At 40.3% G+C, this 286,797-nt stretch overlaps 6 protein-coding genes and 2 long non-coding RNA genes across 14 annotated transcripts in view; 1 reads left to right on the forward strand and 7 right to left on the reverse strand.

Moving 5' to 3' along the window:
• zmp:0000001082 (integrin alpha-D) overlaps positions 1 to 27,273 on the reverse strand; it is a 94,250-nt gene extending 66,977 nt beyond the window's left edge. For both annotated transcript variants that reach the window (XM_061908310.1, XM_061908319.1), the window contains exons 1-9: positions 27,171 to 27,273; positions 19,850 to 19,967; positions 19,526 to 19,620; positions 17,932 to 18,014; positions 17,727 to 17,841; positions 10,237 to 10,367; positions 10,020 to 10,162; positions 5,143 to 5,293; positions 4,860 to 5,072 (exon numbers count right to left, since the gene is read on the reverse strand). In XM_061908310.1, the coding sequence (XP_061764294.1) occupies positions 4,860 to 5,072; positions 5,143 to 5,293; positions 10,020 to 10,162; positions 10,237 to 10,367; positions 17,727 to 17,841; positions 17,932 to 18,014; positions 19,526 to 19,620; positions 19,850 to 19,967; positions 27,171 to 27,213 (1,092 nt within the window). In that variant the 5' untranslated portion in view covers positions 27,214 to 27,273. The remainder of the gene's footprint in view (positions 1 to 4,859; positions 5,073 to 5,142; positions 5,294 to 10,019; positions 10,163 to 10,236; positions 10,368 to 17,726; positions 17,842 to 17,931; positions 18,015 to 19,525; positions 19,621 to 19,849; positions 19,968 to 27,170) is intronic.
• A 9,150-nt stretch (positions 27,274 to 36,423) lies between these two features.
• LOC133557658 (nicotinate-nucleotide pyrophosphorylase [carboxylating]-like) lies at positions 36,424 to 71,229 on the reverse strand. 2 transcript variants are annotated; one of them, XM_061908342.1, is made up of 5 exons: positions 71,122 to 71,229; positions 57,948 to 58,201; positions 40,883 to 41,193; positions 38,126 to 38,257; positions 36,424 to 38,060 (listed from the first exon to the last, which is right to left on the reverse strand). In XM_061908342.1, exons 2-5 carry the CDS (start codon positions 58,198 to 58,200, stop codon positions 37,836 to 37,838), a joined length of 921 nt encoding a protein of 306 aa, XP_061764326.1. In that variant the 5' UTR covers position 58,201; positions 71,122 to 71,229; the 3' UTR covers positions 36,424 to 37,835. The 2 variants fall into 2 exon arrangements, with proteins under 2 accessions (XP_061764326.1, XP_061764317.1); XM_061908333.1 differs by lacking the exon at positions 71,122 to 71,229 and adding an exon at positions 63,328 to 63,656.
• A 9,848-nt stretch (positions 71,230 to 81,077) lies between these two features.
• ppp1r12c (protein phosphatase 1, regulatory subunit 12C) lies at positions 81,078 to 139,840 on the forward strand. The gene is made up of 20 exons (XM_061908360.1): positions 81,078 to 81,450; positions 87,582 to 87,756; positions 87,858 to 87,988; positions 96,952 to 97,070; positions 97,145 to 97,304; positions 99,172 to 99,316; positions 99,459 to 99,533; positions 99,602 to 99,681; positions 101,350 to 101,462; positions 101,553 to 101,620; positions 102,974 to 103,098; positions 103,222 to 103,309; positions 106,197 to 106,314; positions 122,922 to 123,019; positions 128,273 to 128,325; positions 130,825 to 130,858; positions 131,056 to 131,160; positions 131,302 to 131,352; positions 134,298 to 134,348; positions 139,175 to 139,840. Exons 1-20 carry the CDS (start codon positions 81,242 to 81,244, stop codon positions 139,259 to 139,261), a joined length of 2,085 nt encoding a protein of 694 aa, XP_061764344.1. The 5' UTR covers positions 81,078 to 81,241; the 3' UTR covers positions 139,262 to 139,840.
• Positions 123,829 to 125,465, reverse strand: LOC133557708 (uncharacterized). Its single transcript, XR_009807834.1, has 2 exons — positions 125,236 to 125,465; positions 123,829 to 124,440 (listed from the first exon to the last, which is right to left on the reverse strand). It is a non-coding gene; the product is annotated as an uncharacterized LOC133557708 (long non-coding RNA).
• A 2,733-nt stretch (positions 139,841 to 142,573) lies between the features above and the next one.
• On the reverse strand, positions 142,574 to 213,218 carry LOC133557684 (rho GDP-dissociation inhibitor 1-like). Of its 5 annotated transcripts, none has more exons than XM_061908395.1 (8): positions 213,067 to 213,143; positions 179,368 to 179,427; positions 178,308 to 178,380; positions 178,019 to 178,227; positions 176,776 to 176,859; positions 172,529 to 172,605; positions 163,598 to 163,661; positions 142,574 to 144,101 (listed from the first exon to the last, which is right to left on the reverse strand). In XM_061908395.1, exons 4-8 carry the CDS (start codon positions 178,203 to 178,205, stop codon positions 143,902 to 143,904), a joined length of 612 nt encoding a protein of 203 aa, XP_061764379.1. In that variant the 5' UTR covers positions 178,206 to 178,227; positions 178,308 to 178,380; positions 179,368 to 179,427; positions 213,067 to 213,143; the 3' UTR covers positions 142,574 to 143,901. The 5 variants fall into 5 exon arrangements, with proteins under 5 accessions (XP_061764379.1, XP_061764372.1, XP_061764389.1 ...); XM_061908388.1 differs by having other exon boundaries at positions 178,019 to 178,207; positions 213,067 to 213,141; XM_061908405.1 differs by lacking the exon at positions 179,368 to 179,427 and having other exon boundaries at positions 213,067 to 213,189.
• Positions 146,058 to 159,409, reverse strand: LOC133557668 (uncharacterized). Its single transcript, XR_009807819.1, has 8 exons — positions 158,903 to 159,409; positions 158,229 to 158,363; positions 151,179 to 151,221; positions 150,168 to 150,245; positions 149,559 to 149,636; positions 148,949 to 149,026; positions 146,298 to 146,369; positions 146,058 to 146,181 (listed from the first exon to the last, which is right to left on the reverse strand). It is a non-coding gene; the product is annotated as an uncharacterized LOC133557668 (long non-coding RNA).
• A 7,792-nt stretch (positions 213,219 to 221,010) lies between the features above and the next one.
• Positions 221,011 to 234,140, reverse strand: LOC133557712 (aly/REF export factor 2-like). Its single transcript, XM_061908424.1, has 6 exons — positions 233,836 to 234,140; positions 226,473 to 226,628; positions 226,241 to 226,388; positions 221,711 to 221,777; positions 221,444 to 221,612; positions 221,011 to 221,360 (listed from the first exon to the last, which is right to left on the reverse strand). Exons 1-6 carry the CDS (start codon positions 234,019 to 234,021, stop codon positions 221,346 to 221,348), a joined length of 741 nt encoding a protein of 246 aa, XP_061764408.1. The 5' UTR covers positions 234,022 to 234,140; the 3' UTR covers positions 221,011 to 221,345.
• A 15,940-nt stretch (positions 234,141 to 250,080) lies between these two features.
• Positions 250,081 to 270,892, reverse strand: LOC133557717 (ras-related protein Rab-33B-like). Its single transcript, XM_061908437.1, has 3 exons — positions 270,541 to 270,892; positions 257,523 to 257,701; positions 250,081 to 250,641 (listed from the first exon to the last, which is right to left on the reverse strand). The coding sequence occupies exons 1-3, from the start codon at positions 270,757 to 270,759 to the stop codon at positions 250,332 to 250,334; spliced, it is 708 nt and encodes a 235-aa protein (XP_061764421.1). The 5' UTR covers positions 270,760 to 270,892; the 3' UTR covers positions 250,081 to 250,331.
• Positions 270,893 to 286,797: the final 15,905 nt, after the last annotated feature.

Raw genomic sequence — 286,797 nt, forward strand, 5'->3', positions numbered from 1 at the left:
AGTAGTAGGGATATTGTACAAGTAATATATTGTAATGTAGTAGTAGTGATATCGTAAAAGTAATAGCTTGTAATTAATGTAATAGTAGTGATATTGTAAAAATAGTATATTGTAAGTAATGTACCGGTATTAGTAGTAGTGATATTGTACAAGTACTATAATGTAAGTAATTGAGTAGGAGTGATATTGCACAAAAAGAACAATAGCAAGTAGAGTACCAATAGTAGTAGTGATATTGTACAAGTAATGTATTGTAAGTAATTGAGTAGTAGTGAGATTATACAAACCCAGTTTCCATATGAGTTGGGAAATTGTGTTAGATATAAATATAAACGGAATACAATGATTTGCAAATCCTTTTCAACCCATATTCAATTGAATGCACTACAAAGACAAGATATTTGAAGTTCAAACTCATAAATTTAATTTTTTTTTTTTTTTTTGCAAAAAATAATTAACTTAGAACTTCATGGCTGCAACATGTGCCAAAGTAGTTGAGAAAGGGCATGTTCACCACTGTGTTACATTACCTTTTCTTTTAACAACAATTAATAAACATTTGGGAACTGAGGAAACTAATTGTTGAAGCTTTGAAAGTGGAATTCTTTCCCATTCTTGTTTTATGTAGAGCTTCAGTCATTCAACAGTCCAGGGTCTCCGCTGTCGTATTTTACGCTTCAGAATGCGCCACACATTTTCAATGGGAGACAGGTCTGGACTGCAGGCGGGTCAGGAAAGTACCCGCACTCTTTTTTTACGAAACCACGCTGTTGTAACACGTGCTGAACGTGGCTTAGCATTGTCTTGCTGAAATAAGCAGGGTCGTCCATGAAAAAGACGGCGCATAGATGGCAGCATACTGTATGTTGTTCCAAAACCTGTATGTACCTTTCAACATTAATAGTGCCTTCACAGATGTGTAAGTTACCCATACATTGGGCACTAATGCACCCCCATACCATCACAGATGCTGGCTTTTGAACTTTGCGTCGATAACAGTCTGGATGGTTCGCTTCCCCTTTGGATGACACGATGCCGAATATTTCCAAAAACAATTTGAAAAGTGGACTCGTCAGACCACAGAACACTTTTCCACTTTGCATCAGTCCATCTTAGATGATCTCGGGCCCAGAGAAGCCGGAAGCGTTTCTGGATGTTGTTGATAAATTGCTTTCGCTTTGCATAGTAGAGCTTTAACTTGCACTAACAGATGTAGCGACCAATTGTATTTAGTGACAGTGGTTTTCTGAAGTGTTCCTGAGCCCATGTGGTGATATTCTTTAGAGATTGATGTCGGTTTTTGATACAGTGCCGTCTGTGGGATGGAAGGTCACGGTCATTCAATGTTGGTTTCCGGCCATGCCGCTTACATGGAGTGATTTCTCCAGATTCTCTGAATCTTTTGATGATATTATGGATCATAGATGTTGAAATCCCTAAATTTCTTGCAATTGCACTTTGACAAACGTTGTTCTTAAACTGTTTGACTATTTGCTCACGCAGTTGTGGACAAAGGGGTGTACCTCGCACCATCCTTTCTCGCAAAAGACTGAGCATTTTTTGGGAAGCTGTTTTTTATACCCAATCATGGCACCCACCTGTTCCCAATTAACCTGCACACCTGTGGGATGTTCCAAATAAGTGATTGATGAGCATTACTCAACTTTATCAGTATTTATTGCCACCTTTCCCAACTTCTTTGTCACGTGTTGCTGGCATCAAATTCTAAAATTAATGATTATTTGAAAAAAAAAAAAAGTTTATCAGTTTGAACATCAAATATGTTGTCTTTGTAGCATTTTCAACTGAATATGAGTTGAAAATGATTTGCAAATCATTGTATTCCGTTTATATTTACATCTAACACAATTTCCCAACTCATATGGAAAGGGGGTAAATAGTACAATAGTAAGTAATGTACCAATAGTAGTAGTGTTATCATACAAGTAACATATTGTAATTTAATAGTAGTGATATCGTAAAAGTAATAGCTTGTAATTAATGTAGTAGTAGTGACATTGTACAAGTAAAATATTGTAAGTAATGTAGAAGTAGTGATATTGTCAAAGTAATATATTACAAGTAATGTAGTAGTACTGACAGAAGCCCATAGAGTCTGACACACTTTTCCCCAAATTTTTTTTCCGATCTTTAAGATGGAAAGTGTAGCTGCCATTATAATGTGCAGTGATGTTTTCAAATGACCGCAAGTCTTGAACTATACAATGTATTTCAATGGTTGGAATCTGTGCTTTTGCATGATATACTAGTTATTATGGTAATCTAATTAGTTACAATGGTAATCTAAGTCACAGCAGCTCAGACGAGGCACCAAGTAGTGTGGGTGGAGAGCATTTCCACAGAAGCCAGCCTGAAATGCGGGTGTCAGGGACAGACGCGGAATGATATTTTTTACAACAAAGTTCTAAAGCTTAGTGATATATAACATTTTGTAAGGTGTTTTTTTTACCCTTCACGTTAATATTTTGCTGTGTTTGTTGCGTTTTGCTTGATTGTAAAGTATGTCAATAATTTTCTTTTGAGGCAAATAAATTGCATTTTTTTACAAGTAAGTTTATCACTGGATGACAAAGCTAAACATGTTACACATCAAGTTGGAGTAAGCAGAATCAGACAAGAGTGCATGTTAAGCGCGAGTAAGCAGTTAATAACAGCAAATAAAAAATTATATGAACAGGAGTTAGAAAGAGTATAATCTAATGGTGGTCTGTCGCTGTGTCACGGACAGGCGTAAACATAAAGGGAGGACATATGGATCCATTGCAGTAGTGCTGATACCAAGGGTAGTATCAATATATGGTTGATACTAGACTGATTAGATCGTGGGTTGTTTTTTTTCCACAAGATCAGGTTTTTGTCATTTTTGTTATTGTTTACAAATTCGGGAAATAACCCTGGACACAAGACGACTTAAAGCAAAAACGTGTTTAGTTATTGTCTACTATTGACTTTGTTTCGTTCACAAAAATGCATGTAGTAATGCAGGAGTGTCAAACTTGTTTTCATCAAGGGCCACATTGCGGTTATGGCTGCCCTCAGGGGGCCACTTGTAACAATGGGTATATATGAATAACAATGTATAAGGATTCGCCTCATGATATTACATATTTGTGTATGTATTTGATTATTTTTATTTCTTCTACGTATTCTGTAAAAAAATCTACGTAAAAAAAATGGAAGCTCAGTCACCAGAATTTAATTGTACAATTTAATGTTTTTTACAGCATATTACAGTAAATGTAAACACAGTACCACAGTTATCTACAACTGTTTTACTTAATATCCATCATGTAATTTTAATCTGTAGTATGAATGTCATTGTATGTGTAACTTTGCTGCTTCTTGGTCGGGACTCCCTTGAAAGAGGTTTTTAATCTCAATGGGAAATTTTCCCTGATTAAATAAAATAACAAACATTTTAAAAAATGTAAATATGTGACTGAGCTGCCAGCTTTTTCTTTTTTTACCATAATATCTACTGTTATTTTTATAAAGTACAATTTGACGGATAACTTGCTTGGGAATCATAAATCAAGCAGATATGTCACGGCGCGGAGTCAAACCCACGTTTCCTCGGCAGCTGGAGCTGCCGGCACCTCAACTGGCAGCGCATTCAGACACGCCCCTGCTCGCGTTGAGCAAAGCATGCCCACGCAGCAACGAGTCTGCAGACAATCCCTAATCAGCACACCTGGCACGGATGAGAGGGAGCGGCATAAAGACCAGCGGACCTGAGGAACCTTTGCCAGAACGTCGCTCATCTTCCCAAGTGCTTTGCTTGCCTTCTCTATGCTCCCGCCGTGTCTCCTTTGTTCATGTCTCCTGTGTCTTCACGCAGTGACTTCCCTGTCATCCGTGTTCGTGTTTTGCCTCTCGACATCCATCCGGATTCCTGACTTTCTTCCTCGATCATCGACCCCCTGCTCGGACACGGACTACACTGCCTTGCTCCTACCCCCGACCCCTTGCCTGTTCACGGACTGCCTCTTCGCCTTGCCCCCCTTTGATTCTACAAAGGTTACATCCAACACTCACAGACAACAACCGCTGGTAACATTTACACTATTAATTATACACATAGTCTGCACCCATTCACTCAGAGTAGCATACACACGCCAAGTAATCATCAAAGGCTTAAATAAACCTTGTGAACCGCAGTACTGTCTTGGTTGTCGCCTCCTTCCCTTCTCTGTACATAACAAGATATTTAAGTATTTATTTTTATTTCAACAAAACGTATTATAATATAATATTTATTGCATTATCGGTAATATTAAAGTTGAAAAAATATTGCATGAAGTCTATGTATTTTTGTCTGTAAAAATAGAAAAGATCTAATACTTCATTGAGGCATTATATTCCCAGGCTTTCACGGGCCACAACCGGCCGCTGGGCCTTGAGTTTGACACCTGTGCAATAAGGAATCAGTGAAGAAGGAACTACTTGATCTAGCTGGCTCCACTACAGACTGGACTCTCACCATTATGTTAGATCCACTATGGACTGGACTCTCACAATATAATGCTAGATCCTCTCGACGTCCATTGCGGTCCTTTCCAAAGTTTCTCAATGTCATCCCACTGGGTTGAGTTTTTCCTTGCCCTGATGTGGGATCTGAACCGAGGATGTCGTTGTGGCTTGTGCAGCCCTTTGAGACACTTGTGATTTAGGGCTATATAAATAAACATTCATCATCATTCATAGTTTAATTATTATAATTTAAATATTCTTGCCACCTGAAACCAGTTCCAATTCTCGGAGACATATTTCTTTTGACTATAGGATTAGTATTTTTGGTAAAGTTCTGTGCACTAAAATAGCATAAAGAAGCTGCTTACCTTGTAGAAAGCAGCACTAAATCCACTCTGAGACATCTCATCAGTCATGTCTTCTGCCCGAGCAACTTTTGTGTCTCCTTCCATGCTGAAGATGTGTTTTTGAAAGTTTTCCAGCAATCCTGTGAGTCCATCGTACTGCTCAATCTTAAAGGCGAATTTGTCTTTGGGGTCTGAGGCAATAGTCTTGACTTTATCCAGGGTGACATTTTTCACCTGAAACCGCAACAACTCTTTCAAGAGATGCAAACCTGATATTTTCTTCACTTTGTGTATCACCTCTTACCCCAATGACAAATCGAATGATGCCTGCTTCATTGTAAGTGTTTATAATCCTCTTATCGTCGCTGTCACTGGGATCTCCGTCTGTGATCAGGACCAGAACTTTACTGGCATCGGAAGAGGCGCCTGCCTGTTTGTTCTCAAAGAGGTTTTTCCTGGAGAAATTTAGGTAAAACATTTGTATTTGTGCTAAGAATTCCTCAATATATTTAGACAAGTGTCTATTAAATAGTAATTATTACAATAAAAATACAAGACACATATTAAAACACTAGGATTTTTTCAAATCAAAGGCCAAATTTTATTTGGGCTTTGACGGATGTACCCTGGGGGTACCTGAAGGTATACCAAGGGGTACGTGAGATTTTTTTTTAATATTCTAAAAATAGCAACAATTCAAAAGTACTTCATAAATATATTTATTGAATAATACTTCAACAAAATATGAATGTAAGGTCATAAACTGTGAAAAAACAATACAATATTCAGTGTTGACAGATATATTTTTTGTGGACATGTTCCATAAATTTTGATGTTAAAGATTTATTTTTTGTGTAGAAATGTTTAGAATTAAGTTCATGAATCCAGATGGATCTCTATTACAATCCCCAAAGAGGGCACTTTAAGTTGATGATTACTTCTATGTGTAGAAATCTTTATTTACAATTGCATTACGTGTTTATTTTTCAACAAGTTTTTAGTTATTTTTATATCTTTTTTTCCAAATAGTTCAAGAAATACCACTATATATGAGCAATATTTTGCAATGTTATACAATTTAATAAATCAGAAACTGATGACATAGTGCTGTATTTTACTTCTTCATCTCTTTTTTTAAACAAAAATGCTTTGCTCTGATTAGGGGGTACTTGAATTAAAAAAATGTTCACAGGGGGTATGTCGCTGAAAAAAGGTTGAGAACCACTGCATTAGTGTGTGACAAAACGATTATTTCATATGGTGTCACCTACTCAGTGGCCTAGTGGTTAGAGCGTCCGCCCTGAGAGCAGCAAGTTGTGAGTTCGAAGACTATAAAAATGGGACCCATTACCTCCCTGCTTGGCACTCAGCATCAAGAGTTGGAATTGGGGGTTGAATCCCCAAAAATTATTCCCGGGCACGGCCACCGCTGCTGCCCACTGCTCCCCTCACCTCCCAGGGGGTTGACAAGGGGATGGGTCGAATGCAGAGGACAAATTTCACCACACCTAGTGTGTGTGTGACGGACTCTGATTGCTCACATGCGGACTATGTCTGTGCTCGCTTGGATTCTGTGTTTCGTTGTTTTTCTACACTTGCAGAGTTCTTCCATTTTGGCTCTTAAGGGCAGGCATTAAATACGCGACATGACAACACCCGTCCTTTCGGATTGGTCACTTTACAGTCTCCTGGTCAGAGCCCCTCTGAGAGAACGTTTATCGACAAACTGTGCCCCTTTTAAAGGAGATTAGTTTTTCTACAAAATAGCCCATTACGTCAGACCTCAGCAAAATACGGCACGCGGGCCACATGCGGCCCATGAAGGTTTTCAATCCGGCCCGCTGGATGTTCGACATAATTTTTTTTCAGACCTTTAACATCAAAACTGTAGCCGCCATTATGATGTGCAGTGTTGCTTTTAAATTACAGTCAGTCTCGAACTATAGAAAGTATTTAATTGGTTGAAATGTCCGCTTTAGAGTGTTACAGGAGTTGTTACGGTAATCTATGTCACAGCAGCTCAGACGAGGAACAAAGAAAAGTGGGCGGGGTTTGTTTTCAAAGCAGCCAACCCGAAATGCATGTGTCAGGAACAGATGCAAATTTTTACAGCAAAGTTCTGCATAAAAGCGATAATATATCATATTGTAAGTGTTCATTACCCTTTGCCGTTTGTTACAATAGTGTTGTGTTTTCCTTGATTGTAAAAGATTTTTATCAAGGAGATGGTCTGAGAAGTAAAAGAGGAGCGATGTTCATATGTTGTTAATGTTCAGTGTTTTATTGTTCATAGTTAATATTGTAAATCCCACTTTATTTATTTCAATGTACATTGTGGGTGTCCCTTTCAGTAAAAAAGGTAAAATTCCATTCCGGTTTTTTGAGGTGGTCTGTCATAACTTTTTTTGAATAATATATATATATGTATATATATATATACATATACTGTATACATATATATATATATATATATATATATATATATATATATATATATATATATATATACTGTATATATATATATATACTGTATATATATATATATCCATCCATCCATTTTCTACCGCTTATTCCCTTTTGGGGTCGCGGGGGGCGCTGGCGCCTATCTCAGCTACAATCGGGCGGAAGGCGGGATACACCCTGGACAAGTCGCCACCTCATCGCAGGGCCAACACAGATAGACAGACAACATTCACACTCACATTCACACACTAGGGCCAATTTAGTGTTGCCAATCAACCTATCCCCAGGTGCATGTCTTTGGAAGTGGGAGGAAGCCGGAGTACCCGGAGGGAACCCACGCATTCACGGGGAGAACATGCAAACTCCACACAGAAAGATCCCGAGCCTGGATTTGAACCCAGGACTGCAGGACCTTCGTATTGTGAGGCAGACGCACTAACCCCTCTGCCACGTGAAGTCCATACATACATATATATATATATATATATATATATATATATATATATATATATATATATATATATATATATATATATATATATATATATATATATATATATATATATATATATATATATATATATATATATGTAGGTGTGGGAAAAAATCACAAGACTACTTCATCTCTACAGATCTGTTTCATGAGGGGTTCCCTCAATCATCAGGAAAAATCTCCTGATGATTGAGGGAACCCCTCATGAAACAGATCTGTAGAGATGAAGTAGTCTTGTGATTTTTTCCCACACCTACATATTGCGCTCTACCACGGTATCGAGCACTATTCTCCGGATAATCCAATCAAGACATATATATATATATATATATATATATATATATATATATATATATATATATATATATATATATACACAGTATACGTGTGTGTGTGTGTGTGTGTGTGTGTGTGTGTGTGTGTGCAGTACAGGCCAAAAGTTTGGACACACCTTCTCATTTCAATGCGTTTTCTTTATATTCATGACTATTTACATTGTAGATTGTCACTGAAGGCATCAAAACTATGACACCTGCGAAGTGAAAACCATTTCAGGTGACTCCCTCTTTAAGCTCATCGAGAGAATGCAAAGAGTGTGCAAAACCCTAATCTGAAGAAACTAGAATATAAAATATGTTTTCAGTTATTTCACCTTTTTTTGTTAAGTACATAACTCTACATGTGTTCATTCATAGTTTTGATGCATTCAGTGACAATCTAAATCAAATCAAATCAAATCAACTTTATTTATAGAGCACATTTAAAATTTACCACAGGGGTAGCCAAACTGCTGTACAATGGGCAGTTTAAAGATAATACGAGAACCGAGCAAACACAACAAAACACAAACAGAACATGATTAAAAAATAAAACATAAAAACAGGTTCACAGCAGGTGTATAATGGGGCGCCATTGCAGGATGGATATCACTCAGTGTTAAAAGCCATGGAATAAAAGTATGTTTTTAAGAGAGATTTAAAAACAGGAAGAGAGTTGGCTTGTCTAACACTCAGAGGCAGGTCGTTCCAGAGCTTGGGAGCAGCAGCGGTGAAAGCTCTGTCACCTCTAAGCTTCAGCCTTCTGTCAGGGACCGTCAGTAGCAGCTGATCGGCTGATCTTAGGGATGGGGTGGGGCAGTAAGGCTGAAGGAGGTCGGAGAGATATGTTGGCGCGAGGTTGTTTAGACATTTAAAAACAAATAGAAGGAGTTTAAAGTTGATTCGGTAATGCACAGGGAGCCAGTAAAGGGACGCTAATATAGGGGTGATGTGCTCACGTCTGCGGGTCTGTGTCAGCAGACGAGCAGCAGAGTTCTGCAGGAGATGCAGGCGGGCGAGGGAGGCCTGGCTAATGCCTACATACAGGGCATTGCAGTAGTCTAAACGATTCGAGATAAAGGCGTGAATTAATTTCTCGAGATTAATCCACAATGTAAATAGTCATGAAAATAAAGAAAACGCATTGAAAGAGAACGTATGTCCAAACTTTTGGCCTGTTATGTATATTCAGAGCACGACGATGTCTCGTTTTGGATGGGAAAATGCATTTTTAGACAATATGATTTGCCTGAGCGGCTAGAAGACACAGAGAGTAACAAGCGGTAGAAAATGGATTACAAAGGACAGATTTAAAAAAATAATCATTAAAAAATATATATATATATTATTTTTTTACCTTAGGACTTCCCGCGAGTCGGATTTTGGACGCTGGCGGGATGCATCCAGCCTGCGGGCCCCAATTTGGGGACCCCTGGTGTACATGATTAATGCAGTATTTTTTGTGATTAATCACATGAGTTAACTCTTTAATTTTGACAGCCTTCATTTTTTTGGTTTGAATAGTGTAACTGTGAGCAAGTTGCTAAAATTCCCTTTAAACGACACAGTACACCAATATCTGGTTATCTTGTCTTACGATTCGAAAAAGGTACAGACAACACGTTCCCTCGGATTGGCTCTGACCAGGAGACAGTAGACGTTTAAAGTGACCAGTCAATACTGGCCCCAATGTGCCAAAAAGAAGGAAAGCTGGGTGAATTAGAGGGTCAGAGGAACAAAACGCATACACAAACCGAGTTACGCAAACGTGCAAAGAGACCATGCACTGTTTTCGCCGCTCTTCTTAACATCAGGTGCAGTTGATTATGTAAATTCGACAATGAGCCCCCACCAAAATTACAAATAGATTGTTGGACTGTGGGAAATAGTGTGGTCGTTACAACTTACAAAACAAATTCCAGGGCTGCGTGGGTATTGGTTAGCCTGTCCATGTGCCGCTCATTTTCAAGTTTTTGCCTGGCGCTGCCTTTGTAATAGTCCATGAAATCAAAGACGGTCCCGTAAGATGTGGCGAACTGAACGGCTGCAAACTGAAAAACACACACCATGAACATGTGCATGTCAAATAAACACTGTCAATCTCTCACATCCATGGGGCACTGACCTTGATTGATGTGTTTTTGAGGTTTTCCATTATGTCCATAATAAAATCTTTATTTTTTGTAAACTCATCCTCAGTCATACTTGCGGATCCATCAAAAAGAAAGACCAGTTCTACTGTCTTCTTCCTGCATTCTAAAACAAGAATGTATTCATCGATGAAAATGATTACATGAGATGCAACAATTTTTATAAGACGCACTTCATGGTAGGATTGGTTTAATACTGAAAACTGTACGAAACCAAGTAAATACAGGGCCAGTATTGCCTGTACCAAATAATGAAACCCTCGATAATGTTTTGAGGTATGCCCACAACTTAAAGGAGGTGAAAAAAAGATTCATATCTATGCTTAGCGCTCATCAGGTCAGGATTTTTGTGTCACATGGACATCCTCGTGAATCTGGATAAGATAGGATAGGTCTTTATTGTCATTGCAAAAGTACAACAAAACTTTGTTTTCAGCACAAACCTGTTCAAGATTAGACAAACAAACAGCGTACAGGGTTACAGATCAAGAACGCTGATGGGTCGCCATAAGGCGCTTACCCACACTGCCCAGTAGAGGTGGGGATCTTTAGACACCTCACAATTCGATCTAATTCTGATATTTGGGGTGACGATTTAATTCAAAATCGATTCTCAATCCAACACAAGTCTGGATTCAAACCAATTCCCGTGATGTATTATTTGGTATAATACTGGAGTCAGCTCTTTAGCGGCGACCAAGTGGCTCCCGGACGTCTTTCGGAGATGTGTGAAAATGGAAAAAAAATGAAGAATCTGGGTGTGATATTTGACAAACCTTCCTAATTGTTAGAAACCTCACCGTTTATATCAAACATGTTTCACTGATGAGAGTATTTGGCTAGCGACATTTTGTCCTACTAATTTCAGCGATCCTTGAACACACTGTAGATTGTTTTACATGTACAACTTTCTCCACTGCTACCGCAGAAAGACGTGTTTTATGCCACTCCGCCTTTGTCTCATTTTGTCCACCAAACGTTTTATGCTGTGTGTGAATGCACAAAGGTTAGCTGTGTTGATTTTATTGACTTGCTGGAGTGCTTACCAAGCATATTTGGTCAAGCTAATCTGCAAGCTAATTGATGCAAATATGCTATTAAGGCTAGCTGTATGTACATATTGCATCGTTTTTAGGTATATTTGAGCTCATTTAATTTCCTTTACTTATATATAATATACATATATATATATATATATATATATATATATATATATATATATATATATATATATATATATATATATATATATATATATATATATATATATATATATATATATATATATATATATACATTGCACAGCATGCATGCTTTGGAGCCCCTGCCTCGAAAAAAAATAATGTTTGCCTTGGTGCCCTAAAATATGAGCCCTCCTTTAAGGCAACACTTGCCTTGACCTTAAAAAGTTAAAATTTGAGGCCTGTAAGGGGACAGTCTTGCCACATATCACAAAACTGTGAACAAAGCAAAAAACTAAACATTTATCCAACATGCTAACCAGCAATAGTCATCGCGCAGGGTTCTATTTAACACTATTAACTCTGTCATTAACCCTACCGCTGCTGTTTTAATTATGCATCGGAGCACACATCCATCCATTTTGTGCCGCTTATTCCCTTTTGAGTTCACGGGGGGCGCTGGCGCCTATCTCAGCTACAGTCGGGAAGAACTGTTAAAATGCATCACACACGTGATGCATTTTAACAGTTCTTCATTAATATGGTCCAGTCTGTCAGGCAATCCATCCTAAAGGTTCCAATAACTGCCCTGCGTGGTCGTTCTATCTAGCTAATTTTTTTAAACTTTGAATACATTTCCATTTCCCATCTTAAAAAAAATCAGCTCAGCAATGAAACCCTTCCAGCTGTACTTTAGACCAGTGGTTTTTAAAATGTTTCCAGTGATGTACCCCCAATGAATATTTTTTTAATTCAAGTACCCCCTAATCAGAGAAAAGCATTTTTGGTTGAAAAAAAGAGATAAAGAAGTAAAATACAGCACTATGTCATCAGTTTCTGATTCATTAAATTGTATAACAGTCCTACCTGTTGTTTGTGCTTCCGCACCAAACAGCAGTTCAGAATACCCACCCTTTTTGGGAACGCTCGAGGGAGTACTGGAAAGTGCTCCCCCGGGTGATTCCCTTGTCCTACTGGGGGACTTCAACGCTCATGTTGGCAACGACAGTGAAACCTGAAGAGGCGTGATTGGGAAGAATGGTCGCCCGGATCTAAACCCGAGTGGTGTTTTGTTATTGGACTTTTGTGCTCGTCACGGATTGTCCATAACGAACACCATGTTCAAACATAAGGGTGTCCATATGTGCACTTGGCACCAGGACACCCTAGGCCGCAGTTCCATGATCGACTTTGTAGTTGTGTCATCGGATTTGCGGCCTTATGTTTTGGACACTCGGGTGAAGAGAGGGGCGGAGCTTTCTACCGATCACCACCTGGTGGTGAGTTGGCTGCGATGGTGGGGGAGGATGCCGGACAGACCTGGGAGGCCCAAACGCATTGTGAGGGTCTGCTGGGAACGTCTGGCAGAGTCTCCTGTCAGAGAGAGTTTCAATTCACACCTCCGGGAGAACTTTGAACATGTCACGAGGGAGGTGCGGGACATTGAGTCCGAGTGGACCATGTTCCGAACCTCTTTTGTTGAGGCGGCTGATTGGAGCTGTGGCCGCAAGGTTGTTGGTGCCTGTCGTGGCGGTAATCCCAGAACCCGTTGGTGGACACCAGCAGTGAGGGATGCCGTCAAGCTGAAGAAGGAGTCCTATCGGGTTCTATTGGCTCATAGGACTCCGGAGGCAGTGGACGGGTACCGACGGGCCAAGCGGTGTGCAGCTTTAGCGGTCGCAAAGGCAAAAACTCGGACATGGGAAGAGTTCGGGGAAGCCATGGAAAACGACTTCCGGAGGGCTTCGAAGCGATTCTGGACCACCATACGCCGCCTCAGGAAGGGGAAGCAGTGCACTATCAACACCGTGTATGGTGCGGATGGTGTTCTGCTGACTTCGACTGCGGATGTTGTGGATCGGTGGAGGGAATACTTCGAAGACCTCCTCAATCCCACCAACACGTCTTCCTTTGAGGAAGCGGTGCATGGGGAATCTGTAGTGGACTCTCCTATTTCTGGGGCTGAGGTCGCTGAGGTAGTTAAAAAGCTCCTCGGCGGCAAGGCCCCGGCGGTGGATGAGATCCGCCCTGAGTTCCTTAAGGCTCTGGATGCTGTGGGGCTGTCTTGGTTGACAAGACTCTGCAGCATCGCGTGGACATCGGGGGCGGTACCTCTGGATTGGCAGACCGGGGTGGTGGTCCCTCTCTTTAAGAAGGGGGACCGGAGTGTGTGTTCCAACTATCGTGGGATCACACTCCTCAGCCATCCCGGTAAGGTTTATTCAGGTGTACTGGAGAGGAGGCTTCGCCGGATAGTCAGGAGGAACAGTGTGGTTTTCGTCCTGGTCGTGGAACTGTGGACCAGCTCTATACTCTCGGCAGGGTTTTTGAGGATGCATGGGAGTTTGCCCAACCAGTCTACATGTGCTTTGTGGACTTGGAGAAGGCATTCGACCGTGTCCCTCGGGAAGTCCTGTGGGGAGTGCTCAGAGAGTATGGGGTACCGGACTGTCTTATTGTGGCAGTCCGCTCCCTGTATGATCAGTGTCAGAGCTTTGTCCGCATTGCTGGCAGTAAGTCGGACACTATTCCAGTGAGGGTTGGACTCCGCCAAGGCTGTCCTTTGTCACCGATTCTGTTCATAACTTTTATGGACAGAATTTCTAGGCGCAGCCAAGGCGTTGAGGGGATCCGGTTTGGTGGCCACGGGATTAGGGCTCTGCTTTTTGCAGATGATGTGGTCCTGATGGCTTCATCTGACCGGGATCTTCAGCTCTCACTGGATCGGTTCGCAGCCGAGTGTAAAGCGACCGAAATGAGAATCAGCACCTCCAAGTCCGAGTCCATGGTTCTCGCCCGGAAAAGGGTGGAGTGCCATCTCCGGGTTGGGGAGGAGACCCTGCCCCAAGTGGAGGAGTTCAAGTACCTAGGAGTCTTGTTCACGAGTGGGGGAAGAGTGGATCGTGAGATCGACAGGCGGATCGGTGCGGCGTCTTCAGTAATGTGGACGTTGTATCGATCCGTTGTGGTGAAGAAGGAGCTGAGCCGGAAGGCAAAGCTCTCAATTTACCGGTCGATCTACGTTCCCATCCTCACCTATGGTCATGAGCTTTGGGTCATGACCGAAAGGATAAGATCACGGGTACAAGCGGCCGAAATGAGTTTCCTCCGCCGGGTGGCGGGGCTCTCCCTTAGAGATAGGGTGAGAAGCTCTGCCATCCGGGAGGAACTCAAAGTAAAGCCGCTGCTCCTCCACATCGAGAGGAGCCAGATGAGGTGGTTCGGGCATCTGGTCAGGATGCCACCCGAACCCCTCCCTAGGGATGTGTTTAGGGCACGTCCAGCTGGTAGGAGGCCACGGGGAAGACCCAGGACACGTTGGGAAGACTATGTCTCCCGGCTGGCCTGGGAACGCCTCGGGATCCCCCAGGAAGAGCTAGACGAAGTGGCTGGAGATAAGGAAGTCTGGGCTTCCCTGCTTAGGCTGCTGCCCCCGCGACCCGACCTCGGATAAGCGGAAGATGATGGATGGATGGATGGACCTATAATAGTCAGGACGGTTGTTTTCCTCTTAGGTCCGTAGGATTTGACGTCCACAGTTTCCAAAAACAATTTGAAATGCGGAATCGTCAGACCACAGAACACTTTTCCACTTTGCATCAGTCCATCTTGGATGAACTCGGGCCCAGCGATGCCGGCGGCGTATGTGGGTGTTGTTTATAAATGGCTTTCGCGTTGCAAAGTAGAGTTTTAACTTGCACTTACAGATGTAGCGACAAACTATAGTTACTGACAGGTGGCTTTCTGAAGTGTTCCTGAGCCCATGTGGTGATATCTTTTACATAGTGATGTCACTTTTTGATGCAGTACCGCCCGAGGGATTGAAGGTCACGGGCATTCCATGTTACGTGCAGTGATTTCTCCAGATTCTCTAAACTTTTTGATGTTATTACGGACCGTAGATGGTGAAATCCATAAATTCCTTGCAATAGCTCGTTGAGAAATGTTGTTCTTAAACTGCTCGATAATTTGCTTACGCATTTGTTCACAAAGTGGTGACCCTCACCCCATCTTTGTTTGTGAATGACTGAGCATTTCATGGAAGCTGCTTTTATACCTAAACACGGCACCTCCCTGCTCCCGGTTCACTTGTGGGATGTTCCAAATAAGTGTTTGATGAGCATTACCCAACTTTTCTCAGTCTTTTTTGCCACTTCTGCCAGCTTTTTTGAAACATGTTGCAGGCATCGAATTCCTATTTAGCTAATATTTGCTAACAATTACAACATTTCTTATTTCAAACGTTAAGCATCTTGTCTTTGCAGTGCATTCAATTAAGTATAGGTTGAAAAGGTTTTACTAATCATTGTATTCTGTTTTCATTTACGACTTACACAACAGGCCAACTTCCCTTGTTTGGGTTTTGTAAATCTCAACTAAAACATACTTGATTAAACTATTTTTTAATAATTGCTATAGGTGTTTTTAGATATGAAGGTCCTTTTAAGTTTCAATATGTTTTACTTGCTTTTAACTTGTGACCTATAAAGCACTTTGGGCACCATTGTGATATTGTAAGGTGTTATACAAATAAACCTTGTTTGATTGATTGACAACATTTTTATGTTACTTGGCCATAAGAGGTTTGTCTGACTTGCAATTAATTTAATTGTACTTCCTGTAAGTCCAATACACAGTCAAGTGGGGTGGAGCCAATTCAATTCAATATCTTCAAGTGCATTGAATTGAAGTTCCAAATTTGTGATTTTGCACAAGCCTGCTCTTGAACTGATCCAACCACTCCATGGACAAGATTATCTAATTCAGGGGTCTCAAAGTCAATTTACCTGGAGGCCACTGGATGCAGAAACGGGGTGAGGCTGGGCCGCAGGAAAAGATTTCTTAATAAAAATAACATGCACTTTTTATTGAATTCACCTTCTTATAATGGCTTTTTCCCCCAAGCAACATACTCGCCAACTCTCGGGAAACACCCGAATATCAGTGCCCCTCCCAACAATCTCCCAGGGCAATAATTTTGAGGGCGTCCCGTGATGGCACTGCCTTCAGCGTCCTCTACAATTTGTCGTCTCGTTCGCTTTACCACCATACACACAGTGTGCCGGCCCAGTCACATAATGTATGAGGCTTCTGCAGACCCACGGAAGTGACTGCAAGACATACTTGATCAACAGCCATACATGTCACACTGAGGGGTGGCCGTATAAACAACTTTAAAACTGTTACAAATATGTGCCACACTGTGATCCCCCACACCAAACAAGATTGACAAACACATTTTGGGAGAACATCCGCACCGAAACACAACATAAACACAACAAAACAAATACCCAGAATCCAATGCAGCCCTTACTTATCTGGGCTACAATAGGGGGCGGGGTTGAGGGGGGCACGCGTGTATATTGTAGCCCGGAAGAGTTAGGGATGCACTGGATTCTGGGTATTTGTTATGTTGTGTTTATGTTGTGTTACGGTGTGGATGTTCTCCCAAAATGTCAATCAATCAATCAATGTTTATTTATATAGCCCTAAATCACTAGTGTCTCGAAGGGCTGCACAAACCACAGCAGACCACAATGACATCCTCGGTTGAGCCCAATGTGAGCCCAAAATGTGTTTGTCATTCTTGTTTGGTGTGGGTTCACTGTGTGGCACATATTTGTAACACTGTTAAAGTTGTTTATACGGCTACCCTCAGTGTGACCTGTGTAGCTGTTGATCAACTATGTCTTGCAATCGCTTACTGCGTCCACAGAAGTCGAATACAACATGTGGCTGGGCTGGCACGCTTTTTGTAAAGATTGTAGAGTTGGTTGGTCCATCAAGGCAGTGCCTCCATGGTGCCCCCTTAATATTGATGTTTAGGTGAAATTCGGGAGAATGATTACCTCTGGAGGGGCATTGAAAATTGTGAGTCTCTCATAAAAATCGAGGTTATTCAACCCGAGGGTCCCTGGTTCAATCCCCACCTAGTACCAACCTCGTCACGTCCGTTGTGTCCTGAGCAAGACACTTCACCCTTGCTCCTGATGGGTGCTGGTTAGCGCCTTGCATGGCAGCTCCCTCCATCGGTGTGTGAATGTGTGTGTGAATGGGTAAATGTGGAAGTAGTGTCAAAGCGCTTTGAGTACCTTGTAGGTAGAAAAGCGCTATACAAGTACAACCCATTTATCATTCATGACGCTGTAAATCGGCATTCAAATAAAACTCACACCAACATTAAATTTTCATATTAAGGTGCGGGCCGCCACATAACGTCTCCCGGGCCGCGTGTTTGAGACCCCTGATCTAAGTTTAAGAAATATTGCTTTAAACATTTTTACCTTGGAAAATCGGTTTGATATAGGAGACCTCCTGAAGATCCTGTGTCACCTTGTAGCACACACTGTTCAGGTAGGAGTTGTCGTAACATTCATGAGCTATATAAGGGCTGCAAACCTTAATGAAAACAAGCAATACAGGGAAGAAATTAGTGGGAAAATGGCAAAAAACAACAACAATACAGTAAATAAGTGGGGGTATGCTTACGGTGAATTGGGACTGTGTGGCGTCTTCAGCAATGGACAGTCCAAAATGCTTGACTTGTACACTTTGGTCTTTGAGGGACAGTTCTGCGCAATAGTGTGAAGGTGAGAGTTACCAGGGTTTTCAACAAAATGGAATTTGTTGTGACGTGAGTCAAGCAACTCAGGACAATATGGACAATTCATTTATTATTAATGACATACACAGATAAGAATGACAGTAAAAAACCGAGCTTATAACTCTTAGTATATTGTAAGTTATACCAATAGTAGTAGAATGTCGCACCAATAAAGGGACTCAGTGTGGGCTGCGGGGGTTAATTGACTTATGACACAAAAGTAGGGGTTGGGGGGTGGGTGGTTGTGATCCCCCAGGAAGTGGCCGTAGAGTGGGGGCTAAATAATTGGTGGTAGTGAGCGAGGCGGGGTTTATGACATACTCGCCAACCTTGAGACTTCCGAATTCGGAAGATGGGGGCGAGGTGGGGGGGCGGGGTTTGGTGGTAGCGGTGGGTGCATATTTTAGCGTCCCGGAAGAGTTAGTGCTGCAACGGGTTCTGGGTATTTGTTCTGTTGTGTTAAAGCTAATTTAAAAAATGCTTTAAAGAAAATACCTTTCTCTACCGTGGATTTAAAAAAAAGGGACTGACTTGATAAAAATACAGAAAAAAAATAACATGGCGTAAAAACAAGGTGTGTGTGTGTGTGTGTGCGTGTAACATTGTTACAACAGTTTAGACACTTTTATTTAGGACAAAACTATACATTATTATATATTTAAAATAAGAACAATTGGTACATTAGTTTTTATTTAAGACACGAGTAAACAGAAATAATATTTCAAAATAGAAAAATAGCTCATAAACGTGCTATAAGACAAAACAGCCTCTATACAATATAATACTTTTAGAGAACTAAAAAAACTTTAGAAACTTTTATTTAAAAACCTAGTAAATGAACTTAAGATAAAAAGTAGACAATATAATACTTTTAATATGAGGAAAACAGTTCACTTTTATTTAAGACAAAATTATACAATATTGTACTTTTAAAATAAGAAATGATAATAAGTAAACTTTTTATTAAAGTTATATCAAATTATACATATCTGTTATAACTCAGATCCGTTACAAAAACTGCCTTGGTAGTAGGAGACAGCTAACATGAAATAATATACGGGTTTAGTTTGGCATTGAAATAAACTTTAGTAATTGGATTAAAATGCTGTGAAATAGTGGCTTAAATGCACTAATTACCTTAGATAAAATTAATAAAGTTAATTCAAAATGATAAATCCCTATAATCAAATTAAATAATACATTTGATAGTATGGTTTAAAGCCTTAAACCCAGTATAAATACTGTAAGTACTACAACTAAAATGACAGAAGGCTTAAAAAACTACCAGTTGTAATACTCCTCTATGCCTGTAATAATCATAAATCATTATGACGTATGAACTACAACCAAGATGGTGGGTTTATTAGTAAAAGTTCCAAAATTAAAATGGTGTATACCTGTTTTCGGTTCAGGTAATCAATTATACCCCGCTGAATCCCTTTTTTGGTGCAACATACAAAATTACTATTATCAATATACCTTTCGGGTGGAAGCACTTTGTGGTTTGCTTGCTGGGATGTGGTTTGCAAACTCCACCTGACCCGTTATTCTGCAGCGGTGCAGTGACAAGGATCCTGAGAATGAGAGCAAACATAGAGCTGGCATTAACGCGGAAACATGATTATGTCAAGCTAATAATAAAAGTTCCATCCATCCATCCATTTTCTACCGCTTATTCCCTTTTAGGGGTCGCGGGGGGCGCTGGCGCCTATCTCAGCTACAATCGGGCGGAAGGCGGGTTGCAAACCCAAAATAAATTAACCACAGATAAACATTCAAGTAGAGATAGAAACCCGGGCCTACCCCTTCTCGGAACCAGACACAAACTGAAGCACTTTGTATCCAAAGAAATCGTTTTGCTCGCCATTGTAGATGTCAGGATTCGTGGTGTCAATGTTGAATGCCAAAGAAGCAGGGAGTGCTGCAATTTGTGATAAAAACAAGATCGTCAATATCTGGTATAAACTTGATAAGTTGGTCGACATAAACAGGACATATTGTGATGTATATAGCATTCATTTTGTAACAGTTAGCTCAGTGGTTCTTAACCTTGTTGGAGGTACCGAACCCCACCAGTTTCATATCCGCATTCCCCGAACCCTTCTTTAATGAAAAATAAAATGTTTTTTTTTTCAAATTCAAGAAAAAGTCATATGTTTTTTTTACTGGTGCACAAAATGAACCGTGCATGAACATCACCTTGTTTAAAGAACAAAACCAACACAGTGCATGAACTCACAACAAATTACACACCTTACACACATTACCATGTATTGATTAACATGGACCCCGACTTAAACAAGTTGAAAAACTTATTCAAGTTTTACCATTTCGTACGGAATATGTACTGTACTGTGTAAACTGTACTGTTTCATATAATGTATTCTCTTCCTTTGCAATCTGCGAGTAAAAGTTTCAATCGATCAATCAAACAACCTGTAAATCAGATAAAAAATTAGAGGGAACAGTGTTTGGGGGTATCTATAATACGCAGATAGGGAGAAGTTTTTATTTACACAATAAGTCGGATGTGTCTTTACCTCCGTGGCAAAGGCTCCACCGAACCCCTGAGGCCGACTCACCGAACCCCTAGGGATCGATTGAACCAAGGTAAAGAACCACTAAACGAGTTAGTTAAAGACTGTTACATCAGACTGTGTGGTTACGCTCTACTGCATTCCCATGGTAAAGAGGGTATCCAATTCACAAAATCCCACTTTTCATGTTGACAGTTATCATTAATGTTGGGACTCACACGTTACAAAGTAACGCGTTACTGGAACGCCGTTATTTTCGGCGGTAAGTACAAACCCCGTTTCCATATGAGTTGGGAAATTGTGTTAGATGTAAATATAAACGGAATACTATGATTTGCAAATCATTTTCAACCCATATTCAGTTGAATATGCTACAAAGACAACATATTTGATGTTCAAACTAATAAACATTTTATTTTTTGCAAATAATCATTAAGTTTAAAATTTGATGTTAGCAACACGTGACAAAGAAGTAGGGAAAGGTGGCAATAAATACTGATAAAGTTGAGGAATGCTCATCAAACACTTACTGGGAACATCCCACAGGTATGCAGGCTAATTGGGAAGAGGTGGGTGACATGATTGGGTATAAAAGCAGCTTCCATGATATGCTAAGTAATTCACAAACAAGGATGGGGCGAGGGTCACCAATTTGTAAGCAAATTGTCGAACAGATTTAGAACAATATTTCTCAACGAGCTATTGCAAGGAATTTAGGGATTTTACATCTACGGTCCGTAAAACCATCAAAAGGTTCAGAGAATCTGGAGAAATCACTGCATGTAAGCGATGATATTACGGACCCTTGACCCCTCAGGCGGTACTGCATCAAAAAGTGACATCAGTGTGTAAAAGATATCACCACATGGACTCAGGAACACTTCATAAAACCACTGTCAGTTACTACAGTTGGTTGCTACATCTGTAAGTGCAAGATAAAACTCTGCTATGCAAAGCAAAACCCATTTATCAACAACACCAAGGAACGCCGCTGGCTTCGCTGGGCCTGAGCTCATCTAAGATGGACTGGTGCAAAGTGGAAAAGTGTTCTGTGGTCTGATGACTCCCCATTTTATATTATATTTGGAAACTATGGACGTGGTGTTCCCTGGAACAAAGAGGAAAATAACCATACGGATTGTTATAGGCGCAAAGTTCACAAGCCAGCATCTGTGATGGAATGGGGGTGTATTAGTGCCCAAAGCATGGGTAACTTACACATCTGTGAAGGCACCATTAATGCTGAATGGTCCATACAGGTTTTGGAGCAACATATGTTGTCATCCAAGCAATGTTATCATGGATGCCTCTGTTTATTTCAGTAAAACAATGCCAAGCTACGTGTTACAACTGCGTGGTTTCATAGTAAAAGAGTGCGGGTACTTTCCTGGCCCGCCTGCAGTCCAGACCTGTCTCCCATCGAAAATGTGTGGCACATTATGAAGCGTAAAATACGACAGCGGAGACCCCGGACTGTTGAACGACTGAAGCTCTACATAAAACAAGAATGGGAAATAATTCCACTTTCAAAGCTTCAACAATTAGTTTCCTAAGGTTTCCAAACGTTTATTGAGTGTTGTTAAAAGAAAAGGTGATGTAACACAGTGGTGAACAAGCCCTTTCCCAACTACTTTGGCACATGTTGCAGCCATGAAATTCTAGGTTGATTATTATTTGCAAAAAAAAAAATAAAGTTTATGAGTTTGAACATCAAATATCTTGTCTTTATAGTGCATTCAACTGAATATGGGTTGAAAATGATTTGCAAATCACTGTATTCTGTTTATATTTACATCCAACACAATTTCCCAACTCATATGGAAATGGGGTTTGTAGTAGTCTAATGCGTTATGTTTTATATTGAGTTAGTTAGTGCATGATGCGTTACTGCGTTATGTTACGTTATTTTTTTATGTAGTATCGGCTAGAAACAGAAGATCTGAGTTTGTTTTATTGGAGAGTTGCAGTGTCGTCCTTCTGATTCTTCCTGTCTCACAAGGGAGCACTGTGTGTATGTGTGGTGGGGGCGGGGGGGGTGTCTGTGTTTACCAACAAGACATAATCGCGGAGCCGAAGCGGTTTCTTAACATGGAGATATTCTCGCTACTTTTCTTTTGTCGCGCACAAAGAAAAGAACATTTTAGTTAAATGCAACCCGAGGGCCCCTGGTTCAAATCCCACCTAGTACCAACCTCGTCACGTCCGTTGTGTCCTGAGCAAGACACTTCACCCTTGCTCCTGATGTGCATGGCAGCTCCCTCCATCAGTGTGTGAATGTGTGTGTGAATGGGTAAATGTGGAAGTAGTGTCAAAGCGCTTTGAGTACCTTGAAGGTAGAAAAGCGCTATACAAGTACAACCCATTTATCATTTATTCCAGAGTATGTGCTAGAACAGTGACTCTCAACCTTTTTTCAGTGATGTTCCCCCTGTGGACATTTTTTAAATTCAAGTACCCCCTAATCAGAGCAAAGCATTTCTGGTTGTAAAAAAGAGATAAAGAAGTAAAATACAGCACTATGTCATCAGTTTCTGAATGATTAAATTGTATAACAGTGCACAGTATTGCTCATTTGTAGTGGTCTTTCTTGAACTATTTGGAAAAAAATATATTAAAAAAACTAAAAACTTGTTGAAAAATAAACAAGTCATTCAATTATAAATAAATATTTCTACACATAGAAGTAATCATCAACTTAAAGTGCCCTCTTTGGGGATTGTAATAGAGATCCATCTGGATTCATGAACTTCATTCTTAACATTTCTTCACAAAAAAAGAAATCTTTAACATCAATATTTATGGAACATGTCCACAAAAAATCTAGCTGTCAACACTGAATATTGCATAGTTGCATTTCTTTTCACAGTTTATGAACTTACATTCATATGTTGTTGAAGTTTTATTCAATAAATATATTTATAAAGGATTTTTGAATTGTTGCTATTTTTAGAATATTTGTAAAAAATCTCACGTACCCATTGGCATACCTTCAAGTACCCCCAGGGGTACGCGTACCCTCATTTGAGAACCACTGTGCTAGAAGACATGCAGGCTATTTCTACAATGGAGTCACCCGCTTTCAGGCAGCTAATTAGCATGATACCGGCGTCAAACAGCAAATGGCACAAAAAACATTCTCATTCTAGACTTCTAGAGTGTTTGATTATCACATCACTCTAAATATACAGACTATAAAGTTCACAAACATAAAGATCCTAGTGGGCCAGGCCAATCTTTCCTTATCTCAAAACTAAAACTGGGCAAATGCGTAGAGTGTTCTGGGCTTCAGTACAGTGTTGATCTCCTGAAGACATGATTTTATTTCCGAATTTCTTGAGAGAAAAAAATGTCTGGTTAGGCTTTGTGTATGTCATGTTTATGTTATGTGTGCCTCCCTTAGATGAAGGTAGGTTTACAGCTATGTTGTTATTAAGCTGTTTGTTAGTTATGTATGTTATGTTGCAGCTATTTAAAATTGTTTTTTCAATTTGTTCTGTCTTTGGGTGTTGTATGTAGACCACATGGCTTAGCAAAGTTCAGTGATGCAAATGCATGTCAAGTTGATCAACAGATTGTATTATTCTCCAGTGCAATAACAGTACTGAAATGAAAGCTAAAAGGGCATAGATGGGAGCCTTAAAAAAGAAGCACACGTTATTGTCCTAGTTTAAGTACAAGATGACCCCCCAAAAAAAAAAAAACAGAACCCAAAAAATCTCTATTAAACCTTACAAAGATTTTAAGAAAATGTGATGACCTTACACTGTGTGTGTATGATTATTCCCTAAAGTTTCAGTTATCTTGGTGGCTTTGTATTAAATATCTTCTAAATGAGCTCAGGGAGACAAATTTGCATCTGTTGCCAAAATGTTCAATTACTTCATCATTTATATTTCTACTATCATTCTCTCAACGTTATGTTTTCATTGACTTATCAATGTAATATTTATTTTACTTTTTACATATATTCTATCATGTTTTATATTGTAAATCATTTTTTAAATTGCATTCATTTTAGCTTTAAGGCATGAGTTGGGATGCCTTAAAGGTGGCACTTTACCTCAAATCCTCAGTTCCATGACATGCTTTGTTTTTGCTCCGTTATTGTCAACAGTGCTGTGTGTGTGTGTTTATGTGTGTGTGTGTGTGTGTGTGTGTGTGTGTGTGTGTGTGTGTGTGTGTCAGAGAGAGAGAGAGAGAGAAAGAGAGAGAGAAAGTGTTTTTTTCCCTCTTCTATTGTTTTTTTGTTTTGTTTTGCACAGCACTTTGTGTTTGCCACTTGCCTGTGCATGACAAATGCTATAGAATTAAAGTTTGATTTGATTAATGATGGGAAAATCTAGTACAAAAGAAACATGACAGTTCAAATAAAAATGTATGTCTTTAAATGATGATTAATCAAAAGTAATCCACGCCAACAATGTGATTGATCCAATTCGGGGGTCGGCAAACCACAGCTCTAGAGCTCTCTGAAGCTTTTTCAAAAATGTATGAAAAATGGAAAAAGATGAAGGGAAAAATATATTTTTTGTTTTAATATGGTTTCTGTAGGACAAACATGACACAAACCTCCCTAATTGTTATAGAGCACACTGTTTGTGTTAAACATGCTTCATTGATTCGAGTATTTAGCGAGCGCCATTTTTTCCTACTAATTTTGTCAGTCTTTGAACTCACCGTGGTTTGTTTTACATGTACAACTTTCTCCGACTTTCTAAGACATGTTTTATGCCACTTCTTTTTCTGTATAATTTTGTCAACCAAACTTTTAATGTCGTGCGTGAATGCACAAAGGGGAGTTTTGTTGATGCTATTGACATGTGTGGAATGCTAATCGGGCATATTTGGTCCCTGCATGACTGTAAGCTAATCGATGCCAACATGCTGTTTAGGCTAGCTATAAGTACATATTGCATCATTACACCTCATTTGTAGCTATATTTGAGCTCATTTAGTTTAAGTCCTCTTAATTCAATTTATATCTCATGACACACTATCTGTATGTAATATAGCTTTTTAATTTATTTTGCGGCTCCAGACAGATTTGTTTTTGTATTATGTGTCCAATATGGCTCTTTCAACATTTTGGATTGCCGACCCCTGATCTAATTGAAAAAAATCAAAATTTTAACAGTCAAAACATACACCTAATAAAGTAACCAACATGCAGGCAACATCTGCTTACTGACTGCTATCAATATAAGATCAGTATGTGGATCTGCAAGTAATTAACAGAAGTTGAATGTTCAGACACAGGAGTCATGTTATTGAAAAAAGTGCATGGAAACATTGACTGGCTTTCTATGTCCTCCAACAAGACTGCTGGATACCAAAGAACAACAACAAATACAAGAACATGTCCACATCCTTCTAGTCCAGGGGTCACCAACGCAGTGCCCGCGGGCACCAGGTAGCCCGTAAGGACCAAATGAGTCGCCCGCTGACCTGTTCAAAAAATAGCTCAAATAGCAGCACTTACCAGTGAGCTGCCTCTATTTTCTTAATTATATTTATTTACTAGCAAGCTGGTCTCGCTTTGCTCGTCAATTTTAATTTTAATAGAGACAAAACTCAAATAGAATTTGAAAATACAAGAAAATATTTTAAAGACTTGTTCTTCACTTGTTTAAATCAATTCTTTTTTTTTTACTTTGCTCCTTATAATTTTCAGAAAGACAATTTTAGAGAAAAAATACAACCTTAAAAATGATTTTAGGCTTTTTAAACATATATACCTTTTTACCTTTTAAATTCCTTCCTCTTCATTCCTGACAATTTAAATTAATGTTCAAGTAAATTTATTTTTTGTATTGTATAGAATAACAAATAAATTTTAATTGAATTCTTCAATTTAGCTTCTGTTTTTTTGACAAAGAATATTTGTGAAATATTTCTTCAAACTTATGATTAAAATAAAAATAAAAAAATATTCTGGCAAGTTTAGAAAATCTGTGGAATCAAATTTAAATCTTATTTCAAAGTATTTTGAATTTCTTTTAAAATTTTTGTACTGGAAAATCTAGAAGAAATAATGATTTGCCTTTGTTAGTAATATAGCTTGATCCAATTTGTTATATTTTCTGACAAAATGCAGATTGGATTTTAACCTATTTAAAACATGTCATCCAAAATATATATTTATTGTGAGAAATCATTAAGACGATCAGTGTTTACACAAAGATAAATATAATAAATTAATAATGATAACATAGAGTTAAAGGTAAATTGAGCAAATTGGCTATTTCTGGCAATTTATTTAGGTGTGTATCAAACTGGTAGCCCCTCGCATTAATCAGTACCCAAGAAGTAGCTTTTGGTTTCAAAAAGGTTGGTGACCCCTGTTCTAGTCTCTACAATTCTTAGCCACCAATACATTCTGGATGCTTTTCTCGTGGTGTCTATGGTGGGGTTTTTTAGTAATTAACCTAACTAACAATTGGTACAAAATCAAATCCATTCAGAAACTGTTAGAAAACAAAATGATCTGTCGTACCAATAGAAATGTTTGTGTTATTTCTCTCTAAAGAGGACATGATTTTTTTGCTGATGTTATTAATGTTGGAAAAAAAGTAGGTTCTCAAACTTACCAGAAGCCAGCATAAACAGGAAGAGGGAAAGCTGAGCACACATTTTTCACATCGCACTTGACAAGCGGAGAGGCGAGTGATGCTGTTGCTGCTTGGAGAACGGGTCTATGCAATGCTTCCGGCCCGAGGGCGTTTCTGTAACAGGTGGTTGTGACACTTTGCACGATTGTTCCCCTTTTTGTTAAGCCTAAACTCTTCAACCTATGTTGTATACAAGGATATGATTACTATCACAGGCCATGCATTTACATGAAAACATTTCAAGAAAGGGAAACTGCACTTTTTGGAGGGATTTTTGCCTATAATTTACAATCCTTATGAGAGACAAGCACATACTTTTTTAATGTATTGTAACTAAATATTAGTAAACATAATAAACGTAAATAAACATTTTGATTACAATAGCACCAATGATGTCGATTTCGACCATTAGAACCCAATGAATAATAATTCAAAAAGCTCCAGCAATACTCCATTTTGTGACCTGATTATTCAACAAGTACAAATCCCGTTTCCATATGAGTTGAGAAATTGTGTTAGATGTAAATATAAACGGAATACAATGATTTGCAAATCCTTTTCAACCCATATACAATTGAATGCAAGACAAAGACAAGATATTTGATGTTCAAACTCATGAACTTTATTTTATTTTTTGCAAATAATAATTGACTTAGAATTTCATGGCTGCAACACGTGCCAAAGTAGTTGGGAAAGGGCATGTTCACCACTGTGTTACATCACCTTTTCTTTTAACAACACTCAATAAACGTTTGGGAACTGAGGAAACTAATTGTTGAACCTTTGAAAGTGGAATTTTTTTCCCATTCTTGTATTATGTAGAGCTTCAGTCGTTCAACAGTCCGGGGTCTCCGCTGTCGTATTTTACACTTCATAATGCGCCACACATTTTCGATGGGAGACAGGTCTGGACTGCAGGCGGGCCAAGAAAGTACCCGCACTCTTTTTTTACGAAGCCACGCTGTTGTAACACGTGCTGAATGTGGCTTGGCATTGCCTTGCTGAAATAAGCAGGGGCATCCATGAAAAAGACGGCGCTTAGAGGGCAGCATAGGTTGTTCCAAAACCTGTATGTACCTTTCAGCATTAATGGTGCCCTCACAGTTGTGTTAGTTACCCATGCCTTGGCACTAAAGCAGCCCTATACCATCACAGATGCTGGCTTTTGAACTTTGCGTCGATAACAGTCTGGATGGTTCGCTTCCCCAATTTGAAATGTGGACTCGTCAGACCACAGAACACTTCCACTTTGCATCAGTCCATCTTAGATGAGAGAAGCCGGCGGCGTTTCTGGACGTTGTTGATAAATGGCTTTTGCTTTGCATTGTAGAGCTTTAACTTGCACTAACAGATGTAGCGACAAACTGTATTTAGTGACAGTGGTTTTTTCAAGTGTTCCCGAGCCCATGTGGTGATATCTTTTAGAGATTGATGTCGTTTTTTGATACAGTGCCGTCTGAGGGATAGAAGTTCAGGGTCATTCAATGTTGGTTTCTCCAGATTCTGAACCTTTTTATGAGATTATGGACCGTAGATGTTGAAATCCCTAAATTTCTTGCAATTGCACTTTGAGAAACGTTGTTCGTAAACTGTTTGACTATTTGCAAATCATTGTATTCCGTTTATAATTACATCTAAAACAATTTCCCAACTGATATGAAAACGGGGTTTGTATTAGCAATACTATTTTTTAAGCGCTTATGTTAAAGACCTACATTCAACGGCGCATTGATCAGCGAGAGGTAACTTACTTATGATGCTGTATTGGCATCAAGAGCTGGTGAGTTGCTTTGTTGCCTCGGGGCTCTTGAAAGTTTTTTACAGATTTAAATCATGTCTCCCACCTGAATAGTAAAAGGATGAGGACAGGGCCATCCTAAGCTAAAGAGTGGCCAGGGATGAAGGGGTTTCGGCCCCCCCATACCCCCCCCAAAAAAAACAGTTAAAAAAAAAAAAAAACACAGGATTTTACTCAAGAAAACATCAACTACACAGTGATATAATCCATTTTAAAATAACTTTGTTCATGAACACATCTCCTTCAGATGGGCGCATGTATGTCTATTAAAGTTAAGTTAAGTTAAAGTTCAAATGATTGTGGTGAAATTTGTCCTCTGTATTTGACCCATCCCCTTGTTCACCCCCTGGGAGGGGAGGGGAGCAGTGAGCAACATCTGGAATTTAGAATACTGTACGCCAAGAGGCCAAAAATGGCCAGCGGAACAAAAAACAAACTTTGAGCAAGCCTGTTTAAGACTCAAACAATATGTAATTCACACTCAAATCTTGTCATTAGAATTATTTTATTTAAATATAGTAATGATATTCCTCCAGTTGATAAAATCAACAGGATGTGATGACATTACAGTCAATCTAAGAATGGAATCTCATCATGTCCTTCCTCTGAAGCATAAAGCTTCGTAAAAACATTTGTAATACATTAGTCCCTCAAACCATATTCCATGTTTTGTCACAAAGAGGACAATGTTCAAGAACAGAAAAGAAAAGTATGCTGGACAGCAAGACAAATGTAACTTAAAATCAACCTAATGATTCTACATTTCCAGTTGGTGGGTGTAACTTTCACTTTACTCTGCCTTTCTAAGTTCTGTGTGGGAGAGTCACAACTTGTGAAATGCTCTTCCTCTTTAGCAGTAACCTTTTCATGTAACTAAGAAGAATTTGTCACACTTCAGTCAAACTTAAGTTCTTTTTTCCCTCCCCCACCAAACCATCACCTTTCAAAACCTTGATCTTAATATCGATACCAAGGTTGCGAGGGGATCAGATTTAAAATTAGTAATACTTTTTATATGTGTAATTTGTTGTGTTGTTTTGAAAATATACAAACCCCTTTTCCATATGAGTTGGGATATTATGTTGGATAAAAATAAAAACGGAATACAATGATTTGCAAATCCTTTTCAACCCATATTCAATTGAATGCACTGCAAAGACAAGATATTTGATGTTCAAACTCATAAACTTTTTTTTTTTTGCAAATAATAATTAACTTAGAATTTCATGGCTGCAACATGTGCCAAAGTAGTTGGGAAAGGGCATGTTCACCACTGTGTTACATCACCTTTTCTTTTAACAACACTCAAACGTTTGGGAACTGAGGAAACTAATTGTTGAAGCTGTGTAAGTGGAATTCTTTCCCATTCTTGTTTTATGTAGAGCTTGTCATTCAACAGTCTCAGGTGTCGTATTTTACGCTTCATAATGCGCCACACATTTTTGATGGGAGACAGGTCTGGACTGCAGGCAGGCCAGGAAAGTACCCGCACTCTTTTTGCACGAAGCCACGCTGTTGCAACATGTGCTGAATGTGGCTTTGCATTGTCTTGCTGAAATAAGCAGGGGCGTCCATGAAAAAGACGGCGCTTAGATGGCAGCATATGTTGTTCCAAAACCTTTTGAATTTTGTGTCGATAACAGCTTAGATGGCAGCATATGTTGTTCCAAAACCTTTTGAACTTTGTGTCGATAACAGTCTGGATGGTTCGCTTCCCCTTTGGTCCGGATGACACAATGACGAATATTTCCCCCAAAAATTTGAAATGTGGACTCGTCAGACCACAGAACACTTTTCCACTTTGCATCAGTCCATCTTAAATTATCTCGGGCCCAAAAAAGCCGGCGGCGTTTCTGGAAGTTGTTGATAAATATGGCTTCCGCTTTGCATAGTAGAGCTTTAACTTGCACTTACAGATGTAGCGACAAACTGTGTTTAATGACAGTGGTTTTCTGAAGTGTTCTTGAGCCTATGTGGTGATATCCTTTAAAGATTGATGTCGGTTTTTGATACAGTGCCGTCTGAGGGATCGAAGGTCACGGTCATTCAATGTTGGTTTCCGGCCATGCCGCTTACGTGGAGTGATTTCTCCAGGTTCTCTGAACCGTTTGATGATATTATGGACCGTAGGTGTTGAATTCCCTAAATTTCTTGCAATTGCACTTTGAGAAACGTTGTTCTTAAGCTGTTGCTCACGCAGTTGTGGACAAAGGGGTGTACCTCACCCCATCCTTTATTGTGAAAGACTAAGCATTTTTTTGGGAAGCTGTTTTTATACCCAATCATGGCACCCACCTGTTCCCAATTAGCCTGCACACACGTGGGATGTTGCAAATAGGTGTTTGATTAGCATTCCTCAACTTTATCAGTATTTATTGCCACCTTTGTCACGTGTTGCTGGCATCAAAATCTAAAGTTAATGATTGTTTGCAAAAAACATTTTTTTTATCAGTTTGAACATCAAATATGTTGTCTTTGTAGCATATTCAACTGAGTATGGGTTGAAAATGATTTGCAAATCATTGTATTCCGTTTATATTTACATCGAACACAATTTCCCAACTCATATTGAAACGGGGTTTGTATAACACCGTTGTGCCTCGGCTTTCGTACAGCCCCCTTTGGTTAGATCTGTCCTCTCACTATTATGTTAGATCCACTATGGACTGGACTTTCACAATATTATGTTAGACCCACTCGACGTCCATTGCATCCGGTCTCCCCTAGAGGGGGTTGGGAGGTCCTCCCATCTGCGGTCCTCTCCAAGGTTTCTCATAGTCATTCACCCTGACGTACCACTGGGTTGTGAGTTTTTCCTTGCCCTTTTGTGGGCTCTGAATCGAGGATGTCGTTAAGACTTATGCAGCCCTTTGAGACACTTGTGATTTAGGGCTATATAAATAAACATTGATTGATTTATCTGGTTTTTGTGTGTCAAGCATTGCGCCTCACAAACTGGTCTGTTTGCGCAGCTATCATTCCTCGGAATCTAGCGCCGCAACAAACAATCTCACGTGTTTGTGACCAACCTTTGTTGTATTTTTAAAACACTGGAAAAGTCCGACAGTTTTCATGCCGTATCTTGTGTTCTCAACTCCGACCGACATCTTCACTGGTTGACTCGCTCTTTACTCTTTAGTCAGTTTTTTATTTTTAGTACAGCAGCAAATTAACCAACCAGGAAGGCAAAAAAAAAAGTAGAAAGTATTGGTGGCAAAATATCTACCTTGCAATTGTTTTTGACAAAAAGAGTCTTCCTTGAAGGTAAAAGTGATGTTAAATTTAGGGGTGTCACGATACAACGTTTTCATTTTCGATGCGATACTGATATTGGAAACGAGTATTGGCCAATATTGATATTGATCCGAAACTACAGTACAGGCCAAAAGTTTAGACACACCTTCCCATTTCAATGCATTTTCTTTATTTTCATGATTGTAGATTGTCACTGAAGGCATCAAAACTATGACACCTGTTAAGTGAAAACCCTTTCAGGGGACTACCTTTTGAAGCTCATCGAGAGATTGCCAAGAGTGTGCAAAGCAGTAATCAGAGCAATGGGTGGCTATTTTGAAGAAACTGTTTTAAGGTATTTCACTTTTTTTTGTTAAGTACATAACTCCATATGTTCATTCATAGTTTTGATGCCTTCAGTGACTATCTACAATGTAAATAGTCATGAAAATAAAGAAAACACATTGAATGAGAAGGTGTGTCTAAACTGTAGGCCTGTACTGTACAGGAATCAAAAATACTTATGTATACACTTTTATATAGTGAGGTATGTTAGAAAAGGTTTGATCAATTGAAATTAGTCAAAACGGAGAACAACATAAAGCATGAAAAACACTGACCTATTTATTATTAACCACCTGGAATGGGCTTATTAATGGACTTAATTAAATGGGACCATTGTTATTTACATTGCAGAACATTTTTCATTGCAGAGATAAGTTTTGTAGCAGAATGAAACATCCTAAATATCCCAATTTCATTATTAGCACTCAAGGTACACATGTGCACTCAAACATATAAACACAACGCCATCATAAAACCTACAGCAATGCTCAAACACAGAGAACATCCCTAATTGTGCTAGCCCTGTTGCAAACACAGGTGTCGTAGGGCTGGGCGATTATGACCAAAACTCAAATCCCAATATAGTTTGGCCCATAATCGAACCCATACATGGAAATATTTGTTGATGTAACTAGATATCTCCACCATGCCTGATTTTAATTTTTTGGCACTGATGGGGATCCCAAATACACAAAAAAATAAAAAAGTAAGAAAAGTAGGTTTTGCATTGTATAACACCAACTTAAGAGGTGTTTTGAAATAAGAAAAAACCTTGAAAAAAATATAAGAAAATCCAAATATAATCTCCAATCTTCTTTAAAAAAAACAACATTTAGCTATGCTTAATTCTTCAGCCAACAAAAACACAAAATATGAAATAAAGTGCCCTGGTTTAAGAGGACATGTTTAAACGTCAGCAACATGAAAATAATTGACCTCTAACGATGGTGCTTTATAAGTAAACAATATTATAAGACCATCCATTTTCTACCGCTTATTCCCTTCGAGGTCGCGGGGGGCGCTGGAGCCTATCTCAGCTACAATTGGGCGGAAGGCCGCGTACACTCTGGACAAGTCGCCACCTCATCACAGGGCCAACACAGATAGACAGACAACATTCGCACTCACATTCACACATTAGGGATCATTTAGTGTTGCCAAGCAACCTATATAGGACATACACACAAACATTTTAGAAAGGAATACCAACCTGCCGACTGCTTCATGATGCTGTGTGACAGGCTGTGTTCTGAAAATTACTTTTAAAAAGTCATGACTTGTAGTTAGTTACTTGTTACTTCACCAGAAATGTAATTGAATTACTAACGGTATTGCTCTTTAACAAATGTCAATAATTACTAGTCAAAGTAATGAATGCGTTACTTAAAAAAACATTCTAATATCTGGCACAATGTGGTTGAGATAAGTTTCATGTGTGATGTCAGCGCGTCCATCCTCAGTCTGAGTTTCAAAGGTATTTTAGCTTGAGCTTTTTTTGTTAGGGCAGGACAGAGAAACAGGGGTTAGTGCATGTGCCTCACAATACGAAGGTCTTGAGTAGTCCTGAGTTCAATCCCGGTCTCGGGATTCTTTCTGTGTGGAGTTTGCACGTTCTCCCCGTGACTGCTTGGGTTCCCACGAAATCACAAACTTTAATTTGTAAATTAGTGGAAACCCGACCAGGAGTAATAGACTACCGTTATAGGAGGGGCTGAGAGACTACCACTAAACAGCCTAGTATTTGGAAAAGAGATTTTTATATATAGAGAGAAATATGCCTTGACTTAAGTTGTAAATCCTTCTATTGCACATTTTCTATCTGCCTGTTACTGTTGAGAAACAGCAAGATGCAAACGTTCCAAAGGGGAGAGGCCAGTCTTTTTTCGTTATTTTATTGTTTTTAGGTTGATTGGCAACACTAAAATTGGCCCTAGTGTGTGAATGTGAGTGTTAATGTTGTCTGTCTATCTGTGTTGGCCGTGTGATGAGGTGGTGACTTGTCCAGGAAGTAAACCGCCTTCAGCCTGAATGCAGCTGAGATAGGCCCCAGCACCCCACTTGCGAACCCAAAAAAGGGTCAAGCGGTAGAAAATTGATGGATGGATGTTTAAGCTGCTTTTGAATTTTTTGCTGGGTTGTGTTACCTCTGCTTGATAAAAAGATTGAATGTGCTTCCATGGCTATGTTCTTATCAACAAACGAGGTATTGTTTGGATGGCAAGTTTGTCACTTCAATTATTGATTTGTTGTTCAATATTCTCTCCGACCCTTGTCGTTACTAGCATGCAGCATATCAAGTTTTAGGTTGGTGGAAAAAACATGTGTTCCTCCAACAAAGACTTTGTTGCTTCAGTGTCCGAAGAGTGAGTGTTTGAGCGAGGAGAGTACAGCTCCCCTCTTTGCATGGCGAAGGAGGGAGGGACACAGCTCTCAGAGTGATTAGTAACATTCCCGTGTCAATCCCTTGTCCATTTAGTTATGGTTTAAGTTTATTTCAAACATGCTATACATATGGGCCAAAATTTTGCTCTGGTTTGATATAATTTGGATAGATTCATTTTAGGAGCAAAATGCGATAAAAGGGTTCATCCCTGTTCGTACGTGTGACTTTTTTTTTTTTTTAAGTCGCACTGCCTATCTTTAGGCGCATTTGCGAGTAACTCACAGTATTGTTTATGAAGTTTTTTTTCGACCATGTCTGAATACAGAAAAAAAACAGGGATGTTTGTCTTCAATATACATATTTAAATACGTACTTTTTAAAAGATACATTTGATACTATTGGACAAGGTGGGGTACAAAAGGTTTCATTTACCATCGAAAAGGGAACGCCTCCACACAAAGTGTGCAGGCATACTCAGAAAGTGGGTTATAAATGTGATTGTGTAGCAATTTCACACCAAAGCATATCCAATACATATTATTTAGGCCACAAGAAGGTGTGTTAAACGTTATCATATTGGTCCCATCCATCCATCCATCTTCTTCCGCTTATCCGAGGTCGGGTCGCGGGGGCAACAGCCTAAGCAGGGAAACCCAGACTTCCCTTTCCCCAGCCAATTCGTCTAGCTCTTCCCGAGGGATCCCGAAGCGTTCCCAGGCCAGCCGGGAGACATAGTCTTCCCAACGTGTCCTGGGTCTTCCTCGTGGCCTCCTACCGGTTGGACGTGCCCTAAACACCTCCCTAGGGAGGCGTTCGGGTGGCATATTGGTCCCCTTTAAGTTAAAAAGAAGTGGCAATTGTTTTTGACAAAACTTGTTACGATAATTAATGAAGCTAAGATCATGATCCAGTCAGTTGAATAATACGGACACATTTCTTACTGGATACTTTCTAATTCACTTCTGCCTTGGAGGCTTTGTATTAGTAATATGGTTCTTGTTTATATTGACACATTTTAGACTGCAATACTGTTTAATTAAGGACACTTATTACATATGTCTAGCTTGTGTTCTATTGTGTGCCTAGCTGTTGTGTAGCTGCTAGCTCTTAGTAGCCTATAGCCTACCAAGTTTACCTTTTGTAATTAACTTGACTAAAATACAAGAAAATACTAATCTTGTGTCCTTATTGGAGGACACTTAGATATTTTCCACTTTTGCATAAGTAAATGTGCTGTAGGACTGCTTGTATTGGAATGTTTACAAGCAAGCCAGTATCTTTCAATACTGTTTTTTGCTATCGAACCAATATCTCATATCAATATTGGATTGGGTCACTTCTAGTTAAATTATAATTTATATATATTTCACACTAGCTATGTGCACATAGACAAAATTAATTGGATTAACAGCCTAACCGGACACAAATGCTTCATATAAACACGCCATTCGTAATACTCTTACCCAATCACACACGTTCGGAACAAAATTTAATGTCAATAGTCATTCAAATTGGACCACATGTAACACTTTTCCCTAATTTCGGGACAAAATTATCCGTATTGCGCATGTCTTCGACATCAGCTATACTTTGGTGGTGGAGGGGGGACCAAATTCAACATGTACAGAAGTAGTGTTACATACTGATGTTTGTTGTTCTAAAACAGAGACAAGCAAAAACAAAAGTATGATCCGGAGTGTCATGTAACAATAAAAGGAGTGATCTAGTTGTCGTCTCAAAAAATTGTTCAATTCACGACTTTACAACTACTCCAAATCCTAACTGCCAGCCTCAGGCACGTACACAGACTGTCATAACATTACGATGCGCAGCAAACCGTACATATCACAAATGGAGGGCAAAGAAGAGCTCCATTTCGAAAAGAGAGGTAAAACAAAAGTAGCAAACACAAGAAAAAATTTAAAAATAAATTACGTGACAATGCCTGACAAGCAGAAATGCACAGAGCCATGTTTGTTTAAAACGGAAGTCACTGCTCCTGCTTCTTCTACTTCCGTAATGGTATGTGTTGCGCATGTCAAAACCAAGTATTCTGATTTAAAGTGTGATGCATGAAAACGCTCTTCGTAATTGGATAATTTTTTTCAGTGTGCATGTAAACACTAACATTCTATTCCGAATTGTGATCAGATTAAATATTTTTTGCCCATGTACTTGTGGCTGTTTTTTGCATGTAAAAGTATAATTATTTGCTGTAAAATGTGTTAATATTTTTGGGAGTCTGGACCGCATTAATTGCCGTTATATTATTTTTTGGAGAAATATGTATTTGGATATCCAATTATTCGGTTTTTGCCTTTTGTAATTGATTACCAACAAAAATCGAGGCACCAATGTATTGTTAGAATGCACATGAATAAGTTTGATGAAAATGTGTTTTTGTTTTCCTGAAATCTTTGTTCTTTGTTTTATTCTGGTTACAATCATGATCAACAAACTCAAAGAAAAACAAAATCATGTAAAAATGTTCAAGTAAAATTATAGTCATCTGCTACCTGTCCTGTATTCACTTGGTAATAACTCAATACCAAAAATGTGTATTATCGCCCACTTCTCCTGCCCATATCAGAGCTGTAACATTAAAAGAGACATGCAATGTTTTTCACAGAGTAAAACAGTTCCGGTGTAAAATACCCCAAGATTCAATAATTACAGTCTATTGATAAGCCTTGTTCAGAACGGTGACCCATGTTGACCCCACAAAAAGACTTCATTTCCAGGGTAGGCCTTCAGCTCGTAACGCAATCAATCAGAGACATTCAATCATTGACAAACTTTCCAAATTCTTGTTCTCTTCTTCATCTCAGCTGGAAAATGAATCCAACAGGAAGCAATATCAACTTCTCTGTTTATGACTATGCGTTTATGGAGCCAATTCCTCTTTGATCTTCATTGACAGACAAACGGGCTTTTGAACCTTCAGTGAAAAGTCCACGACTGGACATCCTTGTGTAATACAGCCCAGGGAGATGATGTCTACGTGTGGAGAGAAATACCTCCCTAGGTTTTGTGTTGTCACTCCTCCGCTGGCTTCAATCAGCAGAGCTGGAAATCTTTGCTTGAGGGCAGCAGCTGCAGCATGGAGCTCCTGTAGAAGTTGATGTTCATTTTACCAAACAATGCAATAAGTAACAGTCATGATATTTTGTATACCTCTGGCTGGACGTTATCCAGCATAACAATGTCTGCTCCTGCAATGGCCGCCTCTATGCCCTCCTCAATAGAGCAGCACTCCACTTCAATCTTGCTGCTAAAACCACATACTGACCGGGCAGCTTTCACTGCCTGGACATCAAAAGGAATGAAATATCACTTGAAATATAACTTATGTAGGTAAATGTATAGTTTTATACACTTTACACTAGGAGTGGGCGGGTTTATCCAAATATCAATACTGTAGTATTATTGGTACTATTTAGGGCTGGAAAAGTTATTGCTAATTTACTTTAATGGCACTATATTTTCTGGATTATCGTGCGTGTGTCATGTTTGACCCTCAGTCCACACCATAGCAGGGACACACACGCACCAGCAGCCACAAGTGGGAACAAACACAGAGAAGTAATGGACCAAGAAGACCACACATTGAATAGTGAGGCTGGCCCAACAACAGCGAAACTATCCGCATCTGCCGCAGCCACTAGCCGATTCACCCCAGGAGCGAGTCGTGATCACAATAACAAATCGTGTCCCAAATGACAATTCCTGGCAGATAGCTGCTAACAATGGATTAAATACAATTGTGACGGTTAATATTTGAATTATTTGTAAACCGTAGTAGCCTTAGTATAAAATAAAAGTATCATATCCTCACTCAATGCTAAAGCTGCAACTACTGAAGTGGGTGAATACAATAAGTCATTTTTAATTGACACCGGTTTGTAACCAGTGTGGTTTTCGTCCTGGTCGTGGAACTGTGGACCAGCTCTATACTTTCGGCAGGGTCCTTGAGGGTGCATGGGAGTTTGGCCATCCAGTCTACATGTGCTTTGTGGACTTGGAGAGGGCATTCAATCATGTCCCTCGGGAAGTCCTCAGAGAGTATGGGGTATCGGACTAGCTGAGTGTGGCAGTTTGCTCCCTGTACGATCAGTGTCAGAGCTTAGTCCGCATTGTCGGCAGTAAGTCGGACACGTTTCCAATGAGGGTTGGACACCGCCCTGGCTGTCCTTTGTCACCGATTCTGTTTATAACTTTCATGGACAGAATTTTTAGGCGCAGTCAAGGCGTTGAGGGGTTCCGGTTTAATGGCCGCAGGATTATCTCTCTGCTTTTTGCAGATGATGTGGTCCTGATGGCTTCATCTGGCCAGGATCTTCAGCTCTCACTGGATCGGTTCGTAGCAGAGTGTGAAGCGACCGGGATGAGAATCAGCACCTCCAAGTCCAAGTTCATGGTTCTCGCCCGGAAAAGGGTGGAGTGCCATCTCCGGGTTGGGGAGGAGACCCTGCCCCCAGTGAAGTGGTTTAAGTAAATAGGAGTCTTGTTCTCGAGTGAAGGAAGAGTGGACTGCAAGATCGACAGGCAGATTTGTGCGGCGTATTTAGGAATGCGGACGCTGTATCGATCCGTTGTGGTGAAGAAGGAGCTGAGCCGGAAGCAAAGTTCTCAATTTACCGGTCGATCTACGTTCCCATCCTCACCTGGGGTCATGAGCTTTGGGTCATGACCAAAAGGACAAGATCACAGGTACAAGCGGCCGAAATGAGTGTCCTCCGCCGGGCTCTCCCTTAGAGATAGGGTGAGAAGCTCTGCCATCCGGGAGGAGCTCAAAGTAAAGCCGCTGCTCCTCCACATTGAGAGAAGCCAGATGAAGTGGTTTGGGCATCTGGTCAGGATGCCACCCAAACGCCTCCCTAGGGAGGTGTTTAGGGCACGTCCAACCGGTAGGAGGCCACAGGGAAGATCCAGGACTCGTTGGGAAGACTATGCCTCCCGGCTAGCTTGGGAACGCTTCAGGATCCCCCGGGAAGAACTGGACGAAGTGGCTGGGGAGAGAGAAGTCTGGGCTTCCCTGTTTAGGCTGCTGCCCCCGCGACCTGACCTCAGATAAGCAGAGGAAGATGGACGGATGGATGGATCAGTTTGTAAAAATGCATGTTCACTTTGATATGAAAGGAGCTTTGGTTTTTTTTGGCAAATTATTGTTTGAAAACCCAAATTAAATTAACCTCAATTGTATTCATTAAAGCAATAAAAGGCTGAAATCCAAACAGGGTGAATACTTTCGCATGTCACTGTATTGATATACAGTATTGTTGTTGTCGGATGCAGGAGGGTTTTTGGAGACAAACAAAACCAAAATAAGTAAAAGAGAGCCACTAGTAGTTTTTGCTATTGCTTGCTTATTTTGCAATAAATGAAAATAAAAAGAGACTAAGAAACAACTGCATTATTTTATCCATTTCGACATTGTCTTAAATTGTTACCTTCACCAGAAGGTTATGTAGTTGTCGCCATTGGTTTTGTTTGGTTACTAAGTTAGTTAACAAAAAAAGCAAATTGTTATAGATAGTTTAAGGGAAACTTTCAGGAAATGGGATAAGGAACAAGTGATATGATTTTTGGCTTGATCCAGATCTTTCCTCCTTCGTTACCAAACGTTTACGTAACCATTGTTTTGTAGGTAAAACAGGTAAAAGTTGCAATACATAGTTGAGATTGTCCCTTGTCGGATGGATTTTGTGACATAAATGTTAAAAACTAGTATTTTACTTTTTAAACTACAAACCATCTCGATACGCTGCTGTTGAAATAAAAATAAAACGACTTTCAGTGCATTGAAAATATAATGAAAACATGGGTGATTTTCAAATAGGATTTGTTAACACTTTATCTTGTTTTCCCTAACCGTGTTATACATTTAAACTGTAAGAAGACATAAGAGGACCACACGTGTAGCATGCTTACCTCTGTTATGCTTCCTGAAGTCCAGACATGGTTGTCCTTTAGCATGACCATTCCACTCAGGTCCATCCTGTGCATGGACACAGCGCCCACCAGCATGGCATACTTCTCCACAATGCGGAAACCAGGGGTTGTTTTACGAGTGCCCGCCACTTCTCCATGCCATCCCCATGCTGTTGCCATTTTGCGGAGTTGAGAGCATCGAGTGGCGATCCCTGAGGCGCGGGCCAGGCAATTCAGAGCTGGCCTTTCACCCAGGAGGAGACATCTGGCTGGACCTCGTACCACAGCAGTAAGCGTGACAGGATCTGGACCTAAAATGAACACATCTCAGATGTAACTGAGACATAACAGGATTGTTATGCTTTTGCCTACATACTGGGGGAATATGTTGCTTGTTTGGATTCATATTTTTCTGTTCTGTTTCATGTTTATCTTACCAAATACAACGTATTATTTAATTCTTATACCAATAGTACTATACGTATATTAATTATTCACAAATTAGTCAGTTTTATTTATATTTTAAATTTGTTCTTCCGTGTTTTTGTTACACCACAGGTGAGGGAAGTCCTGTTGTGGGTTTGTCTGGCATACTTCCTGTCTTATGTTGAAAATCTAATCTTCCTCTCATTTCAGGCCACTTGCCCTTCCTCCTGTGTCACAGGTCTGATGTCTCTGCTGAATGCCTGATTGTGCCCACCTAGTGTCACCCTCCCTCATGTGTATTCAGTCCTCATCTTCCCCTGTCTTGTTGCTAGAGTATATCGTCTCGTCGTGTACCGCCAGCCGTCTTCCACAGTCATGTCAAGTCGGTAAGTATTGCCTTGATTTATTCTTTGATTTCTCGGAACCCTCTGAAGAAAAGTGTTTTGATTTGCTGAAGTTTTTGGTCAGTTTTTGTTTGAGCTCATTTCATAGTGCTCTGCTTTCTTTTTTCTCTCCTCTTGAAGCGCATTAATTTGTAGATTGTTCTTAGCTTTTTAAAGAGTAGTTTCTATTTATAGCGTTTTGTCTCTTCCTTTTCGTGAGAAATTTTCCTTTTGTGTAGTATATCATAGATTGTTGTTTTTGTTATTAGATCAGTGTAAATTTTGCTCCTGTCTTTTTTCCTCTCTCTGGAGTGATTTTCTGTTGTTTTACGCCCTGTGGTACATTTACTTTTTACTCTAGTGCAGTGGTTCTCAACCTTTTTTCAGTGATGTACCCCCTGTGAACATTTTTTTAATTCAAGTACCCCCTAATCAGAGCAAAACATTTTTGGTTGAAAAAAACAGATAAAGAAGTAAAATACAGCACTATGTCATCAGTTTCTGATTTATTAAATTGTATAACAGTGCAAATTATTGCTCATTTGTAGTGGTCTTACTTGAACTATTTAGGGAAAAAAGATATAAAAATAACTAAAAACTTTTTGAAAAATGAACAAGTGATTCAATTATAAATAAAGATTTCTACACATAGAAGTAATCATCAACTTAAAGTGCCCTCTTTGGGGATTGTAATAAAAATCCATCAGGATTCGTGAACATTTCTTCACAAAAAAAAAAAATCTTTATTATCAATTTTTATGGAACATGTCCACAAAAAAATCTAGCTGTATACACTGAATATTGCATTGTTGCATTTCTTTTCACAGTTTATGAACTTACATCATATTTTGTTGAAGTAATATTCAATAAATATATTTGTACAGGATTTTTTAATTGTTGCTATTTTTAGATTTTTTTTTTTAAATCTCACGTACCCCTTGGCATACCTTCAAGTACCCCCAGGGGTACGCGTAACCCCATTTGAGAACCACTGCTCTAGTGTATCAAGTATAGACTTTGTAGCCATTTGTTTATTCACTCTGTCTGAAGAGAGTTCATAGAAAACAGCAGAATGAAAGCCTGCATCAATCGTTTCCCGTCTGCAACGGAGTCCTCATTCTTGCCAAGTCCTAACAGTTTTAGAGTGATTGTAATCCCAATCAACAAATTAAAGGCAAATAAATCACAAAATCATTCAAGAATCTTACAAATGAATAGTTTCTTTAATACCACGGCATATAATTATTTACTTGGTATGGGATCGGCAAAAAAAATTTGCATTATCACCCCCCTATCACCCACACTACAGTTGGATCTTTTTTTTGAAAATAAAAATAGTGATTTAATCATTCTGGTATTGACCATATACTGATATTACTCCTGGTGTCGAATCCACAATTTTTTGGATCGAATCGCTCTTCCATTTTGTGTCGTGTACTGACTGTCACAATGCTGACACACAAACGTGCTGTTATATTATCCTATCTCGATCTCTTTATAGTCAAATTGCAAATTGCATGTTAAGAGCTGCTTACTTTGTGCTGTAAAGTGGTTCCATCCACACTTATTTCTTGCTGTTGTTTCTAGGGAGCTTAGTGGCTATCTCAGGTTTGATTGATTGATTGAAACTTTTATTAGTAGATTGCACAGTACAGTAAATATTCCGTACAATTGACCACTAAATGGTAACACCCGAATAAGTTTTTCAACTTGTTTAAGTCGGGGTCCACGGATATCAATTCATGGTACAAATATATACAGTACTATCAGCATAATACAGTCATCACACAAGGGAGGGGACGTTGGTTTGGTTGATATCAGCACTTCAATCATCAACAATTGCATCATCTGAGAAATGGACATAGAAACCGTGTAGGTCTGAGTTTGTAGGATATGGATAACAAGCATTTAACATAGTGAGTTCAGAAAGCATAAGAACAAGTATGTACATTTAATTATATAGATTTGATTATTTACAATCTGAGGAGGTGGGATGTGGAGAGGGGAGAGTGTTAGTCTGGGATTGAAGTTCCCTGTAGGTGTTCTTTTAGTGGGGTTTTGAAGGAGGATAGAGATGCACTTTATTTTACACCTGTTGGGAGTGCATTCCATATTGATGTGGCATAGACGGTGAATGAGTTAAGACCTTTGTTGGATCGGAATCTGGTTTTAACGTGGTTTGTGGAGCTCCCTCTGGTGTTGTGGTTATGGTGGTCATTTACGTTATGGAAGTAGCTTGACATGTACGGCGCCTTGACGGGCTGCGGCTACAGACGCTCATGGTAGAAAGAGAACATTTGGCAAAAATACCGGACTAATCTGCAAATTTCATGGCTGGCTTACAGCGTGGACACTCCGTGATCACTTACGACCGTCAGACTATTCTGGATGTGGATAGATCAGGCCATTTTGGACTGAAAGATGCGTGTACGTTGGACCACCTCGCTAGCATGGGAATACTTCGCCGGCTACATCCGGCGGCCTTTGACGCAGCGGAGTATAGTACCAGCAGGGATCGTCTATGGAAGACACGTAAGCGGTGTGATCGAAAGCTGAAGCGCGGATGCCGAGCGGGGCTAACAACAAAGCAAAAGGCTAATCCCCACAGAACACCGCTTCCTTCCATCCTGAAGCTGGATTTAAATGGAAGACGCAAGCCTGCTAGTCTGGGTGAGGAGTCAGTTAGGTTAGAACAAGTTTTTTCTGCTATGACTGTGTCAGAGTTGGACATGCGTTCTACTGAGGTGGCAAATTATGTTGCGTTCATTTTAACGCAGCACCAAGCAGACAATCGGAAAATTCCTGTCATATCAATTCCTAAATAGGGTCGTAATTATTTTAAGTGCACTACGCATAATAAACGCTACATTATTAATATCGCTACTATGGATAATTTGATCAAAAGCTCCTTAAAACAGCCCACTACCTACAGTATAATATGGGCTTTTTTAAACATAAGATCATTGTCTCCCAAAACGTTATTAGTTAATGCGGTCATTAGAGAGAACAATCTTAACATCATCGGTCTCAGCGAAACCTGGCTTAAAGCAGACAAGTGTTTTGCACTAATTGAGGCATATCCTCCTAGCTATACGAATGTGCATATTGCCCGTCCCCTTAAAAGGGGTGTGGGGGTTGCAGTAATATACAATGAAAACTTTAACCTTAGTCCTAACCTAAATAATAAATATAAATCTTTTGAGGTGCTTACTATGAGGTCTGTCAAACCGCTGCCTCTATACATTGCTGTTATCTACCGCCCCCCAGGGCCCTATTCGGACTTTATCAATGAATTCTCAGAGTTCGTTGCTGATCGAGTGACGCATGCCAATAGTGTAATTATAATGGGGGACTTTAATATCCGGGGTTTCCCACACATTCATTTATTTGTTGGGGCCCGCCACGAAAGAATTACGGCCGCCACAAATGAAAATAAAATAATAATAATAAAAAATAAAATAAAATAAATAAATGGGTTTTTTTGTGGGTTTTTTTCCGCTTTTGATTCACTCGACCGCTCATAAAAGCAATGGGACTCTGTCTGTGAATGGAGCTTGTAGTTACATATTGTATAAATATGTAAATATTATATAAATATGTATATAAATATGTACATAAAGTGTTGTAATTATATTCCAACTCCACGTTCTTCTTGGTCATCGCCGCCACCGCTGCCTCCTAACCAACCCACCCTCCCGCCACCCGACCACACCACCACAAATAGATGCCTGACCCGTGGGAAACACTGATATCCATATGAATACCCCATTGGACCCACCGTGCGTGGCGCTCCAGACTATAATTGATAGCTGTGGTCTTACACAAATAATAAATGAACCCACGCATCGCAACGGTAATGCGATAGACCTAGTGCTTGTCAGGGATATCACCGTTTCCAAAGTTATGATACTCCCGTATACTAAAGTAATGTCTGATCATTACCTTATAAAATTTGAGGTTCAGACTCATTTTCGGCAAGCTAATAATAATAATAACTGATATAACAGCCGCAACATTAATGCTGCTACAACGACAACTCTTGCTGGCCTAGTGCCCTCGGTAATGGCACCATTCTCAAAGTATGTGGGCTCTATTGATAACCTCACTAACAACTTTAACTACGCCCTGCGCGAAACCATTGATAGTATAGCACCGCTGAAGTTAAAAATGGCTCCAAAAAGGCGTACCCCGTGGTTTACAGAAGAAACTAGAGCTCAGAAATTATCATGTAGAAAGCTGGAACGCAAATGGCGCGACTAAACTTGAGATTTAACATCAAGCATGGAGTGATAGTTTGATAACTTATAAACACATGCTTGCCTTAGCTAAAGCTAAATATTACTCAAATCTCATCCGCCTCAATAAAAACAATCCATCCATCCATCCATCCATCATCTTCCGCTTATCCGAGGTCGGGTCGCGGGGGCAGCAGCCTAAGCAGGGAAGCCCAGACTTCCCTATCTCCAGCCACTTCGTCTAGCTCTTCCCGGGGGATCCCGAGGCGTTCCCAGGCCAGCCGGGAGACATAGTCTTCCCAACGTGTCCTGGGTCTTCCCCGTGGCCTCCTACCAGCTGGACGTGCCCTAAACACATCCCTAAGGAGGCGTTCGGGTGGCATCCTGACCAGATGCCCGAACCACCTCATCTGGCTCCTCTCGATGTGGAGGAGCAGCGGCTTTAAGTTGAGCTCCTCCCGGATGGCAGAGCTTCTCACCCTATCTCTAAGGGAGAGCCCCGCCACCCGGCGGAGGAAACTCATTTCGGCCGCTTGTACCCGTGATCTTATCCTTTCGGTCATGACCCAAAGCTCATGACCATAGGTGAGGATGGGAACGTAGATCGACCGGTAAATTGAGAGCTTTGCCTTCCGGCTCAGCTCCTTCTTCACCACAACGGATCGATACAACGTCCGCATTACTGAAGACGCCGCACCGATCCGCCTGTCGATCTCACGATCCACTCTTCCCCCACTCGTGAACAAGACTCCTAGGTACTTGAACTCCTCCACTTGGGGCAGGGTCTCCTCCCCAACCCGGAGATGGCACTCCACCCTTTTCCGGGCGAGAACCATGGACTCGGACTTGGAGGTGCTGATTCTCATTCCGGTCGCTTCACACTCGGCTGCGAACCGAAGATCCCGGCCAGATGAAGCCATCAGGACTACATCATCTGCAAAAAGCAGAGACCTAATCCCGTGGCCACCAAACCGGAACCCCTCAACGCCTTGGCTGCGCCTAGAAATTCTGTCCATAAAAGTTATGAACAGAATCGGTGACAAAGGACAGCCTTGGCGGAGTCCAACCCTCACTGGAAACGTGTCCGACTTACTGCCAGCAATGCGGACCAAGCTCTGACACTGATCATACAGGGAGCGGACTGCCACAATAAGACAGTCCGATACCCCATACTCTCTGAGCACTCCCCACAGGACTTCCCGAGGGACACGGTCAAATGCCTTCTCCAAGTCCACAAAGCACATGTAGACTGGTTGGGCAAACTCCCATGCACCCTCAAGAACCCTGCCGAGAGTATAGAGCTGGTCCACAGTTCCACGACCAGGACGAAAACCACACTGTTCCTCCTGAATCCGAGGTTCGACTATCCGGCGAAGCCTCCTCTCCAGTACACCTGAATAAACCTTACCGGGAAGGCTGAGGAGTGTGATCCCACGATAGTTGGAACACACCCTCCGGTCCCCCTTCTTAAAGAGAGGGACCACCACCCCGGTCTGCCAATCCAGAGGTACCGCCCCCGATGTCCACGCGATGCTGCAGAGTCTTGTCAACCAAGACAGCCCCACAGCATCCAGAGCCTTAAGGAACTCCGGGCGGATCTCATCCACCCCCGGGGCCTTGCCGCCGAGGAGCTTTTTAACTACCTCAGCGACCTCAGCCCCAGAAATAGGAGAGTCCACTACAGATTCCCCAGGCACCGCTTCCTCAAAGAAAGACGTGTTGGTGGGATTGAGGAGGTCTTCGAAGTATTCCCTCCACCGATCCACAACATCCGCAGTCGAAGTCAGCAGAACACCATCCGCACCATAGTGCACTGCTTCCCCTTCCTGAGGCGCCGTATGGTGGTCCAGAATCGCTTCGAAGCCGTCCGGAAGTCGTTTTCCATGGCTTCGCCGAACTCTTCCCATGTCCGAGTTTTTGCCTCCGCGACCGCTAAAGCTGCACACCGCTTGGCCCGTCGGTACCCGTCCACTGCCTCCGGAGTCCTATGAGCCAAAAGAACCCGATAGGACTCCTAAAAACAATCCTAAATTTGTATTTAGTACGGTAGCATTGCTAACCCAACAAGGGACTCCTTCCTGTAGCTCCATCCACTCGGCAGATGACTTTATGAAATTCTTTAATAAGAAAATTGAACTCATTAGAAAGGAGATTAAAGACATGCGTCCCAGCTACAACTGGGTTCTAATAAAACATATACGACTGTATATACGGCAGACACTGCCCTCCAAAATAGTTTCTCTCGTTTTGATGAAATAACATTAGAAGAATTGTTACAACGTGTAAATGGAATAAAACAAACAAAATGTTTACTTGACCCGCTTCCTGGGAAACTTATCAAAGAGCTCTTTGTATTATTAGGTCCATCACTGCTAAATATTATAAACTTATCACTTTCCTCTGGCACTGTTCCCCTAGCATTCAAAAAAGCGGTTATTCATCCTCTCCTTAAAAGACCTAACCTCGATCCTGACCTCATGGTGTCTCACCTTCCCTTTATTTAATAAATCCTTGAAAAAAATTGTTGCAGAGCAGCTAAATGAAAACTTAGCGTCTAACAATCTATGTGAAACCTTTCAATCCGGTTTCAGGGCAAATCACTCTACAAAAATGACTAATGATCTATTGCTAACGATGGATTCTGATGCGTCATTTATGTTGCTGCTCCTCGATCTTAGCGCTGCTTTCGATAACGTTGGTAATAATATTTTATTAGAGCGTACAAAACACGAATTGGTATGTCAGACTTAGCACTGTCTTGGTTTAACTCCTATTACTGACATGATGCAGTGCGTCTTTCATAACAATGTGACCTCGGACTATGTTAAGGTAACGTGTGGAGTTCCCCAGGGTTCGGTCCTTGGCCCTGCACTCTTCAGCATCTACATGCTGCCGCTAGGTGATATCATACGCAAATACGGTGTTAGCTTTCTAGCTTCTGTAGCCGAGGATCGGACCGCCAAGTGCCCTGCCTTCGGCTGCCGCCCAGTTCACATCGCACCCGACCTCTATGGTCCCTGCTATGGGTGGTGAGCTCATTGGAGGGTGGACCCACGTTGCCACCAGGCGCTCGCCATCGGGCCCTGGTGACCCGCGTCCGGGCGAGGGAAATCTGGGTCCTTTTCTTATTTTATTCATGGAGGTCTTCGAGCTGCTCTTTGTCTGATCCGATCCGTTGTAGTGAAGAAGGAGCTGAGCCGGAAGGCAAAGCTCTCAATTTACCGGTCGATCTACGTTCCCACCCTCATCTATGGTCATGAGCTTTGGGTCATAACCGAAAGGATAAGATCACAGGTACAAGCGGCCGAAATGAGTTTCCTCCGCCATGTGGCGGGGCTCTCCCTTAGAGATAGGGTGAGAAGCTCTGCCATCCGGGAGGAACTCAAAGTAAAGTCGCTGCTCCTCCACATCGAGAGGAGCCAGATGAGATGGACCGCTCGCTCGGCTGGTGACATCTCTGCGCTGCTGATCCGCCTCCGCTTGGGATGGTTTCCTGTTGGCTCCACTATGGACGGGACTCTTGCTACTGTTTGGATCGACTTTGGACTGGACTCTCACGGTTGTGCTGGAACCACTAAGATTGAACTTTCACAGTATCATATTAGACCCGCTCGACATCCTTTGCTTTGCCCCCTGGGTCTGTTTTAACTGTACCGGAGTGTCAAACAAATTTTGGTGGATATCGCTTGCAGGTGGTGGAGTAGCTTCCTTACACAAACGCCTCACACAAGCAATGAAATATATATTTTGACGCCGCATTAAGCACTGAATCATATGTTTGATGTTGCCGTATTGAATGTGGCAGGAGTGAATGGAGATGAGTCATGAGCTGCATGGAATTGTACCAACTGGTTTACAGTCTGAGTCAGATCTCATGGGAATACCTTAATCAGGTAAGACTGAACAAATACTTTTGATTAAATGTGGCTATATTAACATTTTATACATTTTTGATGACCGTGTAAGAATGGGTAAAAACATTTTTTAAAAAGACATTAAGGTACTACTTTATGAAGCGATAAGGCCAATATGGTGCATCACAACAGCAAAGCCAACCCGCTCAATGAGGCATCTACACACAGTGCATTTGGAAAGTATTGACAGCGCTTCACTTGTTCCACATCTTGTTATGTAACAACCTTATTCCAAAATATAATAAAAATAATCTTTGTTCTCAAAATTCTACACACAAAACCCCATAACAACAATGTAAAACTTTTTTTTTTAATTGTAAATTTATCAGAAATAAAAAAATATCCCATAAGTATTCACAAATTTTGCTCAATACTTTGTTGACGCACGTTTGGCAGCAATTACTGCCTCTAGTCTTTTTAAAAAAGAAGCATTTTGGCAAACTTTTTCCAAAGAAATTGCTTTTGTCTAACTACTATACCATACAGGCATGATTGGTGGTTTGTTGCAGAGATGGTTGTCCTTCTGGAATATTCTACCCTTTCCACAGAGGAATGCTGTAGTTCTGACAGAGTGACCATCACCGTCACCTCCCTGAATAAACTAGGATAAATGCAGCAATCTAAAGAGACATACTGGATGAAGACCAACGCTTCCCATCCAACCATACGGAGCTTGAGAGGTGATGCAAAGAGGAATGGGTGAAACTACTCTAAGATAGGTGTGCCAAGCTTGTAGCATTGTATTCAAAAAGGCATGAGGCTGTAATTGCTGGCAAAAGTGCATTATGACAGTATTGAGCAAAAGCTGTGAATACTTATCTACATGTGATTTATTTTTATTTATCCATCCATCCATTTCCTACCGCTGGAGCTTATCTCAGCTGCACATACATTTCCAAAATAAAAAATATAGATATTTTTTAAATTGTTATTATAGGATATTGTGTAAATAATTTTGAGAACAAAATGTATTTGATTTTGGAATAAGGCTTTAAGGATAGGCTCCAGCACCCCTGCTGCCCAAGAGGGACAAGCAGTAGAAAATAAATGGATGGGCATAAGAAAAATGTGGAAACAAAAGTTACGCTACCATCTAGTGGACGGATTTGGAAGGCAAGTTAATCATCCATCCATTTTCTACCGCTTGTACCTTTTGGGGTCACAGGGGGTCGCTGGAGTCTATCTCAACTGCATTCGGGCAGCCAAGGCGTAGTGACTTGATTGTGAGCTGGGGTGAGGCGATAATGGCAAATCTTAAAATACAGAATAAATAACAGCACCAAATTCATCAGTGGTGGTCCAAAGGTAAATGTCATAAACCACCACAAATAAATGAATATATGGGAAACCCTAGTGAATCTTCAGCTTATTGATTGATTGAGACTTTTATTTACTCAGTGGGTAACAGCTTGTCTGTAAAAATACTGTTTTGGTTGTGACTTACTCCGCATCCTTGAAGCCTGTTATAGCATTTACAACCCATTGTGTATTAGGGGTGCAACGGTAGAGGTAACCCACAGTTTGGTCCTAATTTGTGTTTTTGTCTAATTTTTGGTACGCTTTTTGTGTTTAAGTAGACAAAACTTTTTTTTCTACCAAAGATGTCTCTTTTATTCCTGTTATTAAAAACTGCTTTTTGCATTAAAAAAATGTATATATATCACTGGTGTACTGAATACTATAAGAATTTTTTTAAAGGTGTCATATTATGTTTTTTTTAACATTCAAAACACTTATTTGTGGTCCACATAACATGTAATGGGGGTTATTTAGTCAAAATGTTGCATAGATTGTTTTACAGACCGCCGTTTTGTGGGCGGTATGATTTACCTGCCTCCTCCTCAATTGTGTATTCCCCGTAAGCCATGTTGTAGTTTTTGGCATTTCCATGTTGAATCTACTGGCCGATATAAGTTACAACTATATGCTAATTTGTATTAAAAATGGAAACAGCGTAGGATGCATGACAGTGCATGTACTGTACGAGTCAGTCTGTCCCATAACATGATAGAGAAAAAAAAGAAACTTACTGACTACATAGGCCTACAATGGCAGATTCCCACAAAGCTCTTCGGGTAAACCTTTAGATATCAGCTGACGTTACCAATTGGAAAAACGTTGCAGATTGGGCAAATTTCAAACTGCTCGTTTGGAGTAAGATTTTAAAAAAACAGACTGTTTTATTAATATCTCTGCCATGGCTCATTATTTTATCTAAAATGTCCAAATACACACTTTTTTTTTTACTAATAGTTAAGAACAGTTAGTTTTGCACAATAAGTACCCATAGTTATGGAATAAAACCCTTTCCAATGATAAATTGCCCCTTATTCTTTGACCCTTGTGTACACAAAGGCTTCTAATCAGTGGTTTGGCAGCAGTAGACGCCATCATCTTATATGTAATGAAACAACATTAAAGTGAAACTGCACTTTTTGGAATTTTGCCTATGATTCACAATCTTTATGCAAGACAAGAAAACAAGCTTTTCTTCCCACATGCATTCTAACTAGTAAATGTGATCAAACTTCATATACAGCCTATGAGTTGATTAAGGGGGAAAGGGGCGTTGCACGGGACAGGCAGGCGGACCGGACAGGGAACGGGCTGGGTGGGTTTACAAAACAGTGTAATTTGGCCTGTCGCCACCATCATGTCTCCGTTTCATCGCTGCCTGGGGGGCAACAGACTACAGACTGTGGTGAAGTAGGCCGGCTTTGTCGCGTGAAGAAGCCTACAGTTTTTGGTTGTGTCCTATGCTGAATGCCAATATGCGATATATATCTCGATATTTTTTCCATAAAGTAAAAGCAAAACAGTCATAGTTACCTGAGTCATTATTTTTGACTTAGTAAATATTGACTTACTAAGACAAAATAATGACTAAGTAAAATTAATGACCTACTGCACATAAGCGTTTGCAATAAGCGTTTGAAAAAAAAGGTGGGGCCACATGCTGACATATGCTCAACTCCATCCATCCATTTTCTACCGCTTATTCCCTTTTTTGGGGTCGCGGGGGGCGCTGGTGCCTATCTCAGCTACAATTGGGCGGAAGGCGGGGTACACCCTGGACAAGTCGCCAACTCATCGCAGGGCCAACACAGATAGACAGACAACATTCACACTCACATTCACACACTAGGGCCAATTTAGTGTTGCCAATCAACCTATCCCCAGATGCATGTCTTTGGAAGTGGGAGGTAGCCGGAGTACCCGGAGGGAACCCACGCATTCACGGGGAGAACATGCAAACTCCACACAGAAAGTTTTCGAGCCTGGATTTGAACCCAGGACTGCAGGAAATTCGTATTGTGAGGCAGACGCACTAACCCCTCTGCCACCGTGAAGGCCCATATGCTCAACTCATCATGCTTAATTTTTTACAGCATTTGGGAAGCCTGTAGTTGATTTTAATTATGTAAATGTTATAGTTTTATCAACATGTGATACATCTGCTACATTACTAATGATTAATGTAGCTATAGCTGAAAAAAAATAGTACAATAGCAATAAGAGAGACTATTCATCACCATGGAGTTCATGTAGGCTTTATGATGCAGTTATATTATTATATCAACCATCAGAGACAGAAAATCTTCATTTGACATGATGTTCTTTTCTGCTGCATCAACACAGAAAAATATAAAGTGAAATAACTTAATTGTTAACTGTAGGTCAATAATGCTTGTCTTTCTCTCAGACAGACAGGGCTTTGCTGTCCGTAACACACATACACACACACACACACACACACACACACACACACACACACACCGCAAAATGAGCTAATGTTACGCTAAAAGCTAATTAGCTTCCATCTCAAGGACTGCGAGCGAGCTGAGTTGCCACTTATATTTCTAGAACCTCAACGTGCTCATAGTAATGTTACTAATAGTTGACTGAGAGGTGTTTATTATCATTTGAATCCATTGTAAGTGGATTTTAATTTACATTTATTTACGAGTTAGAATGCATTTAAAAAATGTACATCCATTGTCATGTCTTTCATAATGATTGTAAATGATATGTATAATTTCAACAAAAAAAAGTACAGTTGCCTTTTAAAGTACAGTTTGAATTTGAGGTAGTACAGAATACCAATGTGTACCAGCATGAAACAGGTTCAACGATCATTTCAGGATCAGGGTTTTCCCACAAATTGTGGATAAAAACTTATTTTGTGGGGAAATGCGAGGAAAATTGAGAAAAAAGAGAAACATTTACATCAGCACAAAGTGTTGCCACGCAAACCCCAAAAGAAAATGTTGAAAATCAAAACTACATTTCCTGCAATAGGGTACATTTCTACACTATATTTTAAAATTAAATTCATTCCAATCTACCGACCTGTTTTTGCTGTCTTTTTGACACTTACATGTCCCATGTAATTTACCACACAATTTACTTGAAACAGTGTTTAGATCATTTACAAACTCAGTTTCCATATGAGTTGGGATATTGTGTTGGATGTAAATATAAACGGAATACAATGATTTGCAAATCATTTTCAACCCATATTCAGTTGAATATGCTACAAAGACAACATATTTGATGTTCAAACTGATAAACATTTTTTTTTTGCAAATAATCATTAACTTTAGAATTTGGTGGCAGCAACACGTGACAAATAAGTTGGGAAAGGTGGCAATAAATACTGATAAAGTTTAGGAATGCTCATCAAACACTTATTTGGAACATCCTACAGGTGTGCAGGCTAATTGGGAACAGGTGGGTCCCATGATTGGGTATAAAAACAGCTTCCCAAAAAATGCTCAGTCTTTCACAATAAAGGATGGGGCGAGGTACACCCCTTTGTCCACAACTGTGTGAGCAAATAGTCAAACAGTTTAAGAACAACGTTTCTCAAGGTGCAATTGCAAGAAATTGAGGGATTTCAACGTCCACGGTCTATAACATCATCAAAACGTTCCGAGAATCTGGAGAAATCACTCCACGTAAGCGGCATGGTCGTAAACCAACATTGAATGACCGTGACCTTCGATCCCTCAGACATTTATCAACAAAATCATTTATCAACAAAATCCAGAAATGTCGCCGGCTTCTCTGGGCCCGAGATCATCTAAGATGGACTGATGCAAAGTGGAAAAGTGTTCTGTGGTCGACGAGTCCACATTTCAAATTGTTTTAGGAAATATTCGACATCGTGTCATCCGGACCAAAGGCAAAGCGAACTATCCAGACTGTTATGGACGCAAAGTTCGAAAGCCAGCATCTGTGATGGTATGAAGGCATGGGTAACTTACACATTTGTGAAGGCTCCATTAATGCTGAAAAGTACATACAGGTTTTGGAACAACATATGCTGCCATCTAAGCACTGTCTTTTTCATGGACGCCCCTGCTTATTTCAGCAAGACAATGCCAAGCCACATTCAGCCCGTGTTACAACAGCGTGGCTTCATAAAAAAGAATGCGGGTACTTTCCTGGCCAGCCTGCAGTCCAGACCTGTCTCCCATCGAAAATGTGTGGGGCATTATGAAGCGTAAAATACGACAGCGGAGAACCCGGATTGTTGAACAACTAAAGTTCTACATAAAACAAGAATGGGAAAGCATTCAACTTTCAAAGCTTCAAAAATTAGTTTCCTCAGTTCCCAAAAGGTTTATTGAGTGTTGTTAAAAGAAAGGGTGTTGTAACACAGTGGTGAACATGACCTTTCCCAACTACCTTGGCACGTGTTGCAGCCACGAAATTCTAAGTTAATTAATATTGGCAAAAAAAATAAGGTTTATGAGTTTGAATATCAAATATCTTGTCTTTGTAGTACATTCAATTGAATATGGGTTGAAAAAGGATTTGCAAATCATTGTATTCCGTTTATGTTTACATACAACACAATTTCCAAACTCATATGGAAACGGGGTTTGTACTAACATTATTATCATTGAAAAAATGTAATTTAAAATTATATAACATGCATGCAAAGAACTCAGAAAACATTTCCCATTGGGCAACCCTGTCCTGTAGACAAGCCCCCTCGGGTAATATACATCTATTGTAACCTTTGTTTACAATCTGTAACGTCAAGAATCTACCTTCTCACTGGTTAGTATTAAATACTGGTTCCAAACTAATTGTAATCACCTAAATATGATAAGCAGCAAAGCGGATTGCCTCTAACGTTGTGGCTTGGAGAGCGAACGGTGGCGAAAACAAGCTCGCTCTGTGGTTCTCTAACTAGCGAGCTTGTTTTGGTGCTCCTGATTGTCAACCCCGTCCTGCAACTCAATTTAGGCAAGAGGAACAGCGAGTACCTTGCGGCTGAGGCAAGTGTTCAACAAATTTTGTTCAGATCCTATTTTTTATTGATATTTCATTAAAAAAAAAAACACTGAAGTTAAATTTTTCACACAAAATAAAAGCGCAGATTAATGCACACATTTTACGTGTGTGTTGGGGTAAAAAAAAAACTCAAAGGTGTTTTTAGTACATATTCTATGAGGGATTGAATTTTAAAAAAACCTACAAAAATGTGATTAAAACATATTCAAATATGTTTTTAAATGATTTTGATTAACTTAGTAGATACATTAAATCTCCAAGTCTGGCCGAAAGTTCAATCACAATTTGCACCTGCGAGTCCGCATTGTGGGCAGAATACGTTCAGGTAACATGATGCTGTCTCTTGAGTGGTGCGTTCCACAGATTTGAATGAAACTTCTTTAAAGAGGTGTCTTTCAAATTATCTGCTTGTGCGTGACAAAAACCTTTGCTTTTTTATTTTGTACAATGTGAGGAGTGAAGAAAGCATGGGTAAAGGGACAACGGTACATTATGACGTTGGGAGGGCTTTTCGTCACTCGCACGAGAAAGCGCTCTCACACGCGCACTGCAAAATGAATTGTACCGTTTAAGGGTGTAACGGTACACAAAAATTGGGGTTCGGTACGTACTTCAGTTTAGAGGTCACAGTTCGGTTCATTTTCGGTACAGTAAGAAAACAACAAAATATAAATGTTTTGGTTATTTATTTACCAAAATTGTAAACAATGGCTTTATCCTTTTAACATTGGGAACACTATAATAATTCTGCCCACGTTAATCCATATTAAACTGCCTCAAGTTGTTGCTTTGAATAAATAAAATGACAAAACCTTTCTTCTACATATAAAAAGTGCAACATTTAAAAGTTTCAAGTCAACTCATCATGCTTAATTTATTACAGCATTTGGGAAGCTTGGAGTTGACTTTTATTATGTAAATGATATATTTTTATCAACATGTGATAGCAGGTACCCTGCCATTCAAAACCAGGCTGCTACATTACTAATGGTTAATGTAACTATAGCTGAAAAAATTGTACAATAGCAATAGGAGAGACTATTGATCCCTGATCAATGAAATAACAGACAGATAGGGCTTTGCTGCCCCTAACACACACAAACGCACACACACTCCACACACACACGCACGCACGCACGCACGCACGCACGCACACGCACACACACACACACACACACACACACACACACACACACACACACACACACACACACACACACACACACACACACACACACACACACACACACACAGCAAAATGAGCTAACGTTACACTAAAAGCTAATTAGCCTTCATCTCAAGCCAGAACTGCGAGCGAGCTGAGCTGCAGTTTAAGTTTCTAGAAGGTCAACGGGCTCATAGTGATGTTGGTAGTAGTTGTGACTGGGAAGTGTTTTTTATAATTTGGGGAGAGTACGCTGTCCGCTGCTCCCCTGCTAAACCCATATCTGCTCGACGCTGAAGCATTGACTCCATGCGCTCTGATTACGCACTGCTGATTGGCTGTTACATCGCTCTGAATACGCACTGCTGATTGGCTTTGTATGTAACCAATCAGATGGTTGTGTGGGTGGGTCAATGCTGGGTGCTGTGTAGGAGACAGAGGCAGAAAGCAGAGCAGCTTGTGAAAACATTTGCTTACAAACTCGTTCGGTACACCCGCGTGCCGAATCGAAACCCCCATACCATAACGGTTCAATACAAATACACGTACCGTTACACCCCTAGTACAGTTGCATCCCTAGTGTGTGTCAACTTTGCATTTTTATATCCAGTACATCTGATAAGATACAAAACTGACCAACTTCATCTCCATCCTGGTAAAACCAATCCACAGTGCAGCCGACCTCAGTGAACACTGCTGTGAAGAACGGACTTCCTGCCAAGATGCTGTGTGGGCTTTTACACAGCAACCTGGCCTCAACTTCCTGAGAGCCCACACACACGCCTGCTGGATCAAAGTTCGGCGTGTCCTCTTCAAGCCACTGCTTTGCCATGCGAGTCAGAGTGTGAGGGGGGATTGAATGAGCGGGAGCGTGTTTGGATGGAGTCATCCTGTACAAAATCACAAAACAAAGATTTTACACCATGGCCCACTGACACAGAAACACAAAGTCTTTGAAGATTATTTTTTTACTGTGTATTAATAGGGCTGTATGCTATTCGACTACACTTTCAGAATGCTAAGAACCCTTCACCATTATTCCTATTTTGTATCTAATGTCAATGCAAGGCTGGACGTTGGATAATATTGCCATAAATACAATCATAGGTTAATACATTAAAACTCAAGCAATATAAAAACTAGTCCAACATCTTCGACAGAGCTGCCACTGATGTTCTATTGACTCAGCGTGACAATTTTTTCCAATTGTTTAAAATAACGGTAATTTTTGTTCATTCTGTCTAATGAAGTGCGCTGAAAGCAGGCGAGCATTATTTTGCTAGTATAATGTCTACATTGTGTGCATGGCAGGGTTACAAACATTTAAGTAGCCTGCTTAACATCCAAAAGTAGGGATGGGTGATATGATCCATCCATCCATCCATTTTCTACCACTTATTCCCGTCAGGGTCGCGGGGGGTGCTGTAGCCTTTCTCAGCTACAATCGGGCAGGAGGCGGGGTACACCCTGGACAAGTCGCCCCCTCATCACAGGGCCAACACAGATAGACTGACAACATTCACACTAGGGCTAGACGATATAGCGCGGGTTTGTCTCTGTGCGATAAAGAAAATTACTATATCGTGATATTCGAGTATAGTTTCTCACGCAGTTGCTTTTACAAACCCCCTTTCCATATGAGTTGGGAAATTGTGTTAGATGTAAATATTAACGGAATACAATGATTTGCAAATCATTTCCAACCCATATTCAGTTTAATATGTTACAAAGACAACATATTTGATGTTCAAACTGATAAACACTTTTTTTTTGCAAATAATCATTGACTTTAGAATTTGATGCCCGCAACACGTGACAAAGAAGTTGGGAAAGGTGGCAATAAATACTGATAAAGCTGAGGAATTCTCATCAAACATTTATTTGGAACATCCCACAGGTGTGCAGGCTAATTGGGAACAGGTGGGTGCCATGATTCGGTATAAAAGCAGCTTCCGTGAAATGCTCAGTCATTCACAAACAAGGATTGGGAAACGGTCACCGCTTTGTGAAAAAATGCGTGAGCAAATTGTCAAACAGTTTAAGAAAAACATTTCTCAATGGGCTATTGCAAGAAATTTAAGAATTTCTCAATCTACGGTCCGTAATACCATCAAAAGGTTCAGAGAATCTAGAGAAATCACTGCACGTACGCGATGATATAACGGAGCTTTGTTCCCTCAGGCGGTAATGCATCAAAAAGCGACAACAGTGTGTAAAGGATATCACCACATGGGCTCGGGAACACTTCAGAAAACCACTGTCAGTAACTACAGTCTGTCGCTACATCTGTAAGTGCAAGTTGAAACTACTATGCAAAGCCAAAGCCATTTATCAACGACACCCAGAAACGCCGCCGGCTTCGCTGGGCCCGAGCTCAGCTAAGATGGACTGATGCAAAGTGGAAAAGTGTTCTGGGGTCTGACGAGTCCACATGTCTAATTGTTTTTTGGAAACGGTGAACGTCGTGTCCTCCAGACCAAAGAGGAAAAGAACCATCAGGACGGTTCTAGGTGCAAAGTTGAAAAGCCCAGCATCTGTGATGGTATGGGGGTGTATTACTGCCCAAGGAATAGGTAACTTACACATCTGTGAAGGCACCATTAATGCTGAAAGGTACATACAGGTTTTGGAGCAACATATGTTGCCATCCAAGCAACGTTATCATGGACGCCCTTGCTTATTTCAGCAAGACAATGCCAAGTCACTTGTTACAACAGCGTGGCTTCATAGTTAAAGTGTGCGGGTACTAGACTTGCTTGCCTGTAGTCCAGACCTGTTTCCCATTGAAAATGTGTGGCACATTATGAAGCCTAAAATACCAGAACAGACCCCGGACTGTTGAACAACTTAAGCTGTACATAAAACAAGAATGGGAAAGAATTCTACCTGAAAAGCTTCAAAAATGTGTCTCCTTAGTTCCCAAAGGTTTATTGAGTGTTGTTAAAAGAAAAGGTGATGAAACACAGTGGTGAACATGCCCTTTCGCAAGTACTTTGGCATGTGTTGCAGCCATGAAATTCTAAGTTAATTATTATTTGCAAAAAAAAACGTAAAGTTTATGAGTTTGAACATCAAATATCTTGTCTTTGCAGTGCATTCAATTGACTATGGGTTGAAAAGGATTTGCAAATCATTGTATTCCGTTTATATTTACATCTAACACAATTTCCCAACTCATATGGAAATGGGGTTTATAGCTGCGGGCATTACACTACAGGCTCTCCTCGCTCTTTCCTGTGTCTCCTTCTCACAGACAAGCAAGCGCACATACGTCACATACTGTCACGTCATACGTCACATACGTATACGCCGTCTTGGAGCAGAGAGGTAGCAGCATGGGTAACGTTAGCTGTGATGCTAGCAGAGCCCTGCGAGTGGTGATACGAGAGAAAAAAGGTGCGAATGAAGGAAGAATGAATTCCCAAGAAAAACAGCAGGGGGTCCATCGTCTGGCGGTGGTTTGGCTTCAAGTGGGAATATGTCGAACAGACAACCGTAATTTGTCAAGTGTGGGCCAAAAACGTTGCTACAGAAAGTAGCATTACTGCTAATATGTAGCATCATTTCAAAAGTCACCAGCGCACCCCGCGACCCCAAAGGGAATAAGCGGTAGGAAATGGATGGATGGACCTGCTAGAGAATGAAGAGCGCTTACTCCGCTTGTCAACATCTCTGTTCGGTGCCACATTGGCCACACCATCAAAATGTCGAGGCAAACATTTTCAGATCAAAACCGTATGAAAAAAATAGTCAACAAAATAATTGTTAAAAGTCCGTAGTAATATACCGCATAGCGAAGGACAAACACTATTTGATTTCCTATTATGCAGCTCATTTTTATTTGACACTTAAAATGTCTCTGACAATCTTACACTTTCTGTTTTGGAAATGGTATGAACATTTATGCCATTGTTTAATAATTGTTTAATAAACACACTTTTGGTCAATTGACTTAGTTGTGATTTCCCTCTCTGCATTAAAGTTTAAAATGAGCATATATTAATGCAGTATGAACAAGAATGTTTTAATGTAGAAACATAGAATCATCATACTGCTGTGATTATATGTATCAAGTGTTAATTCAAGGCCAAGGCAAAATATCGAGATATATATCGTGTATCGCGATATGGCCTAAAATTATCGAGATATTAAAAAAAGGCCATATCGCCCAGCCCTAATTCACACTGACATTCACACACTAGGACCAATTTAGTGTTACCAATCAACCTATCCCCAGGTGCATGTCTTTGGAGGTGGGAGGAAGCCGGAGTACCCGGAGGGAACCCACGCAGTCACGGGGAGGACATGCAATCTCCACACAGAAACATCCCGAGCCCGGGATTGAACTCAGGAATACTCAGGCCCTTCGTATTGTGAAGCAGACGCACTAACCCCTATTCCACCGTGCTGCCCGGGTGATATGATCTAGGGCAGGGGTCTCAGACACGCGGCCCATGGGCCGCAATTGGCCCGCGAGACGTTATTTTGCGGCCCGCACCTTGATATGTAAATTTAATGTTAGTGAGGCCTGCAAGTTTAATATGAATGGTGTTTATATGAATGGCGCTTGACAGCGTCATATTTGCCATAATTGCCAACCCTTCCAATTTTTAATGGGGACTCCCAAAATTCAATCATTCCAGAAAACCGAACATCTGTCGGTTCTCTCCCAACCAACAACGTTCAATGGGTGCCGTTTTGACACTGCCTTTAAAGCTTTCCATAACATGTACTAACAGCATTTCAGCCCAGCCATGTTTTATACCTGGCTCTTGGACACACACGCCATCGAGTGCGCCTCTTTATCATTCAAACAGCGTGCCGGCCCAACCACATGTTGTGTATGGCTTCTGCAATCGTGCGTCAAGGACTGCAGGGCATGCTTGATCAACAGCCATACAGGTCACACTGAGGGTGGCCGTATAAACAACTTTAACACGGTTACAAATAGGCACCACACTGTGAACCCACACTAAACAAGAATGAAAAAACCCATTTCAGGAGAAGATCCGCACCGTAACACAAGATAAACACAACAGAACAAATATCCAGAGTCCCATACAGCCCTAACTTTTCCCGGCTACAATACACCACCCCGCTACCACCAAACTCCGCCGTGCGTGGGTTGAGGTGGAGCGTTAGGGCTGCAAGGTGTTCTGGGTATTTCTTCTGTTGTGTTTATGTTGTGTTACGGTGTTGATGTTCTCCCGAAATGTGTTTGTCATTCTTGTTTAGTGTGGGTTCACAGTGTGGCGCATAATTGTAAACGTGATAAAGTTGTTTATACGGCCACCTTCAGTATGACCTGTATGGCTGTTGATCAAGTATGTCTTGCAGACACGGACACGTGCCTGTTGAAGCCTCATATGACATGTAGCTGGGCCGGCACGCTGTCAATACGATGAAAAGGCGGATTCGATGAATTGTAGAGAGCGGCATACTGTTGGCCGTCGAGAGAATGATTGCCCCCGGGGAATTGTTGGGAGGTGCACCGAAATTCGGAAGTCACCTGGAAATATCGGTAGAGTTGGCCATCCACAGAAGGTCTATTAATTAAAAAGTGCATGTTAGATTTACTAAGAAATCTTTTCTTGCGGCCCAACCTCACCCAGTTTTTGCATCCAATGGACCTCAGGCAAAATGAGTTTAAGTCCCCTGATCTAGGGTGATATGATCTAAAATCAATATTGAGATATACATTAGTGATCCTTCTACGATAACAATACATAGCAGGATTACTGCACACTGTGATTACTCTTCTGTTGTTGTGACACTTTACATTCACGCAAGGTTAGGGGTTAGCATGGCGTCTTAAAAGATTAGTACAGGAGGGACAACTCTGCACTGTACTTTAGCACAGCCAGCTTGCCACACAGGCGGCCAACAGTAAAACGACAAACAAAAACGCCGTAGTTTCGTGGTCGATTACGTCGATTAATCACGGCAGCTTCGTGTGACACAATTAACAGTACAGTAGACGTGTTTGCCATTTCCTTATTAATACAAAAATGCTTACATTGTCTTTTCCCTTTCAATGGGCACATCTTCAACAACTCCTGTGTATTTCCATTTTAAGTGTTCGTGCATCGTCCTCTCCTTTTCCGTGGGAGCATCTTCGACAATTCCTGTATGTTTCCTTTTTAAGTGTTCGAGCATCGTAGTTGTACTCTTATGATAAGCCAGTGATGTTTTACAGAGAGAACAGACCACTCTTTTGTCCCCATCTGTGGTAAAATACACCCACACTTTCGACGCTCTAGGTCTTGTTTTGGGACTCATACTACATTCCGACTCGCCGGTCGCCGCCATTTTTCATATCAAAACAGTGAGTGTGAGGGGGAAGAGGGGGCGCCCACAGCACGCAGGCTGGTCTGGAGATGAATTACAATGAACCGTTTATGACAGGAGACCAAAAGAGAAAAAAGGCAAACAGTAAAACGACGCGCTGATTAGCCTTTGGGGTGGATGTATGTTTTTTTCATTGAATATTATTTTAATATTTCTTTATTATTTATTTCAATATTTATAAAGACATGCACCTGGGGATAGGTTGATTGGCAACACTAAATTGACCCTAGTGTGTGAATGTGAGTGTGAATGTTGTCTGTCCATCTGTGTTGGCCCTGTGATGAGGTGGCGACTTGTCCAGGGTGTACGCCGCCTTCCGCCCGATTGTAGCTGAGATAAGCGCCAGCGCCCCCCGCAACCCCAAAAGGGAATAAGCAGTAGAAAATGGATGGATGGATGGATATTATTTTAATAATTTTAATGATTGAAAAACAATAAACAATAGGTGGTTTCACTCACAGTGGTTAGTGCATGTGCCTCACAATACGCATGTCCTGATTAGTCCTAAGTTCAATGCCGGGCTCGGTATCTTTCTGTGTGGAGTTTGCATGTTCTCCCCGTGACTGTGTGGGTTTCCACCGGGTACTCTGGCTTCCTCCCACCTCCAAAGACATGCACCTGGGGATAGGTTGATTGGAAACACTATATTGGCCCTAGTGTGTGAATGTAAGTGTGAATGTTGTCTATCTGTGTTGGCCCTTCGATGAGGTGGAAACTTGTCCAGGGTGTACCCCGCCTTCCACCCAAATGCAGCAGAGATAGGCTCCAACACCCCTCGCAACCTCAAAAGGGACAAGCGGTAGGAAATGGACGGATGAATGGAAAAATAATATACAATACGTGGGTTGCAATCACAGGGGTAAGTGCATGTGCCTCACAATACGCAGGTTCTTAGTAGTCCTGAGTTCAATCCCTGGCTCGGGATCTTTCTGTGTGGAGTTTGCATGTCCTCCCCGTGACTGTGTGGGGTCCCTCCGGGTACTCCGGCTTCCTCCCACTTCCAAAGACATGCAACTGGGAATAGGTTGATTCACAACACTAAATTGGCCCTAGTGTGTGAATGTTGTCTGTCTATCTGTGTTGGCCCTGCGATGAGGTGGCAACTTGTCCAGGTTGTACCCCGCCTTCCACCAGAATGCAGCTGAGATAGGCTCCAGCACCTCCCGCAACCTCAAAAGGGACAAGCGGTAGAAATGGATGGATGGAATAACAATAAACGATAAGTGGGTTGCAATCACACGGGTAAGTGCACGTGCCTCACAATACGCATGTCCTTAGTAGTCCTGGGTTCGGTATCTTTCTGTGTGGAGTTTGTTCTCCCCATGACTGTGTGGGTTTCCACCGGGTACTCCGGCTTCCTCCCACCTCCAAAGACATACACCTGGGGATAGGTTGATTGGCAACACTATATTGGACCTAGCGTGTGAATGTGAGTATGAATGTTGTCTGTCTATCTGTGTTGGCCCTGCGATGAGGTGGCGTCTTGTCCAGGGTGTACACCGCCTTCTGCCCAATTGTAGCTGAGATAAGCGCCAGCGCCCCCCGGTAGAAATTGCATGGATGGATGGATATTATTTTAATAATTTTAATGATTGAAAAACAATAAACAATAGGTGGGTTGCAATCACAGTGTTGGCCTTAGTGTGTGAATGTGAGTGTGAATGTTGTCTGTCTATCTGTGTTGACCCTGCGATGAGGTGGCAACTTGTCCAGGGTGCACCCCGCCTTCAGCCCAAAAGCAGCTGAGATAGGCTCCAGTACCTCCAGCGACCCTGAACGGGACAAGCGGTAAGAAATGGATGGATGGATGGAAAAACAATAAACAATAGGTGGGTTGCAATCACAGGGGTTAGTGCATGTGCAATAAGCAGGTCCGTAGTAGTCCTGAGTTCAATCCCAGGTTTGGGATCCTTCTGTGTGGAGTTTGCATGTTCTCCCCGTGACTGAATGGGTTCCCTCCGGGTACTCCGGCTTCCTCCCACTTCCAAAGACATGCACCTGAGGATAGGTTGATTGGCAACATTAAATTGCCCCTTGTGTGTGAATGTTGTCTGTCTATCTGTGTTAGCCCTGCGATGAGGTGGCGACTTGTCCAGGGTGTATCCCGCCTTCTGCCCGAATACAGCTGAGATAGGCTCCAGCACCCCCCGCCACCCCAAAGGGGACAAGCGGTAGAAAATGGATGGATGGATGGGTTGCAATTTTTTGCTTCCTCTGTTTGCCACATCCATGACTTGGGGTTTATCAGTTATGGCATCGGGGCAGTTCCGGGTTTCATGCGATGGTTTTAATCCCCATTCGGCTTTGTTTATCTGTCTAAATCGGTGCAAATTTAAGCCTATTTTGAAAAGTTTAGAGGCAAATACAAAAGCAATCATGAAAAAAAAATATTTCACATGGGATGTAACGGCTTTTTACACTCTCAAAAAAAATCCATTCATCCATCCATTTACTACCGCTTGTCCCTTTTGGGTCGCGGGGGCAATTAACTGGAAAAAATGTAGAAAGTAAATGTTTCATATTCTGATATCGGAACCGGACGTTTCAATTTAAAAAAAAAACTGACTGTGGACCGGGCTATTGCATAAAAGAGTGTGGTGCCGTATCCAGCGTTCATACATAACAAAAACCCCACATTGATCCATCATCTGGTATTCAGAGTGGGTCCATGTAAGTTTTGGTATTTTAATTTCATTGTCATAAATAAAAATAAAAAAACAAAAAACGTCTGTTTTTTTCATTTTGTTCTAAAATACCATCCGTCCATCCATCCAACTTCTTCCGCTTATCCAAGGTCTGGTTGCAGTGGGAGCAGCCTAAGCAGAGAAGCCCAGACTTCCCTCTCCCCAGCCACTTTGTCCAGCTCCTCCTGGGGGATCTCGAGGCGTTACCAGGCCAGCCGGGAGACATAGTCTTCCCAACGTGTCCCGGGTCTTCCTCATGGCCTCTTACCGGTCGGACATCCCCTAAACACCTCCCCAGGAGGCGTCCAGGGGGTATCCTGACCAGATGCCCGAATCACCTCATCCGGCTTCTCAGCGGCTTTACTTTGAGCTCCTCCAAAATGACAGAGCTTCTCACCCTATCGCAAAGGGAGAGCCCAGGCACCAGTCGGAAGAAACTAATTTAGGCTCCTTGTACCCGTGATTTTGTCCTTTCGGTTACAACCCAAAGCTCATAGGTGAGGATGGGAACATAGATGGACAGATAAATTGAGAGCTTTGCCTTCCAGCTCAGCTCTTTCTTTATACCACAACGGATCAATACAGTGTCCGCATTACTGAACATGCCGCACCGATCCGCCTGTCGATCTCATGATCCACTCTCTCTTTACTCGTGAGCAAGACTCCGAGGTACTTTAACCCCTCCACTTGGGGAAAGATCTCTTCCCTCACTGTGGAGATGGCACTCCAACCGAGTGCTGATCCCCATCCCAGTCGCTTCACACTCGACTGCAAACTGATCCAGCGAGAGTTGAAGATCCTGGCCAGATGAAGCCATCAAGGCGACATAAATCTGCCAAAAGCAGAGACCCAATCCTGCAGCCACCCAACCTGATCAACGCCATAAATGTGCCGAGAAATTCTGTCCATAAAAGTTGGGAACAGACAACCCCGGTCTGCCAATGCAGAAGCACCACCCCAACTAAGATAGCCCCACAGTATCCAGAACCTTAAGGAACATTGGGGGGATCTCACCGAAAAGCTTTTCAACTACCTCGGCAACCTCAGCCCCAAAAACAGGAGAGCCCACCACAGATTCCCCAGGCACTGCTTCCTCACAGGAAGACATGTAGGTGGGATTGAGGAGGTCTTCAAAGTATTCCCTCCACCATTCTACAACTTCCTGAGTCGAGGTCAGCAGCACACCATCCACACCATACATGGTGTTGACTGTGCACTGCTTCTTCCTGCTGAGGCAGCAGATGGTGGTCCAGAATCACTTTGAAACCATCCAGAGCTCTTTTCCATGGTTTCCCCGAATTCCTCTCATGTCCGAGTTTTTGCCTCCCCGACCGTCGAAGCTGCACACCGTTTGGCCTGGTGGTGCCCGTCCGGAGTCCAAAGAGCCAAAAAGACTTGATAGGACTCTTTCTTCAGCTTGACAGCTTGCCTCACCAGGGGGTTCTGAGATTACCGCCACGACAGGCACTAACCATCTTGCGGCCACAGCTCCAATCGGCCGCTTCGACAATAGAGGTACGGGAAATGGTCCAATCAGACTCAAAGCCCAGCACCTCCCTCGTGACATGTTTAGAGTTCCTCCGGAGATAGGAACTAAAACTCTCTCTGACCAGAGATTCTGAAAGACGTTCCCGGCAGACCCTTACAACGCGTATGGGGCTGCCAGGTCGGTCGGCATTCTCCCCCACCATCAGAGCTAACTCACCACCAAGTGGTGATCGGTAGAAAGCTCCAGCCCTCTTTTCACCCGAGTGTCCAAAACATAAGATCGCAAATCCGATGACACAACGACAAAGTCGATCATCGAACTGCGGCTTTATGTTTAAAAATGGTGCTTGTTATAAATTATCTGTGACGAGAACAAAATTCCAATAACAAAACACCACTCAGGTTCAGATCTGGGCGGTCATTCCTCCCATTCACACTGTATTAGCTATAATTGCCTACTATCAAACGTTTGAAATGTAATATTTATTCTACACATTTTTACAACATTAGAAACCATTAGTAACTCAGAGTCTACTCAGGAGGTTAGATAACTCCTGGAAATTATTGGCTTTTAATGACCAAAGGTATAGATGTGTGTGTCCAAGTTAAAGGAAACGGTAGGCTGTCTTCTTTTAACATATTTATTACAATCTTTGGCAAGCTAAGTAATGTTTGCTGTGGTCTGGAACAACATGGCACACAAACAACCATCTGAAATGCAGCAAATATTACATTCCGATAGTGTGTCATGAGCCATGGAAAACTAAATTATATACAAAGAGGATAAAAGTAAAGGAAATTAAATGAGCTCAAATATACCTACAAATGAGGCATAAAATAGCATGTTAGCATTGATTATTTTGCAGTCATGCACTGACCAAAAATGCCTGATTAGCACTCCAACAAGTCAATAACCTCAACAAAGCACACCTTTGTGCATTCACGCACAGCATGAAAGTTTTGGTGAACAAAATGATACCAAAGAGGATTGGAAGATTTTACATGTAAACAAACTGTGTCACAGTCCACACTATGGTGAGTTCAAAACCAGTGAAATTAGTAGGACAAAACAATGTTCACCAAATACTATTATCAGTGTAGCATACACACAAACATATTAAACAGTGGGCTTTCTAACAATTGGAAAGGTTTGTATAATGTTTTGTCCTCAAACAAAAAATATATATTTTCCCCCCATCTTTTTCCGTTTTCAAGCCTTTTTTAAAAATGCTCCAGGGAGGCAAAAGGGCGGCACTAAAGAGCTGCATGGGTTTGACTTTACAGGGACGTTTTTATTCACACACTCATGGATTGGAAACAATTCATATTTTTAAAGTCCAAGCAAAGTCCTGATACACTACAGAATTCTGAGAATATTTTAAATAGTAGTTCTTCATTTTTTAGAAAAAGAGTTGTTTCATCTGCTAATTCACTATTATTTCCATGCCAGCAGGTTCAAATATGGTGATAGGAAATTTGGTTGTGCCTGAGACTAGTAAGACACAACTATTAATATTATCATAAAGTCCTCAAATTATCTCCCGACACCAAATCCAGTGTGTTCCAGCATTAGAAAAAGAAAGTAATGTTCCAGTTAGTCAAGCATTTTATTAAAGTACACGAAGAGCAGAAAACCATCATGTGTAATTAAACCCCTGTGTTAAATAATGTCCATGTCAGTCGTATGTTGTTATGAATGGAGCATCCTTGGAGGACTCCTTATTGTTTAAAAAAATATTACTACGGTACCATGTGCCTGTGACAATGGCTAACATGTAAAGAAAATACTTTAGACATGGCACAACGTTTCAGGACTTCTTAAGAAATATATAAACACACATATCAACAGAAAATTAAACTGAACATAAAACCAAAATTGATTTGTTTTTAAAAGTTTATTCAAACACCGGAACCGGAAGTAGCTATTTTAGAGACAGGACCATGGACGGCCACAAAGTTTCAGGACTTCTTCAGAAATATCTATACACACGTATCAACAGAAAATAAAACTGAAAAGCAAACCAAAATTGATGTGTTTTTACAGTATATTACAACACCGGAACCTGAAGCAGCTATTTTACAGACAGGACCGTGGACTGTCATTTACCATGAATTGATTAACGTGGACCCCGACTTAAACAAGTTGAAAAACTTATTCGGGTTTTACCTTTTAGTGGTCAGTTGTACGGAATATGTACTGTACTGTGCAATCTACTAATAAAAGTTTCAATCAGTCAATCAATCTGTAAGAAAATCTGAACTATGATGCACAATCCTTTTTGTCTCAACTTTGGTGTTATATGTGCATACATATATCTGTAAATGCAGACATTAGACCTTGTTGTGCCATGTCGAAAATATTTTCTGTGTACAGCTTAAAATACATTTTAGCCAGATACACGGGTACTGCCATATCCTCGCTTTTAATTTGAAAATAAACTGCAAATAAAAATAAAATATCCGATTTGGTCGGTTTTTCCGTTTTTTGTTTACTGGAAAATTTGATTTTTCTTTTCAAAACCAAAAATGAAAAACAGTTTTTTTTTTTTCAATTTTTGTTTTCTTATTTCAAAATGAAATTCAAATAAACCAGTCAGTTTCAGTTTTTCGATATCCCTTTATTAAAACAAATTTTAAATACCAAAATATGCACTGATTGTTTTTGTTTACTGGGGATCTCCATTTATCTTTTCAAAACCATAAAAAGACAAACACTTAGTATTTCCTTTTTCTTTTTTGTATTTGAATACAAAATTTAAAAAAACTATCGTGTTTTTGTTTATTCATTGTTATTCATGAAAAAAACTGAAATACCAATACATACACTGATAATATTCACAACGCAGGATACAACACTACATTTTGTTTTTTCCAACAGGCCACTCTGCGGTCTCGTCTTTAAAAAAACAACTTCCGGGTTTACGTCCGGGGTTTTGTTTTCGTTTCTGCTGACTGGTGAATTAAAATGTTTCTACATTAAACTATGAATACAAAATAAAACCGTTTATAAAATTATTGCTGTTTGACACTGAAACTGTGTTGTTTTTTCATTTTACTTTAGGTTTTCAATATAAAATGGTGTCTTTTTCAATTCCCATTCATGAAAAGAAAATCCATTGACCAAGAGATACACTGACACGTTTGCTGTTTCACAGAGTTAACTGTATTGACGGCGCACCTTTAGTTACTAAAAATAATAAATGGATAATACTATAAGGAATGACTGTGCCGTTCTTCACATTCCAGATCCTATTTTTTCACTAAAATGTAAAATGTAACGCCACACTTACTTTCATCTGGCTGGTTATTGTTTCCTGCCGCTGACCAACTTCGGAGAATGCAGCAAGAGCAGAAAAAAATGTCAGGTGGATTTTGACCCTTTGTGCATGTTGCGCAATGTTACAGAGCAAGTACTATCATTGTGAACATACTGATTGTGGTCTTTCACAAAACAGATTGGGTATTTGTAAAAACTACAACAGAGGTGTCCAAAGTGCAACTCAGGGGTCATTTGTTGTCCGCAGTTATTTTTTGTCATTAACTTGTGGTACATTCTAAAAATCAATATACAATTAAATATGGCCCACTACAGAACATTACAAAGAAGATTAAGCAGCATATAATATAAAATGTTATGAAGAAAAGTTAACATGCATATGTTGACCTGTATGCAGTGGTGTTGAATAATAATTAAAAAAAAAAAGTAAAACGTACGGCCCTCAGCCGTATCTGGCCTGCGAGATGAGTTTGCCAATAATTAAAATGAGCTGCTGTTCTAAATGTGTTCACTGGATGTCACAATAGAAATTCTGTTTGGCAAACAAACAGTTTATACTGAGGCCAAGCAAGAGATACACAGTAGAGGGTGATTGTGGCTCCTCCTCCTCGACACACATGAAACTTAAAACCTGCCGTTTTATGTCTTCTGCTACGAACACATCGTTATTTGGCACCCTTACTCCCCCAAAATGTCTCTGTCAAATACGAGAAAAGTGAGATTAACCCTTTTGAATAGTTTTTACCTCCGTTTCTTATGGTTTGTTGAGTTAGCACTGGATTGGAACATGGACATGACAAAGGAGGTATTTGATACCTCGAAGAGTTTACATGTTGTGTTTTTCATTTAATCCAAGAAAGACTGTGACTTAATCCTGGCTTTGCAGATACACCGAGTCAAAGTCTAAGCTCATTGTGTTTTTGAAACTGCACCAATTTCTGGAAAATTTTCTACAAACTTGAAGTGTTTTGTCCAAAGGGTCATTTGTGGTGTGAACATTTTCAGAATGGGCTTGTTCTATTTTTGGCCAAAGTAAAACAAAGCAAACAACCTGGAGTTGTCTTTACATTGAAGTTATCATGCCTTGATTCTACGATTCCGGCCCACTTGGAAGTAGATTTTCCTCCATGTGGCCCTTGAGCTAAAATTAGTTTGACAACCCAGCTTCAGTACTTCTTTACTAGGATGTCAAATTGTAATTTATATTATTGAACATAAAACGCATTTCAAAAAGTAAATGATATTTTTTTGTGCATGATTTGGAAATACCAGATTGATGAATTTACAGCAGAGCTCAACTACGACGCTGATGAAGAAACTATCTGGAACAGCATGGGGAGCAGACCTCAACATACAGAATAAGTTATACCTTAAATACGGAGCAGCAGCTTGGGGTACAACAGCCAAAACCAATTCTCACAGATTAGGCAAAGTGCAAAACCAAGCATATATAGGATCATCTCAGGTGTTATCAAATCCACAACTATTCAAGCCATGGACACTATCACTGGTTTGCAGAGTTTTGAGGGTTGACAAGATGCCAAAATCATCACCCAGGCAGCAAAATTAAAATCATCAATTGAACAAAAAATGCCTGTACCTTCAAGTCAAGATGTAGACTTTAAACGAACCAGCTTCATTCAGAATGTAGCGTGACTTATATCAAATGGCACTTTTTTCTCCAGTGACTTTACATAGACGAACCCATTATCTACATTGACGCTACATTTACACCAGTGTGGGTGGTAGAGTGTCTTTCCCATGACAGTGGCTGTGATGGCAGAAGCTGGATTTGAACCCAGGAACCCTCAAGTTTATGGTTGTGTGCTCGGAGCCACGGCGCCCCAAGAAGCAAGAAGACAAGAAAGAAAATATTCATAATTAAAACACCAATAGAACAGAACAATCCCAACACATGGTTGAGTTCCAGCATGGGAAATAAACAAGTTCCCATAAGTCAGGGATTCTATTCCGGACATCCTCAACAAGGGAACACAGTCAGAGCTAGTCAAAAGAGCACTAACCCTTGACCATATAGAACATCTGTATCCCTATGAGCATTGGTCTCATGTCTACACAGACAAATCAGCTTAAGAGGCAACTAAAATGGAGGGTGGTGGAATTTTTCTGACTCTGAAAGATGGAACATCAAACAAGCTATCCCTACTGGAAAACTCTGTACTCATTACAAAGCAGAGTCAAAACAGCAGTCACAAAAATATTGGAGAACAAAGAAACAACACGCTCCAAAATTGTAATATTCTGTGATGCTCTGTCTATATTACAGTCTGTGCAAAATCCTCAAAACAAAGAACTCGTTCCTCTTTTATCTGCCCTGGCCAGTCTGCAAGCAGCCATTGATCTTACCATCTTTCAGTGGATAAAGAAACTGATATAATAGCAAATGCGGGTGAAAAACAGCCTCAAGAAGATCGACTCCTTACCTCCGAAGAAGCAAAGAGGATAGATATCATTAAGAACAGACAGAAAAAACTAATGACTGCAGGAGCATCCAAAGTATAACCAACAGGATGCTCTCTGCCTCCTCTCCAGACTGGATCAGGTAACCATCTTTGGACTAACAGTTGGACACTCCAGGCTCAGACACCACATTTACAAAATTCCACATAGGAGACTCTGCAATGTGCCCATTTGCTCCTGCCCCAATGACGGTGGAACATCTCCTTCAGAACTGTACACCAAAACTTCTGAGCAGAACTTGACCTGCTGAGACACCGATGAGGGACAAACTCTTTGGGCCCCCGGAATGCTTCCACTGTACAGCAGCCTTCGTTAGAAGCCTGCAGAGTTCCTGTCAAGTGAACGACAAAGAAGAATACGTTTTTGTTATTTTTTGGACTTAGATTTAGACCTAGACTTAGACAAACTTTAATGATCCACAAGGGAAATTGTTCCACACAGTACCTCAGTTACAATGATGGAAAGCGTAAGGATGGAAAGGACAATGCAGATATATATAGACTAAATATAGCGATATAAAATATAACATACTGTATACATAAATGATTCTTTGTCACCGCACCACTGCGCCCCACTGCTCCCCTCACCTGCCAGGGGGTGATAAAGGGGATGGGTCAAATGCAGAGGACAAATTTCACCACACCTAGTGTGTGTGTGACAATCCTTGGTACTTTAACTTTGACTTAAGTATACATAATATTTACATAATATATGCACAGTGTATTATATGTACTGATATTATATATTATATTGCTGCGATGAGGTGGCAAGATAGGGAGCAGCGCCCCCTGCCACCCAAAGAGAATAAGCGGCAGAAAACTGATGGATGGATATATTATATTATGTCTATATACAATATATAACAATTACTAGGACTACAAATCTTTGGGTGTCCCACGATTCGATTCAATATTGATTCTTGGGGTCGCGATTCGATTATAAATCGATTTTTTCAATTCAACACGATTCTCGATAAAAAACGATATTTTTCCGATTCAAAACGATTCTGTATTCATTCAATACATAGGATTTCAGCAGGATCTACCCCGGTCTGCTGACATGCTAGCAGAGTAGTAGATTTAAAAAAAAAAAAAGCTTTTATAATTGTAAAGAACAATGTTTTATCAACTGATTGCAATAATGTAAATTTGTTTTAACTATTAAACGAACCAAAAATATGACCTATTTTATCTTTGTGAAAACATTGGACACAGAGTGTTGTCAAGCTTATGAGATGCGATGCAAGTGTAAGCCACTGTGACACTATTGTACTTTTTAAAAATGTTTTATGAATGTCTAATGATAAAGTCAATGAAGAATTTTTAGTCACTGCTATGCTGAAATTATAACTAATATTGATACTGTTGTTGATAATATTCATTTTTGTTTCACTACTTTTGGTTTGTTCTGTTTTGTGTTTGTGTCTCCTCTCAATTGCTCTGTTTATTGCAGTTTTGAGTGTTGCTGGGTCAGGTTTGGTTTTGGAATTGGATTGAATTGTTATGGTATTGATGTGTATTGTATTGTTGGATTGATAAAAAAAATAAAAACAGATTTTTTGAAAATGAGAATCGATTCTGAATCCCGATTAAAAATCGAATAAATTTTTTTCCACACCCCTAACAATTACCATGTACTATATAACAATTACCATGTAATGTTTGTTGTAAATAAACATGTTTGTTGTATTTGTTTATTTTTTGGGTTTTTTGAGCACTTTGGCTTCCTCCTGCATGCAAAAATATGCATTAGGTTAATTGGAGACCCTAAAATTATCCATAGCTATAAATGTTAGTGTTAATGTGTTTTTTATCTGTATACGCCCTGCAATTGGCTGGCAACCAATCTCGGGTGTGCCACCCCTCTTGCCGGAAGACAGATAGGATAAGCTCCAGTTTACAATCTAGTGAGGATAAACGGTATAGAAAATTGATGGATCTATATGTATTTGCCATGAATACCATTTAAAATAATTTGCTATTAATAACACTTTATATACAACCAACATTGGGTATTTTTGTTTACTTGATTGATTGATTGATTGATTGATTGATTGATTGATTGATTGATTGATTGATTGATTGATTGATTGATTGATTGATTGAAACTTTTATTCGTAGATTGCACAGTACAGTACATATTCCGTACAATTGACCACTAAATGGTAACACCCGAATAAGTTTTTCAACTTGTTCAAGTCGGGGTTCACGTTAATCGATGCATGGTAAAATCAATCGCTGCAATGGCCGGGGATCAAACCTGGATCAACTGCTTGGAAGGTAGCCATGTTCACCACTATACCACCATCGCACATCATCATCTACATCAGGGGTCACCAACCTTTTTGAAACCAAGAGCTACTTCTTGGGTACTGATTAATGCGAAGGGCTACCAGGGCTACTACTTAAATAAATTGCCAGAAATAGCCAATTTGCTCAATTTACCTTTAATATATATATATATATATATATATATATATATATATATATATATATATATATATATATATATATATATATATATATATATATATATATATATATATATATATATATATATATATATATATATATATATATATATATATATATGTATATATATACATATATATGTATATATATATATATATATATATATATATATATATATATATAAAATTGGTATTTTTGTCTGTCATTACGTCGTACATTTTTTTTCCTTTTGCTTAAAGTTTTTTGTAAAGAATAAATAATGAAGGGCTTCACGGTGGCAGAGGGGTTAGTGCGTCTGCCTCACAATACGAAGGTCCTGCAGTCCTGGGTTCAATTCCAGGCTGAGGATCTTTCTGTGTGGAGTTTGCATGTTCTCCCCGTGAACGCGTGGGTTCCCTCCGGGTACACCGGCTTCCTCCCACTTCCAAAGACATGCACCTGGGGATAGGTTGATTGGTAACACTAAATTGGCCCTAGTGTGTGAATGTGAGTGTGAATGTTGTCTGTCTATCTGTGTTGGCCCTGCGATGAGGTGGCGACTTGTCCAGGGTGTACCCCGCCTTCCGCCCGATTGTAGCTGAGATAGGCGCCAGCGCCCCCCGCGACCCCGAAAGGGAATAAGCGGTAGAAAATGGATGGATGGATAAATGATGAAAAAAACACTTAATTGAACGGTCTAAAAGAGGAGAAAACACAAAAAAAAAATAAAAATATAATTTTGAAACAGAGTTTATCTTTAATTTCGACTCTTTAAAATTCAAAATTCAAAAGAAAAATATGAAGAAAAAAACTCTCTAATTTGAATCTTTTTGAAAAAAAATTTAAAAAGAATTTATGGAAAATCATTAGTAATTTTTCCTGATTAAGATTAATTTTAGAATTTTGATGACACGTTTTAAATAGGTGCAAATCCAATCTGCACTTTCTTAGAATATATAACAAATTGGACCAAGCTATATTTCTAACAAAGACAAATCATTATTTCTTCTAGATTTTCCAGAACAAAAATTTTCAAAGAAATTCAAAAGACTTTAAAATAAGATTCAAATTTGGTTCTAAAGATTTTGTTGCGATCCGATGGTCGGATCATCACCATATTGTTGTTTTTGTTCCATTTTTATATCACTCTGCGGTTTGACATACTTAGTTCCTGTTTTGCTCGTTTCCATGGTCACTCATTAGTTTCAGCTGCTACTCTCTTTTCCAGCACACCTGTCTTTACTAATCACAACCTGTTTATAAGCCAGCGTTTTCTGTTCACTGATTGTCGGATCTTAGTTTGTTCACATACATCTGTTTATGACTTGTCTCTCACTCTCGTTTTCGCTAGCTCTCACGCTAAGCTTTATTTTATTCCTAGCTTTCACGCTAGTTGTTTTGTGTTTCCTTTTGTGTGCCTTTGTGCTTCGGTTTGTTTGTCCTAGCTTTCCATGCTAGCGCTTTTATTTGCCTTTTCTATTTGTATCAGTGTTTTTGTTCATAGCTCCTTTTGTTTAATAAATCCCTTAGTTCTTACCTTTTTGCTGTGTTCTTGCTGACGCATCCACGGAGGACCGAATCCGGCATTACAATGCCAAACAAGCGTAACAGATTTTCTAGATTTGCCAGAATAATTTTTTTGAATTTTAATCATAATAAGTTTGAAGAAATATTTCACAACTATTCTTTGTCGAAAAAACAGATGCTAAAATGAAGAATTAAATTAAAATGTATTTATTATTCTTTACAATAAAAAAAATAAATTTACTTGAACATTGATTTAAATTGTCAGGAATGAAGAGAAACGAATTTAAAAGGTATAAAGATATATGTATTTAAAAATCCTAAAATCCTTTTTAAGGTTGTATTTTTTCTCTAAAATTGTCTTTCTGAAAGTTGTAAGAAGCAAAGTAAAAAAATAAATGAATTTATTTAAACAAGTGAAGACCAAGTCTTTATAATATTTTCTGGGATTTTCAAATTCTATTTGAGTTTTGTCTCTCTAAATAAATAAATAAAATTTAAAAAATAGAGGCAGCTCACTGGTAAGTGCTGCTATTTGAGCTATTTTTAGAACAAGCCAGCGAGCGACTCATCTGGTCCTTACTGGCTACCTGGTGCCCGCGGGCACCGCATTGGTCACCCCTGATCTACGTTATATGCCAAGGATGTCTAAATGTTTTCCACTGAGGGCAGCATACTGAACAATAAAAAAATGCGGAGGGTTACTTATTAGATACATTTTGTACATTAAAGATGCTATGTCAGGGACTCGCATGGCTGCAGTAGTTGTGACCCCAAGATGCAGGAGGACGACGACGTGCAGGTAAGACAAGTCTTTAATTGTACTGACCATAGGAGGAGCAGCCATGCACACAGCATGCCGCTAAAAGTCAATAACCTTTACAAACCTCGAGCCCCAACGAAAGGGCAAGATAGGCATAAATAGCAGCCTGATTGGCAACTGCAACCAGGTGTGCCGGGCTGCCGATCAGGGAAAGGTGAGGGAAACGAGCGCTCAGGGAGACATGCAGGATTTGAAACTAAAAAAAGAGCGCTGACAGGAAATAAACACAAATTGAGGACAAATAACAAAACGTGAATGTGACAGATCGTAAGAATTATTCAATGTACATCAGTATATGCTAAGCCAAAATGTGACAAATCGTCACATGCTAAGAATAATTCAATGTGCATCAGTATATGCTAAGCCAGTGGTTCTCAAACTGTTTTCACCAAATACCACCTCAGATAACACTTGGCTCTCCAAAAACCATCATTATGACCAACTCCAAAATACAGTAGCATAGTAGGAGTTAATATTCATTACAAACAAGGCAAAAGTTTTATTTAACAAGTAGGTGTGTTACTTTTGGCCACTGTAACATTACACACAGTTTGAACGGTAGCACTGTGTTTGAATATTAAATTAAGGGATTATTTGGCGTACCACTAGATGAAGCCCACATACCACAGTTTGAGAATCGCTGTGAATAGATGATATTTGTGTTTTACCTGACCGCGTATATGTTAGCTACCTCTCTTTGTTTATAATGTACATTTTCTGCTGGATCTACTCTTAATTTTATACTGCCCTTTTTTTTGCTGCAACTATTACATATAGTGCAATATTATACATGGCAATTGTGGTTTGTTATATATTGTATATTATATAAAATTAGATAATATAATAGTACAATATATCAATATATGTTGTACACTGTATATATAATATGCAAATATTACATATATATAATATTTTATATTGCTACTATGGTACATTTTAGTCTACTTTATAACTTTTGTTTTCGCCCTCTTTTTGTGCCCTTAAGTGCATTATCCTTTCTGTCCTTATACTTTCCATCCTTTATAACTGAGCTACTGTGTGGAACAATTTCCCCTGTGGATCATTAAAGTTTGTCTAAGTTTAAGTCTAAGCTATTTGAAAATATATTTTTTTATCTTTTGTGTTGTAGGTCAGTGGTCCCCAACCTTTTTGTAGCTGCGGACCGGTCAACGCTTGATAATTTGTAAGTGTATCTTGTGTTTTTAATGTTGATTTAATAACAACAACAAAAAACATTAAAAAAAAAAAAAATAATAATAAAATATTCTGCGGCCCGGTACCAATCGAGCCCGGTGGTTGGGGACCACTGTTGTAAGTGACAAAGCAATGCTTACTATTGTTTTACCGCATATGAGTCATCCATCCATTTTTTACCGCTTATTCCCTTTGGTGTTGCGGGGGGCGCTGGTGCCTATCACAGCTACAATCGGGCGGAAGGCGGAGTACACCCTGGACAAGTCACCATCTAATTGCAGGGCCAACACAGATAGACGGACAACATTCACACTCACATTCACACTCTAGGGCCAATTTAGTGTTGCCAATCAACCTATTCCCAGGTGCATGTCTTTGGAGGTGGGAGAAAGCCGGAGTACCCGGAGGGAACCCAGGCAATCACGGGGAGAACATGCAAACTCCACACAGAAATATCCCGATCCCGGACTCAGGACCTTCGTATTGTGAGGCAGAAGCACTAACCCTTTTTCCACCATGCTGCCACATATGAGTCATTAAAAATGAATTCATCTAATTTTAAGAAAATGTTGAATGCCGAAATAAACTAACTGCAGGCAGAAAATGCCTTATTGTCCCCACTTTGGACACCCCTGTTCTTTGCCAACGAGGCACAGTAATGCGTTGACATGTGCTCATCCACTAGATGACAGAACATACACAATTAACTTCAACAATTAACCTAAGCCGATACTGCATAAATCTTTATCGATCCTATATCAAGTAATTTCAGGTGCACGTATACCACTCTATTGTCCGAATAATATTTTTCTAAGCTTGCCCTTATTCTGTATATTGTACAGTATTTTGTATATTGTACAGGATTGTATTTGTATTGGATAGGGGCAGCACGGGGGACCAGGGGTTAGTGCATGTGCTTCACAATACGAAGGTCCTGAGTTGTCCTGGGTTCAATCGCGGGCTCGGGATCTTTCTGTGTGGAGTTTGCATGTTCTCCCCGTGACTGCGTGGGTTCCCTTCGAGTATTCAGGCTTCCTCCGACCTCCAAAGACATGCACCTGGGGTTAGGTTGATTGGCAAAACTTAATTGTAATATTAGTCTGTTTATTTCAATTCTTGTTTTTTATCTTTATTACTTCTTGTGTAATTTATTTTTGTCCCATATTTGTTTCCACTACTGCACCTTAAATTGGAGTCCTTAATCTCGTTATATGCAAATATAATGACAAAAAAGTCCATTCTATTCTATTCTATTCTACAACAGAATAATAAGTCATGGCATGGACGAATGGATGTTTTTTTTAGGTTTTTTTTAGCTCAAATATGTTCCTTGAATCAATAAACCTAATGGGCAATCGGGTAAGATTCCCTTCCAGGTTATGTATTGTATTCTATGAACACAAACAAAAGTCAACGACACAAAAGCCGGAAGCGTGTTGGTGTTGGCCCGAAGCTATTTTAGCATTTCCTGTCTCTGCCAGCTTTTAACAACCCTTGTGACGTCACTAAAGCGAAGCGCGCTCGTCAACGCCGCGTGCACGAGCAGAAGCGCCCTCCGCAGCCAGAGGGACCAGGAAGTGAAAGTATACATATGGAGGGTGTGTCAGTCCTTGTCTCGGTATGTTTTATGTTAAATAACGCAGTCCTACTTGGATAAATACATGGGCGACTCGGCGAGGACCAAGCGGCGGGAGCAGCTGAAGCGCTGGGCCGGTTCCTGCACCGACAAAGCGTCGGCCTCGCCCAGGCGGAGATGGCGAGTCGATGCCGAGGAAAGAGGAACCGAGGAGCGGGAGGCCGAAAACCAAGACTCGCCGAAGGAGCAACCTCGTTTCAGGGAAGATGAAAGCAGTCCACTTCTCAAGAGACGGTGAGGAACCAGGCGGCTCGCTCCTTGCTATAGCGTAGCCCAAACGGGACTTGTGTGGGTGGACTAAATACTATCGGACAATGGTGTCCAAAGAGTGGCTTGGGGCCATCTTTGCCCCAAAGCTCGTTTGTATTTATCCTCGACATATTCCTAAAATGTTATCAATAAATTAACAATAACATATAATACCCCGCCTTCCGCCCGAATGCAGCTGAGATGGGCTCCAGCACCCCCCGCGACCCCAAAAGGGACAAGCTATAGAAAAAAGGGATGGATATAATACACTGCCAGTGGCCCTGCGATGAGGTGGCGACTTGTCCAGGGTGTACCCTGCCTTCCGCCCAATTGTAGCTGAGATAGGCGCCAGCACCCCCCGCGACCCCGAAAGGGAATAAGCGGTAGAAAATGGATGGAGGGATGGATAATACACCGCCTTCCGCCCGAATGCAGCTGAGATAGGCTCCAGCGACCCCAAAAGGGTCAAGGGTTAGAAAAAAGGATGGATGGATATAATATTATATTCTACAATAGTTTTCTCTGTCATTAATAACACAGCCTAAGATGTTTGTTTAGATAGCTTAGCATGAATGTGTATCTTTAATTCACAAAATATGCAATGAGGTGCCGACTTGTCCAGGGTGTACTCCGCCCGATTGCCCGATTGCCAGGCACCAGTGACCCCAAAGGGAATAAGCGGTAGGAAATGGATGGATGGGTGAATGGATAATTCACAAAATTTATATAAGTGCCCACAATGGAAAAAGTTATTGGAAGCTAGACCAAGCATCGAAGCTCATTTTGATCACAGAGTTAGGTTCTGCCCTTGTCCAGATGACACGATCGTATAATTGGCTAAGGATTTTGATTGATTGAGACTTTTATTAGTAGATTGCAGAGTACAGTACATATTCCGTACAATTGACCGCTAAATGGTAACACCCGAATAAGTTTTTCAACTTGTTTATGTCGGGGTCCACGTTAATCAATTCATGGTACAAATATATACTATCAGCATAATACAGTCATCACACAAGTTAATCATCAGAGTATATACATTGAATTATTTACATGTGTGGGATGTGGAGGGGGGTTGGGGCGGGGAATTAGGTTTGGTTGATATCAGCACTTCAGTCATCAACAATTGTATATCATCTGACAAATGGACATTGAAACAGTGTAGGCCTGACTTCGTACGATATGTATAGCGAGCATTGATTGAAACTTTTAATAGCAGATTGCACAGTACAGTAGATATTCCGTACTATTGACCACTAAATGGTAACCCCCGAATAAGTTTTTCAACTTGTTTAAGTCGAGGTCCACGTAAATCAATTCATGGTATGCAGTGAACATAGTGAGCTCAGAAAGCATAAGAACAAGTATATAAATTTGATTATTTACATTTATAATCCGAGGATGTGGGATGTGGTGGGACACTTAATTTTGGACACAAAATAGTTAATGTATCTGAATACACAGTGCATTCAAATACAACATATTATTTTGTCATCAAGTATGCACATAAACTCGATATTAGAGAGTAATGGTTTGCAAACTTTTTGTAACACCTCAAAAAACACCATTATGACCAACATTAAAATACAATAGCATAATAGGCCTAAGGGTTCATTAAAACAGGGCAGAGGGTTTTATTTAACACACTTAATATTTTTGGCCACTGTAATATCACACACAGTTTGAACAGTAACACTCTGCTTCAATATAGGATAATAAAACACTTTATGTAAATCAAGTGATTATTTGGCGTACCACTACATGCATCCTGCGTACCACAAAGGTTAGTACCATAGTTTGAGAATAACTGTTATAGAGCATACTTAAGTCAAGTGTCAATAAAAAAAACTGTAGTTTTAAACCAGTGCATGCAAGTTAGCCATAAAAGCTAATCCATTAAGCAGTCTGATGCTAAAAAAAACACTTGTCATTCCCAATATAATGATTTAATATCCACATATACAAAACATCACATACTTGGGGGTAGCCATTAATGCTTCAAAAATACCTCTTAAAAACTCAGCGTAACGTTTAAAAGTGGAAGTGACACTGCTCAAAAAAGATATTTGCATAAACGTGCAATAAAAAAGGCTTTTTAACAGGTAGCGCCAAATTTATGTGGTGGTCCATATTGATCCCCCAAAAAATTGATAACATCCAGATTGCATGGAGTGCCTGTAACTTTAAATACGTGGACATAGTTTCTCAAGTTCGCTACAATAGAGCACACATGAGAGCGGTAGTGAGGGTGTGGCGGCGAGTGGCGAAGTTGTTATACTTTGATTAATGCACCTTGTTAAAAGTGCAATTTTAATGGTATGTGCATTCAAAAAGAAAAAAGAATGAAGCCATTATTCGCCTTAAATCAGTGGTCCAAAACATGCAGCCCAAGGGCCCCAATTGCCCCGCAAGATGTTATTTTGCGGCCCCTCTTTTTAATATGACAATTTAATGTTGGTGCGGCCCGCAAGTTTAATATGAACTGCCCTTGACAGCGTCATATTTGCGAACGTTCCCAATTTTCCCAGGAGTCCCCTGAAGTTCAGGGCATCCATTCTCTCGAAATCCCTGCCGATTTTTACCCAATCAACAACATTCAGGGGTGCCACAATGGCGCTGCCTATAGCGCCCTCTACATCCTGTACAGACAGCGTGCAAGCTCAGTTATATGTTGCATCTGGCTGTGCTGTACGCACGTGTGATGTTGCAAGACATATTTAACACCTACACAGGTCACACTGAGGGTGGCCGTAAAAAAAACTTTAACACTGTTACAAATATGTGCCAGACTGTGAACCCGTACCAAACAAGAATGACAAACAGATTTCAGGAGAACATCCGCACAGTAATACAACATAAAAACAACCGAACAAATACCCAGAATCCCATGCAGCCCTAACTCTTCTGGGCTACAATATACACACCACCAACCCACCACGCCCCCACCCTCCCTATTTGCGTCGGCTGAGGTTGTGTATATTGTAGCCCGGGAGAGTTAGGGCTGCAAGGTGTTCTGGGTATTTTTACTCTTGTGTTTAAGTTGTGTTAGGGTGCAGATGTTCTCCCAAAATGTGTTTGTCATTCTTGTTTAGTGTGGGTTGAAAGTGTGGCGCATATTTGTAACAGTGTTAAAGTTGTTTATATGGCCACCCTCAGTGTGACCTGTATGGCTGTTGACCAAGTACGTCTTGCAGCCGACAACATTGTTCTTCACAAGTCTCACACAACCTAATACAGAGCTGTCACTTTGATTGTGTGATGTAAAAGCGTGCGCGATGACAAGTTGTAGAGCAGTAGTCCTATTATTGAAGGTACGCAAAACCCTGGGTGTACGTGAAGGTATGCCAAGGGACAAGTAAGATTGATGAAAACTATTCTAAAAAATAGCAGCGGTTCATAAATACTTAATACATATATTTATTGGATAATATTCAACAAAATATAAATGTAAGTTAATAAGCTGTGAAAAGAAAGGCAACAATCCAACATTTTGTGTTGACAGCTAGATTTTTTGTGGATATGTTCCATAAATATTGATGTTAAAGATTTCTTGTTGTGTGAAGAAATGTTTAGAATTAAGTTCATGAATCCAGATGGATCTCTATTACAATCCCCAAAGTGGGCACTTTAAGTTGATAATTACTTCTATGTGTACAAATCTTTATTTATAATTGAATCACTTGTTTATTTTTCAAAAAGTTTTTTAGTTATTTTTATATATTTTTTTCCAAATAGTTCAAGAAAGACCACTACAAATGAGCAATATTTTGCACTGTTATACAATTTAATAAATCAGAAACTGATGACATAGAGCTGTATTTTACTTCTTTATCTCTTGTTTTCAACCAAAAATGCTTTGCTCTGATTAGGGGGTACTTGAATCAAAAAAATGTTCACAGGGGGTACATCACTGAAAAAAGGTTGAGAACCACTGTTGTAGAGGACCTTAAAGGCAGTGCAGTCACGGCACCCCTTAATAATGTCGGCTGGGTGAAAATTGGGACAAATTCGGGAAAATGGTTGCACCGGTAGATTGTCGGGAGGTGCACTGAAACTCAGGAGTCTCCCGTAAAAATCATGAGGGTTGGCAAGTATGTTGCTAGGGCGGGAAAGCCATTCATAGAAGGTGAATTCATTAAAAAGTGTATGTTAGAATTTTTAAGAAATCTTTTCTCGCGGCCCAGCCTCACCCAGTTTCTGCATCCAGTGGCCCCCAGGTAAATTGAGTTTGAGACCCCTGCCTTAAATGGATTTAAGAGCCTCAATTGAAATACTCAAAATAATCATGATTGTATTGCATCTAGAATCATAATAATTCCCAGTTTTGCTTCTCCTTGATTTGATAGAAAGGTATTCTTTACTGTATATTTGTGTAACTGTAGTGCAGCACGGAGGAACAGGGTTTAGTGCATGTGCCATACAATACGAAGGTTCTGGGTTCGATCCCCGGGCTTGGGTTCTTTTTGTGGGAAGTTTGCATGTTCTCCCCGTAACTATGTGGGTTTCCACCGGTACGCCGACTTCCTCTCAACTCCAAAGACATGCACCTGGAGATAGGTTGATCGGCAACACTAAGTTGGTCCTAGTGTGTGTATGTGACTGTTGTCTGTGTTGTCACTGCGATTAGGTGGCGACTTGTCCAGGGTGTACCCCGCCTCCCGCCCGAATGCAACTGAGATAGGCTCCAGCACCCCCCGTGACCCCAACAGGGACGAGCGGTAGAAAATGGATGGATTTGTCTAACTTGCAGGGGTGTACAAGTGCACTAAGAGGTGTTTCAAATATTTCACCTGCCAGTACAATTCAGTTAATTTTTACACCAAATATTGATTATATCTATTCAAAACTTAGAGTGTTCATAGAGTCACTGTGCCCTGATGTTCTACCTGTCCAAGAAAATAGTCACACTCCCTTATATTTTGTCTGATTACTTTTAGAATGGATTTGCTTTGACGTCTTCTCTGCAAGCTTCTGCAATTTGCTGGTATGACAAAATCCATCCATCATTCAGCATCTTCAGGTCGTCAGCTAACCCAGTGGGATTATGTTGACTGGACATTGTATTTTATTAACAAACATGTCAATATAAAATACAAGAGGTACATCTGAGTTGCAATTCCTTCTCTGATAGCTTTGCTGGCATTCTGCAGCATTTGGTTGTATTTCCTCAAGTCTATAAATAAGCCCACAAACTGCTTTGTGTTGCTGAAAAGGCATGTTTGGCAATTTTTCAGCAAATCCCCATCACACTTATCTTTCTATTTACAGCCTCTTGGAATGGACAAGTGATACACGTTCTTCAGTTGTTAAAACCATAATGAGATTCAAATCTAAAATAGATAGATGAAGATTATTCGAAAAGTGCACAGGGACTTTCTTGATATCTTTTATCATTAACCTGTAGAGATGTACCTAATGGTATGACAATGATTTGATGTCCCAGATAGTATGTGTAAATTGTTTTAATTTTCAAATTAGCCAATAAATCATATTTGGTAAATGATGGAATGCATGAAACGCTTCAGAGACTTCCCCTTCTGATTAATGTGTATTTAGTGCTGGTAAAAATAGCTTGGACTACTGTATGAGACTACTTTTTAATAGTTAAATATGTACCTACAATAATGTCATAGTTCAAGCTAGTTTTACCAACAATAGTCTCATTGTTCAGGCTAGTTTTATCGACTGTAATGTCATAGTGAAAACTTGTTTTAACTGTTGAATATAGTTTTTCCTACAGTAGTTTTATAGTTCAAGCTAGTTTTAATAGTTCAAGCTAGTTCTCCCTACAGCAGTCTTATAGATTAAGATAGTTTTACCTAAAGCAGTCTCATAGTTCAAGCTACATTTTCCCGCAGTTGTCTCATAGTTCAAGATAGTTTCTTGTACGATGAGACCACGGTAGGTAAAACTAGCTTGAACTATCAAAACTAGCTTGAGCTATGAGACTACCATCCAAGTAAATGCACAAAAAATATTCAAAGATACTTCCTCTCTGTGAATTTTGCTCAAGATCGCAGACAATGTTTTACGTTTTATAAGTAATATTGTCAAAAGCCTAAAATGTTGTGAATTGACTTATACTCTCTAATCCACAAAAATATTATTTTATTTAGGAAAAGGGTGAGATTCGACAGGGCTGCGGAGTTCCTGGCTGCATGTGCGAGTGGGGATACGGAGGAGGCCCGAGTGATGCTAAAGGAGGCCAAAGACATGACAAGCAGGAACGAGGAGGATGCGCTGGAAATTATTAACTGCTCTAATGCAGACGGAATAACTGCATTGCATCAAGTGAGGCTGCTCCACTCCCTACGTTTGCTTTATTGTTAGATTAAATCAGAGCTTAATTTTACCTTGTATTTGTTTGCTTTGAATTTGTTTCCCACACAAAGGCCTGCATAGATGGGAGCATGGAGATGGTGTCCTTCCTTTTGGAGTACGGTGCCAACGTGAACCAAGTTGACAGCGAGGGGTGGACACCACTGCATGTTGCTGCCTCCTGCGGCTACCGGGACATCGCAGAGTATGTGGGACAACTCAATACAGCAAAACTATTGTATAATACTGCATCTTTGCCGCTGAAGTGACGCCAGTGTCCTGTGGGTGCCAGGCTATTTCTGAGTTGAACAATGCCAATGTTGTTGTCATGTTTGGCCCGACAACATGTTAGCTGAAGAATGAACATGCTGGGTCAACCACAGCCACTTAAAACACTTAAAAAGCAGACAGTTCTATTCTAGCCGTGCTCACATAAGTGTTTCCTGTAGGTTTGCTGCTTTGGGGGGGTGGGCGACTCCTCCTTACACACATTTTATAAATAATAGAAGAACTCCCAGTTAGTGTGCCAAATCAAAAGAAATACTTAACAAGTAGACACATAAATAACATGTAAACAAGAAATATTAAATAAGGCTTTGTTTAATAAAACAGATATGTATAGGCTTGTTCTTTGCAAAAGGTCAGTGCTTCCCATAGGACTACAATCTATTTGTGGCTGGGGCTATGTGCTCGTATTTTGTCGACCCCGTGTGAGAGACAAAAAGTCAGTATGAACGGCAAAACATACGGTAAAGGCCAAAAGTTTGGACACACCTTCTCCTCATTAATGCGTTTTCTTTACTTTCATGACTATTTACATTGTAGATTGTCACTGAAAAATATGAACACATGTGGAGTTATGTACCTAACAAAAAAGGTGAAATAACTGAAAACATGCTTTATATTCTAGTTTCTTCAAAGTATCTACTCTTTGCTCTGATTACTTCTTTGCACACTCTTGGCATTCTCTCGATGACTTTCAAGAGGTAGTCCCTGAAATGGTTTTCACTTCACAGGTGTCATAGTTTTCATGCCTTCAGTGACAATCTACAATGTAAATACCATATTTTATATTGTAAAATATGGTATTAGTCGCTGTTTTTTTTCATAGCTTGGCCGGGGGTACGAGATATACTCCGGAGCGACTTATTTATGAAATTATTAACACATTCCAGTAAAATATCTAATAATATTATTTATCTCATTTGCGGAAGAGATGAAGAAAATGTCAGTAATCGTAACATACAGATTAGGTCCGCCATAGATTACCACAATTCCAATGTCAGAACAAATGACACGGACCAGCGAGCCGGTGAGCATTACTGCGACGCCATTCTTATGAACAGGAAGGGCCATCACAACCCAATCAATCTTTACTTTCGCTAAATAAGAGTTCGGCGGGAGTGGGTAAAGGCAGAAGTGCATTGTGGGTCATGGGATGCTAACTGCTATATGCTACTGCCGCAGCTATTAAAATGGATCATTTAAACGTTTAAAAGTTCAGCCCTTCTCCGTTTTTATAAGTTACCGCGAACGTTAACTTATAAAAACGGAGAAGGGCTGAACTTTTTGTTCAGCCCTTCTCCGTTTTTATAAGGAAAACGAGAAGGAAATCATGTACTGCAGATTACAAGCTGAACGTAGTGAGATATGCAGCAGAAAGCGACAAGAGGAAGCTGCGCATACATTTTGGAGTTGGCGGAGTTGTTTAGAAGCGACATCAAGGAAATTTCATCAGATCTATCGATTAGGAGTGACAGATTGTTTGGTAAATGTATAGCATGTTCTATATGTTATAGTTATTTGAATGACTCTTACCTTAATATGGTCTGTTAATATACCAGGCACATTCTCAGTTCGTTATTTATGCGTCATATAATATACTTACTCAGCCTGTTGTTCACTATTCTTAATTTAATTTAAATTGCCTTTCAAATGTCAATTATTGCTGTTGGATTTTATCAAACAAATTTCCCTCAAAAATGTGATTTATAGACCAGTGCGACGTATGTATGTTTTTTTCCTTCTTTATTATGCATTTTCGGCCGGTGCGACATATACTCCGGAGCGATTTATAATCCGAAAAATACGGTAGTCGTGAAAATAAAGAAAACACATTAAAATGAGAAGGTGTGTCCAAACTTTTGGCCTGGACTGTACGGCTAGAAATACAAAAGAAGTGTCTTCTGTGGATTTTATTTTTTTATTTAACGAGCAAGACAGCTGCCAAGTGCTTTCATGTTAGTCACCAAAAGTGTCTAGTAAGACTAGGTAAAAGTTGTGAGGCTTATTGATAGTTGCTTTTTTGAAAAAGACTATTTCACAGGGATCTGAGTACTCATTAAACCAGGGGTGTCAAACGTGCGGGTCGGAACCGGCCCGCCAGTGGGTTCAGTACGGCCTTTGGGATAAATATGGATTTTTTATTATTATTATTTATTTTATTGTTTTTAATGAATTTATAAATCATTTCAATATTAGTAACAATTTCAAAATAGCAGTGAATAAAAATCCCTCATTGATATTATAATTAAAAACATTAATACATGCATTATTTAAGAATACAATTTAATTTTCTTTAAAATTTGCAGTTCCTATATTGTCCGCTGGGGGCGCTGTGTCTTTTCTGTTTACTCTGGCACTTTCTGAAATGTCTTTGTCCAAAAAGAGAAAAGTGGACACAGAGTGCCGGATTTTTCAAGAAAAATTGACCTATTCCTATATGTTCACGGAGGTGAATGGGAAACCCGTGTGCATGCAGCAAGTTTCGGTGCTTAAGGAATACAATATTCGGCCCTACTATGAATCTCAGCATGGTGAAAAATACAACAGCTTGCACGGAGAATTGAGAAAACAGAAGGTAAATGAAATGCTGGTGGGTCTGAGGAAACAGCAATCTTTTTTGAACCTGAGCCGAGAGGTCAGTGATGCTGCAGTGAAAGCGAGCTACATAATTGCTAGCCATATAGTATTAGCGTCAAAGCCGTACTGTGAGGGGGAGTTTGTCAAAAACTGTATGCTAAAGGCTGCCGAAATTGTGTTTCCTGAGAAGTGACAAGCTTTTGCCAATATTAGCTTGACGAAAAATACCATGGCAGATAGGACTTCGGAACTATCGGCAGATTTGGACAGCCAACTGAAACGCAAAACGGAGTAATTTCTGGCATTTTCTATTGCAATTGATGAGAGTACTGATATTACGGACGACGCTCGACTGGCCATATCCATTTGTGGAGTTGACGAGACTTTGACGTTCACAGAAGAGTTTCTCGCGTTGGTGCCTATGACCAACACCGCAACAGCTGAGGACATTTTCCGCTCCGTTGTTGGAGCGCTGGACAGTGTCGGGGTGGACTGGTCCTGCGCCGTAAGCCTGGCTGCTGATGGTGTGCTGTCACTGATCGAGAAAAAAGCAGGTGTTGTGTCAAAGTTCAGAGAGAAAGTACAAGCCGCAAATGGAGGATGTGATTTTTGGACATTTCATTGCATTTTGCATCAGGAGTCATTATGTTGCAAGTTGCTAAAATTGATCACGTCATGAAGGTTGTTGTCCGAACCGTTGATTTAATCCGAGCCAGAGGTCTCAATCATCGTCAGTTTGACAGCTTTCTCAGTGACTGTAACATTACCCATGGTCTGCCATACCACACTGAAGTAAGATGGTTAAGCAGAGGTGCTGTGCTGAAGCACCTTTGATCTACGTGGGGAAATCGGACAATTCATGGAGAAAAAAGGAAAACCTGTTAAGGAATTACAGTGCCCACTTTGGCTGCAGGACCTTGCATTTATGGATGATATTACAGAGCACTTGAATTATCTGAACAAAATGTTGCAAGGACGCAAAAAAATTGTAACCCAGTATCATGACAGCAAACGTGCATTTAAGTTAAAGCTCACGTTATGGGAGATGCAGATGGCAAGCGGTGACCCTGCTCATTTCCCCTGTCTCAGAGATGTGTGCGCGGCAAGCGTCAGTCCTGACGTGACACAGTACAAAAACAAGATTTCAGGGTTGCTGAGGGAGTTTGAGAAGCGATTTCAGGTCTTTAGTGAACTTGAGACAGAATTTGCAGTTTTTCGCTCGCCATTCACAGTCAGAGCTTCTGATGTGCCCGTTGACATGCAACTTGAAATCATTGATTTGCAGTGTGATGTAGAATCGAAAGGCAAATTTGCTTCTGTGGGCTTGAACACATTCTACAAGTATATCCTACCAGGCTATCCTAAACTGACAGCATTGGCTGCAAAAACGTTGTCCATGTTTGGGACTACCTACCTTCGTGAGCAGGTCTTCTCAGTAATGAACATTAATAAAACAAAGCTTCGCTCAAAGCTCACACATACACACTTAAATGAGATACTGAAACTGGCTGCTTCCTAGGACATGATGCTTGATATTGATGCACTTGTGCAAAATAAAAGATGCCAAGTTTCAGGGGCAAATACTAGGCAAGACTAAATCCTATGGAATGCTGCTTTCGATATTGCACTATAAAAATAAACAGCTTTGAATATTTGCTGTTATAATTACTGGGAAAGTCAGTGCTAGTCAGTAACAGATTTACAACAGAAGAGTTTTGTTGAGTAAAATATTATTAACTATGCATGCCATATATGTTATGTATGTGAGGTTTTTTTTACATGTATATATTTTATGCATTAGCACAGAAGGGGACACATTTACTTTATCAAATGTTTGTTTAAAACAGCTGCCACTTAAGATTTCAAGTGTGTAGAGTCGGTTAATGTGTTCAGAATTGCTTCCTAGAATGGTAAAATGGATTTTACATCCTTTCTAAATTTTTATGTGTTTGATATATTTTAACATGCAGGATAGTGGGTTTAAGTTCCAAAAAACTGTGAATAAATGTTTTTCAACATTGTACAATCACTGATCACTTTTCATGCACAATGCACTTGAATAAATGTTAAAGTTAGTAAAAATGTTGTTGTAATTGCACATACTTTTCTTAAAAACTCTAGGTTGTTCATAATATATTTAGTAAAAGGGACAATTCATTTCATATAAATATTTTTATAATTTACTTCTTCTTTGCACTAAACTTTATCGCTGATGGTATTTTTTTTCTATATTTTTATTGTAATATTTTCGGAATGTGTTTGTTGTATTTTTGGCCAAAATAATACAAAGAAGACAATCTGAAGTTGTCTTTATTTTTTTGTGTTAATGCCATGATTTTAGTAGTCCGGCCCGCGAGTGCCCAGGTTTTTCTCCATGCGGCCCCTGAGTTTAAATGAGTTTGACACCCCTGCACTAAACCATTCCTCTAGGTTTTCTGGCTTTTTTGTGATTGTTGCAGCCTAAAATGGTTTAAAGGCATTTGTTTCCAATTACAATGTCACAAAGCTTGTGTTTTTTAAGATTTAACAATGATTTAAGTTTTGCTTGTAAGTAAGAGATTATTGTAACATGCCCACAGTGCAGTTAAAATTAGGACTTAATGGATTAATAATAAGGATTGGATTTATACAGCACTTTTCTAGACAATCAAAGAGCTTAAGTAAAAACTGATAACCCATCACCATTCATTCACTCAACTTTCATACATTAATGGAGGAATGGTAAGCCACATTTTAGTTAAGTAAAGTACCACTGATAGTCCCACACACATTTGTAGACAGAGCTGCCCTGGGCTATACTGACAGAAGCGTGGCTGCTAATTTGTGCCTATGACCCCTGTGACCACCACCAAACATTCATACACCAGTGTGAGTGGCACCGGGAGCAAGGTGGGTGAAGTGTCTTGCCCAAGGAGATAATGGCTCTGACTAAGATGGCAGAAGCTGGAATCGAACCATGAACCCAAGTTGCTGGCACGGCCGCTGGACCAACTGAGCCATGTTGTCCATGAAGTAATTAGATGATATGGGTTTAATGCTAAATGTTTATATACTGTATACATTATCTAAAAGACTTGATGCTGTAGACGAGAATCCGAAAAGGGTCTGAGCTCCAACTGAGGATGAAAGTTGTGACGTTGGAGCAATAAAAAGTTTAGATATTGTTATACGTTACTGTTTCTGCCTTAACTACATAAGAAACATACAAACATAAGTTTTGATTAGACAGTATACGTGCAAGTTTTAACACTGCCCAGGAATAAATTTCATTGATGAAAATGACAAAGATTAAACAAAGATTGCAGGGAAGTTGCGGGTTTGGACAAAGTTGCAAGGCCACTTATAATTTGTGGTTGTTGGTTAGGTTTGCAACAATTGGCAAGAAAGCACACTTTTAGACGGACTGGTAAATATTCTGTGAATTGATAACACTGAACCTGCCTGCTGCGTCTTATTTTATGTCTAACAAAGTGTATATGAAGTCTACTGTACGGACAAGCGACAATTCACAGTTCTATCATGTGTTTATGAGCAAGAGCGAACATGCAGTGACTAATCTAATTGTGGTGTGGTGTTAGAAATAAATTAATACATGGAAAACACCAGGTATCCTGGAAATACTTTTGTTGTGGTCTAGCACTGTATAGAAAATATTGTGTCCCTCTTGGAGAGTTGGGACAACTTCAATGGCCCTTGACTGGCAGATGTTGGGGTTGGAGTTATGGGACCCATAATTCCTTACAGCATCCCTGCCTTTAAGAAAATGACTGTACTAAGACAAGGTACAGTGCTGTAAAAGGCATTTTTCCCCCGTTCTCAAATTCTTAATTTTCATGGCCCACTTAAAAGTTTGAGACCATCAGATACATTTATGTTAAAAAAAGATGATTAAAGTAAACACAAAATGCATTTTTTATGATGATTTAATGTAATGAGGAGAAAAAAGCTATTCAAACCTACTTGGCCCTATGTGAAAAAGTAATCGCCGCCTTTGTTTAATCATGTATTAACATTGGCTAATTTCCTTTTTAGACAACTGAGTTAAATTTGACTGAGCACATGATTACCCAGAGACCTGGTGAGCCCAAAAATTTGTCTGACAAAATTAAGTCTGCCAAAAGCATGACATCAAAAAGCTGCAACAAAATGCAACAATCCAATTAAATTCAATAACAGATAAAAAAATAAAGTAATTGACATCTGTCAGTCTTGGAAGGGCTGCAAAGCCATTCCTAAACCTTTAGGACTCCAGCAAACCACGATGAAAGCCATTATCCAGAAATGGAGAAAACACTGAACACTCTCTTGAAGTAGCCGGCCTACAAACATTACTTCAAGAGCACAGCAATGACTCATTCAGAATTCAGAAATAACTGCAAGCCTTTCTTTTCCTCAGTTAATGTCGGTGTTCATGACTCAACCATAAGGAAAAGACCGGCAAAAATGGCCTCATGGCAGAGTTCCAATGCAAAAACTAATGCTGACCAAAAAGAAGAAAGGCTAGTCTCACTTTTGCCAAAAAAACATCTGAATTATTCCCAAGACTTTAGGGGAGAATGTTCTATGTACTGACAAGAAGGAAGTAAAAACAATTTTGGAGTGTCTCTTTCACAATTGGCGTTATTGTAACAGCATTTCAGAAAAAAAAAACATACGGACAGTCAAACATGGTGGGGGTAGTTTGATGGTCTGGGGCTTCTTTGCTGCTTTAGAACCTAGAAGACTTGTCATAATCAATGGAACCCTGAATTCTGCCATTTACCAGAAAATCCTGAAGGAGAATGTTTGGCCATCAGTTCTTGACCTCAAGCTAAAACACACTTGGGTTCTGCAGCAGGACAACAATCCAAAACACAACAGCAAGTCGTTTGAATGGCATTAAAAAAGCAAAATGAAGGTGTTGGAGTGGTGTAGTCAAAGTACGAATTTAAATCAGATTAAATGCTGTGGTATGACCTTCAAAATGCTCCAGTGCTGCTGAATTGAAACAATTCGACAAGGAAGAGGGAGCAAAAATATCTCCACAGAGATGTGAAAGACTCACTGCCAGCTATAGAGAACACTTGATTTCAGTTGTTGTTACTAAGAGTGGCCCAACCAGTTGTTAGGTTTAATAACTGAATCGCTCTCACTGCCCTCGCCTTTTTTTTCTCCTTTTTTTTTTTTTTAACTTTTTTTTTTCTATTCCTTCATTCTCATTATCCTCATCCACAAATCTTTCATCCTCGCTCAAATTAATGGGGAAATTTTCGCTTTCTCGGTCTGAATCGCTCTAGCTGCTGGTGGCTATGATTGTAAACAATGTGAGGAGCCCTACAACCGTTGACGTCACGCGCACATCGTCTGCTACTTCCGGTACAGGCAAGTAGGACAATTTAGTGTTTCGAACCAACCTCAGGGATAGGTCATTATGTTTTTTTTTTTCTGCAATATATAGTTTTCATTTTCTACCGCTTATTCAGCTTATTCCATTTAAAAACTGTATTTTATGTTTACTTTGGTTATCATTGTCTGATATGTTGTTTGATGATCTTAAACATTAAAAATGGGGAACGAAAGAGAGAAAGGGGCAAATACTTTTTCATGGCACTGTATATGATTGGGAAGCTTGTTAATTTGCCTGGGTCACAAACAATGCAGGTACACTTTGAAGTATTTTATAAATTAACATGCATGGCTTTAACTGTCGAACTTGTTTCTATGAATACAAATTACAAAGAAGATTTTAAAATAAAAGAAATATAATTAAAATGCATATTTGGAGGAGTTTTGTATGGTCTTCAAGTGATATGTCAACTGTATCAATGATTCGGGTGTATGGTTTTAGCTTTGGACTGCTTGTGGTGGCGCCTTGAGACTAAGGGGAGCAATCCAATGTGTCCTGAGTTTATTTCTGTGGCATCTTGATGTATATGATTGACATTTTAGCCTGCTTGGACATACACACACGCTGTATTGGCTGTAAAACTCAATTGAAGGATTTGGATGCAAGTCCCTCCTTCAATGCTCGCCTGAGTTGGCCCTGTTTGCTAGCTCTGTCCATAGTTCCGGGTTTGTTGGGTACGCAAAGCACTTAATTGTTTGTTTACTTATTTTTTTTACTTCCGTATTCTGCCCCAGAGACCGCTTCTCTTCAAAGGGGATATGTTGTCACATTTTTAATCTTGCCTTTTCACAAAGAAAATACTGTATTGTAATGTGTAATCTACACTATAACATGCTTGTTGTTTCCTGTCAACAACTGATTGTACATGTTTGGTCTTGTATGTACATTTAAAAAAGTTCTCCATCTGTTTGTCTGGTCAGTTTCCTATTGCGGAACGGTGCTTCTCTCTCTGCTGTCAACTGTGATGGCGATGTTCCTGTGGACATTGCTCTGGATGAAACCACAGAGGCGCTTCTGCAGGAATACACTTTAAGACAAGGTGAACATTCTTTGTCTACCAAACAACTTTGTCGCAACTTTTTACGAATGAATAATAACCCCAAGTGGGTTTAGGTGTGGACTTGGAGGCAGTAAAACGGTTAGAGGAGGAACAAATCACAACAGATGCTCGGACTTGGCTGATTGAGGGACCACCTACTGACGTCAGACACCCCAGGACTGGAGCCACTCCTCTACATGTAGCTGCAGCTAAAGGCTACTTGGAAGCTCTCAAGTATGTATCTATTAATGGTTTTCTAAGGATGCTTGTCAGTTCATAATGTACATCTAATCAACACTTATCTATATGAGTCTACGCCTTAATACTCAGCGACTGCCTACTCGTGCCATCTGGAATTGAGTATGATTCACCTTTCTTCTGGCCTGCGCCCACACTAAGCATTTGAGCTTGCCAGATCACTTCTACATAGCTGTTTTATTTTTTTGACTTTGTAATATTTCCAGTCTTTTTTGGAGTCATTCCGATAATTTTTCACACGGTTGCTGGTGTCATGAATTATCACATTTCAATTGGCACTAACTATTCTACTGTATTACTAGAATCTTTGATTTTGTGGAATATTTTTTGAAGCCATTGTGATTATTTGTGCATGGTTGTTGCTGTCATTAATTTTCTCTAAAGTAGTAATAATAGCATACATTTCTAAATTCCGATCTAAAAGCTGCTTTTCCCAGAAAAGTCCCCTTAGCTACAAAAAGAAAGAAGGCAGCCACAGCACGCAAAAGACGGATGTAGATCAGGGGTGCCCACACTTTTTCTGCAAGGCGAGCTACTTTTCAATTTATCAAGTCATTCATATATATAATGTATATGTATTTATTTATGAAAGATACGTTTTTGTTAACAAGTTAAAAGTGTTTATTGATAATACAAACATGCTTAATACATATAGATTTCTTTCTTTCATGAATACAAGAATATAAGTTGGTATATTACCTGATTCTGATGACTTGCATTGATTGGAATCAGACAGTAGTGCTGATAACTTCCACATTTTCAAATGGAGGAGAAAAAAAGTCCTCCTTTCTGTCCAGCACCACATGAAAGTGGTTGGTTTTTGACATCTTATTTGTCCAGCTTCCATACTCGTTTTTATACACTTTACAAGAAATACATTGGCAGCAAACTCCGTAGCTTGCTAGCTTGTGCGCGCCAGCTTACTGAGACTCTTATTTTATTTGCGCAGGCCGGATTTTATTGTGAAGATAGGAACTGTGCAGTCGGTCTTTAGAGTTTTGACAGCAGTCACGGCGCGAGAGTCTGTTGAAATAAAAAGTGTTTCTTTCCTTCATCTCGGTCATTTCTTCTTAATAATGAGCTCGTAGCAGCCAATGTCATCTCACAAGACCCTCAGGTGCCGCTATGTCAATCAAGTGACGAAAGTGACGTCGTGTTGAAGATTAATGATCGCTAATTTTAAGGTCTATTTTTTTAATGCCTGGCTGGCGATCGACTGACACTCTCCCCGATCGACGTAATGTGCACTCCTGATGTAGATGGTAGACGGTTATTGTGTTACAGGCACTATCTTTAGTTAAATTTGTAAATTAACACATGCGCCTTTGTAAATAATTTATGCTTCAATGTGTACACCTGAGGTTAATAGACGTGTGTGCTCAAATATTCCACAAAATAACATTTGTCGAAAAATTAAGTAAGCGTGCTCAATGTGAAACTGTAGTCCACATTGCCCTCTGTGTTGCCTTCACCAACCAAGAAGCTGAACCACGACATACCATGACCACCCGTTGTTCCTCAAGAAAGGATGAGTCAAATGCAGAGACAAGTTTTTGCTGTACATACGTTGTAGTGACAGAAAAGATCATCATCATCATCTTTGTCCAAACGCAAAGTACCAAAAATCTTGATAAGAATTAAGTGTTACACTCTTTGTACCTATAGAGTACTATGTACTTGGTAAATATCAGAACATAGTCACTAAGTTGGCAACACCAATCCCTTCTGCTCTGTCTTTTATTCTCTGGCAGACCAGGTGTGTTTGAGCCGTGTTAAAAAGCTGAGTTACGATGCATATTGCCACCTAACAAACTTGAATGTGTTCTCCTCTTGTGGTGTCTAGGTTACTGTGCCAGTGTGGACTGGATGTTTCTGCTATGGACTTTGATGGGTGGACTCCTCTTCATGCGGCTGCACACTGGGGTCAGGGAGAAGCCTGTTACATTCTAACCGAACAGATGTGCAATATGGAGGCCCGCAGCAACGCGGTGAGGCCCTAAAATAACAACCATTCACACTATTTCATATTCAGTCCATTTTTCCCCTGTTTACTTAACATTCATCTTTTTTTTATCTTTCATAAAATGTACATTCAATGAGTTTGATCAATGGTTGATAAATAAATTGCAGGGCCAGACTCCATTGGATGTTGCAGATGAAAGTTTGGAGGAGCTTCTGGAGGATTTAGCTCAGAAACAAGCCAATGTAAGAACTTGTTTGTTCACAGTTGTTGACTTTATTAATCATATTCCCTAATAAGTGTGTGTTAACAGTGGCGCAACGAGCAGTCCATACGAGACAGACAAAACCAACAAGGTGCTACCACTGCGAGCACACAAAATAAACGAAGGAGGTTAGTAGTGTAGGCATGGTCCGATGTCACTGAACCAAACCTCCTGTTCTCCTGTCTCCTTTCCCCTAACTTCTCCTTTTCGATGTTTAGGCATCTTGTCATGATAACATTGTTAGTAGGGATGTCCCGATACAACTTTTTCACTTCGAATACGATACTGATATTGTAGCCTTGAGTATTGGCCGATACCGATATCAATCGATACGATATAGGCACGAATCATACATATATTTATTCCTTATTTTGTTGTGTGGAATGTTGGAAAAGGATTGATAAAGTGATGTTACTTTTACTGATGTTGTAGTGTTAAAACAGAAAACTATAGTCAGCAAGAGTAGTTATAGGAAAAACTGACCCATTTATTATTAACCAATTGGTTACATACATTTTAACCTTCAACATAAGAGTATTACCTCAACAAATCCAATAAAAACTAAATTTTATATTTAAAGTGCAAAATAACCACTAATACCAACATAATTATACAATTGAATAGAATCAATTAAAAATAAATTAGAAGACCCTGAAAAATAACCTAAATAAATCCAATTAAAAAAAAAATGTTTTAAAGTGCAAACAATTCCAGTTCACTTCAGTTAATTTTTTTACTGTCAGCATATGTTGGAAACAACTGTTGGCAGGGACAAAAACAACACAATATTGTCCACTGTCCAACTGCTCTAAGTTAAGAGTTCACAGCTCCAGTTTCACTGACTGACTGTGCCCAAAACAATGTAGTAATTACTCTTAGTCTTCACTGAAGAATAGTGTAAACACAATTAACATATCACTCTAATAACAAGAGCATAAAACAAATAATAATCAGTCAGTGCTGACTACTCTTACTACTCCTCCTTCTCCACTTTCTGAAGTCCGAGCATAATGTGGAGATTTTTTATTTTTGAAGGTTAGCATTTTGGCATGCTCTGCTGTTTTGTCTACAATGTAGTGGCGGCTAGGAATAATGTAGCGAGGTTCGAAGTGCTCCATTAAGCGTTTAAACTCGACATTACTTACCACCGATAGGGGCTGGTTATCAAGCACAATAAACTGGGCTATCTTTTCCGTTATGGCCATTGCATTTTTGCTGTCCCTTGGTAGTTTGTCACGTCTTGCAAAGCTTTCGGCCAGCGCTGGTTGCTGAAGCGAGCCAGAGGTTTGTTGATTCGCATTGCTGCTCTCGCGAAAATCCTCCTGTTCTTTTTTGTGGTGTTTTTTTCAAATGTGCGATGAGGTTGCTTGTATTGAACCTTCTCGGTTCTGTCCCTCCACGGGACACGTGCGCCTGACAAATGTTGCATTTAGCGGCAACGTCTTTGTCCGAGTTTACGTTAAAATACTTCCACACAGCCGACATCACTACACTTTGCTGCAAGCACACGCGTTGTCGTCGTTGTGATCTCGTGGGCTGTGCATGCTGGATCAGAAACACCTTTCTTCCGCGGCCGGCACCGTGTTGGAGTGTGATCAAACCAGAGTCACCTATTATAGAAGTGCTGCAGCGTCAAATGGACAGCTTATATCGGAGTTTTTAGATTCAGCCCGATAAAATACTTTTTTGGCTAATGTCGGACTTATTTCCGATATCAATATCGGATCGGGACATCCCTAATTATTAGCGTTTATCCTTATGTAATCACTTCCATGCGCAACTCTCACACCATCCAGGAGCTCAGTGTGTCGGATGAGCAGTAGAGACAAGATGAACCTGCAGGACCAGTCCAAAGAGCGAGGCATCTCAGGAGGCCTGGAGCTGAACGAGGACAAAGAGAGCAGCCCAGGTAAACCAACTACTGTACTCGCAAATAAATTATATATTTTTTGTATTGAATTTTTCGTGTTAAGCTTCATTTTACTTTTTCTTTCTGCAGAGAGCTCCACGGTATCGAGTCCAGACACGGAAAGTGGAACCACATCTGCTGCTAGTCCAGCTGAAAAGGTGACACTTAAGACATACTTGCCAACCCTCCCGATTTTTCCCAGGAGACTCGAATTTCAGTGCCCTTCCTGAAAATTTCCTGGGGCAAAACATTCTCCTGAATTTCTCCCGATTTGCACCCGGACAACAATATTGTGGGCGTGCCTTATATGCGGCTTTTACACACACACACACACACACACACACACACACACACACACACACACACACAGTAAAATTTCGTCACCTGAGCTGCCAGTTTGTTTGTTGTTTTTACCGCAAATAAACAACTGTAGATTTTTCAGTGTATTACTGTAAATGCCAAAACGACACCACAGTTTATGACAGTAAAAAAATTACTGCGTTTTTTTTAATTTAGAGAAAAATGCAGTAAAAACCACAGTAAATTTCACAATTTTACCATGAAATCTATTGCTACTTTTTAGAGATGTCCGATAATATCAAACTGCCGATATCGGCCGATAAATGCTTTAAAATGTAATATCGGAAATTATCGGTATCTGTTTCAAAATTATCGTTATCGGTTTCAAAAAGTTAAAATGTATGACTTTTTAAAACGCCGCTATACTGAGTGGTACACGGATGTAGGGAGAAGTACAGAGCGGCAATAAACCTTAAAGGCACTGCCTTTTTGTGACGGCCCAATCACACACACACACACACACACAAGTGAATGCAACGAACACTTGATCAACAGCCATAAAGGTCGCACAGAGGGTGGCCGTATAAACAACTTTAACACTGTTACAAATATGCGCCACACTGTGAACCCACACCAAACAAGAATGACAAACACATTTCGTGAGAACATCTGCACAGTAACACAGCATAAACACAACAGAACAAATACCCAGAATCCCTTGCAGCACTAACTCTTCCGGGACGCCACAATATACACCCCCGCTACCACCAAATTATTTTGACCAAAGAAGCACCATTACATGTTATGCAGACCACAAGGAAGTGTTTAAATGTAGAAAAAAAATATAATACAAAATATAAAATGGAGCATACAGTAATAAACAGCATTATCAAGAAGTGCTCTGGGCATGCCTAGTACCCTAATTATTACATAAAGGACAACAAAGTTATTTTTTAATACCTTTTGATAACTACTTTGTAAGTACTGGACCCAACATGATAGGAAAAAATAACTATGTTGTTAATGAAGGATTGGAATATGTAATGAAATGTAAACATCAGAAAGGCCCATTTTATCTTTTTTAATGCATCATAATCTTATATAATTGTTATGGTACAGAAACAATATGTTTACCAGATAAAAAAATATACCTGCATTAGAGCTGATTTAATTCTGTTTTTGATGTATCAATTTAATTTTGTGTCTCGTAGACTTCAGAGGAGAAAGAGGATGAGGAACAGGACAAGCTGATCCGCACTGCTCGAGTCCAGCCCACCCCTCATACAAGGGATGTTATATCTGAGAATTCCAACACACCCACAGCAGAGCGACGCAAGTAGGAAACACACAATGACACACGCATTCACTATATATAGATAAGAGTGACTTCCAAAAATAATTGATGTATTTTTTTCCTCGAGCTGTTTTATCTGAGTTGTATTATTTTTCGCATGCTTAGATTTCAGGCTCCTGTCAGAGACGAGGAGTCAGAATCTCAAAGGAAAGCTCGCTCCCGACTTTTGCGCCAGTCTCGCCGCTCTACTCAGGTATGCTGAAGAGGCTTTAAAGATGCATCTTTCAGCAATCACACATCACTGAGGGTTCTTATTTTAGGTTCATCTTGAAAGTTTTAGTAAGAGTTGGAATGTGATCATGGATATTGTCGTGTGTATTTTCGAGACTAAAAGACTTTGTAGAGGTTTGCTGTGCCTTCACTTTTGGATCCAACAGTAACAACAATAGTGTAATTAGGCTTACTTTAGGGAGGCTTTTGACAAAAAACTGCCAGCAAATTCAATACAGAGTGGCTAGAATTTGAGCAGAGGTGGGTAGAGTATGCCAAATCAATCAATCAAAGTTTGATTGATAGCATATAGTCCTTAATCACAAGTGTCTCAAAGGGCTGCACAAGCCATTACGACATTCTCTGGTCAGATCCCACATCAGGGCAAGAAGATACTGTACCCAATGGGCAAAATGAAAAACCTTGGAAGTACTTAGTAACTAGTGAGTAACTTCAGTTTTTTTTAGTAGCTATTTTTAGTGGTACACTACCTACACACACGGTTGCAGTTGTTGTGATGAACATTTTACAGTTGGGTATGATGCTATAAAAGAACTAATGTTAGCATATGTGAAGCTATAACAACAACAAAAAACTACTACTTACCCAAATTTGTTTTTATCTAGTTGGAAGTGAAATTCTTGTAAGCTTAAATATGAACATTTCTGGGTACACATATAATGATTATATGATACATGCGATGAGGTGGCAACTTGTCCAGGGTGTACCCCGCTTCCGCCCGATTGTAGCTGAGTTAGGCGCCAGCGCCCCTCGTGACCCCAAAAGGGAATAAGCGGTAGAAAATGGATGGATGGATGATAATAGCTGTTCTTTATCCTAGTTTGTAAGTTACCTGAAAATGCTTGCTGCTTTGTTTCATTGATATGATGTGAGACAAAACAGCAGCACGTGATGCTTGTGAACCCGGAGACATCCATAAATTGACCGCAGCATTTTATAAAGCAGTGTTTCTTAAGCTTAGGGCCAGAACCCATTGTTGGGCTGCAATCGCCCCCTATATGGCTGCCAAATAATATCAGTTTCTCAGCGGTGGTCCGTATTTGTCGCAGTGGTACTCAGTTATAATACACTTTTTCACCACTTTTGGCCGTAGTGACAATATTAAACAAACAGAAGAAGTTTGGAGCTAAAGTCATAAATATGTTTTCGAGTGCAAAAGTTATAACTAAGGTGAAGATGTATTTTCATTTGCCCATTAATTTTATTGACATTTTAGTCAAGAAGCGTATTCATTATTCCATCCATCCATTTTCTATCGCTTGTCCCTTTCGGGATCGCAGGGGGTGCAAGAGTCTATCTACGCTGCATTCGGGCGGAAGGCGGGGTACACCCTTGTCCAGTTGCCACCTCATCACAGGGCCAACACAGATTGACAATATTCATTATTAAAGGCCTAGTGAAATTAGATTTTCTTATTTAAACGGGGATAGCAGGTCCATTCTATGTGTCATACTTGATCATTTCGCGATATTGCCATATTTTTGCTGATTTAGTAAAGAACATCCACGATAAAGTTCGTAACTGTGGGTGTTAAGAGAAAAGCCCTGCCTCTACCGGAAGTCGCAGACGATGACGTCACAAGTGTGGGGGCTCCTCACATATTCAAATTGATTTTAATGGGAGCCTCCAACAAAAAGTGCTATTCGGACCGAAAAAATGACAATTTCCCCATTAATTTGAGCGAGGATGAAAGATTTGTGTTTGAGGATATTGATAGCGACGGACTAGGAGGGGAAAAAAAACAAAAAACGAGTTAAACAAAACGCAAATGCATTGGGATGGATTCCGATGTTTTTAAACACATTTACCAGGATAATTCTGGGATACCCCTTATCTTTCTATTGTGTTGCTGGTGTTTTAGTGAGTTAAATAGTACCTGATAGTCGGAAGGGTGTCTCCACGGGTGTGTTGACAAGCAGTGTCTGAGGGGAGTCGACGGTAGCTATGGCTGACACAAGCTCAGCTTTTCTCCGGTAAGAAGCGACTTTTTAACCACAATTTTCTCACGGAAACCTATTGGTTGACATTCCGTCGTGTTTCATGTTCGCTTGACCGCGCTCTGATCCATTGTAAATTTTCACCTCCGGGAATTTTAAACAAGGAATAACCTTGCGTTTGTGTGGCTAAAGGCTAAAGCTTCCCAACTCCATCTTTCTACTGTGACTTCTCCAATATTAATTGAACAAATTGCAAAAGATTCAGCAACACAGATCTCCAAAATACTGTGTAATTATGCCATAAAAGCAGACGACATTTAGCTTTGTGTGTTTTACTTCCTAAAAACGCGTGACGTCTTGCGTACACGTCATCATTACACGACGTTTTCAAGACGAAACTCCCGGGAAATTTAAAATTGTAATTTAGTAAACTAAAAAAGGCCGTATTGGCATGTGTTGCAATGTTAATATTTCATCATTGATATATAAACTATCAGACTGTGTGGTGGGTAGTAGTGGGTTTCAGTAGGCCTTTAATTTAGTTTATTAACATAATTTTATGTAAATGTGTTATATAAGAGTCCATTCCTATTTCTCTAATCAGCCTGACTTAAGCCTAATGTTTATGTTAACTAAATAATATTTGTATTTAACATACGCTTTCTTCCATATTATTTGACAATGTTGTAAACTTTAAGTAGGTTGGATATAATTATTGAATATGATTAAAATCAAGAGTGATATTACTAAATCAGGGTTAATTTTTGAATGGGTCCCGGTCCCCTGTGTAGTGGAAAAGTTGTGCCCCGAGGTCAAAAATGTTAAAAACCCCCACGTTGGTGTGGACTTGTGTGGGGAGTGTTTTTTTGATGACAATAAGGAAAAAGCCTTTTGTAAACTTTATGCTTACAGGGTGTAACCTTAACAGACCTGAAGGAAGCAGAGAGGACAGTGTCTAAAACTGCAGATCCTTTGCCTCGTAACATTCATCCTGTCAGCCCCATCATTACTCTCACGCCTGCTGAGAAGGGTGAGTTATAAGTTACTGTATTCAACGTTGTTCTGCATTTTTAAAGAGTGTATTGCTTAAAGAGGAACTGCAATTTATTGGGGATTTTGCCTATTATTCACAATCATTAAGAGAGACAAAAACACACATCTTTTTTTGGGGGGGGGTATTAAAGATGATAAAATGCTTGGAAGATACGGCTAATGAGAATCACCGTTGTAGCTTTCAAAGCCCTATAACTTCAGAACCCTGCACTAAGGTTTTGTATACATAGTGTTAGTCTGTATATATATATATATATATAGTAGTAACAGACACATTCATAACAATATGTAATATGTAAAATATTTACCGTATTTTAGTACCAGAACTAATTCTGAGGCGCATTTATTTCCGTGTCCATAGCAACGCACGTCTGACTTCCAGTATGTTCCTAATTCCGGATACTTGGTACACTTGGTAACAAACAATATGACTATTTTTGGACAAATTATGATTCACAACCTTATAAGTTTGAATCTGAATTTACAGAGAATGAACTACTTCTTTTAGAAACCAGTACGAAGGAAGAGTGAGAGCTGTTGGAGCAGACGGAAGCCTAGAGAATGAGGAGAAAGTGAATCGAAATGTGGAATTTTAAACTGCGTACTCTAACGCTAGCAAAAGTCAGCTAAAAGCGGAGGTAATGGGATTCACTCTATTCCAGGAAGTGTTCAAAAAAACAACCAAAAACTTTTATCAACATTTTATATACATGCTATGTAGTTTGGTATCAGGCACATTCATAATAACATGTAATATTTACGTATTTTGCTTATTCCAAGCATATGGCGGCGTATTAATTTCACAGTCCCTGTTCCCTATTTCATTCAACTACTACTACTACTCCTGGCAGACTTGATGAGAGCCTACGACTACTACTTTCGGACAAATGATGAGCCAAAACTTTATCTGTTTGAGTCTGAATATACGAAGGATGATTTACGAGTTTACAAGTTGAGTGATAAGCAGTTCCACCTCTAATGAAACACTAAGCATAATGCAGCAGTATTGCTTAGTACAAACTATAAACATAATAAAGCAAATCACTTACTGTACAATGTCTCCTCAGGGGGGACTGATGGGATGTTCATATATTTCCCTTTAGATAAACAATTAATCATAATATTCAACTTTGGGGGCGGCATGGTGTAGCGGGTAGAGCGGCCGTGCAAGAAACCTGAGGGTTGCAGGTTCGCTTCCCGCCTATTGACATCCAAATCGCTGCCGTTGTGTCCTTGGGCAGGACACTTCACCCTTTGCCCCCGGTGCCGCTCACACAGGTGAATGAATGATGAATGAATGATTGGTGGAAGGGCCGTAGGCGCAAACTGGCAGCCACGTTTCCGTCGGTCTACTCCAGGGCAGCTGTGGCTACAAATGTAGCTTACCACCACCGGGTGTGAATGAATGATGGGTTCCAACTTCTCTGTGAGCGCTTTGAGTATCTAACAATAGAAAAGCGCGATATAAATCTAATCCATTATCATTATTATTATTATCAACAGGTAGCAAAAAAAACAAGCATTTTTTTGACTTTCTCTTAGAGGTGGGAATCTTTGGGCACCTCAGGATTCGATTAGGATTTAGGAGCTCCGATTCGACTAAAAATCTATTTATTAATGCATCTTAAAGTTATGTATATTATTGCAGTTTACCATTTATTTTCTCTTGACTAAATAAGCGTTTATCAATTGCAACTCTTAAAAATAGTGCTTTTGTAATAAAGAGGCTGCTAGTATCTCTCATTGAGGTGGGTCTTTGCAGTTAGCCAAATTTTAGAGCTGTCTGCAATGCTTTATTTACAATAAATACATCCATTATGGACGTTTACTGATCAATTTTATAATCATCCCTGTCCAAATTGTGATGCAACTAAAAATCTATTATTTCCCACACCTCTACTTTCTCGCCACCTCTGGTTAGATGTCAAAGTTGACCAACTTCTCCTTTTATGACCACAACATTTAACTATACAAGTGCGATGCATGATTTATAATCTGGAAATTTACTTTCAGTTCAGCTTTTGATTGATTGATTGAAACTTTTATTAATAGATTGCACAGTTCAGTACATATTCCGTACAATTAACCACTAACTGGTAACACCCGAATAAGTTTTTCAATTTGTTTAAGTCGGGGTCCACGTTAATCAATTCATGCTCAGTTTGTCATAAACTATACCTGTCTGTGATTGCGGCGCCACTAAAAGTAGTTATTTGGCGTTAGCGCTTATATTAACAATATCGCTAATACTTGGTTAATATTCAGGTCATGAGATGTTAATGAAGTATTGTTTGGTGGTTGTTGGCTGTTTCTTAAGGGCTTTATGGGCACAATGGATTACTCCCATTACTTCATTGTTAGCCTCCTCATACTTTGTGTATTACAGATTACAATGCACAAAAAAACAAGAAAACATTCTTGTCTTACACAGGGATTATGAATGATTGGCAAAATTCCCCAAAAGTCCAGTTCCCCTTGAAGACTGAACAAATAATATACAAATATAAACACATAATGTACACTGTATATGTGTACAAACTCTTTATATTGAAGGCAGCATACAGTGTGTTATATGTAGTGACATTCGGTGGACTATACACCAGATGGACGGTTTTTTTCTTCTTTTTTAAGTTCAATTCATATGTGCAGCTCTAATCACTGTTGATTTAGGGTGAACATTAGAATTACAGGAAAAAGAAAGGAGTAATTTGCTTTCATAAAAATGTGATAAATGGGTCCAAAAAGTATTTGATAAGATTATTAAATTGTTTTTGGTCCCATTTACTTTTAACAAAATAAATCAAGTGTTGAGTGTATCTTCCCTTTCTGTATTTGTATCTGAAACAGCAATAGCTATCCTCCATGAAAACGTACTTTGTATGATCACATTCATTTTGTCTTAAAATCCAGTTTAGAGAAGTATTTAATCTTGGATACAGTATATAATCTTCCATATTGGCAGGCAGATTCATTTAATTTAATTTCATTCCAAGCACTAAAACTATATTTTTGCATCTGACAAAAAACACCCATAAATGCGGGCTTACTCTAATAAAATTGCCATGTTTGTTATAAATACAGTTAATAAAACCCCCAAAAAAGGCTGGCTTCCGCTGGATAGACATTCATCTGATAGCTTGAGAACCCCCACTTCTCCCAGTGTGGTGAGTCAGAGTACTGCTGAGGCATTGACTTTAAGTTCACAATATATCGCCCCCTACTTTGAGGCAGAGGTATTTGCTGCCTCATGGTCAGCCTTTTCCCCGCTTTTTCCCAGGGGCAACAAGTAAGCACCTCCTCCCACGCACACGCTCAATACACTTTGTGTGTAGCCATGGAGGCACTATCTGTGGCTGCCTCACTTCTCGTCTGCCTTATTTTGATCAGGAAACACGGAATTGTTGCGGTTTTGACCAAGAAAATTATCAAAATATACAGGAACTACACCAAAATCTCATAGAAAGCATGGACCAAAAAATAAATATTAAAACGTATTTTATTTTATTACTTAGTTTTCGAACATCGCATGGTTAAGCCTTTTACCCCCCTGGTGGCAAGGTGAGACACTGCCTCACTTGCCTCCCCTGACAGCACGTCACTAGTTATATGTGTCAAAGCAAATAAGTAATGGTACACAATAAATATCAGACAAATGATTATTGGGCCAATATGAGGAAGTATATGACGTTGTACCGATAGCCCAGATAACATACAAAATTAGCTACGTTAAATGTAAAATAAAAATGCGCTCCAATAAGGCGTGGTTAATTGTACTGTTGAACTCGTTCAAGGAAGGGAGAGTATTTATGTTATTAACGTTCCCACTAATAGCTCTTCTTCGGGGGCTGACGCAGGACTTGCCATTTTCTTCTAAAACATTAAGGGTAGGGCTGGGCGATATATCGATATATACAATATATCGCGGGTTTGTCTCTGCGATATAGAAAATGACTATATCGTAGTAGAGTATACGTTCTCACGCAGGACTTTTAGCTGCGGGCGTACACTTTAGGCTCTCCTCGCTCTTTCCTGTGTCTCCTCACAGACAAGCAGGCGCACATTCTAACATCTGTCTCAAACTATCACGTCATATGTCACATACACGCCCTCGCAGAGCAGAGAGGTAGCGGCGTGGCTAACGTTAGCTGCTGACGTAGCCGTACGAGAGAAAGATGGTGCGGATCTGGTAACAAATGAAGGAAGACTTAATTCCCAATAAAAACAGCCGGATGTCGAACAGACAACCGTAATTTGTCAAGTGTGGGGGGAAAAAGCGTTGCTAAAAAAAGGAGCATTACTGCTAATATGTAGCATCATTTGTAAAGAGAATGAAGAGAATTTCATAACCTTAGTAACATACCACATAGTGAAGGACGAATACTATTTGATTTCCTACTATGCAGCTCATTTTCATTTGACACTTAAAATGTCTCTGACAATCTTGCACTTTATGTTTTGGAAATTACTTGAATGTTTGTGCCACTGATTAATAACTTTAATAATTACACTTTTGGTCAATTGACTTAGTTGTGATTTCCCTTTCTGCATGAAAGTTTAAAAGTAGCATATATAAATGCAGTATGAAGAAGAGTGTTTTATTTCATCATACTGCCGTGATTATATGCATCAAGTGTTCATTCAAGAGCTGCTACCTTACCGTGGTAGAGGAGTTTGCGTGTCCCAATGTTCCTAGGAGCTATGTTGTCCGGGGGCTTTCATGCCCCCTGGTAGTGTCTCCCAAGACAAACAGGTCCTAGGTGAGTGATCAGACAAAGAGCAGCTCAAAGACTTCTATGGAGTTACAACAAAATAGACTCAGATTTCCCTTGCCCGGACGCGGGTCATCGGGGCGCCGCTCTGGAGCCAGGCCCGGAGTTGGGGCACGATGGCAAGCCTGTCCCCATGGGGCCTAGCCGGGCACAGCCTGAAGAGGCAACATGGGTCATCCCTCCAATGGGCTCACCACTCATAGGAGGGGCCATAGAGGTCGGGTGCATTGTGAGCTGGGCGTCAGCCGAAGGCAGGGCACTTGGCGGTCCGATCCTCGGCTACAGAAGCTAGCTCTTGGGACGTGGAACATCACCTCACTGGGGGGGAAGGAGCCTGAGCTAGTGCGCGAGGTAGAGAAGTTCCGGCTGGATATAGTCGGACTCACCTCGACGCACATCAAGGGCTCTGGAACCAGTTCTGGACTCTCTTCCACTCTGGCGTTGCCGACAGTGAGAGGCGACGGGCTGGGGTGGCAATTCTCGTTGCCCCCCGGCTCAAAGCCTGCACGTTGGAGTTCAACCCAGTGGATGAGAGGGTAGCTTCCCTCCGCCTTCGGGTGGGGGGACGGGTCCTGACTATTGTTTGTGCTTACGCACCAAACAGCAGTTCAGAGTACCCACCCTTTTTGGGTACACTCGAGGGAGTACTGGAAAGTGCTCCCTCGGGTGATTCCCTTGTCCTACTGGGGGACTTTAACGCTCATGTTGGCAACGACAGTGAAACCTGGAGAGGCGTGATTGGGAAAAATGGTCGCATGGATCTAAACCCGAGTGGTGTTTTGTTATTGGACTTTTGTGCTCGTCACGGAATGTTCCATAACAAACACCATGTTCAAACATAAGGGTGTCAATATGTGCACTTGGCACCAGGACACCCTAGGCCGCAGTTCCATGATAGACTTTGTAGTTGTGTCATCGGATTTGCGGCCTCATGTTTTGGACACTCGGGGGAAGAGAGGGGCGGAGCTTTCTACCGATCATCACCTGGTGGTGAGTTGGCTGCGATGGTGGGGGAGGATGCCGGACAGACCTGGCAGGCCCAAGCGCATTGTGAGGGTCTGCTGGGAACGTCTGGCAGAGTCTCCTGTCAGAGATAGTTTCAATTCCCACCTACGGAAGAACTTTGAACCTGTCAGGAGGGACATCCGGGACATTGAGTCCAAGTGGACCATGTTCCGCACCTCTGTTGTCGAGGCGGCCGATTGGAGCTGTGGCCGCAAGGTTGTTGGTGCCTGTCGTGGCGGTAATCCCAGAACCCGTTGGTGGACACCAGCAGTGAGGGATGCCGTCAAGCTGAAGAAGGAGTCCTATCGGGTTCTTTTGGCTCATAGGACTCCGGAGGCAGTGGACGGGTACCGACGGGCCAAGCGGTGTGCAGCTTTAGCGATCACGGAGGCAAAAACTCGGGCATGGGGAAACTTCGGGGAAGCCATGGAAAACGACGTCCGGACGGCTTCGAAGCGATTCTGGACCACAATACGCCAACTCAGGAAGGGGAAACAGTGCACAATCAACACCGTGTATGTTGCGGATGGTGTTCTGCTGACTTCGACTGCGGATGTTGTGGATCGGTGGAGGGAATACTTTGAAGACCTCCTCAATCCCACCAACATGTCTTCCTATGAGGAATCGGTGCCTGGGGAATCTGTGGTGGGCTCTCCTATTTCTGGGGCTGGTGTTGCTGAAGTAGTTAAAAAGCTCCTCGGCGGCAAGGCCCCGGGGGTAGATGTGATCCGTCCGAATTTCCTTAAGGCTCTGGATGCTGGGGTGCTGTCTTGGTTGACAAGACTCTGCAGCATCGCGTGGACATCGGGGGCGGTACCTCTGGATTGGCAGACCATGGGGGTGGTCCATCTCTTTAAGAAGGGGGACCGGAAAGTGTGTTCCAACTATCGTGGGATCACACTCAGCCTTCCCGGTAAGGTTTATTCAGGTGTACTGGAGAGAAGGCTACGCCGGATAGTCGAACCTCAGATTCAGGAGGAACAGTGTGGTTTTCGTCCTGGTCGTGGAACTGTGTACCAGCTCTATACTCTAGGCAGAGTCCTTGAGGGTGCATGGGACATTGCCCAACCAGTCTACATGTGCTTTGTGGACTTTGAGAAGGCATTCGACCGTGTACCCCGGGAAGTCCTGCGGGTAGTGCTCAGAGAGTATGGGGTAACGGACTGTCTTATTGTGGCGGTCCGCTCCCTGTACGATCAGTGTCAGAGCTTGGTCCGCATTGCCGGCAGTAAGTCGGACCCGTTTTCAGTGAGGGCTGGTCTCCGCCAAGGCTGTCCTTTGTCACCGATTCTGTTAATAACTTTTATGGACAGAATTTCAGGCACAGTCAGGGCATTGAGGGTATCTGGTTTGGTGGCTGCAGGATTAGATCTATGCTATTTGCAGATGTTGTGGTCCTGATGGCTTCATCCGGCCAAGATCTTCAACTCCCACTGGATCGGTTCGCAGCCGAGTGTGAAGCGACCGGAATGAGAATCAGCACCTCCAAGTCCGAGTCCATGGTTCTCGCCCGGAAAAGGGTGGAGTGCCATCTCCGGGTTGGGGAGGAGACCCTGCCCCAAGTGGAGGAGTTTAAGTGCCCAGGAGTCTTCTTCACAAGTGGGGGAAGAGTGGATCGTGAGATCGACAGGCGGATCGGTGCGGCGTCTTCAGTAATGCAGATGTCGTACCGATCCGTTGTGGTGAAGAAGGAGCTGAGCCGGAAGGCAAATCTCTCAATTTACCGGTCGATCTACGTTCCCATCATCACCTATGGTCATGACCTTTGGGTCATCACCTATGGTCATGACCTTCGGGTCATGACCGAAAGGATTAGATCATGGGTACATGCGGCCGAAATTAGTTTCCTCCGCCGGGTGGCGGGGCTCTCCCTTAGAGATAGGGTGAGAAACTCTGCCATCCGAGAGGAGCTCAAAGTAAAGCCGCTGCTCCTTCACATCGAGAGGAGCCAGATGAGGTGGCTTCCGAACGCCTTCCTAGGGAGGTGTTTAGGGCACGTCCAACCGGTAGGAGGCCACGGGGAAGACCCAGGACACGTTGTGAAGACTATGTCTCCCGGCTGGACTGGGAATGCCTTGGAATCCCCCGGGAAGAGCTAGACGAAGTGGCTGGGGAGAGGGAAGTCTGGGCTTCCCTGCTTAGGCTGCTGCCCCCGCGACCCGACCTCGAATAAGCGGAAGATGGATGGATGGATGGATGGATGGATGTTCATTCAAGGCCAAGGCAAAATATCGTAATACATTTCGTATATCGCGATATGGCCTAAAAATATTGCGCTATTTAAAAAAATGCAATATCCCCCAGCCCTACTTAAGGGGCAATGTTTTTCCATGTGTGCAACCACAACTCCTGTTGACTACCTTCTTGAGAGAGAGGTTTCTGTTTGAAGTAGTGGTTGAAATTACAGAAGCCATCTTTAAATCCATAATATTGGCATGGCCAAGTACAGAGGGCTTTGGATTTTTTTACATTTCCATCTGTTGGCCATATCAGAAGGCTTTATTTGTAAACACGCTCATTGCTGCCGATCATTCATCCAGTGATACTAATAATGCTGGCGACGTGTGCTATTGTCAACTGCCACAGACAGGGTGAGAGGTATTACCAGTTTATGTCGCATTCCTTAGAGTATTTCTGGACAGACGGAAGCGACTGAAAAGAAGAGTGAACACCAAAGGCAAGCATGGTTTGCTATGATCAACCGAGATGTGACGTGCTATGACGACTCTGTGTTTGTTCGGATCATTTCATTTTACGTACCGGTAATTAAGAAAATCTAAATAGAAATTAATCTAAAAGAAGTGACAACCCTACTTTGCACTAACTTGTGGTGTTTGGTCGAAGAACTTTGACAGTTTAAAAAAAAAAATAGTACTCACTTCTCTCATCCAGACTCGCTTCCACATAAAACAAAAGTGGCACGACATGAGAACAACATTTTCCTAATCTTGCTTTACAATCATAGTGTGCTAAGATTATTTTAGATTGGTTAACCAGGGTGTCAAACTTGGGTCGGATCATTTTTGCGAGTAGTTATACACTACTAGCCTTGACAACACAATGTCCACAGGGTATTTACAGATAAACACAAACATCAAAAACCCATCCGCAAACAAAGCAGCCATAGTATAGACTCCTATAATTTTGAAAGATAATCAAGGTGTAAAATGGGCTGGGTTAAAATGAGGTAGTTTACATTCAGATTGTCCAGGTATGAGTAATTGGGAATACTTTGGCCAAAAATCTGAAGCCCTCTATACTCTATGCCAGGGGTAGGGAACCTATGGCTCTCGAGCCAGATGTGGCTCTTCTGATGACTGCATCTGGCTCTCAGATAAATCTTAGCTGACGTTGCTTAACACGATAAGTAATTAATAATTCCGCTGGTAATCACAGTGTTAAAAATAACGTTCAAAATACAAAACATTCTCATGCATTTGAATCGATTGCACCGTTTCAAGAAGTCGCATTAAAGGCCTACTGAAATTAGATTTTCTTATTTAAACAGGGATACCAGGTCCATTCTATGTGTCATACTTGATCATTTCGGTATATTGCCATATTTTTGCTGAAAGGATTTAGTAGAGAATCCACGATAAAGTTTGCAACTTTCGGTGCTAACAGAAAAGCCCTGCCTTTACCGGAAGTCGTAGACGATGACGTCACATGTTGATGGCTTCTCACATCTTCACATTGTTTCTAATGGGAGCCTCCAACAAAAAGAGCTATTCGGACCAAGAAAACGACAATTTCCCCATTAATTCGAGCGAGGATGAAGGATTCGTGTTTGAGGATATTGATAGTAACGGACTAGAAAAAAAACAAAAAAGAGTTTAAAAAAAACGCGATTGCATTGGGACAGATTCAGATGTTTTTAAACACATTTACTAGGATCATTCTGGGAAATCCCTTACCTTTCTATTGTGTTGCTAGTGTTTTAGTGAGTTTAACAGTACCTGATAGTCGGAGGCGGTTGTCCACGGGTGTCTTGACGCCAATTTCTCAGCGAAGTCGACGGCAGATTTATGGACGGGGCAAGCTCAGCTGATCTCTGGTAAGAAGCGACTTTTTACCACAATTTTCTCACCGACACCTTCTGGTTGACGTTCGGTCGTTATCCATGTTCGCTTGACCGCGCTCTGATCCATAGTAAAGTTTCACCTCCGGGAATTTTAAACAAGGAATCACCGTGTGTTTTTTTGTCTAAAGGCTAAAGCTTCCCAACTCCATATTTCTACTTTAAATTCTCCAATATTATTTGAACAAATTGCAAAAGATTCAGCAACACAGATCTCCAAAATACTGTGTAATTATGCCATTAAAGCAGACGACTTTTAGCTGTGTGTGTGCGCGCGCAGCGCTCATATTTCCTAACAGCCTGTGACGTCACGCGTACACGTCATCATTATGCAACATTTTCAAGAAAAAACTCCCGGGAAATTTAAAATTGTAATTTAGTAAACTAAAAAAGCCGTATTGGCATATGTTGCAATGTTAATATTTCATCATTGATATATAAACTATCAGACTGCGTGTTGGGTAGTAGTGGGTTTCAGTAGGCCTTTAATAGATGTCTTTTGTGTTTGAAAAAGACATCTGTATTCAGTGTTAAAAAATATGATATGGCTCTCACGGAAAAACATTTTAAAATATTTGGCTTTCATGGCTCTCTCAGCCAAAAAGGTTCCCGACCCCTGCTCTATGCACTGTAAAAAATATTTTTTTATTTTTATTGTCTTGACCTTTTTATTCTGTATATATGTGCTTTGTATGTGCTAGTGATGAAAAGATAAGCAAATGGACATTATTTTATTTTTAATATGTATTACTGTCCACTCAGACGTGCATTACACAACAAAGTCAAATGGAATTATTGATTTCATTAAGAGATAATACATAACATTTACTCAATTGTATTAACTGAAATCAAATCATTTAAAAAAGTTGACACATTTGTGTTAACATTTGTAGTTTCTGCACCTTAAATCACTTATGAACATAGTCTTCCAATAATGTAAAATGCTCTATATAATTTTCAGTTAAAGCCCTTCCTTTTTAAATGGCAACATGGTTTTTAAGCTTTTAACATTTCTCAATAGGCCCCACCAGATTGTGTAAAGCAGAATTTGTCTAATAGTGGGGCGGAATAATCTGGTGATATTTTTGTAGAATGCTGGTGCTAGCATTTACAGTGTATACAGATAAATAAATACATATTTTCAGATTCTCCATAATATTTATAAATATGAGGCAGAGGGGGAAAAAATGAAGTCTCCTAAGCAGGGTTTGTACGGGTGCTTAAAAAGCTTGAATGGTTGGATTTTAATGTGTTTTCAAGGTTTGGAAAAATGCTTGAATTTTGGGTGAAGTAAATGCTTGGAAATATTCATCATATTTCTCGGCAGAAAAAAAAACAAAATAAGTTTCCTTAAAAATGAAAGCTACAAGCTTGATTTGTTGGCTTTGTACGAGCCCACACATTAGGTTGTTGTCATGCCAGAGCCGTATATATGTATATCCCCAAGAGGACAGTGGTGCATCGGTCCATCATGCCAGGAGGTTGTCGTTTTAATGAACGTTGGATGGAAAATGATAAATACAAACTTTGGATAAAACGTGGACAAAATCCACGTGTTGCCTGCTGCAAAGTATGCAAAAAGGACGTTAATTTGCACTTTTTGGACTTGTTTGTACTGTCATATTTAATTTATAAGATTTTGCACAACATAGAGCTGTGAATGCTCTATGTTGTGCAAAGATCTAGTGTGCGAGGTGGAGAAGTTCCGGCTAGAGATAGTCAAACTCACTTCGACGCACAGCAAAGGCTCTGGAACCACTTCTCTCGAGAGGGACTGGACTCTCTTTTTTTCTGGCGTTGCCAGCAGTGAGAGGCGACGGGCTGGGCTGGCAGTTCTTGTTTCCCCCCCGGTTTAAAGCCTGCATGTTAGAGTTCAACCCAGTGGACGAGAGGGTACCTTCCTTTCGCCCTCCGGTGGGGGGTCGGGTCCTGACTGTTGTTTGTGCTTTCGCACCAAACAGCAGTTCAGAGTACCCACCCTTTTTGGAGACACTCGAGGGAGTACTGGAAAGTGCTCCCCCGGGTGATTTCTTTGTCCTATTGGCAACGACAGTGAAACCTGGAGAGGTGTGATTGGGAAGAATGGCCGCCCGTATCTGAACCCAAGTGGTGTTTTGTTATTGGACTTTTGTGCTCGTCATAGATTGTCCATAACAAACACCATGATCGATGTTGTAGTTGTGTCATCGGATTTGCGTCCTCATGTTTTGGACACTCGGTTGAGGGGCAGAGCTTTCCTCCGATCACCACCTGGTGGTGAGTTGGCTGCGATGGTGGGGGAGGATGCCGGACAGACCTGGCAGACCCAAACCCATTGTGAGGGTCTGCTGAGAACGTCCAGCAGAGTCTCCTGTCAGAGATAGTTTCAATTCCCACCTCCGGAAGAACTTTGAACATGTCTCAAGGGAGGCGCTGGACATCGAGTCCGAGTGGACGATGTTCCGTACCTCTATTGTCGAGGCGGCCGATTGGAGCTGTGGTCGCAAGGTAGTTGGTGCCTGTCGTGGCGGTAAGCCCAGAACCCGTTGGTAGACACCAGCGGTGAGGGATGCCGTCAAGCTGAAGAAAGAGTCCAATCGGGTTCTTTTGGCTCGTGGGACTCTGGAGGCAGCGGACAGGTACCGACAAGCCAAGCAGTGTGCGGCTTCAGCGGTCGCAAAGGCAAAAATTCGGACATTGGAGAAGTTCGGAAAAGCCATTGAAAACCACTTCCGGATGTCTTCGAAGCGATTCTGGACCACCATCCGCCGCCTCAGGAAGGGGAAACAGTGCACTGTCAACACCGTGTATGGTGCAGATGGTGTTCTGCTGACTTCGACTGCGGATGTTGTGGATCGGTGGAGGGAATACTTCGAAGACTTCCTCAATCCCACCAACATGTCTTTCTATGAGGAAGCGGTGCCTGGGGAATCTGTGGTGGGCTCTCCTATTTCTGGGGCTGAAGTTGCTAAGGTAGTTAAAAAGCTCCTCAGTGGCAAGGCCCCGGGGGTAGATGAGATCCGCCCGGAGTACCTAAGGCTCTGGGGGGCTGTCTTGGTTGACAGCCCCACAGATTGGCAGACCGGGGTGGTGGTTCCTCTCTTTGAGAAGGGGAACCGGAGGGTGTGTTCCAACTATCGTGGGATCACACTCCTCAGCCTTCCTGGTAAGGTCTATTCAGGTGTACTGAAAAGGAGTTTACGCCGGACAGTCGAACCTTTGGATTCAGGAGAAACAATGTGGTTTTCGTCCTGGTCGTGGAACTGTGGACTAGATCTATTCTCTCGGCAGGGTTCTTGAGGGTGCATGGGAGTTTGCCCAACCAGTCTACATGTGCTTTGTGGACTTGGAGAAGGCATTCGACGGTGTCCCTCGGGAAGTCCTGTTGGGAGTGCTCAGAGAGTATGGGGTATCGGATTGTCTGATTGTGGCGGTCCGCTCCCTGTACGATCAGTATTAGAGCTTGTTCCGCATTGCCAGCAGTAAGTCGGACACGTTTCCAGTGAGGGTTGCTATTTGTCACCGATTCTGTTCAGAACATTTATAGACAGAAGGCGCATTCAAGGTGTTTAAGGGGATTCGGTTTGGTGGCTGGAGGATTAGGTCTCTGATTTTTGCAGACGATGTGGTCCTGATGGCTTCATCTGGCCAGGATCTTCAGATATCACTGGATCGGTTCGCAACCGAGTGTGAAGCGACTGGGATGAGAATCAGCACCTCCAAGTCCGAGTCCATGGTTCTCGCGCGGAAAAGGGTGGAGTGCCATCTCCGGGTTGGGGAGGAGACCCTGCCCCAAGTGGAGGAGTTCAAGTACCTCGGAGTCTTGTTCACGAGTGAGGGAAGAGTGGATCGTGAAATCGACAGGCGGATCGGTGCGGCGTCTTCAGTAATGCGGACGCTGTATCGATCCGTTTTGGTGAAAAAAGAGCTGAGCCGGAATGCAAAGCTCTCAATTTACCGGTGGATCTACGTTCCCATCCTCACTTATGGTCATGAGCTTTGGGTTATAACCGAAAGGACAAACTCGCGGGTACAAGCGTCCGAAACGGGTGTCCTCCGCCGGGTGGCGAGGCTCTCCCTTAGAGATAGGGTGAGAAGCTCTGCCATCCGAGAAGAGCTCAAAGTAAAGCCACTGCTCCTCCACATCGAGAGGAGCCAGATAAGGTGGTTCGGGCATCTGGTCAGGATGCCACCCGAACGCCTCCCTAGGGAGCTGTTTCAGGCACGTGCGACCGGTAGGAGGCCACGGGGAAGACACAGGACACGTTGGGAAGAGTAGGTCTCCCGGCTGGCCTGGGAACGCCTCGGAATTCCCCGGGAAGAGCTAGACGAAGTGGCTGGGGAGAAGGAATTTGGGCTTCCCTGCTTAGGCCCTGACCTCGGATAAGCGGAAGAAGATGGATGGAGAGCTGTGAATGATTTTGAGTTTTTGTACAACATGGTTTGATGTATTTTTGCTTATTCTTTTGGTTGTCTACTTAACTTGTCTGACGACACCTCAGTTAAAGCAAACAATTTGCATCTTGTTGTTTTGGTTAATTGCATTAAAATGGTTACATCATTGGACTTGTTTGTATTTTGAATGTCATGTAATGTATAATTTGTAACCTTTTTCAGAACTTAGAGCTGAGTTAATAGGAATGATTTTGTAGTTTTTACACAACATAGTTGTGTGCATTTCTTGCTATATATTTTTTTGTCTAAACTTGTCTGGCTACTACTTCAGTGAAAGCAAAAAAAGTAAACTTTTATCTTTTCATTGTCATTTGTTCTCATAGCCACAGTTATAAGTCTAGTTATGCTTAATGGAAGGTGACTAAGGTGTTGGGAAACAAACAAAATATTTTCTTTTAATTTATTATCCTTATATAATGTGGAACAGTTTCGTTAATAAATGAATGAAATTGATATTTTGAGGGTGCGTGTATTTATATCACATTGTGCAGTCTACAAGCACAAATACGGTGTGAATGAATCCGTGCTGGATACACTTTTGCAAACACCAATGACATTGAATATTCTACAGAAACACTGCTTCATTTTCAATGCCTCATTCAGTTATTGATAACTGCTGGTTCAATGTCAGGCTTAGGTTTTAGCAGATTTTCTGTATTTTTCCTACAGACAGCATTTGGTGACCTCAAACAACAAGGCTATGGATTGATTCAAACTCGTTTTCACCATTTAAAGGGTACTGGAAAAACTGAAAATTGATCTTGAAAGTCCTTAAAATGCTGGAATTTGGCCATGGAAAAGGTGTACAAACCCTGCTTAAGGAGTGCTTGACAAAAAATAATAGAGAACCCCTGCTTTATATAGTTTTAAAAGCCTACTGAAACGAGATTTTCTTATTTAAACGGGGATAGCAGGTCCATTCTATGTTTCATACTTGATCATTTCGCGATATTGCCAAATGTTTGTTGAAAGGATGTAGTAGAGAACATCGACGATAAAGTTTGCAATTTTTGGTCGCTAATAAAAAAGCTTTGCCTGTACCGGAAGTAGCAGACGTGCGCGTGACGTCAAGGGTTGGGGAGCTCCTCACATCCTCACATTGTTTACAATCATAGCCACCTGCAGCGAGAGCATTCGGACAGAGAAAGCAACGATTTCCTCATTAATTTGAGTGAGGATGAAAGATTCGTGGATGAGGAGAGTGAAGGACTAGAAAAAAATTAAAATTACTTTTTTTTTTTTTAAAAAGGCGAGGTCAGCGGGAGCGTTTCAGATGTTATTAGACACATGTACTAGGATAATTCTGGAAAATCCCTTATCTACTTATTGTGTTACTAGTGTTTTAGTGAGATTATATGGTACCTGAAAGTCGGAGGGGTGTGGCCACGGGTGTGGTGACTGCCAGTGTCTCCGATGTGAGGAGGTAAGAGAGTCCGCAGCTGCAGGAGGACGCAAGCTCCGCTCATGTCTATCGTAAGAGCTGACATATTACCACAATTTTCTCACCGAAACCTGCCGGTTGACATGTGGTGGGGAACCATGTTCGCTTGACCGCTCTGTTCATTAGTAAAGCTTCACCTTCGGGAATGTAAACAAGGAAACACCGGTTGTATGTGTGTTGCTAAAGGCAGCTGCAATACACCGCTTCCCACCTACATCTTTCTTCTTTGACTTCTCCATTATTAATTAAACAAATTGCAAAAGATTCAGCAAAACAGATGTCCAGAATACTGTGTAATTATGCGGTTGAAGCAGACGACTTTTAGCCGTGATCGGTGCTGGAAGAACATGTCCGCTACAACCGGTGACGTCACGCGCACACGTCATCATACGCGACATCATTCCGCGACCTTTTCAACAGGATACTTCGCGGGAAAATTAAAATTGCAATTTAGTAAACTAAACCGGCCGTATTGGCATGTGTTGCAATGTTAAGATTTCATCATTGATATATAAACTATCAGACTGCGTGGTCAGTAGTAGTGGGTCTCAGTAGGCCTTTAACAATCTCGATTTTGTCATAACCACAATTTTCTTATCAGGAAAATGTGCTGTACTTTGGTCTTATCTAATAAACGAAATATTCTGATTTATAATTTCAAAGTGTGGTTGTTCTTAGTTACCATTCTTAGTCGCCATCCTCCCACACTTATCCTGTGAAATCTTGCTTTCTAGCTTTGTTCCTGTATTCTTTGCAGGCTGTCAACATTTTTAGGTAAAAATTATTTGTTAGATATTTCAGCAGTGTCTTGACAGCCATAGTTTGCAGTGTTGTTTTCTGATAGTCCTGCTCTTCAGATACAGAGCCAGAGGGAGACAAGCGTCTTGGAGTCAAGGACCGGAGGCGCGCGAGGAAGGAGAGGCGCTCTACTGGCGTCATTCAGCCAGGTGTAGAGGTGAGAAATCTTCAAGTGTACACACAGAACAGACCACACAGCTACTTTAACGCTTACTGTATTTTCCAATGCATCTGATAAGAATTTGTTTACATTTATGTTACAGCCTTATTATTAATGGAATTATTTTTCCCCTCAACATTATACAATTTTTATTTTTACAAATGTATTAAAAATAGAACATTTTCTTAAAATCACATCTGCATAAGTATTCTCAGCCTTTTGAACTCAGGCGTTTCCACTGGTTCTCTTTAAGATGCTTCTATGGCTTTGTTTGATTGAACATGATTTTGAAAGTGACACATCTGTCTATAGAATGTCCCACAGTTGACAGTCTTTTACACAACTGTGACTTCTGTACCAAGGTTGGACAACAATGAATAAAAAAACAAACTTTCTTGCATGACAAAAAACCACACACAAAATGTTTGGCAAAAAATAATGACGGCATCTCTGCTCCTCTTTGAGAAAAGCGATGCATGCTTTGATGTTGGAGTCTCCAAAAGTGTCCAATAAGACAACAAAGAATCCCCAGCTTTGTCACTAGTCATCTTTATAAATAAAACAAATCTGGAGGGGTCTTAATGCTCTGTAAATAATTGCTAGGTTAGCATCACACGCGCCCTCCTGCTGTGTCCTCTTATTCTCTGGCTCACCAGCTGTGTATTAGGTATGTATCAAAGCAGAGTTACAATGCCATCTACTGTACTGAGTAGGGCTGCAACTAACGATTAATTTGATAATCTATTAATCTGTCAATTATTACTTTGATTAATCGATTAATAATCGGATAAAAAAGACAAACTACATTTCTATCCTTTCCAACACTTTATTTAAAAAAAACGCATACTGGCACCATGTCCTTTCAACTTGCCAAACATAAAAATAACAAGCCAAGTGTTAGAAAAATGTTGTTGTTTTTTTTATGAAGTGCACCATTGTCATGCACAATAGCAATAATTTTGCTTAGGGGAATTTCAAACCTGCCTACTACCTATTCCAACCATTCTGCAATGTTGGATGCTGAATGTTTTTCCTCTAGTGGCATGGTCGTCAGGCAGATTGACTTCATGTTCCATTCTTCTCCAATGTAGTGGCATGTATTGCCAAGGTAGGCTACACTTGTCCACACATCAGTGGTCAGAACAATTTTGCTCTGGAGGGCTTTAATGTCCGTTTACACAGCTTGAAATGTCTGCACATACTTCCTCTCCATCAGTTTGGTAAAATGGGTCCTTGAGGGAAGAGTGTAACCAGGGTTGAAGACGTAAATAATTTTTCTGAAACCGTCATCCTCTACCATTGATAGTGGCCTCATGTCAGTTACCAACATATTTAGGACACTATCAGTCAGTGCAGCCGCTTGCCGTGGTGTGCACTCCTTCCTCTGTACCAAGTCTCTAATGCTGGCTTGTTTCTTTCTGAAATGACAGAAACCATATCATGAACGTACATAGTAGCAACAGTTACATGTAACTCAATACATACTTAGTTGATTTATTTAATAATTTCTGATGTAAAAGGCACATTTTTTCATATCATGGTGACTGCTGCCTAGTTTTTCTTGTTATATTGATATTTTACTGTTATATTTTTATTCTTATGATGTTTTTTAATTTTTATTCTTATTGTAATATTTTCTTCTTTTTTTTTTCATTTAAACCCACGTTATTTACTTTTTAAATTAGATCTCAGTTCTGTACACTGCTGCTGAAATTTAAATGTTCCTGAGGAAACTCCCTGAGGGAATCAATAAAAGTAATATCTATCTATCTATCTATCTATCTATCTATCTATCTATCTATCTAATTACACCACCACATTAAAAAAAAGCTAAATTAAATAAATGAACATTGGGGATGCAGCATACAACAATAACACAGAAATGTAACTCATCAGATCACAACTGAATCAGATATTGTACACATTTCTGTTGTGAATAATAAAGGATTCATTTTAGGCTGCCTGTGAATAATAACATGAAATATTCCAGCACCTTCATAACGTTTAGTTATACTAAAGCGTCACTCAAGTCTAAATAGATTTATATAGCTTTATTTGGTCCGGCTATATTGATCCATTATGAAACCAACCTGAGATATTTCTGTCTGTTTACTGCCTTAAAATAATCTCCTCGTTAACAACATATTAAAAACACACAAAGACGGACACAACGGATTAATGTACTCTGACTATGGACTTAAAAAGTTACGTACCATGAGTTTTTCCTCTTCATCCATGCTTCAACATGCTTCCTGTTCAGGTGCTCCCGAAGCGATGTCGTGCTTCCGTGCCACGCGAGGTCGATGTTGCACGTTTTGCAGGAAACTGTCTTCTTTGCATTGTTTAGGGTGAAGAATTCCCACACTTTTGACGACTTAGGTCGTAGACTTTTCTCCATTGCACTTATACTATCGCTCCTGTTTTCCTCCGCCATTTTTCAAATGTTTCCAGACAAAGAATACAGCTTGGTCACGTGAGCTGCATATGACACATCATTGGCTGGCTTACTGCCGCCGCCCTGGCGCTGTTTTGTACTTTTTTGTACTTATTTTGATTATTGTTCCTCAGCTTTTTGTAAATGTTGCAGTTCCTAAATAAAGGTTTAGGAAAGAACGAAATGAAAAAAAAAAAAAAGCCTCAGCTTATGTGCACTGCATACATCCAACGAATCGTTGACTAAATTAATCGCCAACTATTTTTATAATCGATTTTAATCGATTTAATCGATTAGTTGTTGCAGCCCTAGTACTGAGTTGTAACTACAAGCTACATCCATTTTCTACCGCTTGTCCCATTCAGGGTCACAGACAGTTACATTTTAATATGTTCATGAGCATTAACCCTTTAAAGGGGATCTGCATTTTTTTTACATTTTGCAGATCATTCGCAATCATTATGAGAGACAAAAACACACTTTTTTCCCTCTCTTTTGCTGAGCAGCGCATTTCTGTATCTGGCAACAAATGTGTGTTCCTACATCCTGAAACAAAGGGATGTGTGTTTTAATTATGGCATACTTGGTAATAGACGGGGATTGGGGACGGCGTGGCGAAGTTGGTAGAGTGGCTGTGCCAGCAATCTGAGGGTTACTGGTTCAATCACCACCTTCTACCATCCCAGTCACGTCCGTTGTGTCCTTGAGCAAGACACTTCACCTTAGCTCCTGATGGGTCCTGGTGAGCGCCTTGCATGGCAGCTCCCGCCGTCAGTGTGTGAATGTGTGTGTGAATGGGCGAATGTGGAAATACCGTCAAAACGCTTTAGGCTCTTTTAAAAAAAAAAAAAAGGGGGTAGAAAAGCGCTATACAAGTACAACCCATTTACCATTCACGGTGGAAGAGGGGTTAGTGCATCTGCCTCACAATAAGAAGGTCCTGAGTTGTCCTGGGTTCAATCCCGGGCTCGGGATCTTTCCCTGTGGAGTTTGCATGTCCTCCCCGTGAATGCGTGGGTTCCCTCCGGGTACTCCGGCTTCCTCCCACTTCCAAAGACATGCACCTGGGGATAGGTTGATTGGCAACACTAAATTGGCCCTAGTGTGTGAATGTGAGTGTGAATGTTGTCTGTCTACTGTATCTGTGTTGGCCCAGCAATGAGGTAGCGACTTGTCCAGGGTGTACACCGCCTTCCGCCCGATTGTAGCTGGGGGCGGCATGGCGCAGTGGTAGAGTAGCCATGCCCAACCCAAGGGTCCATGGTTCAATTCCCACCTTGTACCAACTTCGTCACGTCCGTTGTGTCCTGAGCAAGACACTTCACCCTTGCTCCTGATGGGTGCTGGTTAGCGCCTTGCATGGCAGCTCCCTCCATCAGTGTGTGAATGTGTGGTGAATGGGTAAATGTGGAAGTAGTGTCAAAGCGCTTTGAGTACCTTGAAGGTAGAAAAGCGCTATACAAGTACAACCCATTTTTTATTTAAGATAGGCACCAGCACCACCCGCGACCCCAAAGGGAATAAGCGGTAGAAAATGGATGAATGGATGGACGGTAAAGACAACTATTTTTGGACGAATGAGTGTTCACAACCTTATCTTTTTAAAGCAGAATATATGGAGTATGGTTATAGTAGCCAGGACAAACAGAAGGTGAAACTTTGGTGCAGACGGAAACCGAGAGCGTGAGGTCTGGTTGATTTGGTCACGCAGCAAATGACTTTGAGCCAAGTGATGTTGAAAAAAGATGGATTGCTTACCCAAATCAACTGGAAACGTCCCCGGCCAACTGGACCAAAAAAAAAGGTGCAGTTCCCCTTTAACGGGGCGTTTTTTGCAACTTGTTCAATTATATTTTTCAAACCCAAAATGGTAGCTCACTTTACCATTAGTTCTTTAACAGAACATATGTTTTTTAAAGTTATTGTTGCACAATTATTTACAATTAACAATTTGTCAGGCGTTCAGGGTTAAAACTAGCGGGGAGTGCGCGCACACACAGCTTTTAAAGGGGCTGTTTGCAACATTTTCACAGATACCGTGAGGGCGGCAACTTTCCAATGTATTTTTACACATTATATCCTGCCCTCTCACAACTTCTTGTACATAATGACGTAATTACGTACATACGTAACACATACACACACATTAACTTTAGGTGTTGTTAGCTAATATTAGCAATTTGGCAAGCTAGCATTCACTGTTACTGAATGTACTTTCTATCATAACATCATTGCAACAATGTAATTTCCCCATTGAGGGGTCTATCGTCTCTTATATTGTTTGTTGCTTCTCTTGGACTGCTTTTGTATGTGTGCACGCGCACTCTGTGCGTTCGTGTTGAGACCGGGTGAGTGACTTCCGTAAACACCAATGATTCTATTTGAGTTGGTAAAAATGTCATTACATAAACTTTGTAAATGTGAAAAATATATACAATTGTCAAGCAAATGTGTTCTGTTAAACTACTGATTGTAACAAAAGCTGTCCAGTGGTGTTATTGTTATATTTTTTGTTTTGAAAATTGTTACTGTGAGGAAGTTGCAAACCGCGCCTTTAACAATTTGCAGTCAAGTTATTGTTATGATTGAATTATAACTATCGTTAGCTATCCAAATCGCTATCATTAGTTGACAACACAAAATTATTGTTACGTACAGGTTTGGTTATTCAATTACGTGCTAAAGCCGTAAGAGGGCGGGTATGTGATGCTTACAACACATTGATAGATTATCACTCCAGACATCTGCATAAAAGTTGCAAACAGTTATTAGTGCAAAATATTGTGTCCCTAACAAAGTCAAATTTGTTGTTTCAGAATGAAGACGACGACTCTCATTTTGATGATCACAACAGCCACTCTGAACTCAAGTGAGTTTAAAAAGTACATTATTACTGCATATATGGTAATGTTTTATATTTTTTTCCAAGATGTTGTTATGCGGTGTTCATTATGTGCATTCTAACAATTATACACTCACTAAACATTTCTTAGTGACAGTTTTTATTCTGCGTCAGGACTAAGGATGGGAGTTTATAAGATTCCATTTTCGACTTTGCTTAACGATTTGATTTTCTATCAATTCTCTAATCAATTTTCATTTGGAAAAGAGTATAAAAAAGCAGGTTGATTAGCATCAACTTTGTATTGTTGAGCAGAAATGTGTGTACACACCCAGCAATGAGGTATTTTTTGTAGTATTTGGTAGAAATAAAAGTTTGATATCAGAGGACCTCAGGATCCGTGAGGGATAATACGATAAAACATGTTAGATAGATATGAAGGCGTAAGGCCATTAAGACATTTAAAAAGTAATAAAATATATGAAAAAATATAGATAGAAACACAAGGGGTGTCCCAATACAACTTTTCACTTCCAATATGATTTGTATTATTATTATATTATTTTGTAGTGAGGAATGAAATGGTTTAAGTGAAATGATTAAAAATAAAAAAAACATTAACCTACTAACTGCCTAGAATAGACTTATGATGTCTTTTGTTTGAGTGGAGTGGCATTTTTTTTTTTTTTTGCAACACCGAGTGGCCATGGAGACTTTTTATGTGTAAATAATGTCAAAGTATAATTATATTATACTTGTTTATATTGACTAATAGAATAGAATAGAATAGAGTTTTATTGTCATTATTGCAATGAACAGGTTCAAAGAACAACGAAATTGGAGCAGCTCCTCCTAAGGTGCATATACAATATGGTAGTATAAATAGTAAAAAAAAAAAAAAAGATAGAGATGACAGATGTATCTATGTATATGTATCCACACAGATGCATATCTGCATGCATATGAATACATATACACGCATACATAAAACATTATTGCACATATTAGTCCGAAAAAATAGAAAAACATTTAAACATTACACATGAGGACATGATGGACATATTGTGCTCACTCAGTGCCTGTTTAATGCTACTATGGCTCTTGGGTAAAAGCTATTTTTTAGTCTATTGGTGCTCGCTTTTAGCACCCTGTAGCGTCTGCCTCAGGGTAGCAGTTCCAGGTGGCTGTGCCCGGGGTGGAATGGGTCTTTCAGGATGCTCTGTGCTTTCCTGAGACAGCGGGAGCTGTACAGGTCAGCCAGGGGGGGGAGGGGGCATCCGATTAACTTCTGGGCGGTCTTTATGACTCTCTGGAGCGCCGTTCTCTCTGCGGCCGTGCAGCTGCTGAACCACACGCAGATGCAGTAGGTCAGGATGCTCTCAATGGAGCACCGGTAGAAGGACACTAGCAGTTCCTGTGAGAGGTGGTTGTTCCTGAGTATTCTCAGGAAGTGCAGTCTCTGGTGTGCCTTCTTGATGGTAGCCGTGGTGTTGGTGCTCCAGGATAGGTCGTCGGCCAGGTGGACTCCCAGGGAGCGGAAGTCGGAGACCCTCTCCACACAGTCACCACTGATGATCAGGGGCAGGATGTCAGTTTTTTTCCTCCTGAAGTCTATGACCAGCTCCTTGGTCTTGGAGGTGTTCAGGGCCAGGTTGTTGACTTTGCACCAATCCGACAGCTTCTCCACCTCATCCCGATATGCAGCCTCGTCTCCCTCCGAGATGAGCCCCACTACGGTGGTGTCATCCGCAAATTTGATGATGGAGTTGCTGGAGTGGGCAGGTGTGCAGTCGTATGTGTAGATGGAGTAGAGAAGGGGGCTCAGCACGCAGCCTTGTGGAGAGCCGGTACTGAGGTGCAGGCTTGATGTATTGATGTACAATACTGTTTTAGACTGCATTATTGTTCTATTAAGGACATTTGATACATATATATAACTTGTGTGGTATTGAGTGCTTGGGCTTTTTTGTAGCTGCTAGCACCTATTAGCCTATTCCTGTAGCCTAACATGTTTACATTTTGTAATGGCCTAACTAAAATACAGGAACAAAACAAACTTATTGGAAGACATTTAGACGTTAACTGGCAGTCTAGCTTTGCACAAGTAAAGACACTGCTGGACTACTTGTATCAGAGATTTTAGATGCAAGCTGATATCATTCGGGTGTGAATTAATGATGGGTTCCAACTTTTTTGTGAGCGCTTTGAGTATCTAATAATAGAAAAAGCGCGATATTGTTCTAATGCATTATTATTACTATTATTATTATCCCATACTTGGGTTTTTTTTCTGCTGATATCGAACTGATATCCACGTCGATTTATCAGATCGGGACATTGCCACAAAGTAGCTAATCGCCTTTGTTAGATAATAAAATATATGAAAACACAATATAAATGAAAATATGCACAAATGCAGGAAAACTATATCAACAAACAAAAAGTTGTCCGCCGTCCAAGGGTGTCGACATTAACAGCTTCCACTCTATATAAATATGCTCATTTGTGTTTGATGTTTCTGTGCAGTTCCAGTGGATTAGGAGACGGTGATTACAGGATGGTACGTGTCTTAGCACCGCCTACACACACACTCACACACATTCCTGAAAAAAATGATGTTATTGCTGACATTCGTACATTTCTGGTTTTAAAAATGAAGCGAGCTGCTGATTGGCTGGATCATCTGCTACATTATTTGCATGAACCTTATCACCTCAGAAAATGTGTTCTCAGCTCTGACTTAGTGTTTTTTTCCAGCTCTACTTTCAGGTCCTGCAGCAGAACTTGGCACTGAAGGACAAACTGCAGGAGATGGAACTGCTGCTCAGTCAAAATAAAGTGGAGATGGAGAAACTCCGACAGGTTGGCTTTTTTTTACTTGGGAAAAATACATAAACTGTGATGTGAACTTCTTAGCTGAAGTGAAGGCTCAACAAGCAAACTATGGAATGATTGAAGATTGTATAATATAAAATAAAAACAGTCAATGTTTGTGTGTGACAGAATAACGAGAGCAGCACAGAAAGACCTGCCTTGTTGGAGCTGGAGAGATTTGTGAGTCTGCTCTATACAACATTTGCTGTAAACTAAACTGCGTTTGTAAAATACAGCATATCCTTGATTTTCAAAAATACATATTTTAAGCAGTTTTTACATAAATCATATTTAGAAACAAAATATAATGTACATTATACATATACAATAAATGTAAATATATTTTTAATTTAATCTACTCATTGTAATACATTTGAGTGTATACATACAAATTTTAATATTTTTAGATAAATATTGAAATGATCATTTATTAAATTGCACTTTTTGTGTAATTTGTGTAAATTATATGAGCAGTTCGGTTGTCTAATTTTCCAGGCGTGACTGTGATAAATTAATTTCCTCAAACTAGTGTTATTATTAGAAACATCTCATGTTTATGACCTTCTGAATACGTTTTTTTTAACATAATTACATCCCTCTAAACTACGGCTGTCAATGTTAATGTGTTAGTGCATGTGATTAATAAAAAAAATATTCCATCCATCCATCCATTTTCTACCGCTTATTCCCTTTCGGGGTCGCGGGGGGCGCTGGCGCCAATCTCAGCTACAATCGGGCGGAAGGCGGGGTACACCCTGGACAAGTCGCCACCTCATCGCAGGGCCAACACAGAAAAAAATATTGCGTTTTAATAAATTGTTGAGGATTAATCACCTTTACCCAGAAAACGTGCGCATCGGTACGCGGTTCGGGATCGAGATGAGAAAACAGAACTTTAGATATAACTGAGATGACCTGTTGGTATTGCAGCAACAAACGTTCTTATCATCGGCGCACATAATGTTTAAAATACCATCCTAAAGCAAAACACGTACTTAAGGAAGCGCCGCTGGCATGAATGCTACATCCACAACAAGCAAAGGAGAAGGCTATGCAAGTATATTACCTGCGTCAAAGTTGTCAACAAATACCAAAGATGCCTTTGCAAAATGGACAGCCACCACATGTAAGCCACTTAACATCTGTGAAGACCAAGTCCTGCAAGAAGATGCCACAGTGTGTGTTTGATTGATTGATTGATACTTTTATTAGTAGATAGCACAGTTCAGTACATATTCCGTACAATTGACCACTAAATGGTAACACCCAAATAAGTTTTTCAACTTGTTTAAGTCGGGGTCCACGTTAATCAATTCATGGTATGAATTGTGTGTGTGTGTGTGTGTGTGTGTGTGTGTGTGTGTGTGTGTGTGTGTGTGTGTGTGTGTGTGTGTGTGTGTGTGTGTGTGTGTGTGTGTGTGTGTGTGTGTGTGTGTGTGTGTGTGTGTGTGTGTGTGTGTGTGTGTGTGTATACTTATCAATCAAAGTTTATTTATATAGCCCTAAGTCACGGGGTTCTCTAAAGGCCTGTTCAAGCCACAACGACATCTTCGAGATCCCATATAAGGGCAAGAAAAAACTCAACCCAATGGGATACAATGACAAACCTTGGCTTTGTTTACTCCAAGGGAAAATCTCAGGAGCAAAGTCTGTGTAGTTTGTCCCCCATGATTTTTAAGGCAAACGATGGTAGTACACATGCGCCTGACTTCGTTTTCAGGAAGTAAATAGTGCTGCCTGAAATGCATTGATAATTGACAGTTTTTCGGTAAGGACAGGTTTAACAACTACATTATTACCGATCACTCTTTATAACTTGCTTATTATTTAAAGGGGAACATTATCACCAGACCTATGTAAGCGTTGGAAAATGGAAAATGCTGGAAAATGAAATCATCATCTCCATAGAGCTTTTCAACAGATACAGCTACAATAGCCGTATTCCCATGGTAAAGCCACTCCTGAACTCAAGACAACGCAAGAAGTGTCTGACTGACGGACAGTTGCAGAGTGGTCCAGAGTCCTGTTTTCAGACGAAAGCAAATTTTGTATTTGATTTGGAAGTCAAGGCGCTATAGTCTGGAGGAAGGCTGGAGAGGAGCAAAATCCAAGTTGCTTGAAATCCAGTGTGTTCCCACAGTCAGCAATGGTTTGAGGAGCCATGTCAGCTGCTGGTTTTGGTCCACTGTGTTTCATCAAGTCCAGAGTCAATGAAACTGTGTACCAAGAACACTCCATGCTTCCATCTGTTGTAAAGCTCTATGGAAATGATGATTACATTTTCCAGCATGATCTGGCACCTGCCCAAAGTGCCAAAACCACCGGTAACTGATGTATTGACCATGGCATTACTGTCCGCGATTGGCCTGCCAACTCCCCTGACCTGAACCCTATCGAGAATTTGTGGGGTATTGTGAAGAAGACGCTGAAAGACACCAGACCCGATAATGCAAATGAGCTAAAGTTTGCTATTAAAGCATCCTGGGCATCCATAAGAACCCAACAATGCCACAGGCCGATTGCCTCCATGCCACGCTGCATTGATGCAGTAATCCATGCGAAAGGATTCCTAACCAAGTACTTAGTGCATTAATTGACATTTTCAAATGTTTAATTTTATTTTGCTGTTATAAATCTTTTTTTTAACTTGGTTTGAGGAAATATTCAAATTTTTTGAGATAGGATTTTTGAGTTTTCTAAAGCTTCATGCCATAATCAGCAATTTTAAAATAATAAAAGGCTTGCAATATGTGTAGTGCATCCAGAATGTATGACATTTCCATGTTTTTAGTTTCATTACAGAAAATAAAGAACTTTATCACAATATTCTAATTTTCAGAGACAGTCTTGTGTGTGTGTGTGTGTGTGTGCGTGTGTGTGTGTTTATATGTATGTGTATGTGTATATATGGTAAAACATTTATATCATTAAAAAAAAGCAAAAAAGTGTAACTTAAGGAGAAAAAGTTCAAAGTTGATTGTTTTAACAGCTTCTGCACGAGTATGTTTAAAAAATATATACAGTAAAACCTAAGTGAATCTTTGGTAATAAAAGTTAGGATACCCCTGTTTTATGAATATAAGTTATTGCTGTAAAGCTGTCACTTTGTCATGTTTAATTTTCAGGAGAAGTTGGCCCTCCACAGGAAAGCAGTGGATCTGGAAGACGAGCTGAAGGTTGTGACTCAGTTTTTGTCAGTTCACTGCAATAAGTGTGTACTTCCTAAGTGTGTGAATATTAATAGATTGTATATTGATTATTACTCATGCAGCATCTTATCCTTTTGACCACTAGAGGTAATTTTTACTTCTTTATTTTTCATTTGTAGGGATGTAAGGGTATTGTGAATATTGCGATATTTTGGTTTTAAAATGCTAGCAATAATGCCGTGGTATGTGACAGTATCAAACGAGAACTTGGAGTACTTCCGTCAATGTAGTTTTTTTCCGGCACTATGAAATGGGCTGTTCCGAGAAGTAAACTCCATATTCCGAGATCCCTTGCACAGTGCGGCGAGCAGAGTGGAGAACCTCCTGCAAAGTTTAAATCAGAAGTATTGAAGCAAAATCGATAAAGAAGAAAATGTGGTGTTGGAGTCTTTGGCGGTCTGATGAATGAGTGAACAAACAGTTATTTCCTTTTGGTAAAAATCAAAAACGGCAAGAAGAACTGTGTCCACAACTAGGAATACGAGTAGTTGGCCACTTGATGCCGACACCCCGGAAATATCTTTGATGTAAAACCAAGAAGCCAGCCAGGCCAAACATCAATTTGTGACACATTTACATTATTAATTAAATTGTCACTTAAACCTTCTGAGAATCAGCATTTTCCCAACTTATAAAAAAATGTCCACTGCAGAGGACGATGCTTCTCAGAAGTTAAAAGTTGATAGTCACTAAACTGAACATTGTTATAAATTGGATGTTTGTATTGTCAACTTAAAAAAACTCATCTAAAGTTACTTGATACACTTTGTGTTCCCGCAGTATTCTTTGCACTTTAAAAATACTTTTTTGTCGTAATAACAATGATTAAAACGTGTGCATTGTCAGTGTTCAATTACAGTAAGCATGTTTATCCTTAACATTCCTGCCACTTCTTTTTTTATTTTTTATTTTTTTGTCCTGTCCATCTTCTCAGGCAAATCATATAGTTGATGAAGATGCCCATGTCGGTTGTTCAGGTTTACTTTACAAAAGAGAAGTGTAGGATACTTCTCTTGTTGCCTTATTTGTATTTGACTTCATTAAATGTATTTATATTATCATTTGGTGCAGCTGGGCAGAACGGGATAGAAAGAGAAAAAAAGGAAGACGGAGGGGAATTTGTGGGGACAAGAGGGGGGGGATTAGACAGAGACAACAACAGCAAACACAACAGTAACAACAACAATAATAGAACAACATCAGCACATACGATATGTACAAATATGATGGTAAAAGTGATAGCAAAGAAGCAATTAGCGAAATAAATAATAATACAGAAATAACACTGAGCATTTTTACACTACAAATGGAGCATTACAAATAACAATAGAAATAGCGCTATAGATAATGAACAATACCAATAATTTACCTCTATTATCAACAATACAGTTGTTCAAATGCAACAATACATATACAAAATGATAGACATAAAAAATGAATACCGAAAAACCGAGGGGAAGAAAGAGAAGCAACCTAGATTAACCTTGTAGATTGTTATAGTAAAAATAGGTTAAGCTTTGTCTGCCACTTCATTTTAAACACGATGGAAACTTTTACTCAGCCTTCATCTTTTTTGACAATACCACAATAATATCGTACTTAATGCTGTGGCGATATCGTACTATGAAATTTTGATATCGTTAAATCCCTACCAATTCGACAAACAGTAAAAACGTTGACAGGTTTACCGTATAATAATCGGTGAATTAGCGTGTATAATAACACATGATCAACAGTTGGCTTTATTTCCATACATGGTGTTCTATATATTTCATTTAAAATCAGTAATGTTCTAATATGTTCAAGTCGAAATCAATAGTGTTCTAATATGTTCATGTATTTTTTTTAACATGTGTTTATTTAGTTTTTTTGACACACAGTTGACAGAAATACAATACAACCCATATCAAATATTCCCTGCCCAGCTCTCCACAGATAGGGTCACTCCTAAATTCACCTCCCAAAGTGACCTAATGTAATACAGAGACTCAAGGCGTAAAGGAAATATTTTGGTTATAAGTACACGTAATTGATCCTTTTAAACTTAGAAGCGATGTCAGAAACACATTTAAAATTCTGTCAGTTGGTAATTTTGTGAACCGAGGGAAGGTATTATGGGCAAAACTGCGGATCTGTAGATATTGAAAAAAAAGTGTTGCTTAGGGAATGAAAGTGTATTGCAAAGTAAAAATGTATTAGAAAGTTGCTGAAAAGAGGCAAAAATGTTATCAATGTATATATCTTCAATTTTACTGATACCCAAACTTGACCATTTTCAAAAAGGCACTATTAATAAGAGAGGAGGGTAAAAGCATGTTTAGAACTGAACCCAAATCCTAAATGAGGTTTTTACAATTGGATTTTTTGTAAAAGTGAAAGTAGATTAGTGAATGAGAGTGAACCAGAGCCCTAAGAGATACTGGGTTAGTTGAGTTAGACTCCATAAACAACAATAATGGAGTGGGCTGAAAAGCTACATATTGCAGCCGTTATTTGATTATTGGTTTTCCAGTAGTAAAACCTAAAGTTTGGTATTGCTAATCCTACTGACAATTTGGATCTCTGCAAATAGTTCACGTAACCTGTGAGTCTTTTTATTCCAAAGTAAGTCCAAAATCTTACTTTCTAGTTTATGAAAGGAGGACGAAGGGAGAGAAAAAGTGTTATGCGATGGCCGCGGAAGTACATTCATTTTAACTGAGTTGACACAAGTCACTAGATAAATTAAGGACCAACGATCAAAATCTCCCTGAATTCTGGACAACAGCGGAACAAAGTTTGCTTTATAAAGCTCTGCAAGCATTTGTGTGACCAGGACACCAGAAGTATGTTAAACTTTGCGAAGCAATTTTAAAGGGAAAATTGTGCAGAGGATATTTCTTAGCAGCAAAATTTATCGAAGATATTTCACTTTCCCCCAAGTTCAATTTGTAACCAGATACTCTCCAAAATCTTGGAGAGTACTTAAGGCAGCCGGATTGAGAGGCGGATGTCCGAGAGATACAGAAGGTCATCTGCGTAGAGAGAGACTGTCTACAAATGCCCATGACAGGCAAATTAGTAAGAAGCGCTATTGACAGAGGCTTAATGGCAAGAGAAAAAAAGCAATGAACTCTGAGGACAACCCTGCCGTGTAAAATAAAACAGGGGACGTGCAATGGCAAGTGCAAAAAGCAATGGACTTCGAGGACAACCCTGCTGTGTGGAACAAAAGATGGGAAAGTTGGGATTGAATATTATTTGTCCTGACCAAGGCTTTAGGAGATGACTCAAGGAGCCTAATCATTAGATAAAACTGTTACCAACGCCAAATCTCTCCAGGACATGAAATAGATAATTCCACTCCACTCAGTGAAATGCTTTTCCAGCATCCTTAGATACCACTTGTTTGTGGGTGTTGGAAGCAGGCACACTGTACATACAGTTTAATAAAAAGAAGTCAAAGATAATAAAAGGAGTGTATTTCGAATGAACCCGGTTTAATCTGCATTAATAATAAAAGGGAGAATAGTATCATTTAAAGTCCACATTTAGGTTAATAGGAGGATATGAAATGCTCGACAAAGGATCTTTGCCTTTTTTTAAGACCAGAGAAATTGAAGCTCGGTTGAGTGAGGCGGCCAGATTCAAACGATTGATTGTACAAACCCCGTTTCCATATGAGTTGGGAAATAGTGTTAGATGTAAATATAATTGGAATACAATGATTTCCAAATAATTTTCTAACCATATTCAGTTGAATATGCTACAAAGACAACATATTTGATGTTCAAACTGATAAAAAAAAAAATGTTTGCAAATAATCATTAACTTTAGAATTTGATGCCAGCAACACGTGACAAAAAAGTTGGGAAAGGTGGCAATAAATATTGATAACGTTTAGGAATGCTCATCAAACACTTATTTGGAACATCCCACGGGTGTGCAGGCTAATTGGGAACCGTTGGGTGCCATGATTGGGTATAAAAGCAGCTTTCATGAAATACTAAGTCATTCACAAGACAAGTGTTACAACAGCGTGGCTTTGTAAAAAAAGAGTGCGGGTACTTTCCTGGCCCGCCAGCAGTCCAGACCTGTCTCCCATCGAAAATGTGTGGCGCATTATGAAGCGTAAAATACGACAGCGGAGACTGTTGAATGACTTAAGCTCTACATGAAACAAGAATGGGAAAGAATTCCACTTTCAAAGCTTCAACAATTAGTTTCCCTCAGTTCCCAAACATTTATTGAGTGTTAAAAGAAAAGGTGATGTAACACAGTGGTGAACATGCCCTTTCCCAACTACTTTGGCACATGTTGCAGTCATGAAATTCTAAGTTATTTGTAAAAAAAAAAAAAAAAAGTTTATGAGTTTGAACATCAAATATCTTGTCTTTGTAGTGCATTCAGTTGAAAATGGGTTGAAAAGGACTTGCATATCTTTGTATTCCGTTTATATTTATATCTTACACAATTTCCCAACTCATATGGAAACGGGGTTTGTACATGTCCAATAATATATTTATTTTTTTATTTGGGAGTATAACCATCTGGTCCTGGGGATTTTGTATTTTGTAGAGATGACACTGCAACAATTCCGCAAAAATAACTGGTCTTTCTAACTCCACTGCAATGGACAAATCTACTGAGGGGATGTTCAGTTGGCAAAAAATATATCACAGGAGTAGAACATTGAAAATACCTAACATGTTCAAGTCTAAATCAAAAGTGTTCAATATGTTCAAGTCTAAAACAATTGTGTTCTTGGTTTCTCTCTCTCTCTCTCTCTCTCTCTCTCTCCCTCCCCCCCCAAGGTTCTGGGAGACCTGAAAGCAGACAACCAGAGGCTGAAGGATGAGAACGCTGCTCTCATTCGAGTCATCAGCAAACTGTCCCGATGAACACAAAAAAAAAAAAAGGGCATAAAAGGGTAACAATTGAACAGACTTTCAGGACTGTTGCAGATTTACTGTAAGCTAAAATGCACCTTTTTGTGAACTCCTCAATTCCACTTTTATATTCACTTTTATTCTTATTTTTTTAAACTGGAATATTTTAAGGCATTCTCGTTCCTTGTTTTGTATAAAATGTGTGCTATGAAACTAAAAGCCATGCAGAGTTTGGATGTCAGAAAGGGTGAAGAAATAAAAAAAGTGCAGTTTGTGACCAGCAAAAGAAGAAATGTGCCAAATTGAATGCATGTTGAAAGGCCAGTGTTGTCTGAAGGCGGACCAGGCGTGTACATCATGTTCAGTAAACCTATGTAACATTAAATTATGTAACATGTTAGTTAAATTATGTAACGTGTTCATTAATGTAGTACTTCTCAAATAGTGTGGCAGGGCCCCCTGGGGACAGGGAGGTCCCTTTGTCCCCGGGGAACATGTTTTATCAGTACCATGGTTCAAACCTGACTTCATAAAGCTGTGCACTACAAAACATGCTCAGTGGAGCCAATAAACCTGACTTTCTCATGTTGATTTATCTTCTTTTTTTTTTTTTTTTTTTTTTTCACTCAGCACAAATTGTTGCATTAGTTTTTGTTTTGTATGGTAAATGTTTTATATACTGACTTAATGTTGCTGATCAATTTTATCGACAATCTTTTGGGGACTGAATTATTATTTGTTTTTAGTTTAATAAGGATTTTGTTTTTTTAAAATATAAATCTTATTGATGCACATTAAATGTGGTCTGTTACAGACTAAATGTTATCCATTTATTGTAAATTGATTTATATTTCTTTCCTTGTTTTTTCTTTTTCTTTAATGTTAATGATACAATGTTATTTAGTGGTGTACTTAACAATTTTAAAGACAAATGGTACTATTTGTAGTCGCGACAGATGTTTTCTTCCTAGTTTAAAGACATTGCATTAATTCTATAAATCGGCATGTAAGCATTTGTTGAGCTTGCACAGAAAATAATTGAGAAGCACTGCATTAATGTAACATGTTTATTAATGCAACATGTTAATGAATGTGACATGTTCAATAATGTAACATGCTCTTACATATTACATGTTCATTATTGTGACATGTTAATGCATCTGACACGTTCAATATTGTAACATGTTCTTACAATTTACATGTTTATTATTGTAACACGTTAACGCATGTGACATGTTCAATAACGTAGCATGTTCTTACAAATTACATCTTCATTATTGTAACAGTTAACGCATGTGATATGTTACAAATGACATCTTCATTATTGTTTACATGTTCATAATGCAACATGTTAACGCATGTGATATGTTACAAATTACATGTTCATCATTGTTTACATGTCCATTAATGTGACATGTTCTTACAAATTACATGTTCATTATTGTTTAAATGTTCAATAATGCAACATAACACATGTGACATGTTCATTAATGTAACATGTCCTCTCAAATTACATGTTAATTAACATGACTTGTTCATTAAATGTAACATGTTCACTAACATATAACATTCATTAACGCATGTAGCATGTTACTTAACATGGGTGACCCGAGAGCGACAAGCGGTAGAAAAAGGTGGATAGAAATGTTTATAAATGAACATATTTTTTTAACATACTTTATGTGATATGTTCATCAACGTGGGTGACATGTTCAGTGAAACATGTTCTTAACAAATGTAACAGGTCCATTCATGTAACATGTTCTTTAATGAAATGACATGTTCATTAATATAACATGTTCATTAGCATAAGTTACATGTTCTCTAACATATGTAACATGTTCTTTTACATATTTAATGTTCATAAACGCATGTGACATGTACATTATTGTAATATTTAATTTATAACATGTTCATTAAAGCATGTAACATGTTCATTAACATATGTAACATGTTCATTAATGTAGGTGACATGTTCATTATTGTAACACGTTCTTTAATGTATGTAACATGTCCATTGACATATCTGACATGTTCATTATTGTAACATGTTCTTTAATGTATGTAACATGGCCATTAACGTGTGACTTGTTCATTGTAACATGTTCTTTAATGTATGTAACACGGCCATTAACGTGTGACATGTTCATTATTGTAACATGTTCTTTAATGTATGTAGCATGGCCATTAACATGTGTGAGATGTTCATAACTAAGATTTATATCGCGCTTTTCTAAACACTCAAAGAGAAGTGGGACTCAACATTCATTCACACGTGGTGGTGGTAAGCTACATCAGTAGCCACAGCTGCCCTGGGGTAGACTGACGGAAGCGTGGCTGCAAGTTTGCGCCTACGACCCCTCCGACCACCACCTATTCATTCATCATTCATTCACCAGCGAATCTTTTTTTTTTTTGACATGTTCATTATTGTAATATGGTATTTTATGTATGTAATATGGCCATTAACATATGAGACACATTCATTAATGTAACATGTTCGTTAACATATGTTACATGTTTATTATTGTAACATGTTACATGTTCTTGTAAACATGTTCTTGTAATGTGTTCTTCAACGCATGTAACATTACTGTAACATGTTCTTTAATGGAATGGCCATTAACATGTGTGACATGTTCATTATTGTAACATGTTATTTAATGTATGTAACATGCCCATTAACATATGAGACATGTTAACATATTTGACATGTTTATTGTAACATGTTCTTTATTGTAATGTGTTCTTTAACGCATGTAACATGTTCACTATTGTAACAAGTTATTTAATGTAATGGCCATTAACATGTGACATGTTTATTATTGTAACATGTTATATGTTCTTTATTGTAAACATGTTCTTTGACAAATGTGACATGTTCATTAACATATGTAACATGTTTCTTACATGTTACATGTTCTTTATTGTAATGTTCTTTAATGCATTGTTACATGTGTATTGACATGTTCATTAATGTGTATTACATGTCCTTTAACTTATGTGGCATGTACATTATTGTATGTTTACCTACTAAAGTGTAATATGTTCATAATTTTTGGACTTGTGGCCTGTTAAAGCAAAGATTTCAGTTAACGTTCAGTCCCTTGTTAAAATCCACGCAAGACAATTAGGTTACAATGATTCTATTTTTGTTATAGCAATTGCGAATTTTACATTCAGAACATCTGTCTGTTGCCAAAAAAGCTGAAAATATCAACCGATTCACTGATTGCCAAATACATGCCTTTTCTAGAATTGTACTTTCATGTATACAGCTGTGAAATGTGTTGTTACAAGTTAAAGTAGCACACGTTAAAGGCGTAGTTGTGCAGATTTTATTGACTAATGAGAACGATCACAAATGATGTCAGGTCGTGTACAACCCACCAGCATGCCAGTGACTTTATAGAAACTATACAATATGAAATGTACGGCGGAGGAATACAACAAGAAGAAATGTACGGCGCAAGGATACAACTTGACAAGGTAACAAAGCTCTACATCCACATGATCTGGTACAGTACAGGTTTATTTCGGCTGTGTTACCGCCCACTTGTTTCCATCAGTACTTTTACTCCATAGTACTGCAGTCTGACTGTTGAGGTTCCAGCGGCTGATGGCGACATGAGCAGCAGTCAAAGTGTACTACACTGTGTAATTAGTTCTCAAATATGCAAATTTTTTGCGATTACTTTCCAAAACTTACTGGGAATGCTTCTATTTACCCGCCTCTTCTGGTTGGCTCCTGACTGAGCCGCCACTAGTTCAGGTTAGTCCCTCCCCTTTCGCGACATTGCTACGTTTGTAGATGACAAGTGACACAAATTTTGTCTCAATCTTTTGTTTGGTGTCTTTTGAGTTCATATCATGTATGTGTAACTGTTTTAACAGTCAAGATGCCAAGTGTGGGGAGAGACTAACATGAATTAATGGCAGCCAAGGAACAAACAATAACGGAAGTGGACTTTACTTTGTAATGGTTACTTGGGGTTAAGTGAAGGACAGTAATACAGTAGCTTGTCGAACATTGCACACTCAGGAACTAAGTAGATTCTTACACAATGTAAGTTTCTATCCTACAAGCATGAAGTTAGCAAAAGTGTGTTGCAAGGGGAACATGAACATTAAGGCAGAAGCGTAACAATGCCGACACAAAATGACCAAACAATGAATCTGTTTAGCGATAAGGCCTAGAGGCTTTTTTTTTTCTCCAATTAACATTCACCAACTTCCTATTACCGTAAGCAGTTCTTTTTATGTAAGTGGGGTTCAAGTGGGCTGCAGATGTTTGCAAAGTCAGCCCTTCAGTCCAAGCAGGAAGTGACAAGCGTAGAAAGTAGCGATAACAAGGCAGCTGGACAACTTGAGCAGTGAATATTGAGGTTACACAACAGTGATACAACTACACCCAAAGTTGATTGTACACTTGCTTTCCCACATGTACTTCATTTTGGGAGGAAGACAGCGTCGTGGGAATAAAGATGGCGGACATTAGAGGAGAACAATGTTCTGCTACTGACGCTGATGGAAGAGGAATGTGAAATATATGACCGTAAAAAAAAACAAAGGCCGAAATGGTGGACAGCAGGTATTTGGGCGTTTGGACAGATGCTTTCATTAGCCGCCCTCTTTTCAAAAAAGGCCTCGTTTTAGTCTTTCCAGTCTTTCTTGATGTTGAGGTTCCACTCCCAGCTCAGGTGGTCGTGCTTGTCGTCGTCGGTGAACTTGGATTTGATTACGTAGTTGCCTCGCGCCAACACGCCCTTTGGGGCCTCCTCCACCGTGGTCAGAAAGTCGTAGGCGGCAGGGCGAGGTCCGTAGCTGCCCACCATGTAGTCGGACTTGTCAACTGTGGACAAAGACAAATGTGTTTAGCTTCACATCAAAACAAGTTTTGTGGGAATAGTTACATCAAGTGGACTCACATTCAAACGGTTACGTTCTGTAAATTAAAGATGCTAAAACTCAATTAATGTAGACCCTAATATGGGTCTATATGAGATCCATATTTCCTACCTGATGGCTGATTTACAATGCACATGGTCTGCCAGAGAAGGGTTGTCCCGATCCAATATTGATATCGTTCCGATATCAGTAAAAAAAACAAAAAACTTATATATATATATATACACATACACACAAACATATATATATATACACACACACACGCATATATATATATATACATATATGTGTACATATATACACACACGTGTGTATATATATATATATGTATATATATATATATATACACACATACATATATATATATACACATATGTATATATACATACACATATGTATATATACATATACACACACATATGTATATATACATATACACACACATATGTATATATACATATACACACACATATGTATACATATATACACATACACACAAACATATATATATATATATACACACACACACGCATATATATACACATATATACATATATGTACACATATATACACACACGTGTATATATATACATATACACACACATACATATATATATACATATACACACACATACATATATATATATATATACACACACATATGTATATATACATAAACACACATATGTATATATACATATACACACATATGTATATATACATATACACACACACATATATGCATATATACATATACATACACATATGTATATATATCAATCAATCAATATTTATTTATGTAGCTCTAAATCACAAATGTTTCAAAAGGACTGTACAAACCATTACGACTACGACATCCTCGGAAGAACCCACATAAGGGCAAGGGAAACTCAAACCCAGTGGGACGCCAGTGACAATGATGACTATGAGAAACCTTGGAGAGGACCTCAAATGTGGGCAAACCCCCCCCCCGTATGTATGTATGTGGGGGTTGCCCACATACATACAATACATACATATATATATAAATACTGTGATGAGGTGGCGACTTGTCCAGGGTGTACACCGTCTTCCACACACACACACACACACACACACACACACACACACACACACACACACACACACACACACACACACACACACACACACACACACACACACACACACACACACACACACACACACACACGCATACGTGTTTGGGTGACATATGAGGACTTATGACAAAAACGTGACATATGGGGACATGCCTTTCCAATGGTCCTACAGGCCTGGGAATCAGACGGTTAGTGAACCAGAATTTTAGAAACACAGTGGTCTATTGAGATTTTTGCAACTCTTTTGTTTTTTTCTGAACCTGATTTTTATGGTACATATGAGGACTTGTCAGGTTTAGGTGACAAATGAAGACCAGAGTGTTTAAGATTTCAAGTTTATGTGACATATGACGACCATGACGTCACCGAGTGTTTAAGATTTCAAGTTTATGTGACATATGATGACCATGACGTCACAGAGTGTTTAAGATTTCAAGTTTGTGAAATATGACAACCATGACATCACAGAGTGTTAAAGATTTCAGGTTCATGTGACATATGAGGCTAATGACATCAGAGACTTAACAAAACAACCTGAGTTGGTTTAGTTGATGTGTTGTCATTTAAAAAAAATCCCAATCCCATGCTACTGTAATCTAAAACCAAGAAGAGTTTAAAAGAAACATGGGTAAAAATGTAATTGTCGATTAAGTGTAACTGAATTGTTTTTGTGGATTTTGTCGCTAACAATTATCTGGAATAAATACAAAACGCTTGCTCTTTATCTTGCTTTTTTAATTGCTGGTAACATACTCAAACTACCACAGCAGATGTGGAAAAAAAAAAATCCTTTTTTTAATGTCCTGTAGAGCTACTAGTTCTTTGTGGAGGGAGGCTTCACAATCTTTTTTACCTGGTACTTTGTTGCCAGTTATAAAATGCAACATGTGTCATTCAACTGCTTCCACTTCTTCACCTTTGCAGCTGTCATAAAGGAGACAAAATACAATGTCTTACTGAAGGAATAATAACTATAACACATTGAAAAGGTGCAAAACGTAATATAATATTCTAGTAAATAATGTGGATTATTTATTTACCTCGCTTTGGAGTGGACCACGTTGAAGAAGCTTGAGACATACCCACTTCCAGCGGTTTGTCCTGCTGTCAATCTGAAAGGAAGAATTAGAAAACTGTAAAAGTAAACATTTAACATATTGTGCTTTGTGAAGCAGCGGAGTATATGTGTTGTCCGTCTATTTATGAATAATGCAGACGAGGAGTGTTGGCTGAGTTCTTAACGTTTGCTTTCAGAGCGTGCATATCACAACATACAAGATGCCGTCATGGCGATACAACCTATACCGGGCTACCGCGCATGCCCGTCACTCCTGTTGCATGCTGGGTAGGGTAGTTCTTTTTTTTCCCAGGCTCATAACATCACAATATAGTACCATGTATATGATGCGTTCAGTTTATCAAAGCACCAAGCAAACAGATATGGTCATAATTATTTTAAGTCCACTACGCAGAATAAACACAACATTATTAATATTGCTAGTAAGGATAATTTGATCAAAAATTCCCTAAAACAGCCCACTACCTATAATATAAGTTTTTTAAACATAAGATCCCTGATAAAAAAAAATGTTTCTGCTGTTACCTCAGAAATTGCCTGTTCAGATGTTATGATTGTGGCTCAGAGATTTGTATGTAGATTATATTTATTTTCCATAACAAACAGGATAACTTAAATACCCTGGCAGTGGCAATACGCTTAAATGTTTGTATTTACATTTTTGGAGTTGATTTTAATCAAATATGCTATTTAACTGCTACTGTTTAACAAGGACTGATTTAAATTGTGTTTGCACAACAAATGTTTTGGCGCTTTTGTTCATGTGGGAGAATATTCCAATAAAGGTGCACTACACACTACTTTTGAATTCATTATTGGGCTTTGCGTATACAATGCATTTAATCGCGATTAATAAGAGAAATAGTGCGGTTAACTTCGATTAAAAATTGTAATCATTGCCCAGCCCTAATATATATACAAACCCCGTTTCCATAAAAGTTGGGAAATTGTGTTAGATGTAAATATAAACAGAATACAATGATTTGCAAATCATTTTCAACCCATATTCAATTGAAAGCATTACAAAGACAACATATTTGATGTTCAAACTCAAACTTTTTTTTTTTTGCAAATAATAATTAACTTTGAATTTCATGGCTGCAACACGTGCCAAAGTAGTTGGGAAAGGGCATGTTCACCACTGTGTTACATCACATTTTCTTTTAACAACACTCAATAAACGTTTGGGAACTGAGGAAACTAATTGTTGAAGCTTTGAAAGTAGAATTCTTTACCATTCTTGCTTGATGTACAGCTTAAGTTGTCGTGTTTTACGCTTCATAATGCGCTACACATTTTCGATGGGAGACATGTCTGGACTGCAGGCGGGACAGGAAAGTACCCGCACTCTTTTACTACGAAGACACGCTGTTGTAACACGTGGCTTGGCATTGTTTTGCTGAAATAAGCAGGGGCGTCCATGATAATGTTGCTTGGATGACAACATATGTTGCTCCAAAACCTGTATGGACCATTCAGCATTAATGGTGCCTTCTCAGATGTGTAAGTTACCCATGCTTTGGGCACTAATACACCCCCATACCATCACACATGCTGGCTTTTGAACTTTGCGCCGGATGGTTATTTTCCTCTTTGTTCCGGAGAACACCACGTCCACAATTTCCATATATAATTTGAAATGTGGACTCGTCAGACCACAGAACACTTTTCCACTTTGCATCAGTCCATCTTAGATGAGCTCGGGCCCAGCGAAGCCCGCGGCGTTCCTCTGTCTTGTTGATAAATGGCATTTGCTTTGCATAGTAGAGTTTTAACTTGCATTTACAGATGTAGCGACCAACTGTAGTAACTGACAGTGGTTTTCTGAAGTATTTCTGAGCCCATGTGGTGATATCTTTTACACACTGATGTCGGTTTTTAATGCAGTACATCGCTTACGTGCAGTGATTTCTCCAGATTCTCTGAACCTTTTGATAATTTTACGGACCATAGATGGTAAAATCCCTAAATTCTTTGCAAAAAAAATGTTTAGCAGTTTTAACATCAAATATGTTGTCATTGTAGCATATTCAACAGAATTTTGGTTGAAAATTCTTTGCAAATCATTGTATCCTGTTTATATGTACATCTAACACAATTTCCCAACTCATATGGAAACGGGGTTTGAATGTATTTATATATATATAGCCTATTATTTGCGCACTATTTACAAGTTATGTACCAAAAACACGACCACCGAAAAAATACTTTGATCAATGAAAACAGCGCTGCAGAAACCGGCTGTAAACAAGATGCACTGCATTTTCTGAATTGAAACACTCATTTTAAAGCTTTGACATTAACGTTTTAACACACACTAATCTGGTTCAGAAAATATGAGGACCTTATATGAAACACACCTAGGTCTTTCTTGGTTCAAACAATATGAGGACATGACGAGTGCTCACATGTAGAATTTATGTTGTTGACTTGTAACATCTCCTGTTTTGCTAAACATGAGTTCCAAACTCCCTACTGACAAACATGGATGTACCCTTACGAAAATGTTGTCATATAAACTGATCTGTGAGAGATTAAAATTAATAAATGTCTTTCAAAATATAGGTTGGGTCAAATTTAGAGCAGATATAGTAAAAATAGACATGTAATAACCTGTTGGAGGGATGAAGTCGGTTTATGGCTGTCATCTGAATCCAGAGAATGTTGAGATAGAACCTCAACAGTTGGTTTCTGCAACAAAACACAAAAATATAATGTCATAACTAATTAATTATATCATTCTTACCACTTTTTGTTGATAAAAATCTGAGCATACAATGCCAGATAAATAGTAAAGATTATTACAGAGTTTCAGCTCTTAGACAATTCATTAAGAATGTAACACACACAAAAATCTGGTTCAGAACATATGAGGACCTGAATTGAGACACTCATTTTAAAGCTTTGACATTAACATTGTAACACACATTTTCTGGTTCAGAAAATATGAGGACCTTATATGAAACACACCTAAGTCTTTCTTGCTTCAAACAATATAAGGACATGACGAGTGCTCACATGTAGAATTTATGTTGTTGACTTGTAACATCTCCTGTTTTGCTAAACATGAGTTCTAAACTTTCTACTGACTAACATGGATGTACCCTTGCGAAAAAGTTGTCATATAAACTGATCTGTGAGAGATTAAAATAAATAAATGTCTTTCAAAATATAGGTTGGGTCAAATTTAGAGCAGATATAGTAAAAATAGACATGTAATAACCTGTTGGAGGGATGAAGTCAGTTAATGGCTCACATCTGAATCTGGAGAATGTTGAGATGGAACCTCAACAGTTGGTTTCTGCAACAAAACACAAAAATATAATATCAGAACTAATTAATTATAACAATATCAGCACTTTTTGTTGATAAAACTCTGAGCATACAATGCCAGATAAATAGTAAAGATTATTACAGAGTTTAAGCTCTTAGACAATTAATTAAGAATATAAAACACACTAAAATCTGGTTCAGAAAATATGAGGACCTGAATTGAGACACATTTTAAAGCTTGGACATTAACATTGTAACACACACTAATCTGGTTTAGAAAATATGAGGACCTTATATGAAACACACCTAAGTCTTTCTTGGTTCAAACAATATAAGGACATGACGAGGGGTCACATGTAGAATGTATGTTGTTGACTTGTAACATCTCCTGTTTTGCTAAACATGAGTTCCAAACTCCTTACTGACTAACATGGATGTACCCTTACGAAAATGTTGTCATATAAACTGATCTGTGAGAGATTAAAATTAATAAATGTCTTTCAAAATATAGGTTGGGTCACATTTAGAGTAGATATAGTAAAAATAGACTTGTAATAACCTGTTGGAGGGATGAAGTCGGTTTATCACTCACATCTGAATCTGGAGAATGTTGAGATAGAACCCCAACAGTTGGTGTCTGCAACAAAACACAAAAATATAATGTCAGAACTAATTAATTATAACATTAACAACCACTTTTGGTTGATAATATTCTGAGCATATAATTCTACATAAACAGTAAAGATTATTATAGCGTTTTAGCTCTTAGACTATTATTTAAGAATGTAACATTCACTAAAATGTGGTTCAGAAAATATGAGGACCTGAATTGAAACACTCATTTTAAAGCTTTGAATTAAACATTGTAACACACACTAATGTGGTTCAGAAAAATATGAGGACCTTATATGAAACACACTGTAGTCTTTTTTACTTCAAACAATATGAGTACATGACAAGTGATCACATATAGAATTCATGTTGCTGACCTGTAACATCTCCTGTTTTGCTAAACATGAGTTATAAATTCCTCAGACTAACATGGATGTACGCTTAAAAAATGTTGTCATATAAACTGATCTGTGAGAGGTTAAAAGGATTAAATGTCTTTTGAAGTATAGGTTGTGTCAAGTTTTTAGCAGATATAGGGCAGCACGGTGGAACAGGGGTTAGTGCATGTGCGTCACAAATCGAAGGTCCTGAGTAGTCCTGAGTTAAATACTGGGCTCGTGATCTTTCTGTGTGGAGTTTGCATGTTCTCCCCGTGACTGCGTGGGTTCCCTCCGGGTACTCCGGCTTCATCTTACCTCCAAAGACATGCACCTGGGGATAGGTTGATTGGCATCACTAAATTGGCCCTAGTGTGTGAATGTGAGTGTAAATGTTTTCTATTTGTGTTGGCCGTGTAATGAGGTGGCGACTTGTCCAGGGTGTACTCCGCCTTCCGCCCGAATGCAGCTCAGATAGGCTCAAGCACACCCCGCCAACCCAAAAAAGGGACAGGTAGTAGAAAATGGATGGATGGATGGATAGTAAAATAGTCAAGTAATGAAGTCGGTTTATCGCTCACATGAATCTGGAGAATGTTGAGATAGAACATCAACAGTTGGTGTCTGCAACAAAACACATACAAATAATGTTAGAACTTATTAATTATAACATTATCAGCACTTTTTGTTGTTAACATTATGAGCATATAATGCCAGATAAATAGTAAAGATATTTATAGAGGGTTTCTGTCTCTTGTCCCGCTCATGTCTTGAGATGAACTTCCCTCGGTACTCGACCACAAAAGAACCATTTTAAATTGATGCAAGAGCAAATACACCATATCCTGATAAAACAGTTTATCAATTAACAATGTTTGGAATATCTGTTTTAAAAAGCAATAAAAATAGTCGTTACTTGACTAAAAATTCAATTACAAACAGAATTACTCTTTCATAAATGTAAATAATTATTAAATTAAGTACAAACCCCGTTTCCATATGAGTTGGGAAATTGTGTTAGATGTAAATATAAACAGAATACAATGATTTGCAAATCCTTTTCAACTCATATTCAGTTGAATATGCTACAAAGACAACATATTTGATGTTCAAACTGATAAACATTTTTTTGGTGCAAATAATCATTAACTTTAGAATTTGATGCCAGCAACACGCAACAAACAAGTTGGGAAAGGTGGCAATAAATACTGATAAAGTTAAGAAATGCTCATCAAACACTTATTTGGGACATCCCACAGGTGTGAAGGCTAATTTGGAACAGGTGGGTGCCATGATTGGGTATAAAAACAGCTTCCCAAAAAATGCTCAGTCTTTCACAGGAAAGGATGGGGCGAGGTACACCCCTTTGTCCACAGCTGCGTGAGCAAATAGTCAAACAGTTTAAGAACAACGTTTCTCAAAGTGCAATTGCAAGAAATTTAGGGATTTCAACATCTACGCTCCATGATATCATCAAAAGGTTCAGAGAATCCGGAGAAATCACTCCACGTAAGCGGCATGTCTGGAAACTAACATTGAATAACCGTGACCTTCGATCCCTCAGACGGCACTGTATCAAAAACCGACATCAATCTCTAAAGGATATCACCACATGGGCTCAGGAACACTTCAGAAAACCACTGTCACTAAATACAGTTTGTTGCTATATCTGCTGAGGAGAGACGGCCTTCACCCTAACCAGGAAGGCGCTATCCTCTTGTCTCGGAACATAGACTTCGCATTGAGCCACATTTGACTAACTGCACTAGAGCAAGCCCGGTCACAGGCAATTACAGAGCCTGCTAGCCTGGGTATGGAGTCAGTTAAGTTAGAACTAGCCAGCGCCAGGCTGGATGATCCCTGTACACATAGCAATTTTCGTAGAATAATACACAACTCACAAAATGTTTTTTCTACTGTGTCTATGACTTCGTCAGAGTTAGACATGCGTTCTACTGAGGTGGCAAATTATGATGCGTTCAGTTTATCGCAGCGCCAAGTAGACAATCTGAAAATTCCCGTCATATCAATTCCTAGATATGGTCGTAATTATTTTAAGTACACTGCGCATAATAAACGCAACATTATTAATATTGCTACTACGGATAATTTTATCAACAACTCCTTAAAACAGCCCACTACCTATAATATGGGCTTTCTAAACATCAGATCTTTGTCTCCCAAAACGTTATTAGTCAATGAGGTCATTAGAGACAACAACCTTAACGTCATCGGTCTTAGTGAAACCTGGCTTAAACCAGACGACTTTTTTGCGATAAATGAGGCATCCCCTCCTAACTATACGAATGCGCATATTGCCCGTCACCTCAAAAGGGGAGGGGGTGTCGCACTAATATACAACGAAAACTTTAACTTTAGTCCTAACTTAAATAATAAATATAAATCGTTTGAGGTGCTTTCTATGAAGTCTGCCACACCTCTGCCTCTGTGCCTGGCCGTTATCTACCGCCCCCCAGGGCCCTATTCGGACTTTATTAGTGAATTCTCAGAGTTTGTTGCTGATCTAGTGACACACGCCGATAATATAATTATAATGGGGGACTTTAATATCCATATGAATACCCCATTGGACCCACCGTGCGTGGCGCTCCAGACTATAATTGATAGCTGTGGTCTTACACAAATAATAAATGAACCGACGCATCGCAGCGGTAATACGATAGACCTAGTGCTTGTCAGAGGTATCACCGTCTCCAAAGTTATGATACTCCCGTATACTAAAGTAATGTCCGATCATTACCTTGTAAAATTCGAAGTTCAGACTCATGTTCGGCAAGCTAATAATAATAATAACTGCTATAGCAGCCGCAACCTTAATGCTGCCACAACGACGACTCTTGCGGACCTACTGCCCTCGGTAATGGCACCGTTCCCAAAGTATGTGGGGTCTATTGATAACCTCACTAACAACTTTAACAACGCCCTGAGCGAAACCATTGATAGTATAGCACCGCTGAAGTTAAAAAAGGCTCCAAAAAGGCGTACGCCATGGTTTACTGAAGAAACTAGAGCTCAGAAATTATTATGTAGAAAGCTGGAACGCAAATGGCGCACGACTAAACTTGAGGTGCACCATCAAGCATGGAGTGATAGTTTAATAACTTATAAACACATGCTTACCTTAGCTAAAACTAATTATTACTCAAATCTCATCCGCATTAATAAAAACGATCCAAAATTTTTGTTTAGTACAGTAGCATCGCTAACCCAACAAGGGACTCCTTCCAGTAGCTCCACCCATTCGGCAGATGACTTTATGAAGTTCTTTAATAAGAAAATTGAACTTATTAGAAAGGAGATTACAGACAATGCGTCCCAGCTACAACGGGGTTATAGTAACACAGATACGATTGTATATACGGCGGATACTGCAAATATCCAAAATAGTTTCTCTCGTTTTGATGAAATAACATTAGAAGGATTGTTACAACGTGTAAATGGAATAAAACAAACAACATGTTTACTTGACCCACTTCCTGGGAAACTTATCAAGGAGCTTTTTGTATTATTAGGTCCATCAGTGCTAAATATTATAAACTTATCACTTTCCTCGGGCACTGTTCCCGTTGCATTCAAAAAAGCGGTTATTCATCCTCTCCTTAAAAGACCTAACCTCGATCCAGACCTCATGGTAAACTACCGACCGGTGTCTCACCTTCCCTTTATTTCGAAAATCCTCGAAAAAATTGTTGCAGAGCAGCTAAATGAGCACTTAGCGTTTAACAATCTATGTGAAACCTTTCAATCCGGTTTCAGGGCAAATCACTCGACTGAGACAGCCCTCGCAAAACTGACTAATGATCTATTGCTAACGATGGACTCTGATGCGTCATCTATGTTGCTGCTCCTCGATCTTAGCGCTGCTTTCGATACCGTCGATCATAATATTTTATTAGAGCGTATCAAAATACGAATTGGTATTTCAGACTCAGCCCTGTCATGGTTTAACTCTTATCTTACTGATAGGATGCAGTGCGTCTCCTATAACAGTGTGACCTCGGACTATGTTAAGGTAACGTGTGGAGTTCCCCAGGGTTCGGTCCTTGGCCCTGTACTCTTCAGCATCTACATGCTGCCGCTAGGTGACGTCATACGCAAATACGGTATTAGCTTTCACTGTTATGCTGATGACACCCAACTTTACATGCCCCTAAAGCTGACCAACACGCCGGACTGTAGTCAGTTGGAAGCGTGTCTTAATGAAATTAAACAATGGATGTCCGCTAACTTTTTGCAACTTAATGCCAAAAAAACGGAAATGCTGATTATCGGTCCTGCTAGACACCGACCTCTATTTAATAATACAACTTTAACATTTGACAACCAAATAATAAAACAAGGTGACTCTGTAAAAAATCTGGGTATTATCTTCGACCCAACTCTCTCCTTTGAGTCACACATTAAAAGCGTTACTAAAACGGCCTTCTTTCATCTCCGTAATATCGCTAAAATTCGCTCCATTTTGTCCACTAAAGACGCCGAGATCATTATCCATGCGTTTGTTACGTCTCGTCTCGATTACTGTAACGTATTATTTTCGGGTCTCCCAATGTCTAGCATTAAAAGATTACAGTTGGTACAAAATGCGGCTGCTAGACTTTTGACAAGAACAAGAAAGTTTGATCATATTACGCCTGTACTGGCTCACCTGCACTGGCTTCCTGTGCACTTAAGATGTGACTTTAAGGTTTTACTACTTACGTATAAAATACTACACGGTCTAGCTCCAGCCTATCTTGCCGATTGTATTGTACCGTATGTCCCGGCAAGAAATCTGCGTTCAAAAGACTCCGGCTTATTAGTGATTCCTAGAGCTCAAAAAAAGTCTGCGGGCTATAGAGCGTTTTCCGTTCGGGCTCCAGTACTCTGGAATGCCCTCCCGGTAACAGTTCGAGATGCTACCTCAGTAGAAGCATTTAAGTCTCATCTTAAAACTCATCTGTATACTCTAGCCTTTAAATAGACCTCCTTTTTAGACCAGTTGATCTGCCGCTTCTTTTCTTTCTCCTATGTCCCCCCCTCCCTTGTGGAGGGGGTCCGGTCCGATGACCATGGATGAAGTACTGGCTGTCCAGAGTCGAGACCCAGGATGGACCGCTCGTCGGGACCCAGGATGGACCGCTCGCCTGTATCGGTTGGGGACATCTCTACGCTGCTGATCCGCTTGAGATGGTTTCCTGTGGACGGGACTCTCACTGCTGTCTTGGAGCCACTATGGATTGAACTTTCACAGTATCATGTTAGACCCGCTCGACATCCATTGCTTTCGGTCCCCTAGAGGGGGGGGGTTGCCCACATCTGAGGTCCTCTCCAAGGTTTCTCATAGTCAGCATTGTCGCTGGCGTCCCACTGAATGTGAATTCTCCCTGCCCACTGGGTGTGAGTTTTCCTTGCCCTTTTGTGGGTTCTTCCGAGGATGTTGTAGTCGTAATGATTTGTGCAGTCCTTTGAGACATTTGTGATTTGGGGCTATATAAATAAACATTGATGATTGATTGATTGATAAGTGCAAGTTAAAGCTCTACTATGCAAAGCGAAAGCCAATTATCAACATCCAGAAACGCCGCCGGATTCTCTGGGCCCGAGATCATCTAAGATGGGCTGATGCAAAGTGGAAAGGTGTTCTGTGGTCTAACGAGCCCACATTTCAAATTATTTTTGGAAATATTGGACACCGTTTCATCCGGACCAAAGGGGAAGCGAACCATCCAGACTGTTATCGACGCAAAGTTGAAAAGCCAGCATCTGTGATGGTATGGGGGTGCATTAGTGCCCAAGGCATGGGTAACTTACACATCTGTAAGTTACCCATCTGTTTGGAACAACATTTGCTGCCATTTAAGCGCCGACTTTTTCATGTACGCCCCTGCTTATTTCAGCAAGACAATGCCAAGCCACATTCAGCACGTGTTCAGCTTCATAAAAAAAGAGTGCAGGTACTTTCCTGGCCGGCCTGCAGTCCTATCAAAAATGTGTGGTGCATTATGAAGCGTAAAATATGACAGAGGAGACCCCGGACTGTTGAACGACTGAAGCTCTACATAAAACAAGAATGGGAAAGAATTACACCTTCCAAGCTTCAACAATTAGTTTCCTCAGTTCCCAAACGGTTATTGAGTGTTGTTAAAAGAAAAGGTGATGTAACACAGTTGTGAACATGCCCTCTCCCAACTACTTTGGCACGTATTGCAGCCATGAAATTCTAAGTTAATTATTATTTGTAAAAAAAATTATTCCGTTTGGATTTACATCTAACAATTTCCCAACTCATATGGAAACGGGGTTTGTAATTAATGTGTTACTTGAAAAAGAAAAGTTTTAAATATCTAGCATATGCAGTTGAGAGACATTTCATGAGAGCAGAGTGTGTGTGTGCCTTTAAAAAGCTGTGCCTTTTACCAAGTGATGTGGGACGTCAGCGCCCAGACATAGCAGAATAGTTCAGCTGTATTTTTTAGCTTAGCAGTGGCAGTTAAGATAGTTCTGTTGAATGTTTTTGTTTGCGTGTGGATAAGGCCTCTTTTTATTTGATATCGTGTTCGTAATTACTTCCGGGGGTTGCTTTCATTAGTAAAAAGATATTACCTGCACTAACCCTTTTGTGCTTCTAACGCTGTCTTGTTGACATACAATCACATCAAAAGTAGCATGCCAGATTACATAAAATGCATCGTAACAGCGTTGTAGCGTACATAAAAGTTATTAGATTACTCGTTACCGGTAAAAGTAACAGCATTAGTAACATCGTTTTCATATACCGCTGTTATACCATCCATCCATCCATCCATCATCTTCCGCTTTTCCGAGGTGGGGTCGCGGTGGCAGCAGCCTAAGCAGGGAAGCCCAGACTTCCCTCTCCCCAGCCACTTCGTCTAGCTCTTCCCGGGGGATCCCGAGGCGTTCCCAGGCCAGCCGGGAGACATAATCTTCCCAACGTGTCCTGGGTCTTCCCCGTGGCCTCCTACCGGTTGGACGTGCCCTAAACACCTCCCTAGGGAGGCGTTCGGGTGGCATCCTGACCAGATGCCCGAACCACCTCATCTGGCTCCTCTCCATGTGGAGGAGCAGCGGCTTTACTTTGAGTTCCTCCCGGATGGCAGAGCTTCTCACCCTATCTCTAAGGGAGAGCACCCCTACCCGGTGGAGGAAACTCATTCCGGCTGCTTGTACCCGTGATCTTATCCTTTCGGTCATGACCCAAAGCTCATGACCATCGATGAGGATGGGAACGTAGATCGACCGGTAAATTGAGAGCTTTGCCTTCCGGCTCAGCTCCTTCTTCACCACAACGGATCGATACAACGTCCGCATTACCGAAGACCCCACACCGATCCGCCTGTCGATCTCACGATCCACTCTTCCCCCACTCATGAACAAGACTCCGAGGGGCCATAGAGGTCGGGTGCATTGTGAGCTGGGCGGCAGCCGAAGGCAGGGCACTTGGCGGTCCGATCCTCGGCTACAGAAGCTAGCTCTTGGGACGTGGAACGCTGTTATTCCAAACACTTCTAATTAAAGCCATATAATACAACCTCTATTAGACAGTAAGGAAATGATCCAAATGAGATGTTGATACAGTTACCATTGATATGTTACATAACAAGACATACCTTTCCAATCATTGATCCACTGGGCCTTAAAACAAGACTTGTCACATCCAGATCAAATAAACTCGGTGGCTTCAGCCTCAGGATTACGTCTCGCTCTTCTTTTGGACACGATGTCTATATCATGTGTTGATGCGCCTAACAAATCCACACATACAAATGAAAAAAGTCAGTGACACAGAAATAAAACAAAGAACTAAACCCTTCAAAAACTGTTAAATTTAGGCTCAATGCAGACATGAAGCTTCTCAAATAAAGAACTAATGTAACAATATCAGTAACATGCCTACTCGACAGTGCTTATCAGCTTGAAATATTTGTATTTGAGAAAAAGTATAAACAATTTGAAGAACTCTAGTCTGTCTTGTTTAAAATTAAGAAAAGGTTTACTTGCATAGTGTTCAAGGGTGATGGGTCAAATGCAGAGAATAATTTCACCACACCTTGTGTGTGTGTGACAATCACTGCTACTTATAATCTTCCATGCAACTTTAAAAAAAAAAAAATTAAATGCCTTGGCCTTGGCCCAGAACTGAAATGCTTAATTTAACCTCATAAAATCAAATCTGATTGCAATTAATAACAACAAACATTTAACTGTTGTTTATAATGAACTATTTTCCTATGTTAAAAAACATTGGTCTATTTAATTACGTTAAACTCCATTTTATGCTCACCTGATTCAACCATGCTGCCGAAGACTGTCAAAGATGGTTTGTGGCCAAGATAGATGTCCCCCTCTGATGCTGCAGGTCCCGGAAGTGATGTTCACTGAGCGCTCTGTTGTGCTCAAAATCGTGTGTGAAGTTTTGTATTTCGATTATAAATGGTACTTTTGGAAAACCCTTTTTATATATATATTCAATATTAAGTGTGATACATGAGCTATATAACTTCCATGAGGAAAATAGTTAACTAGTGATTTAGCCATCTGTTAGGATCAGACATCATCCAACGGCCAATCAGGCGGCGCCTAACTGAAAACTGGACCAATCAGACGCCGAGACTCTTCAGAGTGGGCGGAAGTAACCATCTTGAACACCATGTAAAGTGAATACCTCCAAAAACAATCCCCAATTGAATCCAAAATTTGTCCCAAAGATAAAAATACCTAAATCATGTGCTATTGAACCATTTGAAAATATTAAATACTGTATGTAGTTTGAATTCCATTTGAATTATCGCCTTTGTCTCAATCAAGGTTGAGTTTTTTTCAGGCACATTTAAAGTAATTATTGTGTGGCATTGTATTTTAGACAACAGAATAGAAAAAAGCCCAATACAGTAAAATACTGAATCAAACCGATTAAATCATCACCATAATCCCTTTATTATTGATTGTCTAGCCCAAATCCTCTCCAGATAAACCAAATGAATAGATAAAACTAACATAAAGAAGGTTGAGATCATCAGATCAGTTGAAAATGTGTTATTTGATTTAGATTTCAAAAGTATGTTTATTGCTGTAATGATTAGATGTTTTTCAAATGTTGGAGTGTGTGAGTTTCTGACCCACATGACATATGAGGACATATGACATATGAGGACAAGTGTGTGTGTGTGTGTGTCATAATAGCAAAGATGGCCACTAGGGGCAAAATCGAAGGTGACCCAAAAAATTAAACACACTTTCACACACTTTTTCTGAAAATTTGACAAATGAAGACTTTAGAGATTTTTGGTCTGGGAACATGCTGGGAGGGTCTAGAACACGATAGCATTGCGGGAAATATGAGGACATGGAAAATGTCCTCATATTTCAACAGGTCCTCATATGTAAGGTGAAATTTCATAAAAATGTCCCCATATGTCACTTTGACAAACGCACACACACACACACACACACACACACACACACACACACACACACACACACACACACACACACACACACACACACACACACACACACACACACACACACACACACACACACACACACACACACACACACACACACACACACACACACACACACACACACACACACACACACACACACACACACACACAGGCGGTATAGCTCGGTTGGTAGAGTGGCCGTGCCAGCAACTTGAGAGTTGCAGGTTCGATTCCCGCATCCGCCATTCTAGTCACTGCCGTTGTGTCCTTGGGCAAGACACTTTACTCACCTGCTCCCAGTGCCACACACACTGGTTTAAATGTAACTTAGATATTGGGTTTCACTATGTAAAGCGCTTTGAGTCACTAGAGAAAAGCGCTATATAAATATAATAATTCAATTCACACACACACATATATATATATATATACATATATATACATACATACATATACACACACACACATATATATATATATATAAATATATATATACTATATATATATATATATACTCTTTTAGACTGCAGTATTGTTCAATTACTGCAGTCTAAAAAAAAGAAATCCAAGTGTGCATGCGACTATTGGTCATGTGTCTCCGGTACACTGGGAGATGCTTACTGGATTTTAGAGTGGTTAAATCAATTCCTTTTTCGGTTGACCTATGACGTCACACTCGCCATCTGCAGATCTTTACAAGTTGTTTTAAGTGATGTCCGCTGTAATATAGAGGGCTTCGGATTTTTCCTGAAAGTGCATCTATATTTAAGGGCGATATTGGCACAGATTACATATATTAGGTCTCTAATGGTTATCCCGATGTTAAATACCACTGTGCTACGAACATGATGCTACAACCAAGAGTGTATCGGGGCAGATGCAGGGCTGATGCAAAGTAAGACAGACAGAAGAGTTTTTTTAAAGGAATTTCCGGACGGAAAATCATGGAAACAAAACTTTTGAATGTCTCCAAGTTCATTCAAAAGGCTCTGTGGATTAATGGAAGGAGTTTTATATCCAAAGAAAAGGATTGTTTGTGCTCTGACTGATATCCAAAGGATTGTTGCTATTGTTTGCCAGATTTGAGGAAAGTTAAATCAGTTTGGAGTGCACAAATGCAACGTGAAGAGGTTTGTGTATGCTTTATCATTCGCCTTTAATATACTTGCTTCATTATCTTTCATCTCATTCGTATTTCGTTTGGGAGTCGGAATTAAGCCGGCATTCTACATTTCCATAGCTACCTTCTTAAATAAATCTGTTTTTCTTCTACCATCGATGCCCTTCAAAATGTTCTGTTCTTTTCATTTGTGAAGCAAATAAACAGTCTCCTCTTTATTACAATTGTTGCTATGTTTTTATTGAATGGTATCTTTTTCCGAGTTGTTGACACTGGCACATGGGCAATACGAAGGGTCCACACGGCTCGTTTGGAGGAATTATGAAGGAATGCAAGGTTGTTTTTTAAATATCTCTACCTTCATGGTTTGATTTCAAATGTTTGGCACTTATGCAGATCCCAAATACACAAAAATAGATAATAGGTAAGATAAATTGTTTTTGCATAATATGTTGTACTAGGACTGGGCGATATACTCGATATATCACGGGTTTGTCTCTGTGCGATATAGACAATGACTATATTGTGATATTCGAGAATACCTTCTCACGCAGTTGCTTTTAGCTGCGGGCATGCGTTTCCCACACTTTGTCTCTCCTCACAAAATAAGCGCGCCTTCTTACACACGTCACGTGTGCAACGTCACACGCTCCCGCGGCGCAGAAAGATAGCGACATGGTAACGTTAGCTGGGATGCTAACGGAGAGGTGGTAATATGAGAGAGAGAAGGTGCGAATCGGGGAACAAATGGAGGAAGAGTTAATTCCCAAAAAAAACAGCAGGGGATCCATGGTGGTGGTTTGGCTTCAACATGTATGCAGCAAAAGCGTTGCTACAAAAAGTAGCAGCACTGCTAGTGTAGCATCATTTGAAAAGTCACCTGCTAGAGAATGAAGAGTGCTTGAAACTCCGCATAACATCTCCGGCCTGTGCCACACCAACAAAATGCCGAAGCAACTTTTTCCAGATCAACGACGTATGAAAAAAAAAAAACGGCAACAACAGAAGGAGATAACGTACGCAGGAACCTATTATGCAGCTCATTTTTATTTGACAGTTATTGAAATATCTTGTGTGACATCATGCACAAAAGTGCACTTTATTTGTTTTTAACTATTATAGTGGCGTTCTGTACAAAAAGTACACTTTAATTTAGTGTTGTTTTGATATGTCATCTTAGTGACATCATTCAAAAAAGTGCACTTATAGCTTGTTTTAAAATACCTCTGACAAGCTTGCACTTTCTGTTTTGGAAATAACATGAATGTTTGTGTCACTGCTTGATAAATATTAAATAAATACAGTCTTGGTCAATTGACTTGTGATTTCCCTCTCTGCATGAAAGTTTAAAATGAGCATATATTAATGCAGTATGAACAAGAATGTTTTAATGTAGTCATATAGAATCATCATACTGCTGTGATTATATGCATCAGGTGTTCATTCGAGGATAAGGCAAAATATTGAGATATATATGGTGTATCGTGACATGGCCTAAAAATATTGAGATATCAATATCATATATCTGGCCATATCGCCCAGCCCTATATTGTAGTATTTCTATGACAAAATTTGTAAGTTAAAAAATTGTTTCGTGTAACCCATATACCAAAGTATAAGAATATTTAACAGCTATATTTATTGAGTATAAAATACTAGGTGGATAATGTAGTGCATACAATTCTAATATTTCAGCTCAGAACCTTCAGTTTGGTATTGAATTTCAACACAGCATGCATTTAAAGTGAAATAAAGTGTTTTCCTCATGCATTCACGCTGTAATTGGATACAAAAGACAAAGTGTATTTGTCGTGTGAACAAATTTCCATACATGCAGGGCACCTTCACAAGTGCATTACCACCATTAAAACTCGCAGGAGTCATGATTAGCCATAGCTCTAAAAAGTTGTCTGTAAAGTCCTTAAACTATCACGTCCAAAGTGTGTCCCGGGGGTGTCACATCTCATTATTCTATGGGCCTGTGGTGCATTTTTGACAAAGAAATACATTTATAAAAACATAATTAAATGCAAACATACAATAATACGGTTTAATTTAACTCTAAATAACACAAAGTCTTGTCTTGAACATATACCGTATTTTTCGGACTATAAGTCGCTTTTTTTTGTTTGTTTTTTTGTTTGGCCGGGTCTCACCCACCGCTGGACTGTGGAGAAGACTGCGACTTATAGTCCGAAAAATACGGTACATATTTTGGTAGCCTTTTAATGAAAATACATGCAAGTAGATTGCAGTCCTGTGGAGAACATCTTTTTGCTCCTATGTCTTCACTTTAAAAAAAAAAAAAATTGTGATCGTATTTTAGAACAAGGATCTAAGGAGCTAGGACCGCACTTGGGACAATTCTGTATGGAAGAACATTTAAAAAAAATCAAAACTATTCACTCACTCTTCATTCCTTTCCTGTATGTCTGTTGCACGTATTTCAGGCCTGAAACAATCTCCTTGTTGACCTGAGGAGAGAAAAAGTATTGTTGAAACATGAATGTAGTAACATCTCAATTAACGTGAATTCCCAATATCAATATCTTGCTGTTTTATTTACATGATGTATGATACACCCGCTTATGTCGACAACCCGTTTATGCTAACCAACACAAATAAGAGGCTACTATTTTCTTTTTATGACGTCCCGCTTAGGTTGACGTCCGCATAAATCATGAGTGCCCATTACGTTTACCGCGAGTGACTGGTCGATCGCGGAGAGTGTGTCAGTCGATCGGCAGCCAGGCATTAAAAAAATAAAGCTAAAAATTAGCAGTCATCAATCTATTTTTTTTTTTTTTCCAAGATGGCGCTGCTGTAGTGGCTGCTGTAGGCAGGAGCTCTGTGCTCTTGTGTCATCCTTTTGTGTTTCCCTCTTGTTTTCATGTCTTATTATATTTTTTTGCCTTTTGGTCCGGGACCCTTTGGGACTTTGTGACAAGGGGTGGCACTTTCGTGACCTCTGTGGTGCTTTTTTTGTGGACCTCTGGATCTGCCTCCCGGGAGCCTTTTGGCTATGGAGACCAGCTGCTGGGTGTCTGCTACACCAGAGTATGTTTGGATGTACTGGAGGAGATGCGGATGAAGGGACAGGGCTGCGGAGCTAGCACTGAGCGCTGGGACGGAGAGGCTTCGCGGTGTCTTGACTGGGTGAGCAGGTGTCGGACACCTCAGTCACCTTGGACGTATCCTCGCTCATCCATTCGGACTGGACACTGGCCGAGAGTGGAGTCGGCTGTCTTGGTTGCTTTGTTGGGTCTGCTTCTGTCTCTGACCATGCTCCCTCCTCCCCAGCAGACGATGGCGTGGAACACCGCAGAGGCCACCACAGTGGATATGTTTCTTTTACTTTTTATTCATAGCTGAATGTAGAAGTGTCTGGTTGTATCTGCTGTTTTAATGTCCTCTGTGTTCTTTGATGTTTCCCTCTTACACACATGGAAGAGGGATGTGTACCATGGTTATGAGTTGTTTTTTTATTTTTTTTTATTTATTTGTTTTTTTTCCCTTGGCCTCAGTCTGCACCTCCTCTCCAGGGCCCAGGCAAAGACCGATTTTTTAAATCTTATTTTAATCTTCAATTTTTTTCTCCCCCGGGTCTCCGCTGTTGTATTTTACGCTTCATAATGCGCCACACACTTTTGATGGGAGACAGATCTGGACTGCAGGCAGGCCAGGAAAGTACCCGCACTCTTTTTTTTTACTAAGCCACGCTGTTGTAACATGTGCTGAATGTGGCTTGGCATTGTCTTGCTGAAATAAGCAAGGGCCTCCATGAAAAAGATGGCGCTTAGATGGCAGCATATGTTCTTCCAAAATCTGTATGCACCTTTCAGCATTAATGGTGCCTTCACAGATGTGTAAGTCACCCATGCCTTGGGCACTAATGCACCCCCATACCATCACAGATGCTGGCTTTTGAACTTTGCGTCGATAACAGTCTGGATGGTTCGCTTCCCCTTTGGTCCGGATGACACGATTGTCGAATATTTCCAAAAACAATTTGAAATGTGGACTCATCAGACCACAGAACACTTTTTCACTTTGCATCAGATGTTGAAATCCCTAAATTTCTTGCAATTGCACTTTGAGAAACATTGTTCTTAAACTGTTTGACTATTTGCTCACGCAGTTGTGGACAAAGGGGTGTACCTCGCCCCATCCTTTCTTGTGAAAGACTGAGCATTTTTTGGGAAGCTGTTTTTATACCCAATCATGGCACCCACCTGTTCCCAATTAGCCTGCACACCTGTGGGATGTTCCAAATAAGTGTTTGATGAGCATTCCTAAACTTTATCAGTATTAATTGCCACCTTTCTCAACTTCTTTGTCATGTGTTGCTGGCATCAAATTCTAAAGTTAATGATTTGCAAAAAAAAAAAAGGTTTATCAGTTTGAACATCAAATATGTTGTCTTTGTAGCATATTCAATTGAATATGAGTTGAAAATAATTAGCAAATCATTGTATTACGTTTATATTTGCATATAACACAATTTCCCAACTCATATGGAAACGGGGTTTGTAAATAAAAAAATATAAATTACATATTTGAATGAGGTAGATCCCCTCGACTTGGTCAATTGAAAAGTAGCATAAAAGTAGCCTGCAGGAAAAGTGTGGGCACCCCTGGCATAAATGGTCAACCACTTTTGTCAACAAAACTTGTGATTGCCGAAAGGCAACAAGCGGTAGAAATTGGATAGACGGAATATAGTAAAAATGTTTCTCAGGAGAGGTTTTTTTTTATGCAGCGGTCTGTAGCTGCTGAACAGGTATCACTTAATTAAGTGATTGAAAGCTGCTGTCACAGAAGAAAAATGTTTGTTAGTTTACAGCTATTGTTTACTAGTTTTCATTCCTTTTTCTTGTTGAGCATTGGAACGTGTAAGTATTTCATGTTTGTCATATATCATCTGTATATTAGGAAAATTATATATTTAACAGTCATATTTAGAGGTGTGGGGAAATCACTCATGCTGATAATGGGATTTCAATTGTGGGGAAAAAATTTAAAATGTTCGTTTAAGATGTGATACAAGAAGTTTAAAGTTCAACCTTCCAGGTGATATGCTGTATGTGCTGCCATCTCCTGCCAATCATGTCCCACAAAACATTGACTATTTGATTTGATTTGAAATTAGTTTGATGTTTGACAAACATGCTACGAAGCAAGTCTGCTGCTTCTATGCACTAAATTAGCATCAATATACATTGCCACACAGTTTGGTGAATATATCTTGCCTGAAGTAGAAGTACAATTGTGTTTTTATGTCAATTGTGTTGTTAAAATCTCATTGGTTAAACATTTTTACATGCAGGGATGGGAATGAAGATTTAGAAAATCAGCTGAAAATTTTTTAATCCTAAAACACCGCTTTGAAATCTATGTTAGCTTAGGATATATTTCCTGCTATTTTGAGTCAAAATCTAACAATATTCTCCTGACTAAAATTTCACATTTATTATCAAATATTTTCATAAAAATGTATCATGTGATGAAATTTATGTATACAAGTTTACACATGTATCAAATTCTTGCACACTTTTGGATTATTTGGAATTCTTTGCATTGTACTGATAACTAGGTCAACGCAGAATAGAGATGTGCGGTTTGCGGTCTCATCCGCGGACCCGGATCGGGAGGGTGACATGACGAAAAAATTGATTTTAAATAGATTCGAGCGGGGGGCGGTTGAACCATTCGGAAATACTGTATATATTCATAGTTAAATGTTATGTTGAAGAGGTTCATTTAGCCTACTGACATGTATTTATTGTTTGATTTATATAGGCTAGTAGGTAAAGCGTTGTACCTGACAACACTTGATGGTACAATCCATATAACATGTCACAGACAACGTCACGCTAACATCACGTGACACCTCTGATGAAGGCTGCAGAAGCAAGGGAGCCGAAACTTGTCAGGTACAACACTTTACCTTACTAGCCTATATAAATCAACCATTTATAAATAGTTAAATGTTGTTACCCACATACGAAAAACGAGCAGCACTCGTTGAAACAGTATGTGGGCATACTTTTATTTTGAAGTGTCTCGTTTGGTCAGTCGACGGATGTACGAGGTATTTGTTTGTCATTTGTTGGTATTTTACTTGGTAAAAATGTTTGACCCACATGCTGTGCATGTTATTATTTTTACGTTTGTAATGTGCTTTATTTATTACAGTTTTAACGTTGAATTTGAAGGGAAAGTAAGCCTTCAAATAAATCATTTCAAGAAAGCCATTGTGTCTGTGCTATTTGGAGGGAGTTACACTTTCTAGCCTCACTAATGCCTTGCATCGTCTATATTAGATATATAACAACGGGCGGCTGGCGGGCGGTTGTGGCTTTGATAAAATGTTGGTTTGGGTGGATGGCGGGTGGATGATGACTTTAGTGATGCAGTTGCGGATGATATAATTGCCTATCCGCTAAGGGTGTAACGGTACACAAAAATTTCTGTTCTGTACGTACCTCGGTTCAGAGGTCACGGTTCGGTTCATTTTCGGTACAGTAAGAAAACAATAAAATATAAATTTTTTGACTATATATTTAACAAATTGGCTAAATCTTCCACCAAAAACATTTTTCTTAGTGGAATATTTGATGTGAAGTAATCAGAAACGTGGATAGGTCAATAATTCACAATAACATTAATTTTGATTCAATATTATGTTTTGAGCAATGACAGTTTGAAAGAAAAAAAAACAGCTTTGTTTTATTAGTCAACGTTGCAACTTTTTCTAAATTACATTTAGCCTTTAATGGTGTACTGAAACCCACTACTACCCACCACGCAGTCTGATAGTTACACATCAATGATGAAATATTAACATTGCAACTAGGGGTGTAACGGTACGTGTATTTGTATTGAACCGTTTCGGTACGGGGGTTTCGGTTCGGTGCGAGGGTGTATCGAACGAGTTTGTAAACTTAAGTCTTAACTGGCGTGGTGCAGTGGGAGAGTGGCCGTGCGCAACCCGAGCGTCCCTGGTTCAATTCCCACCTTGTACCAACCTCGTCACGTCCGTTGTGTCCTGAGCAAGACACTTCACCCTTGCTCCTGATGGGTGCTGGTTGGCGCCTTGCATTGCAGCTCCCTCCATCAGTTTGTGAATGTGTGTGTGAATGGGTAAATGTGGAAGTAGTGTCAAAGCGCTTTGAATACCTTGAAGGTAGACAAGCGCTATACAAGTACAACCCATTTATCATTTAACAAGCTGCTCTGCAGCCACCTCTGTCTGAGCAGTGAGCACCCAGCATTGTCCCGCCCACACAACCATCTGATTGGTTACATACAAAGCCAATCAGCAGTGCTTATTCAGAGCGATGTAACAGCCAATCAGCAGGGCGTATTCAGAGCGATGTAACAGCCAATCAGCAGTGCGTATTCAGAAAGCATGGAGTCAGTGCTCCGGCGTCGAGATGAGCAGATATTTGTTTAGCAGGTGAGCAGCTGACATCGTACACTCCCCAAATTATAAAAAACACTTCCCAGTCACAACTATTACAAACATCACTATGAGCCCGTTGACCTTCCAGAAACTTAAACTGCAGCTCAGCTCCCCTCATAGTTCTGGGTTGAGGTGAAGGCTAATTAGCTCTTAGCGTTAGGTTAACTCATTGTGCCGTGTGTGTGTGTGTGTGCGTGCGTGTGTGTGTGTATGTGCGTGTGTATAATAAAAGTCAACTACAGGCTTCCCAAATGCTGTAATAAATTAAGCATGATGAGTTGACTTGAAACTGTTTAATGTTGCAATTTTTATATGTAGAAGAAAAATGTTGTCATTTTATTTAATCAAAGCAACAATTTGAGGCAGTTTAATGTTGATTAACGTGGGCAGAATTATTATAGTGTTCCTAATGTTAAAAGGATAAAGCCATTGTTTACAAATTTGGTAAATAAATAACCAAAAAATGTATATTTAGTTGTTTTCTTAATGTACTGAAAATGAACCGAACCGTGTCCTCTAAACCGAGGTGTGTACCGAACCGAAATTTTTGTGTACCGTTACACCCCTAATTGCAACACATGCCAATACGGCCTTTTTAGTTTACTAAATTACAATTCTAAATTTCCCGGGTTTTCGTCTTCGAAACGTCGTGTAATGATGACGTATACGCAAGACGTCACAGGGTTTCAGGAAGTATGAGCACTACGCACACATTCAGCTAAAAGTCGTCTGCTTTAACGGCTTAATTACACAGTATTTTGGAGATCTGCATTGCTGAATCTTTTGCAATTTGTTCAATTAATATTGGAGAAGTCACAGTAGAAAGATGGAGTTGGGAAGCTTTAGCCTTTAGCCACACAAACACACGGTGATTTCTTGTTTAAAATTCCAGGAGGTGAAAATTTACTATGGATCAAAGCAGACATGAATCCAGACCAAATGTCAACCAGCAGGTTTCGGTGAGAAAATTGTGGTTAAAAAGTTGCTTTTTACCGGATATCAGCGGAGCTTCCGTCCCGCTGCAGCTTCGTGACTTCCCTCAGAGACACTGCGCGCCAACACACCCGTGGACACACTTCGCCGACTATCAGGTAATATTAAACTCACTAAACCACTAGCAACACAATAGAAAAATAACGGATTTCCCAGAATTATCCTAGTAAATGTGTTTAATAACATCGGAATCCTTCCCAATGCAATGGCGGTTTTTTTTAACTCGTTTTTTTTCTTTTTTTTTAGTCCGTCACTATCAATATCCTCAAACACTAATCTTTCATCCTCGCTCAAATTAATGGGGAAATTGTCGTTTTCTCAGTTCGAATAGCAGTGTTTGTTGCAGGCTCCCATTAAAATCAATGTAAATATGTGAGGAGCCATCAACATGTGACGTCATCGTCTGCGACTTCCGGTAGAGGCAGGGCATTTCTCTTAGCACCGACAGTTGCGAACTTTATCGTGGATGTTCTCTACTAAATCCTTTCAGCAAAAATATGGCAATATCGCGAAATTATCAAGTATGACACATAGAATGGACCTGCTATCCCTGTTTAAATAAGAAAATCTCATTTCAGTAGGCCTTTAAGCTTTTTTATTTCACTTTTGTTTATGTTTTTGTTTAGTTTAATAGTATTTTTAGAATGTGTCGTGGGCCTTTAAAACATTAGCTGTGGACCGCAAATGGCCTCCGGGGCACAGTTTTGACACCACTGCTGTAGAACATAAAAAATAAAATCTGATAAATCTATGGTTAAAAAGCGAAGCCTGGCGACGCATGCGCGTTTATCAAAACTCTCTCTGTCTCCCCCTCCCTCACGAATGTTGCTGCCGTGCGCCACTTTTTGTTTTTGTTTTTAACCCCTTCTTAACCCTGAACGTACATTGAAATCACACGCAACCCTTAACTTAAAATGCCGGACATTTGAGGCATTTAAGAAACTCCACCTGGACAGCTCCGCAAAGAGGACATATCCCGTGAAAAGAAGCGGTCAGTCTATCATATACCTTGATCGCTGCTAGATTGCCGTGTGTTGTTTTTTTGATTGATTGAAACTTTTATTAGTAGATTGCACAGTACAGTACATATTCTGTACAATTGACCACTAAATGGTAACATCCGAATAAATTTTTCAAGTTGTTTAAGTCGGGGTCCACGTAAATCAATTCATGGCGCCTCAGTGTGCATTGTTTACACAACGTGCGGTGCGCTACTTAATATCTCTGTGACGTTCGGTTCACCTCCGAACCGAAACCCCCGTACCGAAACGGTTCAATACAAATACACGTACGTTACACCCCTACTAGCCGCGCATCTCTAACGCAGAGACAAAAACCACCCTGGCGGCGCCAAAATCGTCAGAATTCCGCAGATCCGCGGAAAATTCCCATCCCTGTAAACATGTTTAAAACGATCATGATGCTATTTTTTGTTAGCCTGCCAATGGGCAGGTCCAACGTATGGTAGCATTAAGCTAGCGGCATGAGAGCAAACTTACCTAATGTAATTGAATTGCTTTTTTCATTTTATACCAAACTGTATTGTTGATAATTATACTGTATGTGCACTTCATGAATACATTGTTATACTGTCTCTTGTGTGCTTAGTTTTATAGTAACTTTATTGTGGAGACTATTAATAAACAACCTCAAGTTGGAAGTTTCCTATCTCTAATTTAAATTACATTTAATTTAAAACATATAATTTGAAAGACATAAAATACATATCTGCCAAACTAAATTTCAACATTAAGGGAGGGCAGAAAATTATATGTCAATAAACCAAGTGTGTACAAAAAGCAGCAACAATTGAGAATTACAGCAGAACAATATAACATAACAAGAAAAAGATATGTTAACACTAATAACTAGAAACACAGATTTGTCTTTAAAATTATCTATAACATTTAGTCTTTAAAAAAATACATGCTTCATATAGCCAATTATGCAAATTATTGATGACTTTCCATATTGACACAGCTCCCACTGCCACAAATAAATTGCCTGTCTGTGGGGAAAAAAGGATTTTGTCTGTTTTTTAAGTTGTAATTGACATACTTTATTTCTGAATGTTCAGTTTTACAATGCTTCAAAGTAAAAGCTCTAGAATTAGACTCAAATGCAGTATTTTTTTAAAAGCATTTATCTTTCTACTGAGCTAGCGAATTGAAACCAAACAACAGGAAAAGAATAGAAAAATTTTACAAAAAAAATTTGTTTAAACCATTTAAAGTTTGTGGATAAAAACGTGTTGTTCCTGAAATTAGAATATGTGGTATGGAAAATTAATGAACAAATAAATGTTTAGTGTTCCCAGGAAAAATGTCTTTATTTACTACTTGATAGTATTGCTAGTAAATACAAAAAAGACAACACATCACAGCACGTGTTGTATAAAAAATGTGTCATGGCACAAAAAGGCAGATTATCTATATCAGTGGTTCTCAAACGTTTTTCACCAAGTACCACCATAACGCTCATAAATAAAATACAGTAGCATAGTAGGCCCAAGTATTCATTAAAAACAAGGCAGATATTGTTTTTAACAAGTATATTTAATATTTCTGGCCAGAGTAACATTACACACAGTTTGAACAGTAACACTGTGTTTGAATATTTAAAAAAAACAATATTTACTTAAGTGATTATCTGACGTACCACAGGATGAAGCATTCGCACCACTAGTGGTACTTGTACCACAGTTTGAGAATCCCTGAATTATATGCACAATTAAGCTAAGCTGCTGAACAGGATAGGTTAAAAAAAACAACCTTAGTTTTCTGGCATGTCTAATATCATAACCCGAACAGAAAATACTTGTTCGACATGTTATAATAGACTTTAACTTGATATTTGGCATTGCCACAAATAGTCAGCTCTTACCTTAAAACTGATCTTTATTTTGTATTCAACCCCCTCCTTTAGAATAAAGGCCTCCTTCTTAAAGGCTTCCAAGTCTCCTGTAGGGAATTAAAAGAACAAAATGAACAGGTATCAACATGTCCTTCATATTTCACATATTCATCCTACAGTATGATGTTTCCTTCATGACAGGACCACCATCATTTCAAAAGTATCAATCAACAAACATTTTTTTTATACAGCCCTTAATCACAAGTGCCTCGAAGGGCTTCACAAACCACAACATACTCTGATCTGAACCCACCTCTGTAGTGTTTTTCATTCTCAGCAGTCCAACAGTAGCTTATTCAAAGTGTGTTTGAATCAGACAAAGCGCTTGAATTTAGAACATACTGGTTTAAAAAAATGCTTTAGGTAAGGTCCCAACAGGACTATAACATGCTTTTTCTTCTTTGTTGCCTTGAAAATATGTGTTGGGTCTTTATCAAGCTTAAAAATCAATGACAAGCTAAAGACCCATCAGTCACTATGATTCCATGCATTAAATTAGTCTGATTTCTCAAAGAGTTTGCATCAGAGAGAGTACATGCACTATCTCTAATGCGACTATTAGTTACATTCGCCTTTTTATACCTGCTTCTAGGGCCGGGCGACATATCGATATAAACGATATATCGCGGGTTTGTCTCTGTGCGATATAAAAAATGACTATATCGTGATATTCGAGTATATGTTCTCACGCAGTTGCTTTTAGCTGCGGGCATTACATTACAGGCTCTTCTTGCTCTTTCCTGTCTGTCCTCACAGACAGCAAGCACACTTACATACGTCACATACTGTCACATCATATGTCACATACGTATATGCCCTCGCTGAGCAGAGAGGTAGCAGCATGGGTAACGTTAGCTGAATACAAGAAAAAGAAGGTGCGAATGAAGGAAGAAGTAATTCCCATGAAAAACAGCAGGGGGTCCATCGTCTGGCGGTGTTTTGGCTTCAAGTGGGAATATGTTGAACAGACAACCGTAATTTGTCAAGTATGCAGCAAAAGCGTTGTTATAAAAAGTAGTATTACTGCTAATATTTGGCATCATTTGAAAAGTCACCTGCTAGAGAATGTGTACTCCGCATATCAACATTTCCATTCGCTGCCACGCTCCCACACCATCAAAATGCCGAGGCAAAAATTTCCAGATAAACACCGTTTGAAAAAAATAGTCAACAAAATAATTTAATAACGTCCGGAGTAACCTACCACATAGGGAAGGAGGAATACTATTTGATTTCCTATTATGCATCTCATTTTTATTTGACACTTAAAATGTCTCTGACAATCTTGCACTTTCTGTTTTGGAAATGACATAAACGTTTGTGCCACTGCTAAATAACTGTTTAATAAATACAGTTTTGGTCAATTGACTTAGCTGTGATTTCCTTCTCTGCATGAAAGTTTAAAATGAGCATATATTAATGCAGTATGAACAAGAATGTTTTAATGTAGACACATAGAATCATCATACTGATGTGATTATATGCATCAAGTGTTAATTCAAGGTCAAGGCAAAATATCGAGATATCTTTGGGTTCTACTTGTATAGCGCTTTTCTACCTTCAAGGTACTCAAAGTGCTTTGACACTACTTCCACATTAACCCATTCACACACTGATGGCGGGAGCTGCCATGCAAGGCGCTAACCAGCACCCATCAGGAGCAAGGGTGAAGTGTCTTGCTCAGGACACAACGGACGTGACGAGGTTGGTACTAGGTGGGGATTGAACCAGGGACCCTCGGGTTGCGCACGGCCACTCTGCCACTGCGCCACGCCGTCCCCGAGATATATATCGTGTATCGCCATATGGCCTAAAAATATCGAGATATTAAAAAAAGGCCATGTCACCCAGCCCTACCAGCTTCATTATCATTCATCCCATTCGTATTTCGAATTAATCCGGCATTTTACATTTCTTTAGCTATCTTCGATGCACTTCAAAATGTTCTGTTCTTTTCATTTGTGAAGAAAATAAACAGTCTCCAATTGTGTTATTATTGACCGGTATCTGCTTTTGGGTTGCATCTCGTGTGTTGAAACTGGCGCATGTGCAATACAAAGGGTGTGTGTGCTTTTTACAATGTGGGGTCGAGTGCGGTCATGTGACTGCTATGTTCTGTTTAATTGGCAAAAGGTAGTCAAACGTCACCAGTATGTTCTGCTTTAATTAAGTCTTATTTACGTCTAATATGCATGTCGTATTTTCTATTATGCTGTGGCAACTGATAAAAGACTGTCAAGACTTCCGTTTCTGGATTGACAACTTCCGGTGTCATGGCAACACAGTAAAGCTATTTACTTTCATGTTAAGCGGAGAGTACAAAACTGAACAATTTATTTTTCAACTCCTGCCTCATCAATAACTCATTGCCACATTGGTGAGCCTTTAACATGAGCAATGTCAAAAGACAACAGTGAGACCAACATAGCAAGGCTTAAAGGGACTTGGCGAGCGTTGCAGTAGGCCTTATGATGGCATTTTGTTTATATGTATGAGTGCACATGTGCACATTCAGTGTTAATCATGACATTGTGATTTTTGAGAAATTTCATATTGCTACAAAAAAATTTCTCCGCTACTTTTTTTTTTCATTTAGTAGCACCGGTGCAATAAGTGAAAAAGCTAAGCTACAGGCCTGAGTCCAAACGTATCTCTTGTGTGTGACTGCCATCTACTGTCAGACTTATAATTACACCATGTACCAAATAAAATTGCTTCGAGGTCGGTAAGCACAACCAGAATTAATAGGAATTGTAGGGCGCACTGTCGATTTTTGAAAAAATGAAAGGATTTTAAGTGCGCCTTGTAGTCCAAAAAAATATGGTATTTGCTGAAACCGATATTGATCCGATACGATTTTATCAGGAATGTACATAATTTTTTATTATTTTGTCGTGTGGAATGTTAGAAAAACTATAATTACATTAAATTATTAAAACAAAACAATAGTAGGTATAAAAGACACTAACCTATTTACTGTACTTATGCTGTCAAAGTTAAATTGGGGTGGTAATTTTCAATTTTTTTTTTGGAAACACATAATGGCCCAAAGTTCATTAAACTCGTGACACAGTGAATTAAATGATGCAGTAACGTTGGTTCCTGGATATTTTTTTAATACACTTGCAGGTAATATGCAACTACAACTATTTGATACTTGTTTATATTGACTAATTTGCTGTTTTAGACTGCAATATTGTTCAATTAGGGACACTTATAGACATCTATGTCTAGCTTGTGTGCTTAGCTGTTGTGCAACTGCCATCTGATACTAACTCACCCACAGCTTCCCATGCTTTTGTAAATTACTTTACTAAAATACAAGAAAAAAGACAAATGTGTGCTTATTGGAGGACATTTAGATGTTAACTGGCTTTCCATCTTTGCACAGGTAAACATGCAGTAGGACTGCCTATATTGGAGATTTTAGATGTAAGCCGATATAATCTTATACTTGGGCAATAACGGATGTCAAAGTCCTCATTCAAGAACATTTTATATGAAGTTCATTTTACAAATTACTTTTAAAAGATTTCATTTGTATGGGTTTACTTCTGTTACATGAATCCGTAAATATTCATAAGAAATGAAGATCAAGACCTGTGTTTGTCAAAAATGATAAATGTTTTCATTTTTCACATAGAACTATAGAATAATTGAGAAGCGTAATATGTGTTATTTAATTGCTGAAAATAATCGTTTTTGTTGTGTCGAGTTTGTGAACTTGATGTCAACTGGAAAAGGGTGACTATCATGTATTGGACACAGCAGCCCTTCTTTTTAGCTGAGAAAGATTGGAGCTTAACCGATGCAGGGATGAGTGGATGCATCGATCTAAAAGTTCAGTGCAGATTCAGATTTGGGCCAATTTGGACAACAGCCCCAGTGAAGTTAACTGCTTTATCAATAAACTTTCAAACATATAACCTTATACAACCCCTCAAGAGGCAAATCAATAATTTGTATGGCGTGTAGAGCGCAAGCATTCATGTAGATTTGGACCAAGGATGTTTACCAATGGATTTTTGGAGTTCTTCTTTTAAGACTTTTGCATTTTCAGTTGTCTAAAATGAGAGTCTAAACCCTAAATAATCTGGCAGTCCAGATGGTTTGAATCAGCCATGCATTGTCTTTTTCCATCATCATTTCCCATCTGTCTCGCTAAATGCACACAGTTAAAAGAAGATGCTATTACATTACTTTGTGGTCAAACTCACCCTGTAAATCCAGCACCAAAGGATTTGGTGCACTTTCACACATCAGTACCATTTGTGTCACCTGGACATTGGGAACACTTGGATCTGATGACAGGAACGTAACACATGTCATGTTCACACCAACATTTTTAGGATTACACACCAACAGCACACTATTATGGAATAATATCAGGGTCCTGCTTAACCGCTCAAAACTATGAGATCACTTTAGTAGAGATGTTCGAGAATATTGGCAGGCCGATATAATCGGCCGATAAATGCTTTAAAATGTAATATCGGAAATTATCGGTATCAGTTTCAAAAAGTAAAATTAATGACTTTTTAAAACGCCGCTGTACGTAGCGGTACACGGACGTAAGAAGAAGTGCAGAGCATATGCGTCTCCCAGTCAGCAGCACCTCCCCTCTCCCCTCTTCCGCACACAACACAGGAGTTGACGACTGCAGCATGAGACGTTTGCTGGCGACGCTTGATGACCTCATCAAACCGCAGCGAGCAGAGCATAACAACAACAAGATCGTGTTGTTGCCAGTGCTATAGCCTGGCTAACAAGCGAGCTCACTCGATGACTGACTAGCGACAACATGGCTATGGTTTGGGATTATTTTAAAGTGTGTCTGATGGATAAAAAACTGGCAATTTGCAATGACTGCAAAAAGTCGGTTATGCGAAGACGTCGTCCTTTAAATACGAGCAATTTGATCTACCACCTCTTCAAGAATCATTAGTAGATAAACGATGAATACAAGCAGAAGATGGATGAAAAAACACCAAAAAAAAGTAGTACTACATAGTTGTCGCTTAAATACTCCGCCAAGAAAAAACAAAAATACAACAAAAACTCACGACCTACCGATCTCAGGGCGGACACTCTAACCACAATGGACAAATGATCTGGGATCAGGGGGATCAAATACCTTTTACCCCCAATCAATTGCAATTTAATTAATGGGTTTTACCTTTTTATTTACTTTATCAATCTACCCGTGACCCTAATGGAGATAAGTGGTATAGAAAATGGATATATGCACTTTTTTTGAATGTTGTGATTTTTTATCTTAAAATAAAACATGTTTTAAACGCTGTTACAAAATACCTACAATAGAAATTATGGATTGTTCACATGTTTCTAAGTAGGTAAGCAGGACATCAAATAACTGTGTATAACAGATAACTTTTCTGACATCAATTATTCAAGGACTACATTCTCTCACCGTCAAAACAGAAATACAACATTACATACCAATTTCAGAGACTGCAGAGCCGAGGAGGGCTTGCTTGTATTTACGTAGGCTCTCGTCATGCTTATCCAGCTCTTGGATCTCTTGTAGAGTCTTTTGGGCAGGTGGCTTGTAGTTTACAGGCTCTGGCTCTTCGTTTTCGGCGGCTATGGCTGCTAGCTGCTCTGGAGTCAGGTCATCCTCAGCCATGTCTGAAAAAAGGTTAAGTACACTTTACGTTGATTTAGGAAAAAAAATGTTAGAAAAAATATTTTAAAAAGGGGTGCATCTTCACGATCAATACTCGCTTACTGGAAAGAAGTTCTCCTGGACAAACCGATGAGCACAATTGTGTCCAGTCCTCCTGTTCTGTAACTGCTGTGAGCTGATAAATGGCAGAAGATCCTCTTTCAGCAGGTATTGTGGATGCTGACCTAACTGTGCCTGCTTTGTGACATCACCTCGACTTCTCTGAAATAACCTCACCAGTGAAGAGATCACTATGACTATGCGTTTAACACATTTAGGTGTTGGACTTATATAATGGATCCAAGGATGAGATTTTGATCCAAGAGCTGGGTCACACACCACTAATTACAAACGCACTCTAAAAACCTCTGATAATAAATGACAGTAAAATCCAGCAAGCTGACGTGACCCCTGCAGAACAAGCGCACAGCATGTTAAAACTTAAAATAATAAATAAACACAAATTCCTGGCCACAACAAGGAGTGACAGCATGGATGCCCAATCACACGTTAGCAAGAAATGGTGGAGACAATCTATAAACTTGTGGGCCGACGAAAGACAAAAATAGGCTGTCAAAACAGGCTTATACTGGATAACAAGTGTAGAAAAAGTAATATGCGCAAAATAATTTTTTGCATCATAATACCCCAGAGGTCGGGAACCCAAAACGTTGAAATAGCCATATTGGACCAAAAATACAAATAACAAATCTGTCTGGATCCGCAAAAAATGAAAAGCCGTATATAAGTGTTATAATGAAGGCAACATAAGAAGTAAGTGTCTGTATTAGCTATAATAGCCTACTAGCAAAATGACTGTCGCAGACTGAAGCAAATCTTTGTTGACAGAAATTTTGAAATGTAATGTTTATTTTACACATTTTTACAATTATACAAACCATTAGTAATCAGAGGCTAGTCAGAAGGTGAGATAACACCTGGGAATTACTGGCTTTTAATGGCCAAAAGTATACATGTGTGTCCAAGTGAAAGGAAACGGCATGCTAGGTGGTGTTTGCAGTGGTCTGGAACAACATGGCACACAACTATCTGAAAAGCAGCTGATATTACATACAGATAATGTGTCATGAGACATCCATCCTTTCATCCATCCGTTTTCTACCTCTTGTCCCTTACGGGGTCGCAGGTGGTCCTGGAGCCCATCTCAGCTGCATTTACGAAACTAAATTATATACAAAGAGGATAAAAGTAAAGTATATTAAATGAGCTCAAATATACCGACAAAACAGGCATAATAATGCAATACGTACATACAGCTAGCCTAAGTAGGATTTTAACATTGATTAGCTTGCAGTCATGCACTGAACAAATATGCCTGATTATCCCTCCAACAAGTCAATAACATCAACAAAGCTCACCTTTGTGCATTCACGCACAGCATACAACTTTTGGTGGACAAAATGAGACAAAGAAGAAGTGGAATATTGAACATGTAAACAAACTGTTGCATCACAGTTCACACTGGTGAGTTCAAGAACCACAGAAATTAGTAGGACCAAACAATGTTCACCAAATACTCTCATCAGTGTAGCATACACACAAACATATTGAACAGTGGGCTTTCTAACAATTGGGAAGGTTTGAGTCATGTTTGTCCTCAAACAAAAAACATACCAAAATTAAAAAAAAAAAAAAATGTCCAATCTTTTTCGATTTTCAATCCTTTTTTAAAAATGCTCCAAAGAGCCACGAGGCCAGCAATAAAGAGCCGCGGCTCGAGAGCCGTGGGTTGCTGACCCCCGACATAACCCAATCTAAACTTGCATAAACACATTGTTGTCTGAGCTACTGAGATATCTAATTGTGCTCATTGAACCTGATGGCTGTGCTTTCAAACAGAGTCATAGCGCTATAATAGCAATATGTCACAGAGGTTTCTACAAAAGGAAGTAAACTCGCGTGACTTCACATAAACTTGACGTCCAACCCTCATTTTTCCTACATCATTAAAAAAAACACACTTGAAACCATTAACAAATTCAAATGGAAGAACACTGTGTTTTAGCTAAATAGTAGTCTGTTGTAAAGGCGATGTGGGTTCGAGCCCTGTCAAGAGCTGTTGGGTAAAACAACACAGCCTAAAGAGAGTACACAATCGCTAAACAAAGCTGATCAGTTTGATTGACAGCTATGGACACCACTCATTGCATTCCGTCGTCAAAATCGGAGGGCCTTTGATTGGGTGGGGCCCCTGGGCTTCAGTCCAGGTAAGCCCGTGCATTATAAGGTGGCATTGCACGACGTCACGTCTGCGTTGCTTTGTCGTGGTGTAATTCACTTTCTGGTCAAAAAGCTCGAGCGAAAAATAAATCAAGTGAGCGACGCGTTCGTAAATTAAGAGATCAAGCCGAAAATGACGTTTTGCTGTGCTGTTCCTAGCGTTCAAATCGGGAGATAGGACAGAGCGACAGAAGTGGTAATATACGGAATGAAGTCAGGGAAATGTAAGTAAAGTACATCTAAGGAAATGGCTCTCAAAAATGTCACTTTCATTTTCTTGGGGAGTCCAGTCAGACAATGCTCGTGTCTGCAGCGTTAACTTAGTCAAAAGTTTGTTTTAATATTTGATGGGGAAACATTATGTGATGCAATCAAGTTTATTTTCCATGGGACAATATATAGCAGAGTGGTCCAAAATTTAAAACTGAACAAAGCCGCGGGCCAAGGTTGAACAAATGAACCTTTTAATAGGGACCCAAACAAGTTTTGCATTGAATATTGAACAAGCAAGGCTTATATAACTTTATAAAGACATGCAAAATCAAGTTTCAAATGATAATAATAATAATTAAAAAATATCAATGGCATTTCAAATATAATTTAAATGAAAATGTAAAGCCTCTTTTCTATGTGCAGCCTTCTGAGGTAAATATCAAAATAAACTTTGTCCACAGGCTAATAATAAATTTCAAAATAAAATAATAATGAATGAATCAAACATTGGCTTCACGGTGGCAGAGGAGTTAGTGCGTCTGCCTCACAATACGAAGGTCCTGAGTAGTCAGGATTCAATCACGGGCTCGGGATCTTTCTGTGTGGAGTTAGCATGTTCTCCCCGTGATTGCGTGGGTTCCCTCCGGGTACTCCGACTTCCTCCCACCTCCAAAGACATGCACCTGGGGATAGGTTGATTGGCAACACTAAGTTGGCCCTAGTGTGAATGTGAGTGTGAAGGTTGTCGGTCTATCTGTGTTGGCCCTGTGATGAGGTGAGCGACTTGTCCAGGGTGTACGCAGTCTTCCGCCCGATTGTAGCTGAGATAGGCACCAGCGCCCCCCGCTACCCCAAAGGGAATAAACGGTAGAAAATGGATGGATGGATGGATGAATCAAATATTCAAGCTTTGAAGTAACAAGAGAAAGTGCATGACTAAAACATTGATTATTGCTTGGTTTGCTCCACTGATTTGATTTAAGACTGAATATGGAACAAGCAACGCTTATATAACTTCCAGTTATCCATTTTCTTCCGCTTGTCCCTTTTGAGGTCGTGGGGGGGTCGCTGGCGTCTATCTCAGCTGCATTCAACTTAATAGTGCAAAATCAACTTTCAAAAAACAAAAACACAATAATGGCATATTGAATACATTTTTAATAAAAATTGGAATGCCTCTTTTCTATTTGCAGGCTTTTGAAGTAAATATCAACATTAACTTTTTCCACAGGCTAATAAATTTGAAAATAAAATAAGATTTAATAATTCAAGGCCTTTTTACTTTTTACTCCCAAGCCTGGCATCTTTTCTTTGATGCTAGTTCATTAATGTTGGGGCTCAGGCTTTGAGCTGAGGTAACCTGAGGTGGGCGGGGTATGGTGGTAGCGGGGGTGTATATTGTAGCGTCCTGGAAGAGTTAGTGTTGCAAGGGGTTCTGGGTATTTGTTCTGTTGTGTTACGGTGCGGATGTTCTCCCGAAATGTGTTTGTCATTCTTGTTTGGTGTGGGTTCACAGTATGGCGCATATTTGTTACAATGCTGAAGTTGTTTATACGGCCCCCCTCAGTGTGATCTGTTACAATGTTAAAGTTGTTTATACAGCCACCCTCAGTGTGATCTTAATGGCTGTTGATCAAGTATGCTTTGCATTCACTTGTGTGTGTGTATAAAAGCTGCATATATTATGTGACAGGGACGGTGCATGCTGTTTTCTATGTAGGAAAAGCGGACGTGATGAAAGGTTGTAGAGGACGCTGAAGGATGTGCCTTTAAGGCAACCCCCCAATATTGTTGTCCGAGTGGAAATCCGGAGAATGGTTGCCCCCTAGGTATTTTATGGAGGGACACTGAAATGTGGGAGTCTCCCGGGAAAATTGGGAGGGTTGGCAAGTATAAGTATTAGCGGTGAATGCGGTGATACAGCGGTACCGCCGCTGTATAATACAAGCGGGCCAGCTCTAATGTTAATTTGATATTGCCTCAAGGGCCAAATGAAATTACACGGCAGGCCAGTTTGACACCCATGATATATAGGATTAGCTTGTGTTCTTTTAAGTTATGTTTACATTGTTGACAAATGTACTAAGAGACTGTGCAGACCAGCTGGCCGGAGTATTTACGAAGATCTTCGCCCAGTCCCTCTCCCAGGCCGTCATCCCATCATGCCTGAAGACCTCCACAATAATCCCGGTGCCGAAGAAGAACTCTGTCAGATGCCTGAATGACTACCGTCCAGTTGCACTTACACCTATAGCTATGAAGTGCTTCGAGAAGCTGGTACGGACCCATATCACCTCAGTCCTCCCTCCCGAGCTCGACCCACACCAGTTTGCCTACAGAGCCAACAGGTCCACAGAGGACGCCATCGCCACAGCCCTACACTCCTCCCTGGGTCACCTGGAGACGGGGGGGAGCTACGTGCGGCTGCTTTTTGTGGATTATAGTTCGGCATTTAGCACCATTATTCCTGATAGACTGGTGTCCAAACTGTCAGACCTGGGTCTCTCGAACTCAATCTGCATGTGGATTAAGGACTTCTTATCCAACCGCCCCCAGAGGGTGCAGTTGGGTTGCCACATGTCATCAAGCCTGCACCTCAGTACCGGCTCTCCACAAGGCTGCGTGCTGAGCCCCCTTCTCTACTCCATCTACACATACGACAGCACACCTGCCCACTCCAGCAACTCCATCATCAAATTTGCGGATGACACCACCGTAGTGGGGCTCATCTCGGAGGGAGACGAGGCTGCATATCGGGATGAGGTGGAGAAGCTGTCGGATTGGTGCAAAGTCAACAACCTGGCCCTGAACACCTCCAAGACCAAGGAGCTGGTCATAGACTTCAGGAGGAAAAAAACGGACATCCTGCCCCTGATCATCAGTGGTGACTGTGTGGAGAGGGTCTCCGACTTCCGCTTCCTGGGAGTCCACCTGGCCGACGACCTATCCTGGAGCACCAACACCATGGCTACCATCAAGAAGGCACACCAGAGACTGCACTTTCTGAGAATACTCAGGAACTCACAGGAACTGCTGATGTCCTTCTACCGGTGCTCCATTGAGAGCATCCTGACCTACTGCATCTGCGTGTGGTTCAGCAGCTGCACGGCCGCAGAGAGAACGGCGCTCCAGAGAGTCATAAAGACCGCCCAGAAGTTAATCGGATGCCCCCTCCCCCCCCTGGCTGACCTGTACAGCTCCCGCTGTCTCAGGAAAGCACAGAGCATCCTGAAAGACCCATTCCACCCCGGGCACAACCACCTGGAACTGATACCCTCAGGCAGACGCTACAGGGTGCTAAAAGCGAGCACCAATAGACTAAAAAATAGCTTTTACCCAAGAGCCATAGTAGCATTAAACAGGCACTGAGTGAGCACAATATGTCCATCATGTCCTCATGTGTAATGTTTAAATGTTTTTCTATTTTTTTCGGACCACAATGTGCAATAATGTTTTATGTATGTGTGTATATGTATTCATATGCATGCAGATATGCATCTGTGTGGATACATATACATATACATAGATACATCTGTCATCTCTATCTTTTTTTTACTATTTATACTACCATATTGTATATGCACCTTAGGAGGAGCTGCTCCAATTTCGTTGTTCTTTGAACCTGTTCATTGCAATAATGACAATAAAACTCTATTCTATTCTATTCTATTCTATTCTAAATGTCGACCATACAATTTGTCGCTGACAATTATATTTGTGACGTGACACATTTACTTGTGTTTTTCTAGGCAGAAGTGGGTCAGCCCCGCCACTCGCATGTAAACGACATGTAAAATGTGAGAACAATTCCTGTTATCCTTGTTAAAGACATGAATACCTTGCTCATTTTGCAAAGCGGGCTTCTTATGGCAGTACATCTGTGACACACGAGCATTTAATGCGGAGGCAAGATGTCGGACATCTGGAGGGAGGATGTGGTCTCAGCCTCGGTAAGATCGTTAGCTTCTCTTGTGCCATGTGAGACGAAGTTGTGCAAAAAATAGATTTAATTATCATTTTAGTCAAAGTAAGCCAGCTAAACTTTGTCTACATCAATTCAAGTACATTTTAAAGCAGCATCAATTGGCAATGCCGTAAAAAAAAAAAAGGCACAATAAACAGGCGTGCACACACAAACAGAGACAGACAGGCACCAATGCAGGAGGTATCATAAGATTAAACACAATCTATTAAATACTGAACATTTTAAGAATTAATACAAGATCCAATTCTACACATTGATGAGTCTATTAGAGTGCTAAAACTGCCAAGAGTTAATCAGTAGTTAATATACCAATGTGAAGCTTTTTAAACATATCACAAAATGCTTTTCTTTTGGACGAAGTTAGATTTTGTGTTTTGTGGATTGTTGTCTTTGCTGCTATTTTAACTGGGTTTTTTTTATACATAAACAAGGTTGATTGTTCTTTTTTAGCACTTTGCCTTTCTTTTCTTTCAAAGGGAAACATTTTAATATTCATTTAAATGTTTGTAACAACAGAATTAGCAGCACAGTTACAGTGTATATAAGTATGTATGAATTATTATTTGTTGATAGTAAGCACAGACCTAAGCTGCATTTAAAAGTCGATGGAAAATTAAGAGCCATTAAATACTGTATGTGTACGCTTTATTAACAGACTAATCGTTAAAATAGGCGTTGCCTAGTCTAATCAGCTATCAAAAATAATCGTTAGTTGCAGACCTGATTGTATACTGTGAATATACACATATTCACGGTACAAAAGTTTCTTATCAAGGTTATTGTGAGCAAAATTATCAAGGTTATCATTATTATCACTGTATTTTTAAATATGCTCAAAATGTTCAAAAAATATACTTAGACTGAAATCTTTTAACTAAGTTTTATTAAAAAAAAAACCATCCCATTCAAAATGCTTTCCTTTGTAGAAGAAACAATATTGTAGATAAAGCTGCGACAATAATCGATTAAAATTGATTATAAAAATAGTTTGCGATTAATTTAGTCATCGATTCGTTGGATGTATGCAATGCACATGCGCGGAGGTTTCTTTTTTTGTTTGTTTTTCCCTAAACCATTATTTATAAACTGCAACATTTACAAACAGCTGAAAAACAATAATCAAAATAAGTACAAAAACAATACAAAACAGGCTAAGTCTCATGAGGTATTAGTGAGCTAGCCAATGATGTGTCATGTGCAGCTCACATGACCACGCCGTCTCCTTTGTGGAAACGTTCAAAAAATGGCGGAGGTAAACAGTACGGATAGTTCAACAGAGAAACATCTCGAGGTTATAAAAGCGTACGACCTAAGTCGTCAAAAGTGTCGGAACACTTTACTTTAAAGACTTCAAAGAAGACATTTCCTGCAAAACGAGCAGCATGGACCTCGCGTACGTGGCACGAAGGACGACATTGCTGCGGCAGCACCTGAAGAGGGGCCATGGATGAAGAAAAAAGTTCACGGTACGTAACTTTTTTAAGTCCATAGGCCGAGTACATTGAACCGTTGTGTCCGTCTTTGTGTGTTTTTAATATGTTGTTAACAAGGAGATTTTTTAAAGGTAATAAACGGACAGAAATATCTCAGGTTGGTTTCATAATGGATCAACGTAGCCGGACCCGATAAAGCTATATAATATTTGACCGACGCTTTAGTAATATAAACATTATGAAGGTGCTGAAATATTTCATGCTATTATTCAGAAGCAGCCTAAAATAATACCTTGATTATTCACAACAGAAACCTGTACAATATCTGATTCAGTTCTGATCTGATGAGTTACATTTCTGTGTTATTGTTGTATCCTGCATCCCCAATGTCGATTTATTTCATTTAGCTTTTGTTTAATGAGGTGGTGTAATTTAGATAGATAGATAGATAGATAGATAGATAGATAGATAGATAGATAGATAGATAGATAGATCTTTTATTGATTCCCTCAGGGAGTTTCCTCAGGAACATTTAAATTCCAGCAGCAGTGTACAGAATTGACATCGAATTTAAAAAGTAAATAACGGGGGTTTAAATGGAAAAATATATATATATTTATATATATATATATATATTACAATAAGAATAAAAATAAAAAAGCAACATAAGAATAAAAATATAACAGTAAAAATAACAATGTAACAAGAAAAACTAGGCAGCAGTGACCATGATGACAAAAAATGTGCCTTTTACATCAGAAATTATCATCAATCAATCAATCAATGTTTACTTATATAGCCCTAAATCACTAGTGTCTCAAAGGGCTGCACAAACCACCACGACATCCTCGGTAGGCCCACGCAAGGAAAACTCACACCCAGTGGGACATCGGTGACAATAATGACCCAGTGGGACGTCGGTGACAGTGATGACTATGAGAACCTTGGAGAGGAGGAAAGCAATGGATGTCGAGCGGGTCTAACATGATACTGTGAAAGTTCAATCCACAATGGATCCAACACAGCCGCGAGAGTCCAGTCCAAAGCGGATCCAACACAGCAGCGAGAGTCCCGTTCACAGCGGAGCCAGCAGGAAACCATCCCAAGCGGAGGCGGATCAGCATCGCAGAGATGTCCCCAGCCGATACACAGGCAAGTAGTACATGGCCACCGGATCGGACCGGACCCCCTCCACAAGGGAGAGTGGGACATAGAAGAAAAAGGAAAGAAAAGGCAGATCAACTGGTCTAAAAAGGGAGTCTATTTAAAGGCTAGAGTATACAAATGAGTTTTAAGGTGAGACTTAAATGCTTCTACTGAGGTGGCATCTCGAACTGTTACCGGGAGGGCATTCCAGAGTACTGGAGCCCGAACGGAAAACGCTCTATAGCCCGCAGACTTTTTTTGGGCTTTGGGAATCACTAACAAGCCGGAGTCCTTTGAACGCAGATTTCTTGCCGGGACATATGGTGCAATACAATCGGCAAGATAGGATGGTGCTAGACCGTGTAGTATTTTATACGTAAGTAGTAAAACCTTAAAGTCACATCTTAAGTGCACACGAAGCCAGTGCAGGTGAGCCAGTACAGGCGTAATGTGATCAAACTTTCTTGTTCTTGTCAAAAGTCTAGCAGCCGCATTTTGTACCAACTGTAATCTTTTAATGCTAGACATGGGGAGACCCGAAAATAATACGTTACAGTAGTCGAGGCGAGACGTAACAAACGCATGGATAATGATCTCGGCGTCTTTAGTGGACAGAATGGAGCGAATTTTAGCGATATTACGGAGATGAAAGAAGGCCGTTTTAGTAACGCTTTTAATGTGTGCCTCAAAGGAGAGAGTTGGGTCGAAGATAATACCCAGATTCTTTACCGTGTCGCCTTGTTTAATTGTTTGGTTGTCAAATGTTAGAGTTGTATTATTAAATAGAGTTCGGTGTCTATCAGGACCGATAATCAGCATTTCCGTTTTTTGGGCGTTGAGTTGCAAAAAGTTAGCGGACATCCATTGTTTAATTTCATTAAGACACGCCTCCAGCTGACTACAATCCGGCGTGTTGGTCAGCTTTAGGGGCATGTAGAGTTGGGTGTCATCAGCATAACAGTGAAAGCTAATACCGTATTTGCGTATGATGTCACCTAGCGGCAGCATGTAGATGCTGAAGAGTGCAGGGCCAAGGACCGAACCCTGGGGAACTCCACACGTTACCTTAACGTAGTCCGAGGTCACATTGTTATGGGAGACACACTGCATCCTATCAGTAAGATAAGAGTTAAACCAAGACAGGGCTAAGTCTGACATACCAATTCGTGTTTTGATACGTTCTAATAAAATATTATGATCGACGGTATCGAAAGCAGCGCTAAGATCGAGGAGCAGCAACATAGATGACGCATCAGAATCCATCGTTAGCAATAGATCATTAGTCATTTTTGCGAGGGCTGTCTCCGTGGAGTGATTTGCCCTGAAACCGGATTGAAAGGTTTCACATAGATTGTTAGACGCTAAGTGTTCATTTAACTGCTCCGCAACAATTTTTTCAAGGATTTTTGAAATAAAGGGAAGGTGAGACACCGGTCGGTAGTTTACCATGAGGTCAGGATCGAGGTTAGGTCTTTTAAGAAGAGGATGAATAACCGCTTTTTTGAATGCTAGGGGAACAGTGCCCGAGGAGAGTGATAAGTTTATAATATTTAGCACTGATGGACCTAATAATAAAAAGAGCTCCTTGATCAGTTTCCCAGGAAGAGGGTCAAGTAAACATGTTGTCTGTTTTATTCCATTTACACGTTGTAACAATTCCTCTAATGTTATTTCCTCAAAACGAGAGAAACTATTTTGGAGGGCAGTATCCGCCGTATATACCATCGTATCAGTGTTAATAGAACCCCGTTGTAGCTGGGACGCATTGTCTTTAATCTCCTTTCTAATGACTTCAATTTTCTTACTAAAGAATTGCATAAAGTCATCAGCTGTGTGGGTTGAGCTACTGGAAGGGGTCCCTTGTTGGGTTAGCGATGCTACCGTACTAAACAAAAATTTAGGATCGTTTTTATTACGGTGGATGAGATTTGAGTAATATTTGGCTTTAGCTAAGGTAAGCATGCGTTTATAAGTTATTAAACCATCACTCCATGCTTGATGGTGCACCTCAAGTTTAGTCGTGCGCCATTTGCGTTCCAGCTTTCTACATAATCATTTCTGAGCTCTAGTTTCTTCTGTAAACCACGGGGTGCGCTTTTTTGGAGCCTTTTTTAACTTTAGCTGTGCTATGTTATCAATGGTTTCGCGCAGGGCGTCGTTAAAGTTGTTAGTGAGGTTATCGTTATCAAATTATCAAATGAATCAACTAAGTATGTATTGAGTTACATGTAAATGTTGCTACTATGTATGTTCATGATATGGTTTATGTCATTTCAGAAAGAAACAAGCCAGCATTAGCGACTTCGTACAAAGGAAGGTGTGCACACCAAAGGCTGCATTGACTGATGCTATCCTGAATATGTTGCAAACTATCAATGGTGGAGGATGACGGTTTCAGAAAAATTATTTACGTCCTCAACCCTAGTTACACTCTTCCCTCGAGAACCCATTTTACCAAACTGATGGAAGGAAGTATGAGCAGACATTTCAAGCTGTGGAAAACTGGCATTAAAGTCACCCACCGCAGAATTGTTCTGACCACTGATGTGTGGACAAGTGTAGCCACGGAAGCCTACCTCGGCAACACATGCCACTACATTGGAGAGGAATGGAACATGAAGTCAATCTGCCTAACGACCACGCCACTAGAGGAAAAACATTCAGCATCCAACATTGCAGAATGGTTGGAATAGGTAGTAGGCAGGTTTGAAATTCCCCTAAGCAAAATTATTGCTATTGTGCATGACAATTGTGCACTTTATAAAAAAACAAATTTCTAACACTTGCCTTGTTATTATGTTTGGCAAGTCGAAAGGACATGGTGCCAGTATGCGGTTTTTAAAAATAAAGTATTGGAAAGGATAGAAATGTAGTTTGTCCATTTTATCCGATTATTAATAGATTAATCAAAGTAATAATCGACAGATTAATTGATTATCAAATGAATCGTTAGTTTCTGTCCTAATTGTAGATAAAAACACTGTTTCATGTACCACAAGGAGGAATTGAATGTGGACACGAAAGCAACACAAGCATGTAGTATAATGGCAGCAACACAAAAAAAAATTCATCCATCCATTTAATTCCGCATTGAATTCATCTTACCTCACTGAATACCACCGATTTTCGCGCATTTTTTTGTCATACGTGTATAGCTATGATGAAGGACACATGTTCTGACATGTTTTATTATCCATAGTTTGCTTAACAGTAATAAAATATTCTAAGGCTGAGCAATATGGCCTTATTTTAATATCTCAATATTTTTAGGCCATATTGCGATACACGATATATATCTCGATATTTTGCCTTAGCCTTGAATTAACACTTGATATATATAATCACAGCAGTATGATGATTCTGTGTCTACATTAAAACATTCTTGTTTATACTGCATTAATATATGCTCATTTTATACTTTCATGCAGAGAAGGAAATCACAACTACCAGTAAGTCAATTGACCAAAACTGTATTTATTAAAGTTATTAGCAGGTGACTTTTCAAATGCTATATATTAGCAATAATGCTACTTTTGGTAGCAACGCTTGGGCCCCACACTTGACCAATTAAAGTTGTCTATTCGATATCTTCCCGCTTGAAGCCGAACCACCGGCAGACGATGGACCCCATGCCTGTTTTTCTTGAGAATTAATTTTTCCTTCATTCGCACTTTCTTCCTCTCGTATTACCACCCGCACGGTTTCGCTAGCATCACAGCTAACGTTACCCAGTCTGCTACCTCTCTGCTCCACGAGGGCGTATACAGTGGGGCAAAAAAGTATTTAGTCAGCCGCCGATTGTGAAAGTTCTCCCACTTTAAATGATGACAGAGGTCTGTAATTTTCATCATAGGTACACTTTTTCTGTGAGAGACAGAATGTGGGAAAAAAAATCCTTTAATTCACGTTGTAGGAATTTTAAAGAATTTATTTGTAAATTATGGTGGAAAATAAGTATTTGGTCAACCATTCAAAGCTCTCATTGATGGAAGGAGGTTTTGGCTCAAAATCTCACAATACATGGCCCCATTCATTCTTTCCTTTAACGGATCCATCGTCCTCTCCCCTTAGCAGAAAAACAGCCCCAAAGCATGATGTTTCCACCTCCATGCTTCACAGTAGGTGTGGTGTCCTTGGGATGCAACTCAGTATTCTTCTTCCTCCAAATACAACGAGTTGAGTTTATACCAAAATGGATACATGGATGATACGGCAGAGGATTGGGAGAATGTCATGTGGTCAGATGAAACCAAAATACAACTGTTTGGTATAATTTACAAATAAATTATTTTGAATTCCTACAATGTGACTTCCAGGATTTTTTTTTCACATTATGTCTCTCACAGTTGAAGTGCACCTATGATGAAAATTACAGACCTCTGTCCTCATTTTAAGTGGGAGAACTTGCACAATCGGTGGCTGACTAAATACTTTTTTGCCCCACTGTACGTATGTGACATATGACGTGACATTATTTGACGTGTGTAAGTTTGTGCGCTTGCTGTCTGTGAGAAAGAGACACAAGGAAGAGTGGGAAGATCCTGTAATATATATATATATATATATATATATATATATATATATATATATATACACACACACACACACACACACACATATATATACATATATATACACACACACACATATATATATATATATAATATATTAACAATATATTTTTTTAAATAAGCTGAAATAAAAATAAAATTTTTACTTTAAAACTGGCAGCTGAGTCAACAGAATTTTACAGTAAAAGCAGTGTTTTTTTTTACAGCATATAATTTTTTTTTATAAATGGAATGGAATGGAAAAACAATACCACTGTTTTTAGCGTTAAAATTCAAGCAACAGAGCTACCAATTTTTCTTTTGACCTTAAAATCTGGTTTTAAAGATTTTTTTTGTTTGTTTTTTAATGTTTTAGTGTCCTTCTGTATATGGAAAAAAACAATACCTAAGTTGATTTTAGAGTAAAAAAAAAACTCAGTCGGCGGAATTTAACCATAAAATCTATTGTCAATTTTACAGTCTACAATTTGATTGATAATTTGTTTAGAAATCATAACTCAAGTAGATATTTAAGTACAGTAATTAACTTTATTTTAACAAAAAATATTTTTGGAATACATAATATAATATTTTGATTTTGATATTTAATTTTAAAAGATATGCAATCGCATGCATTACATGATTTTAAATGATAAAAAGGGAAAGAACTAATTTATTTAAAAAGAAAATATTAAGCATTTTCTTATCACATATTATTTCCAGGCTTTCACGGGCCACATAAAATAATGTGGCGGGCCTTGAGTTTGACACCTGAATGAGTGTAGAATGTAGAAACTTTGAGGCATGATGCAGCTCACCCGATGATAAACTAGTTTGAGAAGAATGCTTTAGTATTATTCGTAAGACTACTGTAATTTTCAGTTTTGTAAATGCTGACTATTGTTTGTAAAGTCTTACAGGGTAAATTCAGTTTAAGAATAATATCGGGATGGTTGATAAAATGTGGATGAAGTAGGGCTGGGCTAAATATCTATATACTCGATGTATCGCAAGTTTGACTCTGTGCGATGTAGAAAATGACTATATCGTGATATTCTAGTATACGTTCTCACGCAGTTTCTTTTAGCTGCGGGCATTACACTGCATGCGTTTCCCACTCTTTCTTGTCTCTCCTTCTCACAGAGACTTAAAACAAGCGCACCTTCTTACATACGTCACGTGTACAACGTCACACGCTCCGGCGGAGCAGAGAGGTAGCCACAGGGTAATGTTAGCTGTGATGCTAACGGTGTGGTGCAGGTGGTAGTACGAGAGAGAGAAGGTGCGAATAAACAAGTTTTATTCTTTTTTAGTCCATCTTAGGTGAGCTCGGGTCCAGTCAAGCCGGCGGCGTTTCAGGATTTTGTTGATAAATGGGTTTGGCTTTGCATAGTAGAGTTTTAACTTGCACTTACAGAGATGTAGCGACCAACTGTAGTTACTAACAGTGGTTTTATGAAGTGTTCCTGAGCCCACGTGGTGATATCCTTTAGAAACTGATGTCGGTTTTTGATCCTGAGGGATCAAAAGCCCGTAATATCATCGCTTACGTGCAGTGATTTCTCCAGATTCTCTGAACTTTTTGACGATTTTACGGACCGTAGATGATAAAATCCCTAAATTCCTTGCAATAGCTCGTTGAGAAATGTTGTTCTTAAACTGTTGGACAATCTGCTGACAAAGTGGTGACCCTCACCCCATCCTTGTTTGTGAATTACTTAGCATTTCATGGAAGCTGCTTTTATGCCCAATCATGGCACCCAACTGTTCCCAATTAACCTGCACACCTGTGGGATGTTCCATATAAGTGTTTGATGAGCATTCCTCAACTTACCGTATTTGCTTGAATAGCCGCTGGGGCGCTAATTGATTTAAAACCTCTTCTCACTCCTGCGCTTTTTCAAAGCATGCGTAAAAAGTAAACAGGCGCTGGGACTTCCGGTTGGCGACAAGATGGAGTAGTCGCACTTTTTCACGCTCCCGCATATTTAACTCCTTCTATTCAGTATAGCTTGACTGATTGCAGTAACTGCTATCAACGTTATTATAGTACTAATACCTTACCGCGCTGAACGAGAAAATGTCTAATAGAGCCAAAAAGGAGGAGCAAAAGAAGGAAGACTTGGCGGCAAGCACCATCATGGCTACGTTAACTACAATGCTAACGGACCACAAGACTTCTCTCTCGTCGGAGTTTAACTCCGCCTTTTCCAAACTCAACACCACGCTAGATTGTATTCAGTCCACACTTCTGGAACACCAGAAGCGCCTCTCCTCACTAGAACTGTTTGCCGACACGAGCCAGGATATGTTGGCTACGGACACCAAGCTAACATTTGTAACTGAGGAGAACGCGAGGCTAAAAGCTAAGCTAATAGACTTGGAGAGTAGAAGCCGTCGGAACAACATTACAATTGTCGGCGTACCCGAAAACATTGAAGGTACAAACCCAACAACGTTCTTCTCTCAATTGCTGGTCGAGGTCTTGGGTGAACATACGTTGTCGTCGACCCCGGAGCTGGACCGTGCCCACCGCTCGCCAACAGCGAAGCCAAGCCCTGGTGAGAAGCCGAGACCGGTCGTGATATGCTTCCACCGATTCCAAACGAGGGAGCTGGTGGTGTGGGAAGCTCGGAAACGCAGAGGCAAATTAATGTATAAGGACTCACCGATACACATCTTCGAAGACTACTGCCCTGAAATACTAGAACAGCGGGCCGTGTACCGGGACGTCATGAAGGACCTCTACAACCTAGGCCTCAAACCAGCCCTCCACTACCCGGCTAGGTAATGGTTTCAACCAAGGATGGAAAGAGACGGCAACTCGCATCTGTGAAAGACGCACAAGACCTCGTAAAGTCCCATAATCAACGCAACCGAGAGCAGGCGAACGACTAATATTAGTTGGTATGACTTTAATGAAACTTTGTTTGATATGATGTGACTGCCTCACAATGCATGGCGGGACGGCGCTAGCTTGGCTAACTACAGCCATGTCTGGAGGCTACAACCTTAAAACACGTGCCGGGCCTGTTCTATCACGTTTAACTATGCCAACGTAACGCCAACTCTAGGCCTGACTGTGAACATTACATCTGTGTGGTCACTCATTAATTCCACTCTCATTCACTTTTTGTCATTCACTTTTTGTTTAACCATTTAGCTAATATATTATGCTGACATTCCAGAGCTAACCTGTTAAATATACAATTACCGTCATTAGGGTTTAAACAACCATCGATATTGTTTATTTTATTTTGGTACATCGACGTTCGAATTCTTTTGTCTTCCCATTAAATTTATTTATCATGTTCTAATAGATATATATTACACAGTGGTTTATCTTTTCTATTATTACTATTATTATTTGACCTAACTGCTGATATACCTATTTCTTAACTGGTTACTATTATTCCATATCCATACATCCATAGGCGTATACATTGCTTATGTGTATGTATGTATATATTTATATGTATATACATATGTGACACCACTTACTTATACTTTATCCGACTACATGCCATTTGAGTTGTTTATACTTTTTCAATTTACTTTTCTTTCTTTCTGAAGTTGTTTTGTATACTAGGTACTAGGTGTCTCGAAAGAATATACTGCAGTTTTGATGAACTTTAAAATGTTCGGACTCAGTTGGAACCAATCTGTTGTTCTCGGGAGGTGGAAAAACCAGAAGCCGTTATGGATACGTCAATGCAGGCGCAAGGACAGCACACTGCTGTGAAAAGGACACTGAAGGTTCAGGTTCGACAATGGGGTTCTCAGGTCCTGGGACGATGGTCCTGTAGGTGGTTGCCAGGTGTAACGCACCTGGCAGTATTGTATGTTGTTGTGTCTGTGAGTGTGTGTGAGCTTGCTGTGTTTTCTGTACATATATGTTTTTGTTGGTTTGTTTATCACCTCATTCCTTCCTCTCACGCTTCTGTTTTATCCCCTCCTCTTACTAGTACTCTCTGCAGTTCCCAGTTATCGTGCATCAGCCCCCTCCTGATGCGCTTGTACACATCAGCCCGTTCTGCTCTCCTAGTTGGACATGGTGAGAAATGACAAGCACCAGTAATACACTCAGATTTGTTTCATGGAATGTGAGGGGTGTGGGGAGCGCCACTAAAGTTGGGAGGGTCTTGACCCATTTGCAACACCTCAAAGGAGATATATTTTTCATTCAGGAGACCCACCTTCGCAACAGAGAGATTTCACGACTTAAAAGAGCCTGGATCAGCCATATTTTTCATTCAAAATTCAACGAAAGGGCCAGGGGCACAGCCATCCTTATTCGTAAAAATATGTCATTCGAACTTAACCAAACTGTAGCAGACCCTGCCGGCCGTTATATTATTTTGTCTGGAAAACTGCAAGGCACCCCAGTCATACTCGCTAGCGTTTATGGACCTAACTAGGGATGACAATTCTTATGTGACTAAATCGTTACATCATTTCCAAACATTGGAAATCATTTTATTATCATGGGCGGGGACTTTAACCTGGTGCAGGACCCTGTACTGGACCGATCATCTAACAAACTGGCTCCCTTATCTAATTCAGCTAAAACATTGGATACTTTTGCTAAACATTTAGGTCTTACAGACCCGTGGAGACACACCTCCCCTACAATTAAGCAATTCTATTTCTCCCATGTACCTCACACTTACACTAAGATAGACTTCTTTCTTCTCGACAATAGACTGACTACTTTCCAAAATTAAAACATGTAATTACCATAGTATTGTAATCTCTGATCATGCTCCCACCTCAGTCGACATCAATATGGACACTCAACCTACACCCCTTAAACAATGGCGATTCAACTCAGCCTCACTAGCAGAAGACAATTATAGGAATTTCCTCCACGATCAAATTGAGGGTTTTTTCGAACTGAACGATTCACCAGAAATTGGAAGAGGTATACTATGGGAGGCATCTAAAGCTTATATTAGAGGTCAACTTATACCTTTTATTTCAAATTTAAATAAGACAGAAACCATTCAAATCAATGGGCTGCTCCGTAAGATTAAGGATCTTGACGATAAGTACGCTTTAAACCCGGACTCGACACTATATAAAGAACACCTTCGCCTACAAACTGACTTTGACCATATGTCTGTCAATAGAGCAAAATTACAACTACTCAAATCCAGACAACGATTTTTTGAATCTGGGGAAAAAGCTGGCAAGCTCTTAGCCCACCGGGTTAGGGAGGAAGCATCGTCGAGGCTAATCACATCTATTCGCTCTAACACAGGAGAACTACATACTGATCCAGCTAAGATAAATGAAACATTTGCCGCATTTTATACAACATTATATACGTCAGACTGCCCCCCTTCTTCACATGAACTATTTAATGATATAACATTCCCCCAGATCGAACATGGAGCTGCGAGGTGCTTGGGTCAGCCCATTAGTGTCATCGAGATCACAGAAGCCATCAAATCTTTACAAAGTAATAAATCGCCCGGTCCAGATGGTTTCAGTGCAGAATATTATAAAACTTTCTCCAGTGTTCTTGCTCCGACTCTGAGAGACATGTATAATGAAGCATTCCTGTACCATCGCCTCCCAGAATCCTTATCGAGGGCCACCATTTCTCTCATACTAAAAAAAGAGAAAGACCCCCAGCTTTGCAGCAGCTATAGACCAATTTCGCTCTTAAATGTAGATTTAAAAATTCTGTCCAAGGTTCTTGCTCTCCGGCTCCAAAGGGTGATGCCTTCCATCATCTCGTTGGATGAAACAGGTTTTATGTTAGGCCCGCAATCCTCACACAACACTCGGCGCCTCCTAAACATTAATTCGCCAAACCCCTCGACCCCGGAAGTGGTGGTGTCCCTCGACGCGGAGAAAGCCTTTGATAGGGTCGAATGGGAATATCTATTTGATGTGATGGGTCGGTTTGGTTTTAATGAAGATTTTATTCTTTGGGTTAAACTTTTATACTCGTCCCCTGTACCTTCGGTACGCACAAATAATACACTGTCCTCCCCAGTTTTTCTTAAAAGAGGTACCAGACAAGGTTGCCCGCTGTCTCCATTAGTTTGCTATTGCAATAGAACCCCTTGCACTTTGGCTGCGCGCGGAGAGGGGCTTTAAAGGTATCACCCGGTCGGACACGTTGCACAAAGTGTCGCCTTATGCGGACGACTTGCTCCTATACATCTCAGATCCTGCTAGCTCACTCCCAGTAATCTTTAACATTTTGGAGCGCTTTGGCACACACTCTGGCTACAAACTTAATTACCAAAAAAGTGAACTATTTCTGATCAATTCCCTAGCTAAACAGTTACCGCAATCTTTAGCTGATTTCAAATGGGCACATGACGGGATCCATTACTTGGGAATTTTTATTACTCCGGTTATGTCTGACATGCTCCGGGGAAATTTTCTACCCCTAGTTGAAAAAATGGAGAAGGACTTTGCCCGCTGGTCTGTATTACCATTATCTCTCGCTGGCCGGATAAATCTTATCAAGATGATCACTCTGCCTAAATTCCTTTACCTTTTCCAACATATCCCCATATTTATTACTAAATCTTTTTTTGCTAAATTAGAAAAATCAATATCCAAATTGAAGACATGCACCTGGGGATAGGTTGATTGGCAACACTAAATTGGCCCTAGTGTGTGAATGTGAGTGTGAATGTTGTCTGTCTATCTGTGTTGGCCCTGCGATGAGGTGGCGACTTGTCCAGGGTGTACCCCGCCTTCCGCCCGATTGTAGCTGAGATAGGCGCCAGCGCCCCCCGCAACCCCAAAAGGGAATAAGCGGTAGAAAATGGATGGATGGATGGAATATCCAAATTTTTATGGGGGGCCGGATCGGCCCGAATCCGCAAGTCGGTCCTACAATCTCCCAAATCTGAGGGAGGGCTTACACTCCCTAATTTTAGACAGTACTATTGGGCGGCTAATGTACAGAAACTCCCATACTGGATGGACGGAAGCTCTCAGACCCTCCCGGCCTGGGTATCCCTTGAAACGGCAATCCCACACTTTTCATTACGTTCTTGCTTATGCTCACCACTCCCTTTTCCACTTAAACTTGAAGGCGCAAACACCACTGTATCGATCTCCTTGAAAATATGGATCCAGCTAAGGAAATATTTGGGTTTTCAGGGCCCATCTATTTTGACTCCGCTACTTAAAAAACAATTATTTAAACCTTCCCGTACCGACTCCGCATTTATGACCTGGCATGATCACGGTATCGCCACTGTGGAAGACCCATATACAGATGGTGTGTTCTCATCCTTCGCTGAACTTTCTTCCAGATACGATTTGCCAAACTCCCACCTTTTTTGTTTCTTTCAGGTGAGGGACTTCGTAAAGAAGCAGTTCCCACACTTCCCAAATCGTCCTCCGGAAACTCTTATAGATACATTGCTATCTCTGAGCCCAAATCATAAAAAATGTATCTCTGTGATATATATCTCCTTAAGCTCAGTTGCTCCAAACTCTATCAGTGATAAGAGCCTCGTGGGAGAGCGATCTTAACACCAACATATCTGACAAACTCTGGAACTCTGCCCTGAAACTGGTCCACTCCTCCTCGATATGTGCCCGTCATGGTCTCATCCAATGCAAAGTAATCCATAAAATTCACTACACTAATGCAAAACTATCCAAAATCTACCCCACTGTTAGCAATACCTGTAATTGATGCAAACAATCTCCGGCTGATCATGACCATATGTTCTGGTCCTGCTCTAAATTATGTTCCTTTTGGGAGGACATTTTTGACACTATCGGAAAGGCATACGGTCAAGACTTTCCCTCCAACCCATCGTCAGCCATTTTCGGCATATGCCCTGATAACACATGCCCTGTACCACTAAAACGCGCTGTGGCTTTTACGACCTTGCTGGCCAGGCGACTGATCTTGTTCAATTGGAAGCTGGCTCACCCCCCATCACACAGCCGTTGGATTAAAGAGTTTCTTTACAATTTAAAATTGGAAAAACTTTGGTTTTCACTAAATGGCTCTGCTCAAGTGTTTGAAAGTTCATGGAGTCCTTTCTTACTGTATGTCAACTCTCTTGACTTATGTCCGGACGCAGATGAGGAATAATCTCCCTTTTATTTAGTATTATTGTTATTTACTTTATTTTTTATTTTTTTCTCCCTTTCTCTCTCCTTTTAGTCTCTTTCTGTTTTTGGTCTTGTATGGGTGTATGTGTGAATGTGTGTGTCTTTGTCGTCTTACTTGTTGTTTGTGCCATGTGTCCCTGGTTGGTTCGACCTGAGTGGGGTGGGAGGGTGGGTGGGTGGTTTTAGGGGTAAAGGTATGAAGAATTCACTGACTTTAAAATTGTACTGTTTCGACTTGTACCTTTTTTCTGTATATGTGAAAAAGTCAATAAAAAAAGTTGGATTAAAAGTAAGCATCCATCCATCCATCCATCCATCATCTTCCGCTTATCCGAGGTCGGGTCGCGGGGGCAGCAGCCTAAGCAGGGAAGCCCAGACTTCCCTATCTCCAGCCACTTGGTCTAGCTCTTCCCGGGGGATCCCGAGGCGTTCCCAGGCCAGCCGGGAGACATAGTCTTCCCAACGTGTCCTGGGTCTTCCCCGTGGCCTCCTACCAGCTGGACGTGCCCTAAACACATCCCTAGGGAGGCGTTCGGGTGGCATCCTGACCAGATGCCCGAACCACCTCATCTGGCTCCTCTCGATGTGGAGGAGCAGCGGCTTTACGTTGAGCTCCTCCCGGATGGCAGAGCTTCTCACCCTATCTCTAAGGGAGAGCCCCGCCACCCGGCGGAGGAAACTCATTTCGGCCGCTTGTACCCGTGATCTTATCCTTTCGGTCATGACCCAAAGCTCATGACCATAGGTGAGGATGGGAACGTAGATCGACCGGTAAATTGAGAGCTTTGCCTTCCGGCTCAGCTCCTTCTTCACCACAACGGATCGATACAACGTCCGCATTACTGAAGACGCCGCACCGATCCGCCTGTCGATCTCACGATCCACTCTTCCCCCACTCGTGAACAAGACTCCTAGGTACTTGAACTCCTCCACTTGGGGCAGGGTCTCCTCCCCAACCCGGAGATGGCACTCCACCCTTTTCCGGGCGAGAACCATGGACTCGGACTTGGAGGTGCTGATTCTCATTCCGGTCGCTTCACACTCGGCTGCGAACCGATCCAGTGAGAGCTGAAGATCCCGGCCAGATGAAGCCATCAGGACTACATCATCTGCAAAAAGCAGAGACCTAATCCCGTGGCCACCAAACCGGAACCCCTCAACGCCTTGACTGCGCCTAGAAATTCTGTCCATAAAAGTTATGAACAGAATCGGTGACAAAGGACAGCCTTGGCGGAGTCCAACCTTCACTGGAAACGTGTCCGACTTACTGCCAGCAATGCGGACCAAGCTCTGACACTGATCATACAGGGAGCGGACTGCCACAATAAGACATTCCGATACCCCATACTGTCTGAGCACTCCCCACAGGACTTCCCGAGGGACACGGTCGAATGCCTTCTCCAAGTCCACAAAGCACATGTAGACTGGTTGGGCAAACTCCCATGCACCCTCAAGAACCCTGCCGAGAGTATAGAGCTGGTCCACAGTTCCACGACCAGGACGAAAACCACACTGTTCCTCCTGAATCCGAGGTTCGACTATCCGGCGAAGCCTCCTCTCCAGTACACCTGAATAAACCTTACCGGGAAGGCTGAGGAGTGTGATCCCACGATAGTTGGAACACACCCTCCGGTCCCCCTTCTTAAAGAGAGGGACCACCACCCCGGTCTGCCAATCCAGAGGTACCGCCCCCGATGTCCACGCGATGCTGCAGAGTCTTGTCAACCAAGACAGCCCCACAGCATCCAGAGCCTTAAGGAACTCCGGGCGGATCTCATCCACCCCCGGGGCCTTGCCGCCGAGGAGCTTTTTAACTACCTCAGCGACCTCAGCCCCAGAAATAGGAGAGTCCACTACAGATTCCCCAGGCACCGCTTCCTCAAAGAAAGACGTGTTGGTGGGATTGAGGAGATCTTCGAAGTATTCCCTCCACCGATCCACAACATCCGCAGTCGAAGTCAGCAGAACACCATCCGCACCATACACGGTGTTGATAGTGCAATGCTTCCCCTTCCTGAGGCGCCGTATGGTGGTCCAGAATCGCTTCGAAGCCGTCCGGAAGTCGTTTTCCATGGCTTCCCCGAACTCTTCCCATGTCCGAGTTTTTGCCTCCGCGACCGCTAAAGGTGCACACCGCTTGGCCCGTCGGTACCCGTCCACTGCCTCCGGAGTCCTATGAGCCAAAAGAACCCGATAGGACTCCTTCTTCAGCTTGACGGCATCCCTCACTGCTGGTGTCCACCAACGGGTTCTGGGATTACCGCCACGACAGGCACCAACAACCTTGCGGCCACAGCTCCAATCAGCCGCCTCGACAATAGAGGTTCGGAACATGGTCCACTCGGACTCAATGTCCCGCACCTCCCTCGTGACATGTTCAAAGTTCTCCCGGAGGTGTGAATTGAAACTCTCTCTGACAGGAGACTCTGCCAGACGTTCCCAGCAGACCCTCACAATGCGCTTGGGCCTGCCAGGTCTGTCCGGCATCCTCCCCCACCATCGCAGCCAACTCACCACCAGGTGGTGATCGGTAGAAAGCTCCGCCCCTCTCTTCACCCGAGTGTCCAAAACATAAGGCCGCAAATCCGATGACACAACTACAAAGTCGATCATGGAACTGCGGCCTAGGGTGTCCTGGTGCCAAGTGCACATATGGACACCCTTATGTTTGAACATGGTGTTTGTTATCGACAAACTGTGACGAGCACAAAAGTCCAATAACAAAACACCACTCGGGTTTAGATCCGGGCGACCATTCTTCCCAATCACGCCTCTCCAGGTTTCACTGTCGTTGCCAACATGAGCGTTGAAGTCTCCCAGTAGGACAAGGGAATCACCCGGAGGAGCACTTTCCAGTACTCCCTCGAGTGTACCCAAAAAGGGTGGGTATTCTGAACTGCTGTTTGGTGCGTAAGCACAAACAACAGTCAGGACCCGTTCCCCCACCCGAAGGCGAAGGGAAGCTACCCTCTCGTCCACTGGGTTGAACTCAAACATACAGGCTTTGAGCCGGGGGGCAACCAGAATTGCCACCCCAGCCCGTCGCCTCTCACTGCCGGCAACGCCAGAGTGGAAGAGGGTCCAGTCCCTCTCGAGAGAACTGGTTCCAGAGCCCTTGCTGTGCGTCGAGGTGAGTCCGACTATATCCAGCCGGAACTTCTCTACCTCGCGCACTAGCTCAGGCTCCTTCCCCCCCAGTGAGGTGACGTTCCACGTCCCAAGAGCTAGCTTCTGTAGCCGAGGATCGGACCGCCAAGTGCCCTGCCTTCGGCTGCCGCCCAGCTCACAATGCACCCGACCTCTAAAAGTAAGCAGGCGCTAATAATTTTAAAACCTCTTCTCACCCCTGCGCTTACCAATGGCATGCGGGGGGGGGGGGGGATGCACGGCATTATGGGTAATCCCTATGCTGCGTTTATAATGTGCCAGAGAGCCAATACTCTCCAGAAATGTGTTTGTTATTCTTATTTGGTTAGGGTTCACAGTGTGCGGCATATTAGTAAAAGTGTTCAAATTGTTTTATATCACAACCATTAGTGTGATCTGTATGGCTGTGGAACAAGACCCCTGGTTTACACACAGCAAAGGCAAAAAAAAACTCCTCCGCCATTTTGAAAATAACTCCAGGGGAAGCGTCACTCATGACGTAACGAATTTGACCCGGCGGTAAAAGTAAGCATGCGCTTATTAATTTGGTGAGCGAGTTTTACCCGGCAGTAATTCAAGACAGGCGCATATTACATGTCCGGCGGCTATTCAAGGAAATAAAGTAATCAGTATTTATTGCCACCTTTCCCAACTTCGTTGTCACGTGTAGCTGGCATCAAAATTCCAAAGTTAATGATTATTTGCAAAAAATATATATATATTTATCAATTTGAACATCAAATATGTTGTCTTTGTAGTATATTCAACTGAATATGGGTTGAAAAGGATTTGCAAATCATTGTATTCCGTTTATATTTACATTTAACACAATTTCCCAACTCATATGGAAACGACGTTTGTATATCGTGATATTCGGGTATACGTTCTCACGCAGTTGCTTTTAGCTGCGGGAAATATACTGCAGGCATTTCTCACTCTTTCTTGTCTCTACTTCTCACAGAGACGTAAAACAAGTGCACCTTCTTACATGCTTCTGTACAAAAAGTGCACTTTAATTTAGTGTTGTTTTGATATGTCATCTTAGTGACATCATGCACAAAAGTGCACTAGTAGCTTGTTTTAAAATATCTCTGACAATTTTGCACTTTCTGTTTTGAAATGACATGAATGTTTGTGCCACTGCTTAATAACTGTTTAATAAATACTGTGTTGGTCAAATGACTTGTGATTTCCCTCTCTGCATGAAAGTTTAAAATGAGCATATATTAATGCAGTATGAAGAAGAATGTTTAATGTAGACACGGAATCATCATACTGCTGTGATTATATGCATCAAGTGTGAATTCAAGGCTAAGGCAAAATATTGAGATATATATCATGTATCGTGACATGGCCTGAAAATATCAAGATATTAAAAAAAGGCCATATAGCCCAGCCCTAGTTGGAACTAAACATTGCTGTACAACATGGAAATCTAAACAATGACACAAAATATGAACTTTGCACCATTAAAACTGCAGACAACAAATATTTGTACCAGGAAATTAACTGCAAAAAACAAACATATCCTTGCTCTCACAGTAGAACGGCACTCTTTAATGTCAATTTAAATACCGTACTTACCGAGGCACAATAAATTCAACATTGTTAATGCTAAATTTGTGAAACCAACGTAAGTGAACACATGATGTGTCTCTTATCTTTTCTTTGTTAAATCCTTGTGTCAAAGAAGGGCAGTCGAGGCGAGCAGTGATGTGATCTGGTAATGAAGGATGGCTTAAATCTTTCAAAAATTATTTTTCTTAAGAGTGTATGAAACCACTCCATCCCATTTTAAATAGTTTTTCATGTTAGCTTATTTATTTGTCGGTAAACCTTTCTAAATACACTTAAATTTGCACTGATACAGGTAAATAAACTGTAACCTAATGGGACTCTAAGCCACCACCTGTAACCTGGAAGTGCCTCAAGGTCACATGATTGCAATCTAGATCATATTCACCATAAGGATTATTGTCACCAAAACGATCACAATTAATAATATCAAGGTATTGTTGAATGTGCTCAAAAAGTCATCATACACACTTTGTATTGAAACACAAGTTGTATTAAAAAACTTAAATAATATATAATAATAATATACTACATGTTACATAATAATAATGTTCTGGCTACTTGAGTCCTTTTATTTTTATTAGCTTTTTTTAATGTAGATGTTTATTTTCTACCATTTAGATTTTTTTAAAGTTTCAGTGGTTTTTGAATGATTAAGAAAAAAACTTTTGTTTGATGCATCTCTTCCAGTTTATGTGACGTTAAACAATTTTACTTCCTGTTGTCAGACTGCTTTGATTATCGATCGATCAGCCAGTAGGTTTAATGTGCACAATTAAATATTTTAGCTGCTCAGACAGTATGGTGTTTATACAAGTTTAGAGGAAAGTTGTTTTTAAATGGAGAAAGATGTAAATGTCTCCTGTTTTCATGTTCGCATGTAAGATATATAGTACTTGCTTCTCCAATAAAAGAACACTAGTGTCACCAGCCCGTGAGTTTATCAGTGTTATCACAGTTTTACAAACATTTTTGTTTATAACATTAATACCAACCGTAGTTTTACCACAGTTTATCATGATACCGTTTGCCGTTACATCCTTAGTCATGTCATTACATACCTAGTTGTGGCATAATTACTTCAAAAGATCCAATGGAAACGGTCTTACACAACTAACAGGTTTCAACTTTATTCAAAATACCGCAAAAGCTGCGTCCAATGACTCATTAATGACGTTTCAATCTGATCGATAATTGGACATTGTATTGTCTTTCAACGATTGTACAGTATATTTATACTAACTATCAGCCAAATCCACCACTGTCTGTCTGATTAGTGTACAGTATATCTGTAGGTTAAACTTCTCAAAAATTCAATGCAGTTGCCAGTCTGCCATCGATTTTTTGCGGGGGATGCAATTTGAGTGTCCGACTCCCTGCTATACGCCAACATCTCATACCTACAATAAAGAAGTATGCCAGGCAAGGAGCTACTTCTGAAATGCCTTTGAAACATGCCATTGACTGCAACAATCAATAAGACACATCAGAAGTGGAGCAGGTCCCGACAACCAATTTGGCAGAGTTGAAAACCTTTTAGTCCTGCTTACGCATTGTTTTTCTTCACCCATGTTGCATTCTTTAGTATTTTCCTTTCATCCTAAAAGCAAACGACTCAGTTTGTTGATTCATCAGTTCCCTAAGGCAGGGTCATGGCCAGTTGTTTCTAAATAAAAACCTTGCACCGAAAAGCAACAATAAATAAGAGCTTGCTGTGTTTATGGAAAAATAATTGACATTCTCATGATCACCATCACCCACGACACAGTACAGGCAGTTCAACAGACATTTAAATTGTAGATAATTGCTGGTTTCCAATCACGTGATCTAGAGGTACATCCAGGTTTCAGGTGAGGATCTGGAGTCCCATTAGGCTAAGTAGACGGTAATGCTTACCTCAACACTTACAAGGATATAAAGAAGAAAACATTGGAGGCACGTCATGTCTTTACATCTGGAGGGGTCCACAAATTAAGCATTAATCCAAGAAAGACAATGTTGGATTCATTCGTGCATCGTATTTAATGAATCGCAACTGGACTGTCTGGTTTGTGTTAGAAGAAGTTTCGCCGCTCATCCGAGGAGGCTTCATCAGTTTGTGCTAAGAAACTTAGATTAATCAGATCTAAGATAAGTTTAGTTTTTGAAGTTAATTTCCTCCTACAAATATTAGTCTCATCTACATTTCATGTTTTCCGATGTTTTAATGGTGTAAACTTCATATTGTGCCCCTTTGTGCCCATTGTTCAGCAATGTTTGCTTGCAATATGAAGACTCAGTATGCTGTTGAGTCTACTAGAGATGTATTTATCTTGTTTATTAATACTATCAGGATTTTTTCTTCACGAAAAGCAACGAAGACGCTATAATGAAGTCATCTGTGTTGAATAAAGCACTTGGCTTTCCTGCTCAACAACAAAAACTTAGCGTTTTGTTTTTGTTATGAAAAAAGAAAACAGAAATATGGTAGATTGGGTTAAAAATTACAATATTTAGGACTGAACATTTAGTTAGTTTATTTGCACAACCAGGTCTTCATAGTTATATTAAGCATTGCAAACCACCAAAGAACATAAACTAATGCGATCGAGTCTTGGCCTTTCTTTATGTTTAGTTCTGCTCTCAAATGAACTTGATTGCATCACAGAAAGTTTATCAAACAAATTAAATGTTCAAACATTTTACAAAGTGATTGTATTCTACAGGTTGATGAAAGTTATATTTTTAAGAGCCATTTCCTTTGACAAACTTTTGCTTTTTCCGTGAATTTATTACCTTTATGAACAACTGCTTTCAGGACTATTAAAAAGGTATTTCCTATCTCTCCATTTGAACGAATAAACACCCGAGAACAGAACGGCAATACGAGATTCTCAAATCAAACTCCACGCTCATTGTCACTTGCTTTAACGCTACGCTCAAGCTTCCGCCAGAATGCAGGTGGGATAGACTCCAGCACTCCCTCCCAGGCTGCCACTCCGACAGGGACAAGAGGTAGAAAATGGATGGATACTAGGGGTTTATCGGTATACAAAAATTTTGGTTCGGTAGGTACCTCGGTTTAGGGGTCAATGTTCGGTTCATTTTCGGTACAGCAAGAAAACAACAAAATATAAATGTTTTGGTTATTTATTTACCAAATTAGTAAACAATGGCTTTATCCATTTAACATTAGGAACACTATAATAATTCTGTCCACGTTAATCAACATTAAACTGCCTCAAATTGTTGCTCAGATTAAATAAAATGACATAACTTTTCTTCTACATAAAAAAACTGCAACATTAAACAGTTTCAAGTCAACTCATCATGCTTAATTTATCACAGCATTTGGGAAGCCTGTAGTTGATTTTTATTATGTAAATATTATATTTTTTATCAACATGTGATAGCAGGGACCCTGCCCTTCAGAGCTTTTCTGTCCGTAAAACACACACACACACACACAACGCAGCAAAATGAGCTAACGTTACGCTAAAAGCTAATTATCCTTCACGTCAAGCCAGAACTGCGAGCGAGAGAGCTGAGCTGCAGTTTAAGTTTCTAGAAGGTTAACGGGCTCATAGTGATGTTAGTAGTAGTTGACTGGGAGGTGTTTATCATCATTTGGGGAGAGTACGCTGCCTTATGCTCACCTGCTAAAGACCTATCTGCTCGACCCTGAAGCATTTAGTTTGATCATATTACGCCTGTACTGGCTCACCTGCACTGGCTTCCTGTGCACTTAAGATGTGACTTTAAGGTTTTACTAATTACGTATAAAATACTACAAGGTCTAGCTCCAGCCTATCTTGCCGATTGTATTGTACCATATGTCCCGGCAAGAAATCTGCGTTCAAAAGACTCCGGCTTATTAGTGATTCCTAGAGCCCAAAAAAAGTCTGCGGGCTATAGAGCGTTTTCCGTTCGGGCTCCAGTACTCTGGAATGCCCTCCCGGTAACAGTTCGAGATGCTACCTCAGTAGAAGCATTTAAGTCTCACCTTAAAACTCATCTGTATACTGTAGCCTTTAAATAGACCTCCTTTTTAGACCAGTTGATCTGCCACTTCTTTTCTTTCTCCTATGTCCCCCCTCCCTTGTGGAAGGGGTCCGGTCCGATGACAATGGATGAAGTACTGGCTGTCCAGAGTCGAGACCCAGGATGGACCGCTCGTCGGGACCCAGGATGGACCGCTCGCCTGTATCGGTTGGGGACATCTCTACGCTGCTGATCCGCCTCCGCTTAAGATGGTCTCCTGTGGACGGGACTCTCGCTGCTGTCTTGGATCCGCTTGAACTTAACTCTCGCGGCTGTGTTGGAGCCACTATGGATTGAACTTTCACAGTATCATGTTAGACCCGCTCGACATCCATTGCTTTCGGTCCCCCAGGGGGGGGGTGGGGGGGGGGGGTTGCCCACATCTGAGGTCCTCTCCAAGGTTTCTCATAGTCAGCATTGTCACTGGCGTCCCACTGGATGTGAATTCTCCCTGCCCACTGGGTGTGAGTTTTCCTTGCCCTTTTGTGGGTTCTTCCGAGGATGTTGTAGTCGTAATGATTTGTGCAGTCCTTTGAGACATTTGTGATTTGGGGCTATATAAATAAACATTGATTGATGATTGATTGATATTACATGCGCTCTAAATACACACTGGTGATTGACTGTTACCGCTCTGGATACGCACTGCTGATTGGCTGTTACCGCTATATATGTAACCAATCAGATGGTTGTGTGGGTGAGACAATGCTGGGTGCTGAGACAGAGGCAGAAGAAGCAAAGCAGCTTGTTAAGACTTTAGCTAAGAAACTCGTTCGGTACACCCCCGTACCGAAACGGTTCAATACAAATACACGAACCATTACACCCCTAATGGATACTTTCGTGTCAACTACAGTTAAAATTGAAATATTTACCGTATTCTTCGGACCATATGGCGTACCGGATTAAAAGGCGGAGTGCCGATGAGTGGGTGTATTCAGATACATTTTCATACAAAAGTCGCATTAAAGTGGTCATATTTATTTTATTTATTTTTAAATTTAAAACACCTCCTTGTTGTCTACATAACATGTGATGGTGGTTCTTTGGGAAAAACATAGATTATGTTTTACAGACCATTTTCAAGTAGCGTTCTGAGCGTCTCTTCAGGATGCGCCGTTTTGTGGACGGTCTTATTTACATGGCTCACCATTGACAGGTCTTCTCCCCATCATCTTTGTTATGGTCGTGTAGCGTGCAAGGACGGGAGTGGAAGAAGTTTCAAATGATGGAGCTAACTGTTTTAATGACATTCAGACTGTACTTAAATCAATAACAGAGCAGCATCTCCTCATCCCTGGCTCAATAATGAAAAACCAACGGAAATGTGTCCTGTGAAAAAATGTCCGACTGGAACCCTCTAATAACTAAAGTTCCATGGGTGAATTATGGAAATTCATCCATCCATCCATTTTCTACCGCTTATATCCTTTGGGGTCGCTGGTTCCTATCTTCACTACAATCGGATGGAAGGCGGTGTTCACCCTGGACAAGTCGCCACCTCATCACAGGGCCAACACAGCTAGACAGACAACATTCACACTCACATTCACACACTAGGGCCAATTTAGTGTTGCCAATCAACCTATCCCCAGGTGCATGTCTTTGGAGGTGGGAGGAAGCCGGGGTACCCGGAGGGAACCAGCGCATTCACGGGGAGAACATGCAAACTACACACAGAAAGATCCCGAGCTCGGGATTGAACCAAGGACTACTCAGGACCTTCATATTGTGAGGCAGACGCACTAACCCCTCTGCCACAGTGAAGCCTTATTGAAATTCACTACAGTTTTTAGCGCTGTAAAGCTAGTCTACTGACAGATATACATAAGAACTTTACATTATTTTACATTAGAAATAGCAACAGCAGAAGATGAATGCCACATGAGAAGATAGAGAAACACAAAAAGCTTATCAACTATGGTGTCGCCACGGACTACAATGGCGGACCCGCGCAAATGTTCAGTACTTATGCAGATCCTAAATACAGATCAGCAGGTACCAGAAGGTAAGAAAAGTTGGTTTTGCATAATGTTGCGAAACAAAACGCCAGAAAATGTCTGCTAATAGGTGCCATTTTGCGGTCCTTATACACATACCATAATAATACTGATATGTTTGATTGAACATTCATCATCTATCTGAACCACAATATCTCAAAATGTTGAAGTGACTGATATGTATGAACTGAGCAGAAATCATAGACAAATCCACAACAGAACTAACAAGGGTTTACCAGTTTTTTATTCTTGGCTGAAAAAGAAAATCTCCTCAAAACTCTTGGGCGCCTATCTTTTGGCCTGCGGAAATTAGGAGCCATCAGTGGAATGTTTGCAAGCTGCAAGGAGAATACTTAACCCCAGAAGGTGTGCGATTCTTAAACATGTCCGTGCACAAACCAACCACACATTCCAAACTGCTATCATTCCATCCTAAAATTGTAACACCATACCGCCATTGACAACAACACAGGATCTGACAATCTATGACTCATTCATTTACACTCTTCTCCACAAATTGTTCTGACTGATAATGTCAGACAAAAAAGAGTGTAGCAGTTTTATATAGAAAATGCACGTGGCTGTATAACAATGACAGCTAAGATGGTGGAGGGGACTTAAAGGCCTACTGAAACCCACTACTACCCACCACGCAGTCTGATAGTTTATATATCAATGATGAAATATTAACATTGCAACACATGCCAATACGGCTTTTTTAGTTTACTAAATCACAATTTTAAATTTCCCGGGAGTTTCGTCTTGAAAACGCGTAATGATGACGTGTACGCAAGACGTCACGCGTTTTTAGGAAGTATGAGCGCTACGCACACCCACAGCTAAAAGTGGTCTGCTTTAATGGCATAATTACACAGTATTTTGGAGATAAGTGTTGCTGAATCTTTTGCAATTTGTTAAATTAATATTGGAGAAGTCACAGTAGAAAGATGGAGTTGGGAAGCTTTAGCCTTCAGCCACACAAACACCATCTTTCTACTGTGGCTTGTTTAAATTTCCCGGTGGTGAAAATTTACTATGGATCAGAGTGCGGTCAAGCGAACACGAATCCAGACCAAATGTCAACCAGCAGGTTTCGGTGAGAAAATTGTGGTTAAAAAGTCGCTTCTTACCGGAGAAAAGCGGAGCTTGGGCCGTCCATGAAGCTGCTGTCGACTCCCCTGAGACATTGGCGTCAACACACCCATGGACACACTCCTCCGACTATCAGGTACGATTAAAGTCACTAAAACACTAGCAACACAATAGAAAGATAAGCAATTTCCCAGAATTATCCTAGTAAATGTGTTTAAAAGTCCCAAAGCAATCGCGTTTTGTTTTAACTCGTTTTTTTTTTCTAGTCCGTCGCTATCAATATCCTCAAACACTAATCTTTCATCCTCGCTCAAATGAATGGGGAAATTGTCGTTTTTTCGGTCCGAATAGCACTTTTTGTTGGAGGCTCCCATTAAAATCAATGTGAATATGTGAGGAGCCCCCACACTTGCGACGTCATGGTCTGCGTCTTCCGGTAGAGGCAGGGCTTTTCTCTTAACACCGACAGTTGCAAACTTTATCGTGGATGTTCTCTACTAAATCCTTTCAGCAAAAATATGGCAATATCGCGAAATGATCAAGTATGACACATAGAATGGACCTGCTATCCCCGTTTAAATAAGAAAATCTCATTTCAGTAGGCCTTTAATACAGTGTGAATGCATTATGTAACCTCAGGCAAAAAAAAATAAAAAAAATCAACTTGCCTCAAAGGGAAAGGTAGCTTTTATATTGGAATAGACCACAATCCAAGTGCATGAGGAGGCTCCAGATAGTCTGTCTTTTGCAATGTTTAGCAGCATCAATGCAGTTTTAGAGTGTAATTGAAGATTACAGGAAATTAATCAAACATCCTTACTATGGAGGTATGAATGTGTTATGTAAGGTTAACTTAAAATTAATTTGCAGAATTCAGTGTGCTTATAAATGTCTATCTTTAATGATACTACAGTGGACAGATTTAAATTGAAAACATATATAAAAATGTGCCAAGCTATCATATCTTCTTCATGTGGAACTAAACACATCCTGCTAAGACTGCATTAAATATCACCGCAGCTTCTTACGCTAACACGATTCATTCCTGACAGAGAAGACACGACAAGAAGCTCATGTAATTGAATGGAATTCAACTCGAGTATTAACTGTATCGCAACATTTGAACTTTTTGTTTTCTTGCAGCAACGCCGACAGGGTGGGGCTGGCGAGGGGGGCAAGTGGCCGCTAGCTAGTGCGGACAAGGCACACTGAACAAAGATACCGACAACATAAAATAACAGCCTCGGCGAGTTGTGCCCGTTAATAACTTTCGACAAACGGAACTGTTCATTCTTAGAGGAAAATATGCGGACGAACCTTTGACTTAAATGCAGCGGCGCTTCCAGGTGCTGTCGATAAGTGCGTCGGTTGTTGCTGCTGCTGTGCAAGTATGGCGAAGAAATGGGACGGCGCCGCCCGCGCAGCATTTCCGGGAATAAAACTACGGCTCGCTGGAAGGGCCACTCCCAAACTATTTCCCTTTTTAACAATATCAAGTATTATTTATATTGATTGAGCATGATTAATACCAGGGGTCACCAACCTTTTTGAAACCAAGAGCTACTTCTTGGGTACTGATTAATGCAAAGGGCTACCCGTTTAATACAGACTTAAATACATGACCAGAAATAGCCAATTTGCTCAATTTACCTTTAATAAATAAATCTATGTATATATAAAAAAAAAAGGTTATTTCTGTCCGTCACTCCGTCGTATATGTTTTTCCTTTTACGAAAGGTTTTTTGTAGAGAATAAATGATGAAAAAAAAAACACTTAATTGAACGGTTTGAAAGAGGAGAAAACAGGAAAAAATTAAAATTAAAATTTGAAACATAGTTTATCTTCATTATCGACTCTTTAAAATTCAAAATTCAACCGAAAAAAACAAGACAAAAACTAGCTAATTTTAATGTTTTTGAAACATTTTAAAAAGAATTTATGGAGCATCACGGTGGAAGAGGGGTTAGTGCGTCTGCCTCACAATACGAAGGTCCTACAGTCCTGGGTTCAAATCCAGGCTCGGGATCTTTCTGTGTGGAGTTTGCATGTTCTCCCCGTGAATGCGTGGGTTCCCTCCGGGTACTCCGGCTTCCTCCCACTTCCAAAGACATGCACCTGGGGATAGGTTGATTGGCAACACTAAATTGGCCCTAGTGTGTGAATGTTAGTGTGAATGTTGTCTGTCTATCTGTGTTGGCCCTGCGATGAGGTGGCGACTTGTCCAGGGTGTACCCCGCCTTCCGCCCGATTGTAGCTGAGATAGGCGCCAGCGCCCCCCGTGACCCCGAAAGGGAATAAGCGGTAGAAAATGGATGGATGGATGGCATTAGTAATTTTTCCTGATTAAGATTAATTTTGATTGATTGATACTTTTATTAGTAGATTGCACAGTACAGTACATATTCCGTACAATTGACCACTAAATGGTAACACCCGAATAAGTTTTTCAACTTGATTAAGTCGGGGTCCACGTTAATCAATTCATGGTAGAATTTTGATGACATGTTTTAAATAGGTTCAAATCCAATCTGCACTTTGTTAGAATATATAACAAATTGGACCAAGCTATATTTCTAACAAAGACAAATCTTCTAGATTTTCCAGAACAAAATTTTTAAAAGAAATTCAAAAGAATTTGAAATAAAATTTAAATTTGATTCTAAAGATTTTCTAGATTTGCCAGAATATATTTTTTTCATTTTAATCATAATAACTTTGAAGAAATATTTCACAAATATTTGTCGAAAAAACAGAAGATAAAATGAATAATTAAATTAAAATGTATTTATCGTTCTTTACAATAAAAAAAATAAATTTACTTGAACATTGATTTAAATTGTCAGGAAAGAAAATGAAGGAATCTAAAAGGTAAAATCCTATAATCACTTTTAAGGTTGTATTTTTACTCTAAAATGGTCTTTCTGAAAATTATGAAAAGCAAAGTAAAAACATAAATGCATTTATTTAAACAAGTGAAGACCAAGTCTTTAAAATAAAAATTTTATTTGAGTTTTGTCTCTCTTAGAATTAAAAATGTCGAGCAAAGCAAGGCCAGCTTGCAAGTAAATAAATACATTTTGAAAAATAGAGGCAGCTCACTGGTAAGTGCTGCTATTTGAGCTATTTTTGGGAACAGGCCAGCGGGCTACTCATCTGGTCCTTACGGGCTACCTGGTGCCCGCGGGCACCGCGTTGGTGACCCCTGATTAATACATTATTGCCTAAAACTCCATAATCACCATTCATTTATGAATTAAGCAACCCCTGACATATTTTGTTTTTATGCTTTTTATTGGGCAGCATGGTGAAACAGGGGTTATAGTGCATCTGCCTCACAATACGAAGGTCCTGATAGTCCTGAGTTCAATCCCGGGCTCTGGATCTTTCTGTGTGGAGTTTGCATATCCTCCCTGTGACTGCATGGGTTCCCTCCGGGTACTCCGGCTTCCTCCCACTTCCAAAGACATGCACCTGGGGATAGGTTGATTGGCAACACTAAATTGGCCCTAGTGTGTGAATGTGAGTGTGAATGTTGTCTGTCTATCTGTGTTGGCCCTGCGATGAGGTGGCGACTTGTCCAGAGTGTACACCGCCTTACGCCCGATTGTAGCTGATATAGGCACCAGCGACCCCCTGCGACCCCAAAAGGGAGAAGCGGTAGGAAATAATAAATGGATGGATGTTGTATTTATAGTCATATATTTGACAATAAATACATTTGTCAAACATATTTTTAATTGAAGATATTACAATGTGTCAATTCATTACCTCCTATTTACTTATTTATTATTTTATTTATTCACTTTTTTTCATTAATTCAAATCTATAACCGGTAGTTTCACTTGCCTTACGACAAAGGGTGACACTTAAATACAGGAAGTAAATAACCAATGCCAATTATGGGGCGGCATGGCGTAGTGGGTAGAGTGGCCGGCCAGAAACCTGAGGGTTGCAGGTTCGCTTCCCACCAGTGACATCCAAAATATCGCTACCGTTATTTACTTGGGCAGAACACTTCACCCTTTGCCCCCGGTGCCGCTCGCACTGATGAATGAATGATAGGTGGCGGTCGGAGGTGCCATAGGTGCAAGGTGGCAGCCAAACTTCTGTCAGTCTACCCCAGGGCAGCTGTGGCTACTGATGTAGCTTACCACCACCAGGTATGAATGAATGTTGAGTACCACTTCTCTGTGAGCGCTTTGAGTGTCTAGAAAAGCGCAATATAAATCTAAGTTATTATTAGTTATGATCATCATTGGAGTCGCGGGGGGCGCTGGTGCCTATCTCAGCTACAATCGGGCGGATGGCGGGGTACACTCTGGACAAGTCGCCCCTCATCACAGGGCCAACACAGATAGACAGACAACATTCACACTCACATTCACACACTATGGCCAATTTAGTGTTGCCAATCAATCTATCCCCAGGTGCATGAAGCCACGCAGTCACTGAGAGGACATGCAAACTCCACACAGAAAGATCCTGAGCCCGGGATTGAACCGAGGACTACTCAGGACCTTTGTATTGTGGGGCAAACGCACTAACCGCTCTTCCGCTCTTCTTATGATCATGCATTTTTAACTTGTTTTATTATGTGTATATACTTTTGATAAATTAAACTATAGGCTTCCATCCATCTTCTTCCGCTTATCCGAGGTTAGGTCGCGGGGGCAGCAGCCTAAGCAGAGAAGCCCAGACTTCCCTATCCCCAGCCACTTTGTCCACCTCCTCCCGGTGGATCCCAAGACGTTCCCAGGCCAGCCCGGAGACATTGTCTTCCCAACATGTCTTGGGTCTTCCCCGTGCCCGAAACACCTCCCTAGGGAATCGTTCTGGTGGCATCCTGACCAGATGCCCGAACCACCTCATCTGGCTCCTCTCGATGTGGAGGAGCACCGGCTTTACTTTAATTTCCTCCCAGATGACAGAGCTTCTCACCCTATCTCTTAGGAAGAGCCCCGCCATCCAGTGGAGGAAGCTCATTTCGGCCGCTTGTACCTGTGATCTTGTCCTTTCGGTCATAACCCAAAGCTCATGACCATAAATGAGAATGGGAATATAGATCGACTGGTAAATTGAGAGCTTTGCCTTCCGGCTCAGGTCCTTCTTCACCACAACAGATCGATACAGCGTCCGCATTACTGAAGACGCGACACCAATCCGCCTGTTGCCTTCACGATCCACTCTTCCCTCACTCGTGAACAAGACTCTGTGGTACTTGAACTCCTCCACTATAGGCTTATTTGATCAATTAAAAACATTTTAGCAATCATGCCAAATACAATTTTGTTACTACTGGCTCTATTACAGCATGTGCACATCATACACCAATGCTCTCCAGAGCTCATCGAGTACTATATTATACTTTACGTTGACTATGGTTGGATAGCAACATGTTTAGTTGTGACCTCCTGGGCTGGATCATGACTCATTACTGCCTTGAACACAGTCAGTAGAGTAGTGACTTCACCACGCAGGTTCAACTTTACACAGGTTTGTGCAACTAAATACTTTCTGCATCAGTTTCTCGTGACCTGTATACAACATTGTGTATAGTGGAAATACAGTGGGGAAACATTCAAGAAATAAAACTATAGACCTGCACAATACTGGAATGGGTTATTATTACCCATATATACCCATACCCATACATACTGTGGCTTATACACTGTATAAGCCACCAAAATACAAGAACCCTATAATGTGATACTGATATACAAACCCCGTTTCCATATGAGTTGGGAAATTGTGTTACCTCTAAATATAAACGTAATACAATGATTTGCAAATCATTTTCAACCCATATTCAGTTGAAAATGCTACAAAGACAACATATTTGATGTTCAAACTGATGGCCAATAATCATTAACTTTAATATTTGATGTGATGTACACGTGACAAAGAAGTTAGGAGAGGTGGCAATAAATACTGATAAAGTTGAGGAATGCTCATCAAACACTTATTTGGAACATCCCACGGGTGTGCAGGAAAATTGGGAACAGTTGGGTGCCATGATTGGGTATAAAAGCAGCTTCCATGAAATGCAAAGTAATTCACAAACAAGGATGGGGCGATGGTCACCAATATGTAAGCAAATTGTCGAACAGTTTTGGAACAATATTTCTCAACAAGCTATTGCAAAGAATTTAGGGATTTTACCATCTACGGTCTGTAAAATCATCAAAAGGTTCAGAGAATCTGGAGAAATCACTGCACGTAAGCGATGATATTACGGACCTTTGATCCCTCAAGCGGTACTGCATCAAAAACCGACATCAGTGTGTAAAGGATATCACCGCTTGGGCTTAGGAACACTTCATAAAACCACTTTCAGTAACTACAGCTGGCCGCTACATCTGTAAGTGCAATTCAAAACTACTATGCAAAGCGAAAGCCATTTATCAACAACACCCAGGAATGGCTGGGCCCGAGCTCATCTAAGATGGACTGATGCAAAGTGGAAAAGTTTTCTGTGGTCTGACGAGTCCACTTTTCAAATTATATTTGGAAACTGTGGACGTGGTGTCCTCCGGAACAAAGAGGAACATAACCATCCGGATTGTTTTGGGCGCAAAGTTCAAAAGCCAGCATCTGTGATGGAATGGGGGTGTATTAGTGCCCAAAGCATGGGTAACTTACACATCTGTGAAGGCACCATTAATGCTGAATGGTCCATACAAGTTTTGGAGCAACAAATATTGTCATCCAAGCAACGTTATCATGGACGCCCTTGCTTATTTCAGCAAAACAATGAAAAGAGTGCGGGTACTTTCCTGGCCCGCCCGCAGTCCAGACATGTCTCCCATCAAAAATGTGTGGCGCATTATGAAGCGTAAAATACGACAACAAGAACCCGGACTGTTGAACTCAACCGGTACATCAAGCTAGAATGGTAAAGAATTCCACTTTCAAAGCTTCAACAATTAGTTTCCTGAGTTCCCAAATGTTTATTGAGTGTTGTTAAAAGAAAAGGTGAAGTAACACAGTGGTGAACATGTCCTTTCCCAACTACTTTGGCACATGTTGCAGCCATGAAATTCTGAGATAATTATTTGCAAAAAAAAAATAAAGTTCATGAGTTTGAACATCAAATATTTTGTCTTTGTAGTGCATTCAATTGAATATGGGTTGAAAAGGATTTGCAAATCATTGTATTCCATTTATATTTACATCCAACACAATTTCCCAACTCATATGGAAACGGGGTTTGCATTTTCGCACTAGAAAATATTTACCAGTAAAATCTACGAATTTCCAAATCATGTCACCAATAAATGAGACGAATCGTTTTGATTATTTTATGAATGTGTCAAATGTATCCTTAGAGGTCTTAATTTGCAGGATGTATTTAATGTTTTTAGTGTTGAGCTGTCATAATAAAAACAAAGCAATTGAGAGGTATCTCTGGGCTGGACTTGAGTTACATCCACACAGATATTTCTGGAAAGGCACATATCTCCATTCAGCCGAGTGAAATTTCAAAACAAGGTCTGTCCACACAAAAAAGGCCATGCAAATTTTGTCCACAGGCACGGCATCATTTCAACTCTGTGAAAATTAGATGGAAAATGACTTTTATACCATCTTCATAAACTAAGAACCTATATAGCCCCCTGGAAACATGTTTAATCACCCATTAGCACTTGTAAGTCTTAATAACTTCATGTTGGTATAGGCGCCAGCGCCCCCCGCGACCCCGAAAGGGAATAAGCGGTAGAAAATGGATGGATGGATGGATGTTTTTAAATATAATTTTAAAAAACACACACCGGCTTCGTCCCACCTCCAAAGACATGCATCTGGGGATAGGTTGATTGGCAACACTAAATTGACCCTAGTGTGTGAATGTTGTCCATCTGTGTTGGCTCTGCGATGAGGTGGCGACTTGTCCAGGGTGTATGACGCTTTCTGCCCGAATCTTTCTCTCCCCGCGACCCCAAAAGGGACAAGCGGTAGAAAATGGATGGATGGATGACATTATGTGTCTTAAGACACACCAAAAATGTTTTGTTTTACCCAACCATTGAAGTTGGACTTTCCCAAAAGCTCTTTTAAGGACAAAAACATACATTTAAAGAACTACTGAAACCCACTACTACCCACCACGCAGTCGGATAGTTTATATATCAATGATTAAATAGTAACATTGCAACACATGCCAATTCGGCCTTTTTAGTTTACTAAATTGCAATTTTGAATTTCCCGGGACTTTTTTCTTGAAAACGTCGTGTAATGACGACGTGTACGCGTGACGTCACGGGCTGTTAAGAATAGGAGCGCTGCACACACACACACAGCTAAATGTCGTCTGCTTTAACGGCATAATTACACAGTATTTTGAACATCTGTGTTGCTGAATCTTTTGCAATTTGTTCAATTAATATTGGAGAAGTCAAAGTAGAACATTGGAGTTGGGAAGCTTTAGCCTTTAGCCACACAAACACACGGTAATTCCTTGTTTAAAATTCACATAGTTGAAACTTTCCTAGGCTTATTTGATCAATAAGCAGGTTTCGGTGAGAAAATTGTGGTTAAAAAGTTGCCACTTACCGGAGATCAGCTGAGCTTGCGCCGTCCATAAAGCTGCCGTCGACTTCTCCGAGACACTGAGCGTCAACACCCGGCCATGGACGTACACTTCCGACTATCAGGTACTGTTAAACTCACTAAAACACTAGCAACACAATAGAAAGATAAGGGATTTCCCAGAATTATCCTAGTAAATGTCTCTAAAAACATTGGAATCCGTCTCAATGCAACGCGATTGCAATCGCGTTTTTTTTCTTTTCTAGTCCGTCGCTATCAATATCTTCAAACACGAATCTTTCATCCTCGCTCAAATTAATGGGGAAATTGTCGTTTTCTCGGTCCCAATAGCACTTTTTGTTGGAGGCTCCCATTATAAACAATGTGAATATGTGAGGAGCCATCACACCGGTGACGTCATCGTCTGCGACTTCCGGTAGTCAGGGCATTTCTCTTAGCACCTAATGTTGCGAACTTTATCGTGGTTGTTCTCTACTAAATCCTTTCAGCAAAAATATGGCAATATCGCGAAATGATCAAGTATGACACATAGAATGGACCTGCTATCCCAGTTTAAATAAGAAAATCTCATTTCAGTAGGCCTTTAAGCAGGAATAAGTGGCCAAAACGCAAAGAAAAACTAGCATATTTTAAATATCCGAGTTTGTGTAGACAATGGCCTTAGTTGTTTTTTTTCACCTTCTATAATTTCCAAATGAACCAATACAAAACACTTCTAGTGAGTATTTTATGTACAAAACCCTGCACTATTTACATATCAAGTGTACAGTACAAGTGATAGAATTGAAGAAAAATTCCAACATAAAAGGGCATTAAAGCACATAATCAAAATTCAAACTTAATTCAAAAAAGAGAAATAAAGAAACCACTAATTTTAAATTTACATACAGAGAAACTGGTGGCCTCTAACCTGAAAAAACTGCAACATAAACATGAAGACACTGTAAAATATCTAAAAACACATGGTAGCATATCACATAATGGCTTCTGAACATAAATGAAAATTCACCATAATGGAAACAAATTCAAGAAGGTAATGCGTGGTTCTTTAGCTGTTATTTGCCTGTGGATGAAAAAGAAATCAAATTAGTAGTGAGACTTGATAGTAGTCGGTAGAGGAAACTACCGGGCAAACAAAAATAATACCATGGCATTGTAAGCATCTAACTGGGCATCTAACTCTTCAGCAGATAGCTGGGGTCTGTTCCCTCTTCCTCTGCCTCTTACAAATCCTCTTGAGCCTCTACTGCTTCCCCCTGATGTCCTTTCGCTTCTTTCAAACACGGGTTGGCCGAGTCTGCTCCTGTCAAAGCCTCTGTTGGAATGATGGTCACAGCAAAAAGCATCTTACAAATAATGAACAGGTATGAAGAACAGGATCCACTCGTTCATCAGTAAGTATACAACACCAACCTCTGCATCGATGGTCGCCTTTGTGGTTCAACGTCTGCAGTCGCCTGTATGATTTTCATCGGTCGGCCTGGAAGGGTTCAAATGAGAGTGAAGGACTTTCAGTACATTTGTATGCGTCATGATATTGTGAAGCTTGGTTTATGGAAGAAAGGACACCATATGACACACAAGCTCATTCCTCCACCTCTAAACATTTTAACAACAATTAAATTTAATCAAAATGTGTGGTTGCTGGTACGATATTATTTTAAAATGATACGAACAGAAACGATGCAGTGAGGTGAAATTGATTCCCTAACTTTTTATCCACCCCCCAAAAAAATCAAACAGTGTGGATGTGAAATAAATACTGGATACTGGCCCCTAGTGTGTGAATGTGAGTGTGAATGTTGTCTGTCTATCTGTGTTGACCCAGCGATGATGTGGCGACTTGTCCAGGGTGTACTCCGCCTTCCACCCGATTGTAGCTGAGATAGGCACCAGCGCCCCCCGCGAACCCAAAGGGAGTAAGCGGTAGAAAATGGATGGATGGATGGACGCTGGAGGTGAAGTTTCCTACATTCCTTTTATTTCATGAAACCGAATTACGTAAGAATGAATTACGGACACAAACAGGCAAATAAAAATGATTATTAACCAATAAAGCACAACCAACACTTTAGGTTGAATTGACAAGAGGAAACATTTTCTGCTCACATTTTAAACATTCAAGCAATTTTCAATAAAAGTACAGTAACAAACATTTTGACAGTAGACCTTTGAAATGGAGAAGGAAAGACACAGTTAGGGATACACTTCTGAGACACTTCCTTAATAAGCAGTAACAAACTCGGGGAGTCAAAACACTTTATACAAGACCTGCTGTTTGCCACAATTCATGTTTAGACATACTACACCAGTGCTTCTAAATTATTTTCTGTTAAGCCCCCTCTCTGTCCACTTTTACTATACAGTTGTGATCAAAATTATTCAACCCCCACACAATTTTGGTGTTTTAGCAAGTTGGACATTTATTCCGTATTTTGTTTATAGTCATATCAAAAAAAGATGTGTCAAATAGACAAATGCAACTTAAATTGTAACACTGTATTTTACAAAATACCAAAAAAGGACAATTTTCTTAATATCTCATTGACAAAATTATTCAACCCTGTAATTACATGCATCTTTAGTACTTAGTAGAACACCCTTTGGCAGTAATTACATCCTTCAAACGTGATACATAACCGGACACAAGCTCCTTGCAACGATCTAAAGGTATTTTAGCCCATTCCTCTTGGGCAAAGGCCTCCAGTTCATTCATATTCTTGGGCTTGCGTGCTGCAACTACTTTCTTCAAGTCCCACCACAGGTTTTCTATAGGATTTAGGTCTGGCGACTGTGAAGGCCACTCCAGAGTCTCCCAGCTCTTCTTCTGCAACCACTCTGATGTTGATTTGGAGGTATGCTTGGGATCGTTGTCCTGTTGGAAGGTCCAACATCTCCCAAGCCTCAGCTTCGTCACTGACTTCATGACATTTGCAGCTAATATATCCTGGTAGGAAATAGAATTCATAATGCCTTGAACGCACTGGAGATTTCCGGTACCTGAGGCAGAGAAACAGCCCCAGAGCATGATTGACCCCCCACCATGCTTAACAGTGGGCAAGGTGTTCTTCTCTTTGTAAGCTTTATTTTTTCTCCTCCAGACATAACGTTGATTCATAGGCCCAAATAGTTCCAGTTTTGTCTCATCACTCCATAAAACAGTTTCCCAAAACCTTTGGGGTTTGTCCAGATAATTTTTGGCATACTGCAGTCTATTTTTATTGTGCCTGGTAGTCAGAAGTGGGGTGCGCCTGGGAGTTCTGGCATGGAGGCCTTCATCTCGTAGTTCGCGCCTTATTGTCTGGGACGAAACCTGCGTTCCCCCCCCTGCAATGTCCTGTTGTAGTTCCTCAGCTGTTACCCGGGGGGTTTTCACCACTGTACGCTTCAAATACCGGACAGCAATTGCACACAGCATCCTCTTTCTACCACGCCCAGGTAGTGTTTCCACTGTGCCTTTAGCTTTAAACTTGCGAATTATGCTCCCAACTGTGTCTCTTGGAATGTGTAATGTCTTTGCTATTTTCTTATATCCATATCCTTTCTTATGAAGAGAAATTACCTCCTCTATTGACTTCTTTGACCACTGTATTTGCAACATGGACTTCACCATGTTGCAAATACACCATTGACCATCTACAAGAAGCTGAGCGTCACAGTCTTTTTCAATCAGTTTAATTGTTGCTCGTTATGGTTCTAATCACATCTACAGGTGTTTTCAACACCTGATTGAAAATACCTTATTCAAATTCTGTTCTTAAGAGGTATGTTCTTCAAGGGGTTGAATAATTTTGTCAATGAGATATTAAGAGAAATTTTACAAAATATAATGTTACATTTTAAGTTGCATGTGTCTATTTGACACATCTTTATTTGATATGACTATACACAAAATACGGAATAAATGTCCAACTTGCTAAAACACCAAAATTGTGTGGGGGTTGAATAATTTTGATCACAACTGTAAATAGTATAATTTGTCCATACAAATTGTTATGAATATACCTCAGCATAACATTGTAAGCAAACATCATTAAAAGGAAACAAAGCACCGCTCTTACCTAGTCTCCCACCGTGGTTACAGTGAAGCCAAATGCAACATACGCGGCATTGTATTCTGGTACTGCTAAACAAAGCCTTGTTCCCATGCCCCCCGGCATCGCACCGCGCCCCCCCAGGGCCCGCCCTGCTATTTAAAATGCACTGCTCTACACACAAGACGTCCAAACTCGCATGCAACTCCGTTCACTGCCGCACTCGCACACGTCACACACAACAGCACCACCTCTTAAAGACACAAATGTCACAGAAATTACACTTGTCTTTTGCCGTTTGTTACGAGCTTTCTCGACCAAAGTATATATTTTTGTTTTGATGACACCACAGACAGAGAAAATAAAGTTGACGTTTAACATTTTCATTTGTAAAACTGCTAAACTTCATATAGTGCGCCGTTCTTGAATCCAATGTTTTCCTTTTTATAGTATCGATAAAATCTATCCCTTTTAAATATCGATAAAATCTATCCCTTTTAAAACGATATTGGATATATACTAAGGGTGTAACGGTACGTATATTTGTATCGAACCGTTTCGGTACGGGGGTTTCGGTTCGGAAGCAGAACTCTTCACAAGCTGCTCTGCTTTCTGTCTCTGTCTCTGCCTCATTGTCCCGCCCACACAACCATCTGATTGGTTACATACAAAGCCAATCAGCAGTGCGTATTCAGAGCGATGTAGTCAATGCTTTAGCGTCGAGCAGATATTCGTCTAGCAGGGGAGGAGCGGACTCTACCCAAATTATACTAAACACTTCCCAGTCACAACTATTACAAACATCACTATGAGCACGTTGACCTTCTAGAAACTTGAACTGCAGCTCAGCTCGCTCACAGTATAGGCTTGAGATGAAGGCTAATTAGCTTTTAGCGTAACGTTAGCTCATTTTTCTGTGTGTGTGCGTGCGTATTTTAGGGGCAGCAAACCCCTGTCTGTGTGTTATTTCATTGAACTCCATTGTGTTTAGGGATGAATAGTCTCTCCTATGCAATTGTACTATTTTTTCAGCTATAGTTACATGAATCATTAGTAATGTAGCAGCCTAGTTTTGAATAGCAGGGTCCCTGCTATCACATGTTGATAAAAATACAACATTTACATAATAAAAGTCAACTACAGGCTTCCCAAATGCTGTAATAAATTAAGCATGATGAGTTGACATTAAACAGTTTCAATGGAAACTGTTCAATGTTAAACTTTTTATATGTAGAAGAAAGGTTTTTTCATTTTATTTAATCAAAGCAACACCTTGAGGCAGTTTAATGTGGATTAACGTGGGCAGAATTATTATAGTGTTCCCAATGTTAAAAGGATAAAGCCATTGTTTACAAATTTGGTAAATAAATAACCAAAAAATTTATATTTTGTTGATTCCTTACTGTACCGAAAATGAACCGAACCGTGACCTCTAAACCAAGGTACGTACCAAACCGAAATTTTTGTGTACCGTTACACCCCTAATAGATACCCATCTGTTGGAAGGAAAACATGCCCAGCACAGATCAATATACTTGAAATTTATGAATACAAATAGATGAATTGATGTATCGATCAATCGTTACACCCCTTCTCTCCCTTTTAATTGTGAATTTCAACTACTCCAGTTTGTCCCTTTTCTTGCTGCATAAAGCCACGGAAATGACTGAGGCGGTTAGGATACATCACCACAAACTTGCTATTTGGGAGACCAATGCACTCAAAATACTAAGTACCCGATATGTACAGATATGCACAAATTGAAACACAACATTTTATATTCTGGTATGAATATGACTCCTCCAGGGTGTTTACAAGCCACCTTTGCATTCCCTCTCTAATTTATGATTTGTCTCTCTTCAGTCATTTTTGTTGGGCTAAAACTTTGGTAAGAAAGCTAAATCCTCACCATCAAGAGGGACACCATTATAGTGCTTCATGGCTTTGACTGCATCCGCCGTCTGTTCAAAGTAAATATCTGCACTTCCTTTGCTGCGACCGGACCTGTCATAGTGTACCGATACTTTCCTCAGTGGTCCAAAGTCTTCAAACAGCTCCTGGGAAGAGAGGTCAAGTGTCAGTCATTGTGTACCACACCATTGAGGAGTTTATTGGTTTGGTTTATTGGTTTGGAGAATTACCTTGATATCCATATCTGACACTCCGAAATCAAGATTGGAAATGAGCAGCTTAGCACTATATTCCGTACCTCTGTCTTCTCCTGCACTTTGACCTCTGTGCTCACCAATGTGCTCCTCAAACATGTCGTGCTGCCATTTGTCTGGCAACTCTCTGGGCTGGGAAAGAGAAACAGACAAAGTTCCTTTAAACACCACAGAATCTTCAACCTGCAATACAGTCCATAAATGAACAAAGATTATAAAATAAAAGCTGGGAAAAGACCACATTTGAATAACAAAGCTACTTTAGTGTTCTGCAAATGATGTGAAATTTAAAGAGTACCAGTAATAATAATAAACAATGGTAAGATACCCGATGGTTAGTATTTCCATTTCAAATTTTAATTATTGTAAAACTGTGATTGATTACCACTAGGGCTGTGACAGCATTGTAGACAATGCGGTATTCAAACTCTTCACAATAATGCCCTGACGTGTGATGGCATTATTGTGAAGACTTTGAATGTTCGTATCAGGGAATAGGAATTGTTTTTTGGAAATTTCCTTAAAATGTCATCAATCTCCATCTAAGTTATGTTGCTAACAGAGAAACAAATCGTGGTGAAAACATAGCCTCTTTGCTGGAGGTAAGAAAGTCTGTTTTCTGCTAAGCAAAGCATGCCACTTTTGTTTTGAGAATTTTCAAGCCGACACAGCCAGCTAGTCACACAGCAAACAGATGAAAATACAAACATTTTTTTACACATCGGGGAGACGGTGAGCCTATCCAGCTGCACTCGGGCAAAAGGCAGGCTACACAATGGACATATCGCCACCTCATACACCATCACCCAGAAAAGATATATGAAACCAGCAAAGCTTAACATCAGTGGATGTTTACAGTGACACTTTTAAGACATCAACTATCAGTTATTTTTTTAAATATTAGCTTGAAACAGTAAATGTTTCTGCACAATTATTTGCATTTACAAATACATGTTTGAACGTTTGAGCATTATATTTGCCATTTGATTTTACACATTAAGGCATCCTTTTTTTTGACATATACCACAATAATATAGTAATATCTCATACCGTGAGATTTTGATATCGCTTGGGCTGGGATGAAACGATATCAATATACATCATGATACACACAATCATTATCAATACAAAACGCACTTGGTAAGAGTTTCAAAATATATTTATATTTTTGAGTTTCTGAAGAAAACAGAAATTATGAAGCAAGATTTGTTGCAAAGTCACCTGCGCTCTGGGAACCCAGCAAACAGGAAACAGGAAGTGTGACTGAGCAATGAGAGGGACCCGCTAACAGCCAATCACATAGCAGTTTTAACTACCAAGATTGGTTGGGCATGGAGTGAGAAGAGAAACTGTGATATCTTGACATATCAACTCAATAACAGAAACATGTCTATAGTTTTGTTGGTTTTAATGCAGATGGTGCGGTAACATCCTGACACTTTGAATGTGCCAGTTTAAGAAGTAACTTCCCAAACTACACTAGTGTTCAATAGCTTATACCCCAATGCCATTCAGTGTCTCAAAACTGAAACTAACTTCAAATCGACTGCATTTATTGTACCACTTTAGCTGCACTCATCCTTCCTGGCCACCAAACAACTTCTACACTGATAAATCGCACCATTGGTAAATTGAAAATTGCACTACTGTATTCATTGACATGCTTAAATAAATCATAAAAATATCAATTATCATAGATATCAATATATATAAAAAACTTTCATCATGATACAGTTTTCAGCCATAATGCCCAGCCCAACGTTACACCCCTAATTACCACACTTCAATAAACTCACGGCTAGGAATATGCCGGTTACTAGTTGTAAGGTTAAAAAAGTGGCTTTTCAAAAACACGTAAATGTTTCTTCATACCGGTGTAAACGAAAGTAAAATATTTCAGGTTGCGCGCATATGGAGCAGAGAATGTATCAGGACCCCTCCTACTGCCACAACTCTGCAGGCTGTGGGATGGAGTAGGTTGGTTTGTGGTCCAAATAACTTTTCCCTCCTTTAAAATAACAAAATTGGCTATTTGGGAATGCATCACCTGCCGTAAAACAAGAGACGACTACTACTGAATAAAAAATACAGACTGCTACGATGGAGGAAGGAAAACGGGCGACTTGATGTTTGCAGACATGACGCAAGAGAAGGCAACATATCGAACAAGATATCATCTACAGCTAATTTAGCTAGCGTTTAGTCAAGTGACAATTTGTGTCACTTTAGGGCAAAAAAATCTCATTTGAGGTGCAGTGTAAACGGGGTCTAAGTTATTTAATTGTGCTCATTGAACCGACAAGCTGTGCTCTCTTAAAAGGGAGTGATCGATTTATACAAGGAGAAATATGACACATACCCTCAGTGATGGAGATGTGTACAACAAGAAGTGAACCTAACGTGCAACACTTGTTTTGCCTTTATCATTAAAAACAACACAAAGACCTATACCAATTTAAACTGAACATTAACATATTAATACACAAAATACAAATGTTTCACTTAAGAAGCAAGAACAATTTTTGATGTTTCTTCTGTGTCTATTTTTTTTTACAGATACAAAATGGTTAAAAGCATTCAGCATGTGTCCAATTACTGTTTAAACAGATTGAAGAATAATGTGATCAGAATGATAACTAATAATTTTGGTCACAATATCCTCGATATGAAGTGTTCCTATTCTTACATCCTTACCGGGGATCAAAGGAAAGTTATATCTAATCTAAAATAAAAGGGTATAATGCTCATTAAGGTTATTTTGCATTGAATTTTAAACAAATCCTAACTACAAATTTGTTAAGCAGCATGCATTTCTCGTCGTTTTTAAAAATCTTGCAATTTTTTGCCCGTTTTCATAACCTCTTGAGGAGCTCTGAAGAAACGTTTATCCTGTCCACGATTTGAACGGTTCGTACTGCCGAAAACAACATAAGCATTGGGCATGTCATCTTCGAGAAAGACTAAACGGCGCTCAGAACCCATTGAAAACAATTAAGTTGACCACCACCTAGGGCTGGGCGATATATCGATATACTGCGGGTTTGTCTCTGTGCAATATAGAAAATGACTATATCGTGATATTCAAGTATAAGTTCTCCCACAGTTACTTTTAGCTGCTGGCATTACACTGCATGCGTTTCCCACTCTTTGTTGTCTCTCCTTCTCACAGACAGCAAGCACACCTTCTTACTTACGTCACATACGTTTTCGCCCTCACGGAGCAGAGAGGTAGCAGCAAGGGTACCTTAGCTGTGGTGAGAGTGGTAATGCCAGAGAAAGAAGGTGCGAATCTGGTAACGAATGAAGGAAGAATTAATCCCCCCAAAAAACAGCACGGGGTCCATCGTCTGGCAGTGGTTTGGCTTCAAGTGGGAATATGTCCAACAGACAACCGTAATTTGTCAAGTGTGGGGCAAAAGCGTTGCTACAAAAAGAAGAATTACTGGTAATATGTAGCATCATTTGAAAAGACACCTGCTAGAGAACGAAGATTGCTTACTCCGCATGTCAACCATTTTCAGATCAACACCGGATGAAAAAAATAGTAAACAACATAAGGAGATGACATACACAGTAACCTACCACATAGCGATTTGATTTCCTATAATTCAGCTCATTTTTAATTTGACAGTTATTGAAATATCTTGTGTGACATCATGCACAAAAGTGCACTTTATTTGTTTTAAACTTTTGTAGTTGCGTTCTGTACAAAAAGTGCGCTTTAATTTAGTGTTGTTTTGATGTCATCTTAGTGACATCATGAACACAAGTGCACTCATTGCCTGTTTTAAAATGTCTCTGACAATCTTGCACTTTCTGTTTTGAAATGACATGAATGTTTGTGCCACTGCTTAATAACTGTTTAATAAATACAGTTTTGGTAAATTGACTTAGTTGTTTGATTGATTGAAACTTGTGTTAGTAGATTGCACAGTTTCAGTACATACTACGTACAACTGACCACTAAATGGTAACACCCAAATAAGTTTTTTAATTTGGTGGGAGAGGGGTTAGTGCGTCTGCCTCACAATACGAAGGTCCTGAGAGTCTGGGATTCAATCCCGGGCTCTGGATCTTTCTGTGTGGAGTTTGCATGCCCTCCCCGTGAATGCGTGGGTTCCCTCCGGGTACTCCGGCTTCCTCCCACTTCCAAAGACATACACCTGGGGATAGGTTGATTGGCAACACTAAATTGGCCCTAGTGTGTGAATGTTGTCTGTCCATCTGTGTATACCCTGCGATGAGGTGGCGACCTGTCCAGGGTGTACCTGCCTTCCGCCCGATTGTAGCTGAGATAGGCACCAGCGCCCACCGCGACCCCAAAGGGAATAAGCGGTAGAAAATGGATGGATGGAATTTGTTTAAGTCGGGGTCCACGTTAATCAATTCATGGTAATTGTGTTTCCCTCTCAGGATGACATTTTAAAATGAGCATATATTAATGCAGTATGAACAAGAATGTTTTAATGTAGACCCATAGAATCATCATACTGGTGTAATTATATGCATCAAGTGTTAATTCAAGGCTAAGGCAAAATATCGAGATATATCGTGTATCGTGACATGGCCTAAAAATATCAAGATATTAAAAAAGGCCTTATTGCCCAGCCCACCACCACCACCACCACTGGTATTCATTGGGCGGGACGTGAGCCGGAAGTGACGTCACTAATATCCCAGCAATACTTTTTACGACAGCCTGGACTGCTAAAGGCCTACTGAAACCCACTACTACCCACCACGCAGTCTGGTAGTTTATATATCAATGATGAAATATTAACATTGCAACACATGCCAATACGGCCTTTTTAGTTTACTTAATTACAATTTAAAATTTCCCAGGAGTTTCGTCTCGAAGACGTCGTGTAAAGATGACGTGTACGCAAGACGTCACGGGGTTTAAGGAAATATGAGCGCTGCACACACACACAGCTAAAAATTGTCTGCTTTAACGGCATAATTACACAGTATTTTGGAGATCTGTGTTGCTGAATCTTTTGCAATTTGTTCAGTTAATATTGGAGAAGTCAGTAGAAAGATGGAGTTGGGAAGCTTTAGCCTTTAGCCAGTTCCCTTCAGCTACTGTGTGGAAGTGTGGGGGAACACTTATAAGAGTAACATAAAGGCATTGTATCAATTACAGAAAAGAGCTATAAGGATTATTCATAAAGTAGATTACTTAGAACACACTAACATTTTATTTATTAACTCTGGACTATTGAAACTACAGGAGCTAGTAAAGCTACAGACATTGTGTGTCATGTTTAAGGCTAGAAGTAAAACATTACCAGCAAATTCACAAAAAATGTTTGTCATCACTTCTGAGAATACAGAGCATAGAAGAAAAGGTCATTTCAAACAACAATATTCAAGGACAACTTTAAAACAAATGTGTACATCAGTGGTGGGGGTAAAACTGTGGAATTCTATTTACAACGAGATAAAAAACTGCAAAAATATATTCCAATTGAAAAAAATATATAAAGATAGAACAATAAGATCATATGGACAGCCATAAGTGTTTACATTTGGTTTTTTATTTATTATTTTACTTATTTTTTGTCTGGTTTTGTATTTGCTCTGTATCATTCCGTGAGGTGTATATTATTACTATTATTTTCTTGGTTTGGTTTATACTTTATGAAGTTTTGCACTTTTTCTTGTGTTTTTCTAATGTTTTTTGTTTTTGATTGTTTCATTACATTTGGATATATGTGTCGGCTTAAATGATATTCATGAAGTAAGATAATGTATTATGTCAAAGGGGGCAGGAAATTATAATATTTTCTTCATCCCGCTCCTTCTCAAGGATTGTGGGAATTTAAATTGTATAATTGTAATATAATTAGGTATCGTTCTAAATGCACATCAATGAATGAGATAAATAAAAATGAAATGAAAAAACAAACACACGGTGATTCCCTGTTTAAAATTCCTGGAGGTGAAACTTTACTATGGATCAGAGCTCTGTCAAGCAAACATGAATCACGATGGAATGTCAACCAGCAGAAAATTGTGGTAAAAAGTCGCTTCTTACCGGAGAAAAGCTGAGCTTGTGCCATTAATAAAGCTGCCGTCGACTCCCCTGAGACATTGGCGTCAAGCCACCCGTGGATGTACACCTCCGACTATCAGGTACTATTTAACTCACTAAAACACTAGCAACACAATACAAAGATAAGGGATTTCCCAGAATTATCCTAGTAAATGTCTCTAAAAACATCGGAATCCGTCCCAATGCAATCGCGTTTGGTTATTTTTAACTTTTTTTTCTTTTTCTAGTCCGTCGCTATCAATATCCTCAAACACAAATCTTTCATCCTCGCTCAAATTAATGGGGAAATTGTTGTTTTCTCGGTCCGAATAGCACTTTTTGTTGGAGGCCCCCATTACAAACAATGTGAATATGTGAGGAGCCCCCACAGTTGCGACGTCATCATCTGCGGCTTCCGGTAGAGGCAGGGCTTTTGTCTTAGCACCGAAAGTTGCGATCTTTATCGTGGATGTTCTCTATTAAATCCTTTCAGCAAAAATATGGCAATATCACAAAATGATCAAATATGACACATAGAATGGACCTGCTATCCCCGTTTAAATAAGAAAATCTCATTTCAGTAGGCCTTTAAAATGAGCATCTATTAATGCAGTATGAACAAGAATGTTTTAGTGTAGACACATTGCATCATCATACTGGTGTGATTATATGCATCAAATGTTAATTCAAGGCTAAGGCAAAATATCAAGAGATATAGCCTGTATCGTGACATGGCCTAAAAATATCGAGATATTGAAAAAAGGCCATATCGCCCAGCCCACCCACTGGTATTCATTGGGCAGGACGTGAGCCGGAAGTGACGTCACTAACATCCCAGCAATACTTTTTACGACAGCCCGGACTGCTAATGGGTAAACGTTAACTACAGAAAACAATATAAACTTTATGGTTATTAGCAACTCAAGCTTAAAAATGTATTGTACTAATAACATCGTGAAGGTGAGGACTGGTGTATTATTAAACCAAACAAAAGAAACGGCCTTCTTCTCTAACCGGCTACTCGTAAAGCTACATAGAGCAGCCATTTTGGAAGCACAATGAACACTAACAAAGATGTGACCTGTTGCTAAAACTTATAACTCTACTAAACTCCGGCAATTACTTGCGCGACCGAAACACCACCGATTGGTCTGAAAAAAAGATGCTCTATGTACAATTACTCACGACACGTTTATTTCGACATGTGTTGTCTGGAAATCCATGAATTGTTACATACCCTGCTGTATGTAAATATATGAAGTGTTACATACCCTGCTGTATGTAAATATATGAAGTGTTACATACCCTGCTGTATGGTGCGGGTCTGCTTCCTCTCCCGCGGTTGAAATTACTCGGTCGACTCCGTGTCGACCTCGAGGAGCCAACGGCTAAACCGGAACGTTTACTTGGTCCGTACGAAGAACTATCGTGGCCTCCTTTGTTGTTCATTTTGATAATGTCGTCCAGGGACATGCTCATTTTGTCGACCATGGTGGCGTTTCGGCTGTTTTCAAACAACAATGAAGTAACCCGGCCGAGGACTGCAAGTCGTTTGCCAGAGTTCCACCGGTGGCGCCGTGGGTTTTGCTAGCGGAAATGCGTAGGCAGTCTTCTTCTTCTTCTTTTGTTTTTATGGCGGTTGGCAAGCAACCTTCTGGTGTGCATTACCGCCACCTACTGTAATGGAGTGTGGACCGAGGTGGATCCCTACTCTATATTCTTTTACTTAACCCAGTGTTTTTTAAATATGTGTATATTGCTTTATACCCTATGTTTTCTGAATGCAATCCTAATATACCTCCCACTTCTAACCTAATATTTTCTTTTGCTAACTTACTTTCCAGTATTTCTCTTTCTCTATTATATTTCCTACATTGTATTAAGACATGGTCAACATTTTCTATCTGGTGGCAAAAATCACACAGCCCTGTAGTATGTTTGCCTATCAATTTTAGTGAACTATTTAGATATGTATGGCCTAATCTCATTCTAGTAATAATGTCTTCTTCTTTCCTATTTCTACCCCCTCCTCTCATTACACCTACTTTCATCTGGACTTTGTAAAACTCTCTACCTTTTGTTTCCTTATTCCAATTATCCTGCCACTTTTTATTGTGTTCTATCTTAATTATGTTCTTCACTTCTTCTTTACTGTGCTTAATCTCCATGTTTACTTCTGTTTTAGTGGTTGCTTGTTTTGCGTACCTATCAGCTAACTCATTTCCCTCAACTCCTACATGAGCAGGAACCCAGAGAAATGTTACCACACCTCCCGCTTTATTTATTCTGTAGATGGCCTGAACTATTTCATAAACCATATCTAGTCTTGTTTCTGATGTTATGTTTTTTATGCTCGTCAATGCACTGCTGGAGTCCGAGCACACGACTACTTTCCTAGCTTTGTTTTCCTCTGTCCAGTTAACTGCCATATAAATTGCTACCAATTCCCCCGTAAAAACAGATAGTTTATCACTAATTCTTTTATTCAACACTATATTTCTCTGTGGGATAACTGCAGCAGCTCCTACTTTACTATTTAAAGTTTTTGATGCATCTGTGTATATCATAATATTATCAAAAAACATTTCCTCAATCCGTTGTTCTATTTGGTAACTATTTAAATGTCTATTCTTCAGTAACTGCATGTCTACCTTTGGGTTTTCATACATCCACGGTGGTATTGCAGGAATTGGTACTGTAGGGCTAACTTTAATATTGTCAATTTGTGTTTTTTTTACATATATCTCCTATTATCCAGCCAAAACTATTAATTTTTTTCTTCCCTTTTTCTTGGCAATTTATTAGCACTTGACGGGTTGGATGTCCTTGCTTGGATCCTTTTAAGTTTGCCCAATACACTGCTGAGAGTTGATCTCTCCTTATGTCCAAAGGTTTTTCATTCATTTCTACTTGTAATGCTGCCACTGGAGTAGATTTAGTAGCTCCACAACATAATCTTAACGCCTGCGACTGGATCCGGTCTATTTTCTCAAGTAGAGTTTTTGAAGCAGATTGATAAATAATGCATCCGTAGTCGATAACAGATCGAATTAAAGTGATATATATTGTTTTCAATGTCAACCTATCAGCCCCCCAATCTTTACCCCTCAAAGCCCTCATTATATTTAACACCTTTTTACTTTTCTCCACTATCTTGCTGATGTGGGTTGACCAGTTGATATTTTTATCAAACCATATTCCTAAATATTTAAATACTTGTACCTCTTCAATGTTTTCTCCATAGAGTTTTATTTGGATCTTGTTTTGTACTTTCCTCTTCGTAAAATTTATGACTTTTGTCTTTCCAACAGAGAATCTTAAACCCCAAGCCGTCCCCCAGTCTTGAACATTATTTACCGCTTTTTGAATCTTCTTTTCTATATGATTTGTATTTCTACCTCTCTTCCACATCACTCCATCATCAGCAAACAATGCCACCTCCACTAACCCTTCCACTTCACTAAAAACTTCATTTATCATGATGGAAAATAGTACTGGACTTATTATACTCCCTTGTGGGGTCCCATTTTCCACTTCGTATTCTCTGCTATATTCATTCTCTATTTTTACTAATAATGTTCTACTTGTTAAAAAGTCTTTTATCCATCTGTACATTCTTCCTCTAATCCCAATCTTATTTAGTTTCATCAGCAACCCCTGTTTCCACAACATATCATACGCTTTCTCTATGTCAAAAAATACCGCAATTATACTTTATTTATTTGTCCCTTTCTAATTTCCTCTTCCAGCTGCACTGCTGGGTCATTTGTGCTTCTTGCTTTGCGAAAACCACTTTGGTAGTTTTTTATAATTTCTTTTGACTCTAAATAATATATTAATCTTTCATTAATCATTTTTTCCATTACTTTGCCCAAATTTGAGGTCAATGCTATCGGCCTATAATTTCCTGCCTCTTCCGGATCTTTCCCTGGCTTGCATATTGGAATTATTACAGCTGTTTTCCACTCATCTGGTAATTTTTCTTCTTCATATATCCTATTATATAATTTCAAGACCACTTCTTTGCCGATGCTACCTAAATTTTTGATCATTTGATAACTCACCAGGTCTTTCCCTGGCGTCGTATTTTTAACTTTTTTTAAAATTCGAACCATTTCATCCAAATAAAATGTCATATCCATAGTGTTGATAAAACTATTATCGTTGTCTTCCTTCATTTCCTCAATATTTAAACTAATTGTTTCTTCTCTCTTTTGTTTTTCTACATTTCTCAAATTATCATTACTGTGCACTTTAACAAAGGTTTTTGCTAAAAGTTCTGCTTTTTCTTTATTTCCTACCACACTCCGCATTCCATCTTTCATCACATGATTTTTATGTTCTTTTCTGACCCCTGACATTCTCTTGATCATTCCTCACACTTGGCTTAAAGGAGTAGTTCTATTTAGTGTTTCACAAAAAGTTCTCCAATGGTGTTTTCTTGTTTTTTTAATAACATACCTTACTCTAGCTTGATGCCTTTTATATTGGATCATGTCTTGGAAATTATGTGTTCTTCTCAGTATTCTAAATGCTCTATTCCGTTCTTGTATTGCATCTGTACACTCTTGTGTCCACCACGGCACTATCTTCCTTCTTCTCCCTATACTATTCCTTGGTATGCTGTGTTCGGCTGCTTCTATTATGCACTTTGTAATATCTGTATTAAGTTGCTCAATATCTTGATTTATATCTACTTCCTTTAAAGTTATGTCGGTAATTTCCCTAAATTTCCCCCAGTCACCATGATTATACTTCCATCTTCCTTCTATCCTAGTGCTTTCTGTCCTATGATTTATGTTTATGTGAATGAAAATTGGATAGTGATCACTTCCCATTGTGCTGTTTTTATTTACTTCCCACTCCACCTTTCCTGCTAACCCTTGTGACACTAGTGTTAAATCTATTGCTGTTTCTTTACCCGTGACGACATCTAACCTTGTTCCCGACCCATCATTCACACACACCAGTTCTTTTTCCTCCAAAAGTGCTTCCAATGTATCCCCATTCCAGTCATCCCTTTCACCCCACATTGTGCTATGTGCATTAAAGTCACCACACCAAATAATATTGCCACTCCAGTGCTCCATTATTGTTTCTAGTTCTTGCATGGATTATAGAAGTTTAGTACTTTGTATCTTTCTTTATTATTCCATACTTCTACTCCTACTATCTCTAGTTCTTGTTTTAGTTTTAATATTGAATAATGCATATCTTCCTTAATAAATATGGCACATCCTCCTCCTTGCCCATCATTCCTATCTTTACTTATCGTTATATATCCTTTTATTATAAAGTTTAATTTTGGCTTCAGCCATGTTTCTTGAATACATATTATATGTGGTTTATTTTTCATATTATTAATATCCATCCATCCATCCATCATCTTCCGCTTATCCGAGGTCGGGTCGCGGGGGCAGCAGCCTAAGCAGGGAAGCCCAGACTTCCCTATCTCCAGCCACTTCGTCTAGCTCTTCCCGGGGGATCCCGAGGCGTTCCCAGGCCAGCCGGGAGACATAGTCTTTCCAACGTGTCCTGGGTCTTCCCCGTGGCCTCCTACCAGCTGGACGTGCCCTAAACACCTCCCTAGGGAGGCGTTCGGGTGGCATCCTGACCAGATGCCCGAACCACCTCATCTGGCTCCTCTCGATGTGGAGGAGCAGCGGCTTTACGTTGAGCTCCTCCCGGATGGCAGAGCTTCTCACCCTATCTCTAAGGGAGAGCCCCGCCACCCGGCGGAGGAAACTCATTTCGGCCGCTTGTACCCGTGATCTTATCCTTTCGGTCATGACCCAAAGCTCATGACCATAGGTGAGGATGGGAACGTAGATCGACCGGTAAATTGAGAGCTTTGCCTTCCGGCTCAGCTCCTTCTTCACCACAGCGGATCGATACAACGTCCGCATTACTGAAGACGCCGCACCGATCCGCCTGTCGATCTCACGATCCACTCTTCCCCCACTCGTGAACAAGACTCCTAGGTACTTGAACTCCTCCACTTGGGGCAGGGTCTCCTCCCCAACCCGGAGATGGCACTCCACCCTTTTCCGGGCGAGAACCATGGACTCGGACTTGGAGGTGCTGATTCTCATTCCGGTCGCTTCACACTCGGCTGCGAACCGATCCAGTGAGAGCTGAAGATCCCGGCCAGATGAAGCCATCAGGACTACATCATCTGCAAAAAGCAGAGACCTAATCCCGTGGCCACCAAACCGGAACCCTTCAACGCCTTGACTGCGCCTAGAAATTCTGTCCATAAAAGTTATGAACAGAATCGGTGACAAAGGACAGCCTTGGCGGAGTCCAACCTTCACTGGAAACGTGTCCGACTTACTGCCAGCAATGCGGACCAAGCTCTGACACTGATCATACAGGGAGCGGACTGCCACAATAAGACAGTCCGATACCCCATACTCTCTGAGCACTCCCCACAGGACTTCCCGAGGGACACGGTCGAATGCCTTCTCCAAGTCCACAAAGCACATGTAGACTGGTTGGGCAAACTCCCATGCACCCTCAAGAACCCTGCCGAGAGTATAGAGCTAGTCCACAGTTCCATGACCAGGACGAAAACCACACTGTTCCTCCTGAATCCGAGGTTCGACTATCCGGCGAAGCCTCCTCTCCAGTACACCTGAATAAACCTTACCGGGAAGGCTGAGGAGTGTGATCCCACGATAGTTGGAACACACCCTCCGGTCCCCCTTCTTAAAGAGAGGAACCACCACCCCGGTCTGCCAATCCAGAGGTACCGCCCCCGATGTCCACGCGATGCTGCAGAGTCTTGTCAACCAAGACAGCCCCACAGCATCCAGAGCCTTAAGGAACTCCGGGCGGATCTCATCCACCCCCGGGGCCTTGCCGCCGAGGAGCTTTTTAACTACCTCAGCGACCTCAGCCCCAGAAATAGGAGAGTCCACTACAGATTCCCCAGGCACCGCTTCCTCAAAGAAAGACGTGTTGGTGGGATTGAGGAGGTCTTCGAAGTATTCCCTCCACCGATCCACAACATCCGCAGTCGAAGTCAGCAGAACACCATCCGCACCATACACGGTGTTGATAGTGCACTGCTTCCCCTTCCTGAGGCGCCGTATGGTGGTCCAGAATCGCTTCGAAGCCGTCCGGAAGTCGTTTTCCATGGCTTCCCCGAACTCTTCCCATGTCCGAGTTTTTGCCTCCGCGACCGCTAAAGCTGCACACCGCTTGGCCCGTCGGTACCCGTCCACTGCCTCCGGAGTCCTATGAGCCAAAAGAACCCGATAGGACTCCTTCTTCAGCTTGACGGCATCCCTCACTGCTGGTGTCCACCAACGGGTTCTGGGATTACCGCCACGACAGGCACCAACAACCTTGCGGCCACAGCTCCAATCAGCTGCCTCGACAATAGAGGTTCGGAACATGGTCCACTCGGACTCAATGTCCCGCACCTCCCTCGTGACATGTTCAAAGTTCTCCCGGAGGTGTGAATTGAAACTCTCTCTGACAGGAGACTCTGCCAGACGTTCCCAGCAGACCCTCACAATGCGCTTGGGCCTGCCAGGTCTGTCCGGCATCCTCCCCCACCATCGCAGCCAACTCACCACCAGGTGGTGATCGGTAGAAAGCTCCGCCCCTCTCTTCACCCGAGTGTCCAAAACATGAGGCCGCAAATCCGATGACACAACTACAAAGTCGATCATGGAACTGCGGCCTAGGGTGTCCTGGTGCCAAGTGCACATATGGACACCCTTATGTTTGAACATGGTGTTTGTTATCGACAAACTGTGACGAGCACAAAAGTCCAATAACAAAACACCACTCGGGTTTAGATCCGGGCGACCATTCTTCCCAATCACGCCTCTCCAGGTTTCACTGTCGTTGCCAACATGAGCGTTGAAGTCTCCCAGTAGGACAAGGGAATCACCCGGAGGAGCACTTTCCAGTACTCCCTCGAGTGTACCCAAAAAGGGTGGGTATTCTGAACTGCTGTTTGGTGCGTAAGCACAAACAACAGTCAGGACCCGTCCACCCACCCGAAGGCGAAGGGAAGCTACCCTCTCGTCCACTGGGTTGAACTCAAACGTACAGGCTTTGAGCCGGGGGGAAACCAGAATTGCCACCCCAGCCCGTCGCCTCTCACTGCCGGCAACGCCAGAGTGGAAGAGGGTCCAGTCCCTCTCGAGAGAACTGGTTCCAGAGCCCTTGCTGTGCGTCGAGGTGAGTCCGACTATATCCAGCCGGAACTTCTCTACCTCGCGCACTAGCTCAGGCTCCTTCCCCCCCAGTGAGGTGACGTTCCACGTCCCAAGAGCTAGCTTCTGTAGCCGAGGATCGGACCGCCAAGTGCCCTGCCTTCGGCTGCCGCCCAGCTCACAATGCACCCGACCTCTATGGCCCCTCCTATGAGTGGTGAGCCCATTGGAGGGATGACCCACGTTGCCTCTTCGGGCTGTGCCCGGCCGGGCCCCATGGGAACAGGCCCGACCACCAGGCGCTCGCCATCGTGCCCCAACTCCGGGCCTGGCTCCAGAGCGGGGCCCCGGTGACCCACGTCCGGGCGAGGGAAATCTGGGTTCATTTCGTTGTAATTCCATAGAAGTCTTTGAGCTGCTCTTTGTCTGATCACTCACCTAGGACCTGTTTGTCTTGGGAGACCCTACCAGGGGGCATGAAAACCCCCAGACAACATAGCTCCTAGGATCATTGGGACACGCAAACTCCTCTACCACGGTAAGGTAGCAGCTCAGAGAGGAGTATTATTAATATATCCCTTTAATTCCTGTCCGTTTGCTATCAAACTTCTGGCATTCCACTGAACAATTAACATGGCGTTGGATTGTGGTAACATGACTCGGTCTCGTCTACTCTCTGTAGCTCACCTTGCACCTGTTCCCAGGATAGTTCTTTTAAATTTAAAAACTTTGCTGCTGCTTTGACAATTATTTTGATTTTCTCAGTCTTGTTTCTAGCCTGTTCTGTACAATTTATTACATAAGCCAGGAATACAACTAGTTTGTCCATGGAAATTAATTCCTGTATTTGCTGCCTCTTGTTTTTTATTTCTTGAACTATTTTCACTTCTGTCCTGTTCTGCACTTTCTTGATTTCTTATTTTAACTGCCTCTGCGTATGTAATATTTCTTTCAACTCTGATTTGCTGTACTTCTGTTGCCTGTTTTCTTATGATGCAGCCCCCATACGCTGCTGTGTGATTCCCGCCACAATTACAACACTTGACCTGTTCATTTTCGCCACATTGTCCATATTCATGCTCTCCTCCACACCGTCCACATCTCATCTTAGCATGACACACACTAGCTATGTGCCCATAGCGTTGGCACTTGAAACAACGTACTGGGGGTGGCACGTAAGCTCTAACATAGAAGCTTAGATACCCAATCATGATTCTCTCTGGTAGAACCTCCTCTGCAAATTGCACTAGCACGGATTCGCTCTCAGTCTTTTCACCGTTCCTAAATGCCATCATTCTTTTCATCATAGTGACAGTTCCTCCTTTTATTTCTTTTTTCAGATCATCTAAATGTTCTCCTCTTGGGATTCCTGTCACGACTCCTCTTGCCCCCTTTCGTTCTCCCACTTCGATTTTTTCCTTTATTATTTTGTTGCACAGTTTTTGCAATCGCATTGCTTTGTTCTTTTGCTCTCCATTTTTGCATTTAATCAACAGCCGTCCGCCCCTGAGCACCTTCGCTATCTCCACCTCTCCAATGTCCTTCTTTAATCCCTTAACCAGTGTCATCAAACTAATGTCATTCATATCTTGGTTTGATTTAAATGTATAAATTATCTTATATTCATCCACCATAACCCTTTTCCTCTTATCAACCTCCTCATCGTCTTCATGCACTCTTTTAGCACTCGACTTTCCTTCACTCCCTCCTCTCCCCTTCTTTCCTCTCTCCCCTCTAGTCCTATCCATTTCCATACTATCCTCATACATCCCGTCACTATCCCCTTCCATCTCGATTCGGTCACAAAACAGCTTATGCTCAACCGCCAAAACAGATTTAGATACTCTCGCCGCCGCCAAATTCACTCCAAATGTTTGGTAGTTCCGCGTCTCTCCTTCCGGAAGCTTCCAACCTCTCCTTTCGGAAAAAACATGCGTAGGCAGTTTACGGAAGTGACGCTAGTAAAGCACAGTCCACCTATCTCCCCCACAATCCATCTATCTCGAATAAACGCAAAGTTTATTCATTATTAATTATTGTATGTTGTTTTTATAATCAACAGTATTGTACAAAATATATGCTGTGTTTCAGTTCGTGCACTTTCGTATTTACATTTCTAATTTTAAATGCTTTCCAACGAGAAGTACGGCCAAACGCCCGCCGGTACCCGGATGTTGCACTCTACGCGCCGAAAATGGTGACTATTAAGGGTGTGGGGGGGAAATCGATTCGAATACGAATCGCAATTGTCACGTTGTGCAATTCAGAATCGATTCTCTCTTTTTTTTTAAATCGATTAAAAAAATATATATATATATATTTATTTTTATTGTATTTATTTTTTATCAATCCAACAAAACAATATACAGCAATACAAGCAATACAATAACAATGCAATCAAATTCCAAAACCAAACCTGACCCAGCAACACTCAGAACTGCAATAAACAGCAATTGAGAGGAGACACAAACACGACACAGAACAAACCAAAATTAGTAAAACAAAAATGAATATTATCAACAACAGTATCAATATTAGTAATAATTTCAGCATAGCAGTGATTAAAAATCCCTCATTGACATTATCATTAGACATTTATAAAATAAAAAAAAAGAGCAATAGTGGCTTACACTTGCATCGCATCTCATAAGCTTGACAACACACTGTGTCCAATGTTTTCACAAATATAAAATAAGTCATAATTTTGGTTCGTTTAATAGTTAAAACAAATTTACATTATTGCAATCAGTTGATAAAACATTGGTCTTTACAATTATAAAAGCTTTTTTTTTTTTAAATGTACTACTCTGCTAGCATGTCAGCAGACTGGGGTAGATCCTGCTGAAAACCTATATATTGAATGAATACAGAATCGTTTTGAATCGGAAAAAATATCGTTTTTGAATCGAGAACCACGTTGAATCGAAAATAATCGATTCAAATAATCGACCCCAAGAATCGATATTGAATCAAATCATGGGACACCCAAAGATTCGCAGCCCTAGTGACTATGCAGCCATAAATCATAATATAAAGAAAACAAAACCCTCAAATACAAACCCTGTTTCCATATGAGTTGGGAAATGGTGTTGGATGTAAATATAAACGGAATACAATGATTTGCAAATCCTTTTCAACCCATATTCAGTTGAATGCACTACACAGACAAGATATTTGATGTTCAAACTCATAAACTTTTTTTTTTTTTTGCAAATAATCATTAACTTAGAATTTCATGGCTGCACCACGTGCCAAAGTAGTTGGGAAAGGGCATGTTCACCACTGTGTTACATCACATTTTCTTTCAACAACACTCAATAAATGTTTGGGAACTGAGGAAACTAATTGTTGAAGCTTTTAAAGTGGAATTATTTCCCATTCTTGTTTTATGTAGAGCTTCAGTCGTTCAACAGTCCGCTGTCGTATTTTTCACACATGTTCGATGGGAAAAAGATCTGGACTGCAGGCGGGCCAGGAAAGAACCGCACTCTTTTACTACGAAGCCACGCTGTTGTAACACATGACTTGACATTGTCTTGCCGAAATAAGCAGGGGCGTCCATGATAACTTTGCTTGGATGACAACATATGTTGCTCCAAAACCTCTGTGAACCTTTCAGCATTAATGGTGCCTTCACAGATGTGTAAGTTACCCATGCCTTGGCACTAATACACCCCCATACAATCACAGATGCTGGCTTTTGAACTTTGCGCCTATAACAATCCGGATGGTTATTTTCCTCTTTGTTCCGGAGGACACTAAGTCCACAGTTTCCAAATATATTTTTAAATGTGGACTCGTCAGACCACAGAACACCTTTCCACTTTGCATCAGTCCATCTTAGATGAGCTCGGGCCCAGCGACGCCAGCGGCGTTCCTTGGTGTTGTTGATAAATGGGTTTTGCTTTGCATAGCAGTTTTAACTTGCACTTAAAGATGTAGCAACCAACTGTAGTTACTGACAGTGGTTTTATGAAGCGTTCCTGAGCCCATGTGGTAATATCTTTTACACACTGATGTCTGTTTTTGATGCAGTACCGCTGGAGGGATCAAAAGTCTGTAATATCATTGCTTACGTACAGTGGTTTCTCCAGATTCTTTGAACTTTTTGATGATTTTACGGACTGTAGATGGTAAAATCCCTAAATTTCTTGCAATAGCTCGTTGAGAAATGTTGTTCTAAAACTGTTCGACAATTTGCTTACAAATTGGTGACCCTCGCCCCATCCTTGTTTGTGAATTACGTAGCATTTCATGGAAGCTGCTTTTATACCCAATCATGGCACCCACCTGTTCCTAATTAGCCTGCACACCTGTGGGATGTTCCAAATAAGTGTTTGATGAGCACTTCTCAACTTTATCAGTATTTATTGCCACCTTTCCCAATTTCTTTGTCACGTGTTGCTGGCATCAAAATCTAAAGCTAATGATTTGCAAAAAAAAAAAGGTTTATCAGTTTGAACATCAAATATGTTGTCTTTGTAGCATATTCAACTGAATATGGGTTGAAAATGATTTGCAAATCATTGTATTCTGTTTATATTTACATCTAACACAATTTCCCCATTCATATGGAAACAGGGTTTGTATGACCATCATGGCTACGTAGCAGAAGATGAATCGGCGGTTTAATTTGCAATTTACACATACAAGTTATACTGTATAAGCTAGTAAATATGTCGTAATTTCCTGTTAATGTCAATGCCAATAATTGATTTGGAACACTAAACTGCGCCTTCGGGATCTCAGTAAATCCACACAACGCAGTGTGCAGGAGTGAATACAAAACTATGTAAATCAAAACTACTTGTGGAATTGTAGTGCTTTCTTTAATTTTTTATTAACAATGAAGTAACTCTAATATTTTTGTTACTATCCATTAGAAGCGCAAAATATAGTAAGAGGTATAGCAAAACATCCTAGTAATCCTTTGTTATAAAAATTTTTTTTAATTTTTTTTAATTATTGCATCTAATTCACCAATCATGACTAATATTTTAGGTAAAAAAGAATATATTTTCATCAGTTAACTTAAAAAAAAATACCGCACTTTAACATTATTGGACAATGTAACATTATTAAGGCAAGGCAACTTTATCCATATAGCACATTTACAACAATTTTTAAATTGAACCAAAGTGCTTTACAGGTTAAAAAGCATACAGCCAAAAACAACAAAACAAAAACAAAGAACATAAACAACGAATGAGCTAAACAAGATAGTGCAAAACCAATACGGTAAAAGGGGTCAAATAAAAAGTAAAAAAAATTGCAAAATAAAAATAATTAAAAAAAAAGGGTGACAAGTTGAAAAAAATGAAGAAATTAATACAATAAAAGAGTACTGTCAATTGCATCTTGCTAGTATCACTGGGATGCTGTTTGATATTCTTTGGTATCAATATTGCGGGGAAGACTCCTATTGAGGAACACTTGCTCCCTTTTGGTTGTCAGACATTTTTATTTCTCAGAAATGGCAGTCATAAAAGCTTTACAATGAAACTGGGACATCTGACATTGGGTTGCTACTTGTTGCACCAATGTGAAAGAATGTCAAATGCGTGCGCACACACACACACACACACACACACACACACACACACGGTTACAGATGTGGAGTTGAAAATATGTCTTTCATCGTATGACAACATAAGTCATGGATTGGACACATGTGGCAAATAACTGCTCTAATAGTGTGACTGTCAGGAAGTGAGATGCATGTGATGTTGCCATGGTGACCAGCTCAGCAGCCAATATTGCAGCAGGGGTGTCCAAAGGTGTTCCAATGAGGGCCGCCCAAGTAGTTAAATACTGAAAACGTACAACAAAAGAGACCAACAAATTTTGTTCCATCTTTTGGTTTAACTTTTAAAGAAAAAAAGAAAAAAGAAATAAAATTTAAAAAAATTAAAAAAAAAGAGTAAAAAAAATATATAAAAGAGAATGAATAATTATATCGAATATCAAGTTTTAAGTGATTTTTTTTCAATTAACATATACTTTTTTGGGGACATTTAAGTTTTTTATTTTGATTTATTATGGGCCAATAAACTATCTGTGGGATGCAAAAGACCCCCAAGCCGGAAAGTATTGTAATGCAGTGTATCTGTTTAAAGGAGATACATTATTGTATAATTCCACATTCTAAAAATGTATTTTAATTTAATGTACTGTATTGTGGAACTGCTCTCAATTTAGTCAAATGTATGTTTTTAAAAAAATATATATTGTATTAGTTTAAAATGTATAATATTAACACAGTACTTACAGACCACTATAGGGCTGCTTTGGCAAGCTGATCTGACGTCATTTGAAGGTTGGATTTTTGGGTCATTAGGTTGAAAACCCCTACTTTGTTACTCAGTTACTTTCCTTTAACTAAAATGTTGTCATATAGAAGATATTTGACTGTCCTTTTTGTTGAAGGTTCTTAAAACATGTCATATATATCCATGAATTGATTAACGTGGACCCCGACTTAAACAAGTTGAAAAACTTATTCAGGTGTTACCATTTAGTGGTCAATTGTACGGAATATGTAATGAACTGTGCAATCTACTAATAAAAGTTTCAATCAATCACTTAAAACCATCCATGCGTCTTATTCCGCTAATCCACAGTCAGGTTGCGGAGCAGCAGCCTAAGCAGAGAAGCCCGGACTTCCCTCTCCCCAGCCACATTGTCTAGCTCCCCTCGGGGGATCCTGAGGTGTTCCCAGGTCAGCTGGGAGACACAGTCCCCCCAAGGAGTCCTGATTCTTCCCCGTGTCCTCCTACCGGCCAGGAGGTGTTTGAGGGGCATCCTGACCAGATGTCTTCTCTGATGTCCTAGTTTTTGCCTCTGCGACCGCCGAAGCCACACACCCCTTGGCCTGTCGGTACCTGTTCGCTTTCTCCAGAGTCCGACGATCCAAAAAGGCTCGATACGACTTCTTAAACTTGACTACATCTTTTACTTGGGATTACTGCTCCAGTAGGCACCAAACACCTTGCGGCCACAGCTCTAATCGGCCGCCCCGACAATGGAATTACGAAAAATGGTCCACTCGGCCTCAATGTCTTCGACCACGTTAAACTGGCAGCTCAGGAGAGGAGTCCTATTTTGGGGATCTTTAAAAAAATTATTTTGCTGTCGGTTCATAAAAGAGAAGACCCTCCAGATATATTTTGGGTATATTTTTGTACTATCATTTTTGCAGTAGGTCCCGAAAAAGAGCAGAGCGCTCTTATCACATCTAGAGGGTCTTTGACTCCCGGTTTTGCAATAGGTCCCATAAACAATAGTTCTGTTTTTATAAAGGCAATCCTTGACCAGCGTTTACTTCATAGGTCACAGTAGGCTGCAATATATATCGCGATATAATGTAATGTAAGTCAGTGGTTCTCAAACTGTTTTCACCGAGTACCACCTTAGAAAAAAACTCAGCTCTCCAAGTAGCCCGATAATAACCAATATTAAAATACAGAAGTGTAATAGGCCAAAGTATTCATTAAAATAGGGCAGATGTTTTATTTAACAAGTGTATTTGATATGTTTGGCTGTTGTGATTTATCTTTATCCTGCCTTCTCCTTTATGTCTACACCTGTGTATTCAGGGATTCGTCCTCGGCGAGGGGCGGACCTTGACGCACACCTGCTCGCAATTAGCCCGCCAGTATTTAGGCTAGTCATTGACAGCTTGGCCTTGCTGGTTAATGTTTCTTGAACCTCGCTTGTGCATGCGCCTGCTGCACCTCACCAGACCTGGTACGTTGTCGCCACTTAGTCCTGAATTCCCTAACCCAGGGGTGCCCATTACGTCGATCGCGATCGACTGGTCGATCTCGGAGGGTGTGTCAGTCGATCTCAAGCCAGGCATTAAAAAATAGACATAAAAATGAGCAATCATCAATCATACCAAGACTTCACTTTTGTCAGTTGTTTGACATTCTCGGCACCCGAGGATCTTGTGAGATGACGCTGGCTGCTGCGAGCTCATATTTAAGAAAAAAATCACTAACAGGGCGGACGCAGAGAAACACATTTTATTTCTAGAGACTCCGTACCTACTGTCAAAACTCTAAAGACCGACAGCACAGTTCCTGTCTACACCATAAAAGACCTGTTTCATCCTGCCTGTGCTAACAAAATAAGAGTCTCACAAAGCTAGCGTGCACAAGCTAGCAAGCTACGGAGTTTGATGCCAATGTATTTCTCCCCCGCCCTCAGCGACCGCTTTCTCACTTGCTTGCCCACCCGCACAGTCACTGACGTCACTCACCTGCTGCCAGACATTAAAGGGCCACACACATATGCTACACTCATAACAAAGTGTTTGAAAACGAGTATGCAAGTTGGACAAATGAGATGCCAAATCCAACCACTTTCATGTGGTATTGGACAGAAAGGAGGACTTTTTTTTTCCTCCATTTGAAAATGCGGACGTTATCAGCACCACTGTCTAATTCCAATGAATGCAAGTCATCAGAATCAAATACACCAACTTATATTCTTGTCTTCATGAAAGAAAGGAATCTATGTGTATTAAACATGCTTGTATTATCATTAAACACCATTAACTTGTTAACAAAAATGTCTCTTTCATAAATAAATAAATATAAATTATAAATAGGACTGAGGTAGATCTCCTCGACTTGGTCAATTAAAAGTAGCTCGCCTGCAGAAAAAGTGTGAGCGCCCATGCCCTAACCCCTTCTGTGTTTCTTTCTGAGCCCCCCTGAGGTAAAGGGGAGTCTTTTGTTGGACTCTTGCCCTGCTCAGTGCGCCCTGGCCTTTTCCCCTGCCGACCACTGAGGAACCCTTTGTCCATGTTACATGGTGTGCGCTTCTGCCCCATCGCCCGTAGTTATCCCTTTTTGCTTAAATTAAATTTTTTCATTTTTGTAATTCCACATTTTCTCCCGTCTCTGCATCCTGGGGTCATACTCCCCCCCTCCCTTGACCAAGACCTTAACATTTGGCCACTGTAACAGACAGTTTGAACAGTAACACTGTGATAGAATATTGGAAAATAAAACATGGCACTTTGATTGAGTGATTATTTGGCATACCACTATATGCAGCCCACGTACCACAGTTTGAGAATCACCAATTTAGGTTTCAAATCATATCACCCATCCCTACTACAGAGAGCTCCGGTCACGTAAAGAGGATCTTTGACAAGTGGTTTTGCATTCAGTCTGTAAAACAAGATGGCTTATGTCACATATAGAGTATCTTTGTGATTTTGTAAAAAGTCCTTAAAACAGCATGTTATTGTAAATAGAGGATCTTTGATTAGCGGTATGCAAGCGTCGACTTAAGCAGGCACTTTTTAGTAATAACCTGGCTGACCAGAACTAGTCCAATTCGATGGTTTGTCGACATTAACGGGTTCCAATTTAACTGAACTTGTGTCGTCTCCTCTCATTTATTAATTTCAAATACAGTGACAAATTATAGACAAACCGGCGGGTAAACAAGAATGTGTACATACTTATATAACAAGTTCACAAATAATATTTGTAGATAAAAGGTGGCATATATGACAGAAAAGTAAACATTTTGTATAAACAAGTTGTGTTGGAGTGATAGGTCTCAAATGAAATATTCATTAAGCGGGTACCACGGTCTCATTCTTTCACCTTCTTTTCAGCAGCAAGTCCAGACTTGTTTCTCTTCCGTTGTTTTGTTGAAGACTTTAAAAGAGCCGCTGTACCTCGGCATGGGCGCCGCGCTGGCCCTCTTCAATCTGGCGCCGATGGCGTTGACAATGTCTTCCACCGCATCGTGCTGACGAGGCAACTCCCCAGCATCTCGTTGCCTCGTTGCCGTCATTTTGGCGGAGGTCTCAAAAAACATCATGTTGTTGGCCTTGGCAAAGCACACCGCTTCTTCCTGATTGACTTGGCCGTCAGCCTCCACCACATCACGGAGGTCGCTTTTGTTCCCCACCAGGAACCTGAAGAAGACATCAATCCATCGACCAATCAGCAGGAAAAGGAAGCCCGCTAAATAATGCTCTCCAATTTAAATATAACATATTTCCTTGAATTGCCGCAGGGCATATAGTATGCGCCTGCCTTAAATTACTGCCGGGTCAAACTCGCTTCGCAAAATAATTAGCGCATGCTTAGTATTACCGCCGGGTCAAACTCGTAACGTCACGAGTGACACTTCCCCTGTCATCATTTTCAAAATGGAGGAGGCTGATTTCAATACCGGTAATTTGAAATTGCATAAAGGGAAGAAGATTAAGAGCTATTCAGTAGGATTTAAGGTCCAAGCTTACATCACACTCAAATTATTATCGCATGCCTTTGGTAAGCGCAGGAGTGAGAAGAGGTTTTAAATTAATTAGCACCCCGGCGGCAAATACGGTATGTATGAAAATACATAAGGCTTAAAAAAGTAATACATTTTTTCCTTTTTCTAATTGGACTGCATCATGTTTCTTTAGCAACGGGTGCTTGCAAAAGGAGAGTTCAAGCTTTGCTAAAAAAATATAAAAAAGTAAATTCAGACATTGAAGATACCGTATTTTTCGGACTACAACGCGCACTTAAAATCCTTTCATATTCTTAAAAGTTGACAGTGCTTTATAACCCGGCGCGCCTAATGTAAAAAATAATTTTGGTTGTGCTTAACTACCTCGAAGCTATTTTTTTTAGTACATGGTGAAATGATAAGTGTGACCAGTAGATGGTAGTCACACATAAAAGATACGTGGAAACTGCAATATTAGTCAAGTAAACAATACCAAAATGTTATGTTCCATTGAAAATATAGAATATTACACACGACCCTCAAAAATCCATCAAAATGTTTCAGTATGACTTTGGTAAGCTATGAAGCCGCACCGCTTGATGGATTATACTGTGCTTCAACATACGAGTATCATTATGGTGTGTTTATAAGGTAAGATATTATCTGGCGTTTTGTTTTGCAATATTATACAAAAGCAACTTTCCCTACCTTGTGGTACCTACTGATCTGTATTTGGGATCTGCATAAGTCCTGAAAATTTGTATGAGTCCACCTTTGTAGTCCGTGGCGACACCGTAGTCAATAAGCTTCTTTTTCTCTATCTTTTTGTTATGGGACATTCATCCTCCACTGCTGCCATTTCTAATATAAAGTAGTGTACATTTCTTACTTATATCTCTGTCGGTGAAATCTCCATGAAAGCGTTAAAACATACCGGTTTAGTGCGTTTACATTATTCCCCAAGAAACTTTAGTTATTATAGAGTTCTGGTCGGACGTTTTTTCACGGGACACATTTCCGGCGTTGTTGCACTAGTGAACCACGGATGAGGAGATGCTGCTCAGTTATTGATTTAAGTTGAGGAGAGACGCAGCCGACGGGCCGACAGCTGGCGGACAGAGGCGTTCTGGACCAGAAGGGAGGCCAGGAGGCGGGCCATGCGGCGGCGAGGAGAGGCGTGGCGCACGCGGAGCGGCACAAGAACAGCAATCTAGGTCAGGTGCGTAAGACACACCTGCTCACAATCTTCGCATCTGCTGCTAGATTATAAGAGAAGCGAAGGGGGCACGATGGGGAGAGAGGAAAAGGAGAAGGAACCACCAGAGACGACCGACCACAAGAACAACGAGGACAACGAGCGAGACCCAGACGAGGATGAGGCCCCGCAGCAGACGCACCAAGCGGGCACCGAAAGGTGCGCGACGGCCACCAGGGAGAGCCAGTGAGCCAGAAAGTGGCGCGATTGAATGGCAAGGAAATGACATTATTGAAATAATAAAGTGTCAAACCTGTTATGAGGCGTCCTGCATCCAGTGTCATGGCGACCCACACGGTGACGGCGGAAGGAAGTCCGTCACATTGGCGCCCGAGTGGGAGACACCGTCGGTGGCGGAGGACGATGATGTCATCTGGGCCCTTGTGGCGAGCTACACTAAGCTGCTCGAAAAAACGCGTCAAGAAACGCAGATGATGCAAGCGCTTGTGGACCGGATGGGAGAAGGAGGCGAGGCCCCCCCCTGAGGGAAAAGCCGGTGAAAACGAAGCAAAAACCTTCCGCCTCGAGGGCGGGGCTGGACAGGATGCAGTGGCGTCCGCAGGCCACCAGGGCGAGCTGTTGGCCAAAAAGAAAGAGGAAGAAGCTGAAGTGCAGCCACAAGACCAGCAGGTGGAAGAGCCTGCTGACAAGAAGGAACCAGAAGACAAGACGGTAGAAAATGATGCAGCAAACAAGAAGCAGAAAGAAGCCAATGAGGAAGAAATAAGTGTCGACAATATCAGCCAAGAAGAGGACGTGACTGAAGATGGTGACAAGTTGGAGGACTTTAAACATAAAGAAGAAGAATTTAAAACTCAAGAAATTGAGAAAGAAGAAGAAACAATTGAAGAAATTCTGGAAGACGATGAAAATGAAGAAGTTAAAGATAAAGAAGAAGCTAAAGAAGAAGAATTTGAAACTCAAAAAATTGAGAAAAAAGAAGAAATAATTCAAGAAGTTCTGGAAAACGATGAATAGGGAAAAGACGATGAAGACGGACTGGAGCCCGGCCTCGAACTGGCGGGGGAGGTCTGTGGAGAGACGCAGCAGACGGGCCGACAGCGGGCCGACAGAGGCGTTCTGGACAAGAAGGGAGGCCAGGAGGTGGGCCATGCGGCGGCGAGGAGAGGCGTGGCGCAAGCGGAGCGGCACAAGAAAGGCAATCTAGGTCAGGTGCGTAAGACACACACCTGCTCACAATCTTCGCATCTACTCCTAAATTACAAGAGAGGCGAAGGGGGCACGATGGGGAGAGAGGAAAAGGAGAAGGAACCACCAGAGATGACCGACCACAAGCACAACGAGGACAACGAGCGAGACCCAGACGAGGATGAGGCCCCGCAGCAGACGCACCCAGCGGGCACCGAAAGGTGCGCGACGGCAACCAGGGAGAGCCAGCGAGCCAGAAAGTGGCGCGATCGAATGGCAAGGAAATGACATTATTGAAATAATAAAGTGTCAAACCTGTTATGAGGCGTCCTGCATCCAGTGTCATGGCAACCCACACGGTGACGGCGGCAGGAAGTCCGTCACAAGTCTGAATGTCATTAAAACAGTGAGCTCCATATTTTGACACTTCTTCCACTCCCGTCCTTGCACACTACACAGGTACAACAAAGAGGACGGGGAGAGGACGCTGTCGAAGGTGAGCCATGTAAAAAAGACCGCCCACAAAAGGACACATCCTGAAGCGACTGTCAGAAAGAGGCTTGAAGATGGTCTGTAAAACACAATCTATGCAACATTTTGACCAAAGAACCACCATTACATGTAGACCACAAGGAAGTGTTTTCAATTTAGGAGAAAAAAAATAACATGACCCATATACGCCTTATAATGCGGTGCCCCTTTTGTATGAAAATAGACCTGACTAAACCCTCTCATCGGCAGTGCCCCTTATAATCCGGTGCGCCCTATGGTACGGAAAATATGCTAACTATACAATATATAATACAATGACAAAATCATACGAGAGTAATAAAAGACTATACATTGCAAATAATAAAAAATGTGTAGTCTACAATAAAAATAAAAAAAATGTTTTGATCACAAAAGTCACGTTCTTAAGGAAATGTGTTTTGAAAAATGTCCCCCACCCTGAAAAACTGACCAAAATATTGAATATTGATCATATCTTACTGTTAAAAACAACACTTCTTAAAAAAAAAGGGAAACAAAAGACTGATTCACATTGTATTTCCATGGCATTTGGATAATTTGTCCATCCATCCATCCATCTTCTTCCGCTTATCCGAGGTCGGGTCGCATGGGCAGCAGCCTAAGCAGGGAAGCCCAGACTTCCCTCTCCCCGGCCACTTCGTCCAGCTCCTCCTGGGGGATCCCGAGGTGTTCCCAGGCCAGCCGGGAGACATAGTCTTCCCAACGTGACTTGGGTCTTCCCTGTGGCCTCCTACCGGTTGGACGTGCCCTAAACACCTCCCTAGGGACGTGTTCGGGTGGCATCCTGACCAGATGCCTGAACCACTTCATCTGGCTCCCCTCGATGTGGAGGAGCAGCTGCTTTACTTTGAGCTCCTCCCGAAAGGCAGAGCTTCTCACCCTATATCTAAGGGAGAGCCCCGCCACCCTGCGGAGGAAACTCATTTCGGCCGCTTGTACCCGTGATCTTGTCCTTTTGGTCATGACCCAAAGCTCATGACCATAGGTGAGGGTGGGAACGTAGATCGACCGGTAAATTGAGAGCTTTGCTGTCCGGCTCAGCTCCTTCTTCACCACAACGGACCGATACAACGTCTGCATTACTGAAGACGCCACACCAATTCGCCTGTCGATCTCACGATCCACTCGTCCCTCACTCGTGAACAAGACTCCTAGGTACTTGAACTCCTCCACTTGGAGCAGGGTGTCCTCCCCAACCGGAGATGGCACTTAACCCTTTTCCAGGCGAGAACCATGGACTCAGACTTAGAGGTGCTGATTCTCATTCCGGTCGCTTCACACTCTGCTGCGAACCGGTCCAGTGAGAGCTGAAGGTCCCGGCCAGATGAAGCTATCAGGACCACATCGTCCGCAAAAAGCAGGGACCTAAACCCGCGGCCACCAAACCGGAACCCCTCAACGCCTTGACTGCGCCTAGAAATTCTGTCCATAAAAGTTATGAACAGAATCTGTGACAAAGGACAGCCTTAGCGGAGTCCAACCCTCACTGGAAACGTATCCGACTTACTGCCGGCAATGCGGACCAGGCTCTGACACTGATCATAAAGGGAGAGGACCGCCACAATAAGACAGTCCGATTAGCATCACAGCTAACGTTACTATGTCGCTACCTCTCTGCTCCGCAGGAGTGTGTCTTATTGCACAATGTACTTTGTCAAGAAATGTTCAAGTTTCTTGAGAATTTTTCCCACCCGTTTTGGTGACAGTTTTTGTTATTAAAACGGAATAGCAACAAAACACTCTATCCGGCTGAATAATCACTCGCCATACAGCGATACCCCATACTCTCTGAGCACTCCCCATAGGACTTCCCGAGGGACACGGTCGAATGCCTTCTCCAAGTCCACAAAGCACATGTAGACTGGTTGGGCAAACTCCTATGCACCCTCAAGAACCCTGCGGAGAGTATAGAGCCGGTCCACAGACTGATGTTCACTATTCTTCTTTTATTTTAAATTGCCTTTCAAATGTCTATGTGTGGTGTTGGATTTTATCAAATAAATTTCCCCCAAAAATGCGACTAATACTCTAGTGCCCGTGATCTTATCCTTTCGGTCATAACCCAAAGCTCATGACCATAGGTGAGGATGGGAACGTAGATCAACCGGTAAATTGAGAGCTTTGCCTTCCGGCTCAACTCCTTCTTCACCACAACAGATCGATACAGCGTCCGCATTACTGAAGACGCCACACCGATCCGCCTGTCGATCTCACGATCCACTCTTCCCCCACTCGTGAACAAGATTCCGAGGTACTTGAACTCCTCCACTAGGGGCAGGGTCTCCTCCCCAACCGGAGATGGCACTCCCCCCTTTTCCGGGCGAGAACCATGGACTCAGACTTGGAGGTGAGGATTCTCATTTCGGTCGCTTCACACTCGGCTGCGAACCGATCCAGTGAGAGCTGAAGATCCCGGCCGGATGAAGCCATCAGGACCACATCGTCTGCAAAAAGCAGAGACCTAATCCCGCGGCCACCAAACCGGAACCCCTCAACGCCTTGACTGCGCCTAGAAATTCTGTCCATAAAAGTTATGAACAGAATCTGTGACAAAGGACAGCCTTAGTAAAATATGCCGAGATGTGTCAATATCAAAATGTTACTTGAAATCAATTTTTGGCAGCAGCAAAGTGGTCGTTTTGGTAGTTTTTAGCTTCATAAAGGGTATTTCAACAAGTAAACAGTACAGTAGGTACTTGATTTATGTATATGTAATGCTAATAACGGTATTTACAGGAATATGCAGAGATAAGATGTGTCAATATCAAAATATTGACCCATCTTAATATTGACCGCAAAAACAGAGACTCCGATTTCCCTCCCCTGGACGCGGCTGTTGTATCCTCCTGCGGTCTGTAGTGAAGCATGTTTAGCTATTCCTCGTCCTGCAGAAATTATACTTTATTTGTCAACATGGAGGCGAGGAATAGTGATTTAGAAGTAGCTAAAAACACTGCCGACTGCGGATGGATGTTCGCTGCTAGCTAGCGGGCAATGTTTTAAAGCACCTCTTCCTGAGGGGGCTTCAGTTTTCTAGCTTCACCTTTATCGTTAGTTTTTAGGCCAAAATGCATCTGTTCTTCCTTTTCTGTCTATACGCTGTCTGCCTGTAAGTTCTCAAGATTGTGCGCTGCCGAACATGCTCCTTTGCTCGTAAAACCATCAATGTTATGACGGGACAACGTGCCGCCATGCCCAGGAACCGTTAGTTTTTAAACAGTCTATAGTACCACTTTTGATTCATTAGTACCGCAATACTATACTATTACCGGTTATCGTACAACCCTAGAAGCTACTAATGAATGCGGTATTTCGATGAAACAGAGTTTGGAGATGCTGAGTATTGGTGCATCGCGCAGAACTTCCAAAAAGTGGTCAGCTGTCAAGGTACACATTTTCATTTTAGCGACAATGTTTTCAAAAAATCTGTACTAAAAATGCAAGATTTGAGAGGAAAATACATTTAGTAAAACGTGTTCAATTTACAGGAAGGTGCAAAAACAGCTGTGCTAAAAAATATGGATGGGTTACTGTATTTCCAGAATGATATTTTAACAAACATTTAATTCTGACAAGAACACCGTGGAAATAATATACACAATACTGTATAAAGATTATATTTACAGTTCTTGTTTGCTTACCTGGGGACTTCCTGGCCGAGGGAGTTCTGCCTGCACTCTTCCACCCACGCAGAAAGGCTGCTGAAGCTGGCGGTGCAGGTCACGTCGTACACGAAGAGAACCGCATGCACGTTGCGGTAGAAGTGTTGCACCATGGACTTGCGGAAGCGCTCTTGTCCCGCCGTGTCCCACAACTGGAGCTGGCGGTGAGGAGCACACACACATCAACATTTTTGCTTCAACTGAAAACATTTAAGACCCAGGTTTAGAACCAAGATCCAAGACATCAGATCTCGTCTGCAAGATTACAACAAGTTCTGTCTGCTAACACTCAGTGGCGGGCCGGGCGTTTGTCATCTAGGCCTTCAGTGATCCATCCATCCATTTTCTACCGCTTATTCCCTTTGGGGTCGCGGGGGGCGCTGGTCCCTATCTCAGCTACAATCGGGCGGAAGGTCCTACTTAGTCCGACTTCACCTCTCAAAATACCGTAATTTATGTCACCACATGGACACGGCTGCAGATATCATACAGAAATTTAGACTTAGACTTAGGCAAACTTTAATGATCTACAAGGGAAATTGGTCCACACAGTAGCTCAGTTATAAGTGATGAAAAAGATGGAAGGGACAATGCAGGTATAAAATAGACTGAAAGCAATATAAAATATATACCGTATTTTTCGGACTATAAGTCGCAGTTTTTTTCATAGTTTGGCCTGGGGTGCGACTTATACTCAGGAACAACTTATGTGTGAAATTTTTAACACATTAACGTAAAATATCAAATAATATTATTTAGCTCATTCACGTAAGACACTAGACGTATAAGATTTTATGGGATTTAGGAGTCACAGATTGATTGATAAACGTATCGCATGTTCTATATGTTTTAGTTATTTGAATGACTCTTAACGTACACTTATTCAGCCAACATAAACAACAGTTCACTATTCTTTATTTATTTTAAATTGCCTTTCAAATGTCTATTCTTGGTGTTGGGTTTTATCAAATAATATTCCCCCAAAAATGTGACTTATACTCCAGTGCGACTTATATATGATTTTTTCCTTCTTTATTATGCATTTTCGGCAGGTGCGACTTATACTCCAGAGCGACTTATACTCCGAAAAATACAGTACGTAACATTTACATAATATATGTACAGTATAGGATATATACTGATATATTATGTTTATATCATATATACAATATATAACATTTACCATCCATCCATAAAATACAGACTAAATCTAGCAGAAAATAGACATTATAAACAAAGAGAAGTAGCTAACATAGAACGTGTCAGGTAATAGACATCATCTATTGCTGTATGGCGAGTAATTATACAGCCGGATGGAGTGCGGAATGAAGAAGTTCTTGAATCGAACACTGTGGGAACGAAGCTGAAGGAGCCTGTTGGAATATGAACTCCGGTGTCCCTCAATTGTCTGCTGGAATGGGTGGGCAGGATTGTCCATGATGGCCAGCAGTTTGTCCAGTGTCCTCCTGTCCCTCACTGACACAAACGCCTCCAACTGCGTGCCAATAGTTTGGCCGGCTTTCCAGGTCAGTTTAAGTCCCTTTTAGTGGTGCTGCTGCCCCAACAAACAACTGCAAAGTACAGGGCACTGGCCACAATAGACTGATAAAATATCTCCAACAGCTTGCTGCACACATTTAATGACCTAAGCTTCCTCAGGAAAAAGAGTTTGCTCATGCCCTTCTTGTAAACAGCTTTGCAGTTGTCCTTCCAGTCCAGTCTGCTGTTCAAGTGGAATCCCAGGTCCTTGTACTGCCCCACTACTGCCCCCTACCGGCCCTGGATCCTGTTGGGCTCCACCGGGGTCATTCTCTTTGTGAAGTCCATGACCAGCTCCTTGGTCTTGTCCACATTAAAGAGCAGATGGTTCGCCTGAGACCACTCCACAAAGTCAGTGATCAGTGTCCTATACTCCAAGTCTTGGCCCTCTCTGATACACCCGACCACAGCAGAGTCATCAGAGTATTTCTGCACGTGGCAGGACCTGGAACTATACTGGAAGTCTGAGGTGTAAAGGGTGAACAGGAAAGGATACAGGACGGTCCCCTGTGGAGCACTTACACCACTGACCACAGTATCTGACAGGAAGCTCCCCAGTCGCACAAACTAGGGCCTGTCAGACCAGCAATCAGTGATCCATGAGACAATGGATGAACTGACAACCTAAATCCTGAGCAACTTTTCACTCATCAGAATTGGCTGAATGGTGTTAAAGGCACTGGAGAAATCAAAGAACATGATCCTCACAGTGCCCTTCCCACCATCCAGGTGAAAGTGAGCACGATGCAGCAGGTAGATAACAGCATCATCGACTCCTACATGGGGCTGATATGCAAACTGTAGGGGATCCAGGGAAAGAGCCACCAGAGGTCTCAGCTGATCCAGCACAAGTCTCTCGAGGACATTCATGACATGAGACGTCAGGACAACTGGTCTGAAGTCATTCAAGCCCGATGGGATGGGCTTCTTGGGCACCGGCACTATGCAGGATGTTTTCCATAGAGCTGGTATCCTTTCTAACTTCAGACTCAGGTTGAATATAACGTGCAGGATCCAAGTTAGCAGAGCAGCACAAGTCTTCAGGACCCAGGGCTTGACTCGGTCAGGGCCTGCTGACTTGTCTGGGTTGACTCTCTCCAGCTGTCTTCTCACATGTCCAGATGTCAGACACACCGGGCTGGCTTTCTCAGTGTGGGGGTTGGGGAAGATAAGAAAAAGCGGTGGCAGGCAACAGTGAAGGAGTTTGTAGATTGATGTTCAGGGAAAGTGTGAGGACAGGAGCAATGGAGGGAGGGCCAGTAAAGGGTGCATTGCTAGATCTTTTGAAAAAGAAATTCAGCTCATTGGTCCAGGGTGTACCCCGCCTTCCACCCGATTGTAGCTGAGATAGGCGCCAGCACCCCCCGCGACCCCGAAAGGGAATAAGCGGTAGAAAAAGGATGGATGGATGGGCTCTATCTACATCCCAATCCAGCAGTTTGGCTTTGTTGTTGAAGCCTGTGATCATTTTCATGCCCTTCCCCACATAACGAGTGTTATTCTGTTGGAGTTTGGCTTCTAGCTTCCTTCTGTATGCATCTTTTCCTTCTTGCAGCTGAACTCATCTCGATCACCAGATTAGAAGGCTAGCTTCTTTTTATTCAGCAGCAGCTTTAGCTGGCTGGTGATCCAGGGATTGTTATTTGGGTAACAAAGGACAGTTTTTGTAGGGATAATGGAGTCCTCAGTAGCTCGTTTGAAAACCCACTTGCACACTAATGGGCATTGAAACCCCTCAACAGTGTACAACATTTTCTATTTTTTGGCACATCTAATATTAAATAAACCCGCTTCAGAAATTAATGTATCTTATGTGGGTATTGTAAAAAAAAAAATTGTATAAAAAAAATGAAACATGAACAAAATTAAGAAATAAAATATTTTAGCTCTCAATTAGTAGCACCCAATCAACGCCGTATAAGCCAGTGGTACCGCTCATTCGGTAGTTGGTCGTAGTAGTTAGTCGCTTGAGTCCATGTGAAAGTCACTGGCAAACCATTTCACCGCCGGGATAGCTTCCGTGGTCGACCGACCTCATCTCAGAAGATGTAGTTTCTCTTAAGTGTCCTTCTTGAAAATGGCCTTGCAAATATATATCTGCCACCTAATCAACATTTTGCTCTCCTTCTCTGTGAGTTTCCTATGGCTTTCTATGGCTCTGGTGCCACTTCCTGTTTTCACACCTTGTGATTAGATATTCACTTGGAACTCCCAAGTGAGTATCCAATCACAGGACATGTAAATGTCATGTTCAACATAAGGCCAGCTAGAAAGGCTTACTGAAAACAACTTGGGATCTGATTGGATGTCGCAATTAACCATAAACTGTATGTGTTTGTTCACTTAGAGTGCAAAGACGCCCGCATTGTTGATTATGAAGGCCCCCGGCATATTTCGTACAGCTAGCTAAATTCTGATTGGATAAAAACTCTAACCTAAAAACAAAAGCACTGGAAGGAGCTTAATATGACATGAAGAGATTATGAATAATTCTAGATATTTAAGGAAAGTAAATTTAAAAAGACTTACGATCATGATTACTTGTAATGTTAGGCCAGCAGAGAAGGCCTTGCTAACACCTGATACATCTATTGTTATTACGGAAAAATAGTTGCAATGCACTCTGTGAAATTAATGCGCCGAAAAATAAATGTTCCGGCAATGTTTAAAATGACCAAAATACATAATTACTACATGTTATTATAAATGTGCCTGTTACTACACTACATATATACTTACAGCATGTATATAAAATAAGGAAGGCTTTTGGATGTTTTTTAGAGCACTTTATAGGCAGAATAGATCGAATACCCATATTGCATTGCTTTTATTTACAATTTACAATGCATTAAAACAGAAAGACATGTGTTCATGTCTCACTAAAGGGGTGTGATAGATTCCAAAAAAGTACAGTTCCCCATTAATACATGAGGCTGCGGGGGAGGTATAAAATACTAAAAAAAACAAACTGGTGCTCCAGCCCTTATATTGTAGACTGGTGAAGTGCATAGACAGTGGAAATTAGTGACAGTGGAAGGAGAGCAGGAATTGTGTTGAAATACAAAGATTCAGAAAAAAAAAGCCAGATTAATGAGTATGCAATGAGCCACCAATCAGAGGGAGCAAAGAAACGCAGAAATGTCTTCTGGGAGACAGTCTATATCAAGCTGACTTTGCAAAAAAACACATGTTTGTTTTAATCTTAAATGTTATGAAATACACTTTGTAATAACACATTTTCCTCAGAGACCTCAATCAAACAAGGAAAACCTATTTGGTAGACAATGGTGTAATCTCTCTAGCGTGTCCTTTTTAGAGTACAAATGTAAGTATTAATAGGGTTCATTGGGGTTTTAGTTTTTCACATGTACAGAGAAGTTTACACACTCAAAAGAAATGTTATATACATTGGGGAGAGGAAATAGCTCAGTTGGTAGAGTGGCCGTGCCATCAATTTGAGGGTTCCAGGTTCGATCCCTGCTTCTGCCATCCTAGTCACTGCCGTTGTGTCCTTGGGCAAGACACTTTACCCACCTGCTCCCAGTGCCACCCACACAGGTTTAAATGTAACTTAGATATTGGGTTTCACTGTGTAAAGCTCTTTGAGTCACTAGAGAAAAGCGCTATATAAATATAATTCACTTAATTCACTTCACACATTTTGGGCTCTTTGTTTTCTAGGTTGGAATGATTTTAATGTTTGCTGTACTGTATTTGTATGTTATCATGATATACTGTACTTGGTCAGATCGTCAATGCAACCATTATTAATGAGCGGGAAATACCAGAACAGTGGACGAGGTCATTGTGCAACTTGGAACAGAGATCATCATTTAGGAATATACTCACTTAGGTAGTATACTACTAAGACACACACACACACACACACACACGCACACACGCACACACGCACACACACATACACATACACACCTTCTCATTCAATGGGTTTTCTTTATTTTCAAGACTATTTACATTGTAGATTGTCACTGAGGACATCACAACAATGTATGAACACGTGTGGAGTTACAGTATGTACTTAACAAAAAAAGGTGAAATAACTGAAAACATTTTTTTATTCTAGTTTCTTCAAAGTAGCCACCCTTTGCTCTGATTACTTTTTCACACACTCTCGGCATTCTCTCGATGAGCTTTAAGAGGTAGTTACCTAAAATGGTTTTCCCTTCACAGGTGTGCTAGAAGCTTTAATAGAGTTTTAACTTGCACTTACAGATGTAGCGACGAACTCTATTTAGTGACAGTGGTTTTCTGAAGTGTTCCGGAGCCCATGTGTTGATACTTTAGAGATTGATGTCCGTTTTTGATACAGTGCCGTCTGAGGGATCGAAAGTGACGGTCATTCAATGTTAGTTTCCGGCCATGCCGCTTACGTGGAGTGATTTCTCCAGATTCTCTGAACCTTTTGATGATATTATGGACCGTAGATGTTGAAATCCCTAAATTTCTTGCAATTGCACTTTGAGAAACGTTGTTCTTAAACTGTTTGACTATTTGCCCACCTGTTCCCAATTAGCCTGCACACCTGTGGGATGTTGCAAATAAGTGTTTGATGAGCATTCCTCGACTTTATCAGTTATTATTGCCACCTTTCCCAACTTTTTTGGCACGTGTTGCTGGCATCCAGTTCTAAAGTTAATGATTATTTGAAAATAAAGTCAACGAAATCACAAAGGTGAGTTTTGTTGATGTTGACTTATGTGCTAATCAGACTTATTTGGTTGCGGCGTGACTGCCAGCTAATCGATGCTAACATGCTATGCTAATTGATGCTAACATGATATTTACCGGTGGTGCTAAAGCAGACATGGCATAGAGATGTATGGATAACCTGCAGATGCATTTGCAACTATATTACGTTTCCTTCCACCCACATTTAACGCGAAAAAAACACTTACCAATCGACGGATTTAAGTTGCTCCAGTGTCAAGAGATGCGAAAGTCCTGATCGTTTGGTCCGCACATTTTACCGGCGATGCTAACGCAGCTATTCGGCCATGCTATGGCTATGAATAGCGTCAATAGCTATTCGCTCAATAGCTTCAGTTTCTTCTTCAATACTTTCATACTCCAACCATCCGTTTCAATACATGCGTAATCTGTTGAATCGCTTAAACCGCTGAAATGCAAGTCTGAATCCGAGCTAATGTCGCTATATCTTGCTGTGGTATCTGCCATTGTTTGTTTAAATTGGCAGCACTGTATGACGTCACAGGGAAATGGATAGTCGCATCGCAAATAGCGAAAATCAAGCAGTTTAAAGGTTTTTGTAGGGATATTCCGGGACCGGTAAAATTTAGAAAAAAACTTCAAAAAATACAACAAGCCACTGGGAACTGATTTTTATTGTTTTTAACCCTTTTGAAATTGTGATAATGTTCCCCTTTAAACTGTTTAACTATTTGCTCATGCAGTTGTGGACAAAGGGGTGTACCTCGCCCCATCCTTTCTTGTGAAAGACTGAGCATTTTTTGGGAAGCTGTTTTTATACCCAATCATGGCACCCACCTGTTCCCAATTAGCCTGCACACCTGTGGGATGTTGCAAATAAGTGTTTGATGAGCATTCCTCAACTTTATCAGTATTCATTGCCACATTTCCCAACTTCTTTGTCATGTGTTGCTGGCATCAAATTCTAAAGTTAATGATTTGCAAAAAAAAAGTTTATCAGTTTGAACATCAAATATGTTGTTTTTGTAGCATATTCAACTGAATATGAGTTGAAAATGATTTGCAAATCATTGTATTCCGTTTATATTTACATCTAACACAATTCCCTAACTCATATGGAATCGGGGTTTGTAATATCACAGCTTTTATCCAGCACTATTTAACTTCTGAAGTGGCTGCAAATTTTACTAGAGTTTTTAATACCTGTATTTCAATAGTTTAACCTGCACCTTGTGATATTATTGTTGACAATTTTTATCAAAACCTCAAATTCAGCCTTGACGCTGTTGCTCCTCTAAAATTAAGAAAGGTAATTTTAAAAATCAGTACCTTCATGGAGAAATGATGATGAAATCAAAAACTATACAGAAATTGGAGTGTAGCGGAGAGGAAATGGAGGAAAAATAAACTAAGGATTAACCATCAAATTTTAAATGAACAGAAAAAAAATACAAAAACAGGTTTTGAATATTTTATGGTTCTTTGAAAGAGAAGATTTTAAAAATCTTAAATTGCTCGCTTAAAACTCTTTCCTGCTGCTCTTAAAAAAGTGGTGGTGAGGGGATCTGGGTCATTAGGGGTGTTGTTTTTAACTTTGTAAAGCACTTTGCGTTACATTTCTTTTCTTATTTATTATTTACTTGTATGGAAATGTATTGATTACGTTAAAAAAAAAAAAAAATCCTTTGAAGAAACATTACTGTAGATATAAGACTGGTTCATGTACCTCAAGTAGAAATTGAATGTGCATATGAAAGCAACACAAGAATTACAAACAGTCACATGACAACAAGAAATATGAAACAAAATAACATAAATAAATAAAAATAAATGTAAAAATTGTGCAAGATTGCGTTTTATGGACATATGAGATAAACAAATAAAAACAAATGTAAGAATTTTGCAAGATGGCACCTGATGGCCATAAGACGTAACTGAACTTTTTGGCTATATACAGTAGATACAAATAGTGATGAGACCTCGTCTTACATATAAGGCTGCACAATTATGTAAAAAAAATGTATAAAGATTATTTTGATAAATATTTCAATCACAATTATTCTTTATGTTAGGGAGACAGATTACGCGTGGAGTTTGAACGCGACGTCATGTAATGTGTAATGTCTAATAAAAAGGCTATAGATAAACTTTCTCCATTTATATAAAGACAAATGTGTTTTTGTTCATTATTAGTACCGACGTATCAGCTCTTTCTCATTACATGATGCCTGTATCTCTATTTTTTCATTCTGATAGAAGCATTTTCATCCTGGATGAAAACCAACACTTCCTATACAACCTGATGGAGCTTGAGAGGTGCTGCAAAAAGGGATGGGCGAAACTGGCCAAAAGATAGGTGTGCCAGACTTGTGGCTTTGTATTCAAAAAGACTTCCATCCATCCATTTTCTACCGCTTGTCCCTTTTGTGGTTACGGGGGGTGCTGGGGCCTATCTCAGCTGCATTCGGAAAGAAGGCAGCGTACACCCTGGACAAGTTGCCACCTAATCACAGGGCCAACACAGATAGACAACATTCACACACGAGGGCCCATTTAGTGTTCAGAATCAGAATAGTTTTTATTGCCATTGTTTGAGAACGGGTTCACAAACACAAAGTGTTGCCAATCAACCTATCTCCAGGTGCATGTCTTTGGAGGTAGGAAGCCGAGGTAGAACCCAACGCAGTCAAGGGGGAGAACAAGCAAACCCCACAGAGATAGATCCCAAGCCCGGGATTGAACTCAGGACTATTCAGGACCTTCATATTGTGAGGCACAAGCACTAACCCCTGTTCCACTGTGCTGCTCCATTTTGATATTATTTTTGTGAAATACAACTTTTCTTGTCGACTTCTCACAGTATTTTTTGATTGTTTCTTTACATCATGGCCCAATAATACTTGTTTGTGAAATATTCCAACTTTTTGTTGCAACATTTTGATATTACGTTTGTGAAATATAACTTTTCTTGTCTACTTAAGAGTATTTATTGTTTGTTTCTTTACATCATGGCCCAATAATACTTAGTGCGAGCAAAGAGTATTTAAATATATTTTTAGACTTCAATCAATCAAATAATCAATGTTTATTTATATAACCCTGAATCACAAGTGTCTCAAAGGTCTGCACAAACCACAACACAAACCACAATGACATCCTCGGTAGAGCCCACATAAGGGCAAAGAAAACTCACCCCAGTGGGACGTCAGTGACAATGATGACTATGAGAAACCTTGGAGAGGACCGCATATGAGGGCAACCCCCACCACCTCTAGGGGACCGAAAGCAATGGATGTCGAGCGGGTCTAACATGATACTGTGAAAGTTCAATCCATAGTGGATCCAACACAACCATGAGAGTCCAGTCCAAAGTGGATCCAACACAGTAGCGAGAGTCCCGTCCATAGTGGTTAGGGTTAGGGCTGTAATTGCTGCCAAAGAAGCGTCAACAAAGAATTGAGCAAAGGGTCTTAACCCTTATGCATATTTCAACATTTGTATTTTTTCTGTCAAGATGGGGTGCTGAGTGTACATGAATGACAAATAAAATAAACTTTTTTGATTTTAGTAATAGCTGCAATGAAACAAAGTGTAAAATTTAAAGGGGGTCTGAATATTTTCCGTACATAATGTATATACATATTTCTGTATATGTGTACAAACATTTAGTTATGTATACACACATAGGTAGGCGTACCCATTTAGATATGTAGACATTTATGTAACGTATTTTTCGGACTATAAGTCGTAGTTTTTTTCATAGTTTGGACAGGGGTGCGACTTATACTCAGGAGCGACTTATGTGTGAAATTATTAACACATTACCGTAAAATATCAAATAATATTATTTAGCTCATTCACGTAAGAGACTATAAGATTTCTTGGGATTTAGCGATTAGGAGTGACAGATTGTTTGGTAAACGTATAGCATGTACTATATGTTATAGTTATTTGAATGACTCTTACCATAATATGTTACGTTAACGTACCAGGCACCTTCTCAGTTGGTTATTTATGCGTCATATAACGTACACTTATTCAGCCCATTGTTCACTATTAGTTATTTATTTTAAATTGCCTTTCAAATGTCTATTCTTGGTGTTGGGTTTTATCAAATAGATTTCCCCCAAAAATGCGATTTATACTCCAGTGCGACTTATATATGTTTTTTTTTTCTTTATTATGCATTTTTGGCAGGTGCGACTTATAATCCGGAGCGATTTATACTCCGAAAAATACGGTACACACATTTAGGTATGTGTACGCTTTTAGGTATGTATACATTTAAGTATGTGTACATTTTTAGGTATGTATACAATAATTATGTTCACATATTTAGATATATAGATATTTAGGTGTATACTAGCACATTAAAGTCTGGATGTAAGATTTGGACCATGTGCAAAAGAGAAAAAAATTCCAAAATGTTTAAATTATGACGTATGAAAGCCTATTATGTGCTGTTAACCAGTTCTGTAATGTTCCTGTCTCTTTAAGTTGACAGGTCAATGTGTGACGTCATTTCCCCTTTAAAGCACATCTTTATCAGAATAGCCGGTTTCGATCAATGGTGGCAGCCAACCTTGTGTGAGTTGACGACTAAATACACAAACACACACATTCACATCTACCTTTCAGCAATAAAGCTGGTTAAAAGATTCTCTGGCCGGAATCTGTCCATCGTGTCCCAACTCTAAAATAACTACTATCCCTTTCTTACAATGTACCTAATTCTTGTTTTTAAAAGTGGTTCAAGTTTAACTTGTATTGTGCTTCATCTTGGAGGAAAATCTGTTCGAAGAAATCCATAAAGGGCCCCAAATCAAAAAAACATTCCAAACACTCAAGACATTCAAAATAGGCTATTTGGTGATTGTTGCAGCCTAAAATGCCTGAATTTGCTGCAGTTTTTTTCAGAAGATTGCGGCAAAAATTGCAACCTGTTGATGCTATTATTTTTCAATGATAATATTTTTCAATTAATTTGTTATCAATGTTTTACGTGTCCCTTGTAAATATGGTCATGAGCTTTGGGTTAGGACTGAAAGGACAAGATCACGGGTACAAGCTGCCAAAATAAGTTTCCTCTGCCTGGCGGGGCTCTCCCTTAGAAATAGGGTGAGAAGCTCTGTCAACCGGTGCTCCTCCACATCGAGAGGAGCCAAATGAGGTGGTTCGAGCATCTGCTCACTCAGGATGCCACCCGAACGCCTCCCGGCAGTAGACCAAGGGAAAGACCAGGACACGTTTGGAAGACTACGTCTCCCGGCTGGCCTGGGAACGCCTTGGGATCCCCTGGAGGAGCTGGACGAAGTGGCTGGGGAGAGGGAAATCTAGGCTTCTCTGCTTAGGCTGCTGCCCCCGCAACCCGACCTCGGATCAGCGGAAGGAAATGGATGGATGCGTGGTAAAAAACTTAAATGTTCCTTAATGAGTTGAAATGGTTGGTGTTGGAATTTTTCAGATCGGTCAGGAAATGTTGAAGTAGAAACATTTTTAATTGTGAAATGGTATTAAGGAATTCCTGGAATATCGGGAAAACCGTGAAATCTTTCAGGTTCAAAAAAACAACTTAAATTTTGGTCCTGATTAAGAGGAATGTTTGGACGGTGGAAGGGTTGAAAAATGTGAAAGGAGTGGTCCTTAGAAAAAAAAGGGTTTGAAAAAAAACAGGAATTCCAAGAGGGGCTTCACGTTTGAGGAGGGGTTAGTGCGTCTGCCTCACAATACAAAGGTCCTGAGGAGTCTGGGGTTCAATCCCGGGCTCGGGATCTTTCTGTGTGGAGATGGCATGTCCTCCCCGTGAATGCGTAGGTTCCCTCCGGGTACTCCGGCTTCCTCCCACTTCTAAAGACATGCACCTGGGGATAGGTTGATTGGCAACACTAAATTGGCCCTAGTGTGTGAATGTGAGTGTGAATGTTGTCTGTCTATCTGTGTTGGCCCTGCGATGAGGTGGCGACTTGTTCAGGGTGTACACCGCCTTCCGCCCGATTGTAGCTGAGATAGGCACTAGCGCCTCCCGCGACCCCAAAGGGAATAAGCGGTAGAAAATAGATGGATGGATGGATGGATGGATGGAAGGAATTCAAAGAATTCCTGGAAAAAAAATTTAACTTAAAAAAATAATAGTTTGAATGTCAAGGATGAGTGGAATATGTTGAAGGTGGAATGATTTGAAATTGTTTGAAAATGTAGAAATGGAGGAAGTTTGAACAATGGCCAATTCATTTTGAATGGGAATAATGTTCCGGAAAACCTGGAATTCTGAGAAATCTGGGAATTTTTGTAATTTGTCAAGAGAAAGCCCGAATACGCTGAACAGTTTGTTGATGGAACGGTTTGAATCGGGTGACAAATGTGGAAGATAGGCGCCAAAATCTGAAGAAGAAGAAGTTGAAGATGTCTAATAAATAGATTCATTTTAGTTTAGAAAACCATGTGTGTGAATGTTTTGGAGCATTCATACAATAATTAAAAACATAAATATCAAAGACTAAAATGTTACAAACTAAATCTTTTTAGAGCCACACAAACCTGCATTTCACATTCATTTCCGTGTGTAAAACTACAATAAATCTCTACAATATGTGTGTTTGTTCATATTTTGGGGTGTCTGGAACAAATATAATTAGCCTTGTGGGAAAAATGCTTCAGTTTTCAAACGATTCGTTCTTGGTCGGAACAGATATACGAATGAAAGCCTTTAGTTTTCATTATTTTGTGGATGAATACAATGTGGAAAATAATTGTAAAGATAATTCCTTACCTTAATTTTCTCTCCGTCCAAGTCGAGGAGTCTCTCTCGGAAGTCCACGCCGATGGTGGCCTCGGCGCCGCGGGGGAAGTCGGCGGCACAGAGTCGGTGAGTGAGGCACGTCTTCCCCACCGCAGAATCTCCGATTACCAAAACTTTGAATGTTCGATGGCGGACGAGCAGCGACGACACGCTGCCCAAAGAGTTGGACAACTCTAAAGAAGACTCCATCGAAGGAGCTCTTCGCTGTGAACGCCTCCTAGGAACCTATGGCGTCCTCCCTTAACCAACACACACGGACGAGAAGACCACACACCTCCTACAAGACCAGCAGCCGCCATGAATGAGTTGATACGTGGTCGACACAAATGTCGACAACATTGATATCGGATTGATTTTTTTCGATATTATTCAATTATGTTCTCATAAATTCGATTTGGGTTTTGTTTTGTTTACGTAATTATATTTACATATCGTTGACATCTGTTTAATCTTCCCGATATTGGGTACTGTACGTGACGTTGCTGCTATTGGAACAATAATTTCCCTGTGATCAATAAAGTTATATCTAAATATAATCAAATTGTTACGTTCCGAAGTATCGGTGTCAGCGATCCTTGATATCGTTCGATACCGACATTTGCAGTATCGGCCAATCCCATAGAGCAGGGGTGTCAAACTCATTTTTATTGAGGGCCACATCAGATTAATAACTGCTTTCAGGGGGCCATCCAGCCATCCATTTTCTACCGATTGTTCCTTTCAGGGTCGCAAGGGGTTGCTGGAGCCTATCTCAACTGCGTTTCGGGCGGAAGGCAGGGTACATCCTGGACAAGTCGCCACTCCATCACAGGGCCAACACAGATAGACATACAACATAAGGCCACATTTTAAAAATTAATTTACATTTTGTGGGTAATATTATATGGGTAATAACCTGTGATTAATCATGAGTAATCGAAATGCATATGTATTTAATTATTCGATTTTTGTTTATGTATAACTTGCTGGAAAATCATAAATAAAGGTGACAAGCAGATATTTAACTATTTGTTTTTATCTCAATAAAATTGTTTTGCAATACAGCATATAACAGGGGTCGGGAACCTTTTTGGCTGAGAGCCAAGAAGCCAAATATTTTAAAATATATTTCCGTAAGAGCCATATAATATTTTTTTTTAACACTGAACACAACAAAACGCGTGCATTTTTAAGAAAGACCAACATTTCTAGAGAGGTCTCTTATTCTTTGTAATAACATTGTTATTCTGAAGCTAACTGTGGAGGGGGCGTGGCCTGCGGGCCTGCAGGGAAGCAGGGTGTTGGCAGGACCGGCCTCGAATTCAGCGACAGGTGCGTAGATGGCCCACCTGGGCCTTTTTATCTGATCACCTGTCGCTATGTTGTAAGCAGCAGCCAGGAGGAGAGACGGGCTTGGGGCGAGAAACCAAAGCGCGAGCCAGAACGAAAGAGAAAAAGACAATTGCTGGAAAGCAACTGAGAGACTTATTGAAAAATAAAACAACATTGTAACCCTGAAACTTGCTCTCATGTCAGTGCTTGGTGGTCTGAAGAACCCCCTGGTTGGGCAAGCCCCACACTAACCAATAATAAGTAAATGACTTCTTACCAACTTCTTGAACATAAAAATGCATGACAATATTTTATATTTTGAACATTCTTTTTCACACTGTGATTACAAGTGGAATTATTCATTATTTATCGTGTTAAGCAATGTCAGCTCAGATTTATCCGAGAGCCAGATGCAGTCATCAAAAGAGCCACATCTGGCTCGCGAGCCATAGGTTCCCTACCCCTGGTATATAATAATATAATTGACATGATCAGATAATATTAAAGTTTAGAATCTTGGCCCACTCTGTACTTCAGTTTGACACCCCTGGAGTAAAGAGAGCATTTTTATTGAGAGAAGAAAAGAGTTTCTGCGTTGACAATTTCAAATGGCACCTGTTCACATTCAGTCGAAAGTATGTTTCGTTCATGGAATTTTATTTTCATGAATGGGAATTGGAAACAAAAAAAAAGATTGGTTTACAGCAGGCCTGGTCAATTATTTTGACTCGAGGGCCACGTTTAGAGAAAGAAATGTGTCTGGGGGCCGGTGTATCTATTTTTAGGAACACTAATAAAAAACCCCACAATAATGTCTGATTGAATGCTACAAAAAAGTTATGACAGACCGCTATAAAAAACGTAATGGAAAATTTAATTTTTCAATGAACGATAAAACACTGAATATTGACAAAATATGAACGTCAACATATTTTCGATCGACATATTTTACAGTCAAGTGAAACGCAACAAAAATGCAACAAACAGTGAAATATGAACGAAAGGTACAAAATAAACCCACCTACAATCTGATATATCACTAAGCTTTAGAATTTTGTTGTTAAAATCTCCATCCACGTGAGGAAACGCTTCCCATTCACACTGCTTGGTGCCTCGTCTGAACTGCTGTGACGTAGATTACCATAGTACCTAATTAGATGACCATAGTAACTAATTAGATTACCCTAGTACTTAATTAGATGACCATAGTAACTAGTATATCATCCAAAAGTGCAGATTCCAACCATTAAAATACTTTGTACAGTTGAAGACTTTCGGCCATTAGAAAACATCACTGCACATCATAATGGCAGCTACAGTTTACATCTTAAAGATCTAAAAAAATATATTTGGGAATGTCCGGCGGGCCAGATTGAATGCTTAACGGGCCGCATGTTTGCCCATGTCTGGTTTACAGTATACAAACTACAGGCATAATAAAACAATCACTTACTATCCAAAGTCTGCTCTCATTGGGATGCCAACTGATGGAAGGTTTATATCTTCCTGTTGAGATGAGGAATTAATCATAAGTGTTTGAAAAAAGAAAAAAAAGGGTGGTTATGAACAATCAAGCATCTTTTTCATGTCTTTCTCTCCATGTTCAGGCTTAAGTTTAATGTCAAAGTTGACCAACTTCTTAGTTTCAGTGTCATTCCAGATTTTTTTACAGGGGTGCCAAAGGAGGTGTCACATGTTCTGCAGGGGTGGGATCCATAAAACAGTCAGTGTAGCCCAGGACCCACTGTAGCTGCCATAGTAGGTATGGAGTGAATCATCTTGTAAGACAATTGCTAACATTAAACAATATTGCATTGAGCTATTACAGTACGTCGGACAACTTGCAACAGTTGGAGCAATATACAAATACAGTTTACTACAATGTACTGCAAAATAGGGCTGTGAATCTTTGGGTGTCCCACGATTCGATTCAATATCGATTCTTGGGTCACGATTCGATTCAAAATCGATTTTTTTTTTCAATTCTACACGATTCTCGATTCAAAAATGATTTTTTTCCCGATTAAAAAGGATTCATGCAATACATAGGATTTCAGCAGGAACTACCTCAGTCTGCCGACATGCAAGCAGAGTAGTAGATTTTTGTAAAAAGCTTTTATAATTGTAAAGGACAATGTTTTATCAACTGATTGCAATAATGTAAATTTGTTTTAACTATTAAACGAACCAAAAATATGACTTATTTTATCTTGGTGAAAACATTGGACACGGTGTGTTGTCAAGCTTATGAGATGCGATGCAAGTGTAAGCCACTGTGACACTATACATTTTTATAAATGTAGAATGATAATGTCAATGAGGGATTTTGAATCACTGCTACGTTGAAATTATAACTAATATTGATACTGTTGTTGATAATATTTATTTTTGTTTCAGTACTTTTGGTTTGTTCTGTGTCGTGTTTGTGTCTCTTCTCAATTGCTCTGTTTATTGCAGTTCCGAGTGTTGCTGGGTCAGGTTTGGTTTTGGAATTGGATTGCATTGTCATGGTATTGCTGTGTCTTGTTTTGTTGGATCGCAAAAAAAAAAACAAATATTGATTAAAATTTTTTTGAATCGATTCTGAATTGCACAACGTGAGAATCGTGATTCGAATTCTAATCGATTTTTTCCCCAAACCCCTACTGCAAAGTGATCTCCAGCTTTGTTATTGGTAATGGGCAAGTTCTAAATAAGAGTCAAACCAAATACATGATTCTGGCCATAAATACTTACTTTAAAAGGTATTTATTTGGAGCAGGTTCATGAAACTGAGCTGTTAGTGTTAACCATAAATGATCAGTGGAATTGAACTCGTCATACAAACAAAATTGTGTCTAAAATGGGCAGGACGGATTCTGTTATTAGAAAATGTGCCTCTTTTATGACAAATTTTTCCGTCAAACAAGTTTTGTGTCTCATCTCCATTATTGCCCCGACACGATTTAGTCATGTGTTCCAAAGAAAGATATTAAAAATCTCCAAAAGTGCAAAATAAGGTTGCACGATCGGTGCCCACTTTGACTAGTATTGACAGTATGCTCCACGGTCTACAAACCCCGTTTCCATATGAGTTGGGAAATTGTGTTGGATGTAAATATAAACGGAATAAAATGATTTGCAAATATTTTTCAACCCATATTCAGTTGAATATGCTACAAAGACAAGATATTTGATGTTCAAACTGATAAACATTTTTTTGTTGTTGCAAATAATCATTAACTTTAGAATTGGATGCCAGCAACACGTGCCAAAGAAGTTGGGAAAGGTGGCAATAAATACTGATAAAGTTGAGGAATGCTCATCAAACACTTATTTGGAACATCACACAGGTGTACAGGCTAATTGGGAACAGGTGGGTGCCATGATTGGGTATAAAAACAGTTTCCTAAAAAATGCTCAGTCTTTCACACGAAAGGATAGGGCGAGGTACACCCCTTTGTCCACAACTGCGTGAGCAAATAGTCAAACAGTTTAAGAACGTTTCTCAGAGTGCAATTGCAAGAAATTTAGGGATTTCAACATCTACGATCCATAATATCATCAAAAGGTTCAGAGAATCTGGAGAAATCACTCCACATAAGCGGCATGGCCGGAAACCAACATTGAATGACCGTGACCTTCGATCCCTCAGACGGCACTGTATCAAAAACCGACATCAATCTCTAAAGGATATCACCACATGGGTTCAGGAAAACTTCAGAAAACCACTGTCACTAAATACAGTTGGTCGCTACATCTGTAAGTGCAAGTTAAAGCTCTACTATGCAAAGCGAAAGCCATTTATCAACAACATCCAAAAACGCCATCGGCTTCTCTGGGCCCGAGATCATCTAAGATGGACTGATGCAAAATGGAAAAGTGTTCTGTGGTCTGACAAGTCTACAATTCAAATTGTTTTTGGAAATATTCGACATGGTGTCATCCGGACCTAAGGGGAAGCGAACCATTCAGACTGTTATCGATGCAAACTTCAAAAGCCAGCATCTGTTTTTGATTGATTGATTGACTGATTGATTGATTGATTGATACTTTTACTAGTAGATTGCACAGTTTAGTACATATTCCGTACAATTGACCACTAACTGGTAACACCTGAATACGTTTTTCAACTTGTTTATGTCGGGGTCCACGTTAATCAATTCATGGTACAAATATATACTATCAGCATAATACAGTCATCACAAAGGTTAATCATCATAGTATATACATTGAATTATTTACATTATGTGATGGTATGGGGGTGCATTAGTGCCCAAGGCATGGGTAATTTACACATCTGTGAAGGCACCATTAATGCTGAAAGGTACATACAGGTTATGGAACAACATATGCTGTAATCTAAGCGCCTTCTTTTTCATGGACGCCCCTGCTTATTTCAGCAAGACAATGCCAAGCCACATTCAGCGTGTGTTACAAAAGCTTGGCTTCGTAAAAAAAGAGTATGGGTACTTTCCTGGACCGCCTGCAGTCCAGACCTGTCTCCCATCGAAAATGTGTGGCGCATTATGAAGCGTAAAATACGACAGCGGAGACTAAATCTCTACATAAAACAAGAATGGGAAAGAATTCCACTTTCAAAGCTTCAACAATTAGTTTCCTCAGTTCCCAAACCTTTATTGAATGTTGTTAAAAGAAAAGGTGATGTAACACAGTGGTGAACATGCCCTTTCCCAAATTCTTTGGCACGTGTTGCAGCCATGAAATTTTAACTTATTTGCAAAAAAAAAAAAAATGTTTTATGAGTTTGAACATGAAATATCTTGTCTTTGTAGTGCAATCAATTGAATATGGGTTGAAAAGGATTTGCAAATCATTGTATTCCGTTTATATTTACATCTAACATAATTTCCCAACTCATATGGAAACAGCGTTTGTATTATGTTGCTAACAATTACTAAAAAACCTGCTGGTATTTTTTGTACTATTCGTACTACAAAAAGGTCAAACGTCTTACACTCTAAAAAGACCTGGGCAAATTATTGCCCAAGGGGGGCATGAGGCCCGTTTAGCTTTTCAATCTGGCCCGCCGGACATTCCCATATATTTTCTTTAGATCATTAAGATGGAAGCTGTAGCTGCCATCAAGATGTGCACTGATGTTTTCAAAGGACCGTAACTATTGAACTATACAAAGTGTTTCAATGTTTGGAATCTGCGCTTTTGCATGATATATTAGTTACCATGGTAATCTAATTAGTTACTATGGTATATCGTTTCCTATAGCGTTTCCACAGAATGTTTCCAGAGCAGCCAGCCTGAAACGCGGGTGTCAGGGACAGACGCGGAAGGAGATTTTTACAACAAAGTTTGAAAGCTTAGTGATATATCAGCTACATGAGATTGTAGGTGGTTTATTTTGTACCCTTCTCGTTCATATTTTGCTGTATATGTTGCATTTTTGTTGCGTTTCGCGTAATTGTAAAATGTCTATCGAGAAGGGGTGTGACATTCATGTGTTGTCAATATCCAGAGTATTATTGTTCATAGTTAATATTGTAAATACCGCATTCTTTATTTTAGTGTACATTTTCGGTGTCTCATTCAGTAAAAAAAATTAAAGTTCCATAACGTTTTTGGAATTCAATCAGACATTATTGTGAGATTTTGGATTAGTGTTCCTAAAAATAGAATTAAAAAAAATTCCCCCAGACACATTTTTTCCCCTAAATTTGGCCTCGAGTCAAAATAATTGCCCAGGGCTGCTCTTAAATGTTTGCGACAGACACAGACACTCTACTAGACAACAGACTAATAGAAACATTGTAGTACCAAGAGCAAAAAGTGCTACACAGCGCTGCTTTCCAGTCGAATAGGCTGGCTCGTGTATTAAAGGAGTCAAATAATGTTAGGGCTTTTCAAAACAAGCTTAAAAAAATTACTGAAGACTTTTTTTCACTCCAGTGTATTCTTTATTTTATATATGACAGCATTTTGTTGGCATATCCTAGGTTATTGAGTGCCTTCTCTATTGTTGTGGTTTTATTTAGAAATTATCATTTTGACCCCAGGAAAATTTGTGGCTACTTTGTAGCAACTAATGGAGAGCCATCGATCCGTCCATTTTCTAGCGCTTGTCCCTTATGGGGTCGCGGAGGGTGCTGGAGCCTATTTCAGGTGCACACGAGTGGAAGGCAGGGTATAGCCTGGACAAGTTGCCACTTCATCCCAGCTAATGGAGATTCATTTGAAACAAATAAATGGTAAGTCAAATTTCTTCTTGAATAAATTGTTGTAAAATTTTTGGTCGTGCCACTCTCCCAGGACAGAGTGACTGTGTGATGAGCCAAGAAGACGCCAACAAGGAATCGTCCAACAAAAAGCTTTATTTGTTTCAGCGAGCCTCAGACTATAACTTCAGCTTCCAGGAGAAAGAGTATGGGCCTGAGTACTCTTCTCATGTCCTCTCAGACCGCTGTTCCTAAATACCCCTTACATGAAGACCCCAACTCTGCATAACTCTAGCCTTGAAGCAGGCCAGTCTGTACATAGCCTAGTTTGTTGTTTGGCCAGTCAACCTATTTCCTCTGATCGGTTTGAGTCGGGTGACCTCCGACTCCTACCTGTGGGGGCACCTACCAGATGTCACTAATGTGTTTATAATCACTCCTAAAATCCAAACCTGCAATTCTTTAGGATTCCAATTGTCCTGGGGGCTAGAACAACCGCTCTCTGGAGAGCTGTGATGGACATCTGCACTCAAAACTATGTAGGGCATAGTTCCTTAACAGATTAAGCCCCCAAATAATTATGTGACCAAATACAAATACCTGTTAGTTGACAATCATATAATAAAATGGTACGTGGTATAATTCACCACAAAAGTACAATTCTAATATTTATAGACATTTATTTAAAATTTAAACATATTACGTCCTCATTCAAATTCACTCTTTACAAAGCTGGCACCAGAATGATTTAAAATATTACACAGTGTGCCTTTAAGAGTATTTGTCCAATATAAATTAACCAGACTGAGTAGATCTAGATTCACGGTGGAATAACAAAAAATGGTGGAACTGAGATAACACTCAAAACAGAAACTGTAAGTGCGCCTGTTCTGCAAACATTTTAAACATGCTAGTGTAAAAATATATATTGTAACTAACACGACTTAGGTTTAGCAAAGGACTACGGACGTCTGGAACCTGGCTGCTCATCATCTATCAAAAAAGAATTCCCGCCACCAGGATATGTGCGTGCAGGGGAAAATGACATCGCTTAAGCAAGTAAGTTATGTGACACGAATGTATACACCAGGCTCTAAATTGCCCGCCACTACAATATGAAGTATAGTCGATCAAACATTGAATATTGAGAGTATGTGATTCATTCCTACCTTGTTTACCTCCCTGACCACCTAAAATGTTTTGTAATCCATCAGAAATACAGTCAAGAAAATAAGTATTTGAACACCCTGCTATTTTGCAAGTTCTCCCACTTAGAAATTATGGAGGGGTCTGAAATCTTCACGGTAGGTGCATGTCCACTGTATGAGAGAACCTAAAAAGAAAAATCCTGAAATCACAATCTATGATTTTTTTAAACAATTTATTTGTGTGATACAGCTGAAAATAAGTATTTGAACATCTGTCTATCAGCTAGAATTCTGACCCTGAAATACCTGTTAGTTCGCCTTTAAAAGTCCTCCTCCACTCCACTGTATTATCCTGAATCAGATGCACCTGTGTGAGGTCGTTAGCTGCATAAAGACACCTGTCCACCCCAAACAATCAGTAAGACGATGGCCTTGGCTTCCGGAAGGAGAGACGCGGAACTACCAAACATCTGGAGTGAATTTGGCGGCGGCGAGAGTATCTAAATCTGTTTTGGCGGTTGAGCATAAGCTGTTTTGTGACTGGATCGAGATGGAAGGGGATAGTGACGGGATGTATGAGGATAGTATGGAAATGGATAGGACTAGAGGGGAGAGAGGAAAGAAGGGGAGAGGAGGGAGTGAAGGAAAGGCGAGTACTAAAAGAGTGCATGAAGACGATGAAGAGGTTGATAAGAGGAAAAGGGTTATGATGGATGAATATAAGATAATTTATACATTTAAATCAAACCAAGATATGAATGACATTAGTTTGATGACTCTGGTTAAGGGATTAAAGAAGGACATTGGAGAGGTGGAGATAGCGAAGGTGCTCAGGGACGGACGGCTGTTGATTAAATGCAAAAATGGAGAGCAAAAGAACAAAGCAATGCGATTGCAAAAACTGTGCAACAAAATAATAAAGGAAAAAATCGAAGTGGGAGAACGAAAGGGGGCAAGAGGAGTCGTGACAGGAATCCCAAGAGGAGAAAATTTAGATGATCTGAAAAGAGAAATAAAAGGAGGAACTGTCACTACGATGAAAAGAATGATGGCATTTAGGAACGGTGAAAAGACTGAGAGCGAATCCGTGCTAGTGCAATTTGCAGAGGAGGTCCTACCAGAGAGAATCATGATTGGGTATCTAAGCTTCTATGTTAGAGCTTACGTGCCACCCCCAGTACGTTGTTTCAAGTGCCAACGCTATGGGCACATAGCTAGTGTGTGTCATGCTAAAATGAGATGTGGAAGGTGTGGAGGGGAGCATGAATATGGACAATGTGGAGAAAATGAACAGGTCAAGTGTTGTAATTGTGGCGGGAATCACACAGCAGCGTATGGGGGCTGCATCATAAGAAAACAGGCAACAGAAGTACAGCAAATCAGAGTTGAACGAAATATTACTTATGCAGAGGCAGTTAAAATAAGAAATCAAGAAAGTGCAGAACAGGACAGAAGTGAAAATAGTTCAAGAAATAAAAAACAAGAGGCAGCAAATACAGGAATTTCCATGGATAAACTAGTTGTATTCCTGGCTTATGTAATAAATTGTACAGAACAGGCTAGAAACAAGACTGAGAAAATCAAAATAATTGTCAAAGCAGCAGCAAAGTTTTTAAATTTAAAAGAACTATCCTGGGAACAGGTGCAAGGTGAGCTACAGAGAGTAGACGAGACCGAGTCATGTTACCACAATCCAACGCCATGTTAATTGTTCAGTGGAATGCCAGAAGTCTGATAGCAAACGGACAGGAATTAAAGGGATATATTAATAATATGAAAAATAAACCACATATAATATGTATTCAAGAAACATGGCTGAAGCCAAAATTAAACTTTATAATAAAAGGATATATAACGATACGTAAAGATAGGAATGATGGGCAAGGAGGAGGATGTGCCATATTTATTAAGGAAGATATGCATTATTCAATATTAAAAGTAAAACAAGAACTAGAGATAGTAGGAGTAGAAGTATGGAATAATAAAGAAAGATACAAAGTACTAAACTTCTATAATCCATGCAAGAAATTAGAAATTCACCAACTAGAAACAATAATGGAGCACTGGAGTGGCAATATTATTTGGTGTGGTGACTTTAATGCACATAGCACAATGTGGGGTGAAAGGGATGACTGGAATGGGGATACATTGGAAGCACTTTTGGAGGAAAAAGAACTGGTGTGTGTGAATGATGGGTCGGGAACAAGGTTAGATGTCGTCACGGGTAAAGAAACCAATAGATTTAACACTAGCGTCACAAGGGTTAGCAGGAAAGGTGGAGTGGGAAGTAAATAAATACAGCACAATGGGAAGTGATCACTATCCAATCGTCATTCACATAAACATAAATCATAGGACAGAAAGCACTAGGATAGAAGGAAGATGGAAGTATAATCATGGTGACTGGGAGAAATTTAGGGAAATTACCGACATAACTTTAAAGGAAGTAGATATAAATCAAGATATTGAACAATTAAATACAGATATTACAAAGTGCATAATAGAAGCAGCCGAACAGAGCATACCAAGGAATAGTATAGGGAGAAGAAGGAAGATAGTGCCGTGGTGGACACAAGAGTGCACAGATGCAATACAAGAACGGAATAGAGCATTTAGAATATTGAGAAGAACACATAATTTCCAAGACATGATCCAGTATAAAAGGCATCAAGCTAGAGTAAGGTATGTTATTAAAAAAACAAGAAAACACCATTGGAGAACTTTTTGTGAAACACTAAATAGAACTACTCCTTTAAGCCAGGTGTGGGGAATGATCAAGAGAATGTCAGGGCTCAGAAAAGAACATAAAAATCATGTGATGAAAGATGGAATGCGGAGTGTGGTAGGAAATAAAGAAAAAGCAGAACTTTTAGCAAAAACCTTTGTTAAAGTGCACAGTAATGATAATTTGAAAAATGTAGAAAAACAAAAGAGAGAAGAAACAATTAGTGTAAATATTGAGGAAATGAAGGAAGACAACGATAATAGTTTTATCAACACTATGGATATGACATTTTCTTTGGATGAAATGGTTCGAATTTTAAAAAAAGTTAAAAATACGACGGCAGGGAAAGACCTGGTGAGTTATCAAATGATCAAAAATTTAGGTAGCATCGGCAAAGAAGTGGTCTTGAAATTATATAATAGGATATATGAAGAAGGAAAATTACCAGATGAGTGGAAAACAGCTGTAATAATTCCAATATGCAAGCCAGGGAAAGATCCGGAAGAGGCAGGAAATTATAGGCCAATTGCATTGACCTCAAATTTGGGCAAAGTAATGGAAAAAATGATTAATGAAAGATTAATATATTATTTAGAGTCAAAAGAAATTATAAAAAACTACCAAAGTGGTTTTCGCAAAGCAAGAAGCACAAATGACCCAGCAGTGCAGCTGGAAGAGGAAATTAGAAAGGGACAAATAAATAAAGAAAGTATAATTGCGGTATTTTTTGACATAGAGAAAGCGTATGATATGTTGTGGAAACAGGGGTTGCTGATGAAACTAAATAGGATTGGGATTAGAGGAAGAATGTACAGATGGATAAAAGACTTTTTAACAAGTAGAACATTATTAGTAAAGATAGAGAATGAATATAGTAGAGAATACAAAGTGGAAAATGGGACCCCACAAGGGAGTATAATAAGTCCAGTACTATTTTCCATCATGATAAATGAAGTTTTTAGTGAAGTGGAAGGGTTAGTGGAGGTGGCATTGTTTGCTGATGATGGAGTGATGTGGAAGAGAGGTAGAAATACAAATTATATAGAAAAGAAGATTCAAAAAGCGGTAAATAATGTTCAAGACTGGGGGACGGCTTGGGGTTTAAGATTCTCTGTTGGAAAGACAAAAGTCATACATTTTACGAAGAGGAAAATACAAAACAAGCTCCAAATAAAACTCTATGGAGAAAACATAGAAGAGGTACAAGTATTTAAATATTTAGGAATATGGTTTGATAAAAATATTAACTGGTCAACCCACATCAGCAAGATAATGGAGAAAAGTAAAAAGGTGTTAAATATAATGAGGGCTTTGAGGGGTAAAGATTGGGGGGCTGATAGGTTAACATTGAAAACAATATATATCACTTTAATTCGGTCTGTTATCGACTACGGATGCATTATTTATCGATCTGCTTCAAAAACTCTACTTGAGAAAATAGACCGGATCCAGTCGCAGGCGTTAAGATTATGTTGTGGAGCTACTAAATCTACTCCAGTGGCAGCATTACAAGTAGAAATGAATGAAAAACCTTTGGACATGAGGAGAGATCAACTCTCAGCAGTTTATTGGGCAAACTTAAAAGGATCCAAGCAAGGACATCCAACCCGTCAAGTGCTAATAAATTGCCAAGAAAAAGGGAAGAAAAAAATGAATAGTTTTGGGTGGATAATAGGAGATATATGTAAAAAAACACAAATTGACAATATTAAAGTGAGCCCTACAGTACCAATTCCTGCAATACCACCGTGGATGTATGAAAACCCAAAGGTAGACATGCAGTTACTGAAGAATAGACATTTAAATAGTTACCAAATAGAACAACGGATTGAGGAAATGTTTTTTGATAATATTATGATATACACAGATGCATCAAAAACTATAAATAGTAAAGTAGGAGCTGCTGCAGTTATCCCACAGAGAAATATAGTGTTGAATAAAAGAATTAGTGATAAACTATCTGTTTTTACGGGGGAATTGGTAGCAATTTATATGGCAGTTAACTGGATAGAGGAAAACAAAGCTAGGAAAGTAGTCGTGTGCTCGGACTCCAGCAGTGCATTGACGAGCATAAAAAACATAACATCAGAAACAAGACTAGATATAGTTTATGAAATAGTTCAGGCAATCTACAGAATAAATAAAGCGGGAGGTGTAGTAACATTTCTCTGGGTTCCTGCTCATGTAGGAGTTGAGGGAAATGAGTTAGCTGATAGATACGCAAAACAAGCAACCACTAAAACAGAAGTAAACATGGAGATTAAGCACAGTAAAGAAGAAGTGAAGAGCATGATTAAGATAGAACACAATAAAAAGTGGCAGGATAATTGGAATAAGGAAACAAAAGGTAGAGAGTTTTACAAAGTCCAGAGGAAAGTAGGTGTAATGAGAGGAGGGGGTAGAAATAGGAAGGAAGAAGACATTATGACTAGAATGAGATTAGGACATACATATCTAAATAGTTCACTAAAATTGATAGGCAAACATACTACAGGGCTGTGTGATTTTTGCCACCAGATAGAAAATGTTGACCATGTCTTAATACAATGTAGGAAATATAATAGAGAAAGAGAAATACTGGAAAATAAGTTAGCAAAAGAAAATATTAGGTTAGAAGTGGGAGATATATTAGGATTGCATTCAGAAAACATAGGATATAAAGCAATATACACATATTTAAAAAACACTGGGTTAAGTAAAAGAATATAGAGTAGGGATCCACCTCGGTCCACACTCCATTACAGTAGGTGGCGGTAATGCACACCAGAAGGTTGCTTGCCAACCGCCATAAAAACAAAAGAAGAAGAAGAAGAACAATCAGTAAGACCCAAACATTCAGCATGGCGAAGAGCAAAGAGCTGTCCAAAGACACCAGAGACAAAATTGTACAACTCTACAGGGATGGAAAGGGCTCCGAAGAAATTGCCAAGCAGCTTACTGAAAAAAGGTCCAATGCTGGAGCAATCATTAGGAAATGGAAGAAGCTAAACATGACGGTCAATCTCAATCGGAGTGGAGCCCCATGCAAGATATCACCTCGTGTGGTCTCAATGAAAGGTGAGGAATCAGCCAAGGACTACACGGCAGGACTTGGTCAATGACCTGATAAGAGCTGAGCCCACCGTTTCCAAGACGTCATGGTTTGAAATCATGCATGGCACGGAAGGTTCCCCTGCTTAAACCAGTACATGTTAAGGCCCGTCTTAAGTTTGCCAATGACCATTTGGATGATCCAGAACAGTCATGGGAGAAAGTTTTGTGGACAAGTGAGACCAAAATTTACATTTTTGGTCAGAATTCCACTACGCGTGTTTGGAGGAAGAATGATGTGTACCATCCCTACTGTGAAGCATGGGGGTGGTAGCATCATGCTTTGGGGGTGTTTTTTAGCTCATGGGACAGGACGACTGTAAGGAGAGGATGACTGCAGCCATGTATTGTGAGATTTTGGCCAAAAACCTCCTTCCCTCAGTCAGATCATTGAAGATGAGTCGTGGCTGGATCTTCCTACATGACAATGACCCATAGTACACAGCCAGGAAAACCAAGAAGTGGCTTCGTAAGAACCATATCAAGGTTCTGGAATGGCCTAGCCAGTCTCCAGACCTAAATCCAATTGAAAATATTTGGAGGGAGCTGAAAGTCTGTGTTACTCAGCGACAGCCCAGAAACCTGACTGATCTAGAGAAGATCTGTGTGGAGGAGTGGGCCAAAATCCCTCCTGCAGTGCAAACCTTGTAAAGAACTACAGGAAACGGTTGACCTCTGTAATTGCAAACAAAGGCTACTTTACCAAATATTAATGTTGGTGTTCAAATACTTATTTTCAGCTTTATCACACAAATAAATTGTTAAAAAAAATCATAGATTGTGATCTCGATTTTTCTTTTTCAGGTTATCTCTCATACAGTGGACATGCACCTACTGTGAACATTTCAGACCCCTCCATGATTTCTAAGTGGGAGCACTTGCAAAATAGCATGGTGTTCAAATACTTATTTTCTTCACTGTATCTAGCCATCGATTTTCTATCAAAGTTCCTCAAGCAACTAATATGTTTCAAACATGTCCAAGTGTTGAGAGTGTTTTGCATAGATTACCCATCAGGTCTACTAAATGGTTTAAAATTGTGTATTTTTGTGTGGTACTATTAGACGGTTTTTAAAATGTCCACATAGTTCAGTGGGAAAACTGTGTTTTCGTAGCAAATATTTGGATGTTCTATGTTGGTTTTGGAATAATTGGACCATGCGTGCGAATTGGTTGTTTAAATTAGGTCTATATTGAGTCTGTACTTTGCCAACCTGTGTGAACTATGAAGTCAATACTGATTGCTATAGTTTGTTCATAATTGTTGGCTGTCTTTATCGGAGATTGCAAACTAGTTTTCATTGAGGGCCACATTGCAGTTATGACTGCCATCAAAGAACCGTTTGTAACAGCGAAAAATGTATGAATATGCCAAAGCATTCACAATTTTGGTTTTCTACAACAAAATGAATCTATTTATTCTTCTCCAGATCTTGGCACAGTCTACCTTTCACATTTTTCATCCAATCCAAATCGTTTCAACTTCAAACTGTTCAGCCTATTTGGGAATTGCGACCTTTCCCTTGACAAATTCCAAACATTTAGAAATTTCCCAGAATTCCAGGAAATGTTCCCCATTCAAAATGAATAGGCCATTTTTCAAACAATTCAAACCATTCCAACATCCTGGAGATTCAAACTATCATTTCTTAAATTTCCAGGCATTCCCAGAATTCCCGTCCTTTTCAAACATTTTTCAACCGTTCCACGGTCAAACCATTCCTCTTCAGGACAAAAAAAGTTTTTGGAACTGGAAAAAAATCCTGGTTTTCCCAAAATTCTG

The sequence above is a fragment of the Nerophis ophidion genome, linkage group LG01 (assembly GCF_033978795.1).
Source record: "Nerophis ophidion isolate RoL-2023_Sa linkage group LG01, RoL_Noph_v1.0, whole genome shotgun sequence".
Taxonomy (NCBI): Eukaryota; Metazoa; Chordata; class Actinopteri; order Syngnathiformes; family Syngnathidae; genus Nerophis; species Nerophis ophidion.

Bases quoted from the DNA above. Each gene is read 5' to 3' on its own strand.
- LOC133557658 (XM_061908333.1), bottom strand. From the start codon at position 63,620: ATGGCGGCGACCGGCGAGTCGGAATGTAGTATGAGTCCCAAAACAAGA. The intron at 38,258-40,882 runs GTAAGCATGCTA...TTTGATGTCCAG, and splicing joins CTTCAGGAAGCATAACAGAG to GCAGTGAAAGCTGCCCGGTC. The intron at 38,061-38,125 runs GTATACAAAATA...CAACTTCTACAG, and splicing joins TGGATAACGTCCAGCCAGAG to GAGCTCCATGCTGCAGCTGC.
- ppp1r12c (XM_061908360.1), top strand. From the start codon at position 81,242: ATGGGCGACTCGGCGAGGACCAAGCGGCGGGAGCAGCTGAAGCGCTGG. The intron at 81,451-87,581 runs GTGAGGAACCAG...TATTTTATTTAG, and splicing joins AGTCCACTTCTCAAGAGACG to GAAAAGGGTGAGATTCGACA. The intron at 128,326-130,824 runs GTGAGTTTAAAA...GTTTCTGTGCAG, and splicing joins AACAGCCACTCTGAACTCAA to TTCCAGTGGATTAGGAGACG.
- LOC133557684 (XM_061908369.1), bottom strand. From the start codon at position 178,205: ATGGCTGAGGATGACCTGACTCCAGAGCAGCTAGCAGCCATAGCCGCC. The intron at 172,606-176,775 runs GTGAGTTTGACC...AATTCCCTACAG, and splicing joins TTTGGTGCTGGATTTACAGG to GAGACTTGGAAGCCTTTAAG. The intron at 163,662-172,528 runs GTAAGAGCTGAC...TTCTCTCCTCAG, and splicing joins AAATAAAGATCAGTTTTAAG to GTCAACAAGGAGATTGTTTC.
- LOC133557712 (XM_061908424.1), bottom strand. From the start codon at position 234,021: ATGGTCGACAAAATGAGCATGTCCCTGGACGACATTATCAAAATGAAC. The intron at 226,629-233,835 runs GTATGTAACACT...TCTCTTTCCCAG, and splicing joins GACCCGCACCATACAGCAGG to CCCAGAGAGTTGCCAGACAA. The intron at 221,613-221,710 runs GTTGGTGTTGTA...TCATTCCAACAG, and splicing joins AGGCGACCATCGATGCAGAG to AGGCTTTGACAGGAGCAGAC.
- LOC133557717 (XM_061908437.1), bottom strand. From the start codon at position 270,759: ATGGAGTCTTCTTTAGAGTTGTCCAACTCTTTGGGCAGCGTGTCGTCG. The intron at 257,702-270,540 runs GTAAGGAATTAT...CCTCACCGCCAG, and splicing joins TGGACGGAGAGAAAATTAAG to CTCCAGTTGTGGGACACGGC. The intron at 250,642-257,522 runs GTAAGCAAACAA...TGTCTTCTTCAG, and splicing joins CTCGGCCAGGAAGTCCCCAG to GTTCCTGGTGGGGAACAAAA.